The sequence below is a fragment of the Phacochoerus africanus genome, chromosome 9, assembly GCF_016906955.1.
Source record: "Phacochoerus africanus isolate WHEZ1 chromosome 9, ROS_Pafr_v1, whole genome shotgun sequence".
NCBI classification, from domain to species: Eukaryota; Metazoa; Chordata; class Mammalia; order Artiodactyla; family Suidae; genus Phacochoerus; species Phacochoerus africanus.
In genome coordinates, this window is record NC_062552.1 from 13,723,135 (window position 1) to 13,966,927 (window position 243,793).

Genomic DNA, 243,793 nt, shown 5'->3' on the forward strand with positions numbered 1-243,793 from the left:
AGTCTAGAGGCAGTATGCAATTGCTGTTTTTCACAACCTTAAGAAATAACTTCCTCATTCAGCAGTGTAAAATATCATGCACGGAAAATATTATTAGGATAGTGAGCAAATTTTATTTTACATATCTCTAATATCCTACATATTCTAAGTTAGCAGTGGATGTCACTGTTATGATTAGAAAAAATTACATTAAAAAGTTATTTGAGATTTTAAAAAGAGAAGGAAGGATATATGCCTTTTACTTTCCTGTGTCTGGAAGCCCTAAGCTGTGCAAAGTTAGCTGTGAATTCCCAAGAGATCAGTCACACCAAACCTTGGGTTAAAAAACATAGTAACCAATACCAGGAACAGTGTTTCCCCAATACATAGGCCCTGAGCTTCTCTCAACTCCACCTCACTCAGAAAAGGGCAGCCTGCTATGTCTTAATGGCACAGGGACTTGTGGGTTGAGCAGTGGGAGGCAGGGTGGGGGGCTTCAAGCTTGGGACTGTGGGGCTCTGGCCAACAAGCATCTTGGCGCAATCACTATGAGGGGTAAGGCCACGCTAAATGAATTACCTCACTCTACCCAGGGGCTTGGTGAAATAAAGGAGAAGATACCACCAAGAGGTAGCTTTGGTTTGGTTAAGTTTCTACATGTTCGAATTCTAACTACAGTTTTCAGCCCTCCAACGAATACCACATTACTCCCACTTATCCAACCCTAAAGCAAATCAAGAACCAATCTGCTTGCATTTTCACAGCAGCCCACTGCAGGCAAACACACGTGAACAAGCTGGCCTTCTGCAATACTCATTTCTGCCTGGACTCAGGGCCACAGCTTTTGGACAAATGGATGGAAGACGGGCACCAGAATGATCAGGAGAATGGATTCCAGGCTTGCTTTCTTTGCTTTTTAGGGCCACACCCATCACATATGGAAGTTTATAGCTAGGGGTCGAATCTCAGCTGTAGCTGCCAGCCTACACCATCCATAGCCACAGCAGTGGGGGATCCAAGCCAGATCCAAGCCTTGTCTGCAATCTTCACCACAGCTCTTGGTAACGCCGGATCCCCAACCCACTGAGCGAGACCAAGGATCGAACCCGCATCTTCATGGATACTAGTCAGATTAGCTTCCTCTGAACCACAACAGGGACTCCAATTCCAAGCTTTAAAATGGTTTTCACCTATTTCTGCTCAGCCATCAGTAGTACCAGGGTCTATCAGTGAGGTCCCCAGAAAGAATTCACCAAATAAGGCCAGGGCTATCCAAGGTCCAGACCTCATTAAAATTGATCAAAAACAAACACTTGTAACTGAAGCAGGCAAACTTCTGTAAGCATGTAACCAGCCTGAAATCTATGCACTTTCTTCATGTTGCCATCAGATCTCCTCTCTCAGAATCCTCTGCATTCAGGGTCCTACCTAGAGGGATTCTTTCTGGCTCAGAAACATGTTGATTGGCAGCTATTTAATAAGGAAGGTCAACTAATCAAGTCAAAGGATTTATCTCTCCATTTCAAATCGAAGATGTACAATATACAGACCTCAGAGGCTTTAACACATTCCAGCTACGGAATGAAGCATGCATGGTCTGACCCTGTCTCCCTCACCTTGGCCTAATGCTGACTCCAGATTACCAAGAAGCCTTTGGGGAGGGCCTGGAAAGCCAGGGCCCAGGCCTACCCAATCCCTGTAATTCCTTCTCCTCCCCATCCCCCATCAAGTTCAGCACCCAGGGGTGGAACCAGGGGCAGCAGTCGTGAACTCTGAGAGCCTGGAAGACATCAGAGGCACAGCCGAGAGCAGAGTGTGGCAAGTGGAGAAACACTCCTGTGTCTTCCCCAAAGCCATGGCTTGGGAACGCTGGCTGAGATGTTCTACATACAGAGGGAAAAAGGAGAAAAAACAAAGGAGCATGCTTGGTGCTCGTTCCTGCAAATGTACAAAGTATTTAGCACATAAAAACTTTTCATAATCTTCCTCTTTAGCTTTTTCTGTATTTTTGCACACAAGAAATTGGATAACTTGATCAAAACTTCTAAGAGGGCATATATCTCTCCCTTATTTAAAAAAACACCACAAATATGCACACATTTAGGTTTGCATATTTATTTTTTGAAAAAATGTTTAAGAAAATGACTACTACTAAGTTCAAAGGAAACTAGAATGTTTCTATGAAATAGCCTAAATGTATTTTCTGAATTTTAGTGCGTCAGTGAAATACTACCAAAAATCAAAAAATTACAAACAAACAGATAAGTAAATGAGTTCAGGATAAAACTTAAGGGGTGCCGGAGAACCAGAAATACAAGTAAAACTATCTCTCCACTTTGAATTTTTAATAGAGAGGTCCTGAGTCCATGTCTGCAACTTGGTAAACACTGGAACCAGTCACCAGTCTGGGGGCTGGGATAATAAAGTCAGCTTCCTCATGAGGAAAGCAACATAATGTCTTTTCTATCAAAGGAAATTTTGGTTACTCATTTTGCTGAAATGCCTTCCTGGGGCGGGGGGGGGGGGGGGGGGGGGGGGGGGGGGGGGGGGGGGGGGGGGGGGGGGGGGGGGGGGGGGGGGGGGGGGGGGGGGCCCTCTTTCCCTCTCTCTCCCAGTAACAATTTGTTTCAAATTAGCCAACCGGGAGAATGTGCACCCTGACCTGACCTATGGGAAGGGGACAGGTAAACCACCTGCATTAGGGTAAATAGGGGAGTGTCCTTTATTCAGCGCAAGCGCTTTTTGGAGCACCCACCCCTTCTGCAGAAGTAAAGCCTTGTCGAGGTTTCTCCTAGCCCACGTGTCTCACTTTCTGACACTGGCGACCGGGCCAGAGTTATCTTAATTTCCAACACTCAGGAAGGAAAAAAAAAAAAAAAAAAAGCACAGAAACCCATTACTGAACACAATGTTTTGGTAGCTTCAGATGTTGATTTCCTTATAAGTCAATTTATGACTAGGTAGTACTAACTAACCATCTACGATTTTTTTATACTAACTAAAGCTTCGTAACCATATATCCAATTAATAGAAATATGATCAAGTATAACAGACATTTATTGAGAACATATTATGTCTAAGGTAGCAATGGAACAGCACTCACTACGCAGAGCTGAAGTTGCACAACTAATGCTAGAGTCCCAACCCAACGAAGGACCCAGGGCAGGTCCAAACAGGCTCTCTTGTTATTCAAATAGTTTGGCAATTGATAAAATTCCAGGGCAGGCTATTGCATGGAGGTTCCCCCCTCAGATCTTATTCCAGGGCTTTGGTGTACCCTCCCATCACCGACTCCCCCATTCTTCCCAAACACACTTTTACAAATACGCCAAAATTTTGTCAAGAACACTTCACTTCTCAGTGTATTCACACACATTTCTGGACATATATTCTCCACCCAAATGACTGCCAAATGACTAGACCAGTGAACACCTATTACAGAAGGAATGTCCCTTTGAACAAAATCATTGCATCCATCTTCACAGAGCAGTGCCCCTGTGATCAGCAGGCTTCAGCAGGTGTCTGGTTTAAACCACACACGTGGTCTCTCAACACATACTGCATGAAGTGTCCACATGTAAATCAAAAGTAATCTGAAAATTCCTAACGATTAAAAGAATTTTGAGATTTCCTTCTTTAATTGTTCTTTTTAGATGTTTCAAAAAGTACACTTATTAAACTTGAAATGAGAAACAAAGCCTAGGTCAACACACCTTAAGTGTTCCACATTAATAAAAATGTTAAAACTCTTAATGTGTAATGAGTGCAAGGCACTGTGCTAATGGTGCATAGGAGGTCCCCAGAGAAAGCGAACCAGGCAGAAGACGACATGTAGAAGCCATTTTTAGCCTAAGCTATTCTGTGATCTAAACCCAGCCACACCGCTTGCCCTTGAACAGGTCTCAGAAATTAACAAACTTCAAGGAAGTGAGGGGTATGCAAGAACAAAGGAAAAGAGTCAAGAAACACCGTTCAGTGATAAAACAGTCCTAGTTCCTCCTCAAAGGATATACATATAATCAGACACAAATTGTTGAGTTCGGCAGGAAATAAGGCCCCCACCCAGGTGGAGGATGGGAAAATGAACTTGGTCTTTTCTAACTTCAGTCAGAAGCTTGGACTCCATTGGCTTTTGCCCAAATTCAACGCTGAATTCTCCTCTGCTCAAGTGCCTTCATGAACATGCATGCCCCACCAAAGCCTCTTGGGTACCCTTAGCTTAAAACTTCCCCAATTCTGTTGAGGAGCTACAACTTTGGGAAAGATCCCCAGTGTTCTCCTTACTTGCTGCCAATCAATAAATTCTCCTCCTCCTGCTCCCTGCCTTGGTTGTGGCTTTTGGCTCAACACCCTTCAAGAGGTGAACCCAGTTTTTCAGGTAACACTAATCCTCACAACCCCTATTGAGGTCTGTACTTTTATTAGGCCCATTTCACTAATAAGGAAACCAAGGCACAGAGGGTTAAGGGACTTGGGCCAATATTTCGCAGCTCCTAAGTTGCAGATTCAGTTTCAGATACAAGCAGTTTGTCTCAAGTTCTCTGAGTGGCTCTTGATCACTACACCATTCTGTCACAGTACTTGATAGTGTTTTACAAAACCAGCTTTTCACACCCAGATGATGGCCACAGAAACACACAAAAGGCAAGTAAAAGATTTCCTTTCATTGAGTAAAAGCTCTGGGTCAAACACGAGGTCATTCACATAAGAAAATCTAAACTTCACTTAGGCTAACTTTTAAATAGATGGGTGAGGTTATTTCAACGCATCAAGTACAAAAGCAAACCTATACCCTGCCATTCAAAAAATTCAATTATACACGCAAATAAGGAAGACTTTCTGTTCAATAAAGGAAAAAAAAATGGAGAAAATGATTTCCACTGCCTAATTCACTACAAAAACGCAGACTATTCTACTCCAAAAAACTTAGTTACATTACCATGCTAATGTTACCTATTTGTTACAGTAACTCTAGATCAAAAAAGCAGATGTTTAAAACTGGATAAGGCTGCTCAATTTAACACCATTATCTTGATAAGCTTTCCCTGCCACACTCCTTCTTCCTTACTCAAAACATTACCCTTGAAACAAGTAATTTTAAGGATCTTTCTCAATGCAATACTGTAACCATCCCCTGGTACAATTCATATGGGTGAATACTAAACTTTAATTAACTATGTAAATAGAAGTCATTAAGGATAGGAAACAAAAGACAAAAGCAAACAAAAAACGCTAACAGTTTGTTATCTAATTTAAAAAGGAGCAGAAGCAACTACAAGTTCAGCCAGACATCTTAACCCTTCATGGAGCTGGGATACGGATAGGTGGGCACACAAAGCATCCCTGGTGAGGTCTTGTTTTATTCAACTACAAAATGTAAATATATTTAAAGGCTTGTTAATCTGTTTAACAAACCACACGAGTGTTCACTGTACATGGCCCTCCCAAAATTTGGGATCTATCTACTCAGCACTCGCAAGAGAAGAGCTCAGCACAGCACGGTTTGCTTTTTTCCAATTTTCCCCTGAGGCTCCCAGCTTGAGATACAGGGATAGTTATAGTCATTCTTGGTGGGTGTACAATCAAGGGAGTGTCCCTTCAGGATGACACAAAGAGCCAACAGCAAAGGGTAAAGCTTCCCTTTCCTCAAAGCCTTCCTTCCTGTTCCCTGTCTTAAAAAAAAAAAAAAAAAAAAGACTGAATTTCTTCCCTTCAGGGAACTGCACACAGACGATTTCCTCTCGCCTCTTCTAAGAGCAGCAAAGCTCATCACACCTACAGACCAGACTCCAAAGGGCCAGATGGAATCACTAACTCCACCCTGCTTTCAAAAGAATAGGAAGAGGACACAAACCTCTCTCTTCCTCCTCTCTTCCTTCCTCTCTCCCTCCCTCTCTTTCTCGCTCTCTCTGCCCCCACCAACAATTTGTCTCACCATCAAAGATAAGAAATACTGGCGTTTAACCATAGTATGGGTGGGGTTAGGGCAGAACCCTCAGAAACAAAACAAGCTGCCCCAGGAAGCTTTAGGCTTGGGGCTCTGGAAATGCCATTACTCCACCCCCATATGTACATACTTATCACAGAACACAGCTGTCTGCCTGCAAGAACAGCTTAAAAATCACTGGTTCCTCAAAAAGAACACAACTGCACAAGATAACAACTAATTGAAAGGTCCGAATCAGAAGGCTGACAATGGCCTGGAGGCACCCAGGAAAGCTGCTGTCCCAGCTGAGATGCAGAGAGTATCTGTGCAGAAGCCAGGCTCCTGGGCGCAGGGGTACTGGTGTCAGCTGTCTGGAGCTAGTGGCTGTCTCATTTCACTTGACACCTCCAATGGTCACATCAGCTACTACAGGCATTCAGGGCCTCCCAAGAAAGTGACCTTGTCTTCCCCAGTTCTCTCCCAACAACCTGACAAGGAGTAAATTACAGTGCAACCCACTTCAGCCCCTGTATGTGTTAGCTACTTACTCCATCTGATTCAACTCTATATGCAGGTATAGCCGTATTAGAGCTTAAAAAAACAAAACCCGAAAATCTTAAGATGGCCTAGATTAGCTGGCAGTTTGACAAATGAAGAGACTCAGATGGAAAAGGGTTATTGGCTAGCTCAAGGATACAGACCAGGTTCGTGGCAGGACCAGGCAGTGCCAAGACCTCCCATCTAGCTATCACACCATCCTGATCCAAAAGCTGAGGCTGGGACTGCCATGTAGATCTAGGGCCTGAATTGGGGAAGTGTGGTCCACAGACCTTTAGAAAGCTGAAAACCCTGTGCTTCCCAAGATGTCAGGTGAAGGGGTTGGTTGAAGGGACAGGCAAGGACCGTGCATCTAGATGCCTGAGCCAATTCCTTCCCCCTCTGCCACCGCATAAGTAAAAACAAATAAGCTATTTTGATTAAATACACCTGGCTAGAGAGTAGGAGTTTTTTTAATGGGAGACAATTTATTTAGCTTTGTGAGGCTTAACTTCATAATAATACATACCCTTGGCACAGGAGGAGCCTATTAAAGCTCCATGAGTTGCCTTAATAAGGTAAATATTTAGGCTGAGTTTATGAGGCTTTCAGACCTGAGATGTTAATGATTACGAGAATTTTGGCATACATGACCACAATCAAAATGGCAAATAACCAAAGGACAAGCTGTAAAACTGGGCTTTAAAACCTGGTTTATTAAACTAGACCCGCGTATGTCAAGCATGGCTACTCATCGGAATCAACTGCTAACCAGGTGAGTTAACCACCTCAGACACTCAGGTAGTCCCACCTTCAGATGACCAGAGCCTCAGACTTTGGCCTTCACAGATGAGGCCCCAGGCATCGTGGAACAGGGACAAGTCCTATCTGCTCTGTCCAAATTCCTGGCCCACAGAATCCAGGAGGATAAAAAAATAGTGGTTTCATGCTATATAGCACCAGGAACTATATCTAGTCACTTATGATGGAGGATGATGGAGGATAATGTGAGAAAAAGAATGTGTGTGTGTCTATATATATATATACACACACATATACACCTGACTGGTCACTTTGCTGTACAGTAGTAAATTGACAGAACACTGCAAACTAACTATAATTGGAAAAAATTAAAATCATTGGAAAAAAAAAAAAAGTGGTTTCAGAGCTCTAACTCTGGGGGAGATTGGCTAAGGAGCAATAGTAACTAGAGGGACACATGGAAATTCGTTTTAAAAAAATCCTAACAGCCCAATTAAGCCAGAGACTCTGGGGTAGGACCCGAGCATCTATTTTTAAAGCATCTCTGGGGGTTCAAATGTGCAAGCAAGATTTCGAACGATGTCCAGACCTGTACTGTCCAATATAGTAGCCACATGTAGCTGTTTCATTTAAACTAATGAAAATGAAATGAAACTTAATTCAGTTCTTTGGCTGCACGGCCACATTTCAAGTAATCCTACACCAAGAAGGGTCACCATATTGGACAGCGGTGTGTAAAACATTTCCACCTACCGGATGGTGCTGGTCCAGAGCAGTGATTCTCAAAAGTGTGGTCCTGAGCTAAGAGCATCAACATCACCTGAGGATTTGTCAAAAATGCAAACTCTCAAGCCAAGCTATGGGAGCAGAACCTTGGCGGGTGGGGCTCTCTAAAGGACTCTGGTGTGCTCTCTGGTGTGAGAACACCTGCATGGTTACTCCCCACGCAAAATCGTTTTCTCCATAACCTAGCTCATACTTAAATCTAAAAATGGTCAACTTTTAACTCCATTATAATGTAAGGAAATGGTTCATGTTATACAACTTCAAAGATGTACTTCTGTGTTAGCAAGCTTGCTTGAGAAGAAATACCTTTCAATTAGTAAAGGATTCTACAAAAGTTCCAAGAAGATGCTCCCGGTCATTTATAATCATTGTGAGAAACAACTCTCAGGTCCAAAAATACAGAAATTTGGTTAAAAATTATGAAATGCAACAGACTACTCAATTATTAAAATTATTAGCTATGAAAATTGTGATGCATGACAAAATACACATGGGAGAATGGCAAACACAAGTCTGCAATTTCAACAACTTGTGGATAAGGACAAAATGAAGGAAGAGGAAAAATAAGAATAATAGATTTTTTTGGTTTGGCTGCATAAGGATACTTCCTCCCACCGCACCCTACCCCCCGCAACCCCCTTTTTTATTTCTGCCACGCTTCTTCAAAAACATTTTAGAGTAGGAGTTCCCATTGTGGCTCAGTGGGTTAAGAACCTGACACAGTGTCCATGAGGATGTGGCTTTGCTCTCTGGCCTCACTCAGTGGGTTAATGATCCAGGCTGCCACAAGCAGTTGCCGCAAAGTGCAGTGGAGGTCACAGATGAGGCTCAGATCCAGTGTTGCCACAGCTGTGGTGTAGGCTGGCAGCTGCAGCTCTGATTCTGCCCCTAGCCTGGGAACTGTCATATGTTACAGAAGCAGCCATAAAAAGAGAAAAAAAAATTTAGAATATTTTAGGAAGCAATCTTTTAAAAAGATGCAATTGTGCTTTGATGTGAAAGGTCCATTTCAAGGATAATTTGGTAAAAAAGTTCTACACAGTATCAATGGTTCAGTGAATCTCAGAGTAACATGAAATCAAGACTTCATTCAAGCAAATGATGGGTCCTGGACTGGTTGTCCTCCTAATTCTGAGAGTCTACAAGAATGGCTCCTTTCTTTTTAACCTGAGATCTTACAATCAAATATAAGAATTATGCATTTTTGGAGTTCCCGTGGTGGTACAGTGGTTAACGAATTTGACTGGGAACCATGAGGTTGCGGGTTCAATCCCTGGCCTTGCTCAGTGGATTAAGGAACCAGCGTTGCCGTGAGCTATGGTCTAGGTCACAGACAAGGCTTGGATCTGGCATTGCTGTGGCTCTGGGGTAGGTCGGCAGCTACAGCTCCTATTCGACCCCTAGCCTGGGAAACTCCATATGCCGCAGGAGCGGCCCTAGAAAAGGCAAAAAGACAAAAAAAAAAAAAGAATTATGAATTTTTACAACAAAATTTTAGAGATGTGAAAACTGCACATTTTTTCCTTTTTTTTTTTTTTTTTAGTTTCCACATAGTTGCTGGGTGGTAAAATGCCAAACAAGCTAATTTCCAAGGAAAAATTTCTCACATTTTCTTCTTACACTTGCAAATCTAAATTCCCAGAAGCATTCTGTAGAGTGATCTTTGAAAAGACAGCTCCTGAACCCCATATAGATCAACTCTTGACTGCTTTAATACATGTTTTCATGTGAATTTTAGTATTATTTCCTTTCCTGACAGTTCTGTTAGTAAACTTCATTTCTTACACTGTCAAGGTACAAAGTACTCTTTCTGAATGTTTTTATACGTCAATTTATCTGCTATTCTGTTTCCTCTGCTGGTAATGTTCTCCAAACTCCTTTAAATTCTAAATGCATAAAAACTCTGTTCTTAGCTCCAGGGAAAATCTAAGAAAGGGTAACTATGGTTGAAACACTGTCAGAAACCTAGAAGTCTTCAGGAAGCTTACTATTTGGGGAAGACTTCTTCCTGTAAATTTCTTTAAAACATGAATGCATAGCATATGTAATTTTATTAAAAACTGGAAACAATCCAAGTTATCCACTTACGTCTAACTAGATTTTGCCAGAAGCAGCCAAGTAGTAGGATGATAAACTGGCCAGTTTAGTATCAGTTTGAGAATTTTTCCCAACCCAAAAAGCATATATATTTTAAAACTAAAGGTGACCCCTCCAAAAAAAAAAAAAAATCTAATTTTTTTGCAATAGTGATACAAAAATAGGATTTTTGTAATTTTTCCAGCTTTTGTACTTACTACAACTAATTATCTTCATGAATGTGGATAACTAAGAATTATTTAAAGGAGCTACTACACTCAATTCCAGCATTTATATGTGCTCTTAAGAAAAAATTTTTATTTCTGTTGTTGGAGGTTAAAAATAAAAGGGATTTGACAGAACTTTTTAATAATAATAATTTTTTAAAAACAGCTAAGAGAATTTACAAAATGCTTTCAGGGTGCTAGGCATTGCCGAATCTAAGCCCTGAGAACATAAAGATGAATCATATATAGTCCTTGTCCTAGAGAAAGCCCAAACCCTATCTAACTGGATACATTTGAGGAAGACCCTTAACATAAAAGACGGACACCAACACAAAACAATGCACTTTAAAAAAAAAAAAAAAAAAAAGCCGACTATATAGAGGAAACTGTCATTAGTACCTTCAAAAAGACACAGAAAATGCCACAACCAGGAAACTTAGACACTATTTTTTTTAAAGACTGAAAGAGCTTTTAGACATTAAAAATATGATATCAGAAAAAATTAAACATAAAAAGTAAAAACTAAAGTAGAACAAATCTCTCAGAAGGTGGAACAAAACCAAGAGATGAAAAGTAGGAAGGAAAAACAAAATAATTAGATGACCAGTTCAGGAAACCCCATGTCCAAATAAATGTTCCAGAGAACACAGTAAATGAAGAAGAGAATTTGTTAATGAATTAACAATATTTTTTTTCTGAACTGAAGGATAAAAGTTTCCAGATCCAAAGGCCCACCACTGTGATTTCACAAAAACGGAAAAGCAGGAATATTCTATAAGATTTCAGTAAGGGAAAATCTAGGTCACATCTAAAGGATTAGAAATCCAAATAGCTTTGGACTTTTCAAAAGAAATGCTAGTAACTAGAAGACACTAAAGCAACCACTATCTTTAAAACAGAACTTAATACCCATCCAAACTACTAATGAGGTAAGTGGGTAGAAGGAAGATATTTTCATGGGTTCAAAAAACTTTACCTCCCAAATTTTATCAGAAAGCTACCGAAGGATATGCTCCACAAAAGGCAGTAAACCAAGAAAGAAAAGGGAAACAGAAAAACAGAGATTCCGCACAGAAGAGAGGTAAAAGGAATTCTCAGAATGATGTGACAGGAAGCCCCAGGATGACAGCTACATCAGGCAGAGATTACCAGTTCATAAAGGAACATGGTAGAAGGGTCAAGCAGAAATGTTTCTAAGAAGATGAAGTCAAGAGAGTACTTGATATATTTGAATGTCTTGAGAGAAGATGTGGGCAAGGGACAAATAACTTAAATGTGAAATTAATGGTAAGTATATAAGAAGCAAATTAGAGAACAAGGGGAAAATAAAAACAATTGCTAACTCCAGGGAAAACAAAAAGGTTTGTATGACGGGAAAAGAAATCATAGAAGAGTACACGGCTCAAGTGTGTTCCATATAATCATATAAATAATGGCAACACTAAATATTGACCTGTTTCATAACTATACTGGGAAAATGGGGGATGGGGAGAATTTGGGGATGGGGTGAGAATAAGGCACAGAAAGAGAACAGAGGAGAGCAAATTAAAAAACTAGTACTCTTAGTAGGTTATTCAGAAATATGAAGGAAAATTCCAAAAGAATGAGCTAAAATAACTATATATGGTTGCCTCTGGGGCTAGAAATTAGGAAGTTTTTTTTTTTTTTTGAGCTGCTGCTGCCAGCCTATGCCACAACTAGAGCAACATGGGATCTGAGCACATCTGCAACCCATGCATCAGCACCCCAGGCTACAGCTTGCAGCAATGCCAGATCCTTAACCCACTGAGCAAGGACAGGAATCCAAGGGATCCAACCCACATCGTCATCGGCACAAGTCAGATTCTTAAGCCACTGAGTCACAATAGGAACTCTGATTCTCTCTCTCTCTCTCTTTTTTTTTTTTTTGTCTTTTGTCTTTTCTAGGGTCACACCTGCAGCATATGGAGGTTCCCAGGCTAGGAGTTGAATCGGAGTTGTAGCCGCCGGCCTACACCACAGCCACAGCAACATGGGATCCAAGCCACATCTGCAACCTTCACCACAGCTCACAGCAATGCTGAATCCTTAACCCACTGAGCTAGGCCAGGGATGGAACCTGCATCCTTATGGATTCTAGTCAGGTTCGTTCATTCCACGACAGGAACTCCTCTCTCTCTCTTTTTTTAATCATAGCCTTTATAAACTATACAACCACTTCACACTTTTAACCATTTACACTGATTATATATATGTATACACACACACACACACACACACACACATATGTGTATGTGTGTGTGTATCACAGAACCCAACCTCTTACCCACTAAACCTGTATTTTTTCAAATTACAAACTTGTGACCCTTTAGTGGGTTGTGAAATTAATTCAAGTCAAAGCCATCATTTCTAAGATGAATTAGAGTGGGATGAAGAGGATAGGAAACAACAGAGAAACTGCACACAGTAAATTTTTTCATGAACGTTCACATATGTATGTACACACTGCATAATGTAAAATGCATTTTTAACTTTGAACTGTGAACAAAATCACTAATCTATACTGCACTATAATTACTTTTAGTCTTGTTTCTTAAAGTGAGAGATGTCAATCTACCTATATTTAAGCAAAGAAATGGAAAACAATGACAGCTAATGAAAATATTCCGTTATAACACTCTTTAAATACTCCTAGTATGTATATTTTTAAATGCACTACCACCATACTGGGTATTAAAATTTTTTTCTTTTAATGAAGGAGTCAGTATACTGGAATATAAGGATAGAAAATATATCTGTTGGAATACATGGAAACAACATATATGTGTGTGTGGGGGGGGTGTATTTGAAACAGGCATGAGAAATGAATGTCCGTAGTTACCTTTCTTTGGAGAGAAGGGGGGATGAGGATGGGAAGCATAGGGATGACAGTAGGGGTGAGAGGAAGACTGTGCTGCATATCTGCTATACTTTGATTTTTAAACTATTATCTATTTAGGCATAGTAAGGGTTCTCATTCTAGTCTCCCTTCTGGAATTGCCTGGCTTCTACATCCTATTCCACATCCTGCACGCACGCACGCACACAAGCACAATCACCCAGAAGTAATTTGTGGCAGGTATGCTTTCACTTTCCTCGACAAAGGACTTTCAACCTTGAAAAAGTGAACCTGCACCCATGTGACCAGCACAAATGCCACCAGTCTTTGAGGGATGCCAGGCCCCAGGTCACGTCCACAGCCCCTCTTTGGCCCTCCCACCACACCGCAAACCATCACAGTGCAGACATTTGCTGAGTGCCTGCTATGCACCAGATGCTCAGAGGCATGGGACACAGAAGTAAGTAGGACAAGGTACCTGCCTTCCCCGAGGTCACAGCCTCAAGAAGAGGAGAGGAAAAAAGGTAATTTCCAGGTGATGTGGCATATGTAATGGCAAAAGCAAGCCTACATAATCCACACTGTCTGTTAACTCTTTTTGCCTCTCTGTCCCCACATCTCTCAAAGGTGAGATGGGCACTGGGTATCTTTGGATCCCCTCTGCCAAGCATGGTACCTGCATGATCTGAACCTCATAAATATCTCCAGCAATGGTATTTTAAGAAACACTGTTTCAGAATGGTGATTGATACACACAGAGCTACTACTAACCTGCACCTCTGTGATGTGTTACAATCTTAGAATTTCAGGACCAAAACAAACATCTTTAATCTCAGGAGCCCTGTGATCTTTTAGTCTGTAACATGTAGTCTTGGCTTTGATTCCACAATGGGGGGAAATTATGAAAGCTAAGCCTATCTGTTTCTTTTCCTGGAAACCAATGCACCTTTGCTTGTTTTTACTAGTAGATCTGGAAACAGTCATCCAGTGACTTAAAATTCCAATTGTGATTAATACATTAGTAATTTCTTACAATAGTCAGAAAAATAGTAATTTTCAATTTGACAGGTTTGCCAATATCAATTTAAGAACTTCTTAAACTTCAAATCTTGGACTTCTAGGTAAGAAAAATAATAGTCTTGCCTTGCTCTGAGCTCTATTCCAAAACAAATGATAGAAATGAATTGCAAACATAACATGAAGCATTGTTGCAATTAATCAACCCAAAACCCAGGAGAGGAACTGTTTCTATTTTTAAATGCACTGTAGCATTAAGGGAAAAGCCAGTTGGAAAAATATGAAAGCGGGCTGGGCTGCATGATGAAAATCAAAATTTTCATTTGATGCCTCCATCCTTGCAAAGACAGTAATCCTAACCTGCAAGCAGCACTGCTGTGTTAACTGAATGACAGGTACCAGGCAGAATCCCACAGAAAGAGTCCATCCGCCTATCCTCTTGTCAGGAGGTCAGAACCAGAGAACAGCCATGTTTCAATGCTATTCTTATAGCTCCAGATAAGGGGCTATTCCAATAAGCAAGCAGATGGATAAATCCCCAAATCACCCTTCAAATCAGTACTTAAAACATCCTGATTAGTAACCATGTTGGTGGCCCAAAAAATGGTCAACTGATTATTTAGCATTTCAAAACCAACGGTCTACAGTTGTAATTTCCATCCAAATTCCACAAAACTAAATCTGTTTCTGTCCACAAATGACAAAGCTTCATTTCATTAAATAGTAGTGAACAGTAACATTCCTTACAGGTAAGAGTGACAAAGAGCAGGTGACAAATCAGCAAGGAAAAGAGAAGCCACAGCTATGTAAAAGGAATTAACAGTCTACCTGTTCCCTAGATGGCTTTCAAGACTGACCCAGCAGAATTTTTTTTCTGAAACAATATGAAAATATTCATGTTGAGGGGTGGGGAAATGCTGGTGATGGGAATCTAATTTAATTTGTAAATGTTTTCATTTGCTCAATGAGGTTAATATCATCATGAAACATACAACTACAGTGCTATAAATGTATCTAAAATACTACAAATATTTGAAATGTATCTCAAAATATTATCCAAGGATACACCCATTCCTGAAAAGTATTTAACACATTTTAAATATAACTTAGCTATTTACAATCACTGTAACAATCTGCTATAGGAAGCAGAATGTTTCCACCCTGGATAAAAATGTCTAGCCTCAGCACACAAAAAAAAAAGAATTCCCAATCTCACCTATTGATAATTTCTCCCCCCAAATTTAACAAAACTATGTCTGAACACCATACGATTACAGAATAAAGGCAATAAAGTAACAAACCCTACTTTCAGTCTCTCTTCAGTGGGGGGAAAAAAAAATCTTCGAAGAGGAAAAAAAAAAAAAAGGCAGTAAATTGTATCACATCAATCAACAGGTGACTTTCAAAAACACAAACTCATGCCGGAGAGGAATTAATTTTGTCAAATCTCCCTGGTTTTTCCTTTCTATTTTTATAAGCTACTGCACGGCTGGTCTGAACGAATTCCAACCGTTTTCTTCTCGGGGGCTTACCAGAAAAAATGCCAAATATTCAAATTATTTTAGGGCATTTTCCCATACTACTGCGTGGAACAGAGCTGAATTAATAAGGATCCAACAGTTGCCACTTTTCAAATGCAAATATGTTGCCATCTAGTAAATACAGCCCCCTTTTAAACATGCCCCCCATCGTCTACACAGCTCGGGGCACTACTTTTGTTTCCTTGAAAATCAAAATTCGCGCATTACCTTCAAGCATTATTTCAACCCAGCACCAAAAAATAAATATTAAAAAAATTTAAAAAGATTTTAAATGGTCCAGGCCTGAGCCTACGTCGTACAATACTGTTTGCTTTATTGTGGGGGTGTTCCTTCCCACCTCTCATTTTACACACAAAGTTCCTTAACAGTTCTGCCAAATAAAGCAAACAGAGCAGGGGTGGAAAGAAACAAGGGCACTGGGTTCCACGAACCAGGCCTTGGGGTGGTCACCTGCCCAACTCAGGCCTCAGTTTTCGCATCTGTAAAATGTGGCCATTGGACTCATTGTCTCAAGGGTCCCATCCTGCTCTCTCACTCTCTGGGTGCCTCGAACCCGACAGGAGGCACAGCAGACTGGTCCCGGCTCTGGCCCGGGGCGCAGCCTGATGCCGCTCTAGGTGGGAGGGGACAACGAGGAGGGGGGCAGAGGGAGGAGAGAGGAACTTGGACTTGCAACAGCTTCAGCCAGGAGCGTGCGACAAACTTGAAGCCGACCTCCTAACAATAGGAAAGAGCACTCCCATTTTCCTGTCTCAAACTTGCAGGAGGCGGCGGGGCTGGACCCTCCCGCCCGCCCTCTCGGCACCCGCTTTACCTTTCTCCCTGTTTGGTGTTAGAAGGAGGAGGGTGCAGGACCGTTTGATTCCCTTCCATCTCCACCACGCACTTGGTGTTCAGTTCCAGTTCTGAAAGCCAAAGGGAAAACGGACGTTGCAAAGTCGAGTATCCGCGCCCGCAGCCCGCTTTCGCGCGCCGTGCGGGGCTCCCCCGGGAGGCGGCCGAGCCGGGAGCCGGGAGCCGGGAGCCGGCGCGCCGGGTCCCCGCGACCGGTGCGGGCGCCGCCTCCGGCCGGGCGCACCGGCCCCGGCTCCGCTTCGGCCGCCCCAGCCCCGCTGCCCCGCAGTTTCCAAAGTTGCCCCCGCCCTCGCCCCGACCACACACGAAAACGAGCGGAAAGCTCCTCACCTCGTCGGTTCAGGGGCCGGACCCGGACGGCAACTTTTACCTTCGTATCCGACATATTGGCGGCGCCCGCTCGGCCCGAGGCGGCCCCTCACGCGCGGCGCCGCCGCCGCCGCAGCCGCGCGCCCCCCGAGCGCGGCCGCCGCCGCTCCGCCGTGTGCTCCGAGAGGCAGCGCCGAGGCGCGCGGGCCATCCCGGGGGAGCGCGACGCGGGGCACGGCCGCGGCCCGGGGAGGGGCGGGCGGGCGCGCGGGGCGGGGCGCGGCGGCGGCGGCGGCGGCGGCGGCGGGCGGGGAGGAGGCCGCGCCGCCCGGGCCCAGGCGCCGCTCTAGCCGCGCCGGCCCAGCCGAGCGCCAAGCACCGCGGCCCCTCGCGGCCACCCCGGTCCCGGCCGCGCCGCCATCTTCCGCGCCTCGCGGCGTGCGCGCCCCCCGGCTCGGGGAAGCCGGGCCCGGCGGCGCCCACTGGAGCGCAGCGGATACCCGGGAGGGGACGGCGAGCGGCTGGGAGCTCAGGGCTGCTGCCACCCGGGGTGGGGCGCCCGGTTTCCCCGGGCCCGGCCTGCACCCGAGCCAGCGGGGACCCCACGGGCACCGCCTAGAACACGAGTCACCTTCTGGGGCCGCTGTCACCCGCAGACCCAGCGCCCTTGGGCGTGCCGGGTGGGCAGGCCTTACCCACGGAAGGGAATGCGCCTCAACCGAAATGCCAGCACGCCGCCCGCTCCTCCCGCCCCGCACCGCCTGGCGCGCGCAGCGGTGTTTTCAGATCCTTATGGTGAACCAAGGCTAGAAATCAATCTGTGCCCCTACCACCGAGAGAGAGAGTGTTTGCAAATACTGCTCTCTCTTCCTTTCCCTGCCCTTGCACTTCTCTTGCCGGAGAGATGTCAAGTGGGCCAGGAGGGTCATTAACTCTTACATAACAATTTAATAGCCATGGATTTTGTCGTCCTGCCAGAGGCCGACCTCTCTGCCAGGGCGGAACTGGGCGAATCTGATGTATTCTGTGCGGCTCAACAAGTGCTTATTGGGCGCTTACTGTGTGCCAGGCATTTTGAAGTGTACAAAAGTCTAAAACCTTGGGTTTAGGTCTAGGGAAATCGTTCCAGTTTGCTTGATTGTGGGAATTCAACCATCCTTAAGGTCAATGGAAATTGCACTGGGAACAACTGTGTGCAAAGTGCTGCGGAGGACACACTAAAGTGTGAATAAAGTTCTGCGTCCTGTGCTGCAGACGCGCACTCTGTGGCGAGAAAAATAGCACGGAATCAGATATGACGCTGGACTGTGTAGCAGATGCGATGACAGTTTCAATTCTGTCTCCAACTGTTGCCAAGTATGAGCTTGACTCTCTCCCCACTCTTACTCTTCTTTTTTCATCACCACCCCTCCCTCCCTTCATTCTCTGTCACATCATGAAAGCCTTGAATGCCTAAGATTGCAACTGAGAGTTCCGGCTGGGTGCAGTGGGTTAAGGATCCGGCCTTGTCTCTGTATCCGCTGGGGTTCCATCCCTCAGCCCAGCACCATGATTTAAACGGTCCGGCATTGCCACAGCTGTGGCATAGGTTGCAGCTGCAGCTCAGATGCCAGCCCTGGCGGGGGGAATTTCCAAATGCCACCGGTGCAGCCAAAAGAAAGAGAGAAAGAGAAAAAACTTTTTTTTTTCAACTTTATTCTAAAGGCAATGGAAACTGAATGAATGCTTTGGTTTTGGAGCCGGGGGCTGATGTGTTCAGACCATTCTGAGGGATGACTCATAAGACCTTCCAGAAGGCTTTTGCAGTCCTCTAGATCAGAAGTGATGATGGCTAGAGCAAAGCCAATGGCAGTACAGAGGCAGGGAGATGAAAGCAAGATGACTTAGCAGCCACTGGGATGTAAGAATTGAGGGTTGCAAGTGACTGGGAGAGGGTCTGAAGGATGATGACCCACAACACACCATAAATAGGTAAGAGGTCTTAAGGTGGGTTGGCCAGATTAATTTGGTGCTGCTGGTTAAATAGTTTCTGTCTACAACTCTAAAGGCCCAGATTAGCCCTTACCTCTTCTAAGAAGGGTTTACTAAATGTTTCTTCTTCAAGGAGTTCCCATTGCAGCTCAGCGATAACAAACCCGACTAGGATCCACGAGAACGTGGGTTCGATCCCTGGCTTTGCTCAGGGGGTTAAGGATCCAGCATTGCTGTGAGCTGCGGTGTAGGCCACAGACATGGCTCGGATCCGGCTTTGCTGGGTTGTAGCATAGGCTGGCAGCTACAGCTCTGATTCAGCCCCTAGCCTGGGAACTTCCATATGCCGCAGATGCAGCCCTAAAATGCAAAAAAGAAAAGAAAAGAAAAGAAAAAAGAAAAAAAAAGTTTCTTCTTCAAAACAGTTTTAGCCTTAACTCATTTGGAATTACATTGTTTTAGAGTGGGAAAGTGCCCTTTGGGGTCTTCTGGACCCTTCTAAAACCTCCCCCAAAGTGGTCATCCCCCTGCTTGATAATGTTTGCTGACCAAGTGCTCCCTGAGGGGTGACTCTGTTCTAAAATTCTAAAATTAGAGGAGTTCCCATCATATCTCAGTGGTTAATGAATCCGACTAGGAACCATGAGGTTGCGGGTTCAGTCCCTGCCCTTGCTCAGTGGGTTGAGGGTCAGGCATTGCCATGAGCTGTGGTATAGGTTGCAGACTCGGCTAAGATCCCGAGTTGCTATGGCTCTCGCGTAGTTTGGTGGCTATGGCTCCGACTAGACCCCTAGCCTGGGAATCTCCATATGCTGCGGGAGCAGCCCTAGAAAAGACAAAAAGACAAAAAAAATAAAATAAAAAATAAAGTTCTACAATTACAGAAGAGCTCCTTGAAGAATCGAAGTTGCCTCCCCATAAATTTCAACTGTTAATAGTAGTGCTGCCTCCTACAGCCTCCCCACTTCAAGGCCAGATCCTCTTCAGATACTTGAAGATGGCTCTCCCGTTCTTCTGAAGACCTCTGCTCCTCCAAATATGCTCTTCTGGTTACCGTGGTTATGTAACACATCCTCCCCCAAATTAGCAGCTTAAAACAGTTTGAGAAAGGCTCATCTGGTTCTACCAGGAGATAGCAGACAGATGGGAGCTGGAGCTGGAACTATGGATGGTGAGGGGAGGGGTGGAACAGCTGGAGCAGGACTGGCATTTCTTTCTCTAGGTAGTTTCGAGCTTTCTTCCTATGGTCTTGCTGCACCAGTGGGCTTGAGCTTCCTCTCAGCATGGTGGCTAGGTCCTAAGAGTGTGCATTTTAAGAGTATCAGAGTAAGCTCCTTCAGCTTTTATGACCTTACCTTAGAAATCCTGTACTGTCACTTCTGCTAGTCTCACAAGCCCTCCCCACTCCCAGGAGAGCACTATGGTGTCCTTATCTCAGAGGGGAAAATGTCAGAGTTAATCTTTTAAGAAGATCATGTGGAGTGGGAGATATTCGGCACAGATTATGGAAAATACAATTTGTCGCATACTCCGTTCTCGCAACTATCCTGGCGATCCTCCTCTGAAAGTATAACAAAGGCTTAGGAATTAGATGGGCTGCATTTGAATCTTGTCTCACCTGTAGCCTGAAGAGGAATGATTAAGAAGCTGTTCTAAGTCCAAGAGAGAAAGACAAATATCATATCATTTGTATGTGGAATCTAATATTTAAAAATGATGCAAAAGAACTTATTCACAAAACAGAAACAGACTCAAAGATTTTGAAACCAAAATCTTATGGTTTCCAAAAGGGAAACACTGGGGCAGAGGGGATAAATTAGGAGGTTGGAATTAAAACTTACATACTACTATATATTAAAGAGGTAAGTAATAAGAATCTACTGTACAACACAGGGAAATCCACTCAATACTCTGTAATAAGCTATGTGGGAAAAGCATCTGAACAACAATGCATATATGTATATGTATAATTGATTCACTTTGTTGTGCACCTGAAAGTAACACAACATCGTAGGTCAACTGTAACCCAAAAACATTTTTTAAAGAGAAGAATAAGCTGGAGTTCCCATTATGGCTAAGTGGTTAACGAATCCGACTAGGAACCATGAGGTTGCCGGTTCGATCCCTGCCCTCACTCAGTGGGTTGGGGATCCGACGTTGCTGTGAGCTATGGTGTAGGTGACCAATGCAGCTCCGATCCCGTGTTGCTGTGGCTCTGGTGTAGGCCAGCGGCTATAGCTCCCATTCGACCCCTAGCCTGGGAACCTCCATATGCCAAAGGAGCGGCCCAAGAAAATGACAAAAAAGACAAAAAAAAAAGAGAAAGAGAGAGAGAGAGAGAAGAATAAGCTGTTGTGTAGGACACTTAGGGTAGTGGGAACTGTTTGGGTTTGGATTTTCAGATTTCTGAAAACCTTCCAGGTTCTGCTTCTAGGCTTTATCAAGGCTGAGCTCCATTGCTGCTACTAGATTCTACAACAAGGACAGAATTCACCTGGGAAAATTACCAATGTGATTGAGAAGACAAGGAGATGCTCAAAGAACAGTAGCAGTGGTATTTTGTCAGCATGGAGAATGTCGATAAATGATGCAAAATACTGCTGACATTGCCCTTGATCCATGAATCCTTTCAGAAGGAGAACATGTAGAGTTGGTTACACAGATAATAAACACGCCGAAGAAGGAAAGGCAGCCCAGTGCAAGGAGTGAAAGCGTGCATTTTGGCATCATGCAACCCAGTTTCAAATTCCAGCTCTGCCATGAGCAAGTGGCAGCTCCCCAAAATGCAATTTACCCACTCAGGGTCACTAAGGGTACCTGTTGTCCTGCCACACTTGGCTCTTCAGGCTGACTTGCTGTGAAGAGATGGGATGGGACCCTTTCCAGGGCCCTTCCATAGAAAGAAGGTCCTAAAGGCTGGGAGCGGAGCTTGTGGGAACCCCAACCTCAGACACTTGACAGGCAGAAATCCAAGCGTTATCCAGGCAAGAAGGAGGCATGGATTGTAGACCAGGGATTTTAAGTGGATTGACTTCTTAAGAAAAACTTGGACCCTTTCAAAGCATACAGGCTTGGTTTCATTTTTGTTTTTTCCCTTCTATCTATTTAATTGAATTAAGCGGTTGGGGGGGGCGGCTAATAAAAGTGTGGACACGCTTTTTTCCAGCGGCAGCAAAGGGTGCTCTGGGAGCTAGACAGTGTCCCACTCTGGAGTCAGTCTGAGGAAAAAGCAGCTCAGGGCCAGGAAGGCTGCTTGCGGAGGTCATGGGCCTGCTGTGCAGAAGTAAAGCCTCATCAGAGCTGGCCTGCATTGAGAAGAACCTGGCTGTGGTCCTGAGCTTGGGACAGGCTGGTGAAGCTTCCGTGACAGCACAGCCTGGCCCAGAGGTTCTTTTCAACCATCTCTCAAACCCTCAAAGAGCAGCTTAACCATCTAATACAGCTGCTGTGCCCCCTGGTCCTTAGACACCCCCAGTCTCTGCGCTTCATATAGGCTCTTCATCAGGAAGATCTCCTTAACAGGGTTTTGCTTTGGGAACTGGAATTGCCTTAGCTTCTGAAGAACTGGCAGCCACCTGGGACTCCCAGGGACTCCCAGGGACTCTGGAATCATCCAATTTCAAGCTATTTCAGCCAGAAGGGGGCTGCCAGGCTGATGTAAAAACTGCTAATAGCTTAAGTGTACAGAGGATCAAGGAGTAATGATGGAGCAGGCAAATACTTAAATAAGAGGCTTTCGTAAATCTGTTTTAACAACTGTATCCATCAGCCTAGGCTACGTTATGCCATGGTGATCCAACAACTTTGCAATCTCAGTGGTTTATGAAACCACGGCTTTATGCCCCACTCATGAGACTTGTCCAGCACAGTCTGGTCATGGCTCTGCTCCTGTCAGTTTCATTTCAAGTCCTCAGCTGATGAAACAGCCCCACACTGGGACAACACCAGTTTTGTGGCAGAAGGAAAGGAAAAGATGGCAGACCTACACAACAGTTCTTCAAGCTTTTGCTCAGGAATGGTGCATATCTCTTCTCAGTTTTCACTGGATGAAGCAAATCTTATGGTCAAGCTTAACATCACTGGGAGAGGGAAGCCTAATTCTTCCCTATGGAAGCTATAATATTGTCATATAATAAGAAATACATATGCCTCCAATTTTAAACCTAAAATACACACAGGGAGTTCCCATTGTGGCTCAGCAGTAACAAACCCAACTAGTATCCATAAGGATGCAGGTTCAATCCCTGGCCTCACTCAGTGGGTTAAGGATCCGGCATTGCCATGAGCTGTGGTGCAGGTTGCAGACATGGCTCAGATCCTGAGTTGCTGTGGCTGTGGCATAGGCCAGCAGATATAGTTCCTATTGGACCTCTAGCTTGGGAACTTCCATGTGCCGCCAGTGTGGCCCTAAAACACACACACACATACACACAAATTAATATCTCCATTCATACACCTTCTCTTGCATTGTGGATGATAAAATCCAGGAAAGATTCCCAGAATGTTTATTACCAGATAGGAATGTATTTATACCTGGTGAAAAATTGCTTCCCAAAACATATCTATAAAAAAATGTCATCAATATAAAAGTGTGACCATTCCAATGCAAATTTTGTGTTATCTTTTTCTATCTATCAAATAAAAGATGCAAAATGCTTTTCTTTAAAAAGAAATACATAATTTGGTGTTCACCATGGTTCCTGGCTCATAGCTCCTAAAACTCCTATAATTACCTAAGAGATTAGAGCATAGCAGCATCTTTCATATAATATTTGGTTTTTATCTTTCATTCCTGAAATAGCTCCTGAGCATTAAAGGGGAAACAAGGTGGTTTTTGGAAAGATAACCACAGGATGAAGGCTGGTTGCCAGGGAAACCAACCATGCGACTATAAGGCTGGAACTTAAAGCTCACCCACCCCCAACACCGATACTTCAAGGGAGGGGAGAGAGGCTGGAGGAGGAACCAGACACCAGTGATCAATGATTTAATCAATTGTGTTTATACAACAAAACCTCCATTAAAAAAAAAAAAAGAAGAAGAAGAAGAATGGGGTTGGGAAACTTCCAGGTTGGTGAACACATGGAGGTGAACCTGCGGAGGGCATGGCAGCTCCGTGCCGCTGCCCACACATCTCCCCTTATGTGTCTCTTCCATCTGGCTCTTCCTGAGTTGTACCCTTTTGTAATCAACCAGTAATCTAGTAAATAAACCATTTGCCTGAGTTCTGTGAGCGCTGTAGCAAATTATCAAACAGAGGAGGTGGTCATGGGAAAGTGCAGGATGACCTGGACTTGGTGCTGATGTCTGAGGTGGGAGGGGGGCTGTCTTGTGGGACTGAGCCCTTAACCTGTGGGATCTGATGCTATCTCCAGGTGGAGAGCATCAGAATGGAGTGAAATTGTAGGATGCCCAATTGGTTCTTCCTGAAAATTGGAGAATTGCTTGGTGAGGCGGGCGGGGGGGGGGGGACCCACATATTTGGGAGTCCCTGTTGTGGCTCAGCAGGTTAGGAACCTGACTAGTATCCATGAGAATGTAGGTTCAATCCCTGGCCTCACTCAGTGAGTTAAGGATCCAGTGCTGCCACAAGCATTGGCACAAGTTGTGGCATAGATCAGAGGCAGCTTGGATCCTACATTGCTGGGGCTGTGATATAGGGCGGCAGCTGTAGCTCTGATTCGAATCCTGGCCTGGTCACTTGCATATGCCACAGGTGCAGCTCTAAAAAGAAAAGGAAAAAAATACCCCACATATTTGGAGTTAAGACATATTCAGTGAGTAGTGAAAACCATCCACCACAGTAATATTTGTATCTTGCAATAGTTCACAGTAGCAAACATTTATTAAATACTGACTACCTATTAAACATTGACTCCCACCAAGCTCAGTTTTATTACTTAATCCTCACAAGAACCCTCTGAGGCACACACTATTATTATTATTCTTCATTATATGATAGATAAAAGATAAAGAGCATTCAGATAACTTGTTCAAGGTCAGATCCCTGGGAAATGGTGGCCTTGGGATTTGAATGCACATACAAATAGGAACAGGCATGTGAGTGATTTTCCTAAGAAGGGTAATAGATTTGCCTTGACTCACTTATATTTTTCTGGCACACAAAAAATAAGATGGGCAATATAAATAATAGTCTGTTAGTGTTGCACTTTCTAGTTTAATATGTAGCTTCCATAAAAGAGTCACAAAATACTATGGGAGATGGAAGAGAAAATGAGTTATGATGAGGCATTAGTAATAATATTTACTCTGGACAATGTCCTTGTCAATGAACAAGCACTGATACACTTTTTTTTTAAAAGCAACAGTTTTCTTTTATTCAAGTTAATATCAAAATTCCATGAGAAATTAGCAAACTAATCTTGCTTGAAGTCAGTCAAAGGCAGCTGTCATCCACTGGTTTGATTACCTGTCTCTGTCCTGAACTGTGAGCTCCTTCAGGAATTAGAATCTAGGGGAAGGGGGAGGGAGTGGAATGGATTGGGAGTTCGGATGCAAACTATTGCATTTGGAGTAGATAAGCCGCAGATAAGATCCTGCTGCATAGCACAAGGAACTCCATCTAGTCACACACAAAAAAAGGAGTTAGAATCTATAAAGTGACCGACACATGGAAGGAACTCAGCAAAAGGTGGTTATTTTTATTCTTGCTGTTGTTGAAGATGGTAGAAAACATGCCATGCTCATCTGAATATGGCTGGCCCATGGCTCAGAACTGACCCTCAGCATCTTCTCAGAGGACATTTATTGAATGGATGAATTAAATAGTGCAAAAGAGTCAGCGTAGAAGTAAATGCACAGGTTATTGTGATGTTTTTATTTTTTTATTATTTATTTATTTATTTATTTGTCTTTTTGCCATTTCTTGGGCCGCTCCGCGGCATATGGAGGTTCCCAGGCTAGGGGTCTAATCGGAGCTGTAGCTGCCAGCCTATGCCAGAGCCACAGCAACGGGGTATCCGGGATCCGAGCCGCATCTGCGACCTACACCACAGCTCACGGCAAAGCCGGATCATTAACCCACTGAGCAAGGGGAGGGACCGAACCCGCAACCTCATGGTTTCTAGTCAGATTCGTTAACCACTGCGCCACGACGGGAACTCCTATTGCGATGTTTTTAAATTATTTTCCCTTCAGAGCCTTTGACACACTCTTGTGAACCTTCTCAATGTTGCCAGGTCTTCATTTGCCACTTGGTCCTGGGATTATACGGCTAGAATAATCCAGAGATTAATCTTCAAAGATCATTTAATCCAATCACTTTGCCTTAGAAAAATTGGCCCCTGAGACATGAAGTGATGTGACTAAAGCCACACAGCCCATCAGTAACAAAGCCAGGAAGATGGGCTTGTTTTTTTTTTTCCCAGTTCTACTGAGAAATAATTGACACACATCCCTGTATAAGTTTAAGGCATATAGCATGATGGTTTGGTTGGCATATATTGTGAAATGATTACCAAAATAGGTTCAGGGAACATTCATCTTCTCATATAAATACAATTTATAAAAAAGAAAGACTAAAGAAAAACAGTTTTCTCCTTGTGATGAGAATTCTTAGGAGTTGCTCTTTTAACAGCTTTCTTATATATCCTACAGCAATGTTAGCTACAGCCATCATTTTGTACGTCATTTGGCATATTCTTAGTACTGATTTATCTTATATCTGGAAGTTTAGATGTTTTGATCACCTTCCTCCAATTCCCCCTCCCCTACTCTCACCTTTGGTAACCACAAGTCTGATTTCTTTTTCTATGAGTTTGTTGGTTTTTTTTTGGTTTGTTTTCTTTTTTAATCCCATGCATACATGAGATCAGACAGTATTTGTCGGAGTTATATCACTGAGCATAATGCCTTTAAGGTTCATCCATGTTGTCACAAATGATAGGGTTTCCTCATTTTCTGGCTGAATAACAGTCCATTGTATGTGTATGTATACCTACCACAACTTCTCCATTCATTCAACTGTGGGTGGACACTTGGGTTGTTTCCATGTCTTGGCTATTAGAAATAATGCTGCTATGAATATAGAAGAGCAAGTAACTTTTTGAGTTAATGTTTTTGTTACCTTTGGTGATAGTCCCGGAAATAGAACAGCTGGATCACAATGTAGTTCTGTTTTCAACTTTTTGCGGATTCTCCGTACTGTTTTCCATAGTGGCTTCCATACACTTCCCTCAACAGTGCGGAAGAGTTCCCTTTCCTCGACATCCATACCAGCATTTGTTATTTTTGTCTTTTTGATGCTGGCCATTCCAACTGGTGTGAAATGATTTGCAAATTATGTTGTTTCCCATTCCATAGGTGGTCTTTTTCCTCTTTGTTCATAAACAGTTTAAAATCATTTCTAGTTAAGTCTGGAGGTAAAATGGGTGAATTGGCTGTGTAGCATTGGTTGGTTCAAAATCAAAGTATAAGGGGAAGTAAACTAGTCTGCCTTGCTGTCATGTCAGTGACAATGATTTCAAGAGATGAGTCCCCAAAGTGCTGAGATGTCATCGCTGGAAATGGGTGAATTGGCTTGGAAGGGGAGTGTCCACACCAGCTCCACGCAATCCCTAACACCTTTCTGGGTGTTACCCCCGGCCAGGTCACAGGGTTTTCATTAAAGACTCCCTCTCTGTGAAGCTGCAGGCCCGGAGAACCTAAGCATCTTACCTGACCTTCACTCCAGACGTTGTCTCAGGGCCTCCTCCTGGTCCTCTGCCCACACCTTTTAACGTGATGCTTTGCAGACTTCCATCAACCCACAATCCTCTTCCAAACACAGAACATAATTCCCATGACTCTCTTCTCACTTCTCCCAAGGTTAGCACATAACTAGCTCTACCCTAGATGCCTAGGAGAAAAGTTCATTCAGTTCACACCATGGATGCCTTGGGGCATTGGGGCTTAATGCTCCTGCAGAACCACTTGAAGAAAGGCTCCTGTTGGTTTTCCCTGTAGTTCTTAATCTGTCAGACTGAGGTGTCTTTGCATTACACCTCCGAAGAGACACGTTCACCCTGCCCCTGCCCCCAACTCTTCCAAACCCCTGCCCCTTGGGCGTTCAGTAAAAATGATGCGCTTGTCAATGTACAAGCTCTGATCCATTTGTGGGTTTTTATTTAAACCAGCACTTTTCTTTTAGTCAAGTTACTATCAAGACAGACAACTTGTTAGCTATGTGATTTTGGACAATTAAGTTACATTCTCTGAACCAATGTTACTTCAATGGATTAAGACTGATGTCATATGCTCTTTGTAGAGGCCTGAATGTTAAGTGCTATAATCCACTTGAAGCATTTAGCATTGTGCCTAAGACATAGTAAATATATATATTTTTTTTATACATATATATTTATATATATTTATGGCTGAACCTGTGACATATGGAAGTTCCCAGGCCAGGAACTGAATCCAAGCCAAGTCTGTGACCCACAGTGCAGCTGCAACAACACAGGATCCTTTAACCCACTGTGCCGGGCCAGGGATAGAACCCGCACCCCCGCAGTGACCTGAGCTGCTACAGTAGGATTCTTAACTCTGTGAAGAATGAGGAGTGATTTAAAATAATAATATATTATTATGATAGTTATTATTTAAAATATGCATTATCAATTCAATAATTAATGTACTTTGAAACCAATAAGAAAAAACAGATCAGAATAAAAATGCAAAAAAGAGAGTCAAATATAAACTAAAATATAATATGTATAACGGGATTTATAAATCAATAAAAACTAATTGTTATAGACTTGAGGCAATTAGATATTTGAGTAAATTAATAAGTTTTTCATATTAAAAAAAAAAGACTTTTGTGAAAATTCCATGGGAAAGTCACAAAATAATCTTGTTTGGAGTCAATTAAAGGGGCCTATAAATGAAATAATATTTCCCTCCCCGTAGACGTGAATAACCCTTTTTCCTTCACTAAAAGATTCAGGATATGTGTCCCCTCCTATGAACCATGATTCCTAGCCTCCTAGGGACTCCTTAATCATTTCTGCAGATCTCCGCTGGCAGGGGACTGGAGTTGCCTCCCAGAAAGTTTTTAAGAAGGAAAGAAAAGAATAACCTACAAAGTGGCAAAGTGACTTCATGGGAGCTAAGAGTTCAGGTTTCCATATGAAGTGACTTCATGGGAGCTAGGAGTTCAGGTTCCCATGTGGGAGCTAGGAGTTCAGGTTTCCATATGAAGTACTAGCTGAGGGATGGTTTATTTCCCTACTCACTGGCTCTTCTTTCCAGGTAGCATGGCAGGTATAGCTTTGTTTTGTTTTTATTTTATTTTATTTTTTCTTTTTATGGCCGTGCCTGTAGCACAGGGACGTTCCCAGGCCAGGGGTCAAATCAGAGTTGCAGCTGAGGCCTGCATCACAGCCGTGGCAACCCTGGATCCGAGTTGCATCAGCAACCTACACTGCAGCTTTCAGCATCGCAGGATCTTTAACCCACTGAGTGAGGCCAGGGATGGAACGGGCATCTTCATGGAGACAGCATCAGGTCCTTAAACCACTGAACCACAACAGGAACTCCCAGCTTTGTAATTTTAGAACATATTTCCTAAAGACTGTCAAATTTTCGAGACGAGTGGAAGAAATGTGGCTCTAAAAATGACTGCTCCCTTTTGAACAAGAAGACTTCACATTTTTGTGGAGGGAAAAATGTACTGTAGTGTTAGTGGACAGATGTGTTTCCAAAAATAGATTGTAAGGCAACACTTGTAAGGCTATTGAGACCCTCACTGGTTATGTGAATGCTTCTTCCACAAGAGCTCGGTTAAGTTCAAGCATCTATTGACCTTGAAAAAGGTTTTAGCTACATATGTATTTATTGCCTCCACAGTCTATGAAATCATTATTATAAAAGGTCAAATATCTTCATACATTTGATGAAGAGAAAGGGGAATGACAACAAATTTTCCTGAAAAGGCCTTTAGTTAAGAACTTAACCAAATTCAGCGTATGAAGCATTTGATCCTGATTCAAACAAATCAACTACAAGCAGATACTTTGGGATCAATCAGAGAAATTTCAATATGGATTGGATAGTAGATGATAACTAAGCAAAATTTATTTAGAAATTGTTACTTTGGTGAAGTTATAATAGTACTTTGGTTACGTAATGCAATGTTATTTTTTACAGGATGCTTATTGAATTAAAGGCAAATAGGATGGTATCTGGGACTGGCTTTCAGTACTTTATCAAATATGTGTCACAGATGATGCCAAAGTGGCTAAATGTCAGTTAATACAGGGGATTGTTATGTTGGGGTCGATTGTAATATTCTCTCAATTTATAATGTTTAAGAATATTTGGAGAGTTCCTGTCGTGGCTCAGTGGAAATGAATCTGACTAGCATCCACGAGGACATAGGTTCACTCCCTGGTCTTGCTCAGTGGGTTAAGGATCCTGCATTGCCGTGAGCTATGGTGTAGGTTGCAGACGCCGCTTGGATCTGGCGTTGTTGTGGTTGTGGTGTAGGCCGGTGGCTACAGCTCCAATTAGACCCCTAGGCTGGGAACATCCATGTGCTGCAAGTGTGACCCTAGAGAGACCAAAAAAAAAAAAAAAAGAATATTTCATAATAAAGTGAAAAATAAATTCAAATTATTTGTATTCATTCTAAAAATAAATATAAATTAAAAATTACTTTCAATACTAAAAACAGGTACTTTCCCACAAAGCAAGTATATATATGTATTTCACAAATGGAAATAGTGATCAACCTAAAATAGGTCATTTGCTAATCTAGGGCTAAACAAATTAGGTTTTTCAATGAACTTCGTCAATAATTCATGATCAGACACAACAACAGTATTGAACACAGGAGCAGGACCATGGTCAAGAAATCAGAAGGTTAAAATATCATGAAATGTTTCACTTACATGAACCCCAAATGCACTTTTAGATTGAAAAAAAAAAAAAAAGGAAAATCGGAGCTTTGGTTTTTAGCATGGGGGGGATAATTGGTCATAAAAATTGTTCTTACCCACATAAATGAACTGTAAGGCTATCTCTAATGTTGCTTGATTTTTTTTTTTTGTCTTTTTGTCTTGTTGTTGTTGTTGCTATTTCTTGGGCCGCTCCCGCAGCATATGGAGATTCCCAGGCCAGGGGTCCAATCGGAGCTGTAGCCACCAGCCTATGCCAGAGCAACAGCAACGCGGGATCCAAGCCGCGTCTGCAACCTACACCACAGCTCACGGCAACGCCGGATCGTTAACCCACTGAGCAAGGGCAGGGACCGAACTTGCAACCTCATGGTTCCTAGTCGGATTCGTTAACCACTGCGCCACGACGGGAACTCCTGATTTTTTTTAATATATGAGTTAAATTTACAGATTCTTTGCATTAGTGGACAAGTGAAACTAAATTGCAAAAACCCAATCAGGAGTTTCTATTTCACCGTGTGTGTCACAGAGGATCTCAGGTAGAGCTGTGTCATGCTGAGGATTCAGGGGTGTCTCAGGATACACTGCCTGTGAGGATGCAGCTTTCTTACCACCCACTTCACAGTGTCAGCAGACATCACATAGACTATGATAGTGGGATTTCAGCTTAAGTCACAGCCTTATTCTGGCTACTGCTGGGGTGCAGGCACACCTCAACTCTTTTCTGAAAGCCCAGCTGGACTGGCCTGAACGATGTGGATTTGAAGATGGAGTTGAAGAGCCCTCAAGGACAGAATTCATTCTCAGAAGAGGAGAAACTGGACACTAAGCATAGTCATTGGAAGATGGGGTGGGTTCTGAGCAGAATGGCATGGGTTGTAATCTAATGCTGCATGGATCAGAGCATCCCAAAGATGAAACAGAGGGCCCCCCCTTAGTTAGGGGGAACTGGAGGAGGATTTGGGACCTTTTATAGGGTAAGGGGGGTATCCAGAGACAGTAACCCAGGTTAGAACCAGCATTTATCTTGTCACATTGAAAAGGAAGGAGCCGTTATAGTGCAGATAGGGTTGGGAAGAGAAGGCCACCTTGAGAGGCTCAGTGTCTTTTTTTTTTTTTAATTTTTTTTAATTTTCCCACTGTACAGCAAGGGGGTCAGGTTATCCTTACATGTATACATTACAATTACATTTTCCCCCCACCCTTTCTTCTGTTGCAACATGAGTATCTAGACAAAGTTCTCAATGCTATTCAGCAGGATCTCCTTGTAAATCTATTCTAAGTTGTGTCTGATAAGCCCAAGCTCCTGATCCCTCCCACTCCCTCCCCCTCCCCCTCCCATCAGGCAGCCACAAGTCTCTTCTCCAAGTCCATGATTTTCTTTTCTAAGGAGATGTTCATTTGTGCTGGATATTAGATTCCAGTTATGAGTGATATCATATGGTATTTGTCTTTGTCTTTCTGGCTCATTTCACTCAGGATGAGAGTCTCTAGCTCCATCCATGTTGCTGCAAATGGCATTATGTCATTCTTTTTTATGGCTGAGTAGTATTCCATTGTGTATATATACCACATCTTCTGAATCCAATCATCTGTCGATGGACATTTGGGTTGTTTCCATGGCTTGGCTATTGTGAATAGTGCTGCAATGAACATGCGGGTGCACGTGTCTCTTTTAAGTAGAGTTTTGTCCGGATAGATGCCCAAGAATGGGATTGCAGGGTTATATGGAAGTTCTATGGATAGATTTCTAAGGTATCTCCAAACTGTTCTCCATAGTGGCTGTACCAGTTTACATTCCCACCGACAGTGCAGGAGGGTTCCCTTTTCTCCACAGCCCCTCCAGCACTTGTTATTTGTGGATTTATTAATGATGGCCATTCTGACTGGTGTGAGGTGATATCTCATGGTAGTTTTGATTTGCATTTCTCTTATAATCGGCGATGTTGAGCATTTTTTCATGTATTTGTTGGAGGCTCAGTGTCTTTAGTGGAGAGATGCAAGCAGTCTAGGGTGACCCTGCAGGGGAAAGAGACAGAGGAATAAATACTCCCTGCCCTCAGGATCTACTGCTCCCTGCTGGCTGACTCTGCTGGCATCAGAGAAGAGAGCCTGGTGGAAACAGAGCAGGAGGGGAAGCATGAGGGCAGGTGGGGGACACACACAGAAGAGATCTGGCCCTGACTTTTGTCTCTTCTGTCCAATATCCACAGAGCAGCCAGGCTAGTGTTTCTAAAATCATCCTTAGATTAAGAAGATGTGGTACATATATGCAAAGGAGTAGTACTCAGCCATAAAAAAGAACAAAATAATGCCATTTGCAGCAACATGGATGGAACTAGAGATTCTCATACTAAGCGAAGTCAGAAAGAGAACGACAAATACCATATGATATCACTTATACGTGGAATCTAAAATATGGCACAGATGAGTCTATCTACAGAACAGAAACTGACTCACAGACATGGGGAACAGACTTGTGGTTGCCAAGGGGGAGGGGGAAGGAGTGCGAGGAACTAGGAGTTTGAGGTTAGTAGATGCAAACTATTATATTTAGAATGGATAAACAATGAGGTCCTGCCGTATGGCACAGGGAACGATAGCCAATCACTTATGATGGAACATGATGGAAGATAACATGAGAAAAGAATGTGCATATATGTATGACTGAGTCACTTTGCTGTACAGCAGAGATTGACAGAGCATTGTAAGTCAACTATAAACATTTCTTCTAACTCTTCCTCATATTGTGTCATTCTTATATTTTTCTGTCCCAACCCTAATACTTGTACACATACACCCCTTCCCCCATAGCTGGAATCCATCTAAACTCCTGACCAGAGTCCATGGATGGGACCAGCACCCCCTGGATGCTGCCTGCTCTCCATAACCTCTGAGCATCCTCCACTGACACCCTCGGCTCAGCCACACAGGTCTTCTTGCTGTTCTAGGACACACTGGGCTGGTTCTCGAGCCAGGGCCTGTATCCTAGCCTCTGTCTGGACGATTCTTCACATCATCCATGTAAAAGCTTAAAAGGCTCCTTGGAGAGGCCTTCCGGGGCCACCTGTCTTGAATAACTACCTTTCTCCAGTCACCTTCTGTCATTTACCTGAGCTGTTTCCCTTATCCCCAGGCCCCCGAGGCCCCTGACCTGGGTGCTGTGCTTTAAAGGGTGGCCATGCTCTAGCCGTGCCCCCTCTCATAGAGCAAGAAGTCCATAGTACCCAGGGGATGTGCCCACCAGAGCCCAAACCTTTGAGTTAGGGCTCAGTCTGAGAAGCATAAGCACTAGGATGTATATATCCACAAAACCCACACCCCACACCCCACACATAGACATTCCTATATGGGAAAGGTTGGGAGGGGAGAGATTTGTGGTGGGGTTTTGACCTTACAGTTGTGGGAGGGAGGGAGCAGCCTCTGTAAGGCTGTTGTCATCAAATCTGATGTTGCTGCTTGACATCCACAGGCAGTGGGAAGGGAAGATGGATGAAATCGGGACGATCAAAAGCAGATTGGAGCCCACAGCATGCGATGCAGCCCCCTGAAGATGCACTGAAGCCCATGTCAGTTCTTATTGACGCTGACCTTAAATGGTGTGGGCATCCTGCAGAAGCCAGGGCACCTGTCACAGAGCTAAACACACATACACCTTACCTAGGAGTCAGAGGAGCTTGAGGAGGACCTGGGGGAGGTAGGACAGAAGACCAGCAATGGTTTACACAATGGCTGTTATTCCTGTCCACCCAAGTCTCACAAGACACCCAGGAAAGGGACCTCTGAGAAACAGAACTCAGCCCAGCCTACTTGACACACACATCCACCACCCCTGTTCCTGCCTGTTCTCCAGGTACCTGATACCCTGAGATTCCCAAATGGCCCTATGCTGCTTCCAGAATCCATATGGATCTTTCCCCCCATTCCATCTTTCTTTGAACCAGAGGATGGCTGTTTTCAGAGGTGTAAATGGACTTGGGCTATGCAGACTAGTCCACATATGTGTGTGGGAGAGCAGTCATGATTCAGGATGGAGTGGGAGGCAGCAAGAGAGGGGGATGACTGGCCAGCTCTCTCCCACTATTACATTCCTAAGTGAAATCCTGGAGAAACCGACTCTGAAATTTGAACACGGCAGGCAGACCATTATGAAGGCACATTTGTCAAGGGTTGATGGATAAAACATGTTTTAAGTTTTTTACATTGATTTTTAAAAATTGTTTAAATATTTAGACTCTGGGAGGTGAGAGTATATCCATGTCAGTGGCTGGGAGGCTGACCCAAGGTAATTTATGTTGGACAATTATCCTCTAGGTACAGCCTCCACTTTTCACTGATTGGAGGTAGCAATAGCATGCATCCGGTCAGGACGATGCTTAAAATTCTTTTAAAATGTAGATTTATGCAAACAAATTTGTATTTATTCATTGAATTCACATGATTCAAAACTCAAAAGGACAACATGCAAATCAGTGAAAAGTGTCCCATCTCTGCACCCCCAGTAGTCTAGTTCCTTTCCTCAGGACAAGAAATGTTCCCTGTCTCTTATGTTCTCTTCTAGAGATATTCTCTGCATTTATAAGCAAATGTGTACGTCTATATACCTCCCGAAATTCTGAACCCCGATTTTAGTATATTGTTTGTACTGATCTTCACCTTGCCTTTGTCACTTAATAGTGTATCTTAAGGATTGTGTCTTATCAGTCTAGGAGGAGCTTCCTTCTTCCCTGGTTATAGGTGTGCAATGTTTTTCATTTATTTAACTAGTTCCTCCTTATTACATGCACATTTAGGTTGTCACTAATCTTTTGCTACTACATACAATGCCAGAGTGAATATCCTTTTTTTCTTCTTTCTTTCTTTTTTTTTTTTTTGGTCTTTTTGCCATTTCTTGGGCCGCTCCAGCAGCATATGGAGGTTCCCAGGCTAGGGATCAAATGGGAGCTGTAGCCACAGCAATGCAGGATCTGAGCCGCATCTGCAACCTACACCACAGCTCACAGCAACGCCAGATCCTCAACCCACTGAGTAAGGCCAGGGATAGAATCCGCAACCTCATGGTTCCTAGTCAGATTCGTTAACCACTGAGCCATGACGGGAACTCCAATATTCTTGAACACATGTAGGTCTTTAGGAAAAATTCATCAAAGTGGGATTGTGGGCTCAAGTGGCTTGTACCTTTAAAATTTTGAGAGATGCCGCTTCTACAGAGGTTATACCAAGTTACACTCCCATCAATAGTGTAGGAGAATGCCTCTTTCCCTCTGTCTTTGTTAATAAAGCATGTGTGATGGACATGAACATGCGTCACTCAGACTTCGTGCTGCAAAAAACGGAATTGCTTGTGTTCAGAATCCACCATTGTGCGTGCACTGAGGCCAGGCGGAAGCTCCCCCCAGCTGCTGGCTAAGTGCAGCCAGGACCTTAAGGAAGGCCCATTTCATGCAAGACATAGGATTCCTCTGTAGGTGACTTCAGCTCAAGGACCTTCCTTCAGCCTGGCCAAACTCTCTTAGACTTGCTGCAGCTCTAGATTCTCCCCATACAGTTGTCCCTCCTCCCTCCCTCTCGCTTTGCCGGGGTCAGACCAGCATCCTGAGCTAAGGTTCCTTCTCCCTCCTCCAGCTTCCCTTTTGCCTTCACAGGATTCCCGTAACCCAACTCTGGTGCACCTAATCCCACCTTGGTCTCTGCTTCTCAGAAGACCAGAGCTAAGGCAGCATGTTGTTCATCTCTGCCATAAGGTAAAACAAGCAAACAAACGAGCATCTTGGAAAATTCTGCTTTTTCACTTTTTATTTTATTTTTATTTTTTTGCTTTTTAGGGCTGCACCTGTGACATATGGAGGGTCCCAGGCTAGGGGTCTAATCTGAGCTACAGCTGCTGGCCACAGCCACAGCCACACTAGATCTGAGCCACCTACACAACAGCTCATGGCAACACCGGATCCTCAACTCACTGAGCAAGACCAGGGATCAAATCCACAAACTCATGGTTCCTAGTCAGATTCATTTCCACTGTGCCACAATGGGAACTCCTCACTTTTTAGTCTTAATTTGCATTTTTCTTATTATGAGTGAAGTTGGGCATGTTTATATATTAAAGAACCATTTTTTTCCATGAGATATCTCTTAGTCTCCTTTTCTATTGGGTTAATGATCTTTCTTACTGACATATAGGATCCCTTTATATTTTAGGGAAATGGGGCCTTTGTAATATAAACTGCAAAAATATTTTTATAGTTTATGTCTTCTGTTTTTAAGGTGCTTTTCCCCCATACAAAAGCTACTTATTTTTGTCAAATTAATTTTTTCCATTTTTTCATTGCATCTGGGTTTTGTTTCACATTTTGAAAGTCCTTTGCCACTCAGGATTTAAAAATTCTCCCAGCAGTACTTTTTTTTCCCAACATTTAAATTTTTAATCCTTCATGAATTTATTCTGGTATAACATATGAGGTAAGAACCCAAAAAAATGTTTTCCAGATGGCTACCAGTTGTTCCAACACAATTTATCAAATTATCTTTTCCCAACTAATCAGAAATGCCAACTTTATCCTGTAGCAAATTTCCATTTGCACTTGGCTCTTTTTCTGTATGTTTCATTTGATTTGACTGATCTGTCTCAGAGAGAAGCTTTGGCCTGTATTTTATTAGTCTAGCCTTATGAAAAATAAGCAGGCAGATATCCAAGATTCCATATAAATTTATTTGAACTCCATCCAGAGCAATATATTTAACAGATCAGTTGTTCTTTGGGGAAAATATTTTAAACTCCTGCATCTGCTTAAATCCAATCTTCCTCATCTTTTGAGGCTAAAGTCCAAACTGTAACTACTATCAGTATTAGTCAATGAATGTTGATTTTCTATAGCAAAATAGCTGCCTGGTGTCAGTTTTGTTTATTTTTGTGGGTCACATTAGCATGTTAGCAGGCTACACTCACAGTTAAGGTAAGAAACTGATGCTGCCATCAATCAATAAGTAATCGATGGATGTCATCAATCAATAAGAAACTGATGCTTCTCACCTTCTTAAAAAAGTATTCTCCCAAAGCCTGGTTCTTGGGTTTGTAGTTTTTTTTTTTTTTTTCTTCAGCTGCCTATATTCACTTAATCTATATCCTTACCCAAACCACCCTTGTTATCAGTACTAGAGGAGTTTTAACTTGTAGGCAACTCAGAGATAGCCCTGAGACTATGCTTTACTAACTGCAGTTCTGGGGCGTGTAACTGATCAAGGATCCCAGCCCTGTGCCTTGAAATCCACTGAAGTGTGTGGCTGACGGGATGCCTCCAAGGGCTGCTGGTGACATCATGGAGGAAGCAAAGATGCTCAGGCTGGCTGGCTGTTCTGCAAGACCAGGGACGCCTCACAGCTGGCTGTGGTCTCTGGACTAGCCAATGCCATGCTGAGCCTTCCTCTGACCGCACGGCGGTCAGAGACACTTCTACTCCATCTTCCTTCCCTCTCACCTTCACTTGGGGCCAGATTTGCATGACATCTGATGGTTCTCCCAGCCTTACATGGCTTTCTCCTCGTTTTCTCTCACACAGGAATTTCTGTTACTAAAATCCTTGCTCATTTAATCCCAGTTTGACATCTGACTCTTGGAGGACCTGTACTAACATGAACTTCCTGTTCTTATAGTCGTTTAATGCATTAATTGATACTTTCCCTACGTAGCCATCATGATTGTGGTTGTATGTTGGATCCTTGGTTCTTGGCCACCTGCCTTGGTCTCTGGTTGTGCATTATGAATCGCTCCCTTTCTCAACAGAGCACAGCATCTTGCCTCTGAACTACAGAGATGCAGTCAGGGATCATTAAATCTGTATAGCAGTTAAGTTAGCACTTTCAGCCTTTGAGGTCACATAGCAAGGATGAATGGAATACTCATCTTAAAAGCAATTGGTGTCTGACTAATAATACAAAAAAGTAATTTCAACCTGGGCTTCATAGGGACTGTACCAGAGAACAGAGCTGGCCCTAGGGGCTGACATCACCCTATTGTCTGTAGGTGAAGCAGCCCTAATGCATCATCTTGATCCACCCAGTGATATATAGACACACCCTTGAATTTAGTTGACTCTCCACCCATCCAACCTTTTGAAAGGAAGTTCAGTGTTTCCAAAGCAATCATTTGATGGCAAACATTCTTCCTCTTTCCATCGTCAAGGATTTAGATATTATTCCGGAGAAATCTAGTGTTATCTGAAGGTGAAATCTCAATTATTAATCCTTTCTATGAGGTCCAGGAAAATGTTATTCGTTTTCAAGCATACAGTGCTTCACAGGAGAGCTGCTGACTCCTAGCCTGACCAAATCCTTTCACGCTGTGGCGTGTATGATGCACAATCATTCTGGAATGTCTCTGAGATGACTTCTTTAGGTGAGTCTTCCCTGAGCGTCTTTGGGTCTAGATCAGTCATGTCTATTTCATTGCCAGGGAAATGTTTGTATGAAAAAGAATTTTTTAATGGTTTCTTTAACAGCTCTGATTAATATTTAGTATTTGGATCCTAGTGTGTCGGTTACAGACATTTATCACCATTGCAAATTCCTGCCTTTTTCACTCACTGTGAAAAGGGGTGTGTATTTGAGCAACTTCTGGGTGGAGTTATTCTGAGAAAGAATTTAGGGAGGAGAAAATTGTACACCTTCCAATTTTTCAGGAGCTCCTGAATTTTTCCTAGGCTACCTTACTAATTTTTACTGTGTTTGCTGCAAAGGATCCTATCTGTTCATAGACCGTCCCAGTTTGTTACACTAGCTGAAATGATGTCCAATTCAATTGCACTTTTTTGTGTCCTGGCCTTTCACACTCCAATGTCAATGGGATGTATTCATCCCAAACTAAATTCTCTAGCAGGTTACTTTTGATATGGGGTCTGGTCAGAAGCCAGTGCTGTCATGCTTGAGACTGGCACTGTCCCCTGGAGTGGACTGTGAAGAGCCATTGCCGTCTATAGATGGACTTGAGTAGTAATGAAGAGACCAACCCTGCTAAAACTCTCAGAACATTAATAATCATTTATTTCATCAATTTTGTTGCGAAGAAGAAATTCTAATAAGAAAGAGAAAAATCTCTATCCATTATCACACCACTTTAACTGTGCATCTATTTTATAACTATGAAATCCAATCTGTATTGATACAGGCATGTCACTTTCACATAGTTGGATCACAGTGTGTGCAGAATTGTAGCCTACTTCTTTCACCACTTTCAGTGTTAAAACCATCATGTTTGAGTTCCCACTGTGGCTCAGTGATAATGATCCCTGGCCTCGTTCAGTAGGCTAAGGATTCAGTGTTGCTGTGAGCTGTGGTGTAGGTTATAGATGTGGCTCGGATCTGGCGTTGTTGTAACTGTGGAGTAGACCAGCAGTTGCAGCTCCCATTTGACCCCTAGCCTGGGAACTTCCATATGCCACAGGTGCAGCCCTAAAAAGCAAAAACAAACAAACAAAAAAACCCACTCAAACCATCACATTTATTATTTTCAGTAGCTACACAATAGCCCATAGTTCATATATAATTTACTTCATTATTCCAAATTATTTAACATCTAGGTTTGGAGGGGGTCTTTGATTTTTAAAAAATATCTTATTAATGCCACTGTAAATATCACCATATGGTGCTTTTACAAAATGTGTTTCCCTTGCGATGAATTCCTAGGAATCGTACTAGCGAATCAAAGAATGTAAATATTGTAATGACTTTTGAGAGGTTGCCAAGTAGTCCTTCAAAAAAATGCAGTAGGTCTACAAGTCTACTAGTAGAAATAGCATATAAGGTACATTTTTTTAATAAATAATTTTGTGTTGCTGTCAAATGCAAAGAATATAATAAAGTGCATGAGCAGTTGAAATTAGCCAGACTTAAGAAGGAACAACACACAGGACAGGCACAAGGCTTAGAGGGGGCTGCTCTGCCTTAACTGAGGAGGCTCCGAGGGTAAGAACGTCACATGTGAGGTATTAAGCAGGCTTGTGGCAGTTTCTTTTTGAGAAAGATCAGGGTTCGGTTGGAAGTGGGAGAAGGCTGTCATCCTTCTTTCTTCTCTCCTGATTCCTCTTCTACCTCCTCTTTCATCTTTTGTATTCCTTCAGTCTGGCAGCAATGCCAGGTCTGAGCTGCATCTGCAACTTACACCACAGCTCTCAGCCATGCCTGATTTTTAACCCACTGAGTGAGGCCAGGGATGGAACCCGCATCCTCATGGATACTAGGTTTGTTACTGCTGAGCCAAGATGGGAATTCCCCAATTCCTCATCTTCCACTTCCACCTCCCATTCCTCCGCCTCCTTCTCTCCTCGTCTTTATCCATCTCTGACTTCTCTTCTTCCTCTTCATCTCCCCATCCTCCATGGCCCTTCATATGCTTTACGATCTTACAGCCAAAGTTGTGATAATCTCTAGATTGTTCCTTCTTCTGCCACTTGGAAGGTCAGACTCTCCTTAACGATGATGATGAAGATAATTATATGTTTCCTTTTCACGTGTACCACCTTTAATCTTTACAGTGCTCACCATGAGTCTGTGAAAGGATGTGTAACTTTCCCAAGGCCACGCAGTTAAAAAAATGGATCTGCAATTTCAACCTGTGTCGGTCTGGATCTAAAACCCATCCTTGTTACACCTAAGGAAATATCTGGTGTGGGAGACGTTGCTGAAATACAGAGCGACCAGTGCAAAGAATCAAAAGATGCTATGGTGAGCTTTACAATGGAGATGAAGCTTGAGCAGGGGCTTGAAGAATGAACAGCGAGAAACTGGAAACCTCATACACGGCTGGTGGGAATGTAAAATGGTGCAGCCATTGTGGAAAACAATTTGGCAGGTACTCAAAAAGCTACGCAGAACTATCTTATGACCCAGAAATTCCACTCCTAGGTATACACCAAAGAGAAGTGATGTCTATACAAAAACCTGTGCAAGAATGTTCACGGCATCACGATTCACAATAGCCAGAAAGTGGAAATAACCCAAATGTCTATAAACTAATAAATAGCTAATACAATGGAGTATTATTCAGCCATAAAAGGAGTGAAGTACTAAAACACACTGCAACATGAGTAACTCTTGACATCATCCAACTGAGAGAATCCAGTCACAATATGTCACCTATCATATGATATTATTTACAGAAATATCCAGAATAGACACAGAAAGCAGAAGAGCAGCTCTACGGGCTGAAGGGAGGGGAAAGTAGAATGGCTGTCTAATTGCATGTGGCTTATTGAGGGGTAATGAACATGTTCTGGAACTAGATAGAAGTAGTGATTGTACAATATTGTGAATGTACTAAATGCCACCAAATTGTATACTTTTCAATGGTTAATGTTACAGTTTTTGCTTTGTTTTGTCTTTTTGCCTTTTCTAGGGCTGCTCCATGGCATATGGAGGGTCCCAGGCTAGGGGTCTAATTGGAGCTGTAGCCACCGGCCTGCGCCAGATCCACAGCAACACGGGATCCGAGCCACGTCTGTGACTTACATCACAGCTCACGGCAACGCCGGATCCTTAACCCACTAAGCAAGGCCAGGGATAGAACTCGCAACCTCATGGTTCCTATTCAGATTCGTTAACCACTGAGCCACAACAGGAATTTTACTTCAATAAAAAGTAAACAGAGGTCTGCCAGGTAGAGAAGATGATGGAAGTTCATATCAAATGCTAAAGCCCAGAGGCACAAGAAAGCAAGGATCATTTGGAAACATGAAGCACGTTAGCGTGGCTGGAACACATCGGGAGATGAGAATGGAAATGCAGGTGGGGGCCAACAGTCCTCCTTACATGGAATTTTTATAAATGAACATCAAACAGAGGCAGAAAGGAAAATTGTACCCCATGGTATTTATGTGCAGAAATATGTAAATGTCATTGGTTTTTGAACCAACCCACAATGCTAATGAAGACCAGTCAACATCATAGGAAAAAACTGCAGTTTGGGAAATATAAACTTGTCCCTTTGCTCCAGAATGAATTTTCTCTTTCCACTGTTTACTGTCATATAGTCTATCCCTCCTCCTTTGAAAGGGAGCTGCTGCAAAGTCTGCCCTTATCTGCAAGAGCCGGACAAAGAGGACTTTGATGCAACCAACCTTATTATATTCTAAGCTCCATCCAGTGCAGGTGAGATCATTAGGACAGCAAACACTGTCGGATGTTCCTTAAAAGATGGGTGACTTTCTCACTCAGTGATGATTGACATTCTCTGTAGTAATGACCGGGGAACTGAGGGCTTCCTCGGAAGCCAATCAAGAGACAGTTGGAGTAGGAATAGTGGTATGTATGTTTCTGTGCGTGCATATGTACGCATATTGTAGTGTGTGTGTGTGTGTGTGTGTGCGTGTTTCTGTGTGTACTCTCTTTGTTATAGTTGCCTCTGTAAATGGAAACCCAGGGGAATCTGCTGGGAATAGTAATTAACCTCAGCCGTCAATGCCTGAGCTATTAATACAGTGAACATGAAGCCAGTGCAGGCATGAGGCTCTTCTCTCTTTCCTCCTCCGCACCTCCCACCCTCTCCAGAATCCTTCCTCGAAGGCACTCACCCTTCTCATCATTATCCTAAAGAATGGCTGGAATGTGAGGATGGCTGGAACTAACCCCTGCCGTTTATTAGTTCTTAAACACTGCTCCAGTCTAGTCAAAGGAAATGAAAGCAGAGGGACAGCCCAGCTTATAAACACTGGGGACAAGATGTCAGTGCCATCCGCCGCTGGACTGAAACACTGGGCTATTTATCACACAGAGCCCCATCTGTTCAAGGCAGAGGAATGCTATTTGCTTGGAGAGGAAAGGAAGAATTGATAGCAATATTCCCTAGCTCTTTCATTAGAGGGTTTGAAAAATAGCCTTTCAAAAGAAAGACACCTTTATATTCAATTGAGTTATAAATTTAAAAGCATCACGTGGCTGAGGTTCGTTACTTGCTTTAGTCAACCCTAACATGCAACAGGACTTCAAATCTTCCCTTTGAGAATTCTACTCTGTGAATGAGTCCCCTGAATCTCTGACAATTTTCTGCTGGCAAAAAAAAGAGAGAGAGAAAGAGGGATTTGGCTTATTATTATTTTATGGTGAGCAGAATTCGAAGGGCCCAAGGAAATTTCTGACTTTCATTAACAGAAGAGAGCATCTGCAAACATACACATGATCTCTCAATCCTCAGTAAGAAGTATTTTTGAGGATGGTTATCCAAAATCAACTAAATCCTTCCTTTAACTCCAGTTTTCAGAAAATTTATGATTAAGTAGTTTAGGGTAGGCCTTGTATCATCATCATCATCATCCTTATTATGTTGGGCTTTTGTAGTTTCTTTGTTTGTTTCTCTTTCTTTCTTTTTTTCTTTCTTTCTTTCATCTTTTTAGGGACACACCCAGAGGCATATAGAGTTTCCCGGGCTAGGAGTCCAATCAGAGCTGTAGCCTCTGGCCTATACCACAGCCACAGCAATGCCAGATCTGAGCCGTGTTTGAAACCTACACCACAGCTCACAGCAATGCTGGATCCTTAACCTACTGAATGAGGCCAGGGATCGAACCTGGGTCTTCTTGCATAGTAGTCAGATTTGTTTCTATAGAGCCACTACAGGAACTTCTATTTATTTATTTATTTATTTGCCTTTTAGGGCTGCACCCATGGCAAATGGAAGTTCCCAGGCTAGGGGTCAAATTGGAGCTACAGCTGCTGGCCTACACCACAGCCACAGCAAGGCCAGATGCGAGCTATGTCTGTGTCTGCAACCTACACCACAGTTCATGGCAACACCAGATCCTTAATCCACTGAGCAAGGCCAGGGATGGAACCTGCATCCTCATGGATACTAATCAGGTTTGTTACTGCTGCACCACAACAGGAACTCAAGTTTTGGTTTTCTTCTGGGTTATTTGTTTGTTTTGGACTCTCTCATAGACGAATCAGTTTCCATTACCAATGGATAGAGGCCCTCTCTCTGGAAATCTTTCTTTTGGGGCAGAGTGAGCAACTGGAGATCCTATTTGATGCCCTGGGCACCAGGAGGCCTTTCCTCTCCACTCTCCTCCATGACCACCTCTGAGTGGGGCCATGATGCCATAGCCATCCAGCTGGTACCAACCAGCATGAGCTGTGAAATAATCTATAAACTATTCTTGAATTTTCCTTCCTCAGTTCTGGTGAGAACCATAGGAATGGGGCGAGGAAAGGGAACAACATAGCACGAGTAAGTGGAATGGAAGGCAGACTCGATGACCTGCTCAAGGCCTGTCTTGTCTCTATCATTGCTCTTTGACGGTAAGTCAACGCAGTAAAGGGCTGAATGGAGGTGCTCTGTGTGTGTGTGTGTGTGTGTGTGTGTGTCACTTTTCAAGTGGTGAGCCTTGGAACAGCATGATCATATGCCAAGGCAGCTTTTTCACCGAAACACTGAAAAACACTGAAGTGCAGCATTGAAAATGCCAGTTACTAGAATTCTTTTTTTCTGGGATTGCCCAAGGCCTCAAGGTTGTTCTGTTGTATGCGATGAGTTGTTTTTCTCTTGCTGCTTTCAAAATTATCTCTTCACCTTTGACTTCTACATTTTCATTGTAACATGTCTGGGAGTAATTCTTTGGGTTGATTTTTTTTTTTTTTCTTTTTATGGCTGCACCTGTGGCATATGGAAGTTCCCAGGTTAGGGGTTGAATCAGGGCTGTAGCCACTGGCCTGCACCATAGCTATACAGCAACACCAGATCTGAACTGCACCTGTGCCCTATACCAACGCCCAATCCCTGAGTGAGGCCAGGGATTGAACCTGCATCCTCATGGATACTAGTCGGTTTCTTAACCCACTAAGCTACAACAGGAACTCCCTGGGTTGATATTGTTTGGGGTCTTTTGAGCTTCCTCTACCAGGATGTTCATATCTCTCATAAGATTTGGGGAGTTTTCCAATTATTATCTCCTTGCATCTTTTTCTCTCTCTTCTCCTGGAATTCCCACGATATGAATGTTCCTTTGTTTAATGCTTTTAAATTTTTTAGTTCTCTGGTTGTACTCTTCATCTCCAGGATTTTTTTTTTTTTTTTTTCAGAAGTAGGTTAGAGGATTTTTACCCTAGGATGTCTATTTTTCTTTTAATGTTTTCTGTTTCTTTATTAAAGTCCTCATTTTGTTCATATGTTGTTTTTCTGATTTCATTTAGTTGTCATTGTTGTGCTCTCTTGTATTTCATCGAATTTAAGACGACTCTTTTGAATTATTTGTCAGGCAAATTGTTGATCTTCATTTCTTTGGGATTGGCTACGGGAGCATTAGCCGTTTTCTTTGGTGGTGTCCTCTTTGCCTGATTCTTAGTGATCTGTGTAGCCATATCTTGATGGTTGTGCATTTGAGGTAGCAAACACCTCTTTCGGTTCTTATAGTTTGTTTTCAGCAGATAAAGACCTTCTCTTGTAGGTTCCTGGGATGAAGGGATCACTTTCTGAGTCACAGTCATGCTGAGTTGGAGCTGGTTATGAGGCGGTTGCAGTGGAGTCCCTGGCTTTCAGGCTGGTTATCAGGGCTTAGAGTGGGCATGGATCCTGACTGGTCTCTGGGTGGCTGAGACTGCCTCCAGTACCTTGTTCAGTAAGGTAGCATTGGGACAAATGTCTGCTTCAGGGCCCACAATTGGTCTATTCCCAGCTGTGTAGAAAGGTGTGGCTCCCACCAGGTCCCTGGGAAGGCCGAGCCTGGTCACTGGATGAACAGGATTGGAACTACATCGTGGCTGGGGGGGGTGGGGGACTATAAATGAGCCCCAGGTCTGTTTCAGGTTCCCTAGCCAAGACTGAGGTCTGCAGACCAGGCCTAGAGGCATAGATGGTGTATCTCCTGCTAGCTCCCTGGGCAACCTGGCTTGTTCCCTGATCACCACTGGAAGGGCTGGAGCCTAGTACAGGGCCCTTTTGGGACCTCCAGGGGGTGCAGACAGGAGTGTCTCCTGCTAGATCCCTACAGTAGTAAGGCTGCCCATAGACTGTGGCTGGAAGGGGCTGGAGCTGAGTACAGGGCTCTTTCAGAATCTCCAGGGTTGTAGGTGGGAATGACTCTGCCAGGGCCCTGTGCCAATAAGACTATTTGCCGACTGTGGCTAGAATGGGCTGGATCCCAGTGATAGGATTCTACAGTCTGACTGAGTTTGGTGGACTTATCTCCAAGGGCTCCCAGACCATGACTGAGAGGGGCTGGAGCCAGTTCATGGGCCACTTCCAGGTCCACAGCTCGGACCAGCCCGTATACCTACTAACCCAAGCGCAGTGGACACAACTCTCCCAGGTTGGTGACAAAACCAAAGCTATAGCTGAATTCCTAGGGTTATGGAGCCATGTCTTTAGCCAGGACCATGGTTGGCGATTCAGCTGCCTGGGTGTGAACCTGCCTTCTCAAAATGGCTCTCCTTGGTTTTGGACTGCATTACATTTCATGATCACCTACCTGGGTCCAAAAGTGTCCACAAAAGCACTTTTATCCAGGAATGGATGCCAAATTACTGTAGTTGGCTGGGAACTGGAGGAGGGATACGAGCAAGGGATGTCTTATTTGGCCATCTTGCTGATGTCTCTCCTAAACCCTTAGATTTCCTGTAGGTCAGGGGTGATGGTTTACTGCTCATTTTTGCAGGCATGCAGATTTGCTGAAATCTCTCATCCACAGTTGTCTCTGCTACTGCCTTTCTGTTTGAGTATTTGTCTCTCTCTTTTTTTTTTTTTTCAGTAGCTTTCTTTGACAGAATTCTAAGATGACACTCAAGATTTCCACCCTCTAGTGTACAACTTCTGTATAATCCCATCTGTCTTGAGTGTGGCTGGGGGCTAGTGAATATGATGGGTCATCACTGCCATGATGAGGCTACCAATTAGTTTGCTTTGAGTTAGTCAAAAGGGTGACTGTCCTGGGTGGGGCTCACCTAATCAGGTGAACCTTTTAAAAGAAGGTGAAGTATCAGAATGGTACTTCTGTTCACCTGGAAGAAAGTAAACTACCAAGTTACGACCTGCCCATGAAAGAATCCATCTGGTTAGGAACTGAATGTGGCTCTAGAAGATTAAGAGTGGTCCCAGGAAACAGCCAATGAAAACCGGAGAACAACAGCCCTACAACTGCAAGGAAGTGAATTCTGCAAACAACCAGAGTGATCTTGGAAGAGAACCTTATGCTTCAGATAATAAGCCCTATTAGCACTTAGATTTTAGCCTGGTGACAACTTGAGCAGAGGACTCCATTAGCCTGTACCCAAACTCTTAACACACAAACTGTGGAATAATTATCTTTGTTTAAGCCATTAAGTTTGTGACAATGCTATACAGCAATAGACAGCTAATACAGTGGGGTTTCAGAGGTAGAGGAAATACATGACATTCATGCAGTAAACATGTTTTTATTTACCAGTATCTTTCTTTGAAGAAAAGGAAAGATACTCTACTCTATGTAGTGCCAGTGGAGTTGTCAATAGTCATGTCCCCTCCTTCCTGACTATAAGGGTATATGGACTCAGTTATTGTCTCAGGGATGGGATGTGACCCCCAGCTTGGACTACTCAGAGTGTCTCCTGGAAACATAAGCTTATTTCCCTTTGGACTTGTTACGCTAGAAAGATGTAGGTCTGGGGTGATGGTATAAGTTATCCTCCGTTGTGTTTCTGACATCACAACCCCCAAATTCTGACAAATACAGTCCATTGGATAGATTCAGAGATAGGGTTCAGAGATACCAAAGGATTTGACTACAGTTCTATAATTAAGCAAGTATCTAGGTTCTTATTATCTAAACAAGAGCCAGAAATGTCTAGCACATGAAAACTGTGAGACAACTTGCTTAACCCGCCTACTACCTTGCATCTGTCACTTGGCCATAATTGTGTCACCATCTCACCTCCATTCTTCCTTCTCATCTAAAGCTCTGTTATGTTTTCCTATGCATCAGATTAGGTCACAGAGACAAGGCAAGGCCAACTCTGATATTGTAGCAATATCACTGCCACCAAGAGCAAATTTATCTACACTTGGCCTGATTCCTGTGCATGGAATCACAGGCTAGACCAAGAATGAGTCTTAGAAATCTCATGAGTACATTTCTGTCATTTTGCAAATGAGCAAGCTAGTACCTAGCTTCTCATCCTAATATAGGCAACTTTTCTTGGAAGCATTGGCAATAGACCATAGGTTGCCAGATTTATAGTCTATGTTGGCCTCAAGAGAGAGCTGGAAGATCCTGGTATGAATGGTCAAGGCCAAGGATATTTCATGGTTCTGTTGTGAGGGAGTGGAAATGTGGTGTGACAGTCAGGAGAGCTGTTGGGAGTAAGTGGCAGGTCCTCTTTTGGGATTGATCCATTCAGATTGATTTCCCCTAAATAGCTGACTAGCTCAGGGCTCTCTGCCACCTGGGGGATCCATGGATAATTGGGGGAAAACATTTGAGAATGGCTTTGCTCAAGGCTTTAGACTCAAGTAGCTCTTGTCTTTCTTTTTTTTTTTTTTTTGTAACTCTCGTCTTTCTTTGATGCACTTTCCTTAGGCACGTCTTCCTTGTCTCTTCTTGTTCTCTTGGATCTAGAGAACTGATATTAAAATATGGGCTTGGAGCCGAGATGATAAATAGGTTTTAACTTGTTTATCACTCCAATCATTTTTTAGAGTTATGTAGAGGGCTATTTTGGGGACATTTAGGATATATCCCTGCTCAGCAAGAAAAAGCAAGCAACATAATTAGTTAGGAATGTATTCTGAAATGGCCACTGTTCTAGGCAGATTCCATAGAAACTGACTGTGGATCAGAGAGTTGCTTGTAAGGAGTATCCTGGAGGACAACATTTGTAAGGAAAGGAGGGAAGCAATGTGAGACATTGCAGGGGCAAAAAGGGCCTTAGCCAATTTCATGGGGGGATTTCTAGAGCTGGATTGTCCCAAATTAGGCAAAAGGCCAGGCCTGAACACTAATCTCTTTCCCTGACCCTCCTCAGCACTGACCCTGAAGGGCTGTAACCTTGGATAAACCCATTCTTGGAGAAGGGTGCAATTGCAAGCCATCAGCGACCAACACCCCCAGCACCTGGGGAAATGCATGCATGGGTCCTGAAAGGGAGATCTGGGTAGCGAACCACAGAATCCACTACAGCCACAGAAGGGGAGCGGCCATGCATATGAGAGATACCTGTTATTCTGGCCTAGGGAAGAAGGAAAAAGAAGTTATTCTGCACCTAAAGTATGTGCCTTAGTCAGAGAAGCAAGATAAGACAATGTAACAGAGTTCAGTCTAGCTCACTAGACTGTAATACTGAGGTTCAGGACCCAAAGCTCTTGTCACAAAGTGTTCCTGAACCTGGTCTTGTTCGCTGTGCCCATGTATCCCTTGAAAAACATGGAGTTCCCATCATGGCTCAGTGGTTAACGAATCTGACTAGCATCCATGAGGACACAGGTTCGATCTCTGGCTTTGCTCAGTGGGTTAAGGACCCAGCATTAACAGATGCGGCTTGGATCCTGCAGCTGCTGTGGCTGTTTGCATAGGCTGGCACCTGCAGCTCCAATTCCCTAGCTTGGGAACCTCCATATGCCGCCAGTGTGGTCCTTAAAAAAAAAAGAAAGAAAGAGAAAAGAAAAACTCACACGGGGAGTTCCTGCTATGGCATAGCAGGTTAAAGATCAGGCCTTGTCTCTGCAGCACCTTGGGTTGCTGCTGAGGCACAGGTTCAATCTCTGGCTGGGCGTAGCAGGTTAAAGATCCGGTGTTGCCACAACTATGGCATAGGTTGCAGCTGTGGCTCAGATTCGATCCCTAGCCTGGGAACTTTCATATGCTTTCGGTATGGCCAAAAAAAGAGGAAAAACTCACATGGGCTGTCAGGTGCTTTGTTAGTAACTGGAAGGAATTTAGGAATTTGGGGCCCTGAGTTCTGGTCATCTATCTCAATATCCTTCCACATTGGCCACAGGACTAATACCTATTTAATGCCAGGTCATCCTATGTTGTAACAATGATTCTCCTTTGCTTACCTCGCTCTTCCTCTCCTCCGTGCCTCCCGTCTCTGGGGGTGTCCATGTTGGAGGGTGTTAGGGCCCCAACTTGGCTTTCTCCAGAGTTTACAATGACTGCAAAAGAAGCCCAGAGGTGCTATGAGTCTGAGGTTTGCATGGGGGTCGGGGGTGGGGTGGGGAGGTGGTCAAGGAAAGCCTAGGGGTTCTCCGTAATTTTCAATCCCTCCAAAATTCCTCGTACTCTCTCTCAAACTTTTAACTAAAAGAAACTCCAGGTATAATATGTCTAGGGGGCCAGAGTTGGAACATTCTAGAGAGTCATAGTACTTATTCTTCCACCAACGTGAAATCATACTGTGTTAATTGTCAAAATTTTAACATTCCCCAACCTAGGTAATGGGTAAACTCACTAGCAGTCTGCCATTTATGCTTCTTTGACTAAAGCTGAAATTCTTTCCCCCCATGATTTAAAAAAAAAATAACAGAAGACCTAAATATGAAAACTAAAACTCTAAAGCTTCCAGAAGAAACCATAGAAAAATATTTTCATAACCTTTGGGTAAGCAAGGATTACTTAAACAAGACACATAGGCAACAGGCAGAGAAAACAGAATTGAAAATTAGACCTTATCAAAATTAACCCCTGGCCTATCAAAACACATCATTAAGAAAGTGAAAAGATATACTTGGAGAAAATATTTGTAAGTGTATATATTTGACAGAGGACTTATATCCAAAATGTACATATTTAATTAAAAAAATTTTAAACGCTCCTACACACCAATAATAAAAAGAAATAACTCCATTTAAAAAAGTGAGCAAAAGTAGAGCTCACATCATAACTTAGAAGTAATAAAACTCAACTAGTATCCATGAGGACATGGGTTTGATTCCTGCCCTCACTCAGTGGGTTAAGGATCTGGCATTGCCATGAGCTATTGTGTAGGCTGCAGACAAGGCTCTGACTCTGGTTGCTGTGGCTGTGGTGTAGGCCAGCAGCTGCAGCTCCAGTTCAACTCCTAGCCTGGGGAACTTCCATATGCCACAGTTACAGCCCTAAAAAGACCAAAAAAAAAAAAAAAAAAGTGAGCAATAAGGAGTTCTCTTGTGGTGCAGCAGGTTAGGATTAAGCGTTGTAAGAGCAGTGTCTTGGATGCTGTTGTGGTGTGGGTTTGATCCCTGGCCCTGGAATTTCCACATGTTGAGGGCACAGCAAAAACAAAAAACAAAAAAGCAAACATCAACCAAAAAAAATGAGCAATAGATTTGAACTGGCACTTCACAAAAGTAGATAACTGGAAAGCCATAAAGCTTATAAAAACATTCTCATGAGTTCCTGTCGTGGCGCAGTGGTTAACAAATCCCACTAGGAACCATGAGGTTGCGGGTTCGATCCCTGCCCTTGCTCAGTGGGTTAAGGATTCGGCGTTGCCGTGAGATGTGGTGTAGGTCGCAGACGCGGCTCGGATTCCGCGTTGCTGTGGCTCTGGCATAGGCTGGAAGCTACAGCTCCGATTAGACCCCCTAGCCTGGGAAACTCCATGTGCCACAGGAGCGGCCCAAGAAATGGCAAAAAGACAAAAAAAAAAAACCTCAAAGCATTGTTCTTCAGGGAAATTCAAATTCAAATCACAATGATTACCACTGTAGACCTGAATAAATAAATAAAATTAGAAAGAGTGACAACAACATGTGACAGCAAGGATGGAGAGGAACTAGAACGCCCCATATATTACTGGTTGGAATACAAAATAGTGCAACCACTATGGAAAGCTATTTGACAGTTTTTGAAAAAGCTATTATCTACCTTCCTTACAGCTCAGCAATTCCACTTTTGGATATATACCAAATGTGTTATACATGTGTACAAAAAAGTTTTGTATGTGAATGTTCATAGCAGAATTATTTATGGGGGCTCAAATTGGAAATAACCAAAATGTCTGTCAGTAGGGGAATGGATAAACAAATTATGGTATAAATAATACACTGGAACACCACTCAGAAGTAAAATAATAATAATAATAATAACAAACCACTGATTAGGCAATAAAATGTATAACTTTCCAAAACATTAGGTTGAGTGAAAGAAGTCAGATGTCACAATATCTGCAGAGTATACAGCATATGATTTCACATTTATAAGGCTCAAGAACAGGAAAAACTAATCAATAGTGATAAAAGTCAGAATGCAGGGGGGTGAGTATTAGGTGGAGACAGGAGGGAAGTTTCTGGAGTGATGGAAATATCCTATATGTTGATATAGAAGGTGATCACATGGACATGTAGATATTTGGATATTGATTTTTAATTGAAAAATTCATTTTAAATATTACACATTTGATTGTACATAGCTTATATCTCAATAAAGTCCTAGTAGAACACATGATCTTAGCATTAGAAATAAAAAGTATAAAATAGCAGAAAACAATTGTCCATGATTCAATCATCCAGAAGCAATCTCTGCTAATTCTTCCCCCAAATATTGTTTCAAAGTATGTTTTATGTGGATGAAATACTATTGCACATACATATTTTATTTTGCTTTCTCTCTCTTTTTTTTTCTTGGCCCCACAGTCAGCATGAGGAAATTCCCAGGCCAAGGATGGAAACTTCACAGCAGTAGTGACCTGAGCCACAGCAGTGACAACAGCCTGTTGAGCCACCAAGGGACTCCTCCACTTATCATCACATTCTTAGCACTTTCCTGTGACATAAAAAAGTTTCTCATGCATGTGATTTTAAATAGCTATATCATACTTCATTATATAAGAAAATTATTCAATCACCCTTTTAACGCTTAGATCTTCTATGTTTTTGTTTATTTCTGCTCTTAATACTGCTTAGATGAAAAGCTTAAACAGAAAAAAATTAAAGTTCTACGGAGTTCCCATCATGGTTCAGTGGTTAACAAACCGGTCAGTATCCATGAGGACATGGGTTTGATCCCTAGCCTAGCTCAGTGGGTTAAGGATCTGGCCTTGCCGTGAACTGTGGTATAGGTTGCAGATGCAACTCAGATCCAGTGTTGCTGTGGCTGTGGTGTAGGCTGGCAGTTATAGCTCCTATTTGACCCCCAGCGTGGGAACCTCCATATGCCATGGCCTTAAAAAGACAAAAAGAAGGGGGAAAAAAGTTCTATTTCCTCCATTTTAGTTTGTTTATTTAGGTAACAGTTCCAGAAATCTATCAATTGTAATTTTTGTAGAAGTGTAGCAGAGGTGGCAGCAAAAACCTACACCTGGAATTTCCACCCAGTGGAAGTGCCCTGGCATCTTGGCATGGAGGTGAGTGTAGTTCCAAGGTAATTTATCATTCATTAATAAACCATTATTGATAAGCAAAGGAAATCCTTCTCCCTGCTGAACCCTGGGGGAAATATAAGACAGACTAAGCTGGGGTCAGCATGGTCCCTGCCCTGTTTCTCAGAAGAGGTGCTGTTTTAACTGGTCTGAAGGATGAGTTGGATTTTGCCAAACAGGAAGGGAGCTACAGAGTCACGGGAGCATAGTATCATTAGGTGCTGGCATGATGGAAGTGTTTAAGAATTAAAGCGACTGTCATACTTGTGTCTTAAAATTCTTCCCTGGCAATATTCTAGGTCCAAGGAGGGATGGGTTACAAGTATAAATGGAGCAGATACTTCTTTCTGAAATGTATTATTTAAACTGAAGTAAAGTTAATATACAATTTTGTCTTTTCAGGGTGCAGCAAAGAGACTTGATATGTGTATTTTCAGATCCTTTTGTATTGTAAGTTATTACAAGATATTGAATATAGTTCCTTGTGCTATAGAGTAGGTTTTTGTTGCTTATGTATTTTATGTATAGTAGTCTATATCTGTAAATCTCTCATTCATCTTTTCCCACATGTCTCTCGGTAAATATAAGTTTATGGCAGTGAGTCTGTTTCTGTTTCGTATATATTAATTTGTATTATTTTTTAGATTCCACATATAAATGATATCATATACTATTTGTATTTCTCTGTCTGGCTAATTTCACTTAGTACGATATTCTCTAAGTCAGTCCATCTTCCTGCAAATAGCAATATTTCATTCTTTTTTGGGGCTAAGTAATTCCATTGTATATCTATACCACATCTTATTAAAACAATCACCTGTTACTGAGCACTTGGGCTGTTTCCATATCTTGGCTATTGTAGTGCTGCTGTGAATACTGGAGTGCATATAAACTTTTGAATTTGAGTTTTTGTCTTTTTGTGATACACGCCCAAGAGTGGGATTGCTGATCATATAGTAGCTCTAATTTTAATTTTTTAAGGAACTACCATACTGTTTTTCATAGTGGCTGCACCAATTTACGCTCCTACCAACAGTGTTGGAGGGTTCCCTTTTGGAGGCAGATGTTAAGTATGGTACACTTTTTTTTTTTCCAGGGATCCAGGTAAATCCTGGGCTCTGGAAAAGCCCCCTAAGGACTTTGGCCAGACTATGCTGGCATGGCTCTATTGGTATTTTTCTTTCTTTCTTTTTTAAATTAAAGTGTAGTTGATTTACAATGTCATGCCAATTTCTGCTGTATAGCAAGGTGAAGTCAGGTACACTCTTGATAAAAAGGTAAGATTAGTAGAACTGGAGTGGAGGAAGTTAATTTAAGTAGTATTTGGGGACAAAGCTTTAGAACAACTGGGTGCCGGAGGTGAACAGAAGTTATATTCAAGAACAATTTCCTACTATAGGTCCCTCTGTGGCACAGCAGGTTAAGGATCTGGTGTTGCCACAACTGTGGCGTTGGTCACAGCTGTGGCTTGGATGCAATCCCTGGTCTAGGAACATCCACATGCCACAAGTGTGGCCAAAGGAAAAAAAAAAAAAAAAAAAAAAGAACAATTTCCTACTGAATTTACAATCCTAGCTATGCCAGTACCCCTAATTGTACACTTTCAGCAGGTCCCTTAATCTAGTAGGGCTTCGATTTATAACCCATAAAATAAAGAGATTGGACTAGATCAAGACTGGATTGGACTCATGATGTCACTAGCTGAATGGAGTCCCTCTATTTGCTGATGGGGGCAGAACTCCAGACAGCTACCACCACCTAGGGAATGTGGGAGAGATGAAATCCACATGCTTGACCTAGACGTGATCATTGCCAAGCTTATTCCCAGCTCTGAAAGCATAACTTACATCATCACTGCCTATATTGAAGAATCAATAAGATGTAACAAATTGGGAGGACATATTTATATAGTTACACTGTTTTTTAACCAATTTATGCATTTTATATTTTACTTATTTTCAGAGGGTGTATTATTTGTTACTCTTACCAGTTAAGTTATTCTTTTTATTATGCTATATAAAATATTTAATGGTATATAAGGCTTTCTTCTTTATAAATTTTAGTTGCCTAATATACACAATTTTAATGTAATGCTAATTTTTAAAGAAAAATTGAAATTAATTATGAAATAGTAAAGATGAAAGCCATACAAAATGGGATAAAGTATAGAATAAATATCCTATTTGTCTCAGCATATTTTCCATTCCACTTCTCCAAAGGGAGTACACTTAATCTGTTTCTTAAGATCCATGATATGATAATCTGTGTGAAGGTAATTGTGCTTAAATATATGTATTTTATTCTGTAACAAAAATAAAAATAAAATTTCAAAAATAAATGAAAAAAAACTTACATCATCACATTCTTCAAGTGAGAAGTGCATTCAGAAAAACTGCTATAATCTTTCTACCCTTTGTATTCAGTCATGTCTTTAAAGCTCTTAAAATGTGAAAAAAATCTACAAACATTCTTTCATATCTTTTAATAACTGCCTTCCTATATATTTTTGTGCTTCTTTTCCAGTCTTATTGAACATCAATTTTTAAAAATATTTGTAATTTTGTTATAATGAAATTTATATTTCATTTTAAATCAACAATTTTGCATTTATTTAGTTTGTGATATTTTTGCCACTGGTACATTTTTATGAATGCTTTTTCATATATTTTGTCTAATGTAATTGACATGTTCAAAATATTTTGATGTAAGAATGATTTTATGTTATAGTATAAAACAAAAAATTTCCTATATAGTGCTTTTATAATGTGCAAGTGTTATACTTTTTAATGTTGTCAATCACTATCATTAGAGTTTATACCTTTTTTACCTAAAGTTTACATAAAAATTAATAAATATTTTTTCTAGGGTTTTTTCTTTTTTTTTTGGCTTTTTAGGGCCACCGTTGCAATATATGGAGGTTCCCAGGCTGGAGGTCTAATTGGAGCTGCAGCCGATGGCCTACACCACAGCCACAACACAGCAACACGGGATCCAAGCCGCATCTGCGACCTACACCACAGCTCACAGCAATGCCAGATCCTTAACCCACTGAGTGAGGCCAGGGATCGAACCCTCAACCTCATCGTTCCTAGTCGGATTCGTTAACCACTGAGCCACTACGGGAACTCCCATGATCTGTGCTGTTAAACACTGTGCTGCTATGTAGTAAATAAACTGGGGATGCGTGGGGAAAGCAAGGGTGAAAATGAAGACACCAGTCAGGAGATCAGAGCGCTAGTTAGGTAAGAAACCAGGCGTCTACAATGGCAATAGCTGTCTCAAGGGAGACAAGTGGCAAAGCTTGAGATATGTTTTGAAGGTTGAACCCATGAGATTTGTTTTTGGATGAAATGTGGGGAGGGAGACAGCTGAAGGTATTAGGAAGGTTTGTAAGCTTCTTGCTTGGACAATTGAAAGCCTCTTGCTTTCAACTCTAAGCCTCTTGCTTGGACTATTTACCACTGGAGAAAATTCACTTATGTCTCCCCGCAAAGCCCTGCGACCAAGTCATGCTCTCAATATTTCATAAAGAAATTAAGAATCCGGAGTTCCCGTCGTGTCGCAGTGGTTAATGAATCCGACTAGGAACCATGAGGTTGCGGGTTTGATCCCTGGCCTCACTCAGTGGGTTAAGGATCTGGCGTTGCCGTGAGCTGTGGTGTAGGTTGCAGATGCGGCTGGGATCCTGCGTTGCTGTGGCTCTGGCGTGGGCCGGTGGCTACAGCTCCAATTCTACCCCTAGCCTGGGAACCTCCATATGCCACAGGAGTGGCTCAAGAAAAGGCAAAAAGAAAAAGAAAAGGAAAAAAAAGAAATTAAGAATCCAAAGGGGAGTTCCAGTCGTGGTGCAGTGGTTAACGAATCCGAGTAGGAACCATGAGGTTGCGGGTTTGGTCCCTGACCTTGTTCAGTGAGTTAAGGATCTGGAGTTGCCGTGAGCTGTGGTGTAGGTTGCAGATGGATCCCGAGTTGCTGTGGCTCTGGCGTAGGCCGGTGGCTACAGCTCTAATTCGACCCCTAGCCTGGGAACTTCCATATGCTGGTAGGAGCGGCCCAAGAAATAGCAAAAAGACAAAAAAAAAAAAAAAGAATCAAAAGGTACTCAATGAAAATTTCCCAACCAATCAGCCAGTCAGGGAGGCATTAGTGTTGGAACTCTGTTCTAACTCAGGAGTCCATATACTTTCTTCCAGGCCATCTGCTCCCTGTGTTCTCCTTACTACACTTCAAGATCCTCATTAGCATCAGGAATTTGCATTTAAGAAGATAAACCAATTAAAAATAATAATGAATTGAGGTACACCTTTGATTTTTAGAAAAAAGGCTGAATTTACATACATTTGTAGCCTCATTGTGGACTAAGTTGAGAAATTTCTCACCATGAAAGTAAATTAGATTTTAGTATTTACATATGAAAAAAGAAAATAAGCAAATCATCATGTGTTGACTTTTGACATTTCCAATGACTAAAAGTTAAAATTTAGAGAACAATTCCACAGTTCAGTGGGTTAAAGACACAGTTTTTGGTTCTTTGACAGCTGACTATATTTGTTCTCTCTAAATGCTATCTTTTAGTGCTTTCTCAGTTTCTGTTATTAACTTCCACGTGCATTTTAGACAAATATTTTATTCTCAGGCTAATTAATGTCATTAAAATAGAAGAAAGAGATCATAGAGATGCACTAATTCTGCTCCCAAATTCCAGCCAAAGAGAAAAGGCATCCATAAGGGAAAATGAGGGTCAGGATTCAGAGAACTGAGACAAAGAGAAGAAACTATAGAGAAAGCTTCACACAGAAGCAAGTGAAGTTAAATGTCCACCACATGAGGATATGTGGGGAGGCCAGCAAGACCCAGCACTGTAGTGAAACCTGACCTTATGGCATCTAAGTTATACCGCTTAGGTTAAGGTAAGTTTTCTTTCTTTCTTTTTTTTTTTTTTTTTCTGTCTTTTTAGAGCCAAACCCACAGCATATGGGAGTTACTAGGCTAGAGGTCAAATCAGAGCTGCAGCTGCCAGCCCACACCACAGCCACAGCAATGCAGGATCCAAGCTGCATCTGCAACCTCCACCACAGCTCACAGCAATTCTGGATCCTTAACCCACTGAGCAAGGCCAGGGATCGAACCCATGTCCTCATGGATACTAGTCGGATTCCTTACTGCTGAGTCATGGCGGGAACTCCAGGGTTTCTCATTCTTTTCAAACCTCTGCTTTCTTAGATAAAACTCCACTTCCGTTTTTCACCATCTCCATCTGGTACCAGCTGAGATTCTTACACAGGCTTCTGGGGTTCCTCATTCTCAGTGCTTTGCCACCAGCCAAGACGAACTGAACTTCACCATTGGTACTTTGTATTATTTAAAAGTATTTCCAATATAGATGCAACCAGAGATTATCCAACAAAGTGAAGTAAGTCAGAAAGAGAAAGACAAATACCATATGATATCACTTATACTGTGGAATCTAAAGTATGGCACAAATGAACCTATTGGCAAAACAGAAACAGACTCACAGAGACAGAGAAAAAGCTTGTGGTTGCCAAGGGGGCGGAAGGAGGGAGTAGGATGGACTGGGAGTTTGGAGTTAGCAGATACAAACTATTACATTTAGAATGGATGAGCAATGAGGTCCTACTGTACAGCACAGGGAACTATATCCAATCTCTTGGGATAGACTATGATGGAAGATAATAGAAAAACAAAGACTGTAGATATATACATGGCTGGGTCACTTTGCTGCCCAATAGAAATTAGCACAACACATAAATCAACTATACTTTAATAAAAATAGAAAATACAAATTTTAAAAATGTTTCCAATAGAAATTTTATTATAGTATTTAATATACCTTTCAAAGAGCAAACCACCTCTGCCTCTTCAGCCCCATAATAGAGAGACCATCTCTCTTCCTTTTCCCTTCTCTGTCCTCTCTCCCTCCAGTTTAAAAATCAAGAATTTATGGCATCATCAGTCATTTCAGCGTTGATACAGTGGAGGAGAAAACATGAAATTCCAAGGGCCCCCATCCTACGTTTAGGTGGAGAAGTGTATCAGAGAAGATCTAAAAGGGGGGCTAGTGAGTGACAGCAAGTTTTGATTGGAAACAAAAGACAGTGAAGGACATCAGAATGTGGGGGCTGCAGGTGAGATGTTCCTTCTTCACGCCTACCAGACCAGACCCTGGCCAGCCTCCTGCTGCCACTCTCCATCTCTAGATGCTGGCATTTGAGGAGGGGTGTTCTATATACTTTTGAGCAGTTTAGTATGTTTCCAGAAGGGTGGGCTGCTATGCACACCTCCTGTCTCTGGTGTAAGTCATTGTGTCTCAAGGGCTGTCCTGTGAGCCTAGACTATATTTTACTGAAATCGGCCAGGAATTTAGTCTGGACAAAGAAAGAACAATCCAGCACACTATGGAGCGAAGGAAAGAATCTATTATTCCTGGCTTGGTTACTTTTCAATTTATTTTTTTTCAGGTATATATCTTTTTTTTTTTTTTACCTTTTTAAAAATTAAAGTATAGTTGATTTACAATGGAGTGTTAATTTCTGCTGTACAGCAAAATGATCCAGTCATACATATACATACGTCCTTTTTTTCATATTCCATCATGTTCTACCACAAGAGACTGGACGTAGTTCCTTGTGCTATACAGTAGGTCCTCATTGCTTATTCATTCGAAACGTAATAGTTTGCATCTGCTAACCTCCGACTCCCAGTCCATCCCACTTGAATACTTCAGATGCAAGAAAGACTCAATAAAATTATCTTGAGAAATGGGATTTATTTTAACAATTCAGAGGCACTGGCCCTGAACCAGCAAAGCAGCCAGGAATAGGGCTGCCCCTGCAGCCTCCTCCCTGTAGTCTCTCAGGGGACACGTGGTCCCCCTGCTCCTCTCCTCGTCACCCTGCTTCTCCCCTCCAGGAGTTTCTTCTGCTTATTCACAGTCTCTACTCCTTTTTTCTTTTTCTTTCTTTCTTTTTTTTTTTTTTGTCTTTTTGCCTTTTACAGGGCCACACCCGTGGCACATGGAGGTTCCCAGGCCAGGCTAGAGGTCTAACGGAGCTGTAGCCGCTGGCCCACACCCCAGCCACAGCAACGCAGGATCCTCACCCACTGAGCAAAGCCAGGGATCGAACCCGAAACCCCATGGTTCCTAGTCAGACTAATAAACCACTGAGCCATGACGGGAACTCCTCACAGTCTCTACTCCTTAGTTTTGGCTTGGCCTTGTGGCCACAAATTTACCTTGGGCATCACTCTATGCAGCTTTTTGGCTTCTGTCCTTTCAGCTGCTGACTCTTTTTCTTGCTGCTTTTCAGTTCATATTGGTGGCAGAGAGAAGCTGCCTGGCCATGTTCAGGCTACAAGTCATGGCCAGCCCATGTACAGCTGCATGGGTCAGGCAGCCCTTCCTGGTCCCATCAGTCATGTCCAGGAGAGGCCGGTGGAAAATACAGCTGCCTGATTCTACCACTTTGACCAGCCACATCTATGGACAAGCCCCATGGAAACTGCTCAGCACAGCACTGCTATCCCTGGAGGTAGCGATGGTGCACCAGTACAGAGTTTAGCTGCTTTCCCACTGCCCCCCTGCCCACAGGAATTCCAAGCTAGAGCAGGTCACCCTGTGGGAATCCCAAGCCAAAGATGGCCAAAAAACTTCTATTTGCTTCTGTGTTTGCTGCTTCACCTGCGGAAACCCAGGCAGCTTAGCAGACTTTCCTAAGGGCTAGCTAGCATGGAGTACGTATGCACATGCCTTGATGCTCCTGTGGCCCTAAACCCCTCCCTAGCCTTCCTAACTGCACTGAAGTGGGGCCAACTTCACCACCATCTGTAGCTGTAAAGGTTGTGCTCTGCACAACTCCAGGGAGTGCCTTTTTTGCACTGTCATCTTTACCCTCCCTTCACCTTTGCCCCCCAGGCCATTCACATCTTCCAGGATAGAGAGCAAGGGCAAAAAAAAAAAAAAAAGAATTTCCATCCCTCCCTTTGTTCCTCCCATCAAAAGGTCCTCCCCCAAAGGCAGGTACCCTGGTGGCCCATTTCATCCTCCCTGAGGTGCAGGTGTGCCCTGGCCCACAGTAAATGGTTTTCTGACTCAATCTGTTCCAGCGGCTCTAACAAAATATCACAGACTGTAAGCTTATAAACAAGCTGGCTGAGATGTCCAAGGTTGGGGCGCCAGCTCGTTTGCTTGAGGAGGCCCTCTTCCTCATTCACAGTGAGTGCCTTCTCTCTGTGTCCTCACATGATAAAGGGGCAACAGATCCCTCTGGAACCTCTTTTATAAAGGCACTATTCTCATTCATGAAGGTCCCACCTCCACATCTTAAGCATCTCCCGAAGCCTTAATAATACCAATCCTCCTGGGTATTAGGATTTCAATATATGAATGTTGGGGCATAAACATTCAGACCACAGTATGGCTTTCCTTTCTGGAGGTGAATTAAACAACTGTGCCCCAGTTGCCTCGTGACTTTAGTGTCTGGAAGGCTTCTCTCCCTAGAGATGAAGAAGGTGATAAAAACTAAAGTGGACAAGTATGGGAGTTCCCATCATGGCTCAGTGGTTAACGAACTTGACTAAGAACCATGAGGTTGTGGGTTCCATCCCTGGCCTCGTTCAGTGGATTAAGGATCCGGCATTGCCATGAGCTGTGGTGTAGGTCACAGATGCAGCTGGGATCCCCTGTTGCTGTGGCTGTGGCGTAGGCCTGCGGCTGTAGCTCCAATTCGACCCCTAGCCTGGAACCTCCATATGCCGCAGATGCGGCCCTAAAAAGACAAAAAATAAAAATAAAAAATAAATAAAGTGGACAAGTATGGAAGACAAAACCTGCTTCATAGTGTGGGCCCTGCCAGCCTTGCTGTGGAACTTCTCTGTCACCAGGACAGGGAGCCTGAATCAGTGTGGCCCAGGATCCAGGGGCTAAAATGATGCTCCATAGAGAGGCCCCTGAGATCTCTTCTTCCTCCTCTCTAGCAGTTTCTGTTACCCCTTTCAGGAAAGAGCAAGGGTGAAAAGGTTGGAGGAACTGCCGTTGGACTTGGAGTCAGGTAAGCCTGGAGAGAAGTCTGGATTTCTTTTGCACCATTTTACCTACAGTTCATCTATTTGGTTGTCAAAGAGGAAGGGGACTCACTCTTGCTGGTATTTCTTATCAGTTCATATTTCCTTTTTTTTTTTGGGCCTTTTTAGGGTAGCACCTGCAGCATATGGAGGCTCTCAGGCTAGGGGTTGAATTGGAGCTACAGTTTCCAGCCTCATCTGCAACCTACACCACGGCTCACAGCAATGCCAGATCCTAAACTCACCGAGCAAGGCCAGGGATCGAACCTGCATCCTCATGGATGCTAATCAGATTCATTTCCGCTGAGCCACGAGGGGAACTCTATCAGTTCTTACTTCTTTGTTCTTTGAACACACTTAGCACTTTCTGTCTCAGACTATGAAGTTCTCTGCTTTGAACTCTTTCATGTTCAAAGCTTAGCAAAATATAATTTTCCTCAGCCACAAAAAATGTTTAAAATTTACTATGAAAAAAAATTCAAAGATAAAAATAGCAAGAATAGTGTGATGTGTATAACATGCTCAGTAGTGAGTTGAATGGTGCCTCGGCCTCCATGTCTATGCTCTAACCCTGGGATTCTATAAATGGGACCTTATTTGGAAAAAGGATCTTTGCAGATGTAATTAAGGATCTTGAGATGAGATCATCCTGGATTATCCAGCAGGTCCTAAATCAAATGACAAAGATTCTCATAAGAGACAGAAGAGAGGACACAGATACAGGGAAGAGACCATGTGACACGGAAGCAGAATGGAGTGAGGCAGCCACAAGCCACAGAAAGCCTGGAGCCACCAGAAGCTGGAAGAGACGAGGAAGATTTCTCCCCTGGAGGCTCCAGAGGAATGTGGCCCTGCTGACACCTCGATTTCAGACTTCTGGTCTCCAGAATTGTAAGAGAACAAGTTTCTGTTGTTTTAAGACCCCAAGTTTAGAGTAATTTTTGTTATGGCAGCCTCGGGAAGCAAGTACACCTATCACACAGATTCAAAATTACAATTTTGCTGTATTTGCTTTTTCTATTTTTTTCTTTCTTTCCTTTGCCTCCTCTCTCTCTCTCTCTCTCTCTCTCTCTCCTCTGAAATGTTTTAAAGCAAATTCCAAATATCATGTCCTTTCACTCAGACTTTATGGACATTTTAACATTTAACCACACTGCCATTGCAACAACTCCCTAAATAGCAGCTAAATAACTAAAAATAAGTCCATGTTATCCAAAATGTCTTTTAATATTTTCCTTTAACTCAATCTCTGAAATCTCGTTAGAATTGCTCTTCTTTGAACTACGCTGTTGTTTTCTAACTCTCTTTCTAGAAGAGAATTGCCTGGGGTTAAATGCATTATTGCAGGTTTTGGCTTGTAGGTAGATGAGTATTCTCCCCACTCAATGATGAAAAATTCCTGGAATTCTTTTTCTCATTAAAAATAAAGGTTTCTTTTTTCCTTTACAATATGAGCTTTTGTCCAGGATTGACGTTCAGAAGTTCCACTTCAAAGTCATGTTAGAGGTGGACAAGAATAAAGTCATGACAGAGAAAAGCAATCTGGACGTTAATATTTTTTCCCCCAAATGAAGAAATGTATTGCTTTGAAAAATGAAATGGGGGGGGGGGGGAACCAGGAAGTTACTCTGTGTTGGACTGGATTTTAAATGGTTCTTTTACAAGTTTCTATTTTCTCTGAAAAATTTCTCCACCAGTTTAAAAATGAAAAAAAATTTTTTTTCTTCACCTTTTTAAAGTATAGTTTATTTACAATGTTGTGCCAATTTCTGCTGTACAGCAAGGTGACCCAGTCATACAATATATGCATTCCCTTTTTTATATCTTCCATCATGGTCTATCCCAAAAGACTGAATATAGGTCCCTGTGCTATACAGTAGGGCCTCATTGCTTATCCATTCTAAATGTAATAGTTTGCATCTACTAACCCCAAACTCCCAGACTATCCCACTCCCTCCTCCTCCCCCTTGGCAACCACAAATCTGTTCTACGTGTCTGTGAGTCTCTTTCTGTTTTGTAGATAGGTTCATTTGTGTCATATTTTAGATTCCACATATAAGTGATATCATATGGTATTTGTTTTTCTGACTTACTTCACTTAGTATGAGAATCTCTTCTTGCATCCATGTTGCTACAAATGGCATTATTTCATTCTTTTTATGGCTGAGTAGTGTTCCATTGTGTATATGTACCACATCTTCTTTTTTCTTTTCGATTTTAAATTTTTTTTTTTTTTTTTTTTGCTATTTCTTGGGCCGCTCCCGCGGCATATGGAGGTTCCCAGGCTAGGGGTTGAATCGGAGCTGTAGCCACCAGCCTACGCCAGAGCCACAGCAACGCGGGATCTGAGCTGCGTCTGCAACCTACACCACAGCTCACGGTAACGCCAGATCCTTAACCCACTGAGCAAGGGCAGGGACCGAACCCGCAACCTCATGGTTCCTAGTTGGATTCGTTAACCACTGCGCCACGACGGGAACTCCTAAATATCTTTTTTTTATAATTTTTTTTCCCACAGTACAGCAAGGGGATCAAGTTATCCTTACATGTATACATTCTCCCCCCACCTTTGTTCTGTTGCAATATGAGTATCTAGACATAGTTCTCAATGTTACTCAACAGGATCTCCTTGTAAATCTATTCTAAGTTGTGTCTGATATTTAAAGTGCTAAAAGGAAAAATATGCAACCTAGAATACTCTATCCAGCAAGAATATCATTTAAAAAAAATGTTTAATGGCTGTACCTGCAACATATGGAAGTTCCCAGGCTAAAGGTCGAATCAGAGCTGCAGCTGCTGGCCTACACCACAGCCACAGCAACACCAGATCTAAACCATATCTGTTACCTACGCCACAGCTCACAGCAATGCCACATCCTTAACCCACTGAGCAAGGCCAGGGATCAAACCCACATCCTCATGGATACTAGTTGGGTTTGTAATCTGCTGAGCCACAACAGGAACTCCCTGAAACTGGATATTTAATCTACTGTGCCACAGTGGGAACTCCAAAAATGAAAAAAATTATGCTCTGAATAATTGCATTTGGCAGTCCATTCAAGGAGAGGTCTGATGCCAATGGGCTCTAGTCCAGTCTTTTCTCTTATACAGGTGTACTCCTTTGGCACTTTTCCTATGGTCCCAAAATAACTTTTCTAAAGAGATTAATATAGATCTTTTGTCCACTAGTAAAAGAGGTTAAGGGTACATAATTCTCATGAAGGAGTTCCCATCGTGGTTCAGTGGTTAACGAACCTGACTAGCATCCATGAGGTTGTGGGTCTGATCCCTGGCCTCGTTCAGTGGGTTAAGGATCTGGCATTGCCATGAGCTGTGGTATAGGTCATGGATGTGGCTCAGAACCAGTGTTGCTGTGGCTGTGGCATACGCTGGCAGCTACACCTCTGATTCTACCCCTAGCCTGGGAACCTTTATATGTCGCAAGTGTGGCCATAAAAAAGACCAAAAAAAAAATCATTCTCATGAAAAGAGAGAATCCACACCATTTAGGGGGTATGGTATGAGAGGAACAGGTAGGAACATTTGCCTGAAAAATATACTCGCTATATCCTGGGTTATAGAGATATATATACCTAAGATATATCCTTAGAAGCTTCTTCATGCTAAAGTATCTAGTTAAAATATAAATACTCCTTGGTAGAGTCATACCTTTGCATGTTCTCAAATGTTTTGGTGATGCGAGCCAAAAGCTTGTGATTACTGTGGCTGAACACTTTCAAAAATTGGATACTGAATATTTTGAGGAGACAGAAGAGGGTTGTGCCATAACAAGTAGAGAAAGGCAAAGTGGATAACAGAAAAGTATGAGGATTCCAAAGATAAGACACTCCAATTCTTCTCCCATTGTTCCCCCTTCAAACCATGTGTCCTGGACTCAAGGCTGACTTGGCCATCAGATCAATTTCTGAGTTCAACTTTTTATGTCTGAAAACAGTGGAACCTCATCATCTGAAGTGGGTCAAGTCATCTCTTGATATCCAGCCAAATGACTCCTTCTCCTCATTTCCACTCATTTGCATCCTATGAATGGTTTTCTTTCAACAAGGCAACTACAATCCCCTCGTCTAGACTTTGAAGCTCTTGATTTATGTGACTTGTTGGTGCATGCTTAAATGAAACCCTGGGAAGAGTAGAAAATCTTGGTCAAATCTCTCTTCCTGGTAATATTTTCTTCTATCATAACCCAGTCAAGGGAAGAAAGAGTGTACCTGACAAACAGTTTATAGGATAAAGGTTTAGGAACCAAGAATGATGAAGGTTGAATTCCATCACTCACCTCCCTTCTTCAGTAACTTTTTGCTTCAGTGTCCTCAGCACTCCACCAGAAGGAAGGGAGAATAGATTACTGGACATCTTTCAAAATATAGGAGAGGTTCAGTTTCAGGGATGACATTTAAAACTCTTGGAAGCCATCACTCCCATCCCTACAACAAGAAAAAAGCTTAATAAATTGAAAATCAATGATTTTTCTTAGACTGATAAGAGAAATGAGGTTAGAGGACAAACTACCACCCTAAAATCTGGAGAGATCTCTGAATACAGAGAATAACTCTGATCCACTTATCTGGAGCAGCAGCTGCTAGAGTTATAAACTAGCAGGAATATTTAAAAGGTTATTTTGATGCACTGCTAAAGGCTGAGTGTGAATAAGCTTGCGAATGAGAAACTCATGGAGGCCCAGACTATGGGGACCCCAGTCCCCACTTTCATGGGTTTTACCTCCAAGAATCCCATCAAAATCTCAAGATGAAGACATGTGAAACATCTGCTATTTCTGACAGTGGGAGAGGAAAAAAACATCCTAAGTTCCCCTAGAGTGTTTTCCATAAGAAAGCCCTATTCTCTAAGGTAACAGATTGACCAGAGTCTTATCTACCTGGAGGAAGGGAAATTAGCCAACTCCAGCAACCCCCATCCCCAGCCCACCTTTCCCCTCAAAGGGAAGAAAAAAAAGGATAAGAAATATTTCTGAATGTCACAGCCCAAGGCCAAGGTTCAATAAAAGATTGTGATTTAACTATAAGATTATAGAGCACTTCCCCTCCTCTACATCTTACCTTAAAATCAACAGGGCTCCAGCATGATAACAGTAGGGTACACCTAAAGGAAATGAAAGACACAGGCTCTATTTAAATTCTTAGGGAATACCAAAGACAACAGGAGACAAAAAAAGCACAAGAACATTAGAGGAAACTGAAGCCCCATACCTACAGGTATATAAAACATCAAACAGCCCATTTCCAAGCCAGATTAACATAAAATCTAACAGTAAGTCTTGTTTACTGAAGTTCTTATTGTCCAAAACACCAAGTCCCACTTTCAGCAAAAAAGAAGAAAAAAGATAAGCCATGCTAAAAGGCAAAGAAAAACACAGTCTAAAGAGACAAACTATGCATCAGAATAAAATTCATATATGATACAGATTTTGGAATTAACAGAATAGGAATTTTGAAATAACAATGATTGTATGATAATGGCTTTAATGAAAAAAGTAGACAACATGTAAGAATATATGGGCAAAGGAAGCAGAGAGATGGAAGATTTAAGAAACAATTACAAGGAAATGATGTAAATCAAAAGCACTAACAAATAAATAATGTCTTTAATGGGCTTATCAGTAGGCTGGACATAGCTGAGGAAAGAATCAGTGAACTTGAAGACATATCAATAAAAACCTCCTAAACATATCAATAAAAAATTCCTAAATGTAAAGAGAAAAAATTTTAAAGAACAGAATAGGAAAGAACTGTGAAAAAAATTGCAAAATGTGTAAGATATGTACTAGAACAAATTTGGAACATTGGAAGGAAAAGAAAGAGAGAAAGGGGCAGAAGAAATTCTTGAAGTAATAATGGCTGAGAATTTCCCATTATTAATGAAAGACATGAAACTAAAGATCCAAGAATATCAGAGAACATCAAGCATGATAAATACCAAAAATCTGTACCTAAGTATATCACATCAAACTGCAGAAAAGCAAAGAAAGAGAAAAATCTTAAAAGACGCCAGAGTGGGGAAAAAAATCTTACTTATATGGGAGCAAATATAGGAATTATATCTGACTTTTCATCATAAACCATGCAGGCAAGAACAGAATGAAATGAAATATTTAAAGTGCTGAAAGAAAAACTACTCCACCAACCTATAATTCCATATCCAGTGAAATTATCCTCCAAAAGTCAAGGAGGAAAAAAAAAGACTTAGAGAAATAAAAATTTAGGGAATTCCTCATAGTAGACCTGCCCATAAGAAATATTAAAGCAGTTTTTCAGAGAGAAGAAAAATGATATAGGTCAGAAATTCAGATCTACATAAAGAAAGGAAGAATTTGGAGAAGAATAAATCAAGGTAAAATACAATCTTTTATTTTACTTATTATTTATCTAAGTAATAATAGCAACAATGCATTAGATGATTATAGTATACAGATTGGTGAAATCAATGACAGCAATATTAGAAGTGTTAGAAGGAATCAGGCATACTCTGAAAAGCTACTTGCTCTATCCATGAATCTGCATAACATTATTTGAAAGTGGACTCAAGTTAGTTACAAATATGCATTCCAAATTCTAAAGTATCCACTAAAAAAAAATTTTTAAAGGACATATAGTTAATATGCTAAGAGAGGAGAAGAAATGGAATCATAAAATGCTCAATTGAAACTAGAGTAGGCAGGAGTTCCCATCATAGCTCAGTGGTAATGAACCCAACTAGTATCCATGAGTACTCAGGTTCTGTCCCTGGCCTTGCTCAGTGGGTTAAAGGATCCAGCATTGCCATGAGCTGTGCTGTAGGTTGCAGACATGGCTCATATGTGGCATTGCTGTGGCTATGGTGTAGACTAGCTCCAATTCAACCTCTAGCCTGGGAACTTTCATATGGTACAAGTTCAGCCCTAAAAAGACAAAAATAAAACAAAAATCAAAACTAGGAAAGGCAGAAAAATAGGGTAGGATAAAAAAAGAAAGAACAAGTGCAACAAATAGAAGACAGTGACAAACATGGTGGATATTAATCCAGCTATGTCAATAATCACTTTATATCTGAATAACATACATCACACCAATTAAAAGATACAGACTGTCAGAGTGGTTTAAAAAAATAAGATCCAAGAATCCACTTTATCAACAAAAGAGGCAAGAATATAAAGTGGGAAAAAGACAGTCTTTTCAGCAAGTGATCCTGGGAAAACTGGATGGCTGCATGTAAAACAATGAAACTGGAACACACCCTCACATCATGCACAAACATAAACTCAAAATGGCTTAAAGATTTAAACATAAGACACCATCAAACTCCTAGAAGAGAATATAGGCAAAACATTCTCTGACATCAACATCATGAATATTTTCTCAGGTCAGTCTCCCAAGGCAATAGAAATAAAAGCAAAAATAAACAAATGAGACCTAATCAAACTGACAAGCTCTTGCATAGCAAAAGAAACCATAAAAAAAAAAGACCACTTACAGAATGGGAGAAAATAGTTTCAAATGATACAACTGACAAGGGCTTAATCTCTAAAATACACAAACAACTTATACAACTCAACAGCAAAAAAGCCAATCAATCAATGGAAAAATGGGCAAAAGACCTGAATAGACATTTCTCCAAAGAAGATATACAGATAGCCAACAAGTACATGAAAAAGTGCTCAACATCCTTGATTATTAGAGAAATGCAAATCAAATCTACTATGAGGTGCCACCTCACACCAGTCAGAATGGCCATCATTAATAAGTCCACTAATAACAAATGCTGGAGGGATTGTGGAGAAAAGGGAACTCTTTTGCACTGTTGGTGGGAATGTAAGTTGGTACAGCCACTATGGACAACAGCATGGAGTAACTTAGAAAACTAAATATAGACCTACCATATGACCCAGCGATCCCACTCTTAGGTAAATATGCAGAAAAAAACTTTCCTTGAATAAGACACATGCACCCGTATGTTCATTGCAGCACTATTCACAATAGCCAAGATGTAGAAAAAAACCTAAATGTCCATCGACAGAGGAATGAATTAAGAAAATGTGGTATATATACACAATGGAATACTATTCAGCCATTAAAAAGAACAAAATAATGCCATTCACAGCAACATGGATGGAACTAGAAGTAAGTAAGCATGTGAATTTCAGACCATAGAATAAGGGAAATTATCATGGATAAAGACAGGCATTGCATAATGATAAGGGGGCCACTTCTTTAAGAAGGTATAACAATCCTTATTATATATGTGCCTGATAACAGAGTCAAAACATGTAAGGCAAAAGTTGCCTCGAGAAGTAGATGACTCCCTATTAGAGTTGGAGACATCAACACCCTTCCTTCCATCAGTAGTTAGTGGACCCAGCAGGCAGAAAATCAGCAAGGACATAGTTGAACTGAACAGGGTCATCAATCAACTGGACCTAAAGGACATGTGCAAAATATAGGCTACCTGACTTTAAATCAAATTGAAAATATGAAAAACAGACTTAGGAAACCAGTGTTTAGGTGTGATAATTCAATTAAAAAATATTTGTTCAATTTACTAAAGCGGCATATCTATTCTTTATTATAACCTAATAATTTTTACAGCTTTCCTTTAGACATTTAAATTATGAAACCAGGGAGTTCTCCTTGTGGTGCAGCAGAAGCAAATCCAATTAATATCCATGAGGATGCGGGTTTGATCCCTCAGTGGGTTGGGAATCCGGTGTTGCCACGAGCTGTGGTGTAGGTCACAGATGAGGCTTGGAATTCGAGTTGCTGTGTCTGTGGCATAGGTCTGCAGCTATAGCTCCGACTCTGCCCCTAGCCTGGAAACTTCTGTATGCTGTGGGTGCAGCCCTAAAAAGTAAATAAATAAATAAATAATCTACTTGGGAATTTCCAGTTTACCTTATCAGACATCAAATTGTGAAATAAATCATCCTGATCCCCTATAGATATCTGGAAAAGTGGATCTCAGAAGCACTGGTTGGTGTTACTGGTGATGTGACAACCATACAACCTCCTAAGGGGCTCTCACCAAAAGGCTTGTCTTGTAATTTGTGGGTTTTTTCCTTCCTAAGTATGAAGGAGAGAGTGAACAAGGGTTGCTGCTTGTCCCACCTTTTAGCAGCAACTAGGGAAGACAGTGCTTAGGATGGTCCTTCACCAGGGCCTCCCAGCTTGCCAGGCTTCTTTTGTCTTGTTTTATGTTTGTTCGCTGTTGTGGTTTTTTTGTTTGTTTATTGCTTTTTAGGGCCGTACCTACAGCATGTGGAAGTTCCCAGGCTAGGGGTCGAATAGAAGCTACAACTGCCGGCCTACACCACAGCCACAGCAACATGGGATCCTAGCTGCATCTGTGACCTACACCACAGCTCACAAAACATCAGATCCTTAACCCACTGAGCAAGGCCAGGAATCCTCATAAATACCCGCATCCTCATAAATACCAGTCGGGTTCATAACCAGCTGAGCCACAAAAGGAACTCCTGGTTTTGTCTTGTTAATGCCTGACCTTTATTCATTCTTCCAAACAACATTTACTGAGCACCTGCTGTGGGCCAGGCAGTGCCCCAGAAAACCCCAGACATCCAGATCAATTGGTGTGTAATTAATATCAGATTAACATCAAAGCAATGATGACAGATTGGAAAAAATGGAAATTCTCATCACAAGTTTTTCCCTCAATTGTCCCTCAATCAACAATATGAGCTCAGGTGGATGAAATGAAAGTCACAGCAAGTCAAGGCCAGCTCTTTATCTACTTCGCCCCTCTTCCTATTCTCTGGCCCCAGGATAGCAGAAGCCCCTGTTATCCAGATGGCATTTTTCCCTGAAGAACTTAATGAAAGTTTTATTTAAATCTTCATTAAATTTTTTTTTTCTTCATTAAACTTCCATTAAGTTCTCCTAGCTGCCTCAAATACTTGGCGAGTTTCCTCTAGGACTTTAGTTAATTGTACTCACTCATTCCTTCATACATTCAGTACCCACTGGTGCAAGATGCTGTGTTGGGGATTATCCAAAATACAAAAAATAAAAATAAAGAAAACTTCAGTCACTGCCCTTAAGTAGTTTATAAACTATCATATTCTCTTCCAAACAGTTCCTGCAAGGTTGTTACCTGTGTCCTGCATTTCACAAATTTGGTCACTTTCACTTATTAATGTTTTCTCCCTCACTTTTCACATCTTTTGGAAGCACTACACATGGTATGAGAATAATATAATTATTTTTGCATGTGCATTTATAATTTCATAGTCATCAAAAACCAAACCCATGAAGCTGGAGGAATCAGGCTCCCTGACTTCAGGCTATACTACAAAGCTACAATCATCAAAACAGTATGATACTGGCACAAAACCAGAAAAATAGATAAACGGAACATGATGGAAGGCCCAGAAATAATCCTAAGCACCTATGGTCAATTAATCTATGACAAAGAAGGCAAGAATATACAATGGAGAAAAGGCAGTCTCTTCAATAAGTGGTGCTGGGAAAACTGGACAGCTACATGCAAAAGAATGAAATTAGAACACTCTCTAATACACAAAAATAAACTCAAATGGATTAAAGACTTGAATGTAAGACCAGTTACTATAACACTCTTAGGTGAAAACAGGCTGAACACTTTCTGACATAAACCACAGCAATATCTTCCCAGATCCATATCCCAGAGTAATGAAAATAAAAACAGAAATAAACAAATGGGACCTAATTAAATTGAAAGTTTTTGCACAGCAGCGGAAACCATAAACAAAACAAAAAGACAACCCACAGAATGGGAGAATATATTTGCAAATGAAGCAACTGACAAGGGTTTAATCTCCAAATATACAAACACCTCCTGTAGCTCAATATCAAAAAAAACAAACAACCCCATCAAAAAACGTGCAGAAGATCTAAACATTTCTCCAAAGAAGACATAAACAGATCCAAAAAAACACATGAAAAGATGCTCAACATCACTGATTATTAGAGAAATAATACTATAGATAAACAAACCAAAACTACTATGAGGTACCACCTTACATCAGGCAGAATGGCCAACATCAAAAAGCCTACAAACAATAAATGCTAGAAAGGGTGTGGAGAAAAGGCAACCCTCTTACACTGTTGGTGGGAATGTAAATTGGTACAACCACTATGGAAAACAGTATGGAGGTTCCTCAAAAAAACTAAAAATAGAACTACCCTATGATCCAGCAACCCCACTCCTAGGCATCTACCCAGGAAAATCATGACTTGCAAAGACACATGTACTCCGATGTTCATTGCAGCACTATTTACAATAGCTACAATACAGAAGCAACCCATATGTCCATCAAAAGAGGAACGTATAAAGAAGAAGTGGTACATATACACAATGGACTATTATTCAGCCATAAAAAAGAAATGAAATAATGCCATTTGCAGCAACATGAATGGACCTAGAAACCATCATACTAAATGAAGTGAGTCAATGAAAGACAAACATCATATGATACCACTTATATATGGAATCTATAAAAAGGATACAAATGAACTTATTTGCACAACAGAACAGACTCACAGACTTTGAAAAACTTACGACTACCAAAGGGGACAGGTAAGGGGGTAGAGGGGATAGACTGGGGATTTGGGATTGGCATAGGCACACTGAGGTATATGGAATGATTGGCTAACAGGGACCTGCTGTATAGCACAGAGAACTCTACCCAGTATTCTGTGATAATCTATGTGGGAAAAGAATCTCAAAGAGAATGGATATGTGTATATGTATGACTAAATCACTGCTGTACAGCAGAAATTGTCACAACCTTGTAAATCAACTATACTTCAATAAAGCTTTTCAAAAGATGTTAAAAAAAATCCAAACTCAAACAAAACTCTCCTTAGCACAGATTTAAGAATTGGATGATCTGGGTTTGAGTCTCATTCATGATTGTGTAGCCTTGGACCAGTCACTTAACCTCTCTGTGTCTCAGTTACTTTACCTGTAAACTAGGATTAAATATTTCTGCTTACTTATTGCATAGTTGTATGTGTGTATCAGATGAGAAGATGTACATGAAATCATTTTCTACCACAGAAGATGATACACAGATGTAAGTTGTTATTATTAAAACTTTGTCACGGAATCAACCTCAGGGTTTGCTTATGTGTACAATACAAACGCCATAGAAATAGTAACTAAGGGCAGAATTTGGCTCAGTGCACTAAACTACAACATTTTTTTTAAGGGCAGAAGGAAATAAAAATCAAAGTCTTTTTATTCAAAGCAGAAAACTTTCAAACAAGAGTCAACACTTGCCAAGGACACGGTTACTAAGTGGATCTCCTTGAGGGAAATTCAGAGCAAGAAGGCAAGCTTCAGAGAGCAGGAAAAGAAAGAGAAAAGTCTTGAATGTTATCATCTTCCTCCTCCACCCTGGCTTAGAATTCCTTATCGAACCAACTGGAGACACACATCTTAACAGTCAAACAATAAAAGTGAGAAGCGGTTTAAGTATAGATCATTACAGAGGCCAAAAAACCATTCCGGTCAGGGGACTATCACCTTACCCAGAGAGCACTAGACTCTACTTTCACTTTTAAGAGCATTACAAATAAAATGCCTTCTCTCCCAGATTTCAGAAGTGTTTAGTGGTAAAATTGGGCTAAAATACAGTGCTAAAAATTATATTCCGTTCACAAAACCTAGCAAAGAAGCGAAGTTTATGCTCAGTTTCCCTGATATGAATCAGCACATGAAAGGGAACACAGTGAAGTGGGGGAAGGAAAAACTTCAGCCACGCCTAATTTTTCCAGCTTGGACTCCTATGTATTATGCCCGGTTCCAGAAAAATAGAAATAGAGAGGTTAGCGGAGGTTTGCTCGGTGTAAGAGATCAAAAGAGAAGTGGTGAAGAGAAGTGGAGAATACTGACTCCTTCAGCGAAAAAACAATCTCAGACACATTCGGATGGCTACTCTCCAAAATCCAGAAAATAACAAGGATTGGAGAGGATGTGGAGAAATGAGAACCTTTGTGCCCTGTTGGTGGAAACGTAAAATGATGCCAGGCTAGTGAAAATAGTATGGTGATTCCTCAAATAATCTAAACCAGAATTACCACATAATCCAGCAATCCCACTTCTGGGATTCTATAATCCAAAAGGACTGAAAACAGGATCTCAGAGAGACATTTGCACACCTATATTCATAGCAGCATTATTTGCAATAGCCAACAAGTTGAAGCAACTGAGTGTCCATTGATGGATGAGTAGATAAACAAAACATATGCTAGACACATGCAATGGGATATTATTCAGTTTTTAAAAAGGAAGGCACTCCTGTCACATGCCACAACATGGATGAACCTAAGCTAAGTCACAAAAAAAGACAAATACCATATAATTCCACTGATATGCAGTACCTAGTATGTTCAAGTTGATAGAGATAGAGAGTAGAAGGATGGTTGACAAGAACTGGGAGGATGGAGTAATGGGAAGTTGTTGCTTAATGGGTATCATGTTTTCATCTTGCAAAATGAAAAAGTTATGGAGAGCTACTGAACTATAGTGTGAATAGGCTGAACACTACTGAGCTGCACATTTAAAAATGGTGAAAATCTGGGTCTTTTGTTGTTCCATATAAATGTTTGGATTGTTTGTTCTAGTTCTGTGAAAAATGTCATGGGTAATTTGATAGGGATTGCATTGAATCTGTAGATTGCTTTGGGTAGTATGGCCGTTTTTACAATATTGATTTTCCCAATCCAGGAACATGGAATATCTTTCCATTTCTTTACATCTTCTTTGATTTCTTTGATTATAGCTTTATAGTTCTCAGCATATAAGTCCTTTACCTCCTTGGTCAGGTGTATTCTGAGGTATTTGATTTTGTGAGGTGCAATTTTAAAAGGTATTGTATTTTTGGAGTTTCCGTCGTGGTGCAGTGGTTAACGAATCCAACTAGAAACCATGAGGTTGCGGGTTCGGTCCCTGCCCTTGCTCAGTGGGTTAACGATCCGGCGTTGCCGTGAGCTGTGGTGTAGGTTGCAGACATGGCTTGGATCTCGCGTTGCTGTGGCTCTGGCGTGGGCCAGTGGCTACAGCTCCGACTTGACCCCTAGCCTGGGAACCTCCATATGCTGCAGGAGCAGCCCAAAGAAATAGCAAAAAGACACACACACACAAAAAAAGGTATTGTATTTTTGTATTCTTTTTCTAATATTTCATTGCTGGTATACAGAAATGCGACTGACTTCTGAATGTTAATCTTATAGCCTGCTACTTTGCTGAATTTATTAATCAGTTCAAGTAGTTTTGGGGTTGAGTCCTTAGGGTTTTCTATGTATAGTATCATGTCGTCTGCATACAGTGACAGTTTTATTTCTTCTCTTCCTATATGGATACTTTTTATTTCTTTTGTTTGTTTAATTGCTGTGGCTAGGACTTCCAAAACTATGTTGAAGAGCAGTGGTGAGAGTGGGCATCCCTGTCTTGTTCCAGATTTGAGTGAGAAGGCTTTCAGTTTTTCCCCATTGAGTATTATATTTGCTGTGGGTTTATCATAAATGGCTTTGATTATGTTCAGGAATGTTCCCGCTATACCCACTTTGGTGAGGGTCTTGATCATGAATGGATGTTGCAATCCTGAGAAACAAAAACCAAGCAGGAGGCATAACTCTCCCAGACTTCCAAAAATATTACAAAGCCACAGTCATCAAAACAGCATGGTACTGGTATCAAAACAGACAGACCAATGGAACAGAATAGAGAACCCAGAAATAAACCCTGACACCTATGGTCAATTAATCTTTGACAAGGGAGGCAAGAACATAAAATGGGAAAAAGAAACTCTATTCAGCAAGCATTGCTGGGAAACCTGGACAGCTGCATGCAAAACAATGAAATTAGAACACACCCGCACACCATGCACAAAAATAAACTCAAAATGGCTGAAAGACTTAAATATACAACAGGACACCACCAAACTCCTAGAAGACAACATAGGCAAAACACTCTGACATCAACATCATGAATATTTTCTCAGGTCAGTCTCCCAAAGCAATAGAAATTAGAGCAAAAATAAACCCATGGGACCTCATCAAGCTGAAAAGATTTTGCACAGCAAAGGAAACCCAAAAGAAAACAAAAAGACAACTTACAGAATGGGAGAAAATAGTTTCAAATGATGCAACCGACAAGGGCTTAATCTCTAGAATATATAAGCAACTTATACAACTCAACAGCAAAAAAGCAAATGGAAAAATGGGCAAAAGACCTGAATAGACATTTCTCCAAGAAAGATATACAGATGGCCAGCAAACACATGAAAAAATGCTCAACATCGCTGATCATAAGAGAAATGCAAATCAAAACAACCATGAGATACCACCTCACACCAGTCAGAATGGCCCTCATTAATAAGTCCACAAATAACAAGTGCTGGAGGGGCTGTGGAGAAAAGGGAACCCTCCTACACTGTTGGTGGGAATGTAAACTGGTACAGCCACTATGGAGAACAGTTTGGAGATACCTTAGAAATCTATACATAGAACTTCCATATGACCCCGCAATCCCACTCTTGGGCATCTATCCGGACAAAACTCTACTTAAAAGAGACACGTGCACCCGCATGTTCATTGCAGCACTATTCACAATAGCCAGGACATGGAAACAACCCAAATGTCCATCAACAGAGGATTGGATTCGGAAGAGGTGGTATATATACACAATGGAATACTACTCAGCCATAAAAAAGAATGACATCATGCCATTTGCAGCAACATGGATGGAACTCAAGAACCTCATACTGAGTGAAATGAGCCAGAAAGACAAAGACAAATACCATATGATATTACTTATATCTGGAATCTAATATCCAGCACAAATGAACATCTCCTTAGAAAAGAAAATCATGGACTTGGAAAATAGTCTTGTGGCTGCCTGATGGGAGAGGGAGGGAGAGGGAGGGATCGGGAGCTTGGGCTTATCAGACACAACTTAGAATAGATTTACAAGGAGATCCTGCTGAGTAGCATTAAGAACTATGTCTAGATACTCATATTGCAACAGAACAAAGGGTGGGGAAAAAAAATGTATACATGTAAGGATAACTTGATCCCCTTGCTGTACAGTGGGAAAAAAATAAATTAAAAAAAATTTTTTTTTAAATGGTGAAAATCATAAAACTTATGTGTTATGTGTTTTAACATGCTTAAAAATGAAAATTATTTCCAAAAAAAGAAAAAGAAAAGAAAAGAAAAACCAAAATGAAACCTCACTGCCCATTAACCTTATACTAATGAGCAGGTTCCATGCTTATAGAGTCTGATGGTTTCCCATGCCTGTAAGGTCCAAATCCTTTCTAACAGCAGTCAAGGGTTCTTGGAAGTGGCTGCAGTGACCCACCCCTCCACCTTCCCCTTGGCCACCTCTCCAGCCCCATGCTCTACGTCCCTGCTCTGGTGTGCGTTTTCATCTCCATGGGCCTTCTCACACAATGCCCCTTCTCTATAGCGCCCTCCATTCATCTTGGCCAGACAAAGTCCCCATCTATTCAAACATCCTGTTGAGCTATCACTTCTGCTGAAAATCCTCCGGTGGTCAGAATGCTTTTCATGAGAGCTTCAGAGGACTGGCGTGGTCTCTCCAGCCTGCAACCTCACTTCTCGACTCTCATCTCCTTTCACTCTGCCCCCAGTCACCCCACCCCAGCCTCCTGGCTTCCAGGCTATTCCCTGACCCACTGGGCGTGTTCTCACATTAGGGCCCTTACAATTGGCTGATTTGCCTGCCTGGGATGTTCCTCTCTCAGATTCCCACCTGGCTCACTCCCGTATCTCCTTTAGGTCTTTAATCAAAGGCTGTCTCTGGCAATGCCCTTTCCTAACCACCTAATCCTCCTTGGATGACAACCCAGTCCCAGCCCTCCCTAACCCATTTCCCATTTTTATTTTTCCTCCATGCTCCACCACCAGGTGACACATATTTATCTGTTTTGTCTCTGTCTCTTCATTGGAATGTAAGCTCCATAACATGCTGGTATCATCTTACTCTTTTATTCACTGCTTTTTAAAAAAGCCTCGACACCTCAAACAGTGCCAACACATCATGGACTTCCAATAATTACCCCATTAACTGGTTGACCACAGGAAGCACTTGCAGCCTAAGATTATGGAATGTTTTCTAACAGTTTGTAACCCAAATCTTTTTCCTATGAGCACTATCCTGGGCTTGGGAGGAAAAAATTGCTGTATAAGCTCTTCTTTGTCCTCACTGCACAGGATTTAACCTGTGCTCAGTAGTAATTGATTGATGTTTTGCTGTTGGCACACTCTTTAATCATTTCCTGTCAGAAACTAAAGCAAAGGTCATGGTGGATAAGCACTCAATTAAGTCTTTAGATGGTGGCAATGTGTAAACAGACTTAATAGTCCGTACAGGTAATTAATTCTCACATCACTTTGCAGGTTGTTTTAACACTGTAGTAACATGATTCCTGATAACTTGCTACCTCCATACCATTATGAGTCTCGATCTTTGAGTAAGCCACTTTCCAACATTTTATTGTGAAAAAATTTCAAAAGTATAGGCGAATTGAAAGACTTTACAGTTAATCTCCATATACTCATCCCCTGGATTCTACTATTAACATGTTAGCATATTTGCTTTAATACTTACTATGCATCTATCCATCTCTAATTTGAGAATGGTGGTACAGTATACTTCATTGATGGCACCGACAAGGTAGGGTTCCTTGGCCTCCCCATCTTCAGGGCTTCTGGGATGGAAACAGTGTTGAGGACGGGAGATTCTCAGTCTGTTGTGGAATCAAAGTAGGGCAAGGACTCCCCAGCAGCTGAGGGCCTTTCTCTTTCTGTTATGATCTTTCTGGGTCTGGTGGTCCTAGGAGGAGCTCTTACTCCTAGGAGCTCTTACTCCCTAAGGCCCACTACCCTGTTACTATAGCCAGATTTATTGTCATACCAGGGAATGAGCTTGTCAAAGTGGTCATTGAGGGCGACCCCAACCCCAACACTGAAGATGGGAGAATGGGTTTCACTGTTAAGTTTGCAGGAGATGACCTGGTCCTCAGTGTAGCCCAGGATGCTCTCTAGGGGGCCCTCTGATGTCTGCTTCTTCAGGGCATTTTTGGCCGCTCTCTCTAGATGGCAGGTTTGATCCATGACCAACATATTGTGGGTGGAGACACAGAAGATGAGAAAGTGAGCTTCTCACTCAGTTTTCGGATGATATTGTCCACAGCCGTGGCAGTGCCAATAGCAGCAGGAATAAGGTTCTGGGTAGCCCCACAGCCATCATGACACAGCTGCCCAGAGGGGCCGTCCATGGCCTTCTGGGTGGCAGTGATGGCACAGATGTTGGCAATGAGTCCCTCCATGATGCTGAAGTTTTCTTGGCTAAACTCGGCCAGCAGGGACAAGCAGGTGGGGGTACAGGAGGCATTGTCACACTTCTTATTGTCCATGCCCACCACAAAGAAAGGGCATAAGCACAAGGGGCAGAGATGGTGACTCCTTCCAGTGAGCCTCAGCCTTCTCCAAGGTAGTGAAGACACCAGTGGACTCCACAGCATATCCAGCCTCAGCATCACTCCATTTGACTTTCAAAGGATCTCACTCCTGGAAGATGGAAATGGGTCTTCCACTGATGACAAACTTCCTATTCTCAGGCTTGACTGTGTCCTGGGTAGAGGTCAATGAAGGAGTCACTAATGGTGACAATATCTACAGTGCCAGAGTTAAAAGCAGCCTTTGTGACCAGGTGTTTAATACGGCAAGTCCATTTACTCTGACTTTCACCATCAGGTCTGAGGGACATGCTGGCATGTGTAAGAAAGTACGGCTCTCTGTTGAATGGGAAGGAGCAAAGAGCCTCTAATTAAGCCTTTTATAACTATCTATTTATTCAGTCTTTTTTAAATGATTTTTATTTTTTTCCATTATAGTTGGTTTACAGTGTATTTATTCAGTCATAATTAAGCCTTTTTCTCAAATGTGGTTCTGAATTAGAAATGCAAATTTTTTGACCATGCATGTGGAAGTTCCCAGGCCAGGGACTGAACCCATACCACAGCAGTGACCTGAGCCACTTCAGTGGCAATGCAGGATCCTTAACCCGCTGTGCCACAAGAGAACTCTTAGAAATGCAAATTTGAAATCCTATTCTAGACCTAATAAATTCAAAATCGAAGGCTAAGGGAGAGACCACAATCCATGGCATATGGAGGTTCCCAGGCTAGGGATCAAATCGGAGCTGCAGCTGGGGGCCTACACCAGGGCCACAGCAATGCCAGAGTCGTGTCTGCAACCTACACCACAGCTCACAGCAACACTGGATCCTTAACCCTCTGAATAGGGCCAGGGATTGAACCTTCGTCCTCATGGATACTAGTCAGGTTTTTTCCACTGAGCACAACAGAACTCTTTAAAAACAAAACAAAACAAACAAACAAACAAACAACCTTCCAGGTGCTTCTGAGGCTTGCTCAAGTTTGAGGAGCACTATTGTAAATAAACCAATATCACAGTCTGTTTCCATGGGATCTACTCACACCTTCAAAGTTAGAGGTCTTTTCAGGTGCTTTACCAAAGAAAGGGACCCTTATGATACAGCCTCATGCTGGAGACCCTCTACCTATACTCTAACCTGTTTGTCAACAGAAACTGGGGCGTTGAAGTTTTAGTGAGGCAATTAAGTTCAGGTTCTGGAATTCTACCCAGCTAGAATTCTAACTCCACCAGCTGCAAACTATATGACCTCAGCGAAGTAATTTTTCCTTCATTAGCCCTGTTTTCTGATCTGCACCCAGGGGTATAGAAGAGTATACACCTCACAACAAATGGTTACTGAGATTCTTCTGTGTACTAGACATTGTAGGCCCTGTTCCAGGTGCCAGGGAAATAGTGGCAGAGCCAGACAAAGACCACCTCTCCTGGAGCCTCCATTCCACTGGGAGACACGGACAATAAACACAGAAAAAAAGGAAAGAAAGAATTGCAGGGAGGGATGAATCCCAAGGAGAATATAAAACAGAATATTGAGAGAGGATAGAGAAAGCTTCCTGTAAAAGGCCAGGAAAGGCCTCTCTGAGAAGGTGAGGAAAGACAGGAAGAGAAGGGGAGTGGGAGGAAATAGGGACAGAGAAGGGGGCAGGATCCACTGTAGCACCATCCTCCATTGTAGAGTGTGGGTTTCTCACTGCAGTGGGAGCCATTCCTTCTTGCTAACCAAGCCCTGTGCCATTCCCTAAATATCAGGTGCATCGTTCATAACCTGGTCTCACTCTTTCCTCCTCTCCGTCTTCCTCCTCTTCCTCCTCTTATTTCTCTTGTTCATCCTCTTTCTCACTCTCAACACCAAACACCTATAAATATAGCTCAGGTTGTAGGAATACAAAGGGGATGTTTTAAGGATAAAATCTATCTGGAGAAATAGAACATACACTTAAAGAGACTATTTCGGGTCTCTCTGACAAGTGAATGGAATAGTCAGAAATGCACCCTGGGAGAGAGAGCTCATGAATTTGGACTCTTAGCCTAGAAGGGGCCCATGGGACTTCCAAGTTACAGTAGTACTGAGTGAGCCCATTGCCTAGGTTAATGGGCTTTTTAATCACTGGGCCAGATTGATAGAGAGGAAAAAAAATTAAATTTGCATGCAATTCATTTCTGGCTGACTTTGTGAACATCTTAGCTCCAGTCAAAGGTTTTGAAACAGACATCGCATTTTGTGCTGCTGCGTCAACTATGAAAAAATGGAAGTTCATAAAGGATCAAGCGCCCCCACAAAGAACCTTTTCAGTTGCAAATCAAGGAGTTCCCGTTGTGGCGCAGTGGAAACAAATCCAACTAATATCCATGAGGATGCAGGTTTGATCCCTGGCCTCATTCAGCAGGTTAAGGATCCAGGATTTGCCATGAGCTGTGGTGTAGGTTGCAGATGCAGCTCCTATCTGGCATTGCTGTGGCTGTGGTGCAGGCTGGCAGCTAGAGCTCCAGTTTGACCAGCATATGGAACTTCCATATGCTCCTGGTGTGGCCCTAAAAAAAAAAAAGAAAAAGAGAAAAAAAAAGTTGCAAATCAACATTTCAGTCCTCCTTTGTGAATCTCAAGTTGATCAAGAATTTTCAAAGCCAAGATACAGGGCTGCTGCAAATGAAAATATTACTGGATAATTGCTGATTGTAATAGATAAGGCAGGTCAAGGTAAGAGGAGATATATTTGCTTGATTTTTAAACCATCTGTACAAGCATTCTGGGGTAACTTCTTTTTCTGGCCATGCCCGTGCCATACAGAAGTTTCTGGGCCAGCGACTGAACCCGCGCCCTAGCAGCGACAATGCCAAATCCTTAACCGCTAGGCCACCAGGGAACTCCACGAGGTAACTTTCATTGAGGTAGAATTTACATATAGAAAAGTATATAAATTATACTCGGGTGTATTTTTCCAAGTGAACATACCTAGGTCACCAGCCCCCAGATCAAGATGAACAACATTCTCAACACCGCAAAGCTTCCACTGTGCGGCTTCCTAGACAAAAACTCTCCCTCATGCCTTTACTCTCTGCAAAGGTTACCGGTACACTGAGTTCTGGACCATTTTACCTCTTTTTGAGCTTCCTTTCAAAGGGATCAAACAGTATGCACTTCCTTTGTGTCTGGATTCCTTTGCTTAATTTTACATCCAGGACATTCATTCGTGTTATGTGTGTAGCAGTAATTGGATAGAATGCATAGATGTACTGAACTCCACTGATAATACAAATCTCATGTTATGAATATACCACCATTTACTTAAGCATCTGCCCTAGATAGATATTCAGGTTATTTCCAGTTTTTTGACTGTTGTAAAAATGCTGCTTTGAACATATGTATGCATTCCCACTGGTTTATGCCTGGGAACAGAATTACAAGGTAGCCCTAAGCATATGTTCAGTTTTAGGAGATACTGCCAAGCCGTTTTCCGAAGTGCCTCTACCAATTTACTAGCAATGTCTGATTATTCCAGCTGCTCCACATTCTCTTCCTCAACTCGATACTGTAAATTTTTAAATTTTAGCCATTCTGGTGAGAAGGGAATGATAGCTCATTGTTTTAATTTCCACCAATAATGTTAACAAGCACTTCTCATAACTGGTGGTTCATTTGGATACTCCTTTTCATAAGGTGCATACTCAAACCTGTAGAATATTTAAAAAATTGGATTCTTATTTACTTACTAACTTAGAAGAGTTCTTTATATATTCTGGATATGAATCCAGATGTATATAGTACACATACCATCTCTCACTCTTTGGCTTGCCGTCGCATTTTATAAATGGAATCTTTTTTCGTGAACTGAGGTTTTTAACTTTAAGGAAGTACAATTTATCAATCTTTTATCTTTGGTTAGTGCTTTTGTGTCTAGTGTAAGCTATCTTTGCCTATTCCACAGTCATGAAGACTCTTTTGTTAGCTTCCTGAAATGTTATTATATTACCTTTCAATGTTGTCTTACCTATCAAAGGTCTAAAATTCCTCTGGAATTAATTTTGGGGCACAGTGTGGAGTAAAGTCAAGGCTTCTTTCTTATCATATGTATAATCAATTATCCAGCACCACCCAACTGAAAAAAAATTTTTTTTTTCTCTATTATGTTGCAATGGCATGCTTGTCAGAAATTCAAGGGCAATACGAATCCTCCTGGTTTTTGAAAGTTCGATTTATGCCACTTCCCTTCTGTTAAGGATTCATGTTAGCACCTGTTTTCGCTAACATAAAAAGAAATCCAAAGAGGGTAAGGAAGGGGAAAAGCAAAAATAGCTTTCAGCATTGGTTTTACAACAACCGTCACAGAGGCAGCTCGCACCCCAAGCAGGGAGAGGGACCGCCAAGCTCTTTCCCCAGGAACTACACTCAGCAGCATCTCAGCATCAAGCCACCAGTGACTTTGAACTGTGCCTCTGAGCACCTGCGCTTTATCTCCATTTATTTTGTGCACTCCTTAGCAGGATGTGTCCCAGGGTAGTTGCTTCTTTGCTTACAAATTACAAAGATAATTTCAGCTTACAAACGTTTCATTCATTGGCATCTTTGTTACATGTAATTTCAGTTTATAGACCGTTTCATTGGAACGCTCTTGAGGCTCTGGACCTAAACTTTCTATTTTCTTCAAGTGTTTGTCTATCCATGATTCATTAACACCCTGTTTTAAGTCATATTGCTTTAGAATGATTTTTATATCAGGCTGGGTTAGTCTCTCCATTTGTTCTTCTTTGTGTGTGTGTGTTTGTTTTCTTTTTAGGGCTACACCTGTGGCATATAGAGGTTCCCAGGCTAGGGGGCGATTCGGAGCTGCAGCTGCCGGCCTACACCACAGCCACAGCAACATGGAATCCAAGCCGCATCTGTGACCTATGCCACAGCTTGCGGCAACACCGGATCCTCAACCCACTGAGTGAGGCCAGGGATCAAAGCTACATCCTCACAGCCACTATGTTGGGTTCTTAACCCACTGAGCTACAACAGGAACTCTCTATAGTGATTTTTATATCAGGTAGTGTTAGTCCTTCCATTTGTGCTTCTTCAAGTCTGCCTTGGCTATTCTTGGCTTAAATCTATCCATAAAAATTTTAGAACCAGTCTGTCCATTTCTACAAAAAAAAAACCTTAAGGACATTTTGATTGGGGTTAGATTAAATCCATAAATCAATTTAGGCAAAATTGACATCTTTTTTGTCTTCCACTTAATAAACATGATATATTCTCCCTCCTCTTGAGGTCTTCTCTTGGTAATGTTTTGTGATTTTCTATGTAGAAGTCAGACACATCTTTCTATGCGCTCTCTCAAATATCTGATATTTTAATGCTGTTTTATATTGTTTAATAATACTTTCCAGTAGTTCACCTCTAGTATGCAGAAACACCCTAATTTTTTTTAATATATAGACTCTGTATCCAGCAACTTTGCTGAATTCCCCTAATTCTAATAGTTTATCCATAGATTTCTTTCATTCTTTCTTTCTTTTTTTTTTGGCCACACCCACAGCATATGGGAGTTCTTAAACTAGGGGTTGGATTGGAGCTGCAGCTGAGGACTGTGTCACAGCCACAGCCACACTTGATCTTTAACCCACTGAGCAAGGCCTGGGGTTGAACCCACATCCTCAGAGAGACTGTGTCGTGTCCTTAACCTGCTAAGCCACAACAGACACTCCTTCGTGTTTTTTTTTTTTAACTGAAGTATATTTACAATGTTGTGTTTATGGGAAGATTTTTAAGTTATTCACGCCTTCAGTTTCTTCTGGGTTGCAGACTGCTTCCCTTTTGGTAAGTTATGTATTTAAGAAAAATGCCAGTTTTATCGAGATATTCCATTTATTGGCATACATCTGTTCATAGTATCTCCTGTTATCTTAGTATGTTTAGGATCTATAAGTAATTTTTCACTTTTATTCCTGGTTGTTGGTATTTTGTGCTTTTTATTCTTGATTAGTTCTGACAGAAGTTACCAATTTTTCAAAGGACCAAGTCTTAAAAATTTTTTCTATGGTATATTTGTTTTCTGTTTCCTTCATTTCTGCTCTCATCTATATCATTTCTTTCCTTCTACTTTCTTTGGATTTAATTTGCTCTCCTTTTCTCTAGGTTCTTGTTCGATCATTGCTTTAGGCTTTCTTCTTTACTAATATATGCACATAAGGCTATAAATTTCCCTCTAACCATGCACCTTAGGTACATGTCAAAAGTTGTGATATATGTGCTGTATTTTCACTATTGTCTTAGTTCCAACAAGGAGCATAGATTCAGTGGCTTATAAATAACTAAAATTCATTTCTAACAGTTCTGGAGACTGAGAAGTCCAAGATCAAGGTGTCAGCATCGTTGGGTTGTGGTAAGGTCTCTCTTCTGGGTTGCTGACTGCTGACTTCTATTCTCACATGGTAGAAAAAAGATCAAATTAGCTCTCTGGCCTGTTTGAAGGGCATTAATCCCATTCATTAGGGCTCCATTCTCATAACCTGAGCACTTCCCAAAGGCATCACCTCCAATTACCATCACAGTGGAGATCAGACTTCAATATGATGAATTTTGGGGAGACATAAATATTCAATCTAAACAACTATCATTTAGTTCAAAATGTTTTTTGTTTTTGTTTTTTGTCTTTTTCTTGAGCCACTCCTGTGGCATATGGAGGTTCCCAGGCTAGGGGGCCAATCCGAGCTATAGCCACCAGCCTATGCCAGAGCCACAGCAATGCGGGATCAGAGCCATGTCTGCAACCCACACCACAGCTCACAGCAATGCCAGATCCTTAACCCACGGAGGCAGGCCAGGGATCTAACCCACAACCTCATGGTTCCTAGTCGGATTCGTTAACCACTGCGCCACGACGGGAACTCCTAATTCAAAATGTTTTATATCTTTTGTTGTAACCTGTTCCTGACCCATAGGTTATTTATTTACCTTTTAAAAATTTTTTTATTTTCTGCAAGAGTTTTTATTTATTAATTTAATTACTGTTAATTCTTTTTTTTTTTTTATAATTTTTTTATTTTCCCACCGTACAGCAAGGGGGTCAGGTTATCCTTACATGTATACATTACAATTACATTTTTCCCCCAGCCTTTCTTCTGTTGCAACATGAGTATCTAGACAAAGTTCTCAATGCTATTCAGCAGGATCTCCTTGTAAATCTATTCTAAGTTGTGTCTGATAAGCCCAACTCCCGATCCCTCCCACTCCCTCCCCTTCCCATCAGGCAGCCACAAGTCTCTTCTCCAAGTCCATGATTTTCTTTTCTGAGGAGATGTTCATTTGTGCTGGATATTAGATTCCAGTTATAAGTGATATCATATGGTATTTGTCTTTGTCTTTCTGGCTTATTTCACTCAGTCCTTTTTTTTTTTTTTTTTAATGATGAGTTGAGAGAGAAGACAGCCACTACCTGAGGAGGCTATAGGAATGCGTGTTCTCAGGCAAAGATTAGAGCAAAATGAAAAAGGAGGTTGAGAATTCGGGGAACAGTCAGAAGAATAAGGTTTCAGAAACCTGAGCAGGGTTGGAGAAGAGGTCCAGGAGCAGACTGAGAGCCTTATGGGGTAAGAGGCTGGAATCACGGAAGAACCAGGAGGCTCCCACTTCTGACCATAGGCATAGGGGTGAGATTGGAGTGGTGGACCCTGTTAAAACTGTAAACATCTGGTGGTGAGATGGGCTTGAATCAGTAGAGAACATGGAGCCTGGAACGCACCTGAAGCTTCATCTCTGCTACCTGCTTAAACACTTAAGCACTTCCAGCTCTGAGGACACGCCACCTCTTCAGAGACAGAAGAAAATAGTCCCTGGAGTTAGGGGTGTTTTGACTGGGGGATAATCTAGTCAAAATTTTATTAACTTCTAGCTTAATTCTACTAAATGAGAGAAATCTGTATAATTTTAATTCTTTGAACTTGAAGAGACTTGGCAACATGTGATTCATTTTTTAGAAATATTTTATGTATACCATAAAAGTTTGGGTATTTTGCAGGTATTGGACATAGTGTTCTTTTTATGCCAATTCATTTGTTTCCCAATTATATTGTTAAATTACAATTATATTGTTTATATCTAATTATATTGTTTATATCTAATTTGATTTATCCAATTATTTATCTGATTATTTTATCAGTTCCTGAGAGAATTATAATAAAATTTCCTCTTACATAGATTTGTTTGTCTTTCTCATTCTGTCAATTTTCATTTACATATTTTGAGGCCGTGTTATAAAGTAAATAAATTGGATTATATCTTCCTGTTGAATTGGTCATTTTTTCAACTTATGAAATGTCCCTCTTTATCTCTAGAAATAGTTTTGCTTTAAAATCTGCTTTATCTGATATTAGTAGGGCTACCCTAGATTTATTTTAGTTAGTGTTGCATAGTATATCTTTTTTCATCATTATTTTTCAATCTTTCTATATCCTTGTAATTAAAGTGCACTTCTTTTTTTGATCATCATATTTTTTTTTCTTTTTAGGGCCACACCTATGGTGTATGGAAGCTCCCAGGTTAGGGATTAAATGGGAGCCATAGCTGCCAGCCTATGCCACAGCCACAGTGATGCCAGATCCAAGTACACCACAGCTTGTGGCAACACCAGATCCTTAACCCACTGAGGGAGGCCAGCAATCAAACCCGCATCCCCACAAATACTAGTTGGGCTTTTAACCCACTGAGCTACAATGGGAACTCCTGAGCATCATATTAATTGTTTTCTTTGACTTCAGACTGAAATCTTTGTACTTTAATTAGAATGTTTAATCCATTTACATTTAATATAATTACTGACAAATATGAATATGGGTGTTTTCTTGAATCTGTTGTGTGAGGCCTTTAAGAAACTGATAAAATAATCAGAACTAAGAAGTTCTCAGCCATTATTTCTCTCTCTCTTTTTAGGGCCGCATCTGCAGCATATGTAAGTTCCTGGGCCAGGGGTCAAATTGGAGCTGCAGCTGCTGGCCTATGCCAGCTACGCCACAGCCATAGCAATGCTGGATCCAAGCTGCAGCTTGCAGCCATCCAGATCCTTAACCCACTGAGCAAGGCCAGGGATAGAATCTGCATCCTCCTGGGATAATAGTTGAGTTCTTAGCCTGCTGAGCCACAATGGGAACTCCCATTATTTCTTTAAATATTGCTTCTGCATATTCCCTTTCTCCTCTCCTTCTAGAAATCTGACCATACATACATTAGATTTATTGCATGTTGCATATGTTTCTTATACTCTTTTCTGTATTTTCCATCCTTGTTTTTCCTTGTATTTCAATTTGAGTATTTTATACTGGTCTATCTTCTAGTTCATGATTGCTCTCTTTTGTTGCTCTTTTGTAATTTTGTCCTTTTTTTTAGTTTATAATTTCTATTTTTTTTAATGTTTCATTCTTTTGGTGAAATTCTCCATCTTTTAGTTAACTTCTTGAACATGTTAATTATATTTATTTTAAACTCCTCTGATACCTCCAATATCTGGTCACCTCTACATCTCTTTCTGTTGTCTTTTTTTTTTTTTTTTTCTCTCTGTCTCTCCTGCTTTTGGGTCATTTATTACTGTCTCTTGGAATGCTAAATGTTGATTCAATTTCAGGCACTTTGGGTGAAAAGTTGAAGATCTGGATGTCATTATCTTCCTTCAGAGAATTTTTTTTCCAGCATACAGTTAGAATTAGAGCCAAGTACCTTTGTGCAAACAGGACTTGAAATGATTAAATGCTAACTTTCAGGCTTTGGGAAGGCTGGTCTATTTCTGGCTTTCCTTAGCCCTTGGGCAGTAGTACTCAACTAGGGATGATTTTGGCTCCCCAGCAACATTTGGCAATACCTGGAGATATTTTTTATTGTTATAAGTTGAGAAGGAGCGCTGACTTCTAGTGACTAGAAACTAATACCCAGTACACATCCTAAAATGCACAAGGCAACCCCCCCTTCCCCCTAACCCCTGGCCACAGAGACTATGAAGCCCAACAAATCAATAGGGCCAAGGTTAAAAAACCATGTCCTAGGGCATAGTCCTTAAGATTCTCAACTGAAAACTGGAGTATTAACCATGGCTCCTCCTCCTTGGCAGGCCTTGAACTGCAGTTTTTGTCCCCCCAGCACTGTAAGACTGCCAGTTCTTTGTCTACCTTTATGGCCTTGCAGTAGCTCCTCTCTGTTTGGTGTTTCAGGCTTTCGTCCTGCACACAGTTTAGGCATCAGCGCATGTTTTAAGTGGAAAAAAACACTGTTGAATATTGGTATTGCCTATCCAGGAAGTTGGCGCCTGAATGCCTGGCTGCTTTGGTTGGCTTCTGACACCCTAAAAATGCTGGGGGGGTTTGTTTATTTATGATATTGGCGGTGGTTGTTATTCATGGTTTGCATTTTATGCAGCTTTTATATTTATTCTTGTTGGCATGATGATCAGGATCCAAGCTACTCTGTCATAATCAGAATTGTAAGTCTACCATGCATACATTTAACTGAGTCAGTTTAACTTCATTTTGAAAGTCTTTCAGTTAACAAAATCTCCAATGATTATTTTGATCACTAGTTGTAGAAATAAAAACATGTTTAGGTTTTATTTTCTGTCCAGATATATGATATGTGAAAAAATATATATATATATATATTTTTTTTTTATATATATATATTTTTTTTGTCTTTTGTCTTTTTGTTGTTGTTGTTGTTGCTATTTCTTGGGCCGCTCCCGCGGCATATGGAGGTTCCCAGGCTAGGGGTCGAATCAGAGCTGTAGCCACCGGCCTACGGCCTAGGCCAGAGCCACAGCAACGCGGGATCCGAGCCGCATCTGCAACCGACACCACAGCTCACGGCAATGCCGGATCGTTAACCCACTGAGCAAGGGCAGGGATCGAACCTGCAACCTCATGGTTCCTAGTCGGATTCGTTAACCACTGCGCCACGACGGGAACTCCGTATGTGAAAATATTTAAGGGATAATATACCTTCCAAATATTTGCTTACTGTAGAAAATTTAGAAAAAAATAGAAGAGGTAAAGACGAAAACTTTAAAGTATATTTTTTCCATCGCCCTGAAACAGTCCTCAACAAAGTTTGGTATAGTTTCTTTCAGCATTTCGTCTTTACATTCCTAACAATATTTTATTCAGGACTAACTCAAAGGTTTTTATTAACTTAGTTTGTATTTGTGAACAATTTTTTTTTTTTTTTGGTCTTTGCTATTTCTTTGGGCCTCTCCCACGGCATATGGAGGTTCCCAGGCTAGGGGTCGAGTCGGAGCTGTAGCCACTGGCCCACGCCAGAGCCACAGCAACCTGGGATCCAAGCCGCGTCTGCAACCTACACCACAGCTCACGGCAATGCCGGATCATTAACCCACTGAGCAAGGGCAGGGACCGAACCTGCAACCTCATGGTTCCTAGTCGGATTTGTTAACCACTGCACCACGACAGGAACTCCTGTGAACAATTTTTTTAACAATTTTATTGAAGTATAATTTATGTCCCATAATATTCACTTGCTTTAAGTGTGCAAGTCAATGACTTTTAGTAAATTTATAGTTGTATAACCATCACCACGATCCAATTTTAGAACATAACCATTGCACCAAAAAGAATGCCAATTTGCAAGAACTCCTTGTTCAAGTAGGGTGGCTTTTCTGTCTTGGTTTAGACTATAACTTTCACTTCTCTGGTGTTCTGCTGTTTCTCATGAACTCCTACAGAGGTGCTAAGGGAAGGAATAGAAGAGGGAAGTCTTTTGGAAGGGAAGGGCCAGGGACAGCCCAGTGTCTGACACCCAGAGTGGCAGACTTGGGGATGCACAGGTCAAGTCTCCCTTTAAGAGAATGCTTTATGGGGAGTGGAGGTGGCTGACAGCCCCCAGCTGTGCACGCTACCCCGGTTTCCTTCAGCCAAGGACTGACTGAGCCTGTGGAGGTGCTAGAGCCTGGGGATGTAGGACTTCTCTTAGGCAGCATTTGCTCAGGGATCCCCTGTACAGTTGCCAAAGCCTGAGGCTCTTCCCACCTAATGCTCCTTCCTTTTCTTTCTAATTCCACACATGTTAAAGCTTCCTTGTACTCTGAGGCTCTTTCTACCTTTTTTTCATTTCCTCTTCCCTTTTTCCTTCGCAGGAGACTTTCTCAATACATTTCTTGCTCATTGTGTTGGGCTGCCAAAACAAATACCAGAGACTGAGGGGCTTAAACACGAGCAACTTATTTCCTCACTGTTCTGGAGGCTGGCAGTCCAAGGTCAAATGTTGGCAGGGTTGGTTTCTCCTTGGCCTGTAGGTGGTTGTTTTCTGTGTCTAGGTCTTAATCTCCTCTTTTTGTAAGTATTCAAGTCATACCAGATTAGGGTCCACCTTAATGACCCAATTTTACCTTAATTAACTCTTCAGATGAACCTTATCTCCAAATAAAATCACATTCTGAGGCACTGGTTAGACTTCAACATGTAAATTTGAGGGGGACAAAATTCAGCCCATAACATTCAATTCTGTCTTGACCTCTGCTTATTGGATGCCGAGTTAATCTAATTGTGAAGTGTTCAAAATGACCAGTGAGGGAGTTCCCATTGTGACTCTGTGGTAATGAACCCGACTAGCATTCATGAGGATGCGGGTTTGATCCCTGGCCCTGCTCAGCAAGTTAAGGATCCAGCATTGCCATGAGCTGCGGTGTAGGTCACAGACTCTGCTTGGATCCAGCATTGCTGTGGCTGCGGTGTAGGCCAGCACCTGTAGCTCCAATTTGACCCCTAGCCTGGAATCTTTCATGTGCCATGGGTGGGGTCCTAAAAAGCAAAAAAAAAAAAAAAAAAAACTCAAATAAACAAACAAACAAAAAAAACAGTGATTCTCCTGTGCCATCCTGACTCCATAAATCCAATTGCAAAAGAATAATAAATATACAAAAACATGAAAAATATGTTCTAAATATGAAGTAAATCTCTAGTTTCTAATCCTTACTCTCAGAAATCTGTAAGAGTGATACTGTACCATGGAAAGCAGTAATCGACAAGAAAGAAAGAAACTTTTTCTTACTGGTGGCCCCTCTATGTAGAGTAGATGATCCCTCACGTCGGTATTACTTCAAGTGTGGCTGACGTGAGGAAAACTGTGGACCCATCCCTTTGCACCTCACACTCAATTCCATCACCAGCTTGGGAACACTCTCCAGCCAATATGGCAGATGCAAAGTTTAAAAAGCTTCAGTTGGCAAGAGTGTGAGTGAAAAATAAATTCCAGCAGAGTTTTGGTGATTGTGTCATTTGTTGGCTGTCATTTGAAAATCATTGGCAGTGTTTTAGGGCATATTTGCTTTAACAAATAGCAAAGATGCTTTAATTGGTGCCCTTTATTTGTCATTTTTGTCATTCGTGTCTGTGGAAAATTCCAACATCTTCCATATTTCATCATTTCTGGGGGTTTGGCTGCATGCCAGACCAGCAACTGTTTCCATAGAGAGAAATCTCTTCTGCAGCTCAGCAAACATATTGTATTGCCTGGAAGACTGCTCTCCATTAATGCTACCTGGCAAATTTTAATATGATTTTATAGGTTAGGGCTATCCGCCTCCTAACTGTTTTCTCTATCACTCCATTTTTGAAAGGTTAGTCAACATTTAATGAGTGCTCATGTATGTCAAATTCCATATGAAACAGGACTGGGTTTGCTCAAGAGTGGTAAGAAACAGACACAGTCTTTGTACACAGTTATTATTTTTTTGGAAACCAGAATTTTAAAATTAACTTCACCAGGAGGACCTGCTTGCTTCTATTTTTGTGTGTGTGTGTGTGTGGTAAAATATATACAACATAAAATTTGCCATTTTAATCATTAAAAATAAAAATTGGTCATACCCACCAATGCAGAAGTTCCTAGGCAGGGATCTAACCTGACCCACAGCAGTGACAAGGCCAAATCCTTAATAGCTAGGCCACCAGGGAACACCTAACCACTTTTAAGTGTACAGTTTTGTAGCTTAATTACATTGACAGTGTTGTGCAATCATCGCTACCATCTATTCCAAAAACTTTTCATCACCCCAAGCAGAAACTCTGTAATCATTAACCAATAACTTCCCACTTCCCTCTCCTCAGTCCTAGGCAGACACCATTCTACTTTGTCTCTATGAATTTGCTTAGTCCAGATATTTCACGTAAGAGGAATCCTTCAGTATTTTATATCGGGCTTATTTCACTTAGCATAATTTGTTTATTTTCATTTTAATTGAAGTGTAGTTGATTTACAATGTTGTGTTAATTTCTACTATACAGCAAAATGATTCCATATATATATATATATACATTTTTTTAATATTCTTTTCCATTATGGTTTAACTCAGGAATATTGACTATACTTCCCTGTGCATTTAGCATAATGTCTTCAAGGTCCAGCCATTCATGATACATGTTGGATCATGTATCAGGACTTCATTTCTTTTTATGGCTGAATAACGCTCCATTGTATGTATATATCATATTTTACTTATCCATTCATCTGTTGCTAGATATTTGGGTTGTATACATCTTTTGACCCTTGTGAATAATATAGTGACCTACACCACAGGTCATGGCAACACCAGATCCTTAACTCATTGAGCGAGGCCAGGGTTCGAACCTGTGTCCTCATGGATATTAGTCAGATTTGTTTCTGCTGAGCCACAATGGGAACTCTTTTTTTTTTTCCTTTCTTGATAATGTCCTTTTATGCATAAATATTTTTAATTTTGATGAAGTCCAATTTATCTATTTTTCTCTTTTGTTACTTGTGTTTTTGATGTCAAATCTAAGGAAATGGTGATTCACTCCTATATTTTATTTGAAGAGTTTTATAGTTTGAGATATTTATGCCCTTCATGTACTTTGAGTTAATTTATATTATATTATATATATGTTATGAGGTAGGGGTTCAACTCTATTCTTTCACACATGGCCATCCAGTTGTTCTAGTATCATTAACTGGCCTTGGCATTCTTGTGGGAAGTTACTTGGTTATAGATACATGGGTTTATTTCTGGACTTTTGATTTTATGCCACTGGTGTGTTTCTATCCTTATGTTAGCACCACATTGCTTTGAATACTGTAGCTTTGTAGTAAGTTTTGAAATCAAGAAATGTGAGTCCAGTGTGAGTCCTCCAACTTTGTTCTTTTTCAGTATCATTTTGGCTATTTGAGAGCCTTTGCATTTCTATGTGAATCTGAGGAATGGCTTTTTGATTTCTGCAAAAGACACCATTGGCATTGATAGGGATTTTGTGGGTTCTTTAGACTTGGGGAGTGTTGACATCATAATAGTATTAAATCCTCCAATCCATGAACACACCTTGTCTTTCCACTTCCTTTTGTAGTCTTTCACTTCTTTGAGCAATGTATTAGAGTTTTCAGAGGACAAGTCTTACATCTTCTTGGTTAAATTTATTCCTAAGCATTTTATTCTTTGGGGTATTACTGTAAATAGAATTTTTAAAACTCAGTCTTTTTGACTGTACAGTCTGATGCTTTAGTAAATGTATGCTGCTGTGCAAGTCCCATCACAATCTAGTTTTAGTATACTCCACCACCCCAAAGAGTTCCCTTGTATGTATTCGCAGTCAGTCCTTGCTTTCAACTCCTTATCCTGGGCAACCTCTCTTCTGTTCTCTGTCTCTGTATTTTCTTTTCTGTTCTAGACACATCACATAAGTGGATGTTTATGTTAGGGAACCACTCACTAAAACTGCCTACCTTGGTCAGGAATGATAATCGCCGCTAGAATGAGTTGTCTGACAACAAGGGACCCTGATAAGGAATGTGGTGCTGCCCTGAAAACTAAGTGGGAGGATGTGGGAGGGGCCAGTAGAAGGGAGGAGACAGCCAACCTCCCAGGATCCTTGGCGCTGGAATCCGTCTTGGTCAAGAGCCTTACATGTCACTGAGAAGGACCCTGAGTCAGATCAAGCATGGACTGAGCAACACAACTGGCCAGAGATAACCTGGAAACTAACCCCATTCCTGTAAAACCTGAGGCTGGAAGCCATGTGGCAGAGCAGTTCTCCTGGGTTCCCTTACCTTGCTGCTCCCCACCTGGGTGCCCCTTCCCAATAAAGTCTCACCAGGCTCTTCCTTGTGTAAGACCTGATCCCACACTCAGGCCCTGGAAGGGGTCCCCCTATCTGCCACATTTATATTGATATATATAATGTTTCCTCTCTCTTTCACCCAGGACACAAAACATCCATCTTAGGACTCAAAGACAACAGACATCCTGGCCTGTCCAAACGACCGCATGTCTTAGAGGATCAATGAGCTACCCACTGGTTCATCCTTATGTCAGAGGGAGAGGCTGAGAGCCAGGCTTACCAAAGCAGACCCTGAGTGAGTTAGTTCTTGAGAAAACACCAGCATGTGTTTTCCTTAAGTCCTCTAGGTATCTGAGTACGTGCTGAATTTCCACTGGACAAATTTACTGCAGACACTCAGGGCTGAGGACCATCATGGGTTCTTTCATTTTACTGAAAACCCCAAATTACAGGCATTGTTCAGCCACTGTTTAGAACCCGTTAGAAACTTCTGTGTGTGGTTAGCTCATTAGAATAAAGTTACACTGGGCTGAGGTTCAAAAGCTGCAATTGTGTGAAATGTGAAGTTGCATTACTGCAAAGTGAATGAAAACAAAATCGGGGCTGGGAGGAGGATGGAAGCCAATCACCAACTGCCAATACTGGATTCAAACATAGCTCCACGGTCCAAGCCTACACCCTCTGGATGATGGCCCAGGCATCGTAGTAACTACAAGGATTCCTACACTCCCCTTTCCCCTGGAGCCTTTGTTGGTCTTCCCTTTGAATTCTCAAGACACTGCATTTGTATTTTTGCCCAACCATCCTCCCAAGGAGGGCCAATCCATCGCTAACACTGACTCAAAGTGCTTTCATTAGCTCAGATAAAAGGCTCAGTTACTTTAACCTACTTCTTCCTGCCAACTACAAAGGCGATGCAAGGCTCAGATGTTACCAGGAGTTGCTAAGCACTTTGCTATTCAAAAGAATAAGGCCAGCCTTCTTAGAAGACATCAAAACCTCTTATCCTGAGGTTTATAAATTGTTCAAAGGGTGGGAGATGGGGTTGTATCTTTCACTGGGATGCAGGGCTGAGAACCTGAACGTCTGACTTGTTTGAAATTGAGTAAATATTGAACCAGAACCTGAATTCATTTGAGTTATTGATGTATCCTTGTCAGCTCTCAAGGATACAACAAATGTTTACTGAGGACCTATGATGCGCCAGACACTGTTCTAGGTGCTGGAGATACAGCAGGGAAGAAAATGGATAAAAACACCTGCTTTTCTTTCATTCTGGTGGGAGAAGACACAAGATAAAATAAATAAATGGAAATAAGTGGTACCTGGTACTAAGAACTTCAGAGAAAACTGAAATAGGGGAAGGATACAGAGTTCATGGCTTTGGCTTTAAATAGAGCGGCCAGGGCAGGCTTCATTTACAACATGAAAAGTGAGTAGAGACTCAAAGAGTTAAGGGAGCATCTGGGGGAAGGAGCAGGTAGAAGATGTGGCACAGCAAAGGCCCTGATCTGAGACTGAGCCTGCTATGGGCAATCTCCCAGAGCCAGGAAGGCTGGGGGGTGGGGGAGGGGCAGGAGAAGGAGGAGGGGCTAATGCAGAGGGCAGACCACGTGAGACCACACAGGCCTGTGATGCTGACTTTCATTTTTTCCCAGAGTGGGATGGGAGCCATTGGAAGCTTTTGAGCAGAGGAGGGATATGATTCGATTCAGGCCTTGAGTTTTTTTTGGTCTCTGCTGCTCTAATGAGTGCACTGGGTAAAATATTTAGCACCTGCTGGGCACATAATATGCATTAAGTTTGTGTTTTGTCATATTCCAAACACATGCAAGTTATCCATGAATTGACATATTTCCCCACATAACTATGGCCCTGAAGTAGCCATAGTTAAACCTTTCACATATGGGCAGCTTGAGATCATTCAGCCATTCATTCATTTACCACATTTTTATTAATGGGTACTGCAATCTAATGTGCCAGGCATTGCCCCTTTTAAGCACAAGGACACAGTGATAAGTGAATTAAGCTAGAAAAAGTCCATGCCTCCATGGGGCTTTCCTTTGTGTGATGGGAGAGCAGACAATGAGCAAATAATAAGTAAATAAACAAATACATAATGTCAGGTGGTGACAAGTGCTGCAAAGACAAAGTAGGGAAAAGGGCCCTGAGTGGCAGAAGTGAGGGGCTGCTTTAAATCAGATGGTCAGTTATGAACTTCCTTAGCTCAAAAATACTTGCGGAGTTCTCTCCATGGGCAAATACTGGGCTAGGATCGGATGTATTTTCCATTCGGTCCTTGCCCTCAAGGGACTTAGAATCTGTAGTAGGCAGAATTCCATGGTGGCCTCTAAGATTCCTGCCCCTGGTGCACACACCCTATATAATCCCAAGACGTGTGACTATGATACAATAATCACTCCTTTGATTAGGTCACATTATGTGGCAGAGCTGAGTAGGAAAGGGAGCTGACTTGGGTGAGCCTGACTGAATCTTGTGAGCCTTGGAAGGGTGCCCACCCTGAAGAAAAGCTGGAAACAGGAGAGGAATTCACTGCCAGGAGGGGTTTTGAAGATGGAGGAGGGTGCGCAGGAAGAGGAACGGACAATGGCTTCTGGGCATTAAGACTGACCTGAGGTCAACAGCCACCAAGAAGACACAGACCTCAGTTCCACAACTACAAGGAATTGAATTATGTCACCAAGCTGAATGTGCTTCAAAGCAGATTCTAAGTCTGCAAATCAAGCCCAGCTGACCGTAATTTCAGCGTTGCAAGAGCCTGAGCTGAGATCTTGGCCATGTTATGCCTTGACTTCATACTCATGGAAGTGTGGTGTAGTAAATTAGTATTATTTTAAGTAGCTAAATTTGTGGTAATCTGTTATTCAGCAATAAAAACAAATATAGATTCTAATAAGATTTCCGGTTTCTGATCCAGCATATAAGAAGCTAGAAGGAAACACTACCCCAACAACAAATAAAAAGCTGAACAAACTTAAAAATCAACTCTCTGTTTTTTTTTCCCCCTGGCTGTGGCCATGGCACGTGGAAGTTCCCAAGTCAGGGATCCAACCTGTTTCATAGCAGCAACCCGAGCCACAGCAGTGACAACACTGGATCCTTAACCTACTGAGCCACAAGAGAACTCTTAAAAACCAACTTTTTTTGGAGTTCCCTTCATGGCGCAGTGGTTAACGAATCCGACTAGGAACCATGAGGTTGCGGGTTCGGTCCCTGCCCTTGCTCAGTGGGTTAACGATCCGGCGTTGCCGTGAGCTGTGGTGTAGGTTGCAGACGCGGCTCGGATCCCGTGTTGCTGTGGCTCTGGCGTAGGCCGGTGGCTACAGCTCCGATTCAACCCCTAGCCTGGGAACCTCCATACGCCGCGGGAGCGGCCCAGGAAATAGCGCAACAACAACAAAAAGACAAAAAACAAACAAAAAAAACCCAACTTTTTTTAAACCTGAAAGAAAAGTGAGGTCACAGGAGAAGGTACTCACCACCCCCCCCACCCCACCCAAATTAAATAGATTGACAGGCAAATACAAAAAAATCACAACTTACTTGAGCAGAAACCTTTGCGGGACCAGTGCTGGCACACAGAACTTGAACTGTAATTGAGAAACTGCTGGAGACTCCATGTGAATAAGACTAAGAGATAAAAGCTCCAGAAGGACCCAGTCACTGGGAGGCCACCCACACTTCTGTGAGTTTTGCTCCTGGATCTCTACCATCTCCTCACTGTGAGTAGCAGAGAAAAAACCCACATCAGGCTTCCAGCAGGAGGGGAAAGGAACCATTTTGAAATACACCTGAGCACTTTTCCTAACAAGATCTGCTCCCAGGAGAAACTATTTAACCAGAGATCATCTACTGGGGATTTATCAAAGCCTAACTGATTCTGGGGGAGAGAAATACTTAATGAGCTGGCTCCAGTCTTCCATGTGGGAGAGGAGACCTACTCAACTCGAGCTCATGCTAGCCATCCTGCCTCATCTGAAGTGTAGAGGGCATTGAGTGAGAAGCATGTTTGAAGTTCACAGCCCAGGGGCACAGATTCACTAAAAGACTGAGACCTAATCATAGGACTATAGAAAAATGCTTCTGCTTCCCTCACCCCTGATCAACACATTACTGAAGGCCTATTTACAGGAGTGGGTTTTGGTTTTGCTTTTTTTAGCTCAGTGCATCATGTACAGCATTCGACAAGAAATTACAAGGCAGAATAAAAGACAAAAAATACACAGAAGAGATGAAGCAAGCATCAGACCAGACTGAGATATGGCAGAGATGCTAGAATTATCAGACCAGGGATTTAAAAACTGTAATTAATATGTTAAGGGGTCTAATGGAAAAGGTAGACATCCCACAAGAACATGTGGGTAATGTCAGCAGGGAGACAGAAATTCTAAGAAATTCCAATTCTCTCTGCCCCTTCGATCCGTTCCTAAATGTGTAGAGGCGTTCTGTGTAGGCAAAGTCTCTTGGCTCAGGGCCCTCTGTTTCTCATCTTATTTGTATTAATATAGACTCTCAATCCATAAAAACCTGTTCTCATGGGGAAGTGATTAAAAGAAATGGAGGAGAGCATTTCTGTGGCCCTGGGCGTGCTTGAAATGACGGACTATGTTGCTTAAAATTCAGACCTCAGCCGAAAAGGGAACACTTCTTATTTATTGCTTGGTCAAGCCAAAGGTTCACAACTTAAGGGGGCTGTGTTCTCAATTGACAGGGAATCCCCTCCCTTAGAGTGTCATCATACCCCTTCAAGAAGTCTATTTCCAGATGTAACATCAATAGACAGCCTTACTTCCTTATTCTGATCCCACAATAACCAAATAAGATAGTTTCAGCCTTTTCAACCCCAAATATCTGCCCAACAGAATGTCTAAATATCAAGGAATTGTTGAAAGCAGGTGGAAAGTGGAATTTGTATCCTCTAAACCTGAAATGGAAAAAACGAGATTTCTGCATGGGAGGGAAAGGTAGACCAGATGAATTCCTGCTAATTTCAGTTAGTATGCTGGTCAGGAAATTTACAGAGCTCATCAGCCAAAAGACCTTTGGGGAAATGATGTCTTTGGAAAAATCTGCCGGAAAACATGCTGATGTAGCCATAGGGAAATGGTTGATGGGCGTCTCTGCAGAAGATGGAGATTTATCTTTTGAGTCTGAACATTTTTCTGTTTCTTCCATCCTTGTCTTTGCTCATGGTGGTTCTTCTACCAGCACCCTTCACTTAGTCACTCCTTTCACCCCTGCAAGCCTCTGTGCAGACAGACTTTCCACTAGGAAGCCTTCCCTGACCTCTCCCACTGCCCAGTCCTGGGTCAGGCCACTATAATTAAGCGTTTTTCCAAGGTGGCCCCCAAACCCACTGTGCGTGTATCTTTGCGAACACAGACTCTCTAGTGCTTCTTCCCCTATGGATTGTAAGCTCCTTGGGAGAAAGCGTGATGCTTCATCCATCTTTAACCTTTGCACGTAGTTGCAGCTTCTTACAAAAGCTTCGAGGAATGATTATCTGAGTGGCCTCCCTCTGATCTCCTTCCCAAGAACTGTGATCACAGAGCCTCTCCAAGGCAGAAGGTGTCAAGGCAGAGGACTGACTGCACAAAGACCTCAGGCAGTGAATTCTTCCTGGTGAATGAAAATAATGGCTGGTCAAAGCCCAGGTGTGATCTGAAGGGGAATATGTGCTATCAGACCGCACCCTTGGACTTGGCTAGTTCTTCCTTATTTGAGGGTGTGTCACTTCCTTTTGTCAGATGTCACATCCACCCCTTGAGGAGGGGTTGTTTGCTTCTTCTTTTTTTTTTTCAGAAAACAATGTTATATATATTTTGTTTGCTTAAATATAACTAAATTAATATTTTGTTAAATTTTATTCCAGTATATAGGACTAGATGTTGCTTTTGACATTTTTATAATTATATTTAATTAAACTTTGACTCTAAGGGAGGGTTTTTTTTAAATTCCAAACCCCCAGCCCATCCCCCCACCCCCCCCCAACCTGTCTTCATTGGAAACCATAAGTTTTTCAAAGTCTGTGAGTCAGTGTCTGTTCTTTGAAGAAGTTCATTGTGTCTTTTTTATTTATTTTACTTTATTTAATTTGCTTTTTAGGGCTGTACCTGCGGCATATGGAGGTTCCCAAGCAAGAGGTCTAATCAGAGCTACAGCTGCCAGCCTACACCACAGCCACAGTAATGCCAGATCTGAGCTGCATCTGTGACCTACACCACAGCTCACAGTAACACCAGATCCCTAACCCACTGAGCAAGGCCAGGGATCGAATCCGCAACCTCATGGTTCCTAGTCAGATTCGCTTCCACTGTGCCACAACGGGAACTCCCTTGTGTCCTTTTTTTAAAATGAGGAATGAAGTAGATGCCTAGAAGGTCTCGGACCCTCCTATTGTGTGAAAGGCTTTAGGTACAGATAAGTTGGTATCCTGGTCTGATGGCTATAAATGAACACAGGGTCTGAAGGTAAAGAAGAGTCAGCTGCTCAGTTCACATCCTTCAGGCTTTCCTGACAGATGCAAACGTGGGCAGATTCTGGGAGCTGACATAGTGCTAGGCTTTCAGTTAGAACTGAGTTCAGTTTCCAGTTTCTCAGAGTTTTCAGGCAGGTCACTTAGCCTTGTTCAAGTTTCTCATTGATAACTTTAAAGTAGGATTATAGGAGTTCCCGTCGAGGCTCAGTGGCCATGAGGTTTCGGGTTCGATCCCTGGCCTCGCTCAGTGGGTTAAGGAGCCTGCATTGCCATGAGCTGTGATGTAGGTCGCAGACACGGCTCAGATCCTGCGTTGCTGTGGCTCTGGCATAGGTCGGCTGCTACAGCTCCGATTAGACCCCTAGCCTGGGAACCGCTATATGCCATGGGTGCAGTCCTAGAAAAAGGCAAAAAGACAGATAAATAAATAAATAAATAAATAAAATAAAGTAGGATTATAACAAACACAGTTTTGTAGTATCGTGAAGTTTAAATGACGTAGTTACTATACAAGATACCTAAAAGGAAATAAGCAATAACTGTTCCCGCCTTTGCCTCTATACTTGTTGGGCTCAAGATCACTCAGCAGCCTCTCTCTGGCAACCTCCCCTTGAAGACTGCGTCTCAATCCTCAGTGAAGATTGAGATTAAAGAATCACCCGAGATGCTTGGTAAAAAGCAGCTTCCAGGCCTCACTTCCAGAGATGCTGAAGTAGTAGGTCTGGGTGACAGCTCACGAAGTTTCACTTTTAACAGGTGTCCCAGGTCATTCTGAGTCAGGTGGATTGCTCTCCACACTTTTGGAAACATGATTCGAAAACTTCAAAGTCCTTCCTCTGTCTTAGCACTAAGACCACTTTCCTTTCATTGGCAACAGCCCAAAGGAAAAAACCCTTTAAGCCAAAATTTTTAATGAGGTGCTCTGTCCTGGGAAGTGTTGAGAAACACAGACAGTAAGCTGAGGAGGTGGTGGAAGTGGCCAGTCCACAGCTGTCAGTACTCCCTGGGGAGTGCTGAGCAGGGAGAAACGGAGCAGGTGGCTTATACTGAATGTGGGGAGGCAAGAGGGGAAACTGGTGGGGCTGGAGAGCTTCTAGCTTATACCAAGTCAGTGCTCGGAAGTACATCTTTATTATTTTCCTTTAAAGGCTATAAATTCCCTCTCCATCAAGTCCTTTCAAATTTAAGCATCAGGATTAGGGAAGGAAGTGCTATAAAATTTGGTTCTGATGATCACTGTACAAATATAAATGTAATTAAAATTCATTGAGTAAAACAAACAAACAAATTTAAGCATCAGGACACATATGCAACTCTGAGCCACTCCCAGGAGACTTTGCTATCAACAGTGGTTTCAGGCTGCCCAGTCCCTGCAGCTTTATTAGAATGGAAAAGCGAGGGCTGAGGAGTTCCTGTTGTGGCTCATGATAATGAACCCAACCAGTGTGGATGAGGACTGAGTGGACATCTGCTCAGCCTGCCTCTTGCAAAATCCCCCCTAAGGCCCGCAAGCCGAGGGGGCCTTGGGCCAGCACTCAGTAGGGCCTTCTGCCAAACACCTGGGAGAAGCTCCCCTGAAGGCTGATAACTACCTAGGTGCAGGCTAGTCCTGGAATTTCTCTCTCAATTCTTATTTTCCACCCTTCCCCCGCTTTTTAAACATCACTGGGATTTAGAACCCATTGATCTTTAAAGAAATGCAGTAGGTTGCTGTCTGGGTTCTTCTACCCTATGTTGCTTCCTCACCTTTGTCCTCCACCACCAAGTCCCTGGTACAGAAGACGCGCGCTCTTCTCACTCTGCATCTATTCAGCCAATATTTTTTCAACTGTGGCAAAAATACACATGATCTCAAATTTACCGTCTTTTTTTTGTCTTTTTGCCATTTCTTGGGCTGCTCCCACGGCATATGGAGGTTCCCACGCTAGGGGTCCAATCAGAGCTGTAGCCACCGGCCTACGCCAGAGCCACAGTGGCGAGGGATCCAAGCCACGTCTGCAACCTACACCACAGCTCACGGCAACGCTGGATCATCAACCCACTGAGCAAGGCCAGGGGTCGAACCCGCAACCTCATGGTTCCTAGTCGGATTCGTTAACCACTGCGCCACGACAGGAACTCCTCAAATTTACCGTCTTAACCATCTTTAACTGTACTGTTCGCAAGTGTTTAGTCATTGTTGTGTATTCCATTTCCAGAACTCTTTTCATCTTGCAAAACCAAAACTCTGTACCCATTCAACCACTCCCCCAGCCCCTGGCAACCCCCATTCCATGTCTGTCTCTATGGATTTGGCCACTCTATGTCCTTGATGCTCGAGTGAAGGCATACAGTATTTGTTTTTGTGACTGGCTTATTTCACTCAGCATAATGATCTCAAGGTGTGCCCATGCTGTAGCATGGGTCAGAATTTCCTTCCTCATCAAGGCTGAATCATGTCATTGTATAAACAGACTACATTTCATTGATCCATTCATCTGGCAGTGGACACTTAAGTTGCTTCCACCTTTTGGCTATTGTGAATAATGCTGCTATGAACATGGTAGACAAATATCTCTTCAGATCCTGCTATCAATTCTTTAGGGTCTCCACCCAGAAGTAGACGTGCTGGGTGATATCGTTACTCTACATTTGACTTTTTGAGGAATTACCACAGTTTCCCACAGTGGCTGCACCATTTCACATTCCAACCAACAGTGCATATGGATTTTAATTCCTCTGTTCCAACAAGTGTTGTTATTTTCTGATTTTTTCAACGGTAGCCATCTTAATAGGTGCCAGGTGGTAGCTCACAGTGATTTTGATTCGTGTTTCCTAATGATTGGTGCCCTTGAGCTTCTTTTCATGGGCTTGCTGGCCATTTGCACATCTTCTTTGGAGAAATTCCACAAACATTTTTTTGTTTTCATTGTGAGCGACCTGTCCAACAGCCGTTTCCTCTTGTCCTCCTGGTTGACCTCTGATTTCATTTCTCCCTGATGTGGTTCAGGGATTAAGTCCTGATTAATTTAAGTCAGTGGTTCTCAAGTTAGGAAAGCTTTAAAAATACTCGTACCTGGGTCCTCTCCCCTGACCAATTAAATCACAATATCTGAAGGTGATCCTGGGCATTGGTATTTTTACAAGTTTCCTACTTAGCCTCGGATGTTTAAATATGCTTCCGGGAGTCTGAACCATGGTTCGAAATCAATCCCGGATGGTGCTCCACTTCCTCTTGCCAGCGATTGGCTTAAGATTGGCCATAAGTCTTGGTTCTAGCCAGTGTGATGTGATGGCTTCCAGAAGAGAGTTATTTTTTCCTAAAATGAGGCCTGGGACCTGGGAGGCGGGAGGTGGGGGAAATGGTTCCTCTTCTTTCGTTGAGTATGACTTAGCACAAGGGCGGTCCTCTCGCAACTGCGAGCAGCCTTAGCCTACAGGTGTCAGAGCAGGAAGGTGTAACAGGACATGGGTAGCAGATGTTGCTGCTGAGCTGCTGACATCACCCACCTTGAAGCCAGCCTACTTCTGGAATTCCAAGGTAAGATCATGAAAGTCTTTACTGAAGCTATTTTGAGTTGGGTTTTCTGTTATTTAATAGCTGAAGGTGTCCTACCATTATATTTACTGTGTGCTAGAAATTTCAGGAAGGCATAGAGCTATCCTTAGAGACTTTCTATTATTAGAGAAGAAAGGAACAGAGACATGTCTTTTATTATTATTATTATTATTATTGCTTTTTGCTCTTTAGGGCTGCACCTATGGTATCTGGAAGTCCCTAGGCTAGGGGTCAAATTGGAGCTATAGCTGCTGGCCTACACTATAGCCACAGCAGCATGGGATCCCAGCCTTGTCTGTGACCTACACCATAGCTCACGGCAACGCCGGATCCTTAACTCACTGAGGAGGCCGTGGACTGAACTTGTGTCCTCATGGATACTAGTCGAATTCGTTTCCTTCCTCTGCACAACACAGGAACTCCGAGACATGGTCTTGAACAAACACCAACCCTGGACCCTCATGGAGAAAGTCTGATGCTCTACTGCCCAAGGTTTTTAGGTTTCATTCAGACCTCAAATGAAACAGAAAACAAGGAAAGTTGGACAAGCTGTGCTTTAAACAGCCAGACCACAACTGGAACTTCCTGAACGTAAACGTGTCTCTGCCTCAACTTGTCCTGTGGCCCCCGCCAAGTCCTTCAATCTGGGTCAGTTATCAAGTTTAGATGCAACATGAGACGAGGAAGAAGTTGTGTTCGTGAGAACATGCTGAGTCTAAACCACAGGAGTCTTTAGGGATTAAATTTAACACCTGGCTGTGATACCTGAACCCAAACAAGTAACTTATTAAACTAACGGCCAGCCAGGTAGCACTTATTGGGTTACCTGATTCTCAGGTGTAGAGCTGGAGTAACCTTCTTTAGCCGCTTCCTTCCTGGATCTAGGTATTACATGGAGCCACGTGTCATTTCTGCTACAGTGGCCTCTGACGGTACCTGTGAGAGTGGCTTATGAGCAGGCAAGGCTGGGCACAGGACACATGGGGTATTCTTTTGGCTGGTTCTCCACCTTTGTGCCACTTAGACCTTACGTTCATTACGGACAAATCCCAAGACATCCCAAATGCTTAAAAATGACAAACGATCAGTTGCTGGCTCACAGTACTGTGTGACAAGAGCCAGCCTAGACAAGAGCCTTTTGTGACAATAGCCAGCCACAAGAAGGTCTGACACAATATAAAATAGTAAAAAAGGGCATGTCTGTCTCTAGAAAAGCCATTAAAGTAGAAAATACTAGAAGCATACTTACCATCAACATTTCAGAATCTATATTCTGATTGATTCCTATAGATAGTATCTAAGTTTGAGTTGAGGAGTTCCTGTTGTGGCTTAGTGGAAATGAATCTGACTGGTATCCATGAGGATGCAGGTTTGATCCCTGGCCTGACTCAGTGAGTTAAGGATCCAGCATTGCTGTGAGCTGTGGTATAGGTCATAGACACAGCTCAGATCCTACGTTGCTGAGGCTGTAGTGTAGGCCAGCAGCTACAGCTCCAATTCGACCCCAAGCCTGGGAACCTCCATATGCTGTGCCCTAAAAAGACAAAAAAAAAATTTTTTTTTAAATAGAATTGAACATTGATGAGTATAAAGTTTGTTGGAGTTCCCATTGTGGCGCGGTGGAAACGAATCCTACTAGGAACCATGAGGTTTCGGGTTCGATCTCTGGCCTTGCTCTGTGGGTTAAGGATCTGGCATTGCCGTGAGCTGTGGTGTAGTTTGCAGACGTGGCACAGATCTGGCATTACTGTGGCTCTGGCGTAGGCTGGCAGCTGTAGCTCCAATTAGACCTCTAGCCTGGGAACTTCCACATGTTGTGAGTGAGGCCCTAGAAAAGATCAAAAAAAAAAAAAAAGAGAGAGAGAGAGGGAGGGAGAGAAATCTGCACAGAATGAGTCTCAGTTTCTAGAATGAATATGAAAAATGTGGAGGGAAAAAAGTCTCAGAAGGAGAAAAGTCGAGCTGTTCACATAACTGGATCAGCCTGAATGTTGGTTCCGACATTGTTTATCCTCCAGAAGAAGCATCGTGCTGCTTGGAGCTCGGCCATGAGGTAGGTGGAGAACCTTGAAAATTAGGGGACTGTAAGTGCGAAAACTGTAAATGAAGATAAATCATAGCCATGTAAAATATATTCAAAATCACTGCTAGAACATAGTGGACACAACAAGGCAGACGTAGAAAACACAGAACACTTTAGAAAGAAAAGAGAGCAACATACTCGGTGATTAATTGCTGTGACTCTTAACAAAGGAGACTGAGTCTTCCCGTCAAAGGATAAATGCCATCCTGGACAGAGTGTTACCTTCTCAGGAGAGAAAAGGCTAAAGGCGGGGCTGGAACTGGCTTGCTTGTGGGATACCTGACATCTTGAGGGAGCCTTGGGGTGGCTGGGTAAGTTGCAGAGATGTTCTCCTGGGGGGCTTGTGCCTGGAAAGATACGGAGGACTCAACAGGTGGGACAGTGGCTCTCCTGGCACCTCTGGGCAGACCCCTGAAGGTACCTGTACAACTGCTGTTTCCTAAAGGCCTCCCCCACCCCGCACCCCTCCCCTGCGGGATGTGGGAATATTGAGATGTGATTACGTCAAGGCTGACCTGAGGGAGCCCACATTGCCAGAGACATTGCCTCATGACAGCCCTTCACCCCCCAATAAAGGCCACACACAAAGAGACTGAGAAGGAGAACCATAACCAGAAAAGCAAGCAAGGGTAGAAACTTGGGGAGATGGAAAGCCAGGAGGGAAGAGGGGAATTGAAGATAAGAATTGAAAAAAATGGAGACCCAGAAAGAACGCCAAAGACAAGGGCAGAATTGAATCATGGGAAAAGGTGGCTGTTCAGCCTTGGAAAAACATGTGAAAATTTTGTCCTCTAATATGGCTTTTCCCACAACACTAGACCTGGGGGTCAGACAAGTTTGGAAAACACTGTGTCCTATAAATTTAACCATCCTCTATATTTCAGAATTTAGAATGCAAAATAGCTTATTGATGGCTATGAGAACTCCTGCAATAAAAGAATCCATTTACCTCAAATTTATTTAAATATAGAACCTCTTTCCCCACATCAACCCATTCTAGTAACATCCCTAGGGCTGGAACTCTATACTACACATTTGTTCTAAGCTTCTATATGCTATCGTATGTTAGGAAAATACAGCGGCTACAAGGAAAGTGTTTATTTACAGGAAGAAGCACGATACAATGGGAGAACCAAACTAGGTTAGGAGTCAGGAGAGCTGACCTCAGCTGCTGACTCTAATTCTGCATATCTATGTTGAAAAAAAAAGAAATGCTGTGTGCAGCTTATATTGCTGAAAATCCAAAATCAGAGGGAATTCAAACGCAGCAAGGTTTAGAAGTCTGGTTTTTCTCCTAAGAAGATTAATCACTTGTCCAATTTACTTAACCTCTCCAGGCTTCAATTTATTCATTTAGAAAGTACGGGGGTTAGACCTCAAGATGTCCACAATCCTACCAAACTTTAAATCTTCTGGATCCAAGGGGCTCTGATAAGCCTAAGAAATCCCTTCAATTGGTGTCAGGCAACTCTTTCCGCTTCTCAGAAAAGTCAAGCAATTTTTTAGGAGTTTGACACCCTACTCAAGACTCAGAGGAGCCACATCATTTTCTTCTATTGGGCAACTAAGCACAGACCGGAAATCAGCTCTGTGCAGCCTGGATATACAGTGTAAAGCAAAGTCCTTATACCTGTGATGTTTGCTAAAAGCCTCTGCCTTGGACTCTCTTTAGGCTCCTTTTTTTTTTTTTTATTTTCCCACTGTACAGCAAGGGGGTCAGGTTATCCTTACATGTATACATTACAATTACATTTTTCCCCCACCCTTTCTTCTGTTGCAACATGAGTATCTAGACAAAGTTCCCAATGCTATTCAGCGGGATCTCCTTGTAAATCTATTCTAAGTTGTGTCTGATAAGCCCACGCTCCCGATCCCTCCCACTCCCTCCCCCTCCCATCAGGCAGCCACAAGTCTCTTCTCCAAGTCCATGATTTTCTTTTCTGAGGAGATGTTCATTTGTGCTGGATATTAGATTCCAGTTATAAGTGATATCATATGGTATTTGTCTTTGTCTTTCTGGCTCATTTTACTCAGTATGAGATTCTCTAGTTTTTAGGCTCCTTTTGATGAAAGTCACAGACGCCCGACTCAAACTTATTTAGGAGAACAGGGAACTTACCAGCTGGAGTAGCTACGACATCACGGTTACGTCTAGCTTTGGGAACAGAAAAATTGGAGGGACCCAAAAACTGGAGGGACCCCAAAACTGGAGGGAAGACACAGACATCATATTCCTCAGTCTCTCAGCTCTGCTTTCTTTTCCATGAGCTTCGACGTTAGGCATGTTCTCTCCATGCGGGAGCAGAGATGGCTTCCTACAGGTCTAAGCTTCATAATCGCTCACTCTTATGCTTAAAAACAGAGGTACTGCCTTATCTTCAAATAGTTCAAACCAAACAATGATGGCTAAGAGTAACTGAACATTTACCACGTGTTCTAATACACAGGGATAAATTTTATGTAGGCCTCATAGCTCTAGAAAGGGAATGCTCCTAAATTTCCATTCTACACACAAGGAAACTAAGGCTCAGAGAGATTAAATAGTTTGTCTACTCTTTGTGTGTGTGACCTGGTGCAAATTATTCAACTTCCCTGTGCCTCAGTTTCCTCCTCTGTAAAAATGTCATCAGTGACCATTTCCTAGGCTGCAGTGAGGATGAGATAAGGCTACGAAAGAACTGAAGGATGGTACCCACCGTGGAGTCACTGCATCCACTGATAAGTCAGTCACCCTTGGTACCATTTCCACTTGTTATTCTCTGGTCCTCTGCCACTTTCTCTGTAATGGTCCAAAGAAGTTCAACCTCATGCATTCCACGGTCTCCAAGAGCATTAGGTAAAATAGAAGGTGTCACAGTGGGTCACAGCTATGGATGGAGAGAAGGAAGCCCAAAGCCACAGTACTAAGGCAAAGTTGGGACCAAGATGAGGTATCCACATTGGGATGATGGAGCTGAGGGTAAGAGCAAAGTCAAGGCCACTGATTTCGCCTTGATGGGAGCCAGGAACAAGGCCTATGCCCTGGATGGCAGAGCCCCAGGCACCAGGCAGGAAAACCTTTAACGGCTCCCGCTGGGGCAGGAGCCAGCTTCAGAGCGTGCCAGCAGGACAGCTACGGGGGGTGGGGGCGGGGAGCCCACTCTCCCCACGAGCGGGATGGCAATGAGTTAAGCTGGCTGGAAGAGAGAGCTTGGAACCCAAGCAAAGGTCACATCCTGACAGGAAGCCTTTCATTGATGGTAATTGCATGAAGAGATGGTGCTAAATAGTATTCATAAATTATTTGGCAAGTTTCACAACAAAGATAGGATCTTATAGACAATTTAACACATGCTCTGGCCAAAAAAAACCCCAAACAAATACACTTCTGAACTCAGTTGTGAAATAGCCCATCAGGTCAACACATTATTGAGGACAGTTTCCATTGAAATGGGAGATTTTCTGGATAGGCTGACCTTGGGCTACACGCCTGGAGCCTAAACTATTCTAAGGCTCCATATTTCTCTGACGTTGTTCTTTGAAATTAGTCATTGTCTCTGACCTCTTTTAACACATAGTTTCCAATTCATTACAAAGAGCTACCAGGTGGAAGTTCCCCTTGTGGCTCAGTGAGTTAAGAATCTGACTAGTCTCCGTGAGGGCACACGTTCAATCCCTGCCCTTGCTCAGTGGGTCAAGGATCCAGCATTCACACAACCTGTGGCACAGGTCATAGATGTGGCTTGGGCCAGTGTTGCCCTGGCTGTGGCATAGGCCTGCAACTGCAGCTTCGATTCAACCCCTAGACAGGGAATTTCCATACGCTTGCAGGAGTGTCCATAAAAGAGGAAAAAAAAAAAAAAAAAAAAGCTACCAGGTAGAAACTTGCAATGGCTTTCTCTTGAATATTTCGCCTCTACTTGATCCCTTGGTGAGTGCACAGGAGCGATGCGTCCTGAGTTGTTGAAGTTGGGGGAGGATATCTCAGAGCCAGGATGTCTAGCAAGGTTTCAATGGAACAATAGGCATGGGCTGAGCATGATGTCAAACGCACAGAGGAGACAGGAGGGCCCCTCCAACGACAGGCACCTCTCAATTAGGGAAGTATTTATGTCGGTTTGACTCCTCCTCTCATAAAATCTGTGGCTGCCACACTGATGGGAAAGGCCTAAACGTGGGAGAGGATCATGAAATATTTCACATGGAAAGGGTTTTTATTGTAACAATAAATAAGCTTTGTTCAAAAAGGGCAACTTTTGACCCAGGCAGATAGTAATAAATTTTCTACTGTGGTCTTTAGCTAAATGTAGAACTATCAACAAATACCCTCAGATGCTCAGATTTTTGTCTTCTTTATGTGGCCCCAGAATCCCGAGTGGCTATAGCTACAGAAAAAGAGATCTTGATGTCGGCACCACGGAGAATCAATGCCGGCTTGAACACAGCTGTTTACTTTTAGTTTGTTTTGGATGAGATGACCGGTATTTAGGACACTAATCAGTCTGGAATTCTACGGTGACATCACCTCTTCCAAGGCCTTGAGCACAGACAGGCCTTCCTGAGCGCTGCCCGTTCTGGGCTGTGCTCTCCCAGTGATCTTATCCAGCTCCACACTGGATCACGAGTGCCTGAGGGACCTTCACAGCTTCACCGCTTTGCACGTTGCTCAGCACAAAATGAGCATACAGGAACCATTCAGGGAATACATGCTTGCCAAGGGGGGGGGGGCGGAAATCAAAGAAATGTAAAAGTTATTTCCAAAATTGATGAACTTCCCATTCTAATACGGTAAAGCAAGCCCCAACGTGCTCATCTTTCTACAGAAAACAACTATAAATTCTAGACACGTACACACAAGAAATCTCCTGGGCCATAGATCTCACTGGAAAACTCTATCAAACATTTAAGAAAAAACAACATTAATGTCAAACGAATTCTTTCAGGAAATAAAGGAGGGAACATTTCCCAACTCGTTCGGTGAGATCAGCACGACAGTGACTAAGACATTACCAAAGAAACCTCCCAGAGCTGATCGATTCTGTTCATGATCAAAATGCAGGGGGATAGCCTGTTTCACTTACACAGATCGTGCTTCTAGCAAATTTAGCAAATTCGTATAACGTGTTTCTTCCTGATTTGCCAGAGAAGAAAAATTACTGATTTTAAGATTTATGTCTTTAGTGTCCACCAGAGGGGTACTGGTACAATTTTATGGAAATGAACTCCAAAATGTAATGGAATTGGCTTTCTGGATCAATTTCAGCCTGTCGGGATTTATCCCTCGGTGGTTTGAAAATGCTAATAGATCGTTCAGCACAGGGAAGCATATGCAATATTTTGTAATAACCTATAAGGGAAAAGAATCTGAAAAGGGATATGCACACACACACACACACACACACACACACACACACACACACACACCCATATATATACTGCAGAGCACAGTGCTATACGTATATAACTGAATCACGGTGCTGTACACCTGAAACAAACATGACATTGTAAATCAACTGTATTTCAATTAAATAAGGAAAGTTCAGATGACCAGGCAAAAAAGAAAGATTGCATGGAGTTGTGTGTCTGGGAAGGAAGGTTGTGATGTTAAAAGTCATCAGAATGCAGACAGGGTAAGAGGGCGTACGTGACCGATGCCAGGAAAACTGGAGCAGGAGGCTTTCCTGATGCTGCCAGGGTCACCGTGCAAGGAGTCAGGGACCACGCAGTGCACAGCCCTGCTGCTGACGTTTGATCTCACAGATCGGTAGGAGCCCTGCTCCCTTTGGACGGAGCAGTAACTTGGTGAAAGAAAAGATCCTGAGAACATACACTCACCTAAACCTTCCTGGTAACAATGCAAACTTTGATCTGATTGAAAAGACTAGGAACTAAATCAGGGTCTGCTTAAATTTTACTCTACAAAGTTGAAGTACGATATTTTCTTTCTATAGACGAAGATATTCTCACTATGAAAATTGAGACCTCGGCTTTACCTCAACTGTTACCTGTTTCTTCACGTTTTCCTTCTTCTCATCTGAGGATCTTGGGCTCTGTTCACAGCCAGAGCTAGTCACGTGGGCCTGCGGACTGCAGGGGCTGGGAAAGCGGAGAGCAGAGGCACCAGGCAGTGACTATCACTCCTTCTCTGCCATGAAGCTCTGGCTTCCCATGTTTTACGATCTCCAAAATTGGCCTTCAGCTGAGTGCCACTAAAATTTCCTTTACAGAAGAGCTTACAATCTGTGTGATGCATTTCTGTCTTAGAAAATTTGGATCTATGAAATGATTTCTAGGAATACTACTTCCACGGCGAAGAGACAACTCGATTCAAAGGGAGGATGGTTAGCAGTAGTTTTGTCTGATTAAAAGTGATTAAATAGCTCTATGCTTATCTATGTTTTCTGATTCTATAATGAGCATATGTTACTCCTCCAATTTAAGATGCCTAAATGTTCATCGACAGAGGAATGGATAAAGAAGATGTGGTACCTATACACAATAGAATATTACTCAGCCATAAAAAAGACTGAAATGCCATTTGCAGCAACATGGATGACCCCAGAGATTTTCATACCAAGGGAATTAAGTCAGACAGAGAAAGACAAATATCATATGGTACCATGCATATATGGAATCTAAAAAGAATTATACAAATGAACTTATTTACAAAACAGAAAAAGACTCACAGACATAGAAAACAAACTTATCATTATCAAAGAGGAAAGGAGGGAGTAAGAGATAAATTAGGAGCTTGAAAATAACAAATACATACTACTATATATATAAGACAGATAAGCAACAAGGACCTCTTGTATAGCACAGGGAACTATATTCAACATTTTGTAATAAGCCATAATAGAAAAGAACCTAAAAAAGAATATAAGTAACATACATACCTGGGTTACTTTGCTGTACATCTGAGACTGACACAGCATTGTAAACCAACTATACCTCAATTTAAATAAATTAGGCAACCCCAAACAAAAAAAGACTCTAACTGAATTTCCTCACTCCTTTTTGGGAAAATCTGTTCATCCCAGGCCAATTTGTTGGCCTATTTCCTGGGCCAGAGAATATATTTGGTGAAACATTGATGGACAGGCTGTTTCTCAATTGGGGGCACACTCCTATCCAATCAGCTTTCAGACAGGGCCAGGCAGTAGAAACTATGGTGGCTGAGGTCTAGCCCATCAGCAGGGCCTGTGGGAGGGGCGGGTTTTCCTTAGAAAACCAGGATTTTTTAGCACAGCAGTTGTAGTGAGTCTTGGCAGCTCCCTACCTTATTTTCCACATATTCTTCAAGAAAACAGTTCATCTCCTTACTACAGGATGCACCACCACAGGGACCATGGTGCATTAGCCACCAAGTCTACACCTCTTCTTTTGGTGGCAGGTGAAGGAGGATTAAGTCACCAATGGGTCTTCCTCATTTTTCTGAAGTATGAGGAAAACTGCTGCTTTCTTCAAAGGCGCATAATTCATTTTCATTGGGACCTGCCCCCTACGTACCAGGAAAGATCTAGACAAGGCACAAACAAAATGGTGATGCTCTGGGTTCTGGGATCCAGAGTGTAGCTTGTTAAGAGGGAAGACTGATGACTCTGAACCAAAGTCCTTAGAAAAGGCCATGGAGGAGTTCCCGTCGTGGCGCAGTGGTTAACGAATCCGACTAGGAACCATGAGGTTGCGGGTTCGGTCCCTGCCCTTGCTCAGTGGGTTAACGATCCGGCGTTGCCGTGAGCTGTGGTGTAGGTTGCAGACGCGGCTCGGATCCTGCGTTGCTGTGGCTCTGGCGCAGGCCGGCGGCTACAGCTCCGATTCAACCCCTAGCCTGGGAACCTCCATATGCCGCAGGGGCAGCCCAAGAAATAGCAAAAAGACCAAAAAAAAAAAAAAAAGGCCATGGAAAAGGACTGAGAAAATCAAGTCCAGGTGGCAAACCCAGAGGGCAGAACAAGTCAAAAACAGACAATCCAGGGATCAGGAATCGGGCAAAACTAGAGCAGACGGGAGGTGAGATGAGCACTGCTGAGTGTGCTTTGTTTGCTTCGATGGGTTTGCCAGGTGGCTCATGGTGCGCAGCGCTGGTCTAGAGGCGTGTGATTGAGGGGGACTTGCAGGAAAAGTCCGTTCCTCCTCCTTCTCCAGCTACCCTGGCTAAGTTCTTTGGGCTCCAGTCTCTGGAGAGTCATTCCAACTTCCTCTATCACCTTGGACCTTTTACCGGGATTATTTCCTCCTGCCCATCTCAGACGCTCCAATTCCTTCAATAGCCTGGAGTTGAGTGGGACAGGACTGGAGTCCTTTAACCAGCTTGCCTCAAAGAACACAGCCTGGAAGAGGAATTTAGCCTCTGCCTTGCAGGCTAGTGAACCTGTTCCCTCAGCACGGGCATGCTTGGGGACAGAGCACCGCAAGGCTGCGGCTTCCCCAGAAAACCCTGCTCCAGAGTTAACGCCATTCCTGCAAAGAGCTGCTTTCTCTAGGCTGCACATCCTGCCCATCCGCTCCCGAGCCTGATCATCTACCAAGCAGAGGTAGCCCTTAACAAGGTCCCTTACCACCTCCCTGTCTCGCTCCCACGTCCTCTCAGGAACTCACACCCCTTTCTTCCCGTTGGGTAATCCACGCGGGAACAAGTGCTCTTTGCACACGTGCCACACATTCCACACCTGGCCTGAAAAAGACACTCGCACGGCTCTATAGGCCAACCGGACACCAGGGATCATTCCAAAGAGGAGAAAGTCCCTTGATCGGCTCAACTGACCCTGAGGCCATTAAAACATCATCACTCCCAAGGAAAATGTTTTTAAGGTCAATCCAGGGTTGCCCTACTCACAAATGATCAAGTCTCAACGCGAATCCCCACCTGAGACAGTTTTTCTTGCTACAGGACTCAGAACACCTGTGAAGTCACTGCCCTAAGGGCGATTTCTAAGGGTGGGAGGAGCGTGGGGGGCTGGGAGCTGTTCCCAGAGTCCCTACTGGAATCCACTTACAAATAGTGGTCACTTCACTCTTACTACTGCCATGCAATGAGAGCATTGAAGCAAGATGGGTTTCTGTGGACTGGCACGGGAGCCAAGCCCTCTCTTTTGGCGCCAAAGGACAAACTACAATCTGACTCATGATTTGGGGGCTGTTTCTAGTATGTACCTGATATCTATTAAAATTCTTCATAAAATAGGATCCTATTGTTGATAAAGTGTTGGCTCTCACCTAAAGCAAACTCTCACCTTTCAAAACCGGTCTTTTCTCCCCAAGAAAGTTTTTGCTGCTGCTTCTGAGGTGCTGGTTTTTTGGTGCTATTCCAACAGCCCTCAACACTGAGATGTTTACACTAGCTGAACACACACAATTTATAAAGAACCAGCCACTTCACTTGAAATTTCTACCTATCCTCTTGATCAATTGCAACATTAAGCAAGCATTATCTTGGTCAAGGCTCTACTTCCATTCGAGAAGTATTTAAATGTTTACCAGTGGCCTAAAAGCTGACTGGGAATCAAGGGAACTGAGTACTCAAGTTTGCAACACATGGGACAGAGTTAATTAAACTGGACTGAGAAACACCCCCTCACAAAAGTGTCTCAGGTTACCAGTGATCATAAAAAGGCAGGCAAATCATTTCTGCCATGAATTGACTATGGTGACTTATCTCTTAAACAACATCAACAGGAATATCATCCAGCCCCCAAACACTGGTAGGTTTAGAATGTTCTGCAGGAGTTTAGAACTTATGCCAACACAGGCCTTTCTCAACCAACCCAGTTGATTGAGTGGAGGAGCTACAGGCACTAAGAGAACTTATATCTTTTGAAAAAGCAATTTCCATTTTTCTTACTCAAGTAACTCTGGCTTCACAGTGACTCTCTCTAATGTGCCGTCGAAGAAACGGCAGGTTGAAAAATCTGAGGTCCATCACAAAATCCTTTTCTCTCGAACTCTCTCTAGTCTTTCTCTGTGCCTCTAACTAAATAGCTACTTGTAGTGTATGCACAGCAACAATATACAATCTCAATTCCCCCCCCACATCTGTTATCTTATTTAAGAGCAAAGCAGATTTGCAGTCAGAATTGAGTTCCAATTGTGACTGTCTTAGTGAGTAAATGTGACGTTGAGTAAATCACTTAAGCTCTCTGGGTCTAAGTTTTCTCGTCTCTAAAATGGGATTCATAATAGAAATTACCATAAACTTAAATGAGCTAATATTTGCAAATTCTTAGCACATGAAGTACATAATCAATAAATGGTAGATTTAATTAACATTCTTTAATAATTGCCTTAACCTCAGTAAGGCTACCAGAAATTGTAATTATCTCTGTTGGACAGATTTAAGTAACTTATCCAGGGTTAAGCAACCAAAAGTGGCAGCTCTAGGGCTTCTGATGCCAGGCCCCGGGGCCCCTACCACTCCCCATCACCCCCAGTCAACCTTATAGATTTTTATAGAATGCGCTGCACTGTCCAGCACAAGAAGAGAATTTTCCTTGGTGAAGGTCAGTGCCACAGGATGGGAAAGGCCCTGGGTGATGATGGGCTTCAGGACTGGAAACTCTTCGGGTTTTCCTAAGCATAGGACAGCCTGACTAGAAGTATCAGCAACAATCACATTTCCCTGGTGATCAAAGGTCACAGCCGAGGCAGTTATTTCGGAGGAGAAAAAGAGGCTCAGCCCAAAGGCATCCACTTGGCCGATGAGCTGCATACTTGCACTGAACACCTTCACCATGGTGCTGCAGGTTCCGGTTCCCCGAGCCTGGGGGTGCTCTAGGACCGCGATGGCCCCCGTGAGCCAGGACACGGCCACCCCCCTGGGTTGGTGCAGGTGAGCTTGCAACTGTTCAGTTCTCCGAAGGTCTCCTTCTGGGAAGTCGATTTCCAGGAGGTGCAGGGCCCCTGCCTCTGCGTCAGTTACCAAGACCCCATTCTGAGGGGTGGTCTCCACACCCCAAGGCAAGGAGAACTGGCCTCCAATAACAAGCTTGATCTGGCCAAAAAAGTCAAACACTTTGATGGAGCGGTCGCCGGCGTCGGTGACAACCACATGGCAGTCGTTGGTGACAGTGACGTCAAGTGGGTACCTAATGTCCTGAGCAGCATCCCCCTTCTCTCCAAATTGATGGACACAGCCTCCCGCGGAGTCAAAGATCTTGACCCGCCTCTTGCCGTCGTGCACCACCACGACCCGTCCTGTCTTGGGACACAGCGCCAGCCCTGTGGGGTTGACCAAGGTCCCCCAGCCGCCGAAGGCGTAGTGACAGGTGAGGGCCCCTGGGGAGGAGGGGGCGACGCGGGGGGCCGCGGGCGCCGGGCGAAGCGCGGAGCCCAGGAGCTCCAGGAGGTGCAGCACGGGCAGGCAGTCGCTGGTGTCGCAGCCCCGGCAGGCTCGCCGGCAAAAGGGGCACTCGAGGGCCAGCGTCCGCGGATGCGCCAGAGCAGCCACGCAGGCCAGGCAGACCACGTGGCCGCAGGGCAGGTTGCGCGGGCGCCGCTGCTGGCGGTGGCCAAACCGCTCAAAGCACACTTTGCACTCGAGCAGGCTGATCTCCGCCTCGCGCATCAGCTCCCGCAGAGCCAACCCGCTCCCGGAGGCCTCGGCACCCATTTGCCGTGCCCCGGGCGCCGCGCCGCCCAGCCGGCCAGCAGACGGAGCCGCACGCTGCCCCCGCGCCGCCCTGGGTCACGGTCACGGGTCACGGGGCGGAGCGCCGGACCTGACGTCCGCGGCGGCAGGCAGCTCGGCCGAGACCTGCTGCCCCCTGGTGGGCGCGCGCCGAACTGTATCCTGAGGGCCTGACGGTGGGTACTATATAGCCTGCATCCACAGCGTGTAGTCAAACCTGTAATTTTCAACAGCCATGGACGGATTCTCTTCACTTTACACTTGAGGGAACACACCTATTGAGGACAAGCGGGTTGCTCTTTATCATCCAGATTTTTCTAGTAAAAACTAGATTTTACCCTAGTTTCCCGCTGCAGTTTCCCATTGGCGATGCTGTGTGCTGGGGCTGCCCAGGCAAGAAACCTGGTCTCAGGGTTCACGATGCTTATCCGACTGGGAATACACAGACGCACAAGGGAACTTAAAACCCAAGGGGATGAGGCAGGGACACATACTTCTTTGAGGCCTTCTATTACTCTTCTAGTAAAGTAGATGCTTAACGCATACTTGTAAAATGAATTTATGTACTAAGGAAGGAATATTATAGGACAATACCTGAAATCTACTAGGTGAATTTGTGTCTGAGGCTGGAACCAGGTTGGGCATATCCTCCAGAAAAATTGATATAAAATAAGAAAGCTGTTAATCATAATTACTATCAAATTTATTCCATGCCTTGCCTTCTTTTAAGTGGTTTCCACAGGTTATGACAATCCTACAAGGTATTTTCATCACCCCTTTTCTACCGTAGTTTGTAGAGGTTGAGTTTCTTGCCCAGGGTCACATGGCTAGAAAGTGGCCAGGCTAGGATTTGAAGCCAGACAGTTTACCTCGAATAGCCCAAGCACTATTGAAAAGAAAGAAAAAGGAACTGGGGGGATCAGGCTCGCTGACCTCAGACTCTACTACAAAGCTACAGTCCTCAAAACAGTATGGTACTGGCACAAAACCAGAAATATAGATCAATGGAACATGGCAGAAGGCCCAGAAATAAACCCAAGCAGCTATGGTCAACTAATCTATGACAAAGGAGGCAAGAACATACATTGGAGGAAAGATAGTCTCTTCAATAAACCATGCTGGGAAAACTGGACAACCACATGTAAGAGAATGAAATTAGAACACTTTCTAACACCACATACACAAAATATAAGCTCAAAATGGATTGAAGCCAGACCATTTAACTGCAGAGCCCACACTCTTAACTATTCCAGTCATTTTCAAACTTGGTTGCACATGGTAAACACCTAGATCTCATTCCCCTCAAACTAATTTGTCCAGGGCATGGTCTGGGTAGCTGGGGTTTTCAAAAGCTCCCTAGGGGGTTATCATGTGTAGCCAGGTTTGAAAACCCCTGTGATACCGCAGCCCCTCAAATGACATCAGATTCAATTCTTTCAACCTCAGTCAACATGGAAAGCACAGAGTACCTACCATAGGCACCAGAATATTCAGAAAAGAGTTAGGATGACCCCTCTTAGGAATCAAGGCGGTACAAGCTCTCACTTTCAGGAGTCTTCTTCTCAATGTCTCACATGAACATTATTTCTGGCAAAACCACACATTGGATCATTCCTCCTCATTTAAAGATAATTACTGTATTTACTAACCTTTGGTTGCTAGACTTCTGAGACAACAGGGGATTTTTATCCCATTAAATTCCTCAGAGGAAGTTTAGTGTAAGACAAGAAAGAACATTTTCTTATCCAGTGTTACAGGATTCAAGGATGATCTGTGTATTGGGACACCATAACCAACCTAATATAATTTCAGGCTAAAATATATTTTCATTCCAAACAGAAATTACTTTCTGAACATTCAGGGAATCTAAATTCCATCTAAAAATGGAATATTTTTAGAATTAGTGTCAACTGATATAAATATGAGAAACACATAGTTAAATTTTTTTAGTAGACACATTTTATTTTATTTTTTTTAGGGTCGCACCTGCAGCATATGGAGGTTCCCAGCCTAAGGGTTGAATTGGAGCTGTAGTTGTCGGCCTATGCCACAGCCACAGCAACATGGGATCCGAGCTGCATGTGTGACCTACACCACAGCTCACGGCAATGCCAGATCCTTAACCCACCAAGTGAGGCCAGGGACTGAACCTGTGTCCTCTTGGATGCTAGTCAGATTCATTTCCACTGAGCCATGATGGGAACTCCAGTTGACAAATTTTAAAAAATAAAAAGAAATGAGTAAAATGAATGAAATTGCATATTTTATTTAATTGAAAATATCTAAAATAATCTCCTTATGACATGTAATCACTATAAAAATTGAGATATTTTACACTCTCTTTTTTTAGTACTAAGTCCAGTGTGTATTTTAAACCCACAGCACATCCTAATTCAGCTCAGTGTCCACACAGCTGGTGGTTACTGTGTGGAACAGCTACAGATCTAGACCATGTATGTGAGATATATTCTCAAGATGATTTTCAGACAGATTTCATTGATATTTGACTTGCTTCTAACTTGTCTATGTTCCAACATCATTTTAAAATGGGTTAGGGATTTGGCATTGTCAATGCTGAGGCTCTGGTTAGAGCTGTGGCACAGGTTTGATCCCTGGCTGGGAACTTCCAGAAGCTGCGGACACAGCTGTAAATAATAAATCTTAATAAAACGAATCCAAAGAGCCCCAACTCATTGCTTCCACCCACCCCTTGAACACTGTGCCAGCCTGAGTGTGACTCTCAGGGGTGCTCTGCCTAGTGAGTACCTTCTTCTTCTTGATTCTTTGCTGCCCCCATGAGGCAACCAGTAGTACTGCACCAAGAGGGTACAGATGCTTACAGAGGTGAACCAGACAAATTTGTAATAAATCTGACTCATTTAAGAATGTTCAGGCTTTCCCAATGACACAAAGCTTCAGAAAGATAAGACTATCACTTAAAAAAGATTAAATTAAGGGAGGCAAAAACCTGCCAAACACAGAGAAAAGACTTCTTTAAAATTTTTATTTTTAGTTTGGGAAAAAAATATTTTGTTCCATAGACATTGGTTAATTTTGTTAATTTAAAAATTTGTTTCTTCATTCTGTCACATATAAAATTACATAAGGAGAAAAAAATGTGAAAAGGGGTTCTACGGTTGAGTATAATATGAGGGCTTATAGTAAAAGTTAATGTTTTACATAATGTCTTGGACCACTGTCTTTCCCCTGAGCTGATTAAAGTGTTACATTTCTTCAGTGGGTCTAAATTTCATAAAGGATGCCAATTTTTCTAGGTCTATGACATTTCTTTAAGGTATATGTATTACATTTCTCTCTCTCTTTTTTCCTTGCTTTTTAAAGGGGGCCACACCCCAGCATATGGAGGTTCCCAGGCTAGAGGTCTCATCGGAGCTACAGCTGCCAGCCTATGCCAGAGCTGCAGCAACACCAGATCTAAGCTGCCTCTGTGACCTACACCACAGCTCACTGCAACACCGGATCCTTAACCCACTGAGCAAGGCCAGGGATCGCACCTGCAAACTCAGGGTTCCTAGTCGGATTTGTTTCCGCTGTGCCACAAGGGGAACTCCTCTCTTTTATTTTTTAATTCTACAAGTAATCCATGCCAATTGTACAAAAAATTCTTGCAATCTCTAAGTAAGATGCACAGGTATAATCTTTTACCCCCAATCACACTTTCCTTTCCAAAGTACATGTCTTTTTCTAAAAAAGTTAATGTGTGTTTTTGAGCAAACATCTGTGATGTGACTTGTGAACAATTTTTTTTAAAAAGTCTCCCATTATATTTTTCTGTCTTAGCACAATTTTCAATTGCTCAAAAACATGTTGATATTACTTGCTTCTATTTATGTCTCATTTACTTTTCTGTAAATAGATACAACTTTTCAATAATGTAGTCGATTCCCCAACTTTTATGACGTTCTTCAAAGACGTCAACCTTCTCCAGACAATGAATATTGCATATTGAACCTGAAACAAAAAGTGTGACAATTTAAAACTTTATGAAGGATGCAATCAGTTCTACTAAAAACACATCAAATGATTTTAAAGACAATGTGTGTTGAAGGGTTTTCCTTTCCTTTTAATCAAAATGGGAAAATAAATACTAAGGGTAAAATTTTTGAGTTCTGAATTATTATCATTCATAACTCCTAAGAGCTGTAATAAACATACAATCTCTCTAGAACAATTCAAATATCTTTAACATAATCATACTACTGAGCCAAAAAGGCATATGACAGAAATAGGTTCCTTTTTTTGGATTAAATAGTCACTGATAACATGGTTTCTGGCATTTAAGTTTTTATATACTTGGAGTTCCCGTCATGGCACATTAGAAATGAATCTGACTAGGAGCCATGAGGTTGTGGGTTCGATCCCTGGCCTTGCTCAGCGGGTTAAGGATCTGGCGTTGCCATGAGCTGTGGTGTAGGTCACAGATGTGGCTTGGATCTTGCGTTGCTGTGGCTGTGGTGTAGGCTGGCGGCTACAGCTCTGACTAGACCCCTAGCCTGGGAACTTCCATATGCCTTGGGTGCAGTCCTCAAAAGAAAAATAATAAATAAATAAATAAATAGATTTTTATATACTGCTAGATATTAACAATTTGCTAACAGCTCAAAACAGTTAATGGTTCACTTGATTTAAAATGTTACAGCATGTTTCCGTAACTTACCAAACAATTTTTCAATTTCAGCATCTGGAACATAAAATGGTGGACCTAAATAAAAAATAAATGTGGTAAGAACAAATGCTATAGCTCTAATTCTAGAGAAAAATTAATTCTCAGGGTCTACTTCTGGGCTTATTTCCAATAACTTAGCTATACTCATTTCTTACCCCATTTTTGTTTGTTGGTTTGCTTGTTTTTAGGGCCACGTCTGCGGCATTTGGAGGGTCCCAGGCTAGGAGTGGAATCAGAGCTGCAGCTGCCAGCCTCCGCCACTGCCACGGCAACATGGGATCCGAGCTGTGTCTGCAACCTACATCATGGCTCGAGACAATGCAGGATCCTTAACTCACGGAAAAAGGGCAGGGATCAAACTGCATCCTCGTGGATACTAGTTGGGTTCTTAACCCACTGAGCCACAACAGGAACTCCCATACAGAGTTCTCTGAATAGTGAGGATGTGACAGGTTCTTCGGCTGCTGCTTTGCACACCTTCTACCAAAGCCTGGCTGAGTGAGGGGATTGGTGATGTTAGGGCCCCCTCTCCAGCTGAGAGATGACGGCCGAGGCAGCCAGGGGGCTTGAAAACAGGGAAATTGGAGGGGAGTTCATGCACAAATTCCCTCGGGGCTTCCTGCTTCTTCCACAGTATAGATTTCCTACCACTCCTGCACCCTCATCCTATGCTCTCCTCCCCCTTTGCACGGGCCAGGTACTTTAAAGGAAACAGCTTCTTCTCCTTTCTGGAGTGATATTCTGAGTTTCCACCCCAGAACCTGCTCTGTCTTCTCAGAGGCCTTTCTTTAGGCCTGTGGCTCAGAAAGGGGGCTTAAGTCACATTAGCAGAATTGACATCTGGCTCCCTTGTTTTCTATTTCCATCTGATTGTCCCAGACTTAATTGTGGACACTAGGTCTCATCTTATGTAATGAGGTTTAAGATCTGGCTTATTCTAACAGAAGAAAAAAAAAAAGCATAGATAAACATTTATAAAACAGGGCACTTTTAAAAAACCTTAGGGAGTTCCTGTTGTAGCTTAGCGGGTTACAATCCCAAATGGTAGCCATGAGGATGTGGGTTCGATCCCTGGCCCCGCTCAGTGGGTTAAGAATCTGGGGTTGTCATGAGCTGTGGTGTAGGTTGCAGATGTGGCTTGGATCCTGTGTTGCTGTGGCTGTGATGTAGCTCAGATTTGTCCCCCAGCCTGGGAACTTCCATATGCCGCCACAGGTGTGGTCCTAAAAAAAAAAAAAAAAAAAAATTAAAAATCAAAAAGAAGATTTTTACAAATTAAAAGTCTATGAGTTCAGTTTTCACTTCTTCCTGAAAAGCTATGATTTAAAAAGTCAGGCTTTAATGTTCAAACACATTGAAATGAATCTGGAAGAAAACATCACTTTTATACATTCAAAACAAAGATAGTTATTTTGAAAATGCAACATTCTAGAAATCAAAAAAACAGCACAAGTTTATAGATTTTCCTGCACACCTCCTACCTCTCAGGCCCATTTCTCACCCCATCCTCTCTGTAAGCAGACACATTCCATCCCCAGTACCAGGGGGGACACAGACTTCATGTACAGAAGCTGTACATGTCACATCAATAAATTAGGAGAAAATAATGCTATCCACATCATAGAATTAAATAAGAAAACAAGGCATGGAGTTCCCGTCGTGGCGCAGTGGTTAACGAGTCCAACTAGGAACCATGAGGTTGCGGGTTTGGTCCCTGCCCTTGCTCAGTGGGTTAACAATCCGGCGTTGCCATGGACTGTGGTGTAGGTTGCAGACGCGGCTCGGATCCTGCGTTGCTGTGGCTCTGGCGTAGGCCGGTGGCTACAGCTCCGATTGGACCCCTAGCCTGGGAACCTCCATGTGCCGTGGGAGCGGCCCAAGAAATAGCAACAACAACAACAACAACAACAATAACAACAACAACAAAAGACAAAAAAAAAAAGAAAAAGAAAACAAGGCAACTAGCCAAAAAAAAAAAAAAAAGTTTACCTGCATGTTTGGTTGGATCATAAGCCAACACGCACAAGAAGTACTGAAACCCAGTTCTTGTTAGGGACAGCATGACATCTGCATAGCTAAGAAAGAACACAAAAGCGCACGTGTGACATTTCTCTACAAAGCTTTGTTTCTATTACTGAGCTTACTTCTCCTAAAAATCACAGGAAGTTGATTCTCCTTTTTTTTTTTTTTTTCCGGCTACACCTGAGGCATGTGGAAGTTCCCAGACCAGGGATCAATCCTGCACCACAGGATTGACCTGAGCCACTGCAGTGACAACACCAGATCTTTAACCCGCTTGCCACCAGGGAACTCCTGATTCTCACTGTTAAAAGCCAGAAATGGGCTCAGCAAATCATGTCACCTGCCGACACTGGGGAACAATGAGGGTGCGAATCAAAAGGAGGCCTGGTTCTGGAGCCCATCAGACCAGAAGATGTCACATAAAGGGGATCATAGGAGAGTTCCCTAGTGGTCTAATGGTTAGGATTTAGTGCTTTCACTGCTGTGGCCCAGGTCTGGGAACTGAGATCCTACATCAAGCTGCTGCATACCATGGCAAAAAAAATAATAAATAATAATAATAATAATAATAAATAAAGCAGAGCAGAGGCTCTGCCCAGTGTGGTGTGGTCCCCAGAGGCGTGTCAGCTGTGAACACATATTTCCCAAAGCACTGCCAGTCCTGGGGCAGTGGCTCCCAGACCAGGCAGGTATCCAGACTACCTGGGCACTTACTGGAAGAAAAGATGCCTGAGCTTCATTCACCCTGAGATCAATGCGGTAGGTATGCTGTGGGGATGATGCAGCTTAACAAATCTCCTGGGTGACTGGGTTGTCTCCAGGAGCATGAGGAAGTGGTTCAAAACACAATCCCTTTCCTCTCTTTAGGTGGAGAGATAAGATGAATAAACAGGCCACAATTCAAGGTACTATGAAATTAAAGCTCTGCAAATACGGCATAAGCCCCGCGTGCTCCTGCAACCAGCCTTTGGAGGAGATGTCCTGGGGAGCAGGTGACACCACGTCCCGGCCGTGTCTGACTGGTTCAGAGTGGGGACCCAACCCTAAGAGGGCCCATCAGCAGACAGTCCAGAAGCCAGGCTTGGACCAATCAATGATGAGCTGGACTAATCAGATGACTCCACTGGGAAACAGTTAAGAGATCGCAAGAAGTGTTGCCAGTTAGCTGTGGTTGTTGGACCAAAAGCTGGAGTTTCTGTGCTGGGTGGTGGCTGGAGCGGGGGAGATTGAGGGTGATAAGTGCGATGTAGGGGACAGGAGTGGGTAAGTGAGGAAGCTGAGCACTGAGGCAGGAGGGCGGAGAGACCCGCTCAGGGAGGTAGAGGCCATGAGAGACAGACAGACATAGGTGGACAAACTGCACAGCTCTGGGTCTTGAGGCGTCTTGGCTCTTGGCCCCTTTTCAGGGTCATGTGAGAAATCAGGGAGGCTGTGCAGCGTGGGGATCAGGTGTAAGGACTCTGCCAGAGCCGTGAGCTCAAAATCCAGTTCCTCCACTTACTGGCTACATAAGCTCGACAAAGTCTTAACCCCTCTGTGCCGCAGCTTCCTCACCTGTAAAGTGGGGATACAACGAGTAAGCAACTCACAGGTGGTTGTGAGAATTCAGTGGGTCCACACACATTACCTACTTAGAACATTGCCGGGTACGTGGTCAGTACATGGGTCAGCCACTTAATTCTTGAGCATCTTTGACACCCACTCCCCTAACATTCAAGCTGCCTTGAGCTGGTCACTCTTCCTTGCAAGTGAAAGAACCAGACCTAAGCAAACTGCTGAGCAGAAACCTTCGCTTCTTCACTTTCTGATTTCTATTCTTAAGAAAGAAGGAACTCGCTGTCCTGATGAAGGGATCAGTCAGACGGATCTGGCAGGGTTTTCTAGGACTGACAGGCATCTTTTCTCCTGGAATGTAGACTGTCTCTCTCAACCATTTTCAAAAAAATTCAGAAAGAGGAGAGGTATGATGGACGTTAGACAAGAGACCTGAGTGAGCGCAAGGTCGGCAGAGAGGTGCCACTGGCGGCAGGACTGGGATAAAGCACCACGTGCCTTAAATGCTAAGATGAAGTCATTTATCTTTCTAATGGCTCAGAGTAAGTGGTTATTCTGGAAACAAAGGCCAGGGTTGTGAACACACACACACACACACACACACATACACATACACACAGGGCTGGGAGGGGAGGAAAGAATGAGAATGGGGGACTAGAAAGACAGTCTGTGGCCAAACCGAACTAGATTCTCTAAATAAGACTCACCACTCTTGGAGTTTCTGTTGTGGCTTAGTGGTTAACGAATCTGACTAAGAACCATGAGGTTGTGGGTTCGATCCCTGGCCTTGCTCAGTGGGTTAAGAATCCAGCGTTGCCGTGAGCTGTGGTGTATGTTGCAGACACAGCTCGGATCCCACACTGCTGTGGCTCTGGAATAGGCCAGCGGCTACAGCTCTGGTTCGACTCCTAGCCTGGGAACCTCCATATGCTGAGGAAGTGGCCCAAGAAATGGCAAAAAGACAAAAAAAAAAAAAAGACTCACTACTCTTTGTTAGCATAAATTAAACTTCAAAAGCCACTTAGATGTCCTTCATTTCTAGGACAGAGGAGGTGATGGTGGCTGGCAGGAAACTTGCTTTGAGTCCAGTTTGTTGTCAACTATTTACTAAGCTCCTACCAGGCACTAAGTGTATATATATATATATACGTACATATATATATCACACATATATATTTATGTGTCTGTATTATTATGCCAGATCATATTATTATCTACATACATTATGGCAGATGTGGGGAAATAACTGAATATAAGGTACACAGCCTGGAGAGTAAGCTTCGTGACTTCCAGTTTGCTCCCTAATGCCTTGTGGATTTGAGCTACATAACCAAAGCCCCCAGAAAACTAACACTGAAGGAGAGGGGGAAGGGGGAAAGACCTACGACCTTTAGGCACAGAGCAGAAGTGCGTTGAGGGTACCCGTGTGGTGTCTTATGGAGACGGAGAGGTCACAGGTGATAGCCTGAGTTGATAAAGGACACTGTTGTCACACGGGCAATGCCAGGCAGACACTGGAGACGGGATGTGGGTGTGGATGTGTGGGAGAAAGAATAGAGCTGGACAGAGAGAAACCATAAGGGCCAATGCCAGGTACGACTTGTTCAGCTCACTCCCCAGCAGAAGGTGTATTTAGAACATAGGTATTGATTGAATACCTGAGTGAAAGCAACAGAACTGAAGTGATCCTTGAAGGAGCAGGTGTAGGATAGAGGCAGGCACGGCCACTGCTGAGGGTGATTCCTTAGGGAATGAAGAGTTTTGTGCATGTAAGGAAGGTGGGGGTCCTGGAGAAGAGAGAAAGGAGAAGTCGTGATAGAAAGAAAGGGGGGAAAGGAGCATGAATTATCATTGACGAGAAATATATTTTAAGAGCATATGGCATAGTCTAATTTTAAAAAAGATTAGGTTTGGCAATACGTCTTACTCATGAAGTAGTTCATTTTTAAAAATAGAAATTTCATTCCACTGATGTGTATTCCAACCCTTTTGGCCATGTGTTAAGAATTTGCCTCCATGCAACTAAATAATTCAATATTTAGGTGCTATACCCCAGTAAGTCTGTACATGCTATCTGGATTGGAAAGCATACAGTTCCCATTGTGGCTCATCGGGTTAAGAACCGAACACAGTATCCATGAAGATGTGGCTTCGATCCCTGGCCTCGCTCAGTGGGTTAAGGATCTGAGGTTGCAGCAAGCTGTGGCATAAGTCACAGATGCGGCTCAGATACAGCGTCACTATGGTTGTGGCATCAGCTGGCAGCTGCAGCTCCGATCTGACCCCTAGTCCAGGAACTTCAATATGCTATAGGTGTGGGTGTAAAAAGGAAAGGAAAAAAAAAAAAAGAAGTATATAAGAATGGTCACTTTTTTTTTTTTTTTTTTGCCACTTCTAGGGCCGATCCTGTGGCATATGGAGGTTCCCAGGCTAGGGGTCTAATCGGAGCTGTAGCTGCCGGCCTACGCCATAGCCACAGCAATGCAGGATCCAAGCCGGGTCTGCAACCTACACCACAGCTCACGGCAATGCCGGATCCTTAACCTGCTGAGCAAGGCCAGGGATGGAATCTGCAACTTCATGGTTCCTAGTCGGATTCAATAACCACTGAGCCACGACGGGAACTCCAGGAACGGTCACATTTTACTCAGTGTGCTTTCTCATAGTTTCATTTCATTTCCTAATAAGGCTACTTACAAAAGAATGGTCACCCCAAACACCCATATCCAAAGCTCTAATACAATAGCAGCTAATATTTAAACTGCCATTCAGGGATGACAAGGTATTTTCTGTGTGAGTCATTTAGTTCCCACAACTGTGTCAAGTGGCTTCATCATGAGCCTGACCTTGAAGCCAAACTGCTTGGGTTTGAATCTCAATTCCATGCGTCACATACTTGCTGTCTCACTTTGGACAAGCAACTTAATCTCTTTGACCTCAGTTTCCTCATCTGTAAAATGGGGCGAATGACAGCCTAATAGCTCATAGGGTTGTTTTGTGCATGAACTGCTTTGAACCATGTAAAGTATTTCAGCAACGCCTGGCACATGGCTTCAGCCCAACAAGTATTATCTGGTTTTGTCAATGCAGGTGGGGAGGGTGGTATTAGCAGAAAACGGATGTTAAAGAAGTTAAATACTTTGACTAGAGCAGCACAGCTTAGAAGCGACAGAGCCACAAGCCTTGCACCCATGTCCTCCTGGGCAAACACTGTGCTTTGTAGCCTAAATGCTGCTGTCTCCTATTTCCAAATGCAATAGCTATTTCAAACTAGTAAAAGCCTAGCAATTTTCTGAAAACCGGAAAAAAGTATAATATACAAAATTAGGGAGGCTGAAAAAGGGGGAAATGATATAAATAAACCGAATCACTAACCGTTTGCGATCACCTGGATTAACGGCGACTAAGGCTCCTCTATCCCAAATCCTGTCAAATTTGCCAATATTTACTCTACCAGAAAGAAAGAAAAAAAAAAATTTTATGTTAGAAAAGTTGAATCTTTAACAAGATGAACAAGTGTCCCAGAGGTTTGCTGGCTGTTAAGGAACACATCTGCTCATCCTCTGAGTCTGTAGGGATGTGCTGCCGGGGGCGTGAGCAGCGGCCCATCATCTCCTAGTTCTGGGGGCTGGTGGCAGCAACCTTCCCCTTCTGCTTGGACTTGGGAGCACAAATAAGGAATAAGGGACAGTTTGCGACAACTCTGCTCCCAGCCCCTGGAACAGGTACTGGAGATTTTCAGGAAATGAGATCTCACCTCCATCCACACCCTGAAATGCATTTCTGTTATAGACACAGGTGTGAAGGGGAAGACACTTTATTTGATTTTATTTGTATTTGTACTTTTTTGTCTTCTGTCTTTGCAGGGCCGCATCCGCGGGCGTACAGAGGTTCCCAGGCTAGGGGGTCCAATCAGAGCTGTAGCCGCCAGCCTACACCATAGCCACAGCAATGAACCTGACTAGCATGCATGAGGATGTGGGTTCGATCCCTGGCCTTGCTCAGTGGGTTAAGGATCTGGCCACATCTGCGACCTATACCACAGCTCACAGCAACGCTGGATCCTTAACCCACCGAGCGAGGCCAGGGATCGAACCCACATCCTCATGCATGCTAGTCAGGTTAATTTCTGCTGCACCATGCTCTCCTCTCTCCTTGTCCTTACCTGCCCAGGATCATAATATTTTCCAGAGCTTAGAAGCTACCCGATGACAAAAATATCAAGGGTGCCGACATGTAAGCAACAGTGAAGATAACTGCAGAACAGAGACTCAAATCAGTGCTTTGTGGGCACTACTGCCAGGGGACAGGGGTGTTAAAAAGACCCTTCCTGGCCCACCTCAGCATTGCCTTGAAAACACTCGAGTTTTCCGTCCTACCTGGGAAGATCAAAAAGACTGCAGCAGTACAACGAAATGTTCCCTGAAGAACTCTGCAACGAAGAAATCAAGGATAAAAATTCCACTTAATGAGGAGATACAAGAATGGCCAAGAGAAAAAAAGAAGAGGGGCAAAGCAGAACACAGGTGGTGGGAAAAGAATTTCACAGCAAATCATTTTTTTCACCTCCTATTTCAATTTTTTTTTTTAAGAGCCACACCCGCGGCATATGGAGGTTCCCAGGCTAGGGGGTGAGTCAGAGCTGTAGCTGCCAGCCTACGCCACAGCCACAGCTATGTGGGATCCAGGCTGGGTCTGTGACCTACATCACAGCTCACAGCAAAGCCAGGTCCCTAACCCAGTGAGCGAGGCCAGGCATCAAACCTGCATCCTCAAGGATACAAGTCAGGCTTGTCACCACTGAGCCACCATGGGAACTCCAAATTTTTATTTTTTTAATTGTAAAATAAATAATGGACCAGATTACAGAGAATTTACAGAAGAAAACACTTGCATGCCACCCTCCAAACATTTTAATCATTTTAATGATTTCATCTTTCCCACCTTGCTTCCTGCACCTTTGCAAATACGTTTTCGGAGTAAAAGTAAAATAAAATTTTACTGAAAATAATTTTTAACAGCACTTAAAAAATACAAAACAATCAACCTGCACAAGATTCTTTTGGATCAACTCAAAGAGGAAAATCAGAGAGAGTTTAACCCAGAAGATCAGTTAGCTTATTTCACTTCCGAGCTTGTTAAATTTTAGCAATGTTTACTTTAGCTGAATCCTGATATTTTAACTCAGCTAAAGAGGAGCACACAGGCTGAGAGAAAAGGTGCAGACATTTTAAAAGCTACCCATGGAAAGTGCAATTGTGCTGACTCCCCACTTTCCTCTCTCCTCCACTGGCTAATGAGTATTTGTGTCCTTGCAATCCTGGACAGGACTACCTGGGGTTCTGGATAGTGCATGGGAATTTGGCGCAGTTTCTGACCCCCGTGAGGACAGCCTGGTGGAACAGAGAGGGGTGGGGATAGAAATACATCCTGGTACAGAATGGGCTGTGCTATTCTGGTTGTGTGCCCACAACCGTGGGAACTGAGCAAAGCAGGAACTGAAGGAGCACCACCAAAGACCTCAGAGAGAAGTGACTGTGTCAAACCATCTGGATGCGCCCGAGGACCCGGTGACGTTACAGGGACGGGGGCTGGGGTGCAGTCCAGGGGACGTGAGAAGGCTGGGTGTGGGTGCACGGGTGGGGGAAGGGCAGGGTAGGAGAGATGCATTTGGACATGAAATTGTACTTTATTCTGAAATGGCCAGGGGTGCAGTCCAGGGGACGTGAGAAGGCTGGGTGTGGGTGCGAGGGTGGGGGAAGGGCAGAGTAGGAGAGATGCATTTGGACATGAAATTGTACTTTATTCTGAAATGGCCAACTGAGGCCACAAATAGAGGAGTGAGGGTCTTTGAAGATCAGTCTGGAAGCACTTGGGGGTCAGCCCAGAGAGGAGGGGGCCTAGAGGCAGCAGGGAGAAGAGCCAGGGAATCTTAAATTTGGCTGCAGATGGGAATCCCTGGGGAGTTTTTTTTTAATTGAAGTACAGTTGATTTACAACATGTTAATTTTAGTACAGCAAAGTGACTCAGCCATATATATCTATATATTCTTTTCCATATTCTTTTCCATTATGGTTTGTCACAGGATTTTGAATAGAGTTCTCTGTGTTCCACGTATGTTTCCTATATAGAACAGTTTGCATCTGCTAATCCCAAATTCCCAGTCCTTCCTTTCTTCACTCTTGGTAACCACGTCTTCTTCATTTCTGTGAGTCTGTTTCTGTTTCATAGATTTGTTGATTTCTATTGTATTTATTTATTTATTTGCTTTTTGGGACCACAGGTGCGGCATAGGGAAGTTCCCAGGCTAGGGATCTAATCGGAGCGACAGCTGCCTGTGTATGCCACAACCACAGCAAAAGGGACCCCAGCCTCGCCTGCAACCTACACCAGAGCTCACAGTAATGCAAGATCCTTGACCCACCAAGCGAGGCCAGGGGTGGAACCAGGATCTTCATGGATACTAGTCAGATTTGTTTCGCTAAGCCACAACGGGCACTCCCATGTCGTATTTTAGATTCCACACGTAAGTGATATCACATGGTATTTGTCGTTCTCTTTCTGACTTACTTCACTTAGTATGATAACCTCTAGGTCCACCCAATATCCATACAATAATGCTGCAAATGGCATTATTTCATTTTTTTTTAGTGGCTGAGTACTATTCATACACACACACACACACACACACACACACACACACACCATATCTTCTTTATTCATTTATTTGTTGATGGACACTTAGGATGTTTCCGTGTCTTGGCTATTGCAAATAGTGCTGCTATGAACACAGGGGTGCGTGCGTCTTTTCAAATTACAGTTTTGTCTGGATATATGCCTGGGACGGGATTGCTGGATCTTATTTAGTTTTTTGAGGAACCTCCACACCGTTCTCTGTAGTGGCTGCACCTATCCACATTCACTGGGGAGTTTTACATAGACCTGATATTGGGCCTCAACCCTAGAGAGTCTGATTTAATTAGCCTAGGGCAAGGCCTCAGCACTGGGAATTTAAGATCCACAGGTAATTTCAAATGTGCCACCGCGGCTGAGAACCATTGCTCCAAGGAGTCAGGAAGCAGCATCAGCCTCTGTGGACTGAGTAAACTGGGAGTCCTAGGAGATCTAAGAAGGCAGAGAGAGGAAGCTGTAAAATAAAAGTATTATCAAGCTTCCTCCTGACCTGAGCAACTAATTTCAATATTTAGAAAAGACAGTACTTTGTGAACACCAAATGCACAGACAGTGGCCAGAGTATGTCTGACCAGAAAACCCAGACCCCAAACCTCGATGGCAACCGGCCTGGGGAAGCCAGATCACAACTCTGCAGGACTTTTACCACCCCTACCCCTCTTCCAACTCAAAGCCAGATATGCTGTCCAAACCCATCACAAGGGCTGCGGCTTCTAATGAGCCAACAACACTTGAATGAAGCCTTCGGATTTTCCTCTAGAAGCCTTCCCACCACTGCTAGTCTTTGAGCCTCTGCCAAAGGCAATCAGCTGACTCCTGCTGAATAAACAGCCTCTGCCTGCTCTCATTTGGGTAGCTGTTGTCCATTTTCACATTATTACCCGAAGCTGGCAGAGCAGTTCCACTGGATCATTCTGGTCACAGGATAAGGACAACTCCCAAATCTATCATGTCCAGCCCAAACGCTGCCCTGAGCTTTGAGGCATTTGCCAGCTATTCCTTCATCCTTCTACAGGCCCCTTACATGTCATCTCCAGGGCAAAACTCATTTTCTCTACTCTTCAACTTGCTTCTCATTTATTTTCTGCCACCCAACCAGTTGTGTGAGCTGGAAATGTGAACTCGTCATCCCCTGGATCCCCAATCAATCCCCCGTTTGTGACCCTAAACACTGCTGTTCCTCTTAGCGCTCCATCACTCTCCTTGTGCAGCTTTTCAAGATTGCTTTCCTGGACCGCTGCTCATTAATCTCATCTCTCTGCCAGGAGGATACTGCCCTTCAAATTCACTTCCCTTGAGGCCACAAGACTGGTTGGTCTCGAAAAGGAAATCTGGCCATGGCATGTTCCCACTTGAAACCCCACTGTGCAAAACAAAGTACCAGCTTACCAGCATCTGAGCCGGCTGAGTGGACCACCTGCCTGTCCCAGCCCTATCTATCATCACACTTCAAGGAAGTTCCCACAGGCTGGGTTAGGGAACTTTCCTCCCTATTCCCTTAATACCCTGTGTCACTACTCTTAGCTCTGTGCATGACAAACAGCGACCTCTCAGTTTTCTCTTTTCCCCTAAACTAAGCAATTCTTTAGGGCAGGGACTGTGTTTGTCATCTCTTCAGTGTCTCATGCAGGGTGTGACACAAGACAGGCTCTCTCAGAAACACCTGTTTATAATGAAAAATCAAAAAAAATACTTGCACAGCAAAGGAAACCATGAACAAAACAAAAAGACAACCTATGGAATGGAGGAAAATATTTGCCAATGAAGCAACTGACAAGGGATTAATTTCCAAAATACACACACAGCTCATACAGCTCAATATTAAAAGAACAAACCCAATCCAAAAAAATGGGCAGAAGAACTAAATAGACATCTCTCCAAAGAAGGCAGATGGCCAAAAGGCACATGAGAAGATGCTCAACATTGCTTATTGTTAGAGAAAAAGAAATCAAAACTACAATGAGGTAATCGCCTCATACAAGTCAGAATGGCCATTGACAAAATGTCTGCAAATAATAAATGCTGGAAAGAGTGTGGAGAAAAGGGAACCTTCCTACCTTGTTGGTGGGAATGTAAATTGGTACAACCACTATGTAAAATAGTATAGCGGTTCCTCAAAAATAGAGTTACTGTATGACCCAGTAATCCACTCCTGGGCACATATTCAGAGAAAACTTTAATTGAAAAAGATACATGCACCCCAGTGTTCACTGCAGCACTGTTTACAATAGCCAAGACATGGAAACAACCTAAGTGTCCAGCAACAGATGAATGGATAAAGAAGATGCAGTAGATATACACAATGAAATATTACTCAGCCATAAAAAAGAATGAAATAATGCCATTTGCAGCAATATGGATGGATCTAGAGATTATCGTGCTAAATGAAGTCAGACAAAAACAAACATCACATATCACTCACATGTACAACCTGAAACAATACATACAAATGATACCCATTTATAAAACAGAAATACACTCACAGACACAGAAAACAAATTTATGGTTATCAAAGGGGGAAGGGGGCAAGAATAAATCAGGAGTTTGGGATTAACATATATACACTAATATATATAAAATAGATAACCAACAAGGACCTACTAGAGAGTACAGGAAACTATAGTCGAGATACTGTAATAATCTCTAATGGAAAAGAATCTAAGAATTATAATTTTTATATAAATGTATAACTAAATCACTTTGCTGTATACCTGAAACTAACACAACGTTGGAAATCCAGCATATTTCATTAAAAAAAAAAAAAAAAAAAACCACCCACACCAAAACTGTAACAAATAACATTTGACCTTGGCCTTTATTTATCTCTGTTCACATTTAGGTAGTCCTTACACTACATGATGTCTAGGTGAATCTGGTGATAGGGTCATCAGACCCTTCTCACTTATTCATGCTGAGAAAAATTATTTACCAAAATCAAGACACACCTTGAATACTTTGGCTCCAGGAATTTCGGCAATTGGTTCTTCTGAATAAGAAAGATCCTGCTCCGTAAAAAATTCCCGTATCCCAAGTTCACTGATTTCCACACCAACTACACTGTGTCCTCGGTCTGCAAACCTGCATAAAATCATATAATTCCACTTAAACGTTTATTTCAAACACAGTACTAAATAAAAGGACATACCTCAATACATACACATTTTCCTTAATTTTAAGGGATTTATATGAATTCAGGTTCAAAGGATTTCACAGAACATGTAGATCTATGTAGTTCCAAACCTTATGTTTTATGAAATTCTGAAAACAAAAATGATTTATATGACCTTGGGAAAAATCTTAAAAGCCTGGAAAATTCTACCTTTAAAATGTTGATGTACTGCAAATGGATTTGAATGGAAGAGCTTCTGATTTAAAAGCATCCCATGAATTAGATATACATTTCCCATTTCTCTAAATCAGCTCTGTCCATTAAAACTTTTAGTGATGCTGGAAGAACCTACACCTGTGTTGGGCAATCCGGCAGCCATGAACTATGCAGGTTACTGATCCCTTGGGATGTGGCTACTGGTAGCCACATGGGGCTATAGATACCATATTGGATACCACATTGGAACACACAGCTCTAGAACCCATTAGCACCCATTGCTGTAATAATCGTACAGTTTCTACTTATACTAAACCCTTCTACAAATTTATCTGATTACTATACGCAAGTAACTAGTATTTTCCCAGAAAATAATGACAGAATTCAGTCTTGGGATCTTGGACTTCAGAGAAAACAGCAGTAGTAGCACAAAGACGCAGACACAGTAAAGATTTTATGTCACGTTAAATAAACACATAAGTCAGTTATGCTATAATGCAATATCTATGTCTTCTTAAAAATTCCCGCACCATGCAAAGTCGTGCAGTAAAAATTACGAGGCTTCTGGGCAAATGAGGGTTAGGGCCCATGTTAAAAACTTGGTCCCTGGGGGGTGGGGGGATGTGCTTGGGCTGTGGGATGGAAATCCTGTGAAATCAGATTGTGATGATCATTATACAACTGCAGATGTGATAAATTCATTTGAGTAATAAAAAAAAACAAAACTTGGTCCCAGTGAATGTTATTCAGCCATAGAAATGAAATTCTGCATTTATGATAACATGGATGGACTCTGCCAGCATTATGCTAAATGAAATGAGTCAGAGAAAAACAGTGTATAATCTCACTTATATGTGGAGTCTAAAAAGAAGGTCAAAGATTATAGATTGGTAGCTGCCAGAGGCTGGGGGTGAGCAATGGGTGAAAGAGGCAAAGGTGGTCCAAAGGTACAAATTTTCAGTTATAAAGTAAATATGTCATGGGGACGTAAAGAACAACGTGGTGACTAGAGTTACTAACACTGTAGTGCATATTTGAAACTTGCTAAGAGAGTAGATCTTAAAAGTTCTCATCACACACAAAACAGTTCTATAACTGTATTGGTTAAGTAGACTTATGCAATATATGCATATACAAATGTCTAATCATTTTGCTGTATTCCTGAAACTGACATAATTGTTGTTCATCAATTACACCTTAATTTTTAAAAATACTTTTTTTGAAAAAAGCTGTTATGTATTTGCCATAACTTATCTCTGTGAATCAGGATTTTCTCAACAATACACAAAGAGTATTCAGAAATAAGATGGATTAAGCATTATTTAAGAAAAAAAACCTCAGTGCTACATTAAAAAGAAAAAAAGACAGGAACCTGATAGACATGGTTTTACATGTTCAGTGGCTACAAAATATATGACAACAGGGCACTTTACCTTGAGAAAGACCTGAAGTTTACATATAGAAACGGGGCTTGGAAGGGCTGCAGTTTTCAAATTATTGGTTAGTAATGGAAGGTGGACTATGGGCAAGCAAATGCAAAGCTCTCACAATAGCTGTGGATGGAAAAGGCTCACAGCACAGGGAGGGAATTGAGGTTTACGGGAGACGGCTGAGCTGTGCGCATGGGTACATTTTGCTTATTTATACACAGGTTACTTTAGCTGGGCCTTCTTATCTGCTTTCACCTCATGTTTCTTGCAGACAAAATCACATACAAGCAAATGTGAAAGTCACATCATGCTCAAATTGTTCCTTAATATATCAACGGAGTAAGAATGCAATTAGCATTTTCAAAACAAGAGATGCGAGCAGAACCTATTTCTCATCCAAGACCACATACTTTCAATGTGATCAGAACATGAAATGTTTATAATTCTGAAATACACATTTTATAACTTGTCTTTCATAGTTTCTAGGAAATGTGTTAATCTACAAGGAATATATATATTTTTAACTCTCCATTCATTTTTTTTGAAGTTATAAAATATAAACAAAAAAGCTACCCAAACCAGCTGAATGGATTTTTATTTCAACATATGGAGATAATGGGAGTTCCCGCCATGGCTCAGTGGTTAACAAATCTGACTAGCATCCATGAACCAGCAGGTTCAATCCCTGGCCTCACTCAGTGGGTTAAGGATCTGGCATTGCCGTGAGCTGTGGTGTAGGTCGCAAACGCAGCTTGGATTCTGCGTTGCTGTGGTTGTAGCATAGGCCAGCAACTACAGCTCTGATTCAGCCCCTAGCCTGGGAACCTCCATAGGCTGCAAGTGCGGCCCTAAAAAAAGGGGGGGGTGGAATGAAGCATAGCCTACTAATGACTGGCATAGACTAGATTATATTGGAAGATATTTACCCAAAAAACAACCTAGGAAAATGTCTTATACATTTTTTGTTAATGCTTTTGGGTTTCAGCTCAGTTTATCTCTTCACATCTGATATCTGCATAGTCCTTAATATACAAACTCATTACAGATGAAAACCCCTCTAATGTAATAACATTTATACCATTACACTAGCTTAAATCTGGTATTTTTATTATAAATTACTCTAAATCTTCAACAATCACACTTATTTGTCTGTTTCATCATACCATATCCTAATCTTGTCTCAGAGCCTCTGCGAAAACGAGGTTGTTATCACTTATGACAAGGCAATAAGGCTGTGTGTTCGTGAAGTTAATGTTTTTCTTGCAGATCATTTCCAAAGTTAACTCTTTCCTCTGGTTCAGTGAGTCAGTTAGGATACTGTTTTCAATTTCACAGCCACCCTAGAATCTTAAGCCAGGGCAGACATTCACAAATGCTCTCAGCTCTAAGTTGAGGGTGTGGGGGCTGGCTGCAAAAATGCCACCATCTCCACTTGAAAATCCACTCCAAATGCATACATGTTCTGTGGGCTGGCCACTTATATTTATATAGAGAACAGCACATTTTAAAGTTACTATATTTTTCATTGACTAATCATTTTCATACATTTTATTTCTTTCCTGCTTGATGAGCAAACTTCTCAACATTCAAGCTTACAAGTTAATAGCATATCTTGGCATGTATGATAGGGTCTGTATATTATTATGACAACATCTGTATAGAAAATGACTCTCAGGAGTTCCTATCGTGGCACAGCAGAAACAAATCAGACTAGGAAGCATGAGGTTGAGGGTTCGATCCCTGGCCTCACTCAGTGGGTTAAGGATCTGGTGTTGCCGTGAGCTGTGGTGTAGGTCGAAGATGTGGCTCGGATCTGGCATTGCTGTGGCTCTGGTGTAGGCCGGCAGCTGTAGCTCCGATTAGACCCCTAGCCTTGCACGGGTGAGGCCCTGAAACTACAAAAGATAAAAAAATAAAAATAAAAAAAATACAGAAAATGACTGCCAGGTTTGTGACTTAAAGATAACCCACAGTGAAGTAGCTTGTTAATTAATGTTAACTCTCTTCCCAGATAATTACTCACCAGACATACATTCTTCATCACCAGTTTTATTAGCAAATGATTCATGAAAACAATAACCCCTATGTGCTCCTAGAGGGAGGGGAAAGTGCAGCTGAATTGTGGATTATACACAGTCTTGACAAAAGGTTGTAATTCATCTTGAATTCTTCTGTCTACCTCTATTTACAGTGTCTAAATTTTTTTTTTTTCGTCTTTTTAGGGGCTGCACCCACAGCATATGGAGGTTCCCGGGCTAGGAATTGGCGCTGTAGCCACTGGCCTACACCACAGCCACAGCAACACCAGATGTGAGCTGTATCTGCGACCTATACCACAGCTCGAGGCATCGCCGGATCCTTTACCAGCTGAGTGAGGCCAGGGATTGAACCTGCAACCTCTTGGTTCCTATTTGGATTCATTTCCACTGCACCACAACGGGAACTCCTACAGTGTCTAACATTAACCTAGTTAATTCCTAAACCACCTACAAAAACCAAACTGTGCACGAAGGTGAAGGAGATGTAAGCGGGTCTCATCCCCCACCCTCAATCTCATTGGTTCTGAACTAATTCTTTTTCTTGGAAATTCAATACAGAAAGGCTGGGTCAGGGTCTTATTGTTTGAGAATGTTAAATAGTCAACTAAAAATACAGAATCCCTGTACATTGCCAGAGAACAGAATTTTTAACTTACATCCTATTAAATATTCACCCCAAGTATTTATCATCAAGACAAGAAAGTATGTTAATGTTTATCCACTCATACCATTTCATCTCAACGGCTTTTCCACAAAGGGGAAAAAATACCCGCAGTCCTTTCTCGTCTTTAAGAAAAGTATCCAAATGCTTCTTTAGTAGCCTGGAGAGAGAAAACAACAACAACAACAACAACAACAAAAAACCCACATTGTTTTAATTACCTTAAGGCACAGAGGAAAAGAACTACAATTGTAAGTACTAAGGCTAAGTACTTTTCATGCATTATTTCACTTAATATTTCCCAACAACTTTACAAAGTAGATAACATTAATTATTAAAATCTCTAGTTTGCACATGGAAGAAACAGGAAGGTTAAGTAACTTGCTCAGTCACATTACTAGTGAGTGGTTAATCTGACTCAAACCTGGGGCATTCCTGATCAGTAAGAATAAAAAATTATTTTCTTCCTTGGTTGATATATTTTGAAAATGTGTGTGTGTGTGTACACACACGATGTGGGAGAGTTTCTGGACCCACTGAATTTTTCAACATTCACTTTATGGCAAGCTCTCTAAACATGCACTCGGGTCTCAGAAGTATTTCTGAATAGTTTAATTCTCATGGTTAATTCCCTCTGTAGACACGTGGCTCTTCTAAGGCCAGCTTCATGCCAGAGATAACCTTTTCAAAGGCTCTAGGATGATACCCCAACTACTACTGGGTGTGCAAATGTAATAGTAATAACAACGTCCTCTGGGAAGGCAGGGTGGCTGCCTGGAAGAAGGGACATCTGTCATGACCACTTTACTCATCACTAGCCCGACATTTACTGTTGCTGCTTTGAAGCCTACTACTATTATTAACATATTGCTCAGCATCCTCACTCACTCAATTTCTCTCAGCTTCTCTTCTTCCATCACATAGATAATACTTTAGCATGTGAACACATGCTACTCGAGAGCAGTCAAAACACTACCACTGTTCGGTATGATGATATACCAGCATTAGTGTAGCTCAAGCATCTGCTTATATATAAACATGCATGACCAATACAGGGAATTTTTTTTTAAAAAAAGGACATACTTCATAAATCTAAGATGCCATCAATTTTAAGTCACACCATTATCCATGGGAAAAAAATAGCACTGCCAATGAAACTAAAATAAGGCATAGATACATTCTGATGTCGAGATGTTAAAAGTGAAAAACTAAAAATGTGCGTATTAAAGTCAGTCAAATAATGGGTACCTAAATCATTATTTCTATTTCCAAAGACAGTTTCTAATAGAGCATTTCTCTGTTATAAACTAACGTTTAATCCAAGAAGTAAAAACACTTCTTACTGATGTCCTCGTTCTTGATGAAATGAAATGTTACGATTCACCCATTTTTCTTGCCATTCTTCCAGAGTTAGCGTTCGGTTTTTCTGCGCCTCAGTGTCTGGGTACTCATCAACATCAAGCACAGTTCTTGGATCATCCATGGTTTTTTTTTAGACAGCTTTGGCTCCAATGCTTAAATGGAAAATATTTGCAATGTTGTCATTTAAAGGCATTTCCATTCTATTGATGATGAAATAAACACCTATTATTCTCAGCAGTTTGGCTTCTAAAAAATATTTCAATATGCAAGGAAGAGTCACACAAAAAATTACTTTTCCATAAGTCTGATAGTAGGGGCATTCTATAATACACATTAGGAAAGATCATTGAATAAACTGAATTACATCTTAGCATTAGAATAAAAGAGTTTGGAGTTCCTGTTGTGGCTCAGTGGTTAAGGAATCCAACTAGGAACCATGAGGTTGCAGGTTCGAACCCTGGCCTCGCTCAGTGGGATAAAGATCCGGCGTTGCCGTGAGCTGTGGTGTAGGTCGCAGACATGGCTCGGATCCCGAGTTGCTGTGGCTGTGGTGCAGGCCAGCAGCAACAGTTCTGATTCGACCCCTAGCTTGGGAACCTCCATATGCCGCAGGAGCGGCTCTAGAAAAGGTAAAAAAAAAGAATGAAAGAGTTTAAGTTTAAAAAAGGGGGGAGGACAAAAAATAAACAGGCATTATAACTTTTGCCAGCTTAGAATTCTTTCTAGTATCTCACTCTTTAATTTTTAAAATTTCTTTTCATGTTTACTTTATATTTTTAAAATCAAAGTTATAATTGAAATTATAATAATGCACACCATTGAAAGAGTTCAACAGGAGTTCCCGTTTTAGCTCAGTGGGTTAAGAACCCAACATAGTGTCTGCGAGGATGCAGGTTTGATCCCTGGCCTCTTTCAGTGGGTTAAGGATCCAGTGTTGCCACAGCTGAGGCATAGGTTGCCGATGCAGCTCAAATCCAGTTTTTCTGCAGCTGTGGTGTAGGCTGGCAGCTGCAGCTCCAATTTGACCCCTAGCCCGGGAACTTCCATATGCTGCAGGTGCAGCCATAAAAAGAAAAAAACCAACCAACCTAATAAAAAGACCACAAAAATCCCCAAAGAGTTCAACAGTGTTGTGAAAATAGCAGTCTTTACTACCAATGAAAGAAGCAACCATTTTTAACTTTTAACTGAGTCTTGAAATGTAACTCAAGTATAACTCATACTATAACTCAATATAGCATGCTTATTTTATGTCATCTTAATTTTTCATTTAAAGGAAGCATCAAGAAAAAATAAGCATTTAGCCCTCTTTTAACTTAGAAACATAGACACACACACTCCCCGCCTTCACATTTTTCCTACCCCTCCAAATAGATTTAGCATCTCTTTGATTAAATATTTGAAGTACACATTATTATGACTAGGTAAAGACTATTCATAGCTAAGCCATGTAGAATTCAATGATTACTTCGGCTTTTTTGCACGACTTTTTTTTTTTTTGTCTTTTTACCTTTTCTAGGGCCGCTCCCGCAGCATATGGAGGTTCCCAGGCTAGGGGTCAAATCGGAGCTGTAGCTGCCAGCCTACACCAGAGCCACAGCAACACGAGATCCAAGCCGCATCTGCGACCTACACCACAGCTCACTGCAACGCCGGATCCTTAACCCGCTGAGCAAGGGCAGGGACCGAACCCGCAACCTCGTGGTTCCTAGTCGGATTCGTTAACCACTGAGCCACGATGGGAACTCCTGCCCGACTTTTTATTCTATAGTTAGTAACTGTCTTGCTTAAAAATTTCCATGTATTTATTACTAATTCACCTCCAACTTCTCACAATCTTCTATTAATACACTCTCACTTTCTTCGGTTATCAGACATTCTATCAATATCATCTTGGAAAAGAGCCTTCTGACCTGAGGTCTCTTTTCTTTTGGTACACAGCTAACCTTCTGGGATCTTTCTGGATCACCATCCTAGAGCCTTCCTTCCTACTTTTGATGAATCTCCTGTTTCCTTTATTGTTGGATATTTTCTTATTCTTATTTTTTTTTTTTTTTTTTGGTTACCACCCTTATATTGGTAAAGTACAACCTTCAGCAGCTTTCTCAGAAAGGGGGCATGAGAGGAAAGGCTTGTTTTTTTTTCTTTCTTTTTTTTTTTTTTCTTTTTTGGTTCCATGGCATATGAAGTTCCTGGGCCAGGGATCAGATCTGAGCCACAGTTGTGACCTATGCTGAAGCTGTGGCAATGCCAGATTCTCAACCCACTTTGCTGGGCCAGGATTGAACCTGCATCCCAGTGCTGCAGAGACACTGCCAATCCATTGTGCCACAGCAGGAACTCCGAGAAAAGGTTTTTTGCAACTTTGCATATATAAAATATCTTCAGACTGTTCCCTATCCTTGATGTGTAGTTTTGCGGGGTAAAAATTCTTGGTTGGAAAACAATTTCTTTCACAGTTCTGAAGAAATCATTCCCTTGGCTTCTAGCTTACAGAGTTATTGCTTAAATTTCAAAGACATTCTGATCCTGTATTTTCCCTGTAGCCAATGTTTTTCTCTCTCACTCAAAGCTTTTCTTTGCCCCTTAGTTTTCAAGACTTCATAATTCTATCTCTTATTCTGGGTCTGTCTGCATCCCTTTGGCCAAGTTCTTTTGTAACGGATTTAGTCCCTCCCTTCCCTCCCCACCAATTCTCTTACTCAGAACACTTTTTTTGGCTATAGAACCTCCTGACTTAATGCTGTAAATTTCTCATTTTCTCCCACTATTTTCCAACTCTTATTTCGCCCTGTTTTCTGAGACCCCCTTATTTTTATCTTTCTATCTTTGTATTTAGTTTTTCTATTCTGCTCTCAAGTCTTTAATTCTCAAGAGCTCCTTTTTGTTTCTGACGCTCTTCTTTTCTTTTTACTTTGCTCTTATTTCATATATAGAATGGACATAATATTTTCTCTTATTTATCTGCACCGTCTGTTACTGAGTTGCTTTGGCTGTTGGTTTTGACTTCTACCTTTCAAACTAGTGACTGTCCTGAAATGCCCAGCAATTCTTATTATCTACTCATCCTAACAGTAAATATCATTGGAGTTCCCATCACGGAGCAGTGGAAATGAATCCGACTAGGAACCACGAGGTCGTGGGTTCCATCCCTGGCCTCGTTCAGTGGGTTAAGGATCTGGCCTTGCCATGAGCTGTGGTGTAGGTTTGCAGACGCAGCTCGGATCTGGTGTTGCTGTGGCTGTGGTGCACGCCTGCAGCTATAGCTCCGATTAGACCCCTAGCCTGGGATCCTCCGTATGGCCCAGGTGTGGCCCTAAAAGAAAAAAAAAAAAAAGAGTAATACCATAAACAATCAGGTCCTACTGAATAGCACAGGGAACTATATTAAATATCCTGTGATAAACCATAATGGAAAAGAGTATGGAAAAAATAGATGTGTATGAATAAATAAATCACCTTGCTGTACTGCAGAAATTAACACATTATAAACCAACTATACATCCTATACATCAATAAAGTAATTTTTTTTTTAGTAAAGAGTAAATACCAAAAAAAGCTGGTTATAAGTTTAAGTTTGTGGGTGAGGCTTATTGGCGTAAGCTTCACTGCAGGATGATGTTGAGTAGATGTCATCTGGGAACCTAGAGGTCATTATCTTTATTTTCTTTGTACTCATCAGACTCTCCACAGATGGACTTCCCAATATCTGTTGAAAGATTGGGTGCTTGGGACCTTGGCTTTTTACCCAAATGAGAAAAGGACAGAAGTGGGAGAGGGCCCCAGCATTCGGTTTGCCTGTGCTCAATTAATCTCCATGTTTTTAGAATGGTACTCCCATTCCAAACTACCTATCTTCGGAGTCCAAAGACTATACCCTCTCCAGGGTATATACCCCCAAAACTCTGCTGGTGTGATGAGGGGTAGATACTTGGTTGCAGGGAGTTGTGAAAAGAACCTGGGAGTTAAGCCTTTTAAGAACCAGAATTTCAAGCAATCCTCTTAATTTCTACCATATCCTTTGATCTCCTGCTGCTGCACTCCTGAGCACTGGGAATTCTATAATGCAAAGGTGGGTTGCTCATTGGCTTTTCCCATGGCAGGTTTAGAATTTACCCTTCTTCAGTCTGCAAAATCCCTCTTCATCACTTAGCCATCTGCTTTCCAGACTTCAAAATGTTACTGCTTTCATCTTCTCTTCTGTCCTCCCTATTCTAGTGGTTCATGTCCCTAATTTCAGGAGATAGCAAAAGTAGGTGCAGAGATTCAATATCCCATCTCTACTCTACAACTTTATATTTTCAAATTGTTTTTTACAACTTCTTGGCTTCTTTTCTTTTCTTTTTTTTTTGTCTTTTTGTCTTTTTGTTGTTGTTGTTGTTGTTGTTGCTATTTCTTGGGCCACTCCCACGGCATATGGAGGTTCCCAGGCTAGGGGTCTAATCGGAGCTGTAGCTGCCAGCCTACACCAGAGCCACAGCAACACGGGATCCAAGCCGCATCTGCGACCTACACCACAGCTCACGGCAACGCCAGATCGTTAACCCACTGAGCAAGGGCAGGGACCGAACCCGCAACCTCATGGTTCCTAGTCGGATTCGTTAACCACTGCGCCACGACGGGAACTCCTCTTTTCTTCTTCTTCTTTTTTTTTTTTGGTATGGGAAAATGGCACATGAAGGTGTTGACTTAAAGAAAAACACACAACATAAGGGTTGTGAGTTTCAATTTTATTTGGGGACCTTACTGAAGTTACAGCCAAGGAAACAGCCTTTCAGATTATCTGTGGAATTGCTCCAAGTATATATGTTCCATATATATAAGGGATGTATGTACATATGTATGTATGTATGTCTTTTTAGGGCTGCACCTGCAGCACATGGAGGATACCAGGCTAGGGGTTAAATCAGAGCTGTAGCTTATGCCACAGTCATAGCAATACCAGATCCAAGCCTCGTCTGCCACCTACACCACAACTCACTGCAATGCCGGATCCTTAATCCAGTGAGCTAGGTCAGGGATCCTGCCTGCTTCCTCATGGATACCAGTCAGAGCCACTGAGCCACAATGGGAACTGAATTTATTTATTTTTGACCAGAAAAAAAAAATGTTTGGCATACATTTTGATAAAAGATTAGTGCTAATCACAAAGAACAGATACCTCAAGTTAATGACTTTGTTGATTTCTATGAAGGAGAAGATGCAAAAATCTAGGGTCATTGAAATTCCCTGGAAGGCATGGGTCTTAACTATCCAGGGGCCATTTATCCAAAACACTGACATGCCTCCCCTTTATTTTCACTCCGGAAGTCCTGAATGCCTCAGACACCTCACCCTCTGCAGGGGTGGCAATTTAACCCTTAGAATAACTGGATGATGTCTGACACTTTGTTCCTTTAAAAAATTTTTCTTTTACAAAGGGAACTGAGGTAAAAAGAGTGAATTTAACTGCAAATCTACCTGAAAGTATGAGGAAAATTCCTGTCTTTTCGATGTGAAATTTGTAATGCTAAGGACAATATAGCATAATAGTTCTAACATACCCTTTGAGTCATTAGTGAAACTAATTCAGTTTGAATTACACTGGCAGGCTATTCTTGGTGGAGTTAAATTAATGATTCATCCTTAAGAACAGCACATAAAAGCAGTTATTCAAAGGGAAAAGTTCCCTTTATTGCAAAATTTGACTTCAGAGTGTTCGGGATTTAAGGAGAAAGCACTTCCCTTGGAATTGGGACACAAATTCACCTTCCAACAAACATTTGTTAACAAAAGTTTGCAAGGCCCTGAGGATGTCAGGACGTGATTTTTCTGAGAAGTCAGAAGGAAGTATCTGATTATATTAAGTACAGAAAAGCAAAAGAGAGTTGTACTTTTCCCATTTCCATTTTCAGCAAGAAACTTTGGAACCTGAACTTGTGCCTTCATAAGCCGTTCTCTACTTAAAACAAAAGGGAAGCATAATTTTATCACTAAGCCAGGGCAACCCACAATTGTTCAACTCTACCGCTCTTAGAGAAACTTGAAATATAGCTTAACATCACAAATATAACTTAACATCACAAATATAACTTAATGACTTCTTAACTGTCCTCATAGCTTCTCAACGTACTGAACTTGTTCACATCCTTTTCTGTAGAAATAAAAAAATTTCTACAAAAAGATAAAAGAACCAAATCATAAGAATCGAGAAAGGCAAATTTCACAGTCATTCTTACCAGTACACGGAAATAGCTGATATGCTGGTTTGGTCACTCAAGTCCACCTTTGGGTGGAGTCCCAAGTCTGGATTATTTCTCACCTTAAAAAAAAAAAAAAAAAGTTTCTGCTTCAGATTTATTTTAAAATTTTGATAAATTGAGGAATAACTTCCCTAAGGTGCATTTTAAGAGTATGCCTCAGTGAATTTTTCCATATGCATACACCTATGCAATAACCATGGAGCAAGACAGAATTTTTACATCACCTCAATTCCCCCCACTGCCCCGCCCCCAGAGCGTCACTCACTATTCTAGCAAGTATTTATTTCTCTTTTCTTAAAAATCACCAATATCCTATAATGCTTGGGGTCACTTTAATTATGTAACTCAGAAAGGTCATTTACTATCCGACCTCGTTATTCCCCCTTCCCATTCTGATCCCTGAGTCCATTTCTGGGCGCGGACTGCTGGGCTGCCGGCGCTTGTTAGGAAGCCCCATCCCGGCATCCGATCACGGGCTTACGTCTACCAAATCTTTCCAATGCTCATCACGCACTCTCGGCGATCGGAGGAGCCTACCTCGTGCGCGGTCCGCTGCCTTTGGCTGGTTCTGGCGCAGCGCGGGGCCACTACGGGTTGGGTCCAAGACCCTAGCTCAACCCCGCCCCCGGACCCGCCCCCGGACTCGCCCCGGGACTGCCCCTCTTGCGGAACACTGACTCCGCCCCCTTCCCCCTGCCGCCCGGGCTTGCGCAGCGGCGGAAATGGTCAGGGCGGGGCGAGTAGCGCAGCGAAGGCGAAGGCGGGGACCCCACTCCTCCCCGGTCCCTCCGGCTCCTCCCACCCCGGGTCACGTCGTGACAGGGGCGGAAGCGGCGGCGGCGGCGGCGGCGGCCGAGCGGGGGCTGCGGCTCGCGGCGCGGATCCTGCGGTCCTGGGCGCGCGGCGCGCGGCTCGGGAGAGGCGCCGGCAGCCGGGGACGGCGCGCACTGTCTCGCCCGCGCTCGGAGGTGGGGGACACGCGGCTCCCGGGGCGGGCATGGGGGCGGCGGCGGATTTCGGGTGACAGCTCTGCACAAAGCAGCTTGGCCAGGGTGCAAGCTTTCATTCTGCCGCTGTACAGCGCTCCTGGCTAGGGTGGGAGGTGGATGGGTGCTCCAGGGGCTTATACCTCCCTCCCTGGATTGGAGCGGGGTGCGGCGTGGGGATCCCTGTTTGAGGAAGGGGGAATTCCCGGGCTGGGTTGTTACGGCGACGGGGTTCCCGGATTCATCGCTGCGTTGCGAGTCTCTCCTAATCCCCCTCCCCACAATGTTTCCTTTCTGTACACAGTGCCTTCTCCCCGTGACTCCTTGCACGCCTCCAGCGCAAAGGTGAGCCCCGGGAGGCTGTTGCTTCTCAGACTCCGGAGAGCAGACGAGAAAGCTTTTCGGAAAGCGAAGCAGCTGCAGGTTGCACTGGGAACGTTGAGACTCTCTCCTGGGGGCTGTCAGAGCCCTTTCACCTGGGGAGTAGCTGCTGCGGGGCGGGGGTGAGGGGACCCCCGGTCCGGGAGTGGGAACTCCCTCGCTGTTGGTTCAGCTGAGAGCGTGGCGGCGAGGAGCTCGCACGGCCTCGCAGGTGTGGTTAGTTTTACTCCAGCGCGGCTACCACGCGTTGAGACGCTGTCGGCATTGCCAGGTTGCTGGGGTAACTCCTCTGGGACCCGGGACCCCGAGGGGGCGGCCCCGATTACGGTAGTTGTTAGTCAACAGCCTAGCAGCTGGCAGGTGAAAGAGGAAGGAAGAGGCCGGCCCAGCTGTAGCGAGATGGGGGTTCCTTGATCTGGAACTTAGCCAGATGGAGGCCCAGCCTTCCCTCGGGAGGGCGTGCAGAAGTTCACAGACCACTCCATTTGAGGAGATCCGTCACTTCTGTGCACGCACAACTCAAGGCTATTTCGCCTTTTTTTTTTTTTTTAATCTATTTAAATGGAAGAAAGGCGAGTGGAAGAGAATTTCTTGAGGAGGTACATGAGAAAATGTCCATCAATAATTAATTGTCTTCCAGGCAGAGAAAGTAGTCAACAAAGCATTCAGGCAATTGAACTGGATCCACATTTCGGAAAATGTGATTGTTGTGGGAGCAATTTTAAGTGGCCCTAAGGAAAATTTTTATTCCTGTTGTCTTTGAAGAAGTTTCTAGTCGTTTATCCTATTTTGAGAAATTATGCTAATGCCACTATAAATTTGTATTCCAGCGTGAAGTCCATTTAGATTCATATTTTTATGAATCTTGTGTGTGTTTTTAAACACTTTTTTGGAATAAGCTACTTCAGAAAAAAAATCCTAGGAATTGTTAAAGCAGAAATCTAGACATTGCTATTTCCGCTTGGTTACTTATGCCCCCAAACCATTTTTTCTTTCTTTTGGCACATTAAAAGAAGACCAATGCTGTGAATTTAAAATTAGGAAGAAATTGCTCATAAAAGCATATTGAAACCTGAAACAAATTGATTTTATTTAAAGTTAGGTGTGTTAAAAAAAAAAAGTTAGGTGTGTTTATTAATTTGAAGAACAAGGGGAAAGGCGCTTTCAGTATACTAGTTTGTTTTAATGACATTTTGGATCCTTATTTCTAAGATTATATTTAAAAGTGCAATTAAGTAATCCTTCCAACTTAATTTTTTCCCTCCATTTTAAGTCCAAAGAACCCAGCAATAGTGAAAATATAGAAATTACAGTGTCAAAAAAGGATGAAGTTACATAACTTTTTTTTCTTCCATTTTTTTCTTCCTTTTTTAAATTACTCAAATGAATTTATCACATCTGTAATTGTATAATAATCCATAACTGTTAATTGTGTAATTAAAGGAAACGTACTCCCCTAAAAATCTTCAATCATGTTTTCCCCAGACAACACAGATTTCTTAACAGCTTTTATAGCTAACGTTTTTATTTCTTCTTAACCATTTCTTGAATTGCATCATTCTTCATTGCAATTAAATGTTTTCCAGTATACAGTTGGATTAAAATGTTTGATGGAATTTCCAGAAACTATGCTTTCTTTTGAGAGTGCTTGCATTCCCAGGTACACAGTCAAGTGTTGCATGAACCTGATTTTATTTATGTTCCTAAACCCCACATTAGGCTCAGATGTTTGCTGTAAGACTTAACACATGACACACATACACTTATTTACATAGGCTTTATTCATGGTTCATTGTATACTTATTTACAGCGGCTTTATTCATGGTTCATTGTATGACTAATGTGGAATATATCTTTTATATAAAGAGATTTGTTAGATTGGAGAGCCTTTTGAAAATATAAATGTGATCCAGAAAGTCTTCTTTGTATATAACATTTGTAGGTGGACAGTGGTACTTTAAAATCATAAGTGCTTTTTTTTTTTTTTTTTTGTCTTTTCTAGGGCCACACTGGCGGCATATGGAGGTGCCCAGGCTAGGGGTCTAATTGGAGCTGTAGCTACCGGCCTAAACCAGAGCCACAGCAACATGGGATCCAAGCTCTATCTGTGACCTACACCACAGCTCATTGCAATGCCGGAATCTTAACCCACTGAGCGAGGCCAGGAATCGAACCCACAACCTCATGGTTCCTAGTCAGATTCGTTAACCACTGAGCTATGACGGGAACTCCAAATCATAAGTGCTTAAAAAAAAAAAAATTATTAGTGCTTTATCCAGTTGTGTAGTGAGTGCAATTTATTTAGTGGTTAAAGAACTGTAATGCTCTTTGAAATATGTGTAGAGTTTATTTATTCACAGGTGACAATGGCTTTTGGAAAGTGAAGACCTGAGTCAAAGGAAAACCATAACATTGGTGTCAAGATTTCTCAAAGTCAATGTATATGGCAGACTGAAAGTTTTCACACGTGGTGTTTATAATCCATGAAAAATGCACTTATGACTATTAGTGCACAGATAGGAAACAATAGGATTACAAGCTTTTCTCCAAGATTAAGATTAAATATGTGGGATTTGTACCTTATGATAATCCTTTTCCACTTTCAAATTCCTTATCCATAGGTATATCCTATTTATTTATTTATTTTTGTCTTTTTGCCATTTCTTGGGCCGCTCCCACGGCGTATGGAGGTTCCCAGGCTAGGGGTCTAATCGGAGCTACAGCTGCCAGCCTACACCAGAGCCACAGCAACGCAGGATCCGAGCCGAGTCTGCAACCTACACCACAGCTCACGGCAACACCAGATCGTTAACCCACTGAGCAAGGGCAGGGATCGAACCCGCAACCTCATGGTTCCTAGTTGGATTCGTTAACCACTGCGCCACGACGGGAACTCCGGTATATCCTATTTATTACTCATGCTCTTATTTTGTGTGAGTGTATGTGCGTGTAGTAAATTTGATGGATCCGGGAAGGAGATGTGTGATAATTGTAGGATCCATATACTGTTGAGTACTTATGCTAAGCATTTTTCATTCCTCGTCTAATTTAATTGGAAAAATACTAATACGATAACTCTTTAATCTTTCATAGTTTTATGCATTATTCTTCTTGTAGGCCTTTGGTTCTTAATGTTTAACTGCGAGCAGCACAGTTTGAGGACTCATAAAAGTGTGCCTGTGGAAGATAATAGCGACTAACCCAGATCCTTATGTTTAGTAGTGGCAAGACGGTGTGCCTGAGATTTATTGTTGGGTTTTATGGAGAAGGAAGGATTGAGTTTTCTTTTTCAAGTATAGTAAGAGGTCAGAATTCAGGAACTGAGAAGACATGGTGAGATAGAAACATAACAGGCAAAAACTAGATATTTTCACTCATTGGATTTTATAAACAGTAGTGTCATTTGTTTATTGGTCATTGGTATGGTGTCTACTTATAATACTTAAGAGTACTTCTACCAGACCTAGTGCTTTAAGCCAGTTCTCTTAATCCTCTCACTGATGCTATAGTCACACCTGCTGTGCCCATTTTACATAAGAACACTGAGGCTTAGTCTTAGGTTAAGTTACGTGAAAGCAATGGCTTCAGGCTCAGTCTAACTGCAGAACATAAAGTCTTACCACGTAAACTGCATAAGAACTTGAATATGTTGGCGGATGCTAATATTTAATTTTTTTGCGGAGGGTGTTTTGCTTGTTTCTTGAATATGTTGCCGGATGCTAATATTTAAATTTTTTTTGCGGAGGGTGTTTTGTTCCTTTATTTCTGACAGATTTTCTGATACAATGGCAATGCCGCGGGGGAGGACAAAGAAAAAAGCGTCTTTTGATCACTCTCCAGATAGCCTTCCTTTGAGGAGCTCTGGTCGGCAGGTATCACTCCTTTATTTGTTCATTCATTCAGTGCACTTGTTTGAGCAGCAGACTTACTGTGATTGGAACTGAAGAATTAGAGTTGAAAGGGGATAATGCCAGCCCTCAAGGAACTTGCAGTCTAGTGGAGAAACTCACCTTGGGATCATCAGTGTGAAGAAGTGGCTAGGAGGTGGGAAAAAAGCATCTCGGGCAGAGGGAACTGCAGAGATGAAGGCGTGGTGTGTGAATCACTGTGGGGTGTTCGGGGAATCACAGCTGTGTGGTTGTCTCCAGGATGTGAGCTGAGGCCAGAGCACGCTTGGCTTGGTGTCATTCATAGGAATTTGGACCTCGGCTTGTAGTTGGTCGGTGCTGTTGGTGGGTTACTGCCTGCCATCTCTCTTGTAGGTTTTTTTTTTTTTCCCTTAAAATACTGAATGATATAATCTTTTTTTCTAGAATGTTACTAGTTTTCTAAATGTGCAGTACTGAAAGAATATAACTACTCTAAAAAAAAAGTCTTAGATTGAGAGTGGTTTTTTTTTTTTTTTTTGGCGGATACACCTTTTTCTCAAGAGAAGCTCATAGGCATTTTAGTTCTCTACTCAGAGACCCGTTGTCCAAGTGCTAGTGCTATATTTCTGGCAAGTTAGTGAATTATTTGCACAGTGTGCAGTCTCAAGGAAATTGCGGTAGCGTCAGGCCTTAACCCCCTGCCAGGATGCTGTTGACCTTCCCATTTAGAACTTCTAACATGGAAGTGATTTCAGTAGTAGACCTTCTGCTCCCTTCCCCCTTGGCCGTGCTGTGGCATCTTAAACGCAGCTGGTTCTTTCTCAGGCGAAGAAAAAAGCCACGGAGATGACAGACGAGGATGAGGACGGTGGGTCAGAGAAGAAGTACAGGAAATGTGAAAAAGCAGGCTGTACAGCCACGTGTCCTGTGTGCTTTGCAAGCGCTTCTGAAAGGTCTGTGTAGATGGCGTGTCTTGTGTTTGGCCTCACCTTCCCTGCCTTCGCTGGTGAGAGCATTCATTCATCCTCAAAGGCAGTCTTCCTAAAGATACCTACAGATACTCTTATCTACTCATAGAGACATTACCTGTAGGCTTTGTTACACACCACACACCCCACCTTGGAGCCCCCCCCCCCCCCCCCCCCCCCGCCCCTTGCCCCCGTTGACTAGCCCTGTCATCTCTGCACAGTGGCCATTCTCAAGTCCCATCCTCCATAGGTGTACCTTTCCTTGGGGGGTCGGGGAGATGGTTTGGGGATGGGATGGGGGTAGCGGTGGGCACAGTAGAGAGAGCCTTGAGCTCCCTGTAGAGACCATGCTTATTTCCCTCTTCTTTTCTCCCTCATGTAACACACCCCCTCCTCCAGCAGATAGGTATCATCTCATTACAACCATGGTGATGACTGCACCCTTGCCATTTTGTATTGGGATGACCCATGACTTTGACTTCCAGGCAGAATTCTTCAGTTAGGATTCAATAAAACCTGGAAAACAAATCCTAGTGGGTATTTTTTTTTTTTTAAAAGCACAAAGAGATGGTATTACTGTTCGTCGAGGCATATTTCATTCTCTTACTACATTACTGGCCGTGTGGCAGGTTTTATCTGCTAGATTGCCCCGCTGGAAGGTCCAGATTCAGCTGGCCAGTTTTGTTCACTGTTCAGTATGGGGCCAGATGTGATCACTGGACACCACACTTCTCTCCTTCACACATGTGTAGCAGGCACACTGGCATCTCTTCTTCCCAGTCTTAAAACCAGGAAGTCTTGGTAAAAGGCCCAAGTCTCAGGCCCTTCAGATGGGCCAGCAGCTGGGTGCCACGGAGCTAAGTCCCTGGGTCCTCACCACGCAGTGTTATGTCTCATTTGGACTTTCTGTTTCCTCTGTTTTTAATCTTCTGGTTGTTATGATTTGAAGTGAAGACAAGGCAAAATGGGCTCGTAGGAGGTACTTGATAAATGTTTTTTGAAAAATGAGAAGACATGCTTATTCATTTTGAGAGCTGCCTATTTTTGCTGTTTTTCAGATGTGCCAAAAATGGTTACACGTCCCGATGGTACCACCTCTCCTGTGGGGAGCATTTCTGTAACGAGTGCTTTGACCATTACTATAGAAGGTTTGTTTCTCATAATTGTTTGACATTTCCGTGGTGGAAGGGACAGTGGCTTGGGCAGCGGAGGGGGAGTCAGAAGATTAAGACCGAGCCCCCAGGCTTACTGAATTATTCCACGGTTTCAGCCACTCCTGTGCCAACTCCAAGCGTGTCAGAACTTTGATGCTGTAGTGTGTGTGCATGCTTATGTGTATGCCCATTCAGGGCTCAAAAAGTACCTGCCATGAAGCAGGTATTCTCTTTAGTTGGCAAATTCTGAAAAATCGAGGAGCCGCTTTGCTGTTCTGTGCCAGTGCGTGGGGGCAGATGCAAAGATTTAGGGGGAGGGGAGTTCCCGTTGTGGCACAGCAGAAATAAATCTGACTAGGAACCATGAGGTTTTGGGTTCAATCCCTGGCCTTGTTCAGTGGGTAAGGATCTGGCCTTGCCATGAGCTGTGGTATAGGTCGCAGACACAGCTCGGATCCAGCATTGCTATGGCTGTGGTGTAGGCCAGCATCTGTAGCTCTGATTAGAGCCCTAGTCTGAGATCCTCCATATGCTGCGGGTGTGGCCCTAAAAAGCAAAAAAAAAAAAAAAAAAAATTGGGGGGGAGGATTCTGAAAACTAGTGGGTGATGGACGGAGAGGTAGCCATCTCTTTCCGAATAGTTTTAGATACTAAAACTGATAGGAGTACAACCTGTTCTGTGGGTGCCACGGTAACGTCCCCTCCTTATAATATGACTGGTTATGTCCTTTAACATAAGATTTATATCTTCCTCCTATTTTGAAAGCCTGAATAACTTATAGCATGCTATATTTATTTTTATTCTTTTTCAGCCATAAGGATGGATATGACAAATATACTACATGGAAAAAAATATGGACTAGCAATGGAAAAACTGAACCTAGTCCAAAAGCTTTCATGGCAGACCAGCAGCTCCCCTACTGGGTAAAAAAAGATAACACTTTGTTGTTCTGTAAAGCATTTGTGGAGCAAAAAGCAGGAGAAATGGATGAAAAGACCAATTTTTAGGAAAGTTTTTAAAATTACGTTTCTTTCTATTACTGTTAAAGTAAATCACATTTTAATTTTTGTAGGAAAATCACATAATTCAACATACCATGTAAAGAAGGAACTAAAGACTCATCACCAGCTGGTGATGGCCATTGCTAAGTTTGGTACAAATATCTCTTAATCTTTTTTCTTTTCTTTTTTTTTTTTGTCCTTTGTCTTTTTAGGGCCACACCCGCAGCATATGAGGGTTCCCAGGCTAGGGGTCGAATTGGAGCTGTAGCTGCTGGCCTATACCGAAGTTACAGCGATGCAGGATCCGAGCCGCATCTATGACCTACACCACAGCTCGAAGCAACACCAGATCCTTAACCCACTGAATGGGGCCAGGGATCGAACCTGCAACCTCATGGTTACTTTTTTTTAGGGCCGCACCCACAGCATGTGGAAGTTCCCCAGGCTAGGGTTGAATCAGAGCTACAGCTGCCGGCCTACACTGCAGCCACAGTAACACCAGATCCGAGCCAAGTCTGTGACCTACACCATAGTTCACAGCAAAGCTGGATCGTTAACCCACTGAGTGGGGCCAGAGATCGAACCCGAATCCTCATGGATCCTAGTTGGGTTTGTTAACCTCTGAGCCATGAGGGGAACTCTGAAGAACTTTTTTTATTTTTTGCCTTTTTATTTTTTTTTTTTAGGGCCACACCCTTGGTGTATGGAGGTTCCGAGGCTAGGAGTCAAATTGGAGCTATCGCTGCCAGCCTACGCCACAACCAGGCAGGATCCAAGCTGTGTCTGGCAATGCTGGATCCTTAACCTACTGAGCAAGGCCAGGGATTGAACCTATGTCCTCATGGATGCTAGCTGGGTTTGTTACCGCTGAGCCACAATGGGAACTCCACACAGAAGTTGTTAATTTTGGTGAAATTCAACTTGTCCATTTTTTCTTTCATTGCTTAGGCTTTTTGTATCGTATCTAAGAGTCCATTGCCACATTTGAGATAGGAAGATGGACTCCTATGTTTTCTTCTAAGAATTTTATCATTTTAGCTCTTACATTAAGGTGTTTGATCCATTTTGAGTTAAGTTTTGTATGTTTGTGAAGTAGGGGTCCAGCTTCATTCTTCTGGTGGTTAGATACCTGAGTGTTTTTTTAAAAAACAAACATTTATTTTGGAATCATTTTAAATGTATAGAAAATTTGCAAGGATAGTACAGACTTCCCATATATCCTTCACTCAGTTTCTCCTCATGTTATCATCTAACACACCAGAATTATTTGTTAAACTAAGAAATTAACATTGGTACATTACTAATAACTACAGTACATACAGACTTAATTGAATTTCATCAGTGTTTTCGTTAGTGTCTTTTTACTATTCCAGGAGGCAGTCTAAGATACCACATTGCATTTAGTGTGATACCTTTTGGTGAACTGCAACTAAATTTAACTCTGAGTGTTTCCTTAGGTTAGAGCTAGAAGTCCATTTTGATGACAGTATTCTGATCCCTTTTTCACTTTTTGGGGCGTGAGCTTGTATTGAATTAGAAATTAGCCTGATGGGGAGTTCCCGTCGTGGCGCAGTGGTTAATGAATCTGACTAGGAACCATGAGGTTGCGGGTTCGGTCCCTGCCCTTGCTCAGTGGGTTAACGATCCAGCGTTGCCGTGAGCTGTGGTGTAGGTTGCAGACGCAGCTCAGATCCCGCGTTGCTGTGGCTCTGGCGTAGGCCGGTGGCTACAGCTCCGATTCGACCCCTAGCCTGGGAACCTCCATATGCCGCGGGAGCGGCCCAAGAAATAGCAACAACAACAAAAAAGACAAAAGACAAAAAAAAAAGAAATTAGCCTGATGGGGTTAAAGTGGGCTTTTATGAGTAGCCATGGTGCAAGGGGGAGAAAAAACACTTGGAACTGCTGAGTGGTTGTTGACCAAACCATGTGGAGAAGATGGCTGAGTGAGAGGTGGAAGATAGAAATGCTAGCGCAGGATGCACCATAGAAATGCTGGCTCAGGATGTGCCAACTCATTGACCTTGACTTGACTTTCCATCCAGGTTCAGTGCACAAAACCTGAGTGTAGAAAATGGAGGCAGCTTACCAAGGAAATCCAGCTTACCCCACAGATAGCAAAGACCTACAGATGTGGTATGAAACCAAATACTGCTGTTAAGGTATGATCTCTCTCAGCGTTCGTTTTGAATTAATTGATAGGTTCATTTAGCTGTCAGTACATCGTAATGGTGTCTCTGTTTCATTCATCATATTGGTCATTGAATCAGGATTGTCTTGTCCCAGGTGCAACAGAACCTTAACTACAATGGCTTAGTCAACTAAGGATTTTGTTTTTCTCACATTATAAAGCAGGTTAGAAACAGACTGTCCAGATGTGGTGTGGTTGCCCATGGAAATCTCCTTCTAATAATAATAACCACAAGATGGTTCAACTGTAAGATGGTCATTGTGCTGTTAGCCATCATTCCAAATTCTAAGCAGACAAAATGAGAAAGACAAAAGGGCAAGAGGTGTGTCCCAGCCAAGTCTCTCCCTCTTTTAATGGGAAACCAGGAGCTTTCCTGGAAGTTCCAACAGTAGATTTCCATTTTTAGCTCATTGGCCAGAACAAGATCATGCAGCTACTCTGAACAACAATAGGGACCAAGGAAGAAAATATTTTATAACTGGGCATGTTGCAGCATTGAAATTTGGATCCTGGAGTTCCTGTTGTGGCTCAGCGGAAACGAATCTGACTAGCATCCATGAGGATGCAAGTTTGATCCCTGGCCTTGCTCAGTGGGTTAAGGATCCGGTGTTGCCATGACCTGTGGTGTAGGTCTCAGATGCACCTCGGATCTGGCATTGCTGTGGCTGTGGTGCAAGCCAGTAGCTGTAGCTCCAATCTGACCCCTAGCCTGGAAACCTCTATATGCCATGAGTGCTGCTCTAAAAAGCCAAAAAAAAGAAAAGAAAAAAAAAGAAATTTGGGTCCTGTTCATAAGTGAAGAAGGGTGAATGTATATGTTTCGGCAGTTAGCAGTCTTCCACAGTTGGTATAGTGTGCCTCTTTCGGGATTCAGCAATTATTAAGTGTTTAAAAATGTGGAGTTCCTATCGTGGCTCAATGGTTAACAAATCCAACTAGGAACCATGAGGTTGTGGGTTCGATCCCTGGCCTCACTCAGTGTGTTAAGGATCTGTGTTAAGGATCTAGCATTGCCCTGAGCTGTGGTGTAGGTCGCAGACGCGGCTCAGATCCTGCGTTGCTGTGGCTGTGGTGTAGGCCGGTGGCTACGGCTCTGATTAGACCCCTAGCCTGGGAACCTCCATATGCTGCAGGAGCGGCCATAGAAAAGGCAAAAAGACAAAAAAATTAAAAAAAAATAAAAATGTGTTCATTGGGAGTTTCCGCTGCAGCACAGTGGGTTAAGGATGCAGTGTTGCCAGAGATGTGGCTCAGATTCGATCCCTGGCCTGGGAACTTGGATATACTGTGGGTGTAGCCATAAAAGGAAAAAAAGGTGTTCATATCTTAAATGTGTTAAAGCATTCATCTATGCAATATTTCTGGTTCCATCAGTCCATTAAAGAATATTAGGAATCACTGTCATCTCAGAAACAAGATGCTTTCTTTTTTAAAAAATTTTGATTTCATTCACATAGCATAAAAGTCACTCTTTTGAAACAGTGGTTCGTAATATATTCACAAAGATATGCAGTTTTTACCTGCAGAGTATTTTCTGAGTTCAAATTCCCTGTTAAAGAATGAATGAAGAGCTTTGTGAAGTTTATGATCAAACTTTTAAAAGCCTGGGGTTTAAGATACAAATATTATTTAAGTGAATCATAGTTATTGTGAACATATTTGGAAGATTTTCCAAAGTAAAAAAATGGAAAAAAAAAGGATATGAACATTTAGGAGTTCTATGTTTTATTGTTTTAAATTTTATGTAAGTATTTTATGAATATAATCTCCGGTTTTAAAAAAGTAGATTGAGGAGTTCCCGTCGTGGCGCAGTGGTTAACGAATCCGACTAGGAACCATGAGGTTGCGGGTTCGATCCCTACCCTTGCTCAGTGGGTTAACCATCCGGCGTTGCCGTGAGCTGTGGTGTAGGTTGCAGACGCGGCTCGGATCCCAAGTTGCTGTGGCTCTGGCGTAGGCTGGTGGCTACAGCTCCGATTCAACCCCTAGCCTGGGAACCTCCATATGCCGCGGGAGCGGCCCAAAGAAATAGCAACAACAACAACAACAAAAAAGTAGATTGAATATATGCATGGACATATAAATATAAACACACACATAAATATGGGAATAAAAAATGAAATTCCACCATAACCATCTCTTCCTTCCTACCCAGTAGATAACCGCCCTCAATGATTCATTTATCCTGCTAGAACTTGTCTTTGTGCTTAATGACACTTATGGTAGACACTTTTTTTAAGGCTCTTGATACAAATAACTAAACTGCTTTTTAAAGGTTTAAAGAACTTTAGCCCAGAGTGATCTTTTTATGAAAACTTTACCTTCATTGAGTGGTGGTATTTTTTTTTTTTTTTTCATCTTTTTCAGGGCTGAGCCTGCGGCATCTGGAAGTTCCCAGGCTAGGGACTGAACTGGAGCTAAAGCTGCCAGCCTGTGCCACCACCACAGCAGTGCCACAGCAATGCCACAGCAATGCAGGATCTGAGCCACGTCTGTGACCCACACTATAGCTCACGGCAACACCGGTTCCTTAACCCACTGAGCGAGGCCAGGGATGGAATCCACATCCTTATGGATAGCAGTCGGGTTTTTTAACTGCTGAGCCACTATGGGAACTCCTGTTATTCTTAATATGTACAAAATTACGTCTTGTTTTTTTAAAATTGAGGTATAATTACATATTGTAATTGTATACACAAATCTTAATTGAATTTCACTGAGTTGTGGGAAGTGTCTGCATTATGTAGTCAGCACCCCAATCAAGATACACAGTGTTTCCACCATCCTAAAACATTCCAGTGTTTTCCTTTCCCCTTTCCAGAGGCAACCACTATTTTGATTACTTTACCCTAAGCAGAGTTTTGCTTGCTCTTGAACTTTGTAAAATGGAATCAGTCAGTATTCACTTCTTTGCATTTGGTTTCTTTCTCTAACTGTTCCTGAGATTCATCCCTGTGCTTGCATGGATCAGTAGTTTTTTTTTTTTTGTTCTTATTTCTGAGGAGTGTTGTGTTGTATGGACATATCACAGTTTGTGTAATCTCCTGTTATTAGAGGACATTTGTATTGTTTTGGATTTTTTGCTGTTATGAGTGAAACTGTAGGGAACATTCTCTGCAAGTGTTTTTGTGGACCTGTGTTTTCCTTTCTTAAGGATAAATGCGTAGGAAATTGCTGAGTTATACGTTTAAGAAATGACCAAATGGTTTCGACAATTGTTGTACCAGACTACAACATTTGGTGATGGTACACTTTTTTATTTTAAGCCGTTCTAGTGGGTATACATTGGTTTATCCTTGTGATTTTAATTTGCATTTCCCTAATGACTAGTGATGTTGGACATTTTTTCAGATGCTTATTGGCCATTCATAGTTTCTTCTCAGAGAAACTGCCCAAGTCTCCTTTAAAAATTGGGTTCGTCTTGTCTTGTAGGAGTTCTTGATGTAATCTGGAAATGAGATATGTTATCTTGAGTGATTTTCCCTGTCTTTGTCATGGCTTTTCATTTTCTTAATAGGTCCTTTGATGAGCAGGAGTTTGAATTTTTGAAGCCTTATTTATCCTTTTTTTTTTTTCCTTTATGCTTAGAACGTTTTGTATCTTTTCTGAGCAATTGTTGCAACTCTCAGCTTGAACAGTTTCTTGTATTTTCTTTGAGGAATTTTATTATTTTGGTCTTTATATTTAGGATGCTAATGGATCTCAAGTTAATTTTTGGTTTTGATGTGAGATATAGGTCAAGATTCATTTTCTTTCCATAGTTGTTCAAAAGACAGTTTTTTTTCCCCATTGAATTATTTTGGCAATAATTATAAAAAAATCAGTTGCCCATACATGTAGTCTGTTTCTGGACTCTATTCCATTGATCTCCCTGTTTATCCCTACCCCAATACCATGCTGTCTTTTTTTTTTTTTTTTGGTCTTTTTGCCATTTCTTGGGCCAGTCCCTCGGCATATGGGGGCTCCCAGGCTAGGGGTCTAATCAGAGCTATAGCTGCCGGCCTACACCAGAGCCACAGCAACTCGGGATCCAAGCCACGTCTGCGAGCTACACCACAGCTCACGGCCATGCTGGATCCTTAACCCACTGAGCAAGGGCAGGGACCGAACCCGCAACCTCATGGTTCCTAGTCGGATTCGCTAACCACTGTGCCATGACGGGAACTCCAATACCATGCTGTCTTGATTATTGTATCTTTATATAAGTCTTAAAATAAGGTAGTCCAAATTCCTCCAACTTTTTTCCCCCAAGATTCTCTTGGCTATTTTAAATCCTTTATATTACTATAAGAATTTTATTATTAACTTAGAAGTATATAGAAAATTTGGGGATTTTGATTGAAATCAAATCTGTAGGTCATTTGAGGGAGAATTGACATCTTAACTTTTTTTTGTCTTTTAATCTAGAAGTCAGCAAACTATGGCTCATGGGTCAAATCTGGCCCCCCTCCACCTATTTTTGTAAATGAAGTTTTATTGGAACACAGCTATGTTTATTCATTATGTGATGAGTATGGCTGCTTTCATGTTACAGTGGCAGCGTAGTTGCAAGAGAGACCATATACTCCACAGAAAATAAAATATTTACTATCTAGTGCTTTAAAGAAAAGGTTTCCTGACCCCTATTCTGACCTATGGGAGCAGTATATCTCTCTGTCTTTTCAGAGTCTTTAATTTTTCCCAACAATGTTTTCTAGTTTTCACTGAGAATGTATTTTTTTTTTCGGGCGGGGGGATGCTGCACCCGTGACACATGGAAGTTAGGAGTTCCCAGGCTAGGGGTCAAATCAGAGCTGTAGCTGGTGGCCTACACCACAGCCACAGCAACGCCAGGTCCAAGGCGCATCCGCAACCTGTGCCACAGCTCACGGCAAAGCCGGATCCTTATCCCACTGAGCAGTGCCAGGGATTGAACCCGAATCCTCGTGGATATTAGTTGGGTTCATTTCCGCTGAGCCACAACAGGAACTCCCACTAGTCAGTTTCTCAGATCCCTCTGAACCACAACAGGATCTGTGATTGTAAGTAGAATTCTTTTTTTTTTTTTTGTCTTTTTGCTATTTCTTGGGCCGCTCCCTCGGCATCTGGAGATTCCCAGGCTAGGGGTTGAATCGGAGCTGTAGCCACCGGCCTACGCCAGAGCCACAGCAACATGGGATCCGAGCCGCGTCTGCAACCTACACCACAGCTCACGGCAACGCCGGATCGTTAACCCACTGAGCAAGGGCAGGGATCGAACCTGCAACCTCATGGTTCCTAGTCGGATTCGTTAACCACTGTGCCACAATGGGAACTCCTAGAATTCATTTTTAATCTTTTAAGTTGTTTGTTACAATTATGTAGAAGTACAGTTTAATTTTTCACATTGACTTTGTACCCAGTGACTGTTGACTTCACTTTAAATTCCGTAGATCCAAAAAAAAAGAAAGAAAGAAAGAAAGAAATTCTGTAAATCCTTTTTGTATATTTTTTGGGGGAGGGCGGTTTCTACAGTATCAACTGCAAATAAAGACTTGCTTTTTTTTTTAAAAAAACTATCATTTTGCTTTTTTATTTTTTAACCATATTACATTGGTCAGGGTCACCAGTATAATTGAATAGAAGTAGAGGAGCAGAAATCCTTGGCTTATTCCTGACCTTAGGAGTGATGTGTTCAGTATTTTATCATCATTTGTAATGTTGGCTGTGGCGCCTGTTAGCAGATTGAGGAAGTTCCTTTGTATTCCTAGTTTGCTGAGAAATTTTTGTTTTGAAAGGATGTTAGATTTTGTCAAGTACTTTTTCTGTACTTTCTGTATCTTTTATGCTGACCATACGGTTTTTCTCCTTTTTTTTTTTTTTTTTTTTTTTTTTTAGGGCCACACCTGTGGCACATGGAAATTTGCAGGCTAGGTAGGGGTTGAATTGGAGCTGCAACTGCAGGCCTATGCCACAGCCACAGCAACTTGGGATCTGAGCCACAGCTGTGACCTATGCCACAGCTCACAGCAACACTGGATCCTTAACCCGCTGAGTGAGGCCAGGGATTGAACCCACATCCTCATGGGTACTACTTCTGAGCCACAACGGGAACTCCCTGGTTTTTCTCCTTTAATCTATTAATGTGGTAAACTACACTGATTCTGAAATGTTGAAACAATTTTGCATTCCTGGGGGAAAAAAAATTCCACTTGTTATTAATGTATTATCCTTTTTACTGTATTATTGGATTCAGTTTCCTAGTATTTTGTCAAGGATTGTTGTATCTATGTTCATGATGGATATAGTTTCTTTCATTTTCCTTTCTCATAATGCCTTTGTCAGGTTCTGCTGCCAGAGTTATGTTGGTTTCATAAAATGAAGCATATTCTTCTCTTTTATTGAAGGGTTTGTGGATGGTTGATACTATTTCTTATTTCACGTTTGATACAATTCGCTAGTGAAGGCTTTTCACTAGTGAGGCCAGTTTTCTTTGTGAGAAGTTTTAAAATTACAAATTCAGTTTGTTTAACAGATACAGGGCTACTTTGGTGGTCATCCATTTTGGAAAATTGTGTTTTTCAAGAAATTTGTCTATTGCATCTACATTGTCAAGTGTGTTAGCTCGAAGTTGTTGGCAGTGTTCTCTTCTTTTGGTATCAGTGGTATTTATGGTGGGATCCTTCTTTTACTGTTGATGTTGATAATTTGGGAGTGAAGGGTAGAATGCATTGATCTCAGCTTGGGATCAGGGTCCTGGAATTAACAAGTCCTCTTCTAGGAGTTCCTATCATGGCTCAGCAGAAATAAACCCAACTAGTATCCATGAAGATGCCAGTTCGCTCCCTGGCCCCATTCAGTGAGTTAAGAAGGTGGCGTTGCTATGAGCTTCGGTGTAGGTCACAGACGAGGCTCGGATCTGACGTTGCTGTGTCTGTGGCGTAGGTCAGCAGCTGTAGCTCCAGTTCGACCCCTCGCCTAGGAATGTCCATATGCTGTGGCCCTAAAAAACAAAAAAAACAAAAAACAAAAAAAAAGTGCTGTCATAAAACCTTTCAGTTTAGCCCTCAATGGAATCTTGAGTTCAACCTCTGAGGGACAGAAGAGAAAACAATGGGAAGGGGCTCACCTTGGGGCGTAGGTAAGATTTTCCAGACTGAGTGTGTGCACTGATGAAACTGACATTTGAGTAAGGAAGGTACTGGGAGCCTGTGTGGCAAAGGAGAGCATGTCCTATAGTGGGAACAGTATCGTGGCTGTGCTGATCTTAACCAACCCCTGTGCTCCAGATTACTTCTCAAGTGACGTATCATTATAATATTTTGAGAAGAGTTCAGCCAAGGAGCGAGCAGTCAAAAATAGCAGACCGTTTTAATAGATACTAGCCTTTGGGCCATTTTCATTCAACATATTTCTGCAAAGTGTCTAAACGGTTGTCTAACACACACACACACACACTATATATATAATTTTATATATAAATATATAAAATACAAAACTGCGAAGTTTCTAAATAGTTGTTCACATATATATATATGTATATGATCATTTGCATAATGTTATGTTACCAAATACTAGGTGTGAGGATTACATTAAAAGTTTACATTCAAATCATTTTGTCCTGAGCTTCAGCTAGCTTTGGTGTGACTGTTTTTTGGAGTTATCCAGAATCTCTCCTCTTTCTCACGTGCTGATAATGGAATCTGACTTTGACTTCATCTCTACTAACTGGTCAAATGATCAATGGCCCTTTGTTTGGTTACTTGATTTTTGTTCCTGAGTGTCATTTGCAATTTCTTCAATTTGAGTAGTTTTTGAAAAGTTTGAGGTTTTCTTTAGAATGAATTTGTTTTTAGACAAATGATATGTGTTCCTCATTGAAAGAAATTCAAGCAATATACAAAAGAACAAAGATGATTAGAAAATTCATGCACTCTCATTGTTAAATGCGACTCCTTCAAGAGTATTCATGCATGTGTACAAGGAGAGGGCCTGGCTGATAAATAACTTCATATTAAGGAAGAGTGCTATATAGGCTCATTTTATGTAAAATGCGTGAGTTTAATACAACATCATTGAAGTAAAAGAAGCCAAAGTGAAATAAGAAATGGCTGGGGAGTTCCTGTCATGGCTTAGTGGTAACGAATCCGACTAGTATCCATGAGGATATGGTTTCCATCCCTGGCCTTGCTCAGTGAATTAAAGGATCCGACGTTGCCGTGAGCTGTGAGGTAGGTCACAGACGTGCCTCAGATCCTGCATTGTTGTGGCTGTGCTGTAGGCCAGCAGATTACAGCTCCAATTTGCCCCCTTGCCTGGGAACTTCCATATGCCTCTGGTGTGGCCCTAAAAAGCTAAAAAAAAAAAAAAAAAAAAAGGAAAAGAAAGAAGTGGCTGAACACAGGACAATTGTTTCTTCATCTCAAGAGATAGTAATTTCTAAAGACTCTATAAAAGATTAAGAAAGTACATGATAAGGATGTTAAGAAGTTGCAATGAGAGTTCCCGTCGTGGCGCAGTGGTTAACGAATCCGACTAGGAACCATGAGGTTGCGGGTTCGGTCCCTGCCCTTGCTCAGTGGGTTAACGATCCGGCATTGCCGTGAGCTGTGGTGTAGGTTGCAGATGCGGCTCGGATCCCGCGTTGCTGTGGCTCTGGTGTAGGCCGGTGGCTACAGCTCTGATTCAACCCCCAGCCTGTGAACCTCCATATGCCGCGGGAGCGGCCCAAGAAATAGCAGCAACAACAACAACAACAACAAAAAAGACAAAAAAAATAAAGTTGCAATCATTCTAGCTTTTAAACAAATTCCATGTTTCAATTTTAGGTTATATTAACGGACACCTTGCTATCAAAGGGGAAAAAGTAAATGGCGCCATGCTTCAGCCCACCTCCCCTTTTTCTCTCTCCCAGTTTTTGTTAGTTGTTTGACTGCTCAGTTTTAGTTTGCTCTTTTGGAATAGCATGTTTTTCCTATGACCATATTCTCTTCATTGCTTGCTTTTGAGCTTACATGCAATTACTGCTCCCTACAGTTTCTCTTGCCGAAGTTCCTTCTATCCCAAGTATTTATTTTGATTTTCATCACCTAGTTGGGTGTATTTTAACATCAAGTACTTTTTGCCAGCATGGCTCAGAGGTGTCACAGTCCTTGTCTTTGGAAAATTTAAATGCTTTCCTCTTTTTATACCCATCTTCAAGTTGAAGGCTTTATGGTCTTCTGAAGCCCCAGCTTTAAACTCTCTTCTCCCCCCCACCTCCCACCCAAGAAGTTGTCCTTTGAGACCCTCCTGCTTTAGTTTGATTAATTATCACCCATAGCCTGAACTTTAGAAATATTTATTTAATGGTTTTTGTTGGCCCAGAGTCCCTTTGGTCTTTAGCTTGGTCTTTGGTCAAGGACAAAGTCTGGAAAGGTTTATTTGTAAAACCACATTAAAAAGAATAGTAGTGAACACCGTTTTGGAGCTTGCATGTTGTCATTTAATGTATCTTAAAGATGCTCCCATTGCAGTAGGTAAAGATCTCTTTCTCTTTAAAAGATTGTATATAAATGGTCCATTGAATGGATGTATCAGGATGAATTTGGTGCGATTGAAGGGCACTTAGGTGACATTTAAACATTTCTTGTTAGTGAGAGTACCTAGCTTTGTAGGATCACTTCCTAGAAATAAAATTGCCGTGTCAAAGAGTATGTACAGTGTTTGTGAGGGTTTTTTTTTTGGTTTTGTTTTTTATGGGGGTTTTGGGTTTTTTTTTTTTTGTCTTTTTAGGGCTACACCTGCAGCATGTGAAAGTTCCCAGGCTAGGGGTTGAATTGGAGCTGCAGCTGCCAGCCTCCACCACAGCCACAGCAACACAGGATCCAAGCTATGTCTGCGACCTACACCACAGCTCACCGAAACCCCGGATCCTTAACCCACTGAGCGAGGCCAGGGATTGAACCCATATCACCATGGATACTAGTTGGGTTCTTAGCCCGCTAAGCTCAATAGGAGCTCCTGTACATTTGTTTTAATATGAATCAATTCTCAGACACAAAGAGGATTTATAATTTGTGTGAAGGGAATGGAAGAATGAAGGCAAACACTCGCCATGTACCCACCACCCAATTTTAGAAACAGAGGGTTACCTATGCTTCTGTAACTCCCTGGGTACCCCTCAGTCTTGTCTTCCTCTGCATCTCCTCCAAGAACATATTTAAAATTTTGTATCTATTACTCCTCTGCTTTTCGTTATAGAGTTGATGCATATGTATGAAAAGTAAATAACATGTAAAGTTTTACATATGTGTATACTGGTTGCAAATTACATCCTGTTGTTTGTTTTCCTCTGCAGCTTGTTCTTTTACTTAACTTTGAGGGTTTTTTTAGCTATATCCATGTTGGTGCCTAGAGCTCTGGTTCATTAATTTTCCCTGCTGTGTAGCTTTGCATTGTGTAAATCTACCACAGCGTATCTATTCTATTGACAGGTGTGAGGGTTGTTTGTAGTTTGGGGCTGTGACACACAATGCTCCTTTGAGCTTTCTTGCAGGTCTCTCAGTGCCCAGGTGCAGGAGTTTCTCTGGAATGTATTCCAAGGGCCAGATTTGCCAGGCCATATGGCATGCCAATCTTCAGTTTATTTAGGTAACTTTTTAAATTGAAGTATTACATACAAATAGAAAATTCGCAAGTCGAAACACATAGCTCAATGAGGAGTTCCCATCGTGGCTCAGCAGTCACAAACCCGACTAGTATCCACAAGGGCACGGATTCGATCCCTGGCCTCACTCAGTGGGTTAAGGATCCGGCATTGCCATGAGCTGTAGTGTAGGTTGCAGATGGGGCTCGGATCTGGCGTTGTTTTGGCTATGGCGTAGGCCGGCAGCTGCAGATCCAATTCCACTCCTGGCTTGGGAACTTCCATATGCTATGAGTGTGGCCCTAAAAAGACCATGGGAAAAAAAAAAAAAGAAAGAAAAGGCATAGCTCAGTGAATTGTCAGAATCCACATTTAGCCAGATCCCAGTAAAGGAAACAAGCACTTATCATTCAGCCCCTTAGAAGCCCCCTTTGCACCCCCTTTTCATTCATGATCCATCTCTTGCTCCCCAACCCCCACCCAGCCCCAGAGTAACTCCTTATTTACTCTCCTCCCCCATCCAAATACTAACCAGGCCCGACTCTGCTTAGCTTCTGAGATCAGATGAGATGGTTCCAGGTGGTATGGCCATAGACCCTACTTATTTTTTGATGTGCAACACTGTGGATGTCTTGCTTGCTTTTGAACTTCATGCAAATAGAAGCATACAGTACGTAGGCTTTGGGACCTGGCTTCTTTCACTCACCTTATGAGATGTATCCATGTTGTAATATGGTTGTAGTGTATTCTCAGTGAATATGATACAATGTATTTCTCCATTCTACTCTTAATGGACTTCTGGGTTGTGTTTAGCTTTTCTCCATTACAAACAATGCTCCTTTGAACATTTTCTAATATATCTCTTAGTGCACATGGATGAGGGTCTCTAGAAAATACAGCCTCACTGCATTTTATTGCCATTCGCTTTTTTTTTTTTTTTTGTGCTTCGCAGATACACATTTTTTACAAATTGAAGGCTTGTGGCAATCCTGCCTTGTCAGATGATGGTTAGCGTGTTTTAGCAATAAGGCATTTTTAAAGTACAGACAGTGTTTTTTTAGACCTAGTGCTGTTGCACACTTAGACGGCAGTATGGTATAAACATAACCTTTATATGCATTGAAAAACGAAAACATTTGTTTGACTCACTTTACTGCAATATTTGCTTTATTGTGGTGGTTGGTCTGGAAACGAACCCTCAGTGTCTCTGAGTTATGGCTGTATAGCAAGATTAGAATGGTTGGATATGTACAGTCATCCCATCCTCAGGGATTGGTTCCAGGACCACGCAGGTACCACAATCTGAAGATGCTCAAGTCCCTTATATTAAGTAGTGTAGTATTTGCATGAAACCTCTGCATATTCTCTCATATACTTTGACTCATCTCTAGATTACTTATAATACCTAATACAATGTAAACGCTATGTAAATAGTTGCTGGTGCATGGCAAATTCAGTTTTTGCTTTTTGGAACTTTCCGTAATTTTTTTCGAAAATTTTAAAGATTTTCTTTTCTTTTTTTTTTGTCTTTTGAGAGCCATACCTACGGCATATGGGAGTTCCCAGGCTTCAGGCCAAATTGGAGCTGTAGCCACTCGCCTATACCACAGGCACAGCAATGCCAGATCCGTGCCACGTCTGCAAGCTACACCACAGCTCATGGCAACGCCGGATCCTTAACCTCCTGAATGAGGCCAGGGATCGAACCTGCATCCACATGGATATTAGTCAGATTCATTTCCACTGAGCCAGGACAGGAACTCCTTTTTTGAATATTTTAAATCCGAGGCTGGTTGAATTTGTGGGTGAGGAACCCACTGATACGGAGGGCATACTGTCGGGTACATCATTAGTCATGCAAGATAATGCCAAATCATCAGGCATTTAAAAGTTTTGTATTTTGTCAAATTTTTCCCCAGAGTTGTTGCATTCTTTTAGATTTCCACCCAAAACATCCTTACAAGAGGATCTGTCTTCCCCACACCCTCACTCGTGGTGTTTTTTCACACTTTTTTCTTTACCATTCTAGATGGTGAAAAGGGATATCTTATTGAAAGTAAATTGACACTTGACTATATTTTAGGAGTTCCCATTGTGGCTCAGCAGGTTAAGAACCTGACTGGTATCCATGAGGACTTGGGTTCGATCCCTGGCCTCCCTCAATGGGCTAAGGATCTGGTGTTGCTGTGGCTGTGGCGTAGGCTGGCAGCTGCAGCTCCAATTTGACCTCTGGCCTGGGAACTTCCATATGCTGCAGGTATAGCCCCTCCCTCAAAAAAGTCAGCATTTTATAATTAAACCTAATTAACACTTGTTTTTTGGTTTTTGGTTTTTGTTTATTTTTTGCAGCCGGAGACCTCAGACCATTGTTCCCTTCCAGAGGATCTAGTGAGTATTTCTGCATGTTCTGGATGAGAGTTCATTGTGCCTTCGACGATAAGAACTATCAGTAAACAACAATAACAGTTATAAGAGTTTCTCTTTATTTGGTTGCTAATCAAAGGCTTTTTAATCTAACGTGATAACTCTGAGATGACAGTGCTAGCAATAGTGGCATTATGGGTGCTCCTCTCCCAACTTAAACAAACGAACAAACCCCAAGGTATATTGCTCTGTGTTAAAGGGCAATAAAAAGAAACAACACCTCATCTTCCTACAAGGATCAAACTTGTTAAACTTGTTTTTCATGGGTGACTTTATGACCTTCTCTCCACGTGAATCCTTCTAGGAAAAGAACAAGAGGCCCATAATTTGATGGTCTTGGTATCAAATTCAGCTGTGAGAATATTCTTGTGTATTCTGGCCTCAGCATAACTGCTTTGTCTCGTCCCTGCCCAGATGTAGAAGGGGAAGCGGCTGGCAAAGCCTCGTCACATTTCATTTATCTTAGGAAAATTTGCTGCCTAAGCTAGTAGATCCCATAGGCCTTATAAGCAGACCCAGTGGCTGTGTCAGAAAATGATCTTTTAAAATTCTGAGTTTGAGTCACGATTGTTCATAGTTTTTCTAGAAGTCTGAAACTCAGGGACTATACTTTTTAGGCAAAGAGAGGCTTGACACATGGTACATGTGCTTTAAATCCATTCTGTTGCATAAAAGAATGTGTGAGATACACATGCACTCTAGAAAATAATTAGTTACACCCTCAAACATTTCCATAGGAAAGCAGTGGCACAAATAATTTCTGAATTTAGGGTAGACAGGATGCAATTATAGAAAGAAAAGAGGTAACTTTCAGTGCAGTTACATGTGAGTCTTGCCCCTAATGTTCAGCCCATTTTACATGCAAGGAATCTGAACTTAAGGACAGAGGCCATATTCTTGGGATAAAAAACTTTAGAAAGTTCTGAGGAGGAAGTTCCTGTTGTGGCTCAGGGGGAACAAGCCCAACTAGTATCCTTGAGGATGTGGGTTCGATCCCTGGCCTTGCTCACTGGGTTATGGATCCTGCGTTGCCATGAGCTGTAGTGTAGGTCACAGACGTGGCTCGGATCTCGCGTTGCTGTGGCTGTGGTGTAGCCAGGCAGCTGTAGCTCTGATTTGACCCCTAGCCTGGGAACTTCCATATGCTCCACGGGCAGCCCTATAAATCAAAAAAAAAAAAAAAAAAGAAAGTTCTGAGGAGTCCCCAGGTATTCATCTGCCAGTTAGTTATTTAGTTAAGAAAGAGTCAGGGAGTCAGGGGCAGATGTATAGCCATATCACCCCCCTTTCTATTCTTTTGGATTCTAGGGTTACTTTTAAAGCAGTTTCTTTTTCTCTGCGTTGCACAGTGACAGCCGGGGCAGAAGCACATTCCTCACACTTTCCCTTCATCTAAGAGACTGCATGGGGAACACTGCAATAAAACCTCAACCCTCCCTCCAGAGATTTTAAGTTCCTTTTTTATTCCACGATAAATCGTCTTTTAGGAGGTCAGACAAGCTGCCTTTCAGAAATGCTGTCATAGTGGTTTTTAACACCTTTTACTCTTCTTATTGGTGCTATTTTGTAGCATACGGAACAATGTCGACAGGTGTTGTGGGAGGTTTTTTTATACACTTAAAAATCTCAGACTTCTATTTTTCTTTTAAGATTTTCATCCCCTTTTTTTTGTAACTGGAGCCACGTAGCAAGTTCAGGGGGAAATTGTGCCTTGTTTCAACGGTTTCGATAATTTTGAGGCTAAAAGATGACATGTTTAGAGTTCTCCTTATGTCAAATTAAAATCAGTATACTTTCTCTAAAAACAATGTTATTGGAACTAAAATGTATTAGTTCTTTAAAGCAACCATAACACATTACCACTAACTGGGTGCCTTAAAGCAACAGAAATTTATTGTCTCATAGTTCCAGAGGCGGTAAGTCTGAAGCCAAGGTGTCAGCAGCCCCCCACCCACCCCCTACCCCCGCCCCGGCCAAGGCTCTAGGGCAAGATGCTTCCTCGCCTCTCCCAGCTCCTAGCATCTCCAGCAGTCCCTGGCGTTCCTTGCCTTGTAGATGTGTCATTGCAGTCTCTGCTCTGTCATCATGGGACCCTCTTCTTCTGTGTCTCCCTGTCCCTGTGTCTCTCCTTCTTTTAAGGACACAGAGTGCTCCCTCTGCTCCAGAGTGACGAATTACATCTGGAAAGCCCTTCTTTCTAAATAAGGTTACATTCTGAGGTTCTAAGTGGACATGAATTTAGGGGAAACACTTTTTAACCCAGTGCCGTGGGCATTTCATAAAAGATGCTAATGGATTGACTATATCAAGCACGGTTTCGTTAGTCGTGTGTATATTAAGGGTGAGAGTGGGCCTTTTGATGGCTTATGGACAAAATGATAGCCAGGTGTACAGGAGTGGTGAGTGTGCTAACACACTCGTAAGAATGAGACCAAGTGCTTTATTAGTCCCCGAATTTCTCCTACTCTAAGGCAAAGGCTAGCTGGCATGCCCTCAGTGGGCTTCTAGGGAGAAGAAAGCCTGGAGAGAGGTAGCAGGGTCGAAGGAAGCAGGACCTCTTTCAAGTCTTGACTCGATTTACCAACACAGCTGCAAGACCCAGGAAGTGGATTCAGAGTGGGACGCGCTTAGGTTTCTTTCTTTTTTTTGTTTGCTTTTTCAGAGCTGTACCCATGGCATATGGAGGTTCCCAGGCTAGGGGTCAAATCAGAGCTGCAGCTGCTGGTCTGTGCCACAGCAACGCCATATCCAAGCCACGTCTGCGACCTACACCACAGCTCATGGCAATGCTGGATCCTTAACCCACGGAGCGAGGCCAGGTATCGAACCTGTAACCTCATGGTTACTAGTGGGATTCATTTCCACTGCGCCCTAATGGGAACTCTGGGTTCATGTTTTTTAAGGCATCTCTGCCTTCTGCATGGTCTCTGGAGTGTCAGAACCTGATCACTCAGTTTTACTGTGTCCGTGGGGCCGAGTCAGGAAGGGGGTCTATAGAGGCAGCCCTGGTGCATTGGAGAAGGAACCGAAGCTTCCCTTCCTCTTGGTCCAGCACAGGCTGGTCAAGGGTAGCCAGGCCTAAAGCAAGCCTCAAGGATCAAGATTGCAAACTGAAAAGGCTTCAGGGGCCAGGCTAGTAAAATAAATGTGCGAAGCAGCTGGGAGTAATTTATAGTGGGCGCTGGGCTTGTAGTAAGCTGAAAAATGCTCACCCCAGATTTGGACTCTCTGAATTCTGAAGGGCAAGCAAAATGCATCTCGAGTTCACCAGCCCCTACTTGATGACATGTGGCATTTGCCTGGAGCCTGGGGAACTTACATCAGAGGGTCCTGATCTGAGCTGTGTCTGCAGCCTACACCACAGCTCACGGCAACACAGGCTCCTTAACCCACTTAGCGAGGCCAGGGGTCAAACCCGCATCCTCATGGATGCTAGTCGGGTTTGCTAACCACTGAGCCATGATGGGAACTCCAAAGCCAGGTAAATTTTATTTTTATCACAATAGTTAGTCATCACGGGGCTGCTTTGATCTAGAGACTCTGTATGTTAAATCAACTCTGGAATGTGATCTCATATCTTAAGACCTAATTACCTTTTGGGGGGGTTCACTTCAACACAGAGCATCTTATTTTGATGGTTGTCATGTACTTTTCCCTCTGAAAGCCTTTTAGTAGCCTCTGGCAAAAAGCAGTAGTGTGGACTACTATTCCAGAGAGTTGTTTTTCCTGCTGAATTTTGCAGTTTCGATTATCTTTAGATCCAAAGTTAAACTGGGGTGGGATGGGTGATAAACAAACGATCACTTAACTGATCACTTAACCGAAAGAAGTTTCTCTTGTCAAACAAACCGAGGCTTGCAGTGTAGCCAGTGGATGCAGCTTTTAAGACCTACCTGGTGTTAGCTTTGGGTGGGGGCGGGAGCAGGTGGTTTGTTTTGTTTTTGGAGGTGGGTGGGGGCGGGAGTGGGTGGTTTGTTTTTTGTTTTTGGAGGTGGGTGGGGGGCGGGAGGGGGTGGTTTGTTATTTGTTTTGTTTTCGGAGGAAGGGAGGGAGAGGAAGCTGTTGCTGTAGATCCGAAAGAACTCAGCAGGTCTCATCAGGCATTTTGGCTTCTCAGTCTGACTGTGCAGAGCTGTGGTGAGGACTGTTTGTGGGAAAAGGCAGTGTAGACGGGTGATGGCTAGGTGACGTGAAGCGGACCTTCTGACCTTGGCCAAGGCTGCATGTGCATTTCTTGTCTGCCATTGTCCCCCCTTCGTCTGGCAGAGAGTGTCGGAAGTTTCCAACCACTGGTGGTACTCCATGCTCATCCTACCTCCTTTGCTGAAAGACAGCGTGGCCGCACCCCTGCTCTCTGCTTACTACCCTGACTGCGTGGGCATGAGCCCCTCCTGCACCAGCACACATCGTGCAGCCAGCGACGCCAGCCCCGGGAAGCTGGAGCACTCCAAGGCAGTCCCCTCTGTGCTGGGTGAGAGCTGGTCCTGGCCCTCTCTGCTCCCTGCCCCCCCCCCCCAGCCCTTGCCCCGGCAACGTGTGGGTGAGTGAAGGGAAAAGATGGGTTTTTATATAAAATGTGTATAGCATCATACAAAGCATGTCATTATTTCATGGATTTGGTTAGACTGTGGATCACTCATTTGTATGTGTTGTACAGTTCATTTTTCCCCCCATCATTGGGGAAGCCTGTAGAACTTGTCCAGGAATCCTGCCTGAGGAGTGTAATGCGAATTTCTTTAAGAGTTGGAAAAGCTGCATGATTTGATGATAATGCATACTCATTCTGATGTGCTGGAAGAAAGTTGGGATACTACGAGCCGCCCTTCTTTTTTCTCCTGGAGTCTTTCTGCTTCTAAGTATGCCATTGATAATCTCAGCAAGAAAACCCACTCTTGAAAAAGTTTAAAACATCAGGGCATGGAGACTGATGACAGTTTACTTCAAAGGACTCTTTAAAATTCTCCATCAGAAGTCTTAGTGTACAAGCAAGAATTCTAGATCTTCTCCTGCACGCTAACAAACTTCATTTTTGATGGTGCAAATAGATTTTGACAGTGTGGCCTTATCTTAAGGTTTTTAACTAAACACCACACTGGGCCCCCTCTATAAAAATGTAGATATGGTCAACATCAAAGCTGAAGTGATAAATCCCAGTGTTAATGAAGGTGGAATGAAACAGGCACTCAGATACTGTTAGTGAGTGTAGACATTTCTGAAGGACAGTTTGGCCGTGTGAATCAGAAACCTTAAAATAGGAGTTCCCATCGTGGCTCGCTGGGCTAAGAACCCAGCCTAGTGCCCATGAGGATCCAGGTTTGATCCCTGGCCTCCCTCAGTGGGTTAGGGATCCAGCATTGCTGCAAGCTGTGGTGTAGGTTGCAGATGTGGCTTGGATCTGATATTGCTATGGTGTAGGCCGGCAGCTGCAGCTCTGATTTGAACCCTAGCCTGGGAACTTCCATATGCTGCAGGTGCAGCTATTGAAAGAAAGAAGAAAAAAAAAACCACCTTACAATAGATGTTCTTTGGATGTAGGAATTTATCTTAAATAAATGAGCAAAGATTATCAAAAGTTAAGTCCAAACATTTGTGTGGCATTGTTTGTTATAGTGAAATAAATGGATGAAATTGAAATGCTCAGCAGTAGGGGAGTGGCTAAATAATAAGTGAGATAATATATGTTCATTGAAATCATATTTAATGACATGGGACAATGTTCTTGAAAAGCCGGTAGGAAAAACAGCCTTTTTATTGCGTATTTTCTGGCTTTGTAAAAACAAGTGATCTGTTACATTCTCCACGGAAACACAACTAAGAATAGATTATACTCCTAAATGTTAATACCACATAAGTATTATCAGGGGTTAGTGATTATTATTTACTTCTATGAATCTGTTAATTTTATAGGAAAAATACACACGAGAGTTACTTTTTTTTTTTTTTTTTTCTGGCTGCCCTGAAGCACATGAAGCTCCTGGGCCAGGGATCAGATCCGAGCCTCAGTTGCCACCTAGCCCAGATCCTTAGCTCACTCTGCTGGGCTGGGGATTGAACCTGCATCCCAACACTCCCAAGATGCCACCAATCCCATTGTGCCACAGCAGGAACTCCCAGTGAAAGTTACTTTAAAAATATATTGCCGTAGGGAGTTGGCATTCAGTTGGGTTTGGAATTTCTGTCTTGTACGAAGGAAATGTTTGGCCAAAGTGAATGTACTGAACCCTCCCGAAGGGTACCACGCAAACCTGATTACAATGGTAAATTTTATGGCACATTTTTTTAATCACAATTAAAACTTCCAAAAGACTTTCTCCATGCCACAGAAATTGAATTTGTGAAGAAAGAATTGGAAAATAAAGTTTTGTCTAATTCACACCTGTTCTAACTGGACAGAAGCAGGACTATTTATGCAGGGCAGATCAGGGAGCTTGTCTAGGTGCTCCTTTTTTTTTTTTTGTCTTTTGTCTTTTTTGTTGTTGTTGTTGTTGCTATTTCTTGGGCCGCTCCCACAGCATATGGAGGTTCCCAGGCTAGGGGTCCAATCGGAGCTGTAGCCACCGGCCTACGCCAGAGCCACAGCAACACGGGATCCGAGCCGCGTCTGCAACCTACACCACAGCTCACGGCAACGCCAGATCGTTAACCCACTGAGCAAGGGCAGGGACCAAACCCGCAACCTCATGGTTCCTAGTCGGATTCGTTAACCACTGCGCCACGACGGGAACTCCTAGGTGCTCCTTTTCGGTTGGTTTTTGCTCTTCAGTTTATGCAGATTTCGGAGTTACACTTCGAAGATTTGCCCATTTGCATCTTTTCTCAGTGCCAGGCATGAACCGGTACTTCCAGCCTTTCTACCAGCCCAACGAGTGCGGCAAAGCCTTGTGCGTGAGGCCAGACGTGATGGAGCTGGATGAGCTCTATGAGTTCCCAGAGTATTCCCGGGACCCCACCATGTACCTGGCTCTGAGGAATCTCATCCTCGCCCTGTGGTATACTAACTGCAAGGTGAGTAGAGGGCGTATTGGCCAACAGCACATGGACACAGAGTTGTGTTAGAGAGCGGAGTTGCTTCATCTGTGACTGGAACCTTTAGATCCACGTCTCTCCACCTCGGCCCCGTTGGTGTTTGTGTGGACATACTCTCTGGGGTGGGGGCGGTGGCAGCGGTGGCGGGGGGGGGGATGTCCTGTGCATTGTAGGATGTTTTTCTGGTTTTTGTTTTCTTTTATAGGGCTGCACCTGTGGCACATGGAAGTTCCTGGGCTAGAGGTCAAATCAGAGCTGCGGCTGCAGGTCTATGCCACAGCCACAGCAGCACCAGATCCGAGCTGTGTCTGCAGTCTATACCACAGCTCATGACAAACCTGGATCCTTAACCCCAAGCGAGGCCAAGGATTGAAGCCAAGTCCTCATGGATAGTAGTTGGGTTTGTTACTACTGAGCCACAGTGGGAAATCCTATAGGTCGTTTAAGCAGCATCCCTGGCCTCTACCCCCTAGATGCCATGGCACCTTCCCCCACCCCCCCAATTGCGACAACCAAAAATGTCTCCAGATATTGCCAGATGGGGGCAAGGTCTCTCCTTCCTGAGAACCACCCTTTTAGACCATACATAAGTTATCAGAATTCTTGACTCTCTGATGAGCGAATATATGGTGCCAAGTTTGGTTCAGGGAGTTGCAGTGGCAGTGGCAGGGAAAAAAAAGGATAAAACATTACAGATGGGATTACAGGCCCCACAAGAGGGCAGAGATTCTTACTCATTGTGTTATCCTGAAGCAGCCAAGACCAGTGATTTGCTCTCTGCTGGGACTGAATAAATGTTAGGGCCTCATCCAGCACCCACCTTGAAAGGGATGGAGATAAATTGTGGGGAGGGCAGGGTGGGAATTCAAGCTTTTTTTTTTTTAAAAAAAAGCTTTCCCTACCTTAGTCCTTTTTTCCAATTTATTCATTTCTCCTGCCATTATCTGAGTGACTGCTGAATGCAGAAAATTTTGCCAGACTGCCAAAGTAATCTGGATTAAAGAAAGCTAATCAGTTCAACCGGGTATTTCATTGATTTAGACTCTAGTCTGACATGACCTGATTAAGTTATGGCTGCAAGTGCAGTTTGTACGAATTAGGCCCAGGTAGGTCGGTTGGGCAAGGTTGAGTTATTCATTTCCTCCCCAGCAGACTTGAGGTAGATGCTCAATAAACAGTTGCTGCACGAAACAAAATTGTGGTCAGAATTTCCTGTAAATAAGTTGTAAAGATCCCCTTTTCAAAAATGGCCCTGGATTTATTTTTAGTTGACTTTGAAATTTGACTTCGACTCTTTTAGGAAAACTGTCCTGAACTTATCAGTGTAAAGCTATTTTAATTTGTGCTATGAGGATAGGACATATTTCGTCTATTTCACATGGTAGTGGGAAAACTCAAATATGGTTGTTTTAAAGGAATTAGACTTTGAAATGATTCTTCTTTAAACGTCACGGGTACAAGCACATAGTTTCAAAAATCTTCAGCAGTCCAAGCCAGCATCGTACATGTTCTTTCTTTAACATTTTGAGTTTATATTCATCTATATTCGTTTTCCTGCGTTTGATCAGGCTCTGTTGCAGCCGGGAGTTGGGCACAAATAAAGGAGGGGCCAGAGGTGGACACCCCCTGCCCCCTTCCAGCCTGTTTGAACTTCCTGTCACTGGGCTGAGGCCACATTATTCTTGAGTCTTTGAAATAGACTAAGGCCTTGGCGAAGCTGCTGGGGTGAACTGAGAAAGCCAGTCTCTCTCCTTCTCTTTGCCCCTCCCCCCATCTTCTCTCTCTCTCTCTCTCTCTCTCTCTCTCTCTCTCTCTCTCTCCCTCCCCCCCCACCCCCTTTCTCTCCCTCCCTTCCTCTCTCTCTCTTTTCTTTGTCACAAGTTCCTAAGTCTGTCTCCGGCCCACCCACACCCCCACATCTTATCAGCAATGAGCATCCAGCTTTTTCTGCTGCTAAGGGTTTCTGTTAAGGCTTTTGTTGTGTGTTTTCTTGAGTCCAGAACGTATCCCCACACTCCCCTGCGAGGGGACGCTTATGCGATAAAATACAAATTGCGGTTTGCATCTTTTGTCCCTTTCTTCTTTCTTCCATTCACCAGGCAGACCTCTCTGGTTTTTACTGTATCTTAGTGATAGATGGTGGATTCCAGTTACCCTGGGAAGTTTCTCTTTTTTCCATGGTAAAATACACACACAATGTAGAACTGACCATTTTGGAGTTCCCGTTGTGGTCAGAGGAAACACATCCGACGAGTATCCATGAGGATGTGGGCTCGATCCCTGGCCTCGCTCAGTGGGTTAAGAATCTGTCATTGCCTTGAGCTGTGGTGTAGGTCACAGATGCAGCTTGGATCCTGTGTGGCTGTGGCTGTGGCTGTGGCGTAGGCCGGCAGCTGTAGCTCCAATGCGATCTCTAGCCTGGGAACCTCCATATGCCGTGGGTGCGGTCCTAAGCAAAAAAAAAAAAAAAAAAATTGACCTTTTTTATCGTTTTAACTGTTGTAAAATGTACAATTCAGCGGCATTAAGTACATACACAGTGTTAGATAATTCTGAAACTTTTTCATTTCCCCAAGAGAAAACCCCACACTCATTAAGCAATGACTCCCCATTCCTGTGTTACCGGTTTCTGGCAACTCCTAGTCTGCTTTCTGTCTCTAAGATTTGCCTATTCTGAGTATTTCTTATAAATAGAATCATACAATATGTGGCATTTTGTGACTAGCTTCTTCACTTAGCAGAGTATTTTCAAGGTTCATCCCTGATGTAGCCTGTGTCAGCACGTCTTCTTTTTGTAAATTGCTGAATAATATTCCACATGTGGGTAGACCCCCTTTGTTATCTGCTCATCTGCTGTTGGACACTGGATGATTTCCACCTTTTGGCAATTTGAACAGTGCTGCTGTGAAAGTTTTTTTTTTTTTTTTTTTGGTCTTTTTAGGGCCACACCCAGGAGGCATATGGAAGTTCCTCTGTAGCTGCCGGCCCCTCCCACAGCCACAACAGCTTGGGATCTGAGCTGTGTCTTTGACCTACACCACAGCTCATAGCAACGCTGGATTTTTAACCCACTGAACGAGGCTAGAGATCGAACCTGCGTCCTCATGAATACTAGTTGGGTTCATTACCCATGTTTTTAGTTCTTTCCAGTAAATACATGGGAGTAGACTTGCTGGGTTATAGGGGAATTCTGGGTTTAAGTGTTGGAGGAACCAAGAGTTGTTTTTAGTGTGTTTTAACAGTTTGGTTGTATTTCCTTACACAGGAGGCTCTTACTCCTCAGAAATGCATCCCTCACATCATTGTCCGGGGTCTCGTTCGTATTCGATGCGTTCAGGAAGTGGAGAGGATCCTTTATTTCATGACGCGGAAAGGTCTCATCAACACAGGAGTTCTCAGTGTTGGCCCAGACCAGCATCTTCTTCCTAAAGATTACCACAATGTAGGTAACTGAAAGTCCACAAACGATACTGCCATTGGTCATGCTAAATGCTCATGGATAGTAGTTGCTAGTACATTCATGTTAATGATACAAGTAAAACTCACATTATCACCATAAAAGTTAGCAAGCATAACTTTTGCAGAATATATGTTTCTCCAGGGAAGAGAATGTCGAGCATTGTTCCCCTAGACCCTAAAAAAGGAGGAAGTGATGACTTAGGACAAGTACTAATGTAATCTTTAGGGAAATAGCTTTCTACGGATATTGGAGAAGTACAGATGAGCTAACATTGCTTGGCAGCTAGTTACTTCTAGAACAACCAAAGCAGCACACTGTTTTCATTGCTCTAATTAGATTTTTCTTTCTTTTTCTTCTTCATCTTTTTTTTTCCTTTTCTTTTTTTTAAGAAATCAGTCATCATTATTGGGGCTGGTCCAGCAGGATTAGCAGCTGCTAGGCAACTGCATAACTTTGGAATTAAGGTAAGATCTGGGGGACATGGAGGCGAAAACAGATGGTTAACTGCTCTTTGGGTCCAAATTTTCTGAGACTTGGAAACTAGTTCCTGATTTTGGCAAAGAATGCTAAATATATTATATCTTTATAGTCAATCCTAGGAAAGATACAAAGTTTCAAATTGGCTTAACAAAAGAAAGGTAGAAGAAATAGGAGCTCCAGCAGCCTGAGGGAGGGTTTTAGCCTATGATGGGCAAGACAAAAAAGATTTTAAGTTAATGCAGAAATTTGTGGGGTTTTTTTTTGTCTTTTTATATGGAGGTTCCCAGGCTAGGGGTCAAGTTGGAGCTACAGCTGCCGGGCTACACCACAGCCACAACTACGCAGGATCCGAGCTACGTGACCCACACCACAGCTCACATGACGCTAGATTCTTACTTAACCCACTGATCCGAGGCCAGGGATCGAACCTCTGTCCTCATGGATGCTAGTCGGGTTCACCAACCGCTGAACCATGACAGGAACTCCTAAAGCAGAAATTCTTGACCTGTTGTCATTGACACAACAGCAGAGAAAAAGCCCTTATTTCTGCAGTAGTTTAAGACAACAAATAGCAGCTTGGAAACTCACTATTTCTTTTGAAATATCCAGTTAATTTTCTTAGGCAAATCAAAGGCACACTTTGAACCTTACTCTGGAAAGCAAAAATCTTTGTTTTTGGAAGCAAGGTGGAATGAGTTAATCCAGGGTTCCAACAGAATTACGGGACTTTTAAAGTACTATATGTATTTGAGTATAGTCTTTCTCCAAGGAAGGATATTATTTCTTTTTCTCTAGTATGTTGCCTTATTCTGATTGTTCAGAATTAGCCGAAATAGAGGTTACCACCGCTACCCTCAACTTGTGCAATTCAATACCTAATTTCCCTTAAACTCATTCAAATCTCCTAGATTTCTGGGACTTCCTCCATCTGATTCATTTCCCTTTTTAAAAAAAAAAAACTTGTTTTGCAAGGACTTTGGTTTTCAGTTAAACCAAACGTGAAAATCAATTCGGTAGCATTGAATTAGGCTTAGTGTTGACCCAGACCGGCATCTTCTTCCTAAAGATTAGTCTCTCACCACCCTCTGTGTGGCTAAAAGAAACAACAACTTGTTTTTTACCATGTCCTCTCTGCTGGAGGAGTTTCAGAGAAGAGAAAGTTTTCCAAGGCTGTGCCTTAAGAGATGGCCCCTTTGGTGGAATGCAAGACCTATCTTGGATTCTTGTATATTGCTGACAAAACCGAAGAATCAGAGGTGGGTTGATAGGAAGCAGGCTTGCGTTTCAAACTGTTTTCTAAGTAGTATTAAGTTCTGAGATGTTCTAAATGGTCATATATCTATTTCACCATTAGAGATTAGGGTCCAGGTTTCTTGGGTGGTTTTGACTTGGAAAACCCACAGATAGTGTTTTTACAGGGGAAGGTATTCCTGTCCAGAGTCTAGGGAGCGCTGACTTTAACGTTCAGCCTTCCTCTTATAAACGAAAAAGCAACGAGAAAAGGATGGTTCTGTGTTCCTCTGAAGACAGAGGAAGAAGGTGGGAAGGGGAGAAGCATGAGTTGTAGCTTTTCCAGTTGGAGAAAATGAGGAATTTAGGTCTGAGGAAGAATATTCTAGAAGCCTCTATTGTTCTCCCCTTCCTCCCCCAGAGACCACCCCTCCCCCTTGTGGTTAGAAAGGAGTAACCTAAAAGATAGGGAGCTCAGGGACCCTCCTTGAGCAATTCGAAGGTGTGCTTTTAGGGATCCAGAAGTGACATAATGGCTTTTGTACGGAAGAGGAGTCCCATTTTCAGTTGCTCCCACCAGGGGACGTGTAGCTCCTTGAACTCCAGGGCTGTCCACCTGAGAGCAGCTTCTTGTTCCACCAGCATTAGGCATTTGGAAGCGATAAAACAGTCTGGGTGTGGGGCCCACCTGCTTTGACCAAGCCCGTGAGGTTGTCCTTAGAACGAATGGCAGAGGATTTTTTAAGAAGATACTAGTCATATCTTAGAGAAGACTTGTTGGCAACACTAAAGGAATTTGGCTACATATGTAGATATTTCAGAGGACGAAAATCATCTCTTTAACTTAATTTTTAAGAATTTTTTTTAATCGGTGGAATACTGTTCAGTAATAAAAGTAATGAATTTCATGTGCTGGTTTATCTTATTTTATCATTATGGGATTTGAGAGGAAGCAGTTTGAGGGGCTTCTCCAGCATACCACTCCCTTGCCCCTTGCTGGGGTCTGGATTGTTTATTTTCAACATTTATGTTAGCTCCTGTTCACACTCCCCCTTTTTTTTTATGGGTGCACCTGTGGTGTATGGACATTCCTAGGCCAGGGACTGAATCTGAGCCTTAGCAGCTGCTGCAACACCAGATCCTTTAATCCATTGTGCTGGCTAGGGCTTGAACCCAAGCCTCCGCAGCAGCTCAAGCCGCTGTAGTCAAGACGCTTAACCCACTGTGCCACAGCGGGAACTCCTCACACTCCCCTCTTTTTAAAGTCACCTCTCTAGTAACATAATAATACATTAACCCGATATGAAATTCATTTAACTGGGTCACCCTACCTTTATAATACTGCATTTTTGTTGTTGTTTTTTTCTGATGATTGACTTTTTTTTTCTGGCTTTGTTCATTTATTTTTATTTTTATTTCTTTTTTTTTTCCGGCTTTTTGCCATTTCTTGGGCCGCCTTCTGCAGCACGTGGAGGTCCCCAGGCTAGGGGTCGAATCAGAGCTGTAGCCGCTGCCAGCCTACGCCAGAGCCACAGCAACCCCAGATCCGAGCTGCGTCTGCAACCTACACCACAGCTCACGGCAACGGCGGATCCTTAACCCACTGAGCGAGGCCAGGGATCTAACCCGCAACCTCATGGTTCCTAGTGGGATTCGTTAACCACTGCGCCACGACGGGAACTCCTGGCTGTTTTCATTTTTCAGAGTTTTAGGGAGGTACAGCTGATTGACAAGGTTGTGATCATTTCTGCTGTGATTCAGTTGTAGACACACCCGTTCTCTTTCAGAGCCTTTTCCCACATCGATGATCGCAGAACATCGGTCGCGTTCTCTAGAATACTGCGTTTGATATGACTCTTCCAGCCTGTGGAGCTTCTCTGATTGTTAACCTTTTCAGGTGACTGTCCTGGAGGCCAAAGACAGAATCGGAGGCCGAGTGTGGGACGATAAGTCTTTCAAAGGCGTGACCGTGGGACGAGGAGCCCAGATTGTCAATGGCTGTATCAACAACCCAGTAGCACTCATGTGTGAACAAGTGGGTTTCTTTAAGATTTGTGTTGTAGATAAAAAATTGCCTCGGTTCACCAGTGTGTAGTATTAATTTGCTTCTAGGTAATATATGGCACCCCCAAAATGATTTCTTGCCCCCCTCATCCCCTCTGAAAAGTAAATAAAAACAAGTACAGTTCTTTCTTCCTTGGAAGGCGGAACTAAAGGACTTAAAAGATGGTACCCCCTAAGGTCTTTATATTTGTGTGTTGTTTGCAGGCCATTGATTAACTCATCATTTTAGGGTTGCCAGATTAAGCAAACAAAAATACTGAATGCGAATGCCCAGGTCAATCTGACTTTCACATAAACAACAGTGATTTTTTTTTTTTATCAGTCTGTGTACATCCCAAATATTACATGGGATATTTTGCATGCACTATTTGGGGCATACTGAAAAAAAAAATTTCATTGTTTATCTGAGATTCAAATTGAACTGGGCTTTCTGTCTTTCATCAGGCAACCCGACATAGTTTCTTTGAAGCCCTGTGGTAGCCCCAAGGTTTTTTTCTGAGCTATCTATTGACAGTTCCGTTTCATGTTCTCTGAGTGCTCGTGTGTTTCGTGTGTTCCTTTACGTGAGATTCCATGGAGGAGATCGAATGTCAGAGCAGGGAGAGCCAGTACACAGCGACAGTGTCTAAAATGTTGATAATTATTGCCTGGCAAGCTGTAGAGTGCACGGCACAGACTCTCTGCTTCCCCCTCACATTCTCAGATTCCAGGCTGGTTTTTCACTGCCTTCCTTGGCTGCTGTTCCCCAATCAGCTTTTGTGTTTGAGAGGTCCTAGATGCTATTCTCTATGAGAGCTCTGATTTCAGCTGAGAACCTGTACCTGTTTTTTCCAGGGAAAACTTTTCACCTTCTTATTCTTATTATTTTGAAGCTTGGCATCAGCATGCATAAATTTGGAGAAAGATGTGACTTAATTCAGGAAGGTGGAAGAATAACTGACCCCACTATTGACAAGCGCATGGATTTTCATTTTAATGCTCTCTTGGATGTGGTCTCTGAGTGGAGGAAGGATAAGACTCAGCTCCAGGATGTCCCTTTAGGAGGTATGGGGAGAACGGTGTTCTGATTGTTCCATCGAAGTCTCATTCTGACCTAAGCTTGATTAGCAGGAGCGTCATTCATCCACGAGCTTGGACGGATGCAATAAGAATAGTCCTCAGGAGCTGTTCCTTTCGGACTGATCATTCCACAGAGGGGAGCAGAACCTCCTCAGGGGCTTTAAGCACAGGCCTGTGTATGCACGCATGCATACACAAATCGTACTTTACACATTAGCCAGTGTTCACAAAAATCATTTACGTTTTCAATTGTCAATTTCCCAGAGGAGCATACCTTAAGGAAACATGGTGAGCTTTATGTGGCTAACTAGCCACTGTAGAATGACTTGTCTAGATAAGAGTTTCTTTCTTTCTTTCTTTTTTCCTTTTTATGGCCACACTCCTGGCACAGGGAAGTTCCCAGGCCAGGGATTGAATCCCAGCCTCAGCTGCGACCTGACCCAAACCCACTGCACCAAATGGGAACTCCTAGGTAAGAGTTTCTGTGTTTCAGAATGTCTTTTTCTTTTTTTGTACAGTAGGTTGAGATTTTTTTTTTCCAGTATATCTTAAGGATGCACGAATGTGCTTTATAACTTAAGAATTTTAATTAAAAAATCTTAGGCTATGGTACTAAATGGACAATATTAAGCACAACCCTTTGGAAAACCTGACTGTAGCAGCTCATTTCCCTGAGGGCGCCCGCTGAGTTCTTACTCTGTTGCTTCTTAAATTGATATTTATTTAACTTACGATTTTGTAACCCGAACATCTTCGCTTGTCCTTCTCGGAGACATGCCGGAGTTTCGTACAGTAGGAGCGTTTGAGCTCAATTGGCAGGATATTAATTGGCTTCGACTGCATGTTTCTGTTTGAGGGTTCGCGGCTCTTCGCTCTGGGATATGCTCCATCTGTTTGGGATAAACTTCACAGTAGCAGGGGCCGTCTCTCCTTTTTTATTCTCTTCCCCCGTCTACACCCTCCACCTCTGAGACCGACCCACATTCTGATTGCCCCTAGTGAGTGTTGACTGACAAACCGCAACAGAATATTTTTAGAAACTTACTGGGGTCGTGCCCAGACCAAGTGGTGAGTTGCTGAATTTTCTGGAATTGAGGATGGTGACTAGGCCGACTTGCAGGATGTGTTTAGAATCTGGTTAGTGTTTTTGGCGCAGGTGTGATGGTTGCAGGGGCGGGGGGTTGGGGGAGTTCCTTATGATTCTTTCAGGGTCACCAGATACAAAAGTGAATAGTACTGTAGCTTTGTCTTCGCTTTACTCAAAACAAGTTATTATGGGAGGATCAGCAACACTTAGTGTGTGTTTCATCTTATTAATATATCTTTTGAAAAGCTTTACTAATCGTGCATGCACATCTCTGTTACGAGGTTACAGTAGAGCCAGCCTCGCAGGATCTCAGCTGTCTGAGTTCTCACCACATTAGCATTTAGCTGCAAGACAAAAATATAAATACTAAGAAGTGAGAGTGACTTTCACAGAGCCAGTGTACTAAGGCTTTTGCATATTATTTATGTGGAAATCACATCGAGGCTTCTCTCAATCTGTTTACACGTTAATTTTATATCCTATTCTTGCAATCTTGCTTCTTCTCAAACCTCTACAAATCCTAAAGGAAAATAGAAACTGCATAGCAGGGGGCAGGAATGGGAGTGCTACAAGAAGGTGCTCAAAGTAGGAAAAAAAGCCCAGTGGTGTAGGGGCAAAAGCCTATAGCACAAATCCAGAGGTGCCATGGATGTCCCCCTGCTATAGTCTAGGCAAATAATGGAACATTTTACTGAGAACCTTGAGTTGTCAAAAAAACAAGAAAAAAAGAAAAAAGATACTCAATTCTGTTTCTAGTCAAGCACCTGTCTAATGCTTTACAATGCTTTGAGCTGTATAATGAATGCTTTGAGTCTGCGCTGTATATGTTAGATGGGTGTCACTGAGAAGGTTATAAAGAAGGAGCTTGTGCTAAGATTCTCATCCCCACCCGCAAAAGGCATCTAAGACAGTCGTTGGAATGACGTCATCGGGTGGTGTGTATGTAGCTGAAAATTCCAGTTGGATGGGATAGATAAGTGCTGGGGGTTGATAACCGAGGAGTGATTCCTGAGGGAGGCTGGTAGTGACGCTGGTCTGTAAAGGATGGATGGGACCAGGGTGGGAGGGCATTCCAGGGAGGGGAGTGGCAGTAGCAGACTTTGAAGCCTTGGCATTTACCAGGAAAAGTCTGAGCAGCAGCAGCGCAGCAGAGCCTGTGAGTGGGCAAGTAGTGTTTGCTGTGTTTGGAAAGGCTAAAAATGTGCTAACACTGTCTGGCTGTGGGTTTTAGAATTCATTACATAGACAGTGGAGAACCAGTCATTAGAGAGATTGAGACAGAGGCTTGGCGTGTTAAGTCCATAATGAAGTATTTGGAATGTTTGGGAGAGAAGATAACCAATAGTCAGTCTATAATAGTTCTCCTAATCAAAGTGAGATATTCTAAGGACTTGACTCTAAGATGATGGCAGAAGGAGCAGAAAAGGGATGGGAGTCCCCTCTCTTGATATGTGCAAGTGTTACTTTTCCTGTATCTTGAGCAAAAGAAGAAACAGTTTCTCAACACAGCAGAAATGAAACATGGTTGAAGACATAGAACCCACACGGCTTTGTTCCCTGTAAAGATAAGCGTTTACTTATCAAGAGGAACCCACCTTATCAAGACTGATATTCCTTCCCTGGGAAAAGCCTTGGAAGTTTGGGGCTTTGGGGTTCAAGGAGGTTGAATGCAAAAGATGAGGAATTCGAGAATAATGCTAAAGCTGTTTTGTTTTGTTTTCTGTTGTGTTCCATTTCTATTACAGAAAAGATAGAGGAGATCTACAAAGCTTTTATTAAGGAATCTGGAATCCAGTTCAGTGAGCTGGAGGAGCAGGTCCTCCAGTTCCATCTCAGTAACCTGGAATATGCCTGTGGCAGCAACCTCCACCAGGTGTGCTTTGAACATGCTTGTTTCTATGTATGTTTCGGTCTTAGATGTGAAAATATTGGGCCCAAGGTCGTCTGGATAAACAGGGAATAATGTTTCTGCTGCTTAAAAGTTTGAAAACGGCCACTTTAGAGTCTGTGAACCTCACATTGGTTTTTATTTTTATTTTTTGTCTTTTTAGGGCCGCACCCATGGCATATGGGCGTTTCTAGGCTAGGGGTGGAATCGGAGCTACAGCTGCCAGCCTACACCACAGCCACAGCAATGCGGGATCTGCGTCGTATCTGCAACCTACACCACAGCTCATGGCAGTGCTGGATCCCTGAACCCACTGACCGAGGCCAGGGATGGAACCTGTGTCCTCATGGATGCCATTTGGTTTCATTACCACTGACCCATGAATGGAACTCACAGGGGTTTTTTTTTGCTTTTTTTTTTTTTTTAATAAAGCAAGAGCAACCTTTCTGCAGGTAATAACCTGTGAAGACACTCAGTATATAAACCTGAATGCAGGAGGCTTTGGGACTGAGTCAGAGAGCCTGTGTTCACTGCCCTCCTTGGGGGCCCTCCAAGCATTTCCAATGCCGTGGTCTGAAAACACAGAGATACAGAGTAGAGGATCTTTGCCTTTAGGATCTGTTCACCTTGCTTAAAATAAGTTTAAACTTGTCGAATTCATGACACCAAATGTGATCTTGGTCCTTGGATAGTCTGTATTTTGACTAGAGGTGGCCTGGATGACCCCTGACCTCATTACCTCTTTGGGACAATTAATGTTTCCATTTGGTGATTCTTTGGGATTAGAATAGCATCTTTTTCCAGAATCATGCTGCATGTCACCCTCTCTGGACTTGCCATGTTGAAGACATCTTGGTGGCATAGTATTTATGGAATTAACCAAATGCAGTTTTTTTCTGATAATTCTCCTTTGCCAGGGTTGTTGATGCCTAATATACCTTTCTTTTTTTTTTTTTGGATGAACCTGGGGCATGCAGAAATTCTTGGGCCAGGGATTGAATATGCGCCACAGCTGCAGCTAGAGCCACAGCAGTGACAATGCCAGATCCATACCCCACTGAGCCACCAGGGAACTCCACCCCTTTCATTTTTATCACAGAGTGGGACCCGTGCCCAAGTCATAGCTACGTTTGGTTCTAAAATAAGTTTTCCTGGGCGTTATTGAGAGATTTCATTCTCCTGCCAGGGGTCTCCATCTGGGTTTGTCTGTCCATTCTTCTCCCCGCTCCGCTTCCTTCTTGTTTTGCCCTCCGCCCTGGGGTGGCCTTTCCCACCTTGGGCTCCTTTTGTTGTCCTTCAGACACAGGCTCAAGGGTTGACACCTCATTTCCCAACCTCTCCTAATGTTTCCCAGGTGTCCGCTCGCTCCTGGGACCACAACGAATTCTTTGCCCAGTTTGCTGGTGACCATACTCTCCTCACTCCCGGCTACTCCGTCATCATAGAAAAACTGGCAGAGGGTCTAGACATTCGGCTCAGGTCTCCAGTGAGTACCAACAGTGGTGGGAGCCTCTGGCTTGGTGGCGTTTGGAGGATGTGGCATTTGGGGCATGTGGATTACACAGGGGGCAGGTGTCAGCTTTGATGTTCAGCCAGGGTCTCCAAGTACTTTTTTTTTTTTTTTTTTTAGCTTTTTAGGGCCGCACCCTCGGCATATGGAAGTTCACAGGCCAGGGGTCGAATTGGAGCTACAGCTGCTGGCCTACACCACAGCAGAGCCGTGTCTGTGACCTACACCACAGCTCAGGGCAACACCAGATCCCTGACCCACTGATCAAGGCCAGGGATTGAACCCTCATCCTCATGGATACTAGTCGGATTCATTTCCACTGCGCCACAGCTGGAACTTCCTCTCCAAGTACTTTTGATACTGTGAGCATTCGCATTATCCGTGTCAATTAGGTAGCTGCTGTCATTTGGAAACAATAGTGGCTGAGCTGCATTTTCATTATTAATTACGTAGTCTGGTTGCTCACAACCTCCCTGACCCAGTGCAGTTGTTTTCACTCTTCCATTTTCCCTTCAAATTTTTGTCCCTGTGAAATTGTATTGTACATGGTTATAATCATAGAGGCACTTGTTTTTATATATATGTATGTATATATGTCACTTTACACACTATTATAAAGATTTTGTGTATTCTCGCATAGTATTTGTAGATGTTAATGGCTGAATGAAAGCTCCCTGAACTAATCAATAACCGTTGTTTAGTTCTCGGAATGCCAGGAAATGATTCCCCACGGCTGTGGAAATGTAAACTCCCATAATAGAATTGGAATCCTGGGTTACGTGGTTCCACCTCTCATTATGTTTTTCGTAATTGCTCTTCTTGAGCAGGTACAGAGTATTGATTATTCTGGAGATGAAGTTCAAGTTAGCACCACAGATGGGACGCGGTGTACAGCACAAAAGGTAAGTGCTGTGATTCTGCTGGGTTCTGCCCAGGGCTCAGGAGTAAGGAGACTAGTCCTTCCCACCAAGCAGTTTGCCTTTGGCCATCTGCCTGGAGCCTTGTGTGACCTCTGGAGATCTCTGTATCTCTACTCAATCGTGCATGGAGGTGCAAATCTGATTCAATTATTCAAATGCTATATAGATGTCATGGCAGGTAGAATTCTGAATAGTGTTTCTCAGAGTGACTTCTATGATACATTAGTTTTGAGAGTTGGACAAGAAAAATTCTTTGGCCAAGTAAGTTTGGAAAGTAGTATATACTACGGTCTATGTTTAGGATTAAATAAGAGCATATTAAAGGCTCTGAGAGGTCCTGCGTTTTAGAAAACCTGTTTTACTCAGTTTAAAACATTGGTTTACCATTGTGGCTCAGTGGTAACAAGCCCACCTAGTGTCTATGAGGACTTGGGTTCCATCCCTGGCCTCACTCATTGGGTTAAAGGATCTGGTGTTGCCTTGAGGTATGGTGTAGGTTGCAGTCTCAGCTCAGATCCCGCTTTTGCTGTGGCCGTGGCCCTCGGCTGCAGCTCCGATTCAGCTCCTAGCCTGGGAATTTCCATGTGCTGCGAGTGTGGCCCTAAAAAAAAAAAAAGTGGTTTACAAGTCGGTGGTGTTTTTGTATCATGGAACCTTTCTCCAAGAACATTCTTTTTTTCTTTTAAAACTGGCAGAAGTACTTTTTTATCATTTGAATTTTTTTGTAAACAGCTTTAGTAGGCGGACAGTGAAAGGAGCTGTAATGTAATATATGAAATCACACTGAGATTTCTGCGGTGTTGGAAAACAGTGTTGGAGTGGAGGGAGATTAATAAACCCTGTAGATTTATTTAATTTTAGTTCTCTGGGAGTTCATGTTGTGTGGCTCAGCGGGTTAAGAACCCAACATAGTGTCCGTGAGGATGTGGGTTTGATCCCTGGCCTTGCTCAGTGGGTTAAAGATCCAGCATTGGCCCAAGCTGCAGTGTAGGTTTCAGATGCAGCTCAGATCTGGTGTTGCTGTGGCTGTAGCTCCGATTTGACCTCTGGCTCTGGGAACTTCCATATACCAAGGGTGTGGCCCTAAAAAGAAAAAAATAAATAAATAAATAACTGTCTGAAGTGATTACCAAAAAGTGTAACTGACAAACTACATAGCTAGTGCCTAGAGTTTTATATTTTTCATTTAACTAAAAATATTTCACAGTCCTTGATATTCTGCATGAAATGAAATGATGGATTGCATGTCAAATGAGAAAGACAGGATAGAATGTGTGAGTCCAGGAGTTCCCATCATGGCGCAGGGGAAACAAATCCGACGAAGAGCCATGAGGTTGTGAGTTCGATCCCTGGCCTCGCTGAGTGGGTTAAGAATCTGGCGCTGCCGTGAGTTGTGGTGTAGGTCGCAGACACAGCTCCGATCCTGCATAGCTGTGGTGTAGGCCGGCAGCTGTGGCTCCAACTGGACCCCTCTACTGGGAACCTCCATATTCCATGGGTGTGGCCCTAAAAAGCAAAAAAAAAAAAAAGGAATGTGTGAGTCCAGGGGGATGGGTTCTCATATTATTCCTGCCATTAACTAGCTGGACGGTTAGTACCAGTCACGTGGACTTTGGACTAACAGTAGTTCTCAATCCTGGCTGCACCTTAGAATCAACCAGGAGTTGCTTGAAAAGAAAAGTTGTAAAGCCCCACCCGACAAAGGTTCTTACTGAATTGGTCTGGTCATGTTTTGTTTTGTTTTATGATCACACTCTCGGCATACGGAAATTCCCAGGCCACAGACTGAATCAGAGCTGCGGCTGTGCCGTGGCAATGCTGGGTCCTTAACCCACGGCGCCAGGCTGGGGATCAAACCCTTGCCACCCAAAGACAACATGGATCCTTGCGCCACAGCAGGAGCTCCCTGGTCATGTTTTAAAGCTTCCCAAGTGATTCCAACATGTGACCAGAGCTGAGACCCATTGGACCATAGTGATAATGGGACTCCTTATCTGAGTCTGCTCCCAGGCTAATAACTGCTATTCTTCCTAGTAAAAAAAAAAGTTTTGTTTTGTTTTGTTTTTAAATACCACCTCATAAAGCCGCAAGTTGGCTGAGGGCCCAGCCTCTGGTATTTTGTGACTTTGCCTCTCAGCATCCAGGACAACATGCTAGGTGGGCTTACATCCCGGGTGTAGTCACTCTCTGCCTGGGCCTGGCCAGGCACATTTGCCCTTGTTTCTTTGTATTCTAGCTCTTTAAAGAAATTAGAGCAGAGTTTCAGGCTGTGATTCAAAGCCTTCTCTGGAATGATTAAAGTACATATTTTTAGTAGTCAGCACACATCCCACAGTTTCAATAGGAAGTTTCCCCAGCTTATCAGTGAAAAGATTTCCAACCCAGCAGGATATACTGATAAACAATCCGCAAACTGTAATTCGTTGAGGCTGCTTCCATTGAGTCGTAGTGTTAGTTCCTCACCAGAGTGTGTTTATATCTTTTGCCTGTTTGTTTACCTAAGTTTATGTGTTTCTGAAAGCTTTCCTTTGGCATTAAGAAAACATTCTAGGGAGTTCCTGTTGGTGCAGTAGTTAACAAATCCGACTAGGAACCATGAGGTTGCAGGTTCGATCCCTGGCCTTGCTCTGTGGGTTAATGATCCAGCATTGCCGTGAGCTGTGGTGTAGGTTGCAGACGCGGCTCGGATCCCACGTTGCTCTGGTGTAGGCCAGTGGCTACAGCTCCGATTTGACCCCTAGCCTGGGAACCTCCATATGCCGACAAAAAAAAAAAAAAAGGAAAACATTCTAGATCTTACTTCCTTGCAGTTCAATATACCTGAGAACGGTAATTGTTCCTTTTTTTTTTTTTTTCGTGGCATGGTAACTATTAGCTATAACGCCATCGAGGAGAGAGGACATGATTTTATACTTAGTAAAATTTTCACATGGTGGAGGGTAGCGACAAAAGTCACAGGAAGATCTCTCAACGTCCTGTGATCCTGGAGTTGGGGTTCCAGACGGACAGACTAAATCTTTGAAGAGGGCAGCAGTAGATGGAGGTCCTGGGGTGCTCAGCTCCACTCTCATCCAGCCCTGTTATCCTGTACTACTCAGGATGGAAACAGACATACTTACACTTCCCAGACTTCCTTGCAGCTGAGGGTCTAAATATGAATTACGTCCAGCCAGACAGGAACTTAACATGAGATTTGGAAGGTGTAGTAATGGCTTATGCATCACTTCTGCTAGTAAGCAGAAGGGTCTGGGTGTTGAGTTCTTCCGCAGCAGTGGGCAGCAGAGCTCCCAGGGTCCTCTCAATCTCTCACTTAGAAAGGGAGTCAAGAGACAGGGCAGGAGGCATCCCTTTTGTTGGGGCCCTTTGTTCTGTAAGTGGCATGTTTCTGGAGCTGGGAGCAGTAGTCATGGTTCCTGATTGTGACAATGTAACAGTTTCTGGAGCCAGAGATTTTATGCCTGTGTGGAGAACTAGCAGCTCTTGCCGATGGCCTGGTTTTGTGATTCCTTCTTGAAGGCTCTAAGTGATTCTGTGAGCCCGTTGAAAACCTGCATAAATTGCTTCCTTGTTAAAAAAAAAAAAAAAAAAAGAAAAGAAAAGTGGCTTTACTTGATTGTAATAATCCCTAATGTCTGTGATGTGCTTTACCATTTAGGAAGCATATTGATGTATATGTTTAAGAGTTTTAGTTTTAAGCATTTCTTCAATCCTTCAAGGCTAGTAGGGCAACTATTACATTGACCGCATGTTAGAAAGTGTCAGGAGGAGTTCCCGTCGTGGCGCAGTGGTTAACGAATCCGACTAGGAACCATGAGGTTGTGGGTTCAGTCCCTGCCCTTGCTCAGTGGGTTAACGATCCGGCGTTGCCGTGAGCTGTGGTGTAGGTTGCAGACGTTGCAGACGCGGCTCGGATCCTGCGTTGCTGTGGCTCTGGCGTAGGCTGGGGGCTACAGCTCCGATTCCACCCCTAGCCTGGGAACCTCCATATGCCGCAGGAGCGGCCCAAAGAAATAGCAAAAAAAAGACAAAAAAAAAGTGTCAGGAATGATAGACGAAGTCTAGTTCTCTTGACTCCATATTTAGGGCCATTTCCTCTTATGGCATTGCTTTTCAGGATTGAGATCTCCTGACTCCTCTTATCCAGGGTTATTATTAACCATCCAAACCTTAATGAAGATTCCTCCATGGGAATGTTGCTTGTGCTCAGCCACTCACCTTTGTCCAGTGAACAACCTATACAACTGTACACGGCAGCCCTTGTTCTTACTAGTATAACAAATAGGATGTTAGTTATCTCATGACTGGCAGTAGAAAGCGGGGTTCTTTAGGCTCTGAGATTTTCCTGGAAACCAACCCACTGAGAATCAGGTTCACTTGCTGTTTGTGTGCTAACCGTTCATTATTTCCCACAGGTGCTAGTCACTGTCCCACTGGCCTTACTGCAGAAGGGTGCCATTCAGTTCAATCCACCATTGTCAGACAAGAAGATGAAAGCTATCAACAGCTTAGGTGCAGGCATCATTGAAAAGGTGACCGGATTACTTAAGCCTCAGACCTAGAGAGATGAGTGTCAGGTGACAGGGGTTCCTTAACTTCTGATATGGGGAAGAGGTGGGTAATTTTTATCTCCAAATCAGATTCAAAGATTTCCTTTTCATTTGAGTGACTGTTCATGAAAAATACAAAAGGATTTACCAAAACAAAAAGAGGAGAACTGGCTGAGGTCTGCGAGTTTTGATTTTGGGAGAATGACCCTTGGCGATTCAGAATTTGAACTGGGTATATAAATACACAGTTCTTTTTTTTTTTTTCTGCTGCTTTCTGCCTCGACCCTCCACTAATTGGCCCCAAGGAGGCAAGAGTGTTTTGCTTTCTCTGCTTTGAAAAAGCTCCTTTAGCAGAATCTGCCAGTGCTACAAGGAGACCCTATGAGTAGTAAGAATGTATCCCATGGACGTAAACTTCCAGACCAAGTCTAAGGGATGCTTTGCATCTTCAGACTAGCCTGGAAGTTGTCAGCGGGTCCTCTACCATTATTTGTGGGTGCACAGGACTGAGTGGTATATACAGCCAGATGTTCACATAGAGGACAGAGGAGGTAGGAGAATGGAAAGGAGTATTGAGAAATGTTTGGGGTTTTTTTGGAACTTTTAAAAAAAAAATTTATGTATTTAAAAGCTATAGGTTGCATCTGAGAGATTGCTGTGCTTTTGATTCAAGAAACTCTTAACCACCTTTCTCTTGCTTGCTTTCCAGATTGCATTGCAATTTCCTTATAGATTTTGGGACAGTAAAGTTCAAGGGGCTGACTTCTTTGGTCACGTTCCTCCTAGTGTCAGCAAGCGAGGGCTTTTTGCCGTGTTCTATGACATGGATCCCCAGGTAAGATCATGGGTGACAGGTGATTTGAATTTGCTTATAACAGTTTAGAATTTGGTTTGGTATAATCACTCATGTGTCAAGCTCAGGAACTACTGGACACAGTGGACACTCTGGATGTCTTATTTTGGTGGGGAGGGGACTCTTGGACTGGAACACTGTCCTGTAGGAAAGGAGCCCCAATATCTGCCACATTTTCCTGAAGTACCAATGTTGCTCCCTGGGAAATGAATTTGGTGCTGCCAAAGTGTGTTATTTCAGGCGGAAGGAAGAATTCCTCTCGGGGGAAATGGCAGCCGCACAGTGATGAGTAGCTCTTGAAGCTACTGCCGAGGGTCCTCCAGGGAGCCGTGGTTGAGGGGTGGGATATGATTGGCCCAGGTGAGGGCTGGTCTTGGGAGTGGGGAAGGGAGACGTGGAGATGACATACCTGGGACTTGAAACTGAGGCTTGTGTTGATGTCCTGCCAAAGAATCACAGTTGTTTTTTCCTACTGCCTCTGTGTCCTAAGACTCTTTCTCTTAGAAAGTTTCACATGGGAGCCGACGGCAGCATGTGCGTACCATTTGAGATTTTTTTCCCCCCATTATTTTATCTACAAATTTCCCTTCTCAGTCTCATTCTGCTTCTTCTAAACCAAGTTCTTAGAAGGGAAAAGCCAAGAGAACTGGAGTTGGATTTCACATGACGTCTGTTGCAGCAGGGGATAGTCCAATGTGTAGATGAATGTGGAGTGTGTGTGAGAAAAATGGCCTGAGTGATGGAAAAGAGGCTGTGGAACTGTAGGAAGTGATGCCGTCTGAGTGGGGAGGATGAGCTCCTTATCTCTTCGGAATCGGGCACCCAGAGACTTTCATGCCAGAAGTGTGTAAAGTGCTTTTCCCCGTCACGTGTCCAGAAGCAGCACAGCGTGTTGATGTCAGTGATCGCGGGGGAAGCGGTGGCGGCCGTCCGGACCCTGGAGGACAAGCAAGTGCTGCAGCAGTGCATGGCCAGCCTCCGCGAGCTCTTTAAGGAGCAGGTCAGACACGCTTGCCATTAACTTCCCGTGCTCTCGGGCGTGGGGTGGCCCCAAAGCAAAGCCATCCGTCCCAAGACGGAAGGCAGTGGACCATATCCTTTTTGATCCTTTCAACAGCCACCTTTCCACTTAAGTGCCTGGGTGCGTTTGCTCAGGCTGCCGTAACACAATACCACCAACTGGGTAGTCCAAGCAACAGAATTTTATTTTCTCACAATTCTGGAGGCTCCAAGTCCAAGAGGAAGGTGTCCCCAGATCAAGGGGTTGGTTTCTCCCAGGGCCTCCCTCCTGGGCTCGCTGACGGCTGTCCTCGTGTGGCCACAGCTCTCTTCCTATCTCCTCTTGGAAAGACACCTGTCCTACTGGATGAAGGCTCACCCCAGTGACCTTATTTTGACTTAATGACCTTGTCGAAGGCCCTGTCTCAAATGTAGTCACATTCTGAAGTACTGAGGGTTAGGGTTTCATCATATGAATTTTTGGGGGGGACACAATGCATCCCATAATAGTATCCCATTCCTCCTCCTACACTACTGCCTTCCCCCCTTCTTTCTTACATCCTCTGCATACCCTTTCTCTCCTAAGGAGGTAAAATCCTCAGAATTTCCCACTAACTACATTTCCCCAAACCCTAACAGGCTTTGACAACACCTTTCCATTCCAAAGGACAATGTCTAGAATTTTATGTTACCCCACAGCTAGTCTCTTTTCTCCAATTAGTTCAATAGTTCAAGGTAGGTACTTGTACTTGCATTTTTTTTTTTTCGGTCTTCCTAGGGCCACACTCGCAGCATATGGAGGTTCCCAGGCTAGGGCTTGAATCGGATCTGTAGCTGCCAGCCTATACCACAGCCACAGCCACAGCCACATGGGATCTGAGCTGCATCTTCGACCTACACCACAGCTCTCGGCAACGCCGGATCCTTAACCCACTGAGCGAGGCCAGGGATCGAACCTGCGTCCTCATGGATGGCAGTTGGGTTCGTTAATCATTGAGCCATGATGAGAACTCCAGTTCAAGGTACTTTCTATTTGCTGACTAAATCTCAAAATTTCTAGAGATTTCTAAATGGCATGACATCTGTCTTTTTCAAATAAAGGAGCAGACGTAGAAATGCATGAAATGACACAAATGCAAATGTTACCTACATTAGAGACGGGGCGCTCGGGGTATTGCTTATTTTCATGTTGTGATGATATATCATTGCGGTTCCAGCTTGGAGCTTTTGTCCAAAAATTTGTTTTCAAATCAGCTATTTGGAACTTAGCAGAGTTTCCATTGAAAGGGATTTCATGGTGGCACTTGGCAGAGGCCAGCCTACAAAATTATGTGACACGTGTCCTGTTTAGTTGTTTTGTGGAGAAGCCTGGTGAGAGCTCCAGCTAGAGTTCTCTGCCCGTCCCTTACCTCCCCAGGCTAGCGTGGTTCAGGCCACAGGAATGGGGAATACCTGAACTCTGCTATTTGATGACCGGAGGTTAGGTGGGGGACGTGTCTCCAGCCGGAAGGATTGAGTATTGAAGTGTGTTGGGGCGAAGGATGGGTCACCAGCAGAGAAAGATGCGCAGATTCAGGGCCTAGGCAGAAGAGCAGGCGGGGGGGTAATAGGGACATGCCGTCTCAGCACACAGCATCAGCCCTCGTCCGAGATGGAGGGAGGCTGTCATTTCATACGTTGGGTTGCATCGAGTCTAAGTCCCTTCTTGATCCTGTTTTGTGATACCTTCTACCTGACACAGGAAGTCCCAGATCCCACAAAGTATTTTGTCACCCGGTGGAGCACAGACCCCTGGATCCAGATGGCATACAGTTTTGTGAAGACAGGGGGCAGTGGTGAGGCCTATGACATCATTGCTGAAGAAATACAAGGAACCATCTTTTTTGCTGGCGAGGTACGTGTGGCAACCCCAATTCTGATTCCTTTCATTTTGATCACTTGCTTTTAATTAAAGGGCTCTACCTCCAGAGCATAAAAGCAGTGTCATTGCTTATCCATCTATTAACCCCAAATTCCCAGTCCTTGAGATCCTGTTGTGTAGCACTGGGAACTGTATCTAGTCACTTATGATGGAGCATGATAACGTGAGAAAAAGGAATGTATGTGTGACCAGGTCACTTTGCTGTACAGTAGAAAATTGACAGAACACTGTAAACCAACTATAATGGAAAAAATAAAAATCATTAAAAAAAAAAAAAGAGTAACGTCAAATACTGTCAGACATCTGTTAGCAACAATAGCAGGTGCCCTGGCAACGTCCTCTATCTTCCGAAGCAGCCATTGTTAATTCTTTCTGCTCTTTCTTCTGGAATTTACTTCATGCTTTATGGTATTTATATTGGCGTCATCTCCTCTAAGAAGTTAGACATTAGTTTGTTCTTTTTAATGGCTGAGTAGTATTCCATTGTGTATATATACCACATCTTAATCCATTCGTTGGTGGACATTTAGGTTGTTTCTGTGTTTTAGCTATTGTGAATAGTGGTGCAATGAGCATATGACCCTTTCTATAGAAAAGAAACTCTTCAATGTATTGGGGAAATAAAAAAAAAAAAGAAACTCATGGACGTGGAGAACAGACTTGTGGTTGCCAAGTGGAAGGGGGAGGGAGTGGGATGGACCAGGAGCTTGGGGTTAATAGATGCAAACTATTGCATTTCGAGTGGATAAGCAATGAGATCCTGCTCTAAAGCCCAGGGAACTATATCCAGTCACTTGTGATGGAACATGATGGAGGATAATGTGAGAAAAAGAATGTGTGTGTGTGTGAGACTGGGTCACTTTGCTGTATAGTAGAAATTGACAGAACATAGTAAACCAACTATAATGGAAAAGATTAAAAGTATTTAAAAAAAAAAAAAAAAGTTAGACATTATCTCCCAGCTTCCTACCAGGCTGAAGATGTAGTCAGTCCATTGGGCCTCTACAGCCTGGTTATTTCATACTTAATTAAACTGGTGTCAGTGCTTATATGGTGTGGCTGCTCACTGCTGTTTTCTCTTCAGTCATAATGGCCTCTTTTTTCATGGGCTGAATTCTTTTTAAACGGCTCCTTAAGCCTCCTCACTCTTCCACACTCACAGTGGAGTCCCTGTGGCTGGCCTGTAGGTTCTGTTTCTTCACACCCTCTTTGCTGGCATCTTCCCTCTGCTCCCTCTGCTGACTGCTCTCAGAGATCCTGCAAGAACTGGCCTTCCCACTTTCCAGGCTTGGGGTTTTTATTTCCTAGATCCCGCTCTTTAATATTTATGTCTTAAATTGTGGAAAACAACAGAAAATTTACCACCCTAACAGTTTCCAAGTGTGCAGTTGTGTGGCCTTAAATACATCCACATTGTTACACAACCATTGCTACCATCCATCTCCAGGAACTTTTTATACTGCAGAACTGAAACTCTACCCATTCAACAACTCCTCCCTGACACTGCAACCACCAGGCAGCTTTCTATCTCTTTGTTTTAAGGACTTCATCATGTAAGTGGAATCATACAGTATTTGATTTCACTTAGCATAAGGTCCTCAGGGTTTATCCATGTGGTGGCATATCAGCATATCCTTTTTTAAGACTAAATAGTACTCCATCATATATATATGATGATAAACATTTTTGTTTTTTCATCTATCATGGATGCTTGAGTTACTTCCATCTTTCTTGGCTGTTGTGTACAAATAACTCTTCAAGAACCTGCTTTCTGTTATTTGGGGTATATACCCAGAAGTGGTGCTAGATCATACATTGATTCTATCTTTATTTTGAGGCCACCATGCTGTTTTCCACAGCAGCTACACCGCTGCACACAGCACATAAAGGTTCCAGTCACTTCACATCCTCACCGGTACTGATTTCTGACCCTTTCTGTGCTTTTTTTTTTTTTAATTCCTTGTAATCTTGGACCTGATGTCCTTTATCCTAGATTTTCTTACTCATTTTCTTCTCACAACTTTTCATTTCTGGACCTCCTGTTTCATATATTGGAGGTCTTGAATTAATAATCTAATTTCCTTTGCTGTTGTTTGTCTTTTTATTCTACTTGAGGGTAGGGAGACTTTTTATATTCTAATATACATTGTATATTGTAGTTGGGGACTACACAGCTGTCCTAGATTCATCTAAAATAGTTAGTACAGGAGTTCCCATCGTGGCTCAGCAGTTAACTCGATGCGGGTTCAATCCCTGGCCCTTGCTCACTGGGTTATAAGGATCCAGCGTTGCTATGAGCTGTGGTGTAGGTCACAGACACAGCTTGGATCCTGTGTTGCTGTGATGTAGGTGGGCAGCTACAGCTCAGATTCAAGCCCTAGCCTGGTAACCTCCATATGCCACACCTACAGCCCTAAAAAAAGACAAATAAATAAAATAGTATATTTATTTTTCACTCTTCGGGATTTTTGATTACAAAAAGAGTTATCATTTTAAAACCAGTGATCTTTGATTCCTCCTTGGCCTATGAAGAGCCAGCTCTGTAGGAATAGAGCCCAGTGGCTGCCAGGCAACAACTGTCAGCCACTTCTAAGAGACGGTCCTGTCAGGCTCAGGTGTGTGAAGGATCATGAGCAGGGTCAAGAAGCTTTTTGACTTTGATGCTTTGATATAGTTGTTACCTCTTCTTATAAAATCCGTTTCTTTGAAGTTTCTGTCACTCTGCCACTGCCCCCCCCCCCAAGTAATTGTATTCCTACTGACCATTCCTCCATTTACTAAAGTCTTTGGCACGTGGATGTTTTCCATTCTGCCCCAGCCATCAGTTTAGGTGACATGCAACCTGTATTAGTTCACGAGCTATTCTTTCTTATCCTCGCTTTTCATGATGTAACCTATACTCCTTTCCTTTTCAGCTACTCTTTTCCTTCACTGCTTCCCAGACCTTGTCTTTATTACCTCCCTACAGTCATGAATTCGTCTCCTGCTTTCCCATCCTTCTGGTTTGCTTATTCTGTTCCCACTACAGCCTCCTAGACAAGTTGAAGTTCTCCCACTGACAGTCTCATTCCTCTCGTCTCCTTTCCTGTGGAACTGGTCCATCCTTAGAGTAACTCAGCTCTATCTCATTTATACCCATCTAGCAAAACTCCAGCCAGAGATGAATTGTGGTCCACTTTTTGTGCTCGTTTCATTTATCACTGCTTTTAACTTTGATTACTTGTCTCCTGGGAAGGGACTATGTTTTACTCATTATTCCTAATTCCAGTACCTGGCACACATAGATAATATTAATTAACTAATGCCATAAAAAACTTCACAGGAACACCGACTCTTACTGTAGAATGGGTTTGGTGAAACATGGTGAGACAAACCAGCGAAGTTCAAGTGCTATGAATGGGTGAGTTGAGTGTTAATATGAGCACACAGGAGCGGCACCAATCTTTATGTTCAGGGGGTCAGAGAAGCTTTTGATTTTTTCATTTGAATTCCTTACACATGATCTCAATTATACACTTTTTTTTTCCTTTTTTTTTTAAACAGGCAACAAACAGGCATTTCCCACAAACTGTTACAGGGGCATATTTGAGTGGTGTTCGAGAAGCAAGCAAGATTGCAGCATTTTAAACAGAATGTCTGGACCCAGCTTTCTTCTGTACCGCAAATGGAAAGTTTGAAAAGCATGTTAAACCTCACTTTCGTCAAATCAAACAAAAACCCTCACTGGGTAGCAAAACTGAAATGTTTCTAGTGGCAGGCATGGTAACGTAAACCCATTTTACCACTCTGAAGGCACTAGCCTCCCCCCCCCCCACAATCCTTTTATAAGCACTTATATTTAATTGCATTTTCCACAGGTCTGACTAGTGCTAATAAATCTTCTGGATTTCAGAATAAGGCAGAATAGAACCTTAAAGACCTTGGTATGATTCTTCCATGGTTGGAGATTCCCTTTAAATCTGACATTTTTTTTAGCTGACCAACTTTCACACTGAGAAACCAGGCAGCAATCGTAAGATAAAGCCATGTACTTTTCTTCTGTGACAATTTATCAGTATCTTTGCCAATGAGCCTTAAGATTTTTATATAGCTCCAATATTAAGCGTTTACTTAAAACTTAGAAATCTTTCCTTTTTGGATACAGCACCAACTCTTCAGTCAAAAAGTAAATGAATCTTCTAGACTATTTTATATTGTACATATTTCTTCCCATTGGCTATTAAAAAGAAATTTAAATTCAGGTATCTTTTATAATACAACATTTTAGATTTGTGTACTCATTGGCAAAACAGTAAAATTTCCAATTTCTTTACCAGTACAGATAATGAATGCATCATTGAGAATGGGAGAGAGATAATGTGGTCTTCATATTTTAGACATGGAATATGGCTATTTTTCTTAGAGCCATGTTTGGACAGATGGTACATTTTGAACAGCCTTAATTTTGGCAACCACTAGCAAAATGATCTTATCAGAATAATTTAATAAAAGCTTCCCCCACTGCCTCATCTTTTAAAGTAACTGATTCAATCTCAAGGACTATTTTTTATAGAATTATGTTTTCAGTATTCCATAGGCAGGCCCACTGGAAAACTGCAGAAAAATCTGAGATATCCTGATAAATATTACACATTTTATAAGCCATATCTTAAAAGCCTGAGAACACGGCAAGTATTTACTTTTTCTTTTTTTTTGCTCATGACAAAAAAATACGTCATTTAAACTAAGCTCATCTTTCAAGGACGAACTTAGGGAAGCTTCAGTTTACAGGTCAGAAATATGGATAAGTGCTTTTGTTTTAAAAAGTCTTTGAATAATTCTTTCAGTATACTGGTCAGCTTAAAAAAAGGGACTCAAAATGACTTTAAAATCACTTTTTAGAACATTAGGTATTTTTAAAATTTAACGTCTGCTTCTTAGTAGAAATAGTCATTTTATGCAAAGAAGATACAGTGGACTTTAGACTGAACTTAGACATACCTCCCTCCCATCAAAGTATGATACAATCAGAAAAAAAAGCCAGTAGCAGTATATTGGGTTCAAAGTTAACAGGAAAATGTACATTATCTGATGAGACATTGGTACTGATTGGGAAGTATTCTGCTTTAAAGTGTTATGTACTAAAATGTTTAAAGAATATTATGTGTCAAGTGATAAAATGCAAAAATATTTTAAGCTGAAATGGTTCACGGTAAATTATTACTTTAGTTTCGGGGCACTTAAACTTGTACTGTGCTATAAGCAAACAAGGGGAAAACAGTAAATATATATTTAAAAAAAAAAACACCCTCAGTTCCTAGCTCAAGTGATAGCACCCAACATTATGGAACCATGGTATTTTTTTCCTTGGGTTTCTTTGAGTGTGTTTTTCACTGCTGTCTGAAGAGTTTGTAATTGAGTAAGCAGTGAACATACACAATGTTTTAACTGCAAGACTGTGAACAGCTAATTGTGTAAAACCGCTTAATAAAAATTACTTTTTTTCAAATACACTGTGAACTGTAGTGATAAATGCACATCTCAAGTAGATACAACTTTACCACGACCCTTCACAGGCGCCAAATCAGTCCCTTCAACTGCCAAACCCTTTAAACTTTTTAGTTCACAGGCATTACTGTGTATCCCCTCTCAAATAAATGGTCATGAGATTAATGACTGTTATGATTTCTTTGTAATGGAGTAACTAATACAGTACCACTAACGAGCACTCCAAATTGTATAGGCTATATGGCTAATACATCTAAAAATCTCTGTTCTGAAATATGACATCAAATGCAAAAAGACAAAGGCATTTAGTTATTATTTTTATTGACAAGGTTTCTAGGAACAAATTAAATATTTAAAACCAAAGGCCAATTCTTAGGTCTCATTAGATGTTTATTCCATTCATTTGTATTAAGCATAGCTTTTCTCTAGTGTCTTAATAACTTTATCAAGAAACAAGTCAAACCTGTGAAAATACCTGTTAACAGTCAACATCATTTTTATATATTTCTGTTCTGTGATGCAAAGATAAACACTCAATAGTTTTTCAAAGGCCTAATTCTTGCATAAGCAGCATGTTTTATTTTAAAATTCAGAGATTTAATAAACTGATTAAGACAAATTTAAAAGACAAAATTAGTCTCATTCAGGAGTGGTCCGTCCATATGTTGATCATTTAGAATCCTGATTGGCCAAAATTTAAAGTCTAATACCCCTGATTCCACGAATACATTAAATTTTTAAAAAAATAATCCTGTTATCACTTTTGAGAAATACTTTGTCAGGTACCCACATCTACACATTATCTACATATTATCATCTTCTGGCACTACAATGGGGACTTTTCCATAATTATAAAGGTGGCCAGATTTCCTCTAGCAGGATTTTATATGGGCAAAAGCAGTCAATAAAAATCAATTCATTATTATAAGCCAAATGTGCTTGTACTTAACCCCAATCTTTCCCAAATTTTTGAAGTTTCAACGTGCTGATTTTGGTCTATCCTTAATATAAAATGTATCTATCTACACACACTGTCGCAGAGTTAACACTAAAACTACAAATAGATGACACTTCCCAGGCAAAGCAGAGAACTCTCTGTTCCTTCAGTGATTTCTTCACTGAATTCTGACTTTCTCTGCTCCGTCATACCATATGGCTGAACACTGACATTTCATAGTTTTTAACTGTAAAGATACCTACTTATATGAATTTAAAAATTGATCTGCACAAAAGAAATAAAAAAACTTTATATACAACAAATTTGTTTTTAAAAATACAAAAATAACATCTGTCACTCTTGTCATGCTGACAATTTGACATATATACACATGCAGGAGAAAAGTTCCGGTTCAGTCATCTGGACAGCTGAAGCTTGTGTATTTTTAATATGATGAACACACTGCCACTGAGTGTTCACACTGACAGATGTGTATTCAAAATATTTCATATACTAAATACTGCAATAGTCTCTGCATGTATAAATGCCAGTTATAATAGTTTCTGTTCTACTTGATTAAAAGTATGTCTTAAGCTAATATTGAGCACACACTAAAAACTACAGTTCAAGAATCTATAACCTTATATAAAGAAATCCAATGTACAAAATACAACTATAAAAGCAACGGACACTTACTGCCATGCAAAAATTTAAACTAAAAACTGCATAGAAATGCAATTTAAAACAGCCAACTCAGATTATGTAACACTCAAGATTAAAAGGTCAGCAGGAAGTTCTACCAACACAACGCTTGCAAGGATTTAGAAAAGGAAATACATTCTCTTTGCTGGTATAATGGTTTAAATCAGATCTTTAAATCCATGGTTACAAGTCAACTGTCTTTGTCCTCTTTCTCAAGAAATCAGCTGTAATGAAAGAGAAACATTATTTCTCCATACCCAACATAAAATACTTGGTACACATCAATCAACATTTTATAACTTCTATTTCACTACTGTGACCATGGGGAAATCAGCTACCACTGTTCTTCTCCTGCCTTTAACTGGTGAACAGGCACGTGTGCTCAGGTGGTTGCGTGAACTCTGAGATGCCCAGCCACTTGTGTACAATGAGCTCACAGCTTCATCTGAGGCCAGGTTCTGTCACTAATGTTCAGAATTTAACATGGGGATGAAAATAACTGTCTTTCCCATCTATTTTGAGGAAATCTGAGCATCAAATGAGATACTTAATGATATGAATATTTTGAAAAATATGCAGTATTTGATACACAATTTGTCTTTTACGTTAAAAAGGATCAAAGATGGAAAAGAATATATTTACCTCTTTAACAGTTGTTTTTATGAACTCCTTTCTTTCAGTTAAGTCATAAGCAGGGTAATTTTCATATACCTACAGTGAAAATGAAAAACAATCTTAAAAGTAAATTAAAAAATCTAATATTCTCTCTGGATAATGAGAAAATGTGTGTATACACAGAGCTACATATATAAGTTCAAACAATACATTCTAATCAGTGGTTCACCATGTAGAATTCTACAGCAAATGAGTAGTTTTTTAGTAATACTGTATATAGAGCAGAAAATAAACTAGCATGCAAACATCTTCAGTGTTTTATAAAGTCGGAATTTTAGCTGAATAAACCTGGGTGAGGAAAATATCTAGACTGATCTTAGTTACATGAAGTTCTGGAGATCCAGTTACATCACTGCATCCTCTACTCCTAAACTTTCACTCTCTAAACCCCCCAAGTTAACACCTGCTGTTTGGCTTCACGAATGACTTCTAGTCTAACTTTCCATATACACCTTGTTGGCTTCACTCCTACTGTGTAATTCAAGGTCAGCAAACATTTTCCATAAAGGGCTAGACAGTAAATGATTTCAGTTTTTCTATCAGCAGTTTCTGTCACAGCTACCCAGCTATGCCATTGTAACATAAAAGCTGCCATGGACAATACTTAAAGGAAGGGGTACCGTTGTGTTGCAATGGCCTACACACTGCAGTTTCCCAAACCCTGCAAACTGAGTCAATCATTTATTTACATTACTCTAATTGTTTGCCCATTATACTTTCTCTGCAAAATTCCAACCCGGAATTGGTCTAACTACCAACTTCCAACTTTCCTATGGTTAAGGCCTGTGGGAAAATATAACTTTGAAAAGAATGGTCCCTTTTTAAGTTCATGGTATTCAAAGTCAAAGGCTCCCTAGAAATCCCAAGGAATTCTTATCAGGTCCCCCTTGCATTCTCATCAGTGGCAATTTCACCCCCTTATTCCAGTGTCCCACACTCTTGCTCTCAGCCAAGAAGCCATTACTATGAGTTCCTTCCCCTTTCTGATGTACCTGTTCCTCTCGCCAGTTCATTCGTATCTGGATTCATCAACAGTCCCCGTTTCCTTTATGTCTGCAGAGACCCACCCCTTAGGGCTCCTGTACCTCAGTTTCTCCTATCCCAGCACTGTCCCTTAGCCCAACACATGCTTCTGCTTTCCCTCCCTGACCTTAAAATATTTTACCAACTTGTATCTTCCCCCAATTTCATTACTAAAACAGAAGCTTTAATTCATTCACTTTCCCTCAACTATTAATTCTCAGTCCAAGGGTAAATAACTCTTGCATTTACCACCCTTCAAAACGGCTCTTATGTGAACAAACTAGATGTCCAACGACAGATGAATGGATTAAGAACATGTGGTATATATATTCAATGGAATACTACTCCACCATAAAAAAGAACAAAATGATGCCATTTACAGCAGCATGGATGGATGGAACCAACAATTCTCATACTAAGTGAAATTAAGTCAGAAAGAAAAAGACAAATACCACGTATCACTTATATCTGGAATCTAAAACATGGCACAAATGAGCCTATCTTCTGAAAAGAAAGTAACTCATGGACTTGTAAAACAGACGTGTGGCTGCAAAGGGAGAGGGGGAGGGAGTGGGATGGACTGGGAGTTTGGGGTTAATAGATGCAAACAAACTATTGTATTTGGAGTGGATGAGCAATGAGATCCTGCTGTATAGCACAGGGAATGGTATCTGGTCACTTGTGATGGAACATTATGGAGGATAATGTGAGAAAAAGAATGTGTGTGTGTGTATATACGTATGACTGAGTCACTTTGCTGTATAGCAGAAATTGAGAGAACACTGTAAATCAACTAGAATAGAAACAGCGAAAATCTTAAAAATAAATTTTAACATACCACCTAATTATTCTCCCAAGTTGTTACAGCTTAAAGGATGAGAGTCTATTTCCCTCTACCCTTGCCAACCCTGAAAACTGTTTATAAAGATTTTGTTAAAGCTAATAAACAAAAACATTTCCTTTCCATTTCTATCTTCCTCAGGAGTAGGGAAGGTTGTTTTCATGTTTACAGGTCATTATATTTCTTTTCTGTGAACTGCCTTTCCATGGCCATTGTCCTGTCTAAAGTCAAATACTTTTTCCTACTTGGCACCACCCCTTCCTGACTGTCTTTGTGAAACTCTGCTCACTTGGCTTTTAAACCTCTCCTCTCTCTGGCCTGCCTTCTACTACTGACTACATTTCTTGTATTTTGTAGCAATTACTTCTCAACAATTTGATGCTGTTAATGGTCTCCAGGACTCTGTCCTTTGCTTTTCTCACCCTTCCTCTTCTTCGCTGGGCCACCTCACCTATACTTCTGGTTTACTTCCAGGAACAGGCTGGTCTAGGTTTCTCTCCTACCTGTAGAATTATACTGTTCACAATTTTTCCCACTTGTATGTTTCAAGAACCCCATCTAAAAATGTCTAGAGCAAAACTCGATTCCTCAAAAACTAAGGCTTCTTTTGGTTCTATCCTCTACTCTAATGCACCCAAGCCCTTCCTTCCTACCCACGAGGAAGCAACCTGTGACTAGGCTCTCCTGACTTCAAACTTGGACTATAATAAACCTGTAACTCTGATTATGACGTAAACTGGGTTTCTCTTGCCTCTCATCTCCTATTTTACCAGTCTGTTCTTCTTGATGTGTCTAGGATGACTCTTAAAAAATAAAAAAATCTGATGGTGTTATGTCCTTGCCAAACAGCTCTCAATAACCTACTCAGACTCCCAATTCCCCATTAGCCTCCCGGAGAAAATCAAAATTCTTTAACAAGGCATACGTAAAATCTGGAAACTTTCAGTGTTCTTTCCTAACTTCTGTGAAGAATTCCTTCCAACTCTAGTCTTCAGCCAAATTAAACTAATGACTATTCCTCATAGTCATTATTTTATGTGGATGTGTCAAGAGTCTTTAACAGTATGAATGCTGGAGCTCCAAGATGCTTTTTCAGATCCCCCACCTCCTAGTCCCAAGCAGGTACTCTGTCCTGTGGGTAGTGGCACCTCCACACTCTTATAACACAGCTCTCACACACAATACTCCAGTGACTACACAGCTGTCTCTTCCCACGAGACCACAAGACCACTGAAGCCAAGTAACGGCTTCTCCAGTTCGACCTCTAACATCTATTCTGGTGCCTGATGGAGGCTCAGTGAATGCTGAATGAGGAAACAAAACAATAACCAATGTCTTAAAGAATATTTCCCCTTTGGTACCTTTCAAATTTCAATTTCATTTTACTATGAGAAAGTAGGCTTTGAAATCTTCCAGTTTTGATCTAGAGTATGGAATCTCTACAGAATCATATTCAAGATCAGATCACTTTATTTCCTGAAAAGTAACAAAAGAGCTTCACAGAAGTTTGAGCTAAAAACCTAATCTACAAGATCTCATTTAACACAGTAACACTGAAAATAAGGGGGTCCACAAGATTCTGCTTTTAAAAACATAACCTAGAGACGCATCAATAAAAATAGTTTCCAGGTGAGGACGAGAACATTTCCTATGAAGTTTGGAATGTATCACCTTAAATGTCACTGTGTGCATTCTACTGTTATTTATGAAATGACTCCAATGGGGCAAATATTTATTGAACTGACATGTTCAATAAATATTTGTTCAATGAATGAATGTACATAAGAATCTAGCTTTGAATTGAGGGATGGGTGAAAGAATGATCAAATAAAAGCAAAATGATCTCAGCATCTGTCCAATCACCTCTTTGCAAATCTGCTTCATTGTGACTTCCTCCAAGTTAGCGCTGGCCAATAACTTCTTTACTGTTTCCTTTAACTCTTCATCTGTAGGAGGTTTCTTCAACTTTTTAATGAGAGGTTCATCATCTGAACTATCTTCAGATTCACTTTCTAAAAGTAAGATTTTATTACATGAGAATAAATATTTGTACATAGTAAATTAACATTCAAGATACAGAACAATTCTGTAAGTATTCGTCAGAAGCTCAAAGGAGATTAGATCAAAAAAATTATAAATCACCACTCTACATTACCTATAAAACATGCACTGGAATTGTCAATTTTGAAAAATTATAAAAACTGGGACACTACTGCCCCCCAGTGTCCTCCAGTTTAGCTATTTTTCACACAGGCTTAAAACTACGTTACGGCACACAAGTTGTATCTTTATAGTTGCTGAAAATGTTTCATTTCCAACATACCTTTTTTGGAACTGTTTTGATTCTTCTTGGTGGTGCTGCTATCTGCCTTTTTAACATTAGCACTTTTTACAGATTTTTTACTTTTAGAAGTGGCTTTCTGTTTGGGTTTTTCTTTTTTGGCTGTCTTTTTTGGTGGCTGTTGGAAAAAAAATCAAAGTACATACAGTGATGAGAGATTAACTGCCATCCCTCTAATCCTCCACACCCCTCAACAATATTACAGAAAAATTAATGTAGTCAATATTATCAATGAAAAATTATGACTACCAATTTTTGAGATGACCAATATACTCACCACACTTAATTAGAGGCCCACATTTATTCCATACTCTACACAGAAAACTTCATATGCATAATAAGACCTTGCTTAAACTTGAACAATAACCTCTAAATACAGGTACCATTAATATTGTTATTTATTGTCAATCTATCCCAACCAACTAAAAGGTAAGTTCCATGAGAACAAGGATTTTTTGACCTGCCTGTGTTCACTGATATATCCCTAACTCCTAAAATACTGCAGAGTGCAAAGTAATCGACCATTAACTATATAAATATGAGGAAACCACAGAGAGGTTGTGTCCACTGTCATGTAATTAATAAAATCAAGTGAGACTCAAATAGATCTGAGTCCAGAATTGGTATTCTTAAACAATAACTCATAGCTAATAAACGCAAATACACATGGACAGATTAAAAATGAAAAAACTATAGTTTGTCTTAAGTAGAGTCTATGAAATTAGGAAATACTAATCTTCATTAACTTTTTTTTTTTGGCAGCATCCATGGCATGCGCAAGTTCCCAGGCCAAGGAGCGAACCCACGCCACAGCAGCGACCCAAGCTGCTGTAGTGACAATGATGGATCCTTAACCCTATGAGCCACAAGGGAACTCCTTCGACATTCTTAAAGGTTAAAAAGTATCCTATACAAGGCAAGCATCCCAAGATAACTTCAAGTCTCATATTTATACACTAAAAATACTACTCACTTTTGATAGACTGTTTCTCCAAATGTTTTATACTCTTAATTTCTGATTATCATCAAAATATGTTTTCCCCCCACAAAGACAGACATTGTGTTCAACTTAGAAGAAAACTAAACTATCCAGAGCAATCTGCTCTAAAGTTAGGTTGGCTCAAGCTATTTCTAAGTGTAGTTCACTGGATTTTAGTGTGTCTTTCCTCTTGCTACACTGCCATCCCCTGTGCAAAGTCTGATATTACCCTGCATAACCTCAGTAATATAATGCTGGCCAGGAAGCAGCTAACCTACCTAGTTTAACTGCTACTAAAAATGCATTTAAGAATGTGCAGGGGCCAACGTGCTTCTAAAAGTCTATGAACTTACCTATGGATTTTTGCTATTTAGAGGCCATTTATACTTTCTTCTTAATTCTCAGAGGTGTTCCAGATAGTGGGGGTTGCCAGAAGGGCATCAATGAATGGTTCATTAGTTTTCTATCACTAACTTGAACCAAGTTTTATTAAGCGTCCACCTACTTCATAAGCACCACATTAGGCTCTGAAAAGGAATACGTAAACATCCCCAAGTTCTGCTGATGCTCTTAATACCACACAATAAAATTATCACTATTACAGAAGCATTCTTTACTTAAAGGTTAGTAAAATCCGGACCTGTAGGTCATGCACATAAGAAACTTATTACCGAAAGGGTTGGGGGGAATGAGTGAGGAAGGGATAGCAATAATGTTTTAAGTATTATTACTTGATCCCTATTCAAATTAGATAATCAGAATCAGACTTTTTGTGTGTCTTTTCTAGGGCCACACCCGCGGCATATGGAGGTTCCCAGGGTAGAGTCTAATCTACTCTAGAGCCACTGCAACGTGGGATCAGAGCCGCGTCTGCAACCTACACCACAGCTCACAGCAACGCCAGATCTTTGACCCACTGAGCGAGGCCAGGAATTGAACCCACAACCTCATGGTTCCTAATTGGATTTATTAACCACTGAGCCACGACGGGAACTCCAGAATCAGAGAATTAAAATACCTCCAGAGCCTTTAAAGGCCAGGACATTAAGGCTATTAATAACAATATGGTGCCACTTTTAAACCTGCAAATTGAGAGTGATAATAATTTGAAAAAAAAATCTGCAGTGATAAAGAATAATTAAGCCATCTTCATAAAATGTTACTACTAGATAAAGAACTGAAACTATGCTTCCTTCTATATTTATTTATTTATTTATTTTTGTCCCCCTTTTTTTGGCCTTTTTCTAGGGCCGCTCCCGCAGCATATGGAGATTCCCAGGCTAGGGGGCAAATAGGCCACCGGCCTACACCACAGCCACAGCAACACGGGATCCGAGCTGCGTCTGCAACCTACACCACAGCTCAAGGCAATGCTGGATCCTTAACCCACTGAGCGAGGCCAGGGACTGAACCCGCAACCTCATGGTTCCTAGTCGGATTCGTTAACCACTGCGCCACGACACGGGAACTCCCCTTCTATATTTAATCTTGACGGGAATAGTGTTGTACAGATTTTTAAATGGACAACTCGCCTATTAACTATTAACAAAACAGTATGCAAACATATTGTCACAAGTGCTATAGAAGATACAACCAAATAGGTAAGAGAGTGGGCTCTGGAGGAGTTCCCATTGTGGCTCAGCAGAAACAAACCTGACTAGTATCCATGAGGATGCTCATGCTGGCCTCAATCAGTGGGTTAAGGATCCGGCACTATTGTGAGCTGTGGTGTAGGCTGCAGCTCGGCTTGGATCCCGTGTTGCCATGGCTGTGGTGTAGGCTGGGCAGCAGCTCCAATTTGACCCCTTAGCCTGGGAACCTCCATGTGCCGCAAGTGCGGCCCTAAAAAGCCAAAAAAAAAAAAAAGAGTATGTGTTCTAGAAGCAAGCTGCTTAGCTCCAACACATCTTTAGTTGCTAGTTTCCTCGTTTACAAAATGAGAGATAATTAGTGGCCTTGTGGGGGGTTAATATATTAAAAGTAAAAAAAGTACTTTTAATGGTGCTAGGCACATAGGAAACAATAAATATTAGCTCTCATTACTAATATGAGTACTTCCTTTAGTAAAAAAAAAATTCTTTCATTATAGGAATGTATTATCTTCCAATAACTTAAAAGTTTTCTTTAAAAGCTAAGCAGAGGAGTTCCCTTCGCGGCTCAGCAGTTAACGAACCTGACTAGGATCCAAGAGGATGCGGGTTTGATCCCTGGCCTCACTCAGCAGGTTAAGGAACCAGCATTGCCTTGAGCTATGATGTAGGTTGCAGACACAGTTAGGATCCCAAGTTGCTGTGGCTGTGGTGTAGGCCGGTGGCTACAGTTCCAATTTGACCCCTAGCCTGGGAACCTCCATATGCCAAGGGTATGGCCCTAAAATAGCAAAAAAATTAAAATAAAAGCTAAGCACAATAATAACAATAACATATAAACACAATGACACTTGCGTTAACCATGATACGTCATGCGTATTTCATTACATTCTGGTAAACAGGGCTAAACTCACAAACTTCCCAGTCCTCACAAACATCCAAACCCCCCTAATAATAAATTATGTTATTTATACTGTATTTCACTCATCTTTAATAAATAATTACAAATTACTTTGAGATGAAGTTAAGGTAGGAATTCAGTAAAGTATCTTTTATACCATTAAGTGTGGGCCTGGGGAAACAGTGAAAGCTGAATAGTAAAATAAATAAATTCTGTAGAAACTCACACCTATAGATTTAATGTTGCACAGGGAAGCAATCAGATAACTAACTCACATCATGTGCTTTAGCCTTGCAGGTGCTAAGAATCACTTCAGCTGCCCTGAAGATATTAGGTATAGGTAGAAGACCTAACTTTGGAAAACAAAGTATCTCAAGGACAGACCTTGATATGCAATATGCAAAACAATTTTTGGGAGTTAAGGCAAATAAGGTAATCTGGTATTTTGGAAGTAATGAAAAGGGGCCCTGGGAGAGCTGAGAAGTTAAACCATACCTACTTAAATTTTACATTAACTTTTTCAATACTTTTATTCCCTTTATGCTCTTTAGGAAAATCTCATTCATGATTCTAAACATAATTTAGCAATCATCTCCTCCAAATCTTTCATAATAGCACCAATTTGATTATTCTATAGTCCAATGACCTACCATTCATTTATCCTGCTTCATGGCAGATATTCTGAAGCAGTGAAAAAGAACATAGGTTTTTAGGGCCAAACTTGCTGGTTCAAATCCTGACTCTACCAGTGACTAATTTTTGCATTCTCGGGCAAATCACTTGTCTTTCCCTGTGCCTGATTCCCCACCTGTAAGATGGAGGTAGTAATACCAGACCTTGCTAAATTTAACACCCCCACATCTTATCTTAGATTTAGGGGTACAATTTTTCAATCTACATTAAAATGATGCCTTAGAGGCATTGCAAATTGAATGAACTATGGCCACAGTGCAGAATTTTTTATGAGGATAAATCAGCAAATACATGCGAAGCACCAAAGAAAGCATTTATTAAACTGAAGTTATTTACATGTCTGTTCTCCCAGTACACTCTAAGTTTCTTAAGGGCACAGCTGACAGTCTCCATGAGAAGAGACATGAGACTATCTAACTTAGCTCTACCTGTCCCTGGCAACCACAAGAGTGTTTGCCATATGGGAGGCACTTAAATTTTTCTTGCCATGTTCACCTTTGTATCATTTGCAGGATCTGGTTCACCAATACTCTGACCCAGGACATGGTTAAAAATGCAATTAGAAGGGAGAAAAAAGGTATTTGCCTAGCACTGCTTTCACATACACCATCTCATATGAGCTAAAAAACAAAGCAAATAAATAAATCCGAGTAGTCTATTTCACAAATGAGGAAAATATATCTGCAAACTTATAAGTAAGTCAATGTCTTACAGCTAGTAAGCAGCAAGACCTTAAGTCCAGCATGCCTCCTACTGCATTAGTTGCTTATAGAAATGACTAATACACCTATTTAAGCCAGAAGTGAAACTACTAAACTAAAGTAGTGCAGCAAGTCAATTACATCATAACCTACTTATTATACTGTTAAATTCAACTCCTTTTCCATTACATGCAAACGTTACTAATAGTAACAAAGAATAAAAAATGTTGGCAGAAAAGGACAACCTAACTAGGGATCAGGGCTATTTCTGGCCCTCACCTCCAAAGGTATGGGCTCTAGGATCATTTCTCCAGGGGAAAAAAAAATTTTTTTAGCTAATATGGGCCTCGGAAGAATCCAGTTTTGTAGTTTTCTAATTTTTTTCTTTATTATGCTAAACTCTCCCATTTATCTTTTAAGGCTCAGATCAAACTGTTACCTACTTTGAAGGTTCTCTGTCTGGATCTTTGTTGCTTACCTACCCCTAAGAAAGAGGTAAATACTCCATTTGAGCTTCTACATTAAGGGACCAAACCACTTTCCGGGCTCTTAAGTGCTATTTTCCTGTACTTTTTTCCCCTTAACCTTTAACCTTTCCCCTCCTGCCAACTAGATTGAACAGCTTAACAAAAAGACCCTAAAGACCCTATCTGATTTGTTTTTTTCATCTCCACTGAAGAGTTTGGAAGTGGCACTTTTAGAAGTTTCTATGTAATTATTTCGAAAACTGAGATAGGAAAAGATCCTTGGAGACTACATAACCTTTAAAGATCTATCATTAGAATCACTGCTTGCTAAGGCAAACATTTTTTCCCTATTAGCCAAACTTCCTGATATTTAATATCACTGTCTACTGGCACAACTCATCTATATATAGGTTGTACATTTAAGAGAAAGAGGAAAAAAAGAGACTATTAGATCAAATCATCCAAGGTGGAGCCTGGGGACCTATGTATTTTTAAAAAGCCCCACAGCTTAACTCACCTAGGAGCCAGGTAAAATGAGAGAAATGTAAGATATAGATCTGTCATCTAGCCTTTTCCATAAAATGCCAGATAGTAAATATTTTAGCCTCTTCTGGCTCATGTGGTCACTGTTGCACATTCATCTTTTCTTTACAAATATTTTAAAAATGGAAGAACCATTCTTAGCTTCCAGGCTATACAAAAACAGACCACAGGCTGGATCTGGCACACAGGCAACAGTTTTGCCAACTCCTGGTCTAGATTAGAAATGATTAGAGATATATAAAGAAAAGGTAAAAGCAAGAAGAAATCAAGGATACTTACATAAACAGCTTTTAGTTTTAAATTTTTACAAGCAGAACTGGTTATATGCTCATACTAACATTCCTAAAGCTATTGCCTAGGATCAGATTTGGATGTAGAGCTGAAGATACAAGTATATGAATTAGAAGCTCTGGAAAGTTGGATATTTACTACACCCTCAAAGCACAAAAATGAAGAAATTTCATCCTCTCTCATGGAGTCAAAACTAAATGAGATGCAAGATGTGAAAAGTACCCGGCACATAGTAGGTGCTCAATGTACCAAAACATGCTTATTGAAAGAATGGTACTTCTCTCCTGGTTGACTGTCAGTTCCTGGAAGACAAAGGCCATGTCCTTTTTTCCCCACATAGCAAAACATTCAGGAAGAATAAAATGATCATTTTGAAACAAGAATGATGCTTCTATCCCCAAAGGTTGTTAGTCACACAACGGCCAAGCATGTGGGTTCTCTACAGTCTGGCTTCAACACTGGTTGCTCTAGCTACATCTCCCACAGCTTTACTTCTGGACAAACTACCTAATCATAAGCAAGTGTGTCTGTCAAAGTACTTTCCTACTCCCTATGTCTGTTCACACGTCCAACTCTATTTCCAAGGTCAATTTCAATTTCAATCAGTACTTCTTCCATCTCTCTCCAACAGAGATTTTCATCATTCAAGTGGTACTGGTGTAGAAAATAACTCCTGCAACCCCAACAGCATTTATAGCACAGTTCTAATTTATTGAACTGAGCAATGAAAATGATTACATTAAAAACCAAGTACTAGTCCCTTATTTTATTTTATTTTTTGTCTTTTTGCTATTTCTTGGGCCGCTCCTACAGCATGTGGAGGTTCCCAGGCTAGGGGTCGAATCGGAGCTATAGCCACTGGCCTACGCCAGAGCCACAGCAACGCGGGATCCGAGCCGCGTCTGCAACCTACACCACAGCTCACGGCAACGCTGGATCGTTAACCCACTGAGCAAGGGCAGGGACCGAACCCGCAACCTCATGGTTCCCAGTCGGATTCGTTAACCACTGCGCCACGACGGGAACTCCTAGTCCCTTATTTTAAATATCTTTTAAAATATTCTGAATATTTCAGCAATTAAACATATTATGTGGCATAATGAAGGAAAAATGTTGGAAGTACTCATGATAGTTAACACCTCTGTTATTTAATCAAATTAGGAGGCAAGACTTTTAACCTTTTAGCAAAACATATAGGAAAAAATTAGATGGAAAAAGAAAAAAAATACATATATAGAAAAAGCCAGTTTCTCCTGCAGGTAGAACCTGCACCTGTTCCTGCAGTAGACATAAAGCCCAAGGAGGATTTACCATCCCTCAGGAGAGAACATACAGCTGGTGCTACAGGAGACCAAGAACCAGGGTAAGAACTAGTATGCCTGCTGACTGAACCTGCAACTACTACTGCTCCTGTATCTGCACTTGTAGGAGCCACCTCAGCACTCACTGAACCCAGGGGCGCAACAGCTCTGCAACCACTCTGTCATCTCCAGTGCCACACCATCAACCAACTCCCGCACCTGTTCTTTACTTCTTTTGCCATGTGATACTTTGTGAGTCTTTTTTTTTAATGTGTTTAAGTATTTACTTTTCTGTCACATGATTTAGGTTCTATAGCTTTATGTTCAAAATAAAATGATAATAATATTAATACTAAAAAAAGAAGAGCCAGTTTCCAAATTGTTACGGAATTTATTTCTATGATTCTGGCTTACATTTCTGAATATGCTGTGAGTGATTTATTCAGGACCATCCGTTATTGTAGGTATTTTTGATGTGCTACAGGAAAAGAGATAAAACTGACAGCTGCCATTAATTTCAGACAGTACAATGTACTGTAATCTAAAAATTGTATCATGTACTGTAATAATGTGAACTTTTAAAAAATTGAAGCAGATTTTCCATGTGTCGGATAACCATGAAGGTACTGAATCAGGTGAATGACACAAGCACTTTTTGAAGGAAGGCAAAAAAAAATCTTGGGAGAAGGCTTACCTATCTTTTATAGGCAGCAGGGCTCTTGAAGGAGGGTCTCCAAAAAAGACGCCTGTCACAGAGCCAGAATCCTGTCCTCACAGCAGAAAGGTTGTACTGGGTGAACAGATGAACAAAATAAATATTAGCTTAAAATACACTATTCTTTCAACAACTTGGCTGAGAAAACTTGAAAGTGCCAAGAGTAAAGAATGTGCAAGCTTTGCTTCATTTCACAAGATTATGAAAATGAGCTTAAATAGATTTTATTGTGGTAATTATTCAACTTTGCCTTCCAACAAAAGATTTTAATACTTTATGTAATTCTGTATTTCCTTTGATCAAATTGAGATGGGGGAATTCTTATTTTTTAGAATACAACTAAGGACTAACAAAACTTTCACATTCACCATCCCACCACTACCAAATAATTCTTCAAATGGTCCAATCAACATCCCACTTTTTATCTGCCTTCTTCCTACAGAGGAAGACAATCTGTCACTAGGGGTTTGCCAGCTTCCCCTGCAACTAGAGGTGACCGGGTAACAAAGTACTGGCCAATGGGACAAACATGGAGATCTTTGGTAAAAGTTATCCCTCCCAAGAAAAATAAAACAAAAAAAGCCAAACATCACAAGAAGAAAGCCCTGTGCTCTTCTCTATCTGGTACAGGGATACAAGGCCTGTAGGTAAAACAATCGCCTCAAGATCTAAGGTTAAATGTCACATGCAAATACGGAGGCTCAGGAAGAGATGGTCCCCAAACCCTCGATACCTTTCCTGAACCACTGTACTGGCCCAGAACTGTCTATGTGTGGACTTCTTGTCATCAAAGAAAAAGAATCGCTTGTTTGGACATTACTGGTAGGGTTTTTAAGTATTTAGAGCTGAAGACATTCATGATGTATTTCAGAACATTCAAATAAATTCAATACTAAGTAAAAACCTAGTTTTACACTTTCCTAAAGATACAGCATGTGTTACAACAAGATGAGAAGACAAAACCTGCACAAATATTAGGCTAGTTTTTAAGGGTCTAAAAGATCAGAAATGTGTTCTTCAATGTGGGGGGCACGGCTTTTCCTTTCTTTTATAGAAAATAATTAAACCTCTATTCTCTCATTTTAAAAAAACTTGATGTACCAGTTCTTCCTGGTTCCAAATTACTCTTCTTCCACTGCCCTAAGTCAGCAAATATCCAAGAGCCAAGACAATTAAGAAGTTTAAAGCAGCTCTTTTTTTAAAGGAATTATTACCCAAGAGCACCTTATCATTTGAATTAATTCTAAACAAATAGAGCATTAAAAGCTGCTGTTCAACCCTTGGCTACGTATCATAGAGACAGAGGTACAGAGACCCTTAAACAAAGTACCTTAGCAATTACTGGCTAACATGTCGTGAATACTTCTTACAAATGACTTAATAGGTAAATATGAAAAGTAGCAGGTGAATAATATTCAATCTGACTGGCTAATGAACAATTGTAACTTAATCTGGATTTCTGACTTCAGCAATATAATACAGATTTTTTAGTCCAAAGGTCTCAATTTACAGAGGAAACACACAAGTTCACAGTTATTTACTCTAAGAATCTAAAACTGAACAAGAAGCTGTCCTTAACAGGGAGAAGTCTTATCTATGAAGGAAAATTTCATTTCAGGAAATAAATAATATTAACCTAGTAATTTCCCCTGAAAAAAATCTGCAAAAAAGTCCCATCTGCAAGCAATCTTTAATATTTTCAACCTATCTACATCTCTTTTGTATGGCCTCTTAGAAAACAGGGCCTTTCATAGCACTGACCAAAAATACCTCCATCTATGAAGTCCCTAACAAGGCTGCCACTTAACTGAGTATTCGAAAAAACAGAGTCAGTAAAAAACAAAGATACTACAGAAATACTGTCCCTTCTGCTAACACTTACCTTTCAAAGGCAACCTGAGACTTCCACAGTAATGGAATCAGCAAGTTTTGAGGAGGATAGCCCTAAATTCGAAAGGGTCTTTAGAGAAAAGAAGAATACCTCTATTTGTTGGATGGTGACTTATCAGGAAAAAAGAAAGATTTCTCAGTCCAGATTTTATTGGCATTATATTTATTTTATGAAGTCTGTCAGTATCAGACCAAACAGAGAAACCAAAGCAGAAAATAAAGCATTATGGTACAGATTTTATATTGAGTGTCTTTATATACTTAATGTCTATAAATGCATTTTTGGTTTTTCCTCCATGGATTTATTTTCTGTCTTTCTCTTTTTCTTTTTCAGAGGGCCACATTTGCAGTATATGGAAGTTCCCAGGCTAAGGGCAGAATCAGAGCTGCAGCTGCTGGTATACGCCACAGCCACAGCAATGCCAGGTCCAAACAGCATCTGTAACCTACACCACAGCTCACGGAAAAGCTGGATCCTCAACCCTCAGAGTGAGGCCAGGGATTGAACCCGCATCCTTGTGTTTCGTCACTACTGAGCCACAATGGGAACTCCCCAGATTATCATCATTTAACCTGGCTTTCTGGCAAAAGATCCTCATTTACAGCAATGGAGAAAGAGAGGCTTTAATGTGTAGTGGGATGGTTCCAATTGTGATCATTATCCAAGAACCAATAAGGTTATAAATCAGGGGTCATCTATATTCACAGACATCAACTAACTCTATTTATAACACTGGGGCAATCTGAGAAGCAAATAAGAAAATGAGTATAAAATATCCTCACTTTTTTAGCCTCCACCTTAGTAATGACAGTAAAACTGCATTTAGAAATCTTACATGTGATAAAAAGTTATCTTAATACTAAGAGTAGGAGCAGCAGCTAATACCTATGTAGTTACTTTTACCAAGCACTGCTCTAAGTGCTTTATTTTTTACTTTTTAAAATACTTTAAAAAATATTATTTTATTATTTGTCTTTTTAGGACCCCTCTAAGTGCTTTAAATAAAGCCACTTAAGACAATCCTCTGAGGCTGGTACTATTATTATCCCTGTTTTACAGATGGGAAAGTGGGTTAATAGAGCTTACGAGTAACTTGCCCAAAGTCATACAGTGATAATCAGAGTACAGCTGGGATATGAACCCAGATAGTTTAAAAAGGCCATGCTCATAATCATATAGCCTCTATGAAAAAAATGAGATGTTTATGTTCTATCAGAACTTTTTATGCTTTAAATCTGCCCTTAAAAAGGTTTTGGGGCAGGGAGTTCCCAACATGGCTCAGTGGAAACCAATCTGACTAGCATCCATGAGGATGCAGGTTTGATCCCAGGCCTCACTCTGTGGGTTAAGGATCTTGCATTGCCATGAGCTGTGGTGTAGGTTGCAGACACAGCTTGGATCCCATGTTGCTGTGGCTGTGGCGTAGACCTGCAGCTACAGCTCTGATTTGACCCCTAGCCTGGGAACCTCCATTTGCCATGGGTGCAGCCCTAAAAAACAAACAAACAAACAAAAAACAAAAAGGTTTTGGGAAACACAGCCAATACACATAGTAGATAGCCAAAAAATTTCTTGAATGAGGAAATCTATTACTGCAAAATTGCTACTATTACATATTCACATATAAACAAACACATTTTCCTCCTACATGTTCTTACAATCTATTCCATAAAAACCTTAATGCTCAGATTACTCATCTTCTGTTACATCAAATATATATTAAGATACTAATTATGAAACACTTGCTAGATCTATAATATCCTTTTTAAAGTTAAGATGCATTTCATACTTAGCTTTAAAAAGTCTTTATAAATTTTGCCACTAAAACAAGCATGGATTTTTAAACATAGACAAATGTAACAGAAAATGCATACATATAAAACCAGAGTTCACCAGATCTTCATTCTAATTCAGTAGTTACCAACTAAAGGCGATTTTTGCCAAGGGACATTTGGCAACGTCTAGAGACTTGTTTTCCACAACTGGAGGTTGGGGGAGGAGGTGTGCTACTGGCATCTAGTGGGCAGTATGCAATGCACAAGACAGACCTGCACAGCAACAAATCATCTTAGCCCAAAATGCCAAGCCACATTAATCAAGTCCTTAAGTGAGACAAGGGGGATCAACCAGTTTACACGGCAAGTTCTGACCATTAGAGGGGGCACCAAAACACTATTTAACAATAACAGGAAATCATCTCCTTGTACCCACTCTCCCTCACCTACCTGACTGAAGATACGCATTAAGGCATTAAGGAGAGGGTAAAGTCAAACCCTTGAATGGTTCAGCAGCTCTCCCTCAAGGTTCACTTTGGAAGCTAAATATTCTCAACATTTCATAAATACTACCAAGTTTAAAAAAAAACTGGCAGGCAATTCCAAGAAATACAAAATTTGCCCACAAAGAAAATAAACTTCAAAGCAAAAAAAAAAAAAAAGAGTTCCTGTCACGGCTCAATGGAAACCAATCTGACCAGAAACCATGAGGTTGCGGGTTCAATCCCTGGCCTCGCTCAGTGAGTTAAGGATCTGGCATTGCTGTGAGCTGTGGTGTAGGTTGCAGACGTGGCTCGGATCTCATGTTGCTGTGGCTGTGATGTAGGCCAGCAGCTGTAGCTCCGATTAGACACCTAGCCTGGGAACCTCCATATGCCTCAGGTGTGGCCCTAAAAAAAAGCAAAAATAAATAAATAAATAAACAAACTTCAAATGCTTCTATTCTCATTATATAATCCCTGTGCTGAGGGAAAAAAAAAAATGCTGGTCCTTAAATCCCTTAGCTTTCTACAAAAAAACAGAATAAACTGGTTCAAGTCAATCTTAAAAAATACTAACATACTACAAAGAAATTCTCAAAAAATTTCCTTCTTTGTGTTCCCATCAGGACATAACCCCTTCCCCACCACTTACCTACACCAGGCTACAAGGTCCAGCTCAAATCCAGTCCAAACATCCTCATTCTTTTCTAAATCTTACACTCTGGCATGGCAATAAAACTAAAAGCTCCTCAAGAGAAAGGAAGGGTTTATACATAATCATTTCTGTCTTCAGAATTAACAATCACCAATATGGTACAGATACAGATGCTTCAATCTATGTTTTCTGGCTATAACTATTATTTATCAAGAATATGGCAAAAAGACCAAAAAAAAAAAAAGAAAAAAGAAAAAAGGAGTTCCCGTCGTGGTGCAGTGGTTAATGAATCCGACTAGGAACCATGAGGTTGCGGGTTCGATCCCTGCCCTTGCTCAGTGGGTTAACAATCCAGCGTTGCCGTGAGCTGTGGTGTAGGTTGCAGACGAGGCTCGGATTCGGTGTTGCTGTGGCTCTGGCGTAGGCTGGCAGCTACAGCTCCGATTCCACCCCTAGCCTGGGAATCTCCATATGCCGCTGGAGCGGCCCAAGAAATGGCAAAAAGACCAAAAAAAAAAAAAGAAAAAGAAAAAAAGAATATCTCCACAGAAAAGAAAATCATGGACTTGGAGAATAAACTTGTGGTTGCCAAGGGGGAGAGGGAAGGAAGGAGAGGGATGGATTGGGAGCCTGGGGTTAACAGATGCAAACTACTGTCTTTGGAATGGATTAGCAATGAGATCCTGCGGTGTAGCACTGGGAACTATGTCTAGTCACTGATGATGGAACATGATAATGTGAGAAAATAGAACGTGTACATGTATGTGTAACTGGGTCACCATGCTGTACAGTAGGGAAAAAAAATTGTACTGGGGAAATAACAACAACAAAAAGAGTATTTAACTCTGCCCATGGATAGAGAAAAAAATCCCCAACATTTTACCTCCTCTTCACTTTCTTTATCTTCCTCATCTGAAGACTCTTCCTTATTTTTCTTCTCATCTTCATCGCTGCTGGATTCATCCGAAAGAATTTCAGGACATTTGGTTCGCTTAGCTTTCCTGGCCATTCCAGAACTATTCCGTTCTTTTTTGTTGCCTTTGCTAGAGGTTTTTTTAGATTTTGGCAATGGCTGCACAAAATAAAGATAACACCAATGAGGTATTATATTTCCAAGGTATTATATTTCAAGTGTTTTTGATAACTCCTTCTCATTTCAATTCTTGTTCCTGTCTCAAGAAACCTTATTTCCAAACTTAGCAGCTTTATAGAGAGTAATTCATTCATCAAGTTAACCTTTTTGACTGTACTAATACCCTTTCATGTGTTTAGAACCCTAGGTTTTAAATACCTAGGCAAGAGATTCTTCAAATGTTAAGTATGGACCCTACATTCTGATGTGAGACTAGAAGCCTGAATACATACTGTGTTAAGTTCAGACAAATGTTTACACTTCATCAAGATAGTATTTTCAGTTAGACTTGTAAATTATTTCCCTACTATAAGCATTAAATAAAACTTTCACTGCTGGAGTTCCCACTGTGGCTCAGTGGGTTGAGAACCTGACAGTGCCTGTGAGGAAGTGGATTTGACCCTGGCCTTGCTCAGTGAATTAAGGATCTCGTGTTGCAAGCCGTAGTGCAGGTCACAGATAAACCTCAGATCCAGCGTTGCTGTGGTTGTGATGTAGGCCAACAGCTGCATCTCCAATTTCACCCCTAACCGAGGAACTTCCATATGCTGTAGGTTGAGCTGTAAAAAGGAAAACAAAAACAAAATACAAAAACACCGTCACTGTCTTCTTGCTTTAGGGGACCCTCCAATCAAAGGGTTGGGAGAAACCATCCATAAAGGAAATAAAACCTCACTTTACACATTCTGAATATATGAACCATATAGTTTATATTCATATTACCTAGGGGCTCTACTTTCAATAATGCCAGGATTATATTCTCACTGATGATTTTAAATGTGCAGTAAGTGTTGAGTATGTTAATTATGGAACTAATTAAGAACCACAAAATAAGTACATTGCCATTACTTTGATATTCAACTAAACCATGCATATTTAAAAAGCAGAGATCACATGAGGAAAATGATTTGATTATATTAACCAACAGACTTATTTTTAAATGCTTTCTTAGGGGAGAATTTGCTAACTTCTGAAACTGAAAACTATAAAATAACTTTGTATAAAGGATCTGAAAAGATGCACACTAAATAATCAAAATTATTTACTTCTAAAAGTATGGGTATCTTTTGTCTTTGTCTATGGTATTTTCCCAACCAGAAACATTAAGGAAAATTTAAGATACACACTTGTAAAAATGTTATTGGTAACTGTATGCACTATCTCTTACAAAACTAGCAGAACCACGGGTCCCTTCTCTCCCAGGAACTTCCAGTCTTAGGGGTCACTGACACCTGCACAAATTTAAGAAGAGGTGGCTGCTTTGTGTAATGTGGCATTTTCAGGCTATGTACAATCCAGAGAATAGCCTATAGCTTGCCCAAACCACCCACCTTTCTAAAGGCAGACTGGGAAACAGCCAATCTAGGTCCCTCCAGAAACTAAATTAGTAGGCCAAAGATATTTCTCGGACAGGTCCTCTGCAAATTAAGTGTTTCTCAGAAAGGTTCTGCAAAGGTTGAATACAGACAACCTGGCTTTGTGAACTCCTGTCATTACCAACCATTAAAAGGAATCAAATCCACTGAGATAAACCCCCTGATATGCTTACTCGTAGAAAAGGTGACTCTCACTGTCCAAGTTCTCAATACTTACTAAACAACATACAAGACTCAATTATATATGAAAAATGTGACACCCCCCCATCCCTCAGTATGTCAGCTCAGGAACCAGATGCAGATAATGAGAATATAATCTGTATATGGAATTAGTAATATAAGGATTGGAGTAGGTGCTTCATAAATCTACAGGAAAATCAAAGAATGTTAAGTCTTACCAAGAAAATGCAACTTCAAAAAACACATGAAGAGCTTTTAATTTTTTAAAAAAGTAATGACACATAAATGCTTTAGAGCTTTCCTATATTGGTCCTAAAAACAGTTCAATATGTTAATCAGAATCTAATGTCAACAGGAAACAAACAATCAAGGTGGAAGTATAAAAGAACAGTAAAACAATGTTAAGTCAATTTTACGATTATTCGAGAAGAGAAAAAATCAGCGTTAATGACTTTATAGTGTTTTTCTTAAATGATGGAAGCAATGGTTGCACAGAAAATAGCTTGACATTTGATACCATTAGATTAAGGAGTAATCATCACAGAGTCTGATATGAAAAATGAATGTGTGGGATTCCATTAGAAATAAAACAGTGGCTCTCAAAGTGTGGTACATGGACCCTGGGGTTTCCTGAGACCTCTGCAGAAGGCCAAAAGGTCAAAACTGTTTTCATAATACCAAGACATTATTTGCTCTTTTCACTGTGTTGACATTTGCAGGGACTGTGAAAAAGCAAAGGTGGGTCAACCCACTGGTAACTAATCGAGACACAAGGCAGCAAACTGTGTTTGTAGTCACAACATTCCACAGAACCACACACTGGCAGGGGAGAGAAAAGGTGTCCGACTTAAGAATGTCCTTGACGAAACAGTACAAACACTAACTGTATTAACTCTAAACCTCTGAGGACGTATCTTTAGAGCATCTGTGGAACAAAAAGGGAGGTACATAAACAGTACTTTGGGTACATAAGAAAGTGCACTGATCTCAAGGAAAAGCACTTACATAATTGAGAACTGAGCTAAGTTAGCTACTTTTTTTCATGGAACATCACTTTAAAAATAACTTAAAAAAATTATGTCTATTCAGACTTAGGTATCAGACATGTTCTCGAAAATGAACATGAGCCTGTCACCTCAAGGAAAATTGACAGCATTTGTTGCCGATGATAAATTTCAAAATTTCAAGTGAAAATTAAAATTTTGGAAAGTTCACATTCACCACCATGGATTTGGCTGCATCTCAGTGCTTAAAATTTTTTTCTGATGAAATTATGCTTATATTAATGAATGTGACTTTTGACAGTGTTTAATGAAATGTGCCAACATTTGGAAGATATGCATAATTCAGGGAACCATTATTTTCCAAATGAAGAGTGCATGTTACAAATTCATGCACAGGTAAAAGATCCAACCAAGTTCATCAACGTGGTTCTAAACACCACATTACAACTAACCTTTTTAAGATCTCATCACTGGGGTTTCGGTGTGTAACAAAGAGACTATCCAAAATTATCTGGAAGGATTCTTAAAATACCCCTCTTTTTTCTAGGTACAGAGATGTGTGAATCTAAATTTTCTTCATATACTTCAAGCAAAACAATACATTGCAACAGATGAAGTGCAGAAGCAAATGAGAATAAACCTGTCTTAAGCCAGATTATCAACAGATGCAAAAACATAATGCCATTCTCCTTAATGAGATTTTGGGTAGTATAGCTATTTTTCATATAAAATATTCCTTTTGTTAACATGAAGTAGGCTTGTCATGATTTTTTCTTTTTGCCTTTTAGGATAGCACCCGTGGCATATGGAGGTTCCCAGGCTAGGGGTTGAATCAGGGCTACAACTGCCAGCCTACACCACTGCCACAGCAATGTGGGATCTGAGCCGCATCTGCTACCTACACCACAGCTCATCAGCTCATAGCAACGCTGGATCCTGATGATCTGAGAGAGGCCAGGGATTGAACCCACAACCTCATGGTTACTAGTCAGATCGTTTCCACTGCACCACAATGGGAACTCCCCTTATCATTTCAGAATTTTTTGATTTTAATTAGAATACAGTAAATATCAAAATAACCCAGATAAACAAAAATTCTTGGGGCCCTCATTAATTTTAAGAGGGTAATGGGGTCCTAAAACTCTCGTATTTGAAAACCACTGAAGCAAAGTCGAATGTTAATTCCTTATAACTTAAGCAACTTAATAATTGTTTCTGGGGATAGAGTGTTCAAGCTTGTCCTCTGAAATTCTAAAGTAGAAGAGGTAGAGCCATAGTAAAAGTTTAGAAAAACAAAAAGATAATCTCCTCCTTTAAATAAACTAGTTCAAAACACCCCCCCCACACACACACACAGAAATCAAAGTAACCTTTGGGTTTATAGCCATATGACAAAAATACCCTTAAGTATCATCGTTTAGAAGAATAGGCAAAAACAGAGTCACAAAGCTGCTTTCTGGTTTCTAATCTTTACACCCGTCTCCTCTCACTGATGGTGTTCCCCTGAACCTCTAGGCCCTCTAGATCTCTTTCCAATTTCTTTCCTATCAAAATGAGAAAAAAATATGAAAATATATGCTGAAAGACTTAAACTGAAATGCAAGGTCATATAATTAATACTTCAATTGACATTTTAAGTCAGAGCTGTCCTTTGCCACTGTTAAACAATTTTTTAGGGCAAACCTAATCTAAATTTAGGAAGAGTACCCAAAACCCTAAGACATTTTACATCCTGGTCCAGCTCCTGGGCTTTCCTAAGGACTGTGATTCTGGAAGCCCAATACAAGAAACTTGAGCCAGCCCTTTCCTGTCATTTTTTTCATAACCTTACTCTATGATCTAGAAAATATCCAGTTCTACTACATCATCTGCCCTTTCCTGATCTGATTACAGATTACACACCCTCCCCCAGTGGCCCAACACCTCATCCTCAATTCAACCAATTTCAAGTGCCCTCTAGATATATACCTCTGGATACTTTGTATTTCTGTCCTATTTGACATTTACTTAACAATTGTAAATTTGTTAATTCCTTCATGGCTCAGTGGAAACAAACCCAACTAGTATCCATGAGGATGCAGGTTTGGTCCCTGGCCTTTATCAGTGGGTTGAGGTTCCAGCACTGCTGTGAGCTGTGGTATAGGTTACAGACACAGCTTGGATCCCATAGTACTGGTACTGTGGTTGTGGGGTAGGCAGGCAGCTTAACTTTGATTTAACCCGTAGCCTGGGAACGTCCATATGCCACAGGTGTGACCCTAAAAAAAAAAAAAAAAAAAAAAAAACCAAAAAAAAGAAAAATTTATTTTTCCTAATCTTAAATTCTTTTTATCTCGTAAGGGAAAACAGAAGTGTATAAGCCTTCTATGTTATTTCTACCATGAAACTGCTGCAGACGTGTGTGTCAACAGAAGGCATATTTGATTATAGAACATACTACTGAATGTTGACAGCAACGGACAACAATTAAATTGTTCCATAAAAAAGAGAAAGAAAAGGCGACAAATAATTGACCTCTTAGTGAAAGAGTAAAAATTGGTCCTCACTTTGCCAGAAGGCTTTGGATGCATTAAGAAATTCAAGATCCTTTTCACCAGTTCACTATTTACACCTGATCTTTCCAAATCAAGAACCTCGCAGATGCTCTTTAACATGGCATTTCTAAATCTGAAACAGAAAATGCAAGAAACCAATGTAATTATGCAGGCAAGTTTACAATCATTTTGTACACTATATAAAGATAACAGCTAACCAGTCTGGCTCAGACAAACATTAAGAAAGCAGTGTATTTTCCTAAACCTCAGATTATCTCTGAATGTGCTAATTTCAACTAGTACACAAAATACAACCTGATATAATTAGTAATAAATTGAAAATAATATTTACCAATTAAGTTTTAGAGGCAGTATGAAAATAACTCAGTTCACTAGAAAATAACATAGAAAGTTCTCAATACTATAAAATTCACAATCTTAATTCTTCTGGCTGATGATTACATAGTACATTTTCCCCTCAGGATTCCAACCATGTCTCAACGCAGAAGCAGGTAATCGTCTTTATTAGAGTTCTTAAACTGCAATTTAACAAGCAAAGACTCCAAGAATATACCATCTCAAAAAAAAAGTTTTTAAGAATATATCATCTTTTTTGCATTATAATGGACATGATTTCTATCAAATTGACTATCTTCAAAATAGTTTAATAAGGTACCTGTAAGTGGGGGAAACAGTGATTGACAGGGAACAGGAGTAGAAGAGAGTTTTTATCATGTTCCTTTAGATCTTCTGAATTTTAGACTGTATGAATGATTTACCTGTGTGTATTACTTTTCTTATAAACAGTATTGCCTTTGAGTTTTCTTTTTTTTTGTCTTTTGTCTTTTGTTGTTGTTGTTGCTATTTCTTGGGCCGCTCCCGCGGCATATGGAGGTTCCTAGGCTAGGGGTCGAATCAGAGCTGTAGCCACTGGCCTACTCCAGAGCCACAGCAACGCGGGATCCGAGCCGAGCCGCGTCTGCAACCTACACCACAGCTCACGGCAACGCCGGATCGTTAACCCACTGAGCAAGGGCAGGGACCGAACCCGCAACCTCATGGTTCCTAGTCGGATTCGTTAACCACTGCACCACAACGGGAACTCCTGCCTTTGAGTTTTCAATAATCTTGATAGTCATTATTTACTGGAAAGTAATAGTTCATGATGACATGGTCTTAGAATTCAAAGCAAAAAATCAGCAATTTACTAAAAATGTAAGGGTGTGTTATGCTTAAGTGTTTAAAAATAAATTTGAAGCACATTAATAAAAATGTTATAAGAACAACTTACTTTTTTAACATTTCTTCCTTCTTCTTATACTGGATACTTCCTTTTTCAAATGGAAAGCCACTGAACTGACCCACATTCTTCTTTAATGAGGACACCTGAAAATGGCTCTCTTATTATTAATACTACTTATTACCCAGTAATGTATGCAAATAATTCAAAGCCATTAATCTTTATTTTCACATCAGTCTCCATGTTACAATATTGGTTTATTCAACATTTTTTATTCACAATGGAAAACTGTATTTGTTAACTAAAATATTAACATCATAAAATATTTACAAAATTAATTCTTTGAAAAGAACAATTTGAATTTAAATGAATTTCATCAGGGAATTTTTACTGGTAATTATAAAACCATAACTAAATGTTATCTGATAGCACCAGGGGAATGTGGAAAGTTACTACTTAAAAAAGACATCCTTTCCTTGAGTAATACTAGTTATTTTCCAAATCAGCAAGTTAGGGATTTATTCTTTAAAAAGTAAAGAACAGAGCACTTCTGAAAGTAAATACCATTTAGTAGGAACGTGACTTGTGTATATTAGATTGTCATGAGAATAGAAGGAGATAACACACAAAGAAAGCAAAGTTTCCTCAGTTATATGGAATGCTGAGGTTGTGTGTACAGTACAATAATTCAACACATGAAACAGTAATTTATTCTAACAAATCCACTGGTAAAGAATTACTACCTAATTTATCAGATATATTGGATTATTTATTCTGAATGGTTAGAAACATTGTAAAAATAAGTACCTTTTAATACAGATGAAAACCACGATAATCATAATTCGGATTTTACAATCTGAAATTTTAGTTTGGCATAAAAACTACAGTAGAAAGAGACCTGTATATTACAATACTGATGTTAATATCCAGTTATGTGTCGGGTAATAAGTCATTCAAATAGTATGTGTCTCAGTAGGCTTATTGTATGGTATGGAAATTGATATAGCTGATCGCTTAAGCACTTTCCAGGACTAAAATTATGCTTCTATTGTGAAGCTTATTATTTTAACTTATAACACATAGATATTCTAACACATAAATATTCTACTAGGTTAAAGGTATAAAAAAGGTCTTACTGTGCCTGGTCTGTTATAAAGCAGCTTATGTAGATTTCTAAGCTCATCTGTTTTCTTCTTACTTAGAAAAAAGTGTATCCTTTCAATTTCACAAAGTTTCTGTCCCTTCCCTAGGGGAAAAAAAAAAATGCAAGAATTAAATAAACACCATGTGTTAATACACTTCATTTAATGAGAATTATTTCTACAGTATAATTTACAGATAACTTCTGCTCTACAAGAGCAAATTATGTAAAATTACACCAATAATATATTACTACTTAGGAAAAACTAAGCACAGCTAACCATCATTTTGTATATTGAGGAATTTTCACCATAAAATGAAAAGAACAAAAACTTACCCTGTGCAATTGTAAACGGCTCTCTTTGTAAGGAAGAGACTTGCATTGTCAACCTCTCTACTTTTTTCTTTTCCCTCTTGCCTTCCACGATTAGACTCTTTTCTAGAAAGTTAATTATAATACTCATTAATAGCAAAAAGCTTAAACAATATATTAGCTCTATTGAATAAACATAGAGAAAAAAATAGCAAAAACTTAATAATCCACTCTTCTCCCAAGCTCAATTGTGAGAAGCAAATAACAGAGATGAAAAAAACTTGCTAAGTTAATAGCATCACTAAAGTTTTTTATTTATTTATTTTTTGTCTTTTTGCCTTTTCTAGGGCCGCTCCCACGGCATATGGAGGTTCCCAGGCTAGGGGTTGAATCGGAGCTGTAGTCCCTGGCCTTTGCCAGAGCCACAGCAACGTGGGATCTGAGCCGTGTCTGCAACCTACACCACAGCTCACGGCAACGACGGATCCTCAACCCACTGAGCAAGGCCAGGGATCAAACCTGCAACCTCATGGTTTCTAATCGGATTCGTTAACCACTGAGCCACAATGGGAACTCTGAATAGCATCACTAGAGTTTTAAATTTTTTTTTAACTTATTCATAATTTAAAATCACTCTAATTCCTTATAGGAAGAACGTTTTAACAAATTTCACAGATGTCAATCAACCCTTGTTCAAATCGGGCACACATCAAATCTAACATTATGGGAGTTTTACCTATTTGGAAGTGAACTTTTAACTATCAATTTCAAATGCCAAGATATTACACAAAAACATCCATGGGAACTTTTTTCATGTTTTTTGAATTGTTCACAAACATTTCCTACAAAATCCAGCATACAACAGAGAAATGGTACATCCTTTTCTTTCAATTTGCATGCAATGAAAAAACAAGAATATATATATTTTTACAAAGTTTAATAGACACTACCAAGCTGACAGTTTAAGTCTATAGTTGAGAAACTAATAAAAAATAATCAGAACTTATTTTTCATCAGTCACTTCCATAATCAAGTATTCTGATTAATAAAATTTGCTGCCATTAGAGTTCTGGTATATATTTATACCACTACTCCATCTGCGGTATTGCTTCCCACTTTGGTTTTTCTTCATAATTACTAACAAAACTGTTGCAAAGTAGGGGTGAGCATTTGCGAAAACAAACAAAAATCCCCCAATTACTATAAGCATGAATGTACAGTGGGATTTTCTCCCAAGCAATGGACTTTCAAACCAGTAAGAGATCACCAGAACTAAATGTGTCAACATATTTTGCGTATGTCCAAGAGGAGATGTATTTATTTATAGCCAACAGAGGACTGAAAATTAAACTTAGTGTTTAGTTTGGGGGCAAGTTGGGGGGAATCCAGCCATCTGAAAAATGACCATTAAAAAATGGCCACCAAAAATAGGTTCACTAAATTTAAAAACCATAAAACGTTTCTTACATAAAAAGCATTACATTCTGCACACTGTTCTGAATAGATGCCAGGAACATATAGACTATTGTTACTTTTTTCCCCTGACTGCGCACCCCCCCACCATGTTATAGCAACCACAAAGGCAAGTGTTCACAATAATTACATGAGGGGAATTTGTTTTTTAAATCACCAACAAGGAACAAAAATTAAATTCATTCACTCTGCTGCTTCAAAGTTTCAATGTTAGTTTTTGCATGCCCTCCCCCACCCCCGTAAGAACTAAAACATCACATCTGGTGAAGAGCAAAGATAGTTTTTTTTAAAGTAACATTTTATGTACCCAGAACCCCAACAGTTAAAAACAAACAGTTTGTCAGAAAGCAGACAAACTTTTATCCAACTACAATTATTATTATGGAAGTCTGGTCACTTTGTGAAAAATCAAGGCCTTTATTAAGGCTACTCTGACTAGACATTCCATTAATTGGAATTCAGCTTACTGGACCTCAGAAAACAGCAAATTTAAGATATAGAAGGAAAGGCAGTAATTTAGTTGGCTGACAAAAGAAAAACAAGGACTGTAAGGAAAAGTGGCTTACTCTGCTGGGGTAAAATTACAAGTTGCCTTAAAAGTTTACATTTAAAGCTATCAGGAGTTCCCGTCATGGCGCAGTGGTTAACGGATCCGACTAGGAACCATGAGGTTGCGGGTTCGGTCCCTGCCCTTGCTCAGTGGGTTAACCATCCGGCGTTGCCATGAGCTGTGGTATAGGTTGCAGACGCGGCTCGGATCCCGCGTTGCTGTGGCTCTGGAGTAGGCCAGTGGCTACAGCTCCTATTCGACCCCTAGCCTGGGAACCTCCATATGCCACGGGAGCGGCCCAAAGAAATAGCAAAAAGACAAAAAAAAATAAAAAAACAAAGCTATCAACTGGGAAGGCATTCCTTTATAATTCAACAAAAGATGTTTATAATAGCCAAAAACTACTGTGAAAAGTTCTGTAATATTTAGTTAAGGTTGTTGTAAAAAAAATAAATAAATAAAAATAAATAAACTAGGCTGGATTTTCTAAAACCAGTTACTTACTTAGATATTGCTAGAAGTTCTTCAATTTATTCAACTGAATGCCTGTTTGATGCAAAGCTCATCAGATACTGAGGGGTAGGTGAGACCAAGAGATGATTAAGAAATTGAATATTTCCTCAAAGACCTCATGTCTACTGGGGCCGATGGGACACAAACACCATACTCCAAAGCAGAAAATGACAAAACACTTTAAGTTACAAATAATGAGAGTTGAGGAAAGAGCAATTTGTTCTCTATTAGGGAGAAAGGATCAAAACATTCCAGCTGGCTCTGAAGGATAGCTAAGATTTGGAGATGTAAAGATCGGCACACACACAAAAAAATTAGTAAAAAGAAAGCGATTCCGGCAGGTGCATCCTGGCAATGGTGTAGAATGCAGAGAAAGCACTATAAAGCGACTCCACAGCTGTCACTCCACTTCCGCCCCCTGAGTGATTTAAGCCATTTGCTTGCCACTGATTACCACCTAAAAGCTAATAACTTCCTGATCTATCTCCAGTCAGTCGAGTTTCCCCTGATCTTCAGACCAACCAACCAGGCTGCCTACTGGACAGCTCCACTGTCCTACAGGCACCACACTCAATGCATCCCAAACAGAGAGGATCATCATCTCCAAGCTCACTCCTCTTCATGAATTCTTTTTTCAGAAAATGTTAATATTACCCATCCAGCTGCCAAAGAAACCTGGAAGTCATCTTTTACTAGGCATCTCCCGCCTCCCTATTCCTCACCCCTAAACCACTGCCAAGTCAATTCCACCCCTTATTTGGCATAAATTTCACTCTCATTTCTATGACGCCTCAGTAGTAGAGTTAAGTTTTCAGGGCTAAACAGGATAAAAAACATTCACAATTTTAGTTGTTCCACAAATATCTCAAATGAGGAAAATAAAACAGGACAACTATAGAACTGCTTTGGGGATAATCTAAAATTTTTTTGTTAAAAAAACTACAATTTGCCCTACCATCAGTCCCCCAAGAATCACTGGACTGATCGTTTACAATGTTTTTACGTAACTTTTGTAATTTTTTTCCTGACATGAAGAAATACATCATCTCTCTGGTATCCGAAACTAAAAATTGAAGGAAAAAATGCTGAGAAAGTCTTGGACCAATAGTGAGATACCGCAGCCAACTTCCAATTATGAATAATTTAAAAATAATTCATTTTTTTCTAAGCATTTTTTGTACTTAAATGTAGACATGCTTCCCTCTTACAGTACCTACCACTTTATACAAACAAAACACATACCATGTACTCTCAACCCAGACTGTATTTATTAAATGCTGACCAGGGACTCGTTTAGGCATTAAAAAAAAATGAATTGAACCTAGGTCTGAGACAAAAACCTCAAATCTCTTCCCAAGTCTGGTTGGGTTACGGTGATAAACTAAATAAACCTAGATCAGGCTAATGTCAAAGATGCTAAGATCTGTGATACCGAGTTTTAAGTGATTGGAAGGAAGCATTTTAGGGGCTCTGGCCCAGGCACCGTGGGTAAACTGAGGCAGTACCACCCCTCAACGCTGCAAGGTGCTTCTGCTTCATGTCTCCAGTCAAATCGGTTGCTACCGCCCTCCCTCAACACCAAAACTGAAACAGCTCTGGGCTCGTATTTAAACTTTCTTTCACAGTTCACTGCTTTCGTGTTTAACTACTTTCTCAAACAGAACCAGCTTTCACCGGTGTTTCCCGGTGAAAGTAACTCCTCTAAGCCTTTGAAAAAGAACGTCTGCTGAAGTTCAGCAAATATGCTAAAACTATTGAAATATTTCCAAGACTAACATGAGTAACTTCAAGTCTTGATGCGTGATTTCATGAAGAACTTCACAGTAACTCCAGAAGGCAAAGAATGTGTACTTAAATTAGCAAAAATAAAACGTTACCGTAATAACTTCCAAGGCAAGTAGTTAAAAAAAAAAAAAAAGATCTGAAACTTACAAACTTCCTGTCAAATGATAAAATGTTATGCACGGGTGTTGCTGGCGAGAAATCAACTGCACTCCAAAGTACGTAGTTAACAACAGCGAGCATTTTTTAAAAAAACTGGAATTCACAAAGTTAATTTCTCTGCTACTGTTCCACATAAAAAACCTCGATAATTCCGCAAACGTTCTCACTGCAAACCACCCCGATTTACCGACTTTAAGCGCAAAGAGAGCCCGAAAACTGATTTCGATAAAACCCATCACTAAGAACAAGACTTCCTCCCCACCTTTCTCTTCCTCTTCTTCCTCCTCCTCGTCGTCCTCGTCCTCCTCTTCACTTTCCTCTCTCGGGCCGGGCATTTCGGGCTCTTTCTCGGACGCGGGCTGGGCGGGGGTTCCCTCTCCCTCCGCAGCAGGGCCCGAGGAGGACATGCTGTGGACCTGCGGGCGGAGAGGAAGCCACACGTCTCGGTCCCCTCGCCTCCGGCGGGAGGACGCGGCGGCCCGGCCGACCCACCTGCTCCGCCCCTGGGACCGCGGGGAAACCTGACCGCAAAGTTGCCTCCCCGCGCAGCCTGGACGGCGGCGCTGTCCCCCACTTCCCCCCGGGGGTGGCTGCCCTCGAGCCCCGCGGCCCGTCCGGGGCCGTCCCGAGGCGGGAAAGCGCGGGCGCCGAGCCGCCCCTCCCACCGTCCTGCCCGCGCCGCCGGCCGCCCCGCGTCCCCTCCCCCGCCCCAGGCCGCCGTCCAAATGGCCGCGGCGGTGCGGGCGGGCCCCGCGGCGCCCTCTCGGCCTCCCCTCCGCCGCCGCGGCCCTCACCGCGGGTCCCGGCCGCCGCGGGCCTGGCGCGCGAGGACTCGAAGAGACGCCGGGAGGCGGCGGCGGGCGCCGAAGAGGAGGCGCGCGGGCCGCTCGCTGGCCTGACGCTCACGCCGCGCTCTCGGCTGCCCAGAATCAACAAGATTTTCAAAATGGCGGTTCGGGAAGGAAAGCGGGAATGCGGCGGCCAATCAGGGCCGCGAGCTGGGAGTTGGCGCGCGCGAGGTGGGGGAGGCGGGGCGGCCGGCGCCTCCGCGGGAAGCCCAGGCGGGCAGGGCCGGGGTGGGGCCGTGAGGGGTCCCCCCGGCGGCGGGCGGAGGGGCGGTGCGCTCCGGAGCCGCCTGGGCGGCGTTGGGCGTCCTGTCCCGGCTCCTCCGGGAAAACGGACGGGCCGCGTCCCGGGCGGCGGGCGGGAGCCGGCGCAGGAACAGCGAGGCGGCGCCGAACGGAAGAACGCTAGGGGGCCTGCAAGTGTATTGTCTCCGCCGCTTGTTCCGGGAAAAAGAGGAGGAGCGGCCGCGGGTTCGGGAGGGGGCGGGCGCGGAGTAGTGAAGAAGTTTACGTCCCGGGAAATCTCTGCTACAGTATTTCCTAGAGGTTGAGGGGAGTTACTCAGTG

General features: G+C 42.1%; 5 protein-coding genes and 1 pseudogene across 17 annotated transcripts in view; 1 reads left to right on the forward strand and 5 right to left on the reverse strand.

Annotated features, from left to right (window-relative positions):
* Positions 1 to 17,100, reverse strand: part of KIF13A (kinesin family member 13A) — a 230,244-nt gene extending 213,144 nt beyond the window's left edge. For 4 of the 7 annotated variants that reach the window (XM_047797097.1, XM_047797096.1, XM_047797095.1 and 1 more), the window contains exons 1-2: positions 16,894 to 17,100; positions 16,523 to 16,613 (exon numbers count right to left, since the gene is read on the reverse strand). In XM_047797097.1, the coding sequence (XP_047653053.1) occupies positions 16,523 to 16,613; positions 16,894 to 16,948 (146 nt within the window). In that variant the 5' untranslated portion in view covers positions 16,949 to 17,100. The remainder of the gene's footprint in view (positions 1 to 16,522; positions 16,614 to 16,893) is intronic. The other 3 variants (XM_047797094.1, XM_047797091.1, XM_047797093.1) reach the window with 2 other exon arrangements.
* A 63,907-nt stretch (positions 17,101 to 81,007) lies between these two features.
* Positions 81,008 to 81,898, reverse strand: LOC125136546 (glyceraldehyde-3-phosphate dehydrogenase-like; annotated as a pseudogene).
* A 38,102-nt stretch (positions 81,899 to 120,000) lies between these two features.
* On the reverse strand, positions 120,001 to 121,413 carry NHLRC1 (NHL repeat containing E3 ubiquitin protein ligase 1). The gene has a single exon (XM_047795471.1). It carries the CDS (start codon positions 121,353 to 121,355, stop codon positions 120,168 to 120,170), a length of 1,188 nt encoding a protein of 395 aa, XP_047651427.1. The 5' UTR covers positions 121,356 to 121,413; the 3' UTR covers positions 120,001 to 120,167.
* Positions 121,414 to 124,363: 2,950 nt separating this feature from the next.
* On the reverse strand, positions 124,364 to 152,054 carry TPMT (thiopurine S-methyltransferase). 2 transcript variants are annotated; one of them, XM_047796532.1, is made up of 10 exons: positions 151,927 to 152,054; positions 151,366 to 151,448; positions 145,129 to 145,299; positions 143,853 to 143,945; positions 139,276 to 139,408; positions 134,016 to 134,068; positions 133,012 to 133,086; positions 128,050 to 128,135; positions 126,052 to 126,096; positions 124,364 to 125,345 (listed from the first exon to the last, which is right to left on the reverse strand). In XM_047796532.1, the coding sequence occupies exons 3-10, from the start codon at positions 145,266 to 145,268 to the stop codon at positions 125,233 to 125,235; spliced, it is 738 nt and encodes a 245-aa protein (XP_047652488.1). In that variant the 5' UTR covers positions 145,269 to 145,299; positions 151,366 to 151,448; positions 151,927 to 152,054; the 3' UTR covers positions 124,364 to 125,232. The 2 variants fall into 2 exon arrangements, with proteins under 2 accessions (XP_047652488.1, XP_047652489.1); XM_047796533.1 differs by having other exon boundaries at positions 124,893 to 125,345; positions 151,871 to 152,015.
* A 154-nt stretch (positions 152,055 to 152,208) lies between these two features.
* On the forward strand, positions 152,209 to 209,481 carry KDM1B (lysine demethylase 1B). Of its 4 annotated transcripts, none has more exons than XM_047796960.1 (22): positions 152,209 to 152,357; positions 152,680 to 152,720; positions 156,502 to 156,628; positions 157,451 to 157,578; positions 158,652 to 158,741; positions 159,560 to 159,671; positions 161,795 to 161,911; positions 174,875 to 174,913; positions 179,216 to 179,420; positions 181,770 to 181,954; positions 185,241 to 185,417; positions 185,825 to 185,899; positions 189,043 to 189,180; positions 190,082 to 190,253; positions 193,101 to 193,228; positions 194,598 to 194,729; positions 195,581 to 195,655; positions 200,086 to 200,202; positions 200,930 to 201,055; positions 201,951 to 202,073; positions 203,814 to 203,966; positions 207,537 to 209,481. In XM_047796960.1, the coding sequence occupies exons 3-22, from the start codon at positions 156,542 to 156,544 to the stop codon at positions 207,618 to 207,620; spliced, it is 2,463 nt and encodes an 820-aa protein (XP_047652916.1). In that variant the 5' UTR covers positions 152,209 to 152,357; positions 152,680 to 152,720; positions 156,502 to 156,541; the 3' UTR covers positions 207,621 to 209,481. The 4 variants fall into 4 exon arrangements, with proteins under 4 accessions (XP_047652916.1, XP_047652915.1, XP_047652918.1 ...); XM_047796959.1 differs by having other exon boundaries at positions 156,529 to 156,628; XM_047796962.1 differs by lacking the exon at positions 195,581 to 195,655 and having other exon boundaries at positions 156,529 to 156,628.
* Positions 209,482 to 209,783: 302 nt separating this feature from the next.
* DEK (DEK proto-oncogene) lies at positions 209,784 to 243,318 on the reverse strand. 3 transcript variants are annotated; one of them, XM_047796965.1, is made up of 11 exons: positions 243,176 to 243,318; positions 242,644 to 242,797; positions 237,926 to 238,027; positions 237,585 to 237,694; positions 236,500 to 236,594; positions 235,221 to 235,341; positions 229,866 to 230,054; positions 215,982 to 216,117; positions 215,522 to 215,670; positions 211,762 to 211,830; positions 209,784 to 211,343 (listed from the first exon to the last, which is right to left on the reverse strand). In XM_047796965.1, the coding sequence occupies exons 2-11, from the start codon at positions 242,786 to 242,788 to the stop codon at positions 211,332 to 211,334; spliced, it is 1,128 nt and encodes a 375-aa protein (XP_047652921.1). In that variant the 5' UTR covers positions 242,789 to 242,797; positions 243,176 to 243,318; the 3' UTR covers positions 209,784 to 211,331. The 3 variants fall into 3 exon arrangements, with proteins under 3 accessions (XP_047652921.1, XP_047652920.1, XP_047652922.1); XM_047796964.1 differs by lacking the exon at positions 243,176 to 243,318 and adding an exon at positions 242,908 to 243,025; XM_047796966.1 differs by lacking the exon at positions 243,176 to 243,318 and adding an exon at positions 242,874 to 242,892.
* Between the last annotated feature and the right edge of the window lie 475 nt (positions 243,319 to 243,793).

Bases quoted from the DNA above. Each gene is read 5' to 3' on its own strand.
- NHLRC1 (XM_047795471.1), bottom strand. From the start codon at position 121,355: ATGGGTGCCGAGGCCTCCGGGAGCGGGTTGGCTCTGCGGGAGCTGATG.
- TPMT (XM_047796532.1), bottom strand. From the start codon at position 145,268: ATGGATGATCCAAGAACTGTGCTTGATGTTGATGAGTACCCAGACACT. The intron at 139,409-143,852 runs GTATGAGTGGAT...GATTTTATGCAG, and splicing joins AAAGCCGTTGAGATGAAATG to GTTTGCAGACCGAGGACACA. The intron at 134,069-139,275 runs GTGTGTCTTGAT...TCTTCGTTGCAG, and splicing joins CTGGAGCCAAAGTATTCAAG to AGTTCTTCAGGGAACATTTC.
- KDM1B (XM_047796960.1), top strand. From the start codon at position 156,542: ATGGCAATGCCGCGGGGGAGGACAAAGAAAAAAGCGTCTTTTGATCAC. The intron at 185,900-189,042 runs GTAAGATCTGGG...TAACCTTTTCAG, and splicing joins TGCATAACTTTGGAATTAAG to GTGACTGTCCTGGAGGCCAA. The intron at 189,181-190,081 runs GTGGGTTTCTTT...ATTATTTTGAAG, and splicing joins TAGCACTCATGTGTGAACAA to CTTGGCATCAGCATGCATAA.
- DEK (XM_047796965.1), bottom strand. From the start codon at position 242,788: ATGTCCTCCTCGGGCCCTGCTGCGGAGGGAGAGGGAACCCCCGCCCAG. The intron at 238,028-242,643 runs GTGGGGAGGAAG...TTAACTTTCTAG, and splicing joins GGAAGAAGAGGAAGAGAAAG to AAAAGAGTCTAATCGTGGAA. The intron at 236,595-237,584 runs GTAAGACCTTTT...AGCCATTTTCAG, and splicing joins TTTATAACAGACCAGGCACA to GTGTCCTCATTAAAGAAGAA.